Raw genomic sequence first — 243,793 nt, 5'->3', positions numbered from 1 at the left:
ATAGATAGATAGATAGATAGATAGATAGATAGATAGATAGATAGATAGACTGATTGATAAAAACAATCATTTATTAAACAATTTGTGTCTTAAATTATTTTATATTGTTATTATTATTGTTATATTGTTATTTTACAATTATTAATATATTGAATTATTTGTTTTATTTTGAGTTTGCATTGAATAATTGAAAAATTAATTTGCATTGCCAGAGATGACGGCTGCTTGGCGTGCGTGCTGTACTGTTTTGCGTTTGATAAATAAATCTTGACTGCTTATGTTTTTTCATTGGATCTTCTCACGTCCGCTTGGCGGATCCAGGCTAGTCGAAGTGCATGACGCCATTTCCGCTCGTGTCTCTGCAGGGAGGAGGCGGGGTGCTGAAATGACATTCGGCCCCACCAACCAAAGCATATTTCCCGGAGCCCCGTTGATTAGGAGCAATAAAGCGTTCTTGACATCCGTCCAGGAAGACGGAGACACATATTAGCCAGATAGCTGGCTGAACACTTTACGGCAAAATGGCGGCGGGTAATGTCAACCCGTTTAACGTGAGTGATTCGGAGGAGGAAGCGGAGCAGAGGCAGGATGGCGCGGACACCGAGCGCAGCCCTAGTGATGAAGCGCAAGGCCACAGCCTCGGTCCCTTCTCCCCGCCGGCGTACTCCGAGCCTGCCGTTCTGCTGTCCAGCAACAGAACCAGCCCGAGTGTGGACGGTATCCCCGCGTCGGCCGCGGCTGTGGCTGGGATCGGAGGAGGAGGCACGGAGACTCGGGTTTCGCTGGATGCGATCGCCGCGCAACTGCTCCGGGATCAGTACATCCTCACGGCCCTGGAGCTGCACACCGAGCTCCTGGAAGCCGGACGCGAGCTGCCTCGCCTGCGGGATTATTTCTCCAATCCAGGGAACTTCGAGCGGCAGAGCGGAACTCCACCCGCGTGCAAAGACCAAGGTGTCGGTCCTGGAGGTCCGCTTAGTAAGTCATGAGATAATGTTTATAATGTGGGTCCAACTACACTAAAGTCTTCCTGTATGAAGTAATGGACGTGTTTAAAAACCTACGAGACTGCATACGCTACTCAAAAAAAAAACATTTGAAACCAGTCTAAAATGGTTTAATGTACTGGTCTCATAACCTGGTTAGGTTGGAAGGTTTTAAGGTTTTGGACACTTGTCAGCTAAACTAGCTGAACTCCACTTGGAAAAGTGATCTGGAAAACCAGCTAGACTAGGTAAACCAGGCTGGGAGACCATCTTAGTCTGATTTAAGATGTGTGTTTTTTTTTTTTAGTGCAGGACACCTATTTAGCACCTAAATGAATGTCCAAATATGCTTTCTAAGTAGGCAGCTCACAAGGTTTTGGGGCTGAATACCTAGGTAGCACATAAACTAATGTACAAAGTGGCTATCTAGTTAGGCTGCTCACTAGGATTTATAAGAGGATACCTAGTTAGTACCCAAATTAATGCCCAAAAATGCTGTCTAGGTAGGAAAATCACTAGGTTTTGGAATGAAGCCACTCTTTTGCTCTTTAAACAGCCATAAAATACACCAACACAGCAGCTGTTCAAACTAGTACTCTAGCTAGACTACCTGTTCATTTCATATTGCGGTTTACGGTGTTTCAGTCTAATGTATTCAAGTAAAGAGGCTTGTTGGGGAGGCATTTTTAGGGCTGGATTGTGTCTTTGTTTTATGATGTGATGTGAAGTCTTCCCACTGACTCCAGCTGCGCAGGTGCAGGATAGAAAGAGGAGAAAAAAAGATGCTCATATGAGGGGTATGTAAAATCTGACTGTGTGCAGTGATACATGGGATTGATGTACTTTGTTTGGTGTGATCAGGAATTCCTTTCTTGTTCTGTGTTTCTTATGCCTTTGCTTCTAATTGAGGTTTCTTATATGATAGCTTGCACTCGTCTGCCTCTTACTATTTGCCTTTCAAAGCATGACGTTGGGATTTGTTTTTCATGATTACTAGGTTGCATGTACTTGCAGTGTGGATTGACAATTGCAAAATTGTATAGTGTTGATCATTTATAAAATAATTTAATTGATTAAAAAATTATTTTTGCAAGACGGTCATGCCTTTGTTAATCTAAAGTGAAAGTTCATGCAAAAAATTACAATTCTGTCATCATTTACTTGCCCTCATTGTGTTCCAAAGCTGTTGTCTTTCTTCTGTGGAACACAAAAGAAGATATTTTGAAGAACTTTTTGGTTACCATTGACTTCAATGGTTTGAATGAGAAAGACCTGTCTCAAAATATCTTCTTTTATGTTATACAGAAGAAAGAATCTCTTACAGTTTTGCAACATCAGGGTGAGTAAATGATGACAATCTCTTTTTTTGGGTAAGCTGTCCCTTTAAGCCCCACCTTAAATGTTATTGACCAATCAGCTGTTGCCATTCACCATATAATTAGGCAAGCTTTTGTTCTGTGCTGTTGCAAGATAGATGTGTTTGGAGTGTTATAGAATATTGCTTAAATTATGGGGGGGGGGGATGTTGTCAACAAGTAACGCAATGTATACAGGGAGGATTTTATTAAATTTTTTCACTGTTTTATACCTATAAAAACAATTGTAGAATAAACTCTAACCCTCATTCACAAATTAACATTTATAATATCAATAAATAAAAAGAAAAAGTTAAATAATCGACAGTTTAATAAATAAATAATGTGAAAAATATAAAATTATTTTAATTAAAATAATGTTTATTAAAAAATTATAATGGCCATTGCAAAAACATTGACAGCCAATCAGAATCCACCTGACTCGAGCATTTAAAGTGGCACGCACACAAAGCATGCTAATCATTATAGTTTTATTCATAGTTATCGCTCTTGGTGTGCACAAGCCTTGAATCATCGTTTCATCCGAATCTTGTTTGATGATAACCTAATGGAAAATTTCTGCACATTTTCTCAGCCTGCTGCTGGGCATGTTGAAATGGCTTTCATGCAGGCTTATTCACGGTTCAAAACAATCATTAATCCATCTAATCAGATGCCTATTGCAAAGAGTATTATAGCTGAATATTTGTCCCGTTTCGCATGACAACCATCTTTCCTTCATCGAAGAGGCTAAGATCTGATATTATTAGGATTCATAAAATTGCATGTAGTCCTGCAACCTTCAAAGCCTTTGAAGTACATGAAAAACGTTATTATAAATTTCTTGATTTTACAAATTATGCTGTCAAAAATAAAACCATACAAATTTTTTTAATAAGACCTCTAAAAGTTCTAAGGCCCCGTTTACACTAGTGCGTTTTCGTTTTAGAATGAAAACAATCCCTGTTTACACTGGCGTTTCCACTGTGTTTCAGAAACGATCACCGTTTACACTACACAAGCGAAAACGCATGTCACATGACCATTCATGCAGGTGCAACCATAGATATGTATAGGTAGATTCCCTAATATTTAGATGGCGGATGCATCTGCATGCTTAAAGCGGTCGAATGGAGAATCTACCCATAGCCTACATATCTATGGGTACAATAATGAGCATGATGCTACATGTTTGTTTACATGGTTGTCAAGGATGCACAGCCACGCCATCGTTTTCAAAAGTCTCCGTTTTGGTCCGTTTACACTGAAACGTAACCAGAGTTTTCAAACTAAAATGGGGTCTGCAGTGTTTTCAAAAGTCTCCTTTTTCGATCTCGAAAACGCCGAAGTAGTGTAAATGATAGGCTTATCCGTAGTAAAAGTTATGCGTTTTAAAACGAAAACGCACTAGTGTAAACGGGGCCTAAAAGGTTGTTTTTCCCCCCAGTGATTCCATAGAAGAACCATCTTGGGTTCCACAATATACCTTTCAGTGAACAGTTCTTAAAAGAACCTTTTTTCTTAGTGTGAGGAACATTTTAATAATCTAAAAAAAGGAAATGGATCATTTTTGATGTTAAAACACTTTCTCATTTTCGAGTTTATGCAAAAACTATAAGTGAACCATTCGTAGATTGATTTCCACAAAAAAATGGAAAACATCGATGACAAAGAACCTTTATTTTTAAGAGTGTAGCACCAAAAGACAGGATGTGACCTCATCAGCTGAGTGCACTGTTTTAAGTGACACCGCTCTCCAGGGAGAGGGGGATGCTGTTGAAATTAGAGGGCTAGACCTAGGTTGCCTGTTTGTGTCAGCCAATCCCTATTTTTTTAAACACTGTTTTTTTTCAACTGAGTTACTACTTAGTCTGCATTGGAGACTGAACCGCACTTAACTGGCTCTTAAATACATGCCTAATTGCTGCTGACGGCTGTGTATTGACCTGGTTCTAGAACACAGAGGTTTCAGGAACCACAGGGTTTTATTAGCATTATGGAACCTAACCCCCTCCCCAAAAGAGGATCTGGCAACCAGCTGAGAGGGAGCAGATGGCTCTCAACCACGCTTCTGTCGCGTCATTGCAGGAAGAGACATTATCAACACCTCACACGGTCTCGCCGATATTTTATCCTTGGCTGGAGAAACGCAGCATCCGTTTGAGAAGCGTTTCAGGGATGAAAAGGCTTCTGTGTCTTTAGGATGTGACAGGATTTGAAGCAACTCTGAATGAATATTGTAAACTGTATGATGCAGACTTGATTGGATCAGTTTTGTGAAGCAGCTGTTGGGCTGTCATCAGAATCTAGTTTACTGCACAATTGTCTGTGCCCCCACCACCCCCAGCCTATTCATTGAGCTCCGAATGACACACCGCAAACAGACCAGAAGACACCATATGCAGCCTTATAAATGTATTTACAATTTCTACTGATCCTTACTATACTATACTCTTACTTCTACAATATAAAAGTGTATACTATACACACTTAAATTATAAAGACTTCAAATTATCGACGACATTGTCATTGCCAAAGTGGTAAAGCTAAGCTCACTGAATGTTTTTTTTTTTTATAACTGAAACCATATGTCAGTCAATATACACATTAATAAAATTAATTATTTTATTCAGCAAGGATGCATTAGAATGTGATCGAAGGTGACAGTAAGATTTCTATTTTAAATGCATGCTCTTCATATAAACTTGTTTTATTCATTAAAGAATCAAAAAATATCTCACGGCTTCCACAAAAATATTAAGCAGAACTGTTTTTAACATTTATAGTAATAAGAAATGTTATTTGAGCAGCACGATTTATGAAGGATCGCCCAGTTCATATATTTAAAAGAAAATTGTGATAGTTTACAATATTACTGTTTTTGATCAATGTTTTGTGAATATTTATTTTATTATTATTGTTATTTTTATTATTATTTTTTAACGTGACCTGTGCTATGCTATTATGATCCAACACCATTTTTGGCTTCTACATGGAAAAATGCTGCTTTCATGGAAAGATCGCTTGTTGCACTTCTATAATGCATGAAAAGAGGGAGCATTGATGTGGCCCTGAGGGTGTGGCTTTGATTTTTAATTATTGTGGCCATTTGCTTTTTAGTGAATGCTTAATTTGTTGTTTTTGGTAACCTGTGTCTGAAAAGAAATGGCTCCTTTTGTATAAACTGTGTCTTCCTAGCCTAGTGTAAGTGTTTATCACTCCGTCGGATTCCTGAGCTACTAAAATAACTTTGTATTGCTAATGCAAAACACTTAGTAGCCACATTCTGAAAGGAAATGTGAAGTTCTATGCAGTCAATAAATGATAAAACCCAGAAACTCCTTTTGGTTGGCACGTATATCATATAAATAGCTATTACATAAATCTCTTGGATCAATGTTTTGATGTTACCTTTTTCATGGAAATCAACCTACAAATGGTTGACTTATGGATTTATAGTTTTTTCTTATTAAACTGGAATATGAGAAAGTGTTTTAACATTAAACAGATTATCATTTCTAATTTTGTGTTGATTGTGAACTTTGCCACACACAAGTGTGCACATTTATCGCTTACGAGTCACATGACTCGCCTGACATATTGAACAAGAGCCCTTCAATATCTTTCCTTGAAGGAAGCATCTTATGCGTAGGTTAAGCTCACATATTTCCTTCGCAGAACCGCCAGCCCCTCCCCGTCAACCAGTTTGACAAGACGTTTATTCAGCACAGCTCTGTGGCGTTCTCACATGTCGGATCTCAGCATTGTCATTCAAGTCACGCCCAGAGAGAGTCACAAAACTGTTCCTTCATCAATACTTCTCTGTCCAAGGCTGTGATAGGCAGAGCCACTGATTTAACTACCAGAGTGTAGTTAAATTATTATAAATGACTGTATAAATGAAGTTGACATTTAGCCAACTTCATTTATACAGAATGCGAGCTCACGTTGGCATGCAAACACAAAAAAATCACCTGCCACTAGTAAAATTTCTCATTTTTATTGGTGTATTGAGATTGTCCCTCCTCTACATGTACAGCTTTGCAGTCACAAGACTGAGTACATGAACTTTACTGCCATCATGTGACACATGCTCAAGTCACTGATATTTAGCTTGAGTGAAAGAAAATATGGTGCCACAGCCATGAGAGCACAGGCATTTAAAGAGGCCATATCATTTATTATATTTTATTTGCTTTTACTTATGTAATACATTTTTCCCAGAGCTACATTGTCATGTTTGTCTCGGTTTTTGTGCCAACAGTCATTAAATTCATTCACTTTTCTTGACCATTTTCAGAGAGGTGGCTAATTTTATTTTATTTTTTATATTTTATTTTACAAACTTTTAAGGAGTCTTGTTAAAGATTTTCTATGTAGAGCAGTAGGTGCTACATACAGTAGGAATAGAACAAGACTTTTCTACTTTTCAATGTAATTATTTCTTCTGGTGTAATAGTAGAAATATGCCTCAGTGTGACGGAACAAGCCATGTTTATGAATACAGAATAGATGCTGTTGGTGTATAAATGGATGGTTACATAATGAGTTGTCGAATTAAAACACATTTCCACAAGTTGTGTTTATGTATTAGGGAGGACGGTTTGAGTTCAGAAAGTTAAAATATGTTTTCATGAGTGAGTACCCAACTTCAGTTAGTCTCCTTTCAGAAGATCAGGAAACAATTGATTTCTTATGACTTTGTCCCTTTAAAAATATGCAAATAATGCGGAATCTGTAATACATAGTTAAGTTCCTGAACACTATTATTATATGGTCATTCATCTAAAAGTACAAAAATAAATAAAGGTGGTTTGTTGCTGAATAATGTGTTCCCATGCCAGTGTACACAACACACTACAATCGCTGGCACACAGAAATAGGGGAGTCCATGTGGGGGCTTGACATTGGCAATATTTTTCTATCTTCCCTCCAACAGTGCAGACAGACGGACAGGGTTTTTCCTGGGTTAAAAAAGGTCTTCAGTGATGGCTGACGGTCATCCACACACACAGTAAAAAAGTACCCTCCCCACGTGATCTGCGAACCCAATACGGACCATAACCAAAATAAATGCAAAGAAAGTTTGATTTTTTTTTTTTTCTTTTTTTATTATATTCATTCATGAAAGAAAGAACAGCCACTGTCAGGGAATATAATAAAACTGACTTTCATATTTTTGTAAGATAGGATCCTTCTTTGCTAGACCTCACAATTATAATTACAATTTTTTTGAAAGTGTGTTTTATGTTAGTTGCATGTGCGGAACGCTTGTCAGAGAAGATGATTTTTTTTTAGATAGTTCAGTTTAAAAAATATAATAAAAACAAAATAAATCTCTGTATGTGCCGCATGAAATGGAATCAGTCTTCTGACCTTTTACTATCATGTCAGTTGATTTTGAGGGAGGGAGAGGAAAGACGGTTAGGGCTTGTTTATACCTGGTCACTTTATTCGTTTTGTCGGATCGGATATCCATCTGATTTGTTACTTTTAGCCACATAGAAAACAGATATAAATCCGATCTTGAATTAGGCCTACCGCACTTGATTTAGATCACGTCAAATAAATCAACAGTGCGCTGCATTTTATTCATCATCAGCCAATTAAAAGATCGAAGATCGCAACAGGGGAGAGCGGCATCAGCAGTGGAAAGATAAGTTACTATGATTTCAGTTTCACTGATTCCAGGCAGTTTGCACGTCGGCTTGCTGGCTGTATCTGTGGCGATGCATGTAGCATTAATTACAAACGCAGCAATCATTTACATCATTCATAAATCACATAAACCGATCAAATATGGCTTTGGCGGGACAAAAATTTGTTGTAGGAAAAACCCTGGACGGAGAGATCTGTGCTTCTGGAAAGTTTTGGCCTAAGTAGAGCCTATTCTCTATAACTGCTGACTGCTTTAGCTTGCCGAAACAAATCAAAATGTCACCACTTTACTTTCTGTAAATACTAGTTTAGTGTTCTATCTAATAAGGGTGTGTTTTGTTGTGGGTAGAATATGAAACCCTTTAAGATAGGTGGGAACCACTGAATTTAATTTCCTTTTTTGGTTTGGTTGTTTGTTTCCAGATCGAGCTGGCAGCATCAGTACATTGGACTCCTTGGATTTTGCACGTTATTCAGATGATGGCAACAGGGAGTCGGATGAAAGAGTTGCAGGTAAGGAAAATCCTGCTGTCATTATCTATCTATCTATATATAAAATCAATAACTACAGTGTGAACAATCAGTCCTCCTAATGATCATATTTGAAAATCATATTGGATTTGTTTGCATTGTGCTTCGCATAATACGATGGGACAGTTGGCTGCTAGTTAAATATATTTTCCTCAGCCACAGTGACTGGTCATGTGGTTCGCTTTAAACACATAAGTGTTCTTGAATTCCAAATTCGTGTCATATTATACTTTTAATAGTGGAAATCTTTAGTCCGTTTAATTTTAAACATTTTGCATGCACTTATCATCATATTAGACCACAATTGACAATAGCCAAATTTTCTGTTTGCTAATGCCCTGAGTTTCCAAGAACACAATTCAGCAGTTACAGTACATGGCCATTTTTTAGGCAAAATGCGAAGGAATTGGCTTTACTGGACATTTTTCTGGAAACTATTAGTGGTTCAGTGGCTTGTGTTGAACTCTTTTACGAGAGGCGATTTGGTCAGTGTTACCGTATATGAAACAAGATTCTTGGCATTCATGATTGATGTGAATTCACATGGGTCAAACTGTATGGTTCGCTGACCGCTTTCATCAGCAGTCTCGTAGATGAGTGCTCTCTATAGATGAGTAGGAGGGTTAACTAATAGCCTGAACGCTAAACTTTTCTTCTGTCTAATTGGGCTGTACTGACAATAACTGTACTTTCCCATTTCTTTCCAAGCAAAAGGTTTTCTGGCTCTCAAGTTTACTCTCTTGTCATATCCCTGTTTTGATACTTGCTTGGTTAGGTTGCCATACTGTTCCTTGAGCTTTTTCTGTTTCATTAGCTTGAGTCCCTCCCAAGCTTCAAATTCCTACATTATCCTGGCAAATATGTTTCAGATCGAAAAGTGTTGTTACTAATAATTCCTGTGAAAATTCACATCTCTCACCCTCTCCCAAAATAAAAAACTCCTCAGAGCTTAGCTGTACACACATATTTGTTGGCTACTGGTTGAACAGTGAAGTCAATGAATTGATTACAAAGTATCAGCATTTCCGCTATCTTTTTAAATATTTTTTTTCTGATAGTAGTATTAAAGGATTAGTTCACTTTTTAAAAAAAACTTTTAAAAAAAGTAGGGCTGCACGATTAATCGAAAAAAAATCACGATCTCGATTCATACATAAATGCGATCTCATTTCTAAATGATGGCGATTCACTTCCGTGTATTTCCCTGCATTCAGATCATGCTGCATTCACGCGTTATTGGTCACACTCACACAGTAACAAAACACTATTAATTCAGCAATCAATCATAAATCTCGATCACTTTTCTCCTCTCCCTCATTGGGCACGTTCCGCTGTCACTCACGTGACGTGTAACAAAGCGGCAGACCTAAACGGAGTCAATAGGCGCGTTCACAGAATGATCACCGTATGACATCAAAGTACCACGAGAGCGGTAAGAAAGCAGTCGGATCCTATGCATTCAAATCGCTCTTGCGGTACTTTGATGTCATACGGTGATCATTCTGCGCAGCGCTGCTTCAACGGGGCGTCAGCATCAACGCTTGACGGAGGGCGTGTCTGAAGCTTGTTGCTGACCAGGGGTGCGTTTCCCAAAAGCAACTATGGTCGCAAGTTATGTCGTTACCAATAGAGTTCAATTGGAATTACCACCATAGTTCGCTAAGGATGCTTTTGGGAAACGCACCCCTGAGCCGTTGAGAAACAGAGTTGCGACACGCTTTGATCTCACCGCCGCGCAGTCACGTGGTTCATGGAGCTCTCAATAGTTCCAAGCAACTCCGCACTTGGTTTGAATGAGATTAATCGGGTCAGACAACAACAGCGGGTATATTTGCAGCATTTTCCGGCAAATATTAACACAAAATGTCCATTTATTAATTCGTTTAATACACTGATAGTAGCATTTTGTCTGTGGCGTTTAATGGAAATAATATTAATGGGTTTTTCTTGTTTAACTATGGAGTAAAATCATAGTACAATGCAACACACAGGATAAGGCGGTAACATTTCTTTGTATGCAAAGTATAAATAGTGTAAACTGCTTAATAAAGATTGGAGACTTGAGGCATGACTTTGTGTGTTTTTGTGTTAGACTTATTCCTGTGGATGTGCAGACCAATGATGAAATAAATTATGCTTATTTAAAGAGTATAAGAAATTTAATTAGTATGTAAAATGTGTTATTGTATTAATATATATTTCTTCATCTATGGTCATCTATTATTCACATTTTAATACAATATTATGTTAAAATATAAGATACAATATGCATACACAAGTTAATATCAATGAATGCTAGAAAAATGCTAGAAATTGTTTTAGCCATTTAAAAAAAATAAACATCTAAAGACATCTTTTTCGCCACCATCTGACTAATTAATACTAGCACTTACCTATTCTATTCTATTTATTTATTTATATTTATTTAAAAAACTCATTGCTATGTGAACTGTGCTAGACTAACTGAGACCTGTATTTTTTTGCTCTTCCGTTGGTCTGTTTGCTTCTACACTGTAAGTCGCATTGGATAAAAGCGTCTGCTAAATGACTAAATGTAAATGAAAAAAATGTAAATTTAAGTTTTGCAAATACTTCAAAATAAAAAAGACAACCAACTGTATTCATCAAAATATTTTATTATATAATATATCCACGTTATCTAACTGCAAATATAGCATATACTGCCTATTATCTAAAAATAAACATTAACTATAACGCGTTTCATAAAATACAACTACTGGTCAGATTTCCGAGAGGTAAACTAATGCGTTAAAATGGCAAAAAATGCTGTAATTTCCTCAAATTTCTGGCGACTGTGCTTGAGAAGCACTGAAATGAATGGGCTTCAATGCTGAAACTATCAGTTGTTTGGAACTATTGGCTGCTCCATGACACGCTTTACTTCCGCATTCCTAAGTTCCTATGGAAGCCTATGGGAGTTTCTCAACGGCTCTGGTGCTGACGCGCCGTCATAGTGATAACAGCCAAATCACATACTTTTCTGGTGCTGCATGAACGGGATTGGCTAGCGTCTGCGCTAGGGCAACGCCAGTGAAGCAGCGCGAGGGACCCACAATTCAGTTCGGCAACGCTTGACGCCACTCTATTCAAAGTAAACGAGAGGCGTTGACGCAGACGTCCTGTGTGAATGTGAATATTTTAAATTATTATTGTTAATGTTCTCTTATGTTCCACAACTTAAAGCTTTAAAATTATTCACTTTAAGGGGTCTAAAATAAAGAAAAGAGACTATTTTTTTGTTACTCCGGCACTTTATTATACTGAATGTCCTGTGGGGTTTTTTTGTACTTGAGTGCAATACATTTTGGTTGAAAAAATGAGAATCGTGATCTCAATTCCCATGGAGAAAAATCGTGATTCACATTTTAGCAAGAATCGTGCAGCCCTAGTATTAAGGTCTGTTCACACCAAGGCTGCATTATATAGCTTTGAATAAAACAAAGCAATTTTAATGCATTAGCGTATTTTACTTTATTATTTTGATATAACATTTTTTTATTTAAATTTATTTCTTGTATTTATTAAATTTTTATTTTTGTTCTCATAATTGATCTTTATCAATTTAGATTTTATTTTTTAGTTATTCATTAGATTTCCAGAAAATGAAAAACATTTTTAGTTGAAGCTAAAGTTGTTAAATATAAAACAACGTGCAAATTAAAGAACACAGATGCAACATCTCATTTACATATATCGACCAACGCAATATACCAAGCGTAGCGCAAATTAGAGCAGTCGCAAATAATAAAGAAAGAAATAAAGAAGCCACAGCATGTTGATAAGAACCGGAGGCAAAAAATGCTAGAAGTTGCAAGAAGTTTTGATAGACCTGGTATTGTGTTCCAAGTCGTCTTTTATTTCCTGAAGCAAATTAAAAATAACATGGCTTGGCAAACAATACTTTCATGTTCTTCTTGCATTCCAAATAAATTACGTGTGGAAAAATCCTCTCCCTTCTACTATGCACTTTTTGTTCTCTGTGGTGCCTCCTCCTAGCAGCAATAATTGCAGCCATTTCAAGTGGAAAATAGTTTAAGACATGCTTTTTTGGGGCGTTAAATAATGAAAGTGAAAGTGAAGTGACATGTGCTCTGCATTTAACCCATCCAAGTATACACACACAGCAGTGAACACACCCGGAGCAGTGGGCAGCCAATGCTGCGGCGCCCGGGGAGCAGTTGGGGGTTTGGTGCCTTGCTCACGGGTCTCACCTCAGTTGTGGTATTGAGGTGGAGAGAGCGCTGGTTATTCACTACCCCCACCAACAATTCCTGCCGGACCTGAGACTCGAACCCGTGACCTTCGGATTACAAGTCCGACTCCTTATCTATTAGGCCACGACTGCCTCTAATGGCGCAAATACCAGTAATTTGACGAGCGCAAACGTTAGTAAAATGCATTGCGTGATTCATTTAAATACTCTCCTCCCATAAATTTTGCGTCTGAAAGGGAAACTCCTTGAAATGCATATTCAATAAGGTCAGGTCCACGCCTTTTCAGCGCTACTTCTTCACTGCGTGTCTTTAGTAAAACCTGACAGTACTATTTTAATGTCAAAAGACTGTTTGCGCTGGCGCAAGCTGTTAGTAAAACTGAACCCTGGTGTAATCAGGTCTATAGTGTAATAAAGTAAATAAAATAATATAAATATATCTAATTGATTTTAGGTAATGGGTATTTTTCATGTGCTTTAAGGTTTTATGCACTTCTTATAAGTTGAAAAGCTGAAAGCTAATTATGGGTAAGTTGAAAACCTAAGGAACCGTGCAGCAGAATAAGATTGCTTTGTACAAAATGTCACTTTTGCCCCCCAAATTGGGCATCTACTCCCAAATCTTGACCCCATCAGCGATGAGCACAGCCTTGGCTCTCTGACCTGGGGTTTATTGGCTGTCTGATGGGTCACTATTCCAGTATTTCTCTTTCCAATACTGGACCACAAACCATTCAGGCAAGCACACCTTTGCCACCTCTTTTTTTTTCCTGTTCTTACATTTTTCCATTTGTTAAACTTGCATCCTGTGCTGAGTTGATCAGCAGCATAAGTCTGTTTGTCCCATTTGAGCTCTGCTTTCTCTTAGCCCCCCCATTCTTATCTGGCCTGTTCGGGTTGATGGTGTTCCAGAAAACATATTAGGAAGCAGAGCTTATGGGAGTCCCACCTGCTGATCATCAGTGCACAGTCATGCAAAGTGTCCTTTGCTCTCCATGCTTCTGTTTCTCGGTGTCTCTGGGTGTGTCTCAATCCGTTCCCTAGTTCATACACTGCCCAAGGATTTCTAGGGCTATCCTATGATCGCAATTGTTCCAGTACACTGAAATGTTTGCTTCCTAGAAAGTGCCAAAATGCATCCTAAAAATCAGCTGATTTTTGAAATGTTATCTGATAAAAGAAGAATGTTGGTTATTACATGTCGCAAGATCATCAGTGTCCCAACTGTTAGAGGATCCAAGTGTTTCTGATCCCAGATTTGGTCTTCACAATATGCTGATTCCTGTTTTAGAAATTAGCGAGCGGAATGAGACACAGCCTGTGTTAGAACTCGTCTAGCAGGTCCACAGCAGCAGGATTGCTGCGGGGTTTTGCGTACACTAGTAGCCTAAATCCTTTTCCAACTGTTTTACAACAAAGATCAAATGCAAACAACAGGTGAAGATAGATTTTGGTGTATTTAGGATTTGCGCAGTGTAGTTTTTTTTTGGGGGGTTTTTTGTCGTTTCAAATTACTTTCTCATATTCCAGCTTAGTATTCAGAAACACTCGCAAGTCATTCAGATATTGATTCCCCTGAAAAGTCTCTATGGCACTGTCAAAACATTTCTCTGCATCCCGAACGATCTAATACGTCAACATTGGGTCTAGCCAATGACGCAAGTTAGGGGAGCGATAACCGGTTTCTAGTGTTATCAAAAGTACCGACTTCGGAACCAGTCTGTACTGAAATTTTTAAAATATCCATTTCCCGATAGCATTTGATCAGCGGTGTTAAGAATACGCTCAAATGCCAGCGGGAAATGGACATTTTAAAAATTTCAGTACCGACTGGTTACGAAGTTGGTGCTTTTGACGATTATTAGGCCCATCCCAAATGGCACGGTTTACACTTTATTGTCTGCTAATGTAGACTTGAAGTTGGCGCACAATTTTGCAAACTAAAATGACAAACAGGACTCCCTCTGGTCATGTGAACTTTATGTACACATGGAAGCGATTGCTGCTAGATGGCGAATGAACTTAAAGTGCACTATTTAGGACAGGCCATATAATTTGCAACTGTTTGATGATGCTAGAGGCACAGAAATTACAGCTTTAAAGTCCAAAGCAATTAGAAGATCTAAAGGAACTTCAAAAAAAATTGCGAAATATATATATTTTTTTAACGTTTCATCCAAACAAACAAACAGACTTTGATTTTCTCTAAATCCCTGGTCAGACAGCAGCTAGTGAATTTGCGAGAAAATAAAACCTGAAGGCAAATAAATGTGTAAATATTTTCATGGCTCCTCCAGCAACCTCTGCTGCATGTGTTCATTAGATCCATAGTGTTCATGTCCTTGTTTTGGTTCTGCCTCCGCTTCTTACAAAAGTTGTCGTTTTTCTTTTCTTTTTTTGATTTTGTTTTTTCATGGCCATCCTTTGTTCTTTTTTCCCCCTTTTGTTTTGTTTCTTTGTTCCCTTCTCTTGGTTGGATGCCTGTTTGTGTGTGACCCACTTCCCCCTGGTCCAGTTCTGGAGTTTGAACTGCGGAAAGCCAAGGAGACCATTCAGGCTCTTCGTGCCAACTTGACTCAGGCTGCAGGTGGCGTACTTTCAAATTTTACACACTTCAGTTCCTTCTGCTTTAGGAGCTGCTCTCATTCCTAAAGGCAGTTTGTAATGCCTACCATAAATCAAATTCCAGCTCACTCGTTTTTTTCTTTCTCTCTGTTACTTTCTTTCTTTCTCTGTAGAATGTGAGATTCCCTCTCAAGAGAGAAAAAACTACAAATCCAGTCCTGAAATTCAGGTTACCCTACTTTTCAAATTTTTTGTACTTAAATATATTAGAATTCTCTGAGCTCAATATGAACAATTAGTTTGAATCAATCTACATGAACTTAATTTTTTCCAATAATTTTTTTTCAGGAACCTATCCGCTCTCTTGAAAAGAGAGCTTTAAATTTTTTAGTTAATGAGTATTTATTGAAAAATGAATATAAGTTAACGGCCATCACATTCTCAGATGAAAATGATGATCAGGTAATATTTTATGAATTCCTTTTATACATTATTTAACTTAGTATTTTATTTCTTCCTGGTACTCATGAGGTTTTATTTCTGCAGGATTTTGAGTTGTGGGATGACGTGGGTCTAAACATTCCCAAACCTCCAGATCTATTGCAGCTCTACAGGAACTGCGGGAACAGCCTGCCATTGCATCGGGATACTGTGGATGTGGCGGTCAATGTGGACCCAGATGACTTGCCAGGAGACTATTTTACCCAGGAACCTGTGCAGCAAACTGAGGCTATGCAGGTACGTATTTATATACAGGAAGAACTGTTGGTATTACAGGCAGAGAACATGTTTACATGAACATAGTTTTCCAATTAAGGTCCATATTCTGTTTAAGCCTTTATTATGAAATAAAATTCTGATTAATGGCATATGATAACCATTTTAGTCACTTTCCTAGAAACTGGAATATTGATTTAATCAGATTAAGGCCATCAGGTTAATGCGTTTACATGACTCTTACATAATCATAATATGGCCAGATCCTAGTAAGCCCATGTCAAATATCTATTTAAAAGGGATTTTTGATTAAACATGCTGCTCTAGGGTCTAAAATGTGATTTAGAGTGGTCTTGGGTTTCTCTGGTCAAAAATATGCCAACTTTTACGTAATTTCAATGTTATCCTCAGCAGCAGGAAGTGGTTCAGGAGCTGGAATATCAGATCAGCCTGCTGAACAGTGAGAAACAGAGTCTGTCTGAACAGATTACAAAGCTCCAAAGGTAAGAGTAATCATCGCCTGCTGCCTGTGGGCCAAATTCAATCAGAACCATCAGAAACCTGCTGCATGAGCCTGTATAATCAGAGCTCAGAGCAGCGACCTGTGATTACCTGTCATAATTAATATCTGCAGGGTCTGATCTCGTCAGCTGATGTTTATAAAAAACATATTTCTTTGTGGGAAAAAAAATGTATCTGTAGTTTATTAGTCACGATTCCCTATGATTATGATGCCGATTAACCTACTAAACTAATATGTCACTAATCCATATTTTATTATAATTATATGGAAGTAGCATGTACTGGAGATTATACCATATAATAACATTGCCATATTTAGTTATTTATAACTAATATAGTTTTTTAATTGTCAAAGCGTATACGTATGTTGTTATTAATTTATAGGATTATTATGTTGTATATATTTTTATTTATAAATTGATTATTATTTTTATAATTATTATTGAATGCGTCAACCACACAAACCACACTACTGTTCAGAAATTTGCGGACAGTCATCACTAATGCTGAGTTTAATTGATCAAAAATACAGTAAAATCGTAATATTAAAATATTATTACTAGGGATGCACGATATTGGATTTTTGCCGATATTCTGATATTTTTCGCCTCATTTTGGTTGATGCCGATACCGATATATTTCCTTTTGTTTGGAAACAACACCAAGTCTCTCCTGTGCTGAAATTATAAGCAAAATATTTTTAATTTTGGTTAGTTTTTAACAAGAACTTATTTGTTAGAATTAAATAAACAATAATAAAGGTTTTTTGAAAGTACATTGAAGCTTTGAAAATAAATATAGATAAACTATATATCAATCGCTGCATTTTTCCCAGAAAGATGCTGTTAACCCTAACATTTTGTTTTAAGATTTAACATTTGTAGATGGTCTAAAAAGTTGTAAAAATTCTGAAAACCTTTATAGCTTATGATTTGTTTAAAAAATAAAACATTACATATTAATGAATAAATCAGTATATATAAAATTATTTAATTTACAAGTGTCATGTTTGTTTTTTTGGGGGGTTTTTTGCATCCCTAATTATTACAATTTAAAATGATGTATTTTAATATATTTTTTCAATTTTAATTCATTTCTGTGATAGGGCTGCACAACTAATTGATAAAATCGATTATTATCGGTAATGAAAATCATCGACATCGATTCACATTATCGATTAGTCGGGTCTATCTACAGTCCATGTACAACTTCAGCCTGTCGCGTCAAATTACAGCACTGAATAACGCATTTCTATGGACAAAATGCATCTAAAAAATAGTGCAATAGTGCAGGAAACAGAAAGAGATGCTGCGGGAGAAGTACATGACCCAAGCTGCCCAAATCATGAGAATTCTTTGTTAAGCTTTAAGTTAATACATTAGCGTAATGGCTTGCCCTGTCAGGCACTTTGACAGATGTGTGTGCGTCCTCAGCTCAAAAACTTTCAGTTTATGGTCATATCCTTATCTGTAAATGTCATTTTTGCATAAAAGTCCGTCCTGACAGTCCGTGTTAAGTTTAAATTGTTGTAAAAAGTTTTTTTGACAGATTATATTTGTGTTTTCTCTTTATCATGACAGGTGGTCTAATAAATTAAGCACTGTTTTCATAGCATTAAGTTGGCACGTTTGTCTGAAGAACATTGGGCAGAATGTGGAATAGTGTGTGTGTGTGTGGGGGGGGGGGGGGGGGGGGGGGGTTTCAATAAAAGAAAATTCTATTCTGTGATGGCAGAGCAGAATTCTCAACATCATTACTCCAGTCTTTAGTGTCACATGACCTATCAGAAATCAGACTAATACGCTGGTTTGGTGCTTAAAAATGAATGTACTGCTTAATATTTTTGTGGAAACGTTTATAAATATTAATAGACATTTTAGAATTCTTCAATAATAAAACGTTTAAGTTTTATTTATTTATTTAGAGTATTTATTTGAAATTTTATTTTATTTTAACATTATAAATATTATAAATTGTCAATTTTGATCAATTACCAGCATCCTTGCTAAATGAAATAATACAATTTTTTTTTTTTTTTTTTTTTTTTTAAATCTTACTGACCCCAAACTTTTGAAATCAGTGAAAAATATATTGTGAAACTGCTGGTATGTTTATAATGTATATATTATTTATACCCACCCAGTGTCTTTTATGACTCCAGTAGTCTGTGTTTTCAAGCACTCTAGAAACTGTCCCCTTCCCCCTCCAGCGCAATAGACTCTCATCATTATGACCTTCTGCTCTCTGACATTTTTCAGCATGGCATTTACGTTTCCTAGCAAGAGATGAGCTCTACATATCTTTTTTTTTTCTTCTTTTTTTTTTAACTAGTTTTGCTTTAATTCATACTTTATCTTCTCTCTTTCTTCACTGTTCTGTCTGTTTCTGCCACAACACTCCTGTATATTCACTTCTGTTGTTTTAGTGCATTTTGCATGGATTTTGCACATTACTAAATCTAATATATGTACCTTTGTGTGTGCAGTGATATCCAGGCGCTTCAGAGGAATGTTTCATCAGAGCCCACATCTGCAGTGAAGTCAACTCCGTCTAAAGAAGACACTCCATGTGGTAAACCCCCCCTTGACAATGGACAGTATTTGGATATTCGAGGGGTCACAGAAACTGACAGCTCCTCGGATGCCAACACTACAAAGACCTCAACCACCACTACTACTGCTACTACTGACTGCACTGAAAGCACCACTACTGCTACACAACCTCACAGCAAACTAAAGACTCAGAGTCAGCAGGGTAAAGCCTATGTGCAATTTGACCAGCCCAACAGGTGAGAACCTGCGCTTACTCATTGCAGTGGACACACTTATGACTATAAAAAAAGGAGTTGATGAGATGCACAGATGCATAAAAAAAGCACTCAAGCAACAAACTTCTATTAGAAGTGAGATGTTAGTGAGCTTTCTATCTAGGCCACATTTCCAGCATAATAGTCACACCTAATGTGAAAGCTTTCCAAATATTACCGTGCGTTCACACCGCCACCGGCGAGAGCGTCAAAGTGGCCGGAAGTCATTCATTTTCAATGTGAGCCGGCAGTGAGCTCCGGCGAGAGCTGCGCGGCGCATCTTGGACGGTGAGGGCGTCGAGGAGAGTTGAAGTCAGGTCAACTTTATGGTAATAAACTATGACGCGGTTGGACGGCAACCAATCGGAAAGTAGACCCCCTCGCCTTGAGAGGGTTCCAGAGAATGCAGTCCTGTAAACTTTGGTTCCAACCACATTAATTCCCAAGCATTTTAATGCTAGAACGCTTGTTTTTCAGCAGAAACGCAATTCATTTGCTCAAAACAACACCGATTTGACCAGTTGCATTTAGGCTCCACTTCAACCAGGACAGTTTGGAATGTAGGCTGCGCACAAATTAATGTTAATGGTAATTAAAGACCTAGGCTAGTAAACGGCTCCTATAAACTACTTGTTGAAATTAGACTAACTTAAACACACCACACAAATGGCTTTTATTGGTTTATTTCGTTAGCAAACATGTAACTATAATTAAGTTCTTTCCATCGATCAATTTCTTACTTTTACAATTAAAATATTTCATGAGGTTAACTTATACCCTACTCGTGGTCAGTCTACACAAGATCAACCTGCTTGTTTCCTTTGAGGATCCTTTAAATACAAGACCAAGCGTTCGATCATCAGAGCGTCAACGAATCTTTCTACAGCGTCGTTGGCAGGGCGGCCAGAGCGAATTGTGACGCTTTTGCCGGTGGCGTTGTGAACGCACAGTTAGGCTGCAAACCAGCCGCCATAGAGCTTAGAGTATTTGAATGGCTGCTGTAGTGTTGCTTCATGGTTTCTGATGTTTTAATTGGTTGCTAGGGCATTGGTAGGTGGTTGTAAGGTTGGTTACTAGGTGGTTGTATACCAAAGGAGTCAAACTCCATATCTCTTCTATGATATTCTGGTCCCTAGATATTGCCAAAGTCCCTCCTTTATTTAATATACACTGCCGTTCAAAAGGGTGGCGTTATTAAGAATTTTGAAAATATTTTTAATGTTTTTTTTAATTGGTTAATATATTTGGTTACTTTATTTTAAGTTGTCCTTGTTACGGTGCAATTATACATTTAAGTACCGAGTAATAAAAATTAACTACATGTACTTACTATATGGTTTGGGTTAGGTTTATGGTTTGGTTTAGGGTTACTTTTATGCAATCATACATAATTTATTGTTATTATAATAGTAAGTACATGTAATGTGTGTAACAAGGAAAGCTTAAAATAAAGTGTTAACGTATATTCTATTAATCAAAGAATCCTGAAAAACAAATCATGGTTTCCACAAAAACGTTAAGCGGCACAGTTGTTTTCAACTTTGTCAATTATAGTTAACTAAAATGAAAACCATTAAAATAAATGTTAACTAAAATAAAATGTAATTGTATAATAAAAGTATTATTATTATTATTATATTACAATATAAAAATTGCTAAAACAACATTTTTTCATTTTAATTTGATGAATTAAAATATCTAAAACAGAAATATGAGTTTTTATTTATCTCAATGATACTAAAATTACATTTATTAATAATACAAAGAAATGTTTCTTGTGCACCAATCATTATATTAAAATGGTTTCTGAAGGATCATGTGACACTGAAGACTGGAGTAATGGCTGCTGAAAATTCAGCTTTCTCGGGAATAAATTACTTTTTAAAATAAAGTAGAAAGCACTTGTTTTAAATTGTACAAAAATGTTAAAATATTAGTTTTTTTTCTTCTCTGTTTTTAATCAATTAAATGCAGTCTTGGTGAGCATAAGAGACTTCTTTCAATAGCATGAAAAAAATCTTACCCGCCCCAAACTTTTGAACAGTAGTGTACAAGACAGAAGGTTTTTTTTCTTGATTGTTTGTTTTATTGCCTGCTAGTCAGCAATAAAACAAGTCAGTTACTGAAAAAGTTAACAGTTAGCGTTACTCAAGTAAATGATGCCCATGAAAAGTATTTCATATGAGTCATTTAAGAGTCAGTAAACTCTTCTCTTTGGATTCTGTTTTAGACTGTAAACAATGAGGCAGCCCAACGTTTTTTTTTTTTTTTTTTTTTACATAGCTGTTATGGCACTAGATGGCGGCACTGTATTAAGCACCATTGCAAGTTGTACTGCAGTGCTGACTGGCACCATATATTCCATTCATCATCATTTTGCACATCTGCTCCGGATGGACTTTTACCCCACGAGGCTGATTCAGACAAATTACCCTCTCCTTGTTTTGACTGTTCCTTTATCAGCGTTTTGCTCTGTGATGTGGAAAGCTGGGCTAAAATGTAGAGTTATTGGTAACCGGAGGTGGAGGTGGCTTGTTAAATCATGTTTTGTTTGCTTGTGCAGAAAGCTGTCTCCGGCCTTCCACCAAGCACTTTTGTCCTTCTGTCGAATGTCTGCTGACAGTAGGCTGGGCTCAGAGGTGAGTGGGATCGTGTAGCATACAGGTACAAAAGCACTAGCACATGTAGGGTCTACTTGTTGTGACACTCAGAGAGATAGTTCATCTAAAAATGAAAAGTCAGTCAATATTTACTCACCCTCGTGCTTTCAAACCAGTATGACTGACTTACTTTCTTATATGGAGCACAAAAGGAGATTATAATTTTTTGTTTTTTACTTTTGAATTAGCTGCACGGTTACAGTGAATAGGGCCTGCAGCCTTTAAGGTTAAAAAGGTTGAAAAAGCACCATAAATGTTTCATTTAAAAAGCTTTATATGACTCCTGCATTATATTCCTGTAAATCTTCTGAAGCCACACAATAGCTTCGTGTGATAATCAGACCAAATATAAGCAGTTATTCACTGAAAATCATGAGATCTGTCCATGAACTCTAAGTAGTAGTAGTAGCCATTTTTGTTTCTTGAGCAAATCTTTCAAAAGTCATAATTCTTTCAAAACTTTCGAAAGTCAAATCTATTGCGTTTTTCAATTGATCCGGCTCACGAAACCAAGTCTGAATGATTTCTTCATAGATCAAAATTAATTAGTGTTTATTAAACCTAAAAGTATTAAAAATCATTTTCAGACATTGACATAAAGCGGTAATTGAAATAAAATGGTGCTGGCATACGATTCATCGAAATTGATCACATCCAAATTAAACGTTTTTGTTTACATAATATATTTGTGTGTACTGTGTATATTTATTATGTATATATTAATACTCAAATGTACAGTGTATTTTGAAAATATTTACATGTATACATTTATATTCCTATAATTTAAATTATATATGAATATTTACATAACATATTTTTCTTAAATATATACATGCATGTGTGTGTATTTATATATAAATAATAAATATACAGGGTACACACACACATATTATGTAAACAAAAACTTTTATTTTGGATGCAATTAATCGTTTGACAGCACTAAAATAAATTTGGCTTTGGCAATTAAGTGTAAAAAATGAGAAATTGAAACACTACAGTTACTAAAACTAAAACTGGAAAATGAAATAAAATCTAAATTTAAATATAAAAATATGCAAAAATACATAAATTAAAATGAATTAATATTAAAATATAAAAAAAATCCTAATACAAAATATTAATAAGATCAATAATAGAGAAAAACACTCAGTGGAGAGGAAGATTGTCAATGAATAGTGATTTAAAATTTCAGTCTGTTTATCACGCAAAGCTATCGTATGGCTTCAAACTTAGAATAAGTCATGTTCTATTTATTAGTCATCTTTTATTTTATTAAGAAATTCAACACAGTTTGTGAGTAATTTTTGAGTGAACTCTTCCTTTAACTATTATGACCAGTCATTAGAATAGAAAGAAGTGCGCTGAAAGCGGTTCAGTTGCTTTCAGAATCACCAGGAATGCATTAATAGGCACGTTTGAGAGGTCTCAGAGTTCACAGTGTCTTCTATGTCCAGAATACAAAAGCAGAAAAGGTTCTCGGGTTGCAGTTATGCAGTAATTTTTAGGCACGTGTGATTAAATGAAATGTCTGACATGTTTGCCTCGTGCTTTCCTTTATGTGGCGACATTTTTATGCCTAATTCCCGTGTCCTCATTTCTCAGGTGTCTCGAATAGCTGACAGCGAGCAGAGCGTCATGCTCATGCTGGGCCGCTGTCTGCCACACATCGTACCCAACGTCCTGCTGGCCAAGCGAGAGGTAACCCATGACCTTTTGACCCAACAGTTCCACCTCATCTTCCATCAGCCACTGCGTCTTCCATGTCCACTGCGGCTGGCCTCTCCTCTATCTTGATTCAACGTTGATTCAACTTATTTTTTTACCATTGCAGTTGTGTGTCTCTCTCTCTCTATACCCCAAACCCAATCCACCTGTCTCTCTTCTGTTGTGTTCACTCATTTCTTCTCTTGCTTTTGTGCATGCATCTCACTGCTCCGATAGAGAATGGTTGTGCACCTTTGTCAGGTGAGTGGAACACATCGGCACGTTCTCACATCAGCCCTGCTTCCTTCATCATGCGTGTGACCTTTGACATTTCAGTTGGCTTGGCTTCTCATTAGCTTCCTCAGTTGTCAGTGACTCAAATGCATTTCCATTTATACGTTTCTGTTTTTATTGATTGATTATTTTCAACTGTGAACATTTGCTTTGTACTGAACTGATAAAGCTTGATGTATTTATTTTATTTTATTTTTACTAATAAGGTATTTTTAAACTAATTCACAGCAATAATCTGTAATGAATCAATAATTATATTATTATTTGTAATATTAGTATTACTAGTAGTTAATAATGATACATAACATTTTAAGTAATGCTTTTCTGAAGCTTATATACAGTACATTAACTTTTTTTAATCGTTTGAACAAGCAATGCATAAAAAACTGGGAAAATAAGGGCAAATATTTGACAATGGAGTAGTAATGGTTTATTATTGACCACCATTCAGCTTTGTAAAAATTTTGTTTTAAATAGTGCTGTCAAACGATTAATCGCATCCAAAATAAAAAAAATTTGTTTACATAACATATGAGTGTGTACTGTGTATATTTATTATGTATATATAAATACACACGTGCATGTCTATATTTAAGAAAAATGTTATGTTTATATATTAAATGTATTTATATATAATATGTAAATGTATATACATGTAAATATTTTCAAAATATATACTGAATGTGTGTGCATTTATATATACATAATAAATAAACGCAGTTCACATACATGTATTATGTAAACAAAAACTTATTTTTTAAATGCGATTAATCGTTTGACAGCACTAGTTTTAAAATGTCTTTCTTTTCTTGGAAAACATAACAGAAAATATTGATGGCTAATCTTGCACTCGGAGGTATTAAAAGCTTTGATGCAAGATAACTATTGACAATGGAATAAGGGGGAAAAAAAAAAACTTTATTTTGTCCCACCCCATCTAGCGGAAAGTAAGCTACTCTTGATGAGTATTTCATAGGCATGATGTTAAGTGGCATGCCTAAAAACTCAGAACTGTGGTAAATCATTCAGTCTTAAGGGGTGGTCGCATTACACATTTTGTCCTAGTGACTTGCGTTCATATACATGCGAATACAGTAGACTGGAAACAGACGTTTTACATTTCAGTGCGTTCCAAAAGTGAATATTATATCACGTGAAGTTGTGTGACCAATAGACGATTTATGTCACATCATAACCTCTTAGCTGAATTAAAAGAATGCAAACATTAGAGCTGCAAGTAAAAAAAATCAATTGTATATTTTTACTAGTGCTGGGCAAAGATTAATCGTGATTAATCGCATCCAAAATAAAAGTTTTTCTTTATATAATATATCTGTGTGTGCTGTGTATATTTATTATGTATATGTAAAGACACACACATACAGTATATATATATATATATATATATATATATATATTATATATATATATATATATATATATATATATATATATATATATATATATATATATATATATTTATTATTTTTTTTTATATATATAAAGGCACCACAAAGCGTGATGTCATATCTCCTTCGTGAGGTCATACCTCGTCCAGAGTGTCTAAAGATATGTTGCATGGCCGATGTGTGACTGCACCTTAAGTTTCTGATTCACTCACTGCAAAACAAAAGAAAATAAAAAAAAAAGGATTTTCGTACTTATTTCTTATGTTTTTTGTCTTGTTTTTTTTTTCCTTAAAACAAAGAAAAATATCTGCCGATGGGGTAAAAACAAATAAAAAAATAAATTGTAAAAAGTAGTGCTGTCAAATGATTAATCGCATCCAAAATAAAAGTTTTTGTTTACATAATATATGTATGTATACTGGGTATATTTATTATGTATATATAAATACACACACATGCATGTATATATTTAAGAAAAATATGTTATGCTTATATATTTATGTATAATATAAATGTATATACATGTAAATATTTTCAAAATATATATGTTTGTTTATATATATACATCATAAATATACACAGTACACATACATATATTATGTAAACAAAAACTTTTATTTTGGATGCGATCAATCACGATTAATTGTTTGACAGCGCTAGTAAAAAGTAAAAACCAGTTTATTTTTCTTGCCCCATTTTCAGATATTTTTCTAATTTTAAGCAAAAACGCAACAAAAAAAATTATATCTTGTGACATTATGCTTTTCAAGTAAATGTATCTTGATTTTTAGAATGTTTCAGTATTTGTAATGGAAAACAAGGCAAAAATACTAAGCAAGAAATACATTTTTTGCAGTGTTGCGTTCATAAAATGGGGGCAATGGAAACATAAATTGCAACATCGTTCAGTGAATATAGTTTAATTTTTAGTTAACAAATGTTTTGTTAGCTTAATAAAATTGTTTATAATAGTCAAAATATAATATTTTTCTGCAGATAAACATAGTTAATTAGTCCAACTGTTTGCCGTCACAGGTGTGCAAATGACTAAACATGGTACATGCACACGTTTCACATCTGTTGAGAGCAGACCCAAAGGTGTATACCGTTCCAAGCAAGTTCCACAGCATTTCCCTCATCGGGCCCCCTCTGATTTGCATAGGGCATTTCTGTTTTACAGGGGACAGGTGACAGTTTAAGATGGATTGGATGCTTTCCAGGCTGAAGTCGGGTGAAAACAAACACCACACGAGGAATAGAGATTTCCTCGCTAAACTGGACTTTGAGCTTTGCCTGATAATTCAGTTGGCTTTGTTATCTTCTTCCTTAAATTCAGACACGCACTCACTCTGACACCCTCAGTTTTTCCCCATCTGGTGCAGAACAATTACTAATCAGGTGCTGCTGGAACACCTGCCTTGCCATATAATTCCTGTCATCTGTACACCTACAAGAACTTTATTGTAAAGATAAAGTATTTTGGAATTAAAGGCTATTGAAGTTATTGATTACCATGTAAAACTGATAAGACATCAGGTACACCAGCCATTGCACTGTGTGTTTGCAACAGTCCAAAACTCCCCTTCTTGCAGAATTATGTCTGGAGTGTTTTCATATGTGGGTGTATTTCTGATTGGGCCTCTTTGCTTTCTGCTGGTAGTTATCTTGATAAGTAGCAGTTGATTTCCTTTGTGTTTAAGAAGAGTTGATGGTATAACTGAAAATTTGCATAGAGGTTTTCATGGGAAATCATTTAGAGTGACAAGGAATCCAAACGTGCAAGTTCTTGTTTTGTTTTTTTCCTTTTTTGTTCAGGTGTTGAAAACAGATTTTATGCTTTACATTTTTGCCAACAAAAATGTTTGGACACAAAAATGTTTTATTGCATTTGATTAAAAAATAACAAACAAATTGGCATTTATTATAATTAATTAAAGTTTGTCAAGCAAAATGTACTACGCAATTTTATTAATAAATTATAAAACAAGAATGTTTGTGCTTATTAATAATAAAACAATATTTATTGTTATAATAAAAATATATACAATTATTTTTCAAAATTGCAAAAACAGAAAGTCATGGTAAATTCATGGAAAATCATTGGCCAAACTGTAAGAACCCTCTAGAACCCTCTGTTTGAGGTTTTATTTAATCAAATAAGATTTTATTTATTTATTTTGAGTGTAGTTTAGTTCCATTTTCTTTATAGGTTAAACAGAGTCTAAATACGATTATAATTAGTCGGGGGGGTTTTGTTTTTGTTTTTAGCAAAATGCATCACAGAAAGACATTTCATTAATAAATTGTAAAAAAAAAAATTATTTATTAATTACAAAACAAAATAGTGTTATAACAACAATATTTATATAGCTCTTCCCATTCTTAATGCCTGTTCTAATTGTTTTTTTGTTTTTTTCAATAGCTCTTCCACAAACGTTCCATTTCCAGTCACACATTTCCACACTTTCACTTTGGGCCAGAGCCAAATAAAATATTTCATAAATAAACCTCTGTTGAAAGCTCTCCTCCAGGTGCAGGACACGCTGCACACTGCTGCCTCATAATGCCACACTCACACAAAGTCACTACTGATGAAACGGCTCATTGCCGTCTCCAACAGACCAACCCTTAGTTTCATAACATCTCTGACATCCGATTAAAATTATGGTTTTAACTCTTGGCAGGTGACTTCCCCCCCAGAAGCGGGTGTACTGAAAGAGCCGTCCAAACAAACAAGCACGGCGTCAAACAGCCTGCAGTCTTGCCGCATGTTTGCTTAACTATCTTTCACTTTAAAATGACCCATTTGAGGCTGAGGTCTACCCACAGTCACGTCTCAAGATGAGATAAATCTAGAGAAAATAAACACTCTGTGTCAAATCTTCATGTGAATCCTGATCTGTTGTTTCTATTCTGGATCTTCTGTTCTGGGCTAGTAACCGCTGTTTGGCCATGAGACGTGTACCAAGGGCACACTGCCTGTTCTGTAATGCGATATCTGTCGTGCTGGTGAGGTTTTCTTTTGTAACTCGCCTCACGGTAAACAGCCACAGATTTACATGGCTAAATGGCTTTGTACATACTTCAGAAGATGTCACGTTTGTACACATCCGCATACACGCATGACGATACAGACACGCGCTTCAATACATCTTTGTGCTAGGACTGGGCATTATAGCTTTGCATTAAGTGAACAGGGAATAATTATTAACTGTATATATATATATATAACAGGGAATATTATATATATATATATATATATATATACAGTTAAACCAAAATTTATTCAGAAACCTTCAAAAAAATTTTTACTTAATAAAGATGCCATGCAATTGAAAAATAAATAAAAATGCTAAGTGACATTGAATTACAGTTTTTAATTGTTTCAGTGATTTTACAACTCTAACACTATTTTTAAAGTTTAAATCTGTAAGTGCTGTCAAACTCGAGAATGGTGAGATCATGAGAATTGACTGGTGTTAAGAATTAATATCCAAATCAAAATTACTTCACTATACAGTGTTTCTAAATATTATAGCACCAACAACATAGTTGCAAACATGCCCTAGTTGGTGCTGTGATTGAGTGACTTAGACTCTCTCCTTTGTGGTGAAGGTGTTTCTTCAGTAGAGTAGTTTTTCCCCCTATATCGTCAATTACCTGCTTGCTGAAGTTCCCTGTCCGAGCCCTTTGGGACGTGTCTCAGCAGATGCATGTGTGTGTTTATTTCCCTGTGCATTGCATATTATTTGACCTGCGTTCCTGTGTGTGTCCACAGGAGTTGATTCCTCTTATTCTGTGTACGGCCTGCCTGCATCCCGAGCCCAAAGAAAGAGACCAGCTACTGCACATCCTCTTTAATCTTATCAAGAGACCTGACGATGAGCAGAGGTGTGTGCGCATTTGGGCAACTGCGCATGTGTAAACTGACCAAAAATATCGGTTTTGTTATGAGACTGATAACACTCTGCTGTAATCTTCCTCTCCAGACAGATGATTCTGACCGGGTGTGTGGCATTCGCCCGACATGTGGGTCCCACCCGGGTGGAAGCCGAACTCTTGCCACAGTGCTGGGAACAGGTTAGTTCTGTACTCATACACACACTCACCACATTAAAAAAAAAACTAGGGAAAAAAGCAGGAAATGCTTTGATATGTAAAACCAAAATGGTCAAAACAACAATTGTGTAACATCCAATTAACTTGATCTATCACAGGAAATTGAAATTGAATTGAAATTGAAAATTGATCTATTATACATTTGTAATAGTTTTCATATGTGAAAAGGTTAGCCAGTCAAAGCATGGCTGATTTACATATAGAAGATGCAGTGACACAATAAACTACTGTTTATTAGGGTTGGAGGAAGTGTAAAAATGTCATGGAAAAATTACATTTGTAACTTTTTGGTGTCATAATTTTACAAAGTAAAAAAGTACAACGGAAGTTTAGACTATGGTGCATAAAATGGTTTTTAGACATTTAAGTCACACTTAAATATTTTTGAACATTTTTAGTTGATCAGTTTCAAATGTTTTAATCTTTTTAGAATGGGTTATTTGAATATTGGAATCTATTTAGAATTGAGTCTTACTCTTAATAATAGAATATTTGAACCTTCTTACAGTGGAATCTATGTAACAGAATTTTCAAATCTTTTTACAATAGCTTCTTTGAATCTATTTAGAATGTAATCTTGATCATAGAATATACCTATTCGAAAAGAATATTTTTTACTTTAAAATCAAATATTTAGTAAATAAAAATCTTTATATTTGAATCTCTCGAAATATAATTAAAGACTTTAGTAATTATTTCTGTGGACGACATTTTTTTTTTTTTAATACTTTAGTCTTTTACGACTGTGTTTGTTATTCGATAAATACAAAAAAAATGCATAATTAATTATACATTACTTATTTATTTTTCTTTCAACCTTTGTAGATGTGAATAATTAAACTTTAGTTTTTCAAAAAGTACCCTTAATGTTGGTTAAATGGATAGTTCACCCAAAAATGAAAATTCTGTCATTAATTGCACACCTTTATGTAATTCCAAACCCATAAGACCTTTGTTCGCATGCGTCGCGATACTCTCGTGAACGCGCATCGAAGACTGAAACGCAAGAGAAGATTTTTATTTTTTTTAATTTTTATTTTCTTAGCACACAAAAAGTATTCTCGCAGCTTCATAAAATTATGGTTGAACTACTGATGTTCCATGGACTATTTAAACAATGTCCTTACTACCTTTCTGGGCCTTGAACATGTCTATGCAGGGTCAGAAAGCTCTCGGATTTCATAAAAAATATCTTACTTTGTGTTCCGAAGATGAACGAAGGTCTTACGGGTTTGGTGAGTAATTACTGACACAATTTTGGTTTTTGGGTGAACTAAAAAAATTTAAAAGTAATTACAGAATGGTTCAGAAAGGTTTTATCCATTATGTTTTTTTTATTTCTAATATGATCGCTCTCAGACATAAAGTGTGATTTAAATTGTCCAAAAAGATTTGAAGCTACTGTAGATCATGCTCAGTCCATGGCTTGGTACACATCCCCATGTTTACTGTTAGATTTAAGTAAACTCTCAAAAGTACAATACATTCGCAACTCCTCACATGGAAACCTGTTTCCGCTGAGGAAATAACCTAAACAATTTCAGTGTTTAACACAAATATGAGCTAATGTGGTTTACAGTGGGTACGGGTGGGTATGCAGTCCTGTGGTCAGAGCTAGAACTGACGCTGCCGTGTTGTGTCTTTCGCTGTCTGTGTACGTCTGTGTCACGTGTGTGTTTCTCTCGCTCAGATCAACCACAAGTATCCAGAGAGAAGACTTCTGGTGGCAGAAGCATGTGGAGCCCTGGCCCCTTATTTACCCGTAAGAGACTCCGTTCCTCTAAATATAAAAGCAGTCTAACTGGGACACATTAATCATGTTCACCTTTCAACAATGTCACAGTTAGTGATCGCTAAAACACTAGACGCCCAAGATCACACTAGCCAAACTGCGGTGAGTAGTAGTCAATCAAGAGCATGCTGAAATAATCAAATAATAATTATCAAATAATCAAACCGTCGAATGTCAGCATAGCGCAGAATCTGTTTATATTTGTATCCACTTTGATCATGTGTTTGTGTTGCTATGGAGGAACGCTGTTTATTTACAGTGGCTGTACATCATAGAGTTATGGTCGGAACTCTCAGCAGGCTGTTCATCTAGTGCTATAAAACAGCCTTAGAATCATTTTAGAACTGAATCATTAGATTGGAATCTTTGAATCCTTTTTGCATTTTAATAATTACAATTGAGTTTTTTTTTTTTTGACTCAAATGATCAGATCTTTTATTTGACTATTTCAAATGGAATCTTTTGAATTTTTAGCATTTAATATTTAGAATGGAATCTCTGAATTAATTTAGAATAGAAACAAATGAGCATTTCGTAAATGAATATTTTGAATCTTTTTCAAATGTTGAATATTGAGTCTTTCAATCTTCTCCGAGTTGCATATTTATTTAGGAGAAAATTTTCCAGTCTTTTAAATTATGGTTTTGAGGTAAGTTAGATATTTTATTATTATTATTTAATTTATTTTTTAAAGAAATGAATACTTTTATTCTGCAAGGACATGTTAAATTGATCAAAAAGAGACTTGGGTTTAAAATTGAATCTTTGAATCTATTTAGAATGGAATCTTTTATAATGAAATATTTAAATCTTTTTTTTTTCCAATCTAAACACTTAGTAGGCAGTTCATCTATTAAAACAGCCTTAGAAACAATTTAGAACTGGATCTTTAGACTAGATTCTTTGAATCCTTTTTGTGTTTAATCTTTACAATAGAATCTTTTGAATATTTTCACATTTATATTTAGACTTAAATGACATAATTTATTATATTTGACTCTTTTAAATAGATTTTAAATATTTTTTTTAGAATTTCATTTAGACTGAAATCTTTAAATTAGTGCTGTCAATCGATTAAAACATTTAATCGCGTTAATCACAGTCTTGGACTGTGATTAATCACGATTAATCGCAAATTTAAAATACTAGGATTTACCTGTAAATGTGTTTAAATAATGGAATGCATGACAAACTAGTTTAAGGAAACAGAACCTTTCACATCTCCGCCAGGACTGAGACATAATCCTTATTATGCTTTTGTTTTAATTCAGCCATTATCAGCCTTTATACTGGCAATAAAACGCCACATCGCTTCAATCCCAGTACACATTTACCCAACTATTATCAAAAGTATTTCTAAATAAATACAACAAAACATTTTCTTGCGACCTTACATGAAGTATTATGACAAAATGCATTATGAAGAAGAATTGGACCTGTTCTGCTGGTGCATTAGAGCTAATATTAGCATCATGCTACATAAGACAGTTTATGAGATTAATAGTACACTTTTACTAGACTGTAATAGCCCAAAATAGCCCAATTGTGCGGGAAAACCGCGACCCTGGCAACACTGGTTCGTACCCTTATCACATGAGTATACATATCTGTCGCGCTCTCTCTCTCGGACACCGTCGCTCTCTCTCTCTCCGCGTTCGCTTCACTTTTGTCTAGCCCGGCGTCTCATAATCACACAATCCCTCCGTCCCAATGTGCATACTATCCACCCTATCTGCCCTAAATGCAGAGCACGAATTCCGAGTATGGGTCACCATACTTGGCAGTATGTCACTTCACTTCTAAATAGTATTGAAAATGACTAATATCGAATAGAATTTAGGATGGATAGTGTGCACATTGGGACGCAGGCAATAATTGCCTTCCGCGCTGCGATGACGGCAAGAAGTTGGGCTCAAACCTTATCAAACGATTAATTTGCGGTAAAAAAATATTAACGTGTTAACGCATGCGCTTAATCTAAAAATTTTAACGCGTTAATATTTTTTTACCGCAAATGAATCGTTTGATAAGATTTGAGCCCAACTTCTTGCCGTCATCGCAGCACGGAAGGTTAACGTTGACAGCCCTACTTTAAATCCATTTAGAATAGAATTAATTGCACATTTTATAATTGAATATTTTGAATCTAATTTTCACATCTGTTATAATGTATAGGAATGTTGAGAATGAAGACTTTCGGTCTTTTCTGAATTGCATATTTATTAAGAATAAAATTGTCCAGTCTTTTACACTACATTTCAACAGTTTGGGGTCAGTACTTTTACTTTTAATTAGAAATTAATACTTTTATTCAGCAAAGGCACATTAGATTAATACAAAATGTGACCTGAAGACGTTTACATTCTTACAAATAGTTTCTATTTCAAATAAATACTGTTCTTTTGAACTTTCTATTAAAAAATTATTTCCTGTAACAATGGTCTGTTTCCACAAAAATATTAACTGTTTTTCAACACCAATAGTAATAATAAGTGTTTCTTGAGCACCAAATTAGCATATTAGAATTATCTCTGAAGGATTAGTGACACTAAGACTTGAGTAACTGGAGTTTACTCTGGCTGTATATCATAGTTACAGTCGTAAGCTTTAGCGGGCTGCTCATTTATTAATGCTATGAATCACTAACCTGTACATCTGAACTGATTTGGCTCAAACGGCACTCTGATTGTTGGTGTTGTGCTTTTTTTTTGCCTTTGTATGCTCGAGTCTATAATGGAGTGTCTGATGTTTACTCACTTCCTCATGAGTATGAACACTTAATCATTTAACCAGCAGAATACAAAAAAATATGTTGTGTAGGCAATTCAGAGCTAGCATGGGAATACAAGTATGTATGTGTGTCTACAGAAGGAGATCCGAAGCTCTCTGGTTCTGTCCATGCTTCAGCAAATGTTGACGGAAGATAAAGCTGATATGGTCCGAGAGGCCGTGGTGAAAAGTTTAGGCATCATAATGTGCTACATTGACGACCCAGACAAATACTCCCAGGTGTGTGCATGTTTTGGCGCTTAAGCACAATCCATTGTTTTACACTTACTTTACTAGTGTTTTCTTATGTATGTCTGCTTTTTGTAAATGGCTATGTAACAGGGCTTTGAGCTGATGCTGTTGTCTCTGGGTGACCCGTCGGAGAGGGTGGTCAGTGCCACCCACCAAGTGTTCATTCCTGCATTTGCTGCCTGGTGCACAGAACTGGGCAACTTACAGTCCCAGCTCATCCCCTCCCTCCTCACACGCATCGAGAAGCTGCTCAAGGTGAAGACACTTCTTTTTGTTTTGCATGTTTAGACTTCACCTGGCCTGTTTTGAATCTATATAAAAAAGAAATTGAATGGAATCTTTCAATCTTTTCAGAATTTAATATTTAGAATGGACTTTAATGGAACTTTATTATTTGGAGTGATGCTTAAGAATCATTTTAGAAGTGCATTTTTCGATTGGAACCATGAAGGCGTTTTGAATTTAATCTTTACAATAGAATCTTTTAGATCTTTTTTTTTATTAAGACTCAAATAATCAAATCCTTTATATTATATTTCAAATGGAATCTTTTGAATCTTTTTTCAGAGTTTAATATTTAGCATGGAATATAGTTATTTGAACACTTTATTATTGAATATTTGGAATCTAATTTTCAAATCTGTTATATTTGTATCATGAGAATGAAGTCTTTAATCTTCTGAATTGCATTATCATTTAGAATAAAACATTTTACACTACTGTTCAAAAGTATGGAGTTTATGCGATTTTTATTAGATTTTTTTTCAAGAAATGAAAACTTTTGTTCAGCAAGGACATTAAATTGATCAATAGTAAAGACAAAAAGTTTCTATTTCAAGTTAAAAAAATATGAATAACTTTATTTTATCAAAGAGCACCACAACTGTTTTCAAAATGTGACAATAATAATAATAAATATAAAAAGCACCAAATCAGCATGATTTCTGAAGGATCATGTGACACTGAAGACTGCAGTAATGGCCGTTGAAAATTCAGCTTTGCATCACAGGAATTAATTACATGTTAAAATATATTAAAGTAGAAAACTGTTATTTTAAATTGTAATAATATTTCAAAATATTACTGTTTTTACTGTATTTTTCACCTAATAAATGCAGCGTCTGTGAACATAAGAGACTTCTTTGAAAAACATTTAAAAATCTTAACTCCAAATTTTTAAACATTGTACATTTGAATCTTCTTCAAGATTTTGCCAGTTTCTGGCAGTTTTTCTCAGGACATTTAGAGACATTTTGTCCCCACTTAGCAAAATATATCCAGCACTACAGACACACTCTTTCAGTTATTTAATTCCTAAATTCCTCTCTTCCTCCAGCAGGGTGAATATGGTCTAGATGAACACAAGCTGCATATGTATCTGTCAGCACTTCAGTCCCTCATCCCGTCTCTGTTTGCGGTGCTGCTTCAGAACGCCCCCTTCACCAGCCGAGCCAAACTACAGGGAGACGTCTCTCCAATCGAGGGTGAGGGTCTGCCAACATCAACACACGCACACACACGCACGCGTTTTTCGCTAACATTCTCAGTCAGGCCACGTTTAGCGATGCAGACCTGGCGCCTGACTCAGTGTAACTGTAGGGTTCTTGCCATGTTGAGGTTGCTCTCTGGTTTTGGGCTCACTATCAAAGTGCTCTTTCATTTATGCACGTCGGCCGCATCAGATGATTTGCGTAGTTCTGCTTTTTTTTTGGTGTATTCTTGGTTTTAAAATCTGCTCGTGTGTGTGTGTGTGTGTGTGTGTGTGTGTGCGCATGCATGTGACCTCGTAGTGACCCGGTTCCCGCGGCCAGCCTCCCCGTTGCAGGACGTGGCCACCATCGTGAGCAGCCGAGAGCAGTTGGCAGTTCTGCTGCAGTTGTATGATCATCAGCTCCAACATGAAGGAACTACAGGATGGGACAGTTTGCTCTGGGTGGTCAACCAGTTGTAAGTTAATGTCTCGCGCACACTCTTCCCCCTTTTGACCTCTGGTTTTTGCCATTTTTATTGAAGGTGGAGACAGGAACTTGGGTCACCCACTCATGTTGGAGCACCAGGCCACACCTCAAGACATTCTAGAGCATTAAATGGCATGCATTATGTGTTCATTAAAAAGAAACGGCTCATAAAAACACTTGATCTTTTGATATACTGTTAGAATTCATGATCCAAAGATTTCTCTTCATTCCACCCAGATTATTTAGAAAAAGGGAAAACTAAGGGTCAGAAAGTGTCAGATGACGTCATAACAAAGAACATATTAACATTTGGAATAGGCCCTTCCAGACAAACTCAGAGGTTTTTGTAAATGGCTGAAGATGTTAGCGTCAGTTAATTCTTAATCAAATTAAAATGAATAGGAATGAAAAAAATATATATTTTAGATAAAATAATAAAAAATATTTTTTAATAGTGTATGCATGTGTCTGCGTGTATATATGTATGTATGTGTATATATATGTATGTATGTATGTATGTATATGTATATATATATGTGTGTATATATATATATAAATCCCCCTCCCCTTTTGTATTAGTTAGCCAATCAGAACAGAGGTCATTTACATGTCAAAGTCCTAAAGGTATGACATTTAATTCTGAATGTATATTTGTAGGAGTAAGTGACTGTAAAAATACATTTACAATGATTCCGTTAGGTAAAATTTGTTTGAAATCCATTTAGGATGATTGTATTCTTTGTATACATCTCACCATATGCTGCATGTAAATGCCTAAGTTTATCTACATTTGCCTTGGACCTGAATCTTGCTTTTTTTCTCCACAGTTTACCACAGCTTATAGAGATTGTAGGACGCATCAACGTCACCTCATCCACCTGTGTGCACGAGTTCTCCAGGTTCTTCTGGAGATTATGTCGAACGTGTGGGAAAATCTTTACCAACACTAAGGTAGTCCCAGGTCAAAGACATTCACCATAAAGTAATCTCGCTCTGTAGCAAATTTTTTCTGTACTTTTTAAAAAATATTTGGCCAAGTGAAGTAGCTAAATAGAGCTTGCTGCAAATAGTCCGGCTTGGATACACCGTTCAGCAGTTTGTTTAATTTAGGTGTTGTTTTCCTCTCATTTTCGAAGGTAAAACCTCAATTCCAAGAAATCCTGCGGCTATCTGAGGAGAATGTGGGTGAGTGACTGTTCATTTAACCAAAAATAATACTCCCGCTGTCAGAGGAGGGGCTGGGAAGAGAACACACACACACACACTCTTTGTCTCTATATCTCTTTCCCATGCTGGAGACTTGTGTGTCAAATATGTGTTTTCACTCTTCATGGGATTTGGAAATGGAGCTTTTTCTTTCATTCTTTGAATGTTTGTTGAGTTAAAAAAAAGTCTATGGTTAAAGTATCTGCCAATAAAACTGGGCATGTTGTGTCATTGTAATGGTTTGAATTTTGCTAAATTATTACCAGATGAGTTCAACTAATTCCTAACCGAGTGTTCAGTTATATGTTTAGAGATTGTAACACAGATTGTGTCCTGCAGACGCTTCCGCAGGAAACGGCATCCTTACAAAGGCTACGGTGCCGATCTATGCAACCGGAGTCCTGACATGCTACAATCAGGTAGGAACTTCACTCTATGCCTGGTGTGTCATGTCTTAATTCAGAAAAAGCCTCTCTCTGATGAAGTTGTTCATTTCAGGAGGAGGACCGTAAACTCTTGGTTGGCTTTCTTGAGGATGTCATGACCACGCTGTCTCTATCCCATGCTCCCCTTGACAGTCTAAAGGCTTCATTTGTAGAGCTGGGGTGAGTGTCTGTCAGAACTGTTAAATCTGCAGCCAGGATGCATTTCTGCATGAGCTCATCTGAGGCTGCAATTCCTTTAAGCTGATGTAAAATGACTTGCTCTCAAGTGTCATGACCCCAAAGTTGAGAGTACCTGTCAGGTTCTATGCACTGAAGCTTTATTAATTCATCCATTTGAAAGGAGTAGTTCACACAAAAGTTAAAACTGGCATCATTTACTCACCCTCATGTTATTCCAAACCCATATGATATGATTTGATTGGAACACAGAAGCAGATGTTTAACTGTAACCAGAGGCTGTCGAGCTCTAAAGAATGCAGTTAAACATGAGATCTCAGATATAAGATCTCATACTTTGCAGGGTGAGATTTATTTAATACTGTAAATATGTTTATATTTATCTTATTAGCTTTACATCTATCATTTGTAATATATAGTGTAATATAATAATATTAATAATATAATTGTATTTATTTGTAATTGATTGCATTATAACAGGCTTCTGACATCCTGAGGGTTAACCATGCTTAATTGCTATGAAAATAGTGTCATAATACCATATTACCATAATGCCATAATTTATTTTTATTGCTGCAAATATACAATTTTATATTTATAATTTTAAATCATTAGTATTTTTTGTGTGTATCATTTAAATGTTATATTTAATAGTTTTACAATTGTTTTAAAATATTTATAATTTTTTTACACATTTAAAATTATTTACATTTTATTTAAAGTAATTTTTATTATTTTTGGTTATACTTTATTTTGTGTCCTTGTTACAGTGTAATTATACATTTAAGTACTAAGTAATATTAATTATCTACATGTACTTACTATAAGGTTAGGATTAGGGCTTGTTTTAGGGTTACTTGCATGTAACTCTGCATAATTATTTGTTATTATAATAGTAAGTATATGTAACACATGTAACAAGGACACCTTAAAATAAAGTGTTACCTTATTTTTCTTATTTGAAAAATGTTAAAATTATTTAAAATAATTAAATTACACAAAATGTGTTTTTACACATTTATTTTAATTTTACATTTATAATCGTATTTTATGATTTAATTGTAAAAAAAAAATTCAATATTGTTTATTACACAATTTTTACTCTGTTTTTTGTTTGTTTATGTTTTTTATTTTATTTTGTTTATTTATTTATTTTTTATGATTACAAGTACAATTTGCATTAATATCTGGAAGTTGTACAGTTATTTAAGAAACTTCCAAGAGTAGGAAATTAAACTTTTTACTGCAAAACATTACAAATTGGTTTGTCTTTTTTTATTTTTATTATTATTATTGATCGCAAGTAATTCTTGCAATTTCGACAGTTTCATCTACAGCGGTGGCCAAAATGATTAGAACGCTAGTATTTTCACCAGCTAAAAAATGGTTTTAAGTCAGATTTTTCTATCTTTTGCTGTAATGTGTTTCTAATTTTACAGCATACACAAGTGCCTAAAACTTTTCACAGTACTGTAACTTTGCAGGTAGGTTTCCTGAAGCATCTTGGAGACGTTGCCACAGTTCTTCTGGATTTAGTCTGTCTCAAAACCATTTTTAGCTGGTGAAAATACTAGTGTTCTAATAATTTTGGCCACCACTGCATATTAGCCAGTAAGCTAATATTAGCTAATATTAAAAGAATAGTTCACCCAAAAATGAAAATTCTGTCATGAATTACTCACCTTCATATCGTTCCAAACCCGTAAGACCTACATTCATTTTCGCAACACAAATTAAAATATTTTAGATTTTTTTTATTCCATAGACATCAACGTAACTGACACGTTCAAGGCTCAGAAAGGTAGTAAGGGCATATAGTCCAGAATTTACATTTATGGGTGAACTATCCCTTTAAATGTTTAAGTTACTATAAACTTAACACTAATTTTTTAAATGTAATACTAAAGTTTGACAAGCAGAATTCCAAACCGAATGTCACATAAAACCAAATGTTTACATTTGCCAGACATTAACACTTACATACCGACCCGAGGCCAGTAGGTCATCCTTGAAGTTGAGCCCTGCAGAAACTGACAATAATGGTTTAAGCACTTTATTACAAAAATAACATGTCCCATGATCAAATGCAGCAGACGTTTCTTGCTAGTGGCACTCTTAACTGACCAGAAGATCAGGTTTAGTAGGATCATCAACTGTCATTTTGTGATTTACCCACTAAAACCGTTGCTTCCTGTCTCCAGGGCAAACCCAGCGTATCACGAGCTTCTACTGACGGTGCTTTGGTATGGAGTGGTCCATACATCTGCACTGGTACGCTGCACCGCTGCACGCATGTTCGAGGTAAGACCTTCCTCCAGTTCCCGCTTCGTACATTGACACGCATAGTTTACGTAGCCATAAAGTTAATAAATACTTCCAGTGTCCTTAAGTGTATGTTTAAAGATGTTTAGCATCCTCCAGGCCAGTCAAATGATTAGTTTTATTACCTAATGGTTTGTTTTTATTGCAAATTTGCTGTAATATGATGTTAATGGTTGGTGTGAGGTGGTAAATATGTATTTTCAGAGCTCTCCACAATCCCTCTAGGGCCCCCTTGTGCCTTGTCATCCGTTACCTGTCAAATCACTGAATGTTTACTTGTTTTTGAAGTCGTTGCAGCTTTAAAGCATTCTTGCGTCTTTTGCACCACAGCACGCTTGCTATTGCCATTCAAATATTACGTAGCGACCCCCACATTTCATCCCCCCACCCTGTTGTAAGTCGGTAATGAAGGTTCGAGGAGTGCTCAGAAACTCTTCCATGTGAGAAACCCCCTTCTCCTCATCTGTGGTCGTAGCTTAAGTTAACTTTGCCTGGCCTCTTTAGCCCTTAATTTTGTTTAATTTATCGGTGTAGTGCCTCCTTGGGCTTCTGTCATGTTTTTCGTTGTATGTCTTCGCTGTTTTTTTTTAGTTTGTTACCGTTGTTTCTTTTTTGTGTTCTTTTGTTTCTCTCTCTTTTTCTCTCTGCGGTGTTCCATGACACTGTGCTCACTCTTTCCATGCATCCTGTGTGACATCACCCCTGCTCTGACCAATCAGCTGTTGGTGAAGGGGGTGAATGAAACTCTAGTAGCTCAGAGAGTTGTTCCAGCACTTATCACTCTCTCCAGTGATCCTGAAATGTAAGTCTCCTCCTGCCTCCTTCATCCATGCACCTCCCTCTGCCTTGGTTCTCTCTGGAGGCCACAACTTTATTAGCCCCTCCTCAAGCGAGCACCGCCTACCTGAGTCAAGATTGAAGTGTTTCACGTTATTTATGTCGAAAGAAACTAACACTAGCTTCTCTAATCTTTGTGTATTCTATCTATTTGTTTTCTTTTTATTTATTATACAATTAACAAAAGCAAAAAAGGCCTCTAACACTAGCTTGCTCTATTCTTTTTCTGTTCTATCGGTTTTCTTTTTATTTATTATATAATTTAAAAAACCTTGCTATGTGTACTGCGTTAAGCTAACTGAGACTTATAGCACTTGCATATCATTGCTCTTTTGTTGATTTTGATAACTTCCATTGTCCTCATTTGTAAGTCGCTTTGGATAAAAGCGTCTGCTAAATGACTAAATGTAAATGTAAATAATTTTCATCACATTGAACCAGGTTCTCATGACCATAATGTGGGGGGGGGGGGAATCTCATTGTAATAACTGTAATACATTAATGAAAGCAAACCACTTTGAACTTTTTTTTTATAACAAAAATACAATATATAACTAATACTACCATGACGTATACTTACAATTTAGATGAAAAATTCTATTTATTTAGTTATATTTAATTTTTTAAATATTAAATTATTTATTTTATTATTTATTAATATTTTTTAAATTTTAATAGGCTTCTGACATCCAGAGGCTTAACTGTGTGCTTAATTGCTTTGAAAATTACTATAAATTTAGTGTCATAATGCCAAAAATAATAATAGTAATTTAATTTTCTTAATTTTAATTTTATTTTATTTTGAGTCTGGAATATGGTCAAGGCATTATTTATACATTGTTTATATTTCATTATCATTTATATTTTCATTTCTGTATGCAGTTTTCTCAGTACACAAATTTATTTGCATTATAATAAGTTACTATACTTTATAAAATATTTTTTATTTTATTCTTTTATTTTGAGGTTGAAATATACCATTGTTAACCATCATTCCGGTTGATATAATTATTTTTTGTATGTACATGGTTTTTAATTCATCCAGTGCAAAAGTGTATATCTGGCTTTCCTGATGAAACCAAGGCTTGAGAGACAGTGCTTATTTTGTTTATGTCTCACATGCTCATGTACTAACATCCTTCGTTCAGGCTACACTAATCGCTGCATGCTTGGAGAAGCTGCCTGCTTCCCACAATCCATTCATCCTTTCATTCAGCAAATTTGTCCATCCATGTGGCCCGTGGCATGTTTGGCTGCCAGTCACTATTTCCCAAGGCCCCCTAGCACTACAGTCTCCTCTACCACCCCCCTTCCCTGCTAGGTTCTTGTGTTTGACCCCCACGTCTCTCTTTTGCATCTGACTGGTTTGCAGCTGATTCTTCGAGGCATGAGCGAAGCCTTAATTGACAAGCGAGTAGCCCCGGCCCTTATTACCTTGTGCAGTGGTCCTGAATTGTGAGTTAACCGCAGCTATGAAACACTTTAAAAACCAAATATCCTGTCTCCTCTCCGCATTCTCTTGGTTGGATATTTTTTTATTTTCTGGGGGGGGGTTGGATATTTGTTGTCTGTTTGTTTCTGTTTTGGTTTTCATACTGACATGGGAATGATCATGTGACATTAATCATCTTGCTTACCACATATTCCATCAAGTGATTGGCATCTCATGGTTCTGTTCCATTCATGCATCTTTTATCATTTTAGTGGGTAATTAAATGGTTTCTTTTGGATGTGTAGTGACGGATTTTCTGCTTTCAGCTCAGTGAGGATATCAACAATACCTGCCTTCGGAACTATTATGGAAACCGTAACGCAAAAAGAGGTATGAGCCTTCCATATTACAAAAACACCCACACAACCCACATATATTTGTCCATTTTAAAGTATTTAAATCTGAATTATTGAAAAATGTGTATGTTTGGGTATTGTTATACACAAAAAAAAAAAAAAAAAATCCCAACAGAACACAGCTCTGGGCTTTAAATACAACATAAAATGTAAAATTATCAAATAAATGTATATATTTATTATATATATTATACATTATATATTTATTATTATTTACAGCAGATAAATTTATAAAAATATAATCTAAATATACATTTGGACTAAGGTTTACAAACTCTATAGAGAAGGTCGTTTATTTTTGTGTCATATGTGTGTTTATTAGCTGCTAGAGAGAGTGAAAATGCAGCTGGCCTCTTTTCTGGAAGACCCCCAGTATCAGGACCAGCATTCTTTGCACATGGAAATCATCAAAACATTTGGAAGAGTAGGACCCAACGCAGAGCCACGCTTCAGAGATGAATGTGAGCATGATCACTATATAGTCACTTGCATATGCAAAGTTTTTCACTGTTTGTACAGAGAAAAACACCATAGCGTGTTGTAATATGTTGATAACAGTACCGTCATGCTTCTGTGGCTGTTTGCCCTTTAGTGCACATACATTATAATGGCAGAAGTATTTTCTGTTTCTTTCATGTCCTGTTCTCTCTCTGTCTGTTTTTTCCCACAGTTGTTCTTCCTCATTTGCACAAACTGGCTCTGTGCAACAACCAGCAGACAGTGGAGAGTAAAAGAATTGACATTGCCACTCAACTGTTTGAGGCATACAGCGCCTTATCCTGCTGTTGTATCCTTTATATATTTCTAAATTTAAAACTTATAATTTTGTGTGTTTAGAACCATCTTTCAACTTGTCTTACAAAGCAAGGTTTTGACTATTAGCATCAAAGGAATACTTCACCCAAAAATGTATGAAAAATGTACTCAAACCATCAAAGATGAAGATTTAGATGAAGTTTGTTTTTTTCATCTGAACAGATTTGTAAAAACGTAGCATTACATCACCAGTTGGCTCCTCTGCAATGAATGGGTGCCGTCAGAATGAGTCCAAACATCTGATAAATACATTACAGTAATCCACGTCTCCAGTCTATCAATTAATGTCTTGTGAAGCAAAAATCTGCTTGTTTGTAAGAAACAAATCTTTTTTTTTTTTACTTGGAAAAAACATCTTAAACCCTCTTAAACATCGCCTCTGTTGAAAATATGAGTCCTCTATACTTGGTATTTTAATATACATTACACAAAATATATATATATATATTTTTATTTTTTATTTTTTTTATTTTGTTTATTCATATCATTTTATACAATTCAGTTAATTGAAAAGCTGTTTGTCTAAATCAGCATCTGTTTCTCAGTGGGATAGCTATTTAAAAACCTGAAATTTCAGATTGTAACTTCAGATTAATAAGTTACATAAAATTTCAGATTGTAACTTGTCGTTTTGCCAAGCCTTTGCTATTTTGGGGAGACAGTCCATGAACAGTCAGGGCAATCATTTGGCTGACCATTTGAGGCTTTTTTCAACGAATCAATCAAGCGTTTTTATTGTTTTTGTAAGCCTCAGTAATGCCCAGCGGTTTGCATTTCCAAAATTTCCAGAAGTAGATTTTTCTGTAAGAGGGAACATTTTGATGACAAATTGAAAACAGATAGACAGTGGAATTGGACTGTACACCTCCACTGCTGATGTTTGGGAGCAGAAGCCATCTTTCACTGGTTTCTCTACTGATTTTGTGGCGTATGGCAGCTTGCACAGTATAACCACAGTTTTACCTCCAGTTTCAACTTAATAACAGATACTGAACACACATTCTGTGTGGCCACTTTCTCTCTGTGCTTTTTGAGTTTTTGAGCGATTGTCAACTATTTAAGCTGGACATGAGTCTCCATAGCTGGATTTGCATTCTCACTCTCTTTTTTTCCCTCCTTTTCTTCTGAGAGCTTCGTCGTTACGAAAATGTTTGCATATCCCACTGGCAGGGAAAGAAAGAAAATAAACCTCAGCCATTTTTGTGCACTAAATTGCAGGGTGGATGGCGTTTTTAATTTGATGTTAAATGCTCTGTGATGTTGTCTGTTTGAGCGAAGAGAGCCTAACCCAGCCCTTTGGTCAGGATTCCCAGCACACATGCCTTTACAGATGCTCTTTTGTCTTGTTCTCCCCCCCATCTTTCTGTTTCATTTCATTTTTGTCTGCTGTGTCACAGTTGAGACCCCCCTGTAGCAGTGGCTTGCCCCCCAGTTAGTTTTGTAAAACCTCGTCCTGTCTGTGTTTTGAGGTTTTGCAACATGATCAATATGAGGTTGAGTCTGGATCGTGGACTGTATACTGGTGTGTATTTACTGTAAAAGTGCAAGTCATTATGGGAAGGCGATAGGGGTTTAACAGTGCAAATTTCTCACGGTTCGGTTTATATCAAGTTTTGTGGTGGTCATGGTTTCGGTTCGGTCGCTTTTAGGGGTGCAACGATCATCAGGCTGATGCCAGTAACTCATGTTAACACTGTGTTTGTTGTTTCATTCATTTGCGGTTTTTAGTAGATTCAGCTGAATTGCCACAGTTATTCTTGAAAATCAAAATTCATATACATTTTGAATTGGTATTTATATTTTTAGAGGCATTGAGCAGAGGTGTCAATTATATGTTAATTTATTAAAAATGTAATATTTTGCTGTATTAAGAATATCTTTTCTTTTCACAGCAAATATAGATATGTTGTTTAATTATCATTTATTTAAAATAATAAATTAATTGGTATATCATGTAATATCGTATATATTATTGTTAATATCGTTAATATCGTATATGAATATTGTTTTCATTCAATGACCATAGGCGGAGGGTGAACCAACTCCAGCCCAGGGTAAGGCTAAAAACAGCCAAATGTATTAAACATCATAAACCCGTCTTTTTGGGCAAGAACCAGTCATTGGTTTCATGTAGGCTAATAAAATATGTTTAATGGGACTGAATTTGTGTTTATCGTGATTACAATAAAAAAATATTAATAAAAAAAAAGCATACATTCATAATTAGGCTATATAACATTTCCTTTCCACAGTTATTCAAACAGCGAATAAATTTTATATAGAAAGTCACATTATCAATAACTTTGATCTATCGCGAGTTTAAGCACTCTCAAAAAAAAATTCGCAAGAGTCCGGAATTCAGTCAGAGAACGCGCGCGCACTCAAAACTGATGAGTTTCAGCGATGACTCATCAGAACGCCTCTGATTGGCCATTGCATTCCAAAGCTCAACAGAATTGTGTGTGATTGGTTAAATTGCGCAACACTGTAAAAACACCTAAAATGAAATACGGTGCGTGCAACATGAGCAGATCTTAATTTAATGCCACTATCGACACTGTCTATTCATTTTTACTTTGTTAGCAACAGACGTAATAGATTTAATTTGTTTGTGCAGGGGCATTTTTGCCCCTAGTCCCCATGGCCAGGGGAAGCTAGTTTTATAGTAGTTTTATTTTTCTTCATTGTTGTAGTATTTTAGTTGGTAATTTTTTTTAATAAAACATTTATAGATCAAAAGCCCTAATTATAGGTTTATTATAGTATAAAATTTTGAATTAGTTTTTATTTTATTTTCAGTCTTTTTTTGTTGTGTCCGCTCTATTTTCGTGTAGTTGTAGTTTTTTCAATGTTTTATCGTTTCAATTTAATGAAATTATTAACAAGCTTAATTATAGGTTGAGTATAGTTTTACATTTTAAGTAAGTTTTTATTTTATTTTCTTGTTTTGTTGAATTTTTCTGTTATATAGTTTAAATGCATTACATTTTTATTGGAGTTATAGTATTTTTGAGCTTTTAGGTATCAAAGACTAAAGTTTAATTTGTCATTTGTTAGGTTTTATTTTTAAAGTCATGTGATTTTACACACACACACACACAGATATGTGTATTTATATTAATTTATGACTTGCAATGGCAGTTATCTGCACCTCAGTATGCAAAAATAATGTATTGAGTGTAAATTATTCTTTTATTTCAAATTATTATGTGTTATTATTACGTGTTTTACCATCTACACCACTGGAGCTGATGTTTGACGGTCATTGACTATCCCAATCACACGCCGGTTGGCGGAGGTGGCGTAAATAGCCTCTGCCAACAAGGCGGGCTATTTGCCATTAGTGTAAATTGACACTCCGTATATTTATTTAATTAATTTTTTCTCCTGAAGTATGCATACTGAACTGTGGATATTTCACAGGTATGTTTGACAGTCTTTTCTTAACTCCGGGGCTTTAGTTATTTCTGAAGAACTCATGGTGAATCATTTCCTCCCTGGACTGAGATGTTTGAGGACAGATATGGAGCAGCTCTCTCCGGAGCATGAGGTATAAAATCAACATTTAAACATTTTCATAATTGTTTTGTTTGTCATGTCTGTATGACACAACTACAACAACCACCCATAATTCTTAATTAAATGCAGACCCATAACATTGTGTGCTTTTCCAAAGCCTGGTCTAGTCTTGTCGTCCTAATGTTTTATCACGCTGCATGTCATGTAACCCAATTTCTATTTATTTAATTTCCTTTGCCTAGTAATGTCCAGCTGATGTGCGTGTGTCTGCGTGTATGTCAGACTTCCCAGCAGTGCTCTAAGAATACTCCCTCTTTTCCCGCTTGTCCTTTAGGTTATTCTCAGTTCCATGATAAAGGAGTGTGAAATAAAGGTGGAGAACAAAGGCATTGGAGAGGCACAAGGGTGAGAATACAAACTCATTCATTTTAGTCATACAGTCACCATGTTTAGTGTTCTTATTTACTGCAAATGGAGCCTGAAATCACTACATGCAAGAGGAAAATCTAATGAATACAGTGTCTGCTTCTCCTGTTTTAATTTAAATAACTCCCTGGCCACAAAACAAAACAAGCGAACAAGTGCTCATTCAGTAGCGGAGCAAAAATAAATACTTTTACGAGAGTTCTCAAGTACACCTACTCAGTCTTACAGTACTCAGGAAGGCTTTTCGCATGTTAATTTCCTCAACGATTTATCTGTTTGAGTTCAGTTTGGGTTTGACTCAGTGTCTCCACTGCTAGATTGTTCCCATCAGGCATTGTAGGCCGCTGGTTTAGCCACATGATTATTGCAAACCCGCTCCATTTGGGCTGTGCCTGTAGGCCAATGGTACTTCTGCTTCATATTACACTTATAGCAGCTGTGTAAAGCTACATGGACACATACACTGTTATTTATCTAATATTTCCACTCCAAATTTGGTGCTGACTGTATTTTTTCTTATATAAAACGTAGTATAACATGCACTAAATGGATTTTTATTTGCTGAAGTTTGCAATTTTCAAGAGTTGAATGACTTTGTGAAGAAGTGAGAGGGTATATAAGATTTTGCTTGCTAAGTACTCTCTCTAACTGAGGTTTCCAAAACCAAACACACCCAGCTTGCGAACACTTGTGGCACTCTTTAAAACGTTTAACCTAAAGATGTGGCTTGATTATAAACAGCACTTGTCTTTTAAATTTCACAGTTGGTATCGTAGCAATGCTATTTATAAATGTTCCAACTTTATAACTGCAGTGAAGTCTTTCATTGTGACTGTCACTACAAGTCATGATACATCAGTTGAGTCTGACTCTCACAAATGGTGTGGGTTGTTCTGCCGTGGGTTATCCGGGATCTTTTTTTATTTAATTAGTTGGGCGGGTGACATTTAAAGCATGAATGTTTAGGGGAAACAAGTTCAAGAGCAAGATGTAAAAAAAGATACAAAAGACAAAGTGATTTACTGAGTTTATGGTGTTTTTAACCATAAAACATAGATGGTGGTAAAATCTTCACTCAAAAATGATTCTGTTCATCGCATAACTATGTGTTATTTCTTTTGTATGACCATGCAAAGTTATTCACGCCCAATCTGCCAAAATGTGACAACGGATATATCATATATATATATACACCTACTATATTGTGAAAAAAAAATTCACAATTTAGTTGTCACTCAGTTTTCACAAAAATATTGAGCAGCACGACAGTTTTCAGCTTAAATAATAAGAAAATTCAGGAAGAAATTACATTTAAACATTTTTAAGTTTGTAAGTTCACAGTAATTTAGGTCTTAATTGAAAGCAAACAGCTGAGAAAGAAAACACGTGTAACAGTATATTTGGACCCGGGCAGCTCTTAAAGTGACAGCAGTCTAATATTCCTGCTGTCTGTCATTCATGTTAAAGGGGACCTATTATGCTCCTTTTTACAAGATGTAAAATAACTCTCCGATATCCTTAGAGTGTGTATGTGAAGTTTTAGCTCAAAATACCCCGCAGATAATTTTTTATAGCTTGTTAAAATTGCCACCTTTAGGGTATGAGACAAAACGCTCTGTATTTGAGTATGTTGCTTTAATGCAAATGAGCTGGTGCTCCCGGAGAAGAGGGCTTTGTCTGGAGCAGACGTTCACGCACAAAGCGTTGGTATTGATCCCTACACGTATTGGGGACTTTACCGATTTTTTTCCGGGACATTTCCTTAGACAATTTAACTTGACCATAGTGTCCTCAGCGGCTCAGATGGAGGGAGTCTATGGAGACTCCCATGTTTGTTGTGCATCCCAAAACACAACACTTGAAATGCCTCTTTGGCACTGACATTGTTTATCTCCAGCAGCTACAGCAAGTAATCAGTAATGGCGGAGGCGGACCACAGCTTCTCACACAGGGCTGTGTCTATGCTTATAGGGCAGCATCACAAATGAGCAGGACTTTTCCCCCTCGGTGACGTGAACAGAGGGAGAATCTGAAACTGCTCGTTCTGAGAGACTATAAAAAATGAGTGGGTGGATTCCTACCATTATAGGCTGGATGTTTTCACACACTGCGGCCACACAACTGTGTGATGTGGACATTTTTGCATAATAGGTCCCCTTTAATCAAACAACAAAATAGAGAAAATCTCTCACTGCTCTTGACTAAATCACTTTTGTAACTTTAAGTTACAAATATCCTATTATTACAGTTTAACTGGGGCTGCTTTTGACTCCATGAGAAAGTAGACGTGTGGTTTTGTTGAAATAGGCCGGTCTTTTAAATACACCTGTTTATGGTAATCCTTCAGTGTACACTCTGCATTGATGGTTTTATTTTACCGTTTTAATTTAATTGGCAAATTATAGCTGATTATTTTTTAAATTACATTTTTATACAGAAAAATGAGTATGTTGCTTTCTAATGATAATGAAAGTGGTTTGTTGAATTAAGGCCCGTTCACAGCAAGGACAATAGATATAAAGATATAATTCTAAAAAGAATAGAGTCCACACCACAGCTATAACGATAAAGGCACAGCGAAACGATATTATTGGAATCACTTTCTGAAAGTTTTTTTTTTTCAGCTGATGAATGATAAAAACATTGACATCCAATCAGAATCTATCCTGCTGTAACGAGCTCGAGAATATAAAGCAGCAGACGAGCATGTGCTGAGAATAGACAGACGATATCGTTCTCTGGTGTGGACATTAATATCGTTATCTTTTATAGTTATCTTTAGTTGTCATTCTTGGTGTGAACGGGCCTTTTAGAATCAGTTAATTGAAAAGTTACTTATCAGTTAAGGGCGTTTAATACTGGGCGCGATGCAAAAGAGCGAGGCGAATCGTCGACGAATGGCTCTTTCACACCGAGTGCGAAACTATTGATCGACTTCTGCTAATTCATGCCTGCACGCTAGATGGCGCTGACCAGCAATGCGTTATGTATCTCGCATATGGATTTAACATCGTATGCTGCTCAGTGTACAGCATTAAATTAAGATGAATAAAGTTTGGTTCTAAACCAGAAGCACAAACTATCTATAATGCTTAAAAGAATACATCCTAAAATATAATTAAAGGGACAAGTAGCATCAAGCTACACTTTAAAATGTATGTAATTATTAATGCAAGTTATTTGCTTAAAACTCACTTTAAACCATCATCAAGTGCTTGTATTAACTTCCGATTGTGATCTATAGTTGATTTTGATTCTGTAATAGGCAGACATGCACTCTTTGTACGTTTAATAACTACACTGCTTATCATTTATCAACATCCTTGAGCTGCATACAGAAAATATATCATCATAATCATTTGTCTATTTGCTTTCATATTTCATGTGTAGAAAAATGTTTCACTCATTTTTTAATATGGAAGATCTAGAGAGTGAACGCGCTCTGAGCCTCTGACTCATATAGCACTCGCGCATGTGGAAGAAAACAGACAGTTCTCTCCAGATCATATAATTCTGTGGAGAATTAATAGAAATTATATTAAGAACATGTGAGAATTACATCAGTTAAATCAGTTACTTTGAACTAATTTCCAGAAATGAATCAAACTTACACATTCTACCATAAGGTATTGTCTTTGCCAGTTTGGCCCTATCAGCAGCCAGTGCTTATACGACTCTTGATTGGTGGGTGGATTCTGACCTATGAATGCGGTGCTGTCTCTTTTCAGGTCCATCTCTATTGCAGCGAGTCTGGTGGGTGAGGACGCAAAGACCAAGTTTCTAAGTAAGATGGGCCAGCTGACGACCTCAGGTGCCATGCTGGCGAATGTTTTCCAGAGAAAGAAATGAGAGCTGCTTTGGGTGTTTCCCATGAACCCTCCACTTTCTTGGATCTCCTACTTGAAGTCAATCGTCTGCCTTTCTTTTGTTCGTCTTTGATTTGATAGGCTATATTTTTAACATATTTATGTCTTAAATTTTTTCCAGCCTCCAAAGAAATTTGCACTCGTTTCAATGTTTTCCTTTCTTTTTTTTTTTTTGATTTTATTTCAGAGGCTTATTTGCATCACTACACTTTTTTTGGGGGGGGCAGCAATGTGAACTTTATGAAATCAAAACAATGATTCCTTCCTCGTCTTGTTGTCTTTTATGTGTTGCTGTGTCTCTGGAGGATATTTTCTATGAGTGTGTAAAATTGTCCGGGGTTTTGTTTCTCTTATTTTGGATATGCTCCAACAGTAAATAACTGTAAAATACAGTGAATCGAGAGAACAGTACCCATTATCATGTATATTTGAAAATTCGTGTCATAAGATAATAAAAAGCAAAGACCACTTGTGTACTTATGTACTTCTGATTCGGTGTGTTGTCTCTTGAACTCTCTTTTTGATGTTTTTTTGCTTTCTTAGATGTCCGGCTTGACAGCAGTTATGATAAATCTGCAACAGCAAATCAGTAGCACATTGTTTGCATGAGGTTCATATCAGTTTATATACAGCATATCTCTAATGCAACTGAATTGTGCTGTTTATTTTACACTTCGACAGGTGTTACTACAATAAACGCTTGGCCTTGAAAACCAACGAAAAACTTGAAGATCAAAGCCGTGGCTTGTTTTTCCTCTGCATTTGGAGAAAAGGTTTCAAAGTTCAAGGGCCCCTTGATCACATAGTCAGCAGTTGGCGGGAGAAAATACTGCCACGATTCTACAGAAGCCTTTGTGTTAGATCATTTATTAACTGAAGGAAAACGAAATTTGCATATTTTAATTTTTAACTTGTGTTTACCCTCAGCGCTAGTGTAACTTTTATTCTTTCATGCAATTAATGATAAACGACAGCGCTCGTATTTGCATAAAATATTTTCTCTAGCACGAGGTGACCTGCGCATGATTTGGAGCTGATCTACAGTAGTGTGTGGAAATTTCATCAGCAGGGATAAGTTACTCATGAGCGCATAGCAAGAGTCGAAGAGGACTGTGAGTCAGATGCCAGGAACATTTCCAAACCCAGAGAGAGGAGAGAGCGGCTGCATAAAACCACGGGAACATTCTGCCTCTCCGTGTTTTTATTCCTGTTGTGTTGTTGACTGAGTGCATAAGACGGCAAACAGGAACTAAAAGGCCAATATGCAACCACTTTGATGGCAAGTTATGAAGGGGTTTGGAGAGTGCCAGGTTTAGCCTGGGTTCCTCTCTTTAAAAGCTTGGAAATGTTAGCAAAAACATTTTACAGGTGGGAGGACATGAAAAAAAAAAAAGTCAAAATTATGATAATACTCATAATTATCTGACTAGTCAAACTAGGAGATACTAAATCATAATTTAAGATGAAAAAAAAAAAAAAATGTCATAAGAGATAAAAAGTTGCCATAAGTCATAATTATTACATAAAAGCTAAAACTATGAGTCTTAATATGGCATACTAAGCCATAATTACGTGAAATAAAAAGTGAAGAAATGTTGGCATTCTGAGATGTAAAACTTATAAAATAAAGGTGAAATTATGAGAAGTCATAATTATGACAGCTAAAATTGAGAGAAAAAGTTATTAAATGATGATACATAATTAACTTTATGTATTTATTGTGATAGTATTAATATAATAATTATTGTGACTATCTCATCGTGACTTTTTATCTCATGATTCTGGCTTGATATGTCTTATTTTAACAAAATTTTTCACTTTTGATCTCATGGTTTTGTCTTTTATATTTTTAATCATTTCATTTGTTTATTTTTGCCAATTGGGGGATAGAGAGGAGGTAGGATTCGAACTCAGGACACCCATAGCGCAATGGCGCTGTATTTCGGTGCACTGCCCACAAGGGTATCGGCACCAATTTCAATCATTTTATGTCATAATTAAAAAAAATTGTTTCATGATTATGGCTTAGTATGTCATATTTTTACATTTTATCTCAATTATTTAGTTAATCTTAGTTCATTATTATAAAATTTTGTCTGTTATTATTTAAAATGCCAAAGTTTTGACTTTTTGTACAATTTGTACAAAAGACAGAATTATGTGATATTTAATGAAACTTCTTGACAACACACACAGTGGTCAGTGTCCATTGGTGTACTCTCTATGATGTCATTTCCTGTTCTATGTTTTAATGTTGGTTGCCCTACACTTTGATTTGCTGGAAAAAACTTTTTGAAATTTTAAAAAGCAGGGAAGCACATTTTTGTTTCTGTTTTATATATATATGTGTGTATGTATATGTGTGTATATCACATCCCTTCAGATTCCCAGCTCCATGACGGTGCTTCTTCTCTTCAGTTCACCTCACTCATTTTCTACAGGGTTCAGGTCAGAGAACTGGAATGGCCATAGCAGAAGCCTTGGTTTTGTGCCCAGTGACCCATTTTTGTGTTGTTTTTGAGGTTTGTGTTTGGATTATTGTACGGTTGGAAGATCCAAACATGGAGTCAGTCACTTGTTGATTTTTTTATCTGTTGGTATTTGATAGAATCCATGATGACATGTGTCTAAACAAGATGTCCAGGACCTCCAGCACAAATATAGGCCCACAACATCACAAATACAGCAGTATATTTCATTGTACACTTACTTTACTTACTTACTTTTACTTTTGTCATTTAGCAGACGCTTTTGTCCAAAGCGACTTACAAATAAGAAAAAGTAACTAAAACTAAAAGTTACAACTCTATAAATACTATATACCCACATATTTAAGAAAATAAAGAAATTAAATAAAATTGACACATGCATATAACAACATTTCAATAATAAATATATAAATGAAAAAACTAAAAAAAGCGTTACTTCTATTCCTTGCCAGTGTCCCTGCCCGGTGGAGTTGCACGGTAGAGTTGATGGTCTTTACACTCTGTACACATGGGGTACTTTTTACCCCGGTGTTCACCAAACCCATCTTTAGTGTTTGCTGCTAAAAAGCAAATTTTTTTAGTTTCATCTGACCACAGAAGCCAGTCCCATTTGAAGTTCCAGTCGTGTCTGATAACTGAATATGCTGGAGTTTGTTTTTGGATGAGCTAGGAGAATTTTTCTTGAAACCCTCCCAAACAACATGTGGTAATGTAGGTGCTGTTTGACAATTTTTTTAAAAAGGTTTTCTGACCCCGAGACTCAGCTATTTTCTGCAATTCTCCAGCTGTGGTCCTTGGAGAGTCTTTAGCCACTCAAACTCTCCTCCTCACTGTGCATTAGGACGATATAGACACACGTCCTCTTCCAGGCAGTTTCGTAATATTTTATGTTGATTGGAAATTCTTAATTATTGCCCTGATGGTGGAAATGGGAATTTTCACTGCTCTAGCTCTTTTCTTAAAGCCACTTCACCAATTTGTGAAGCTCAATTATCTTTTGCTGCACATCAGAAATATATTCTTTGGTTTTTCTCATTGTTTTGATGATTAAGGAATTTGGGCTTTGTTTTCCCTCCTATTCATATTTCTGTGAAACAGGAAGCCATAGCTGGATAATATCATGTTCATAATCACCCTGGAGTGCTCAAAATTGTGAATATGAATGGGAATATACTTCAGAGATATTTTACTCATAAGAATTTCTAGGGGTGCCAATAATTTGAGAAAACATTTATTTTATAATGATATTCCCTGCCCATTTTAAATTCTTATTATCCAATGAAAGGTTAGATTTTTGTGAATTGTTTTAATAAAAGGTCAAAAGGATTAACAATGCAGATTCATTTTCATAACTCATTCATTCTTTTATCATATTTACCAAAGGTGCTGATATTTTTGGTCATGACTGTATATATATATATACATACATGTGTATGTGTATGCATGTGTTTGTATGTATATATATATATATATGTATAATTTACTTTTTTCGAATTTTCCTCAAGTTGCATCACATTACTTTTTTTTATTTTTAATAAAAAATTATGAGACAATGAGACACAGACCGTGCGATCCTCCTTTCAACAATCAGTCTATTGTGACATCTGTATATCTGCCTGACATAGCAGCTTTGAAAGGCCTCCAGGAATTGAGGACACCATGTTCACCTGATTTGCATGTGGGGTGGTGCGGTAACTGCATGAGGTAGAGCACATGGATGCCAAAACATGACCTTCAGCTTTACTGATGACTGTTATTCAAAGCAGGCAGCGGTGGCTTAAAGGAACAGACACGACAGCTTTGTTCATGAAAGTGAGAGGGATAGTGAATTAGTGAAACTTCTAGCAATGTTTCAATCACCACCACATATGTCCTGAAAGCATATCTGCCCTATTCACCCACTATGGCAGATGCCAAGTGAGCAATTATGAGCTGACAGTTAAACAAGATAAGAATTTACGGGCAAACAACTCACAGTTTAACATTACATAGAATGACCTTCTGCTCAGAGAGGTCACAAACTAGTGGATCATTACTTTCTAATCTCATTAAGAAACATTTTTCATCATTTAACTTTATTCTACTGAAAACTGTGTAAGTTCCAGGACCACAAAACAAATTTGAAGAAAAAGTGCACAGTTACCTTAGCAGTTGAGGTTTGGAAGAAAAATTAAGATTTATCTGCTGAAATTAATGGGAAAATGGGGTATATGATAATAAATATCATAAATACCAGTTTGCAGTGTTTTTGTACAACTAAAATCACTGGAAATGGCGGACCCTAGAAGCCTTGCACATTCAAGTTCAAAAATGACTGCACCTGTTAAAAGAAGATGGACAGGTACAAGTAAATATTCACTCACAAAAACTTATGAATAAAATAGTTATAAAATCTGATTAGATGAGCCTTGTCTAAAGCATTGTAAAATAGCCACACAAGTTGTGCCAAGATACCAGGTGGCATAGCAACCATAAACAACCTAGCATTTGATTGGACGAAAATCAGTTAGTGCAGGTTGAGTCTACACATAAACATCTTGCATATCTCACAATTCTAAGTTTATATCTCGCAATTCTAAGTTTATATCTCGCAATTGTTTCCCCACCATGGAACAAAAAATAAAAAGGTAGGCTAATTATGAATGTTGATCTCACAAATCTGACTTTTCTTCTCAGTAGGCCTGTTTATAGGCTATCTTTGCAAAAGTGTTTCTTTTTTATAGCCTATGGGAGAAACAAGCTTCCATAAGTGAGGTTTTATTCAAAATTGTATACTTGCTCTTTTTTAATGATAAACATTTTAAGTAGTATATTTTAACTTGACAGTCTAATCAAATTATGAGTCATGTTATTTAGGTTCATCAAGCACAGAAAATAGAGGGGCAAGTCAAGTGACAAGTCATTGTGGGATACAATATTCCAGCATTATGCTTTGTTTCATGTACACTAATAATTAGATATTTTTGATCTAGGGGGGTTTAAGGGTACCTCACTGCTTAAAAGTACAATGTATCTTCACCACACGTGCTTGACGTGGCTGCTACAGACTTGACCGATAGAGACTGACAGTGATTGGTTATATGAACGACACCCCTTTTATATGTGGATTGTGGACTACTTTGATTACGAGAAATGGGAGGAGTGTGTGAGAAACTGAGCAGCTTCCACATGACTGTAGAGCAGTGGAAACACAGGGAGAGCCGCAGTCGAGGCGTGGGTGAGTGAACATCATGGGACATGCTCTCTGCGAATGAACTGCAGCAGTCTGGAGCTTCATCCCTTCAGAGCGCGCAGACGTCTGCTGCTGAATCCCACTGGACAATACAACACTACCGAAACTGAGATTACAGAGTTCCAAGTTTAGAAAAATGAGAGTGAATTTTTCAGCTAGTTGGATATTTCAAGGATGGATCACACACTTCGTTCTTGCTCTGTGCACGCAGGTAAGTTTGCGTACTATGTTTTTTTTTGTTGCAAATGATTAGAATACTTTGTCTTTGAATTTAACGGAATTATAATAGGTAAACAAGGAATTTAATATTATGGGGAATTATTGTTTTGCACTGCCTTATTCCCCTCTATGTATTTCAGCGCTTTGTTGCGAGAACGGGTTGTTAGTAGCGATGTACGAATCGCGAATGACTCGTTCTTTTGAGTCGGACCTTTGAAATGATTCTCAAAAACCGCTTCGTTCGTTCGATCTGACTAAATCTTAAATCTCTTTCGGAAGATTTGTTCATATAAGAGCATTTGTAGTTAACTGAGGATTTGACTGGTGGGGCAAAAAGTAGCCTAATTAATAGTCGAATGGGGGAATGTTAAAGAATAAAACGCAATGCAAATATGTTTGTGACTTTATTGACTGTTTTGTCAACACGCGCACGAAACGAGTTGGTTTTAATAAACATTTAATCATTTTAACATTGTTTGACATTATTAAATCTAAGATTAATTATGGCTGCAACAAACTAAACTGGGACGCATTAATTAGAGTAAAGTCCAAATGACGAGAGAATTGATGAATCTTTTTTGAACCGGTTCATTGAAATGAACTGTTCAAAAGAACCGCTAATAGTTGGATGTCAAGTCACTAATTTAGTCTGTGGCTCATACCTAGACATAGGCATTTTTGACCGAAAGTGCTCTTTAGGTTGGCCTCTCACAAACATTTTAAAACCCTTCCCCACTCTTTCCTTCCCTACCAGATTATTCTGAACTTTTCCCTGGAATCTGAATTGTTGCACACTTTGAGGGGAACTCCATGTGGATGATGTGGGTGTTTCTGGGATTGTGCTTTGTTCATGATGGTCTTAACCTTAAGTGTGTAGTGTTTTGTTGTTGTTGTTGTTTTTTAATAAGAAATCATTAGCTAGATCTTTCCGCCAAATGTCACATTTTCTTTCATATTTTCATTCATTCAGTTGTTTTCTGAGTTATCTAATGTTATATCAGGTTAAAAGTTCTGTTGCATCACATGCAGGTCTGAACATGTGTTTGCCAGGTTGAAAAGTTATGAAAGAAAACTCTAGAAACTTAATTCTGAAAACTTTTTTGACCTTTGATACTGAGGGGCATTTTCTTTAGATGATGGAGACGTGTTTTGTTAACTACTGATTCTGTTAAACTAAATTAATTATAAATGACTTTTATTCATATATACACTTCTAGTATATAGTAACGCAGCATTGCTATCTTTTATGCATTCATAAACAGAATAAATGCAAGATGCACACGACTGAACTGAGTCATTAGGCCTGTGAGTTATGATATCTGAGTGCTTCTGCCATATGCAATGAGCTCATGTGAGAAAAGATTTCTCTGTGTCCGGTGCATATTTTCTAACATATACTTTTTCAGGGCGTCACTGACCATGATCTTATATATTTAGTCAATGAAAATATGTTGTGTTGCCTGAGTATAGCCTTACATTCAAATGCAGAGGATCAGAAATGAACTCTGGACATTCCTTTGGGTTTCCTGTGTTTTTTCACATGCGTCCATCAAAAGGTCTTTAGGTTCTTCAGCAGTGAAAACCCCTCAGAATTACATCTTCAACTATGTTTAACATCTTAATAGAAACAAAGAGGATATTATTTAGGGATTCAATTTATTGAATGTTTATTGTAATTTAGTGTTTTAAATTTTCATTTTTTTATTCACATTTAGAAACACTGTAGTAGGGATATAATATATATATCATCATCAAGGAATATAGATCACAACTAGTTTCATTTCAATAATTTGGGTTTTCTTCCTGATGAATATGTTTTTTGTTTAGTGAAGTGAACTAGTCCCTTGTTTAGACCAGGCTTGTTGTCATTAACAAATCTGATAAGGAAATTATATTTCCTCATGAATTTCCATGATCCCCATGGATTTTCCTGAGATGATGGATATATAATTTGATCCATGATCAATCCCAGGAAACCTAAATAGGAAAAAGTTTTGCTTCTGCTTTTTTTGTTTTGTTTTTGCCTGACCGAGATAAAGAGAGCGTTCATATTTCATAAATTGTCTTTTGTAGTCCCTATAAACAATATTTCTCTTCCATTTCTATAATTTGAAAATATATGTTGGCTAGAATACAGAAAACGAAGGCTTTGCCGTGTTGCTCATTTGAAAGCAATTATTTTTTTTCACTGTGCTGTGCATAAAAGCTGAATTTGAGCATTATTTCTACCTATTTTAACAGTCTACAAAGATGCACCTAGTACTTCAGCTAAGTCCTTTTCACCTCCACGAGAGCCCAGTATGCTGAGCTTGGCACTATTTTCTTTTTTTATTGTCTTTTATATGAGTGATGGCTGTATTTTCTCAGATTTGCACTGAATTAAAGGATTGCATTTAATTCTGCCCTGCTGTTAAACCGTGGAATGCTTTTGTGGTATCTGGAGGGATGTGGGTGGTGTTTTTTTTTTTGTTTGTTTTTTTTGCTTTTCTTCTTGTTTTTTTTCTTCCTCCAAGTTGGGCAATATCCCCCCACCATACACACACTCCCCCACTCTTTCATTCCCTGATGCTTTAACCACTCAAATGTTTGTGTTACTATAGAAATCACCCAGAGGTCTGGAGATAAAGTGACCTCAAAAAGTATTTGAACAATTTAGCCACTTAAAAATGCCGGAATTAAAAATGCCATTAAGCAACTGGCATGCATTTTTCAAGTAAAATAATAAATGTACTGTTCAAAACTGAACGAAAACTGGTCAAACTTTACTCCAGTCTTCAGTGTCACATCACTTTCAGAAATTATTCTCATATGCTGATTTGAAACAAACATTTGTTATTGTGAGTTTTTTCCAATGGTAAACATCTGTAAGTGAAAACCTCCCATGGGTGACCTGTGAAACTCTCAAAGCTGCACGGTTAATTTAGTATCTATCTGTCTCATCTGTTGAAGTGGCATGTTGCTGTAGTTTGGTCACAACCATTTTATCCATTATTTATAACTATTGTTGTAACTCTTAATTTCAGGCAGGACTGGCCATATGCTGCCAACAGAATGAATATAAGCACAACGGGGGATGCTGCAGAAAATGTGAACCAGGTGAGCTGCAATACAGACCAGTTAATTATACTATGTAGAAGACACTATAAAACAATCCATTCATTCATTTTATAGTGTGTGAGTGAAGCCTGTCTGGGAAAAATAAGATCAGGTCTAAATCTGCTTGTTTTTTCCCATTTAATAAGCAGAAGGATGAGAAAAGAGGAAGAGGCCTACACACACCCACACAAACTATAACCTACAATGACTTCCACTATACAGTTCAAAAGAATATCATCTTTTGCAATATGCATTCACTAACCTTTTCCAATGACCAAAACCACAAACACATTTAGCCACAGCCATATCACCCTGCAGTCCAACAGCCCACTGAAGCTAAGCAGGGCTGAGCCTGGTCAGTACCTGGATGGGAGACCTCCTGGGAAAACTAGGTTGCTGTTGGTAGAGGTGTTAGTGAGGCCAGCAGGGGGTGCTGCTCACCCTGTGTGGTTCTAATTCCCCAGTATAGTGACAGGGACACTATACTGTCAAAAGAGCACAGTCGTTCGGATGAGACATTAAACCGAGGTCCTGACTCTGTGGTCATTAAAAATCCCATGCCACTTCTTATAAGAGTAGGGGTGTAACCCCGGTGTCCTGGCCAAATTCCCTCTACTGGACCTTGTCAATCATGGCCTCCCAATAATCCCCATCCACTTGATTGGCTCTATGACTCTCTTTCCTTTTCACCTGTGGTGTGGTGAGCGCACTGGCGCCGTTGTGCTGTGGATGCTGCACACTGGTGGTGGTTGAGACCCCCTATATGATTGTAAAGCGCTTTGGGTGTACAACAATACGTATTAAAGCGCTATATAAATGCCTAATTTATTCATTCATTCATTCATTTACGTCTTTAGATGAGCAAACTTATAGCACAATATTTATTTCAATGCAGGAAAATACCTTTTCACTCATTGTGATGGCAATTTGGACACAAAGTGCCTTGATTGTGGCCGTGAAGAATACCAGCCGCACTGGAACATTGACACTAAATGTATTCCTCAGAAGTTCTGCGATGAAGGTCAGTGTCACTTACAGTTTTTCTCAGTAGCTTTGGCGCATTTCTCGAATCAGAAATAACATTTTTAAAACCACTTATTCAACCTCCACATCATCTAGTCACTTGGGCATGCAAGCAGTTTCTCATTCTTTTGAACAAGTTGTGATTGCTTTGATACATTCATGTAACTGATTATGCACATTTGTCAGCGGTTTCCTACATTGAGATGCTATTGTCATGTTGCTCAAAATGAATTAAATAACATCTAGTCATTAGTTAATTGTATAAGTCATTAAATGCAAAATGGTTGATCTAGTTCAAAACTGTCTAACATATTTTTTGCACATTTCTATTAGACTTTTTGTCAATTTGCCATGAATTGTGCAAAGTGAATCTTGACTTTCACTGATGAAGAGAATATAGATCAACAAATGATAAACCAGTTCTCTGAAGTAGCTCAAAGGTACATCTCATGAACCTTCAAATGGAAAGCATATAGACCGAAGACAACACAAGAGTTATGACAGTGGACTTTCTATATAGTTTTTTGTTAGTTTTTTTTCGCCGTTGTGCCCATATTTCTTTTTATTTTCCATTCACAGTGACGTTGTAATGTTTTTTTTTTTTTTTGTCAGACCAATAGTAAAAGTGTAACTGTGAATCCTATCCAGTCTCTTTCAATCAATATTACACATACTGTACAGTAATGTGTAAATTTTTACTTTTGAAATAGATATATATCATACATAAGAAGTGCAGCCTTCTGTAATTCAATACAGTAACTGTCATCCAAACTGTTGCCATAGTTTATATCAGGTAATACTAACAGAGTGCATTTTTATATTTATATTTATATTTATATATATATTTATCTTGTTTGTGGACAATGACACAAGGACTTTTCATTCTGATGGGACTGATATGTTCATTGACATAAATGCTTACTTTTGTGAGATGAACTAAACATTCTGAGTAAGTTACAGGCTTTTGCAGGTAATCTATTGTGTGGTGCGGTTTGCGCAAATTGTTTTAAGAAATGTACAGACTTCTTTGCAAATATTAAAGATGATTTGAGAAATGCACCAAAGCAACTGAGAAAAACTGTAATATGTGTAAAGAAAGAATATTGATTAATTGCGCATTATATTTTGACACCACACACTAATCATTCTCTACAGGTAAAGGATTTAACCGCACTCGTCCACGCAACCCTACAGCGGCTGAACCGTGTCGGTGCAAGCAGGGATTCCACTGCTCTCTGATCAACTGCGAATACTGTGAGGCCATTAAAAAATGTCCTGCAGGAGAAGGAGTCGTAATGGGCGGTAAGAGCTTGTGGTGACTCTACACAGATTTGACAATGAAAAAGATCTGATCATTTATCATATTCTGGGGAAAATATTGATTAAGGGATAGGTCATGACATGAATAACATGTAGGCGAGTAAATGATGACAGAATTTTCTTTTTAGGCTGAACTATCCCTTTTATAAGTTTATTCAGAAGTTTAAAGTGGGAGACATTAATCATATGCCTTATAGATAGATGAAGTGTACCCGTAATTGAGAGTGCAGTAAATCAGTGGCTGTTCCAGCTCTGTGGTTTTGAGCACAAGATTTAGTGCCAAATGGAAAGGAACATTATAATACAGTTCACAGAAATGGATCTGGGCACGTTGTAGTTTACAATTTATCTTTAGCATCTTGACATTTACACTGTAATTAAAATTTAAAAGCATCACAAGGCTTTCTGTTATACTTTCTGTGAATCTGGATCAATGGATGATAGATAGATAGATAGATAGATAGATAGATAGATAGATAGATAGATAGATAGATAGATAGATAGATAGATAGATAGATAGATAGATAGATAGATAGATAGATAGATAAATTATGGATTGTTGATAAATAGAAAGAATGATAGATAAACCGATGGATAGATAGATGGAACGAATAGATTGGTGGATAGACAGACAGATAGAACAATAGGTGGATAGAATGATGGATAGATAAATGAGATGATGGATGAATGAATGAATGATGGATGTAAGGAAGGATGCATGGATGGATAGTAAATATGATGCTTAAAACCGAAACACAAACGAGAAGGAAAATGAATGCAATTTAGGATAAATACCGGTAAAAATGTGTTCACTTGTCTATTGAAATTTTAAGTCTATAATTCTTTATCGCTCTCTTTGTAGAGATGGGCAGAGCTTCCTGTGCGCATTGTCAGTATGGATATTTCTCAGATTCCCTATCAACAGAAGCCTGCAAGAAATGGACAGAGTGAGTATGCCTCTAATCTAAGCTTAAAAACTCAATACAATAACAACTCCATAGGTTTAACAACAGTTGGGAGTGTGTGCCACAAACATGCCTGTCCTCTGAGCCACACACACACAACTGTTCTTTAACTGCACTCATTTGCAAAATCACAGCTCTCATTCTCACAGGCGTTGTTTGTCTGGGGAAGGTCTCAGGCATGCCTGGTCATTTTTTAAAGCCCCCGCAGTCTTACCGCACTGTGGTATTATGATTAATTTCTCCACCACTTCCCCTAGAAAGAGCCCCTTTTCTTTTTGCTCTTTGTATTTGCGGTTCCTCTTAGAAGATAAAATTGGGACTGATCAAACCAGAAGTGACTAGACTGTTGGGCTGCCCTCTGTTGATATGTCTAATTCTATTCCAGTTGTAAAGCTTACAATATTTCCAAAGCATATTCACTGTATTGATATGTCTACCTCTCTTCCAGTTGTAAAGCTATCGGCAAGACCGAGAAACAGCCCGGAACCTCTAAATCAGATGTGATGTGTGGAGTCCATTCTCCTGGTAGGCTATTTCAAATTTTTTGTATTTGTTGAATTGAATTCACTTTCACAGAGTGGTGTGATGAATAAACCTCCTCATCCTCCTCAGTTTTGACACCCTGGGTGGTGGTGGCCATCCTCTCGGTCATCATCGTGGTATCGCTGGTTGTTCTCTTCTTGTTTTGCTGCAAGGATAAGCTGAACTTCCTCTCAGGTAAATTTAGTTCAGGGTCATGTTTATTTGCTACAGTTTGTGGTAGATTCTTGTCTATGTTGTTGATTAAAGCTTATTTTCTGACACCACAGTAAATCTACGCACATGCGTCCAAAACCTGAAAGGAAGTAGGAATCAACAGGTAAGAATGAATATCTTAAAACTGTAATGATAACTATATTAGCCTCCACAATAATGGACTATAACGTTCTATTTATTTTAAGCACTTACAGAAGTAACATTGTCTGTTATTTTAAATGCATAAGGCAAGCTTTTTCAAGCAGAATAGATTCTGATTGGCTGTCACTGTTTTTATCAGTCATCAGCTGGAAAACAATATTCTGAAAGTGATTCCAACAATATCGTTACACTGTTTTGTTATTGTTGTAGTTGTGGTGTGGACTGCCACACCACATAACCATCATAATGCCTTCAAATGCTGTCTTATTTTATTTTATTTTTCATTGTTTTATAAAACCATTCTTTTATAAATTTATTATTTTATAAATCATTCCCGTCTTTGATCGTGTTATTTGATCAGAAACTATTTAATGAGTGAATGTAAAAAAAAACTTGGTTTGAATGTTACCGTTACTAATTACAATTACTTAATTTATTTAGAAAAAATTGATGCGAAGTATGTATAATTTTTCAGTATTGATGAGAAATTTTATTTCAGTTTATCATTGTATGAAATTTACAGAAATATATAATCTAATATTATAATCTTTGTGTGTGTGTCTGTGTATATATATATATATATATATATATAAGTACATTATATACAGTATATAATATATAAACGTATTTCTAACAAAATAACTACTTTTTACTTGCATAAATGTTCACTTTTAGATGAAGAAAGATATTAAAGATTAACGAGTAAATTAAAATATTAAAGATGATACATTTTTCATGCTGCTGTGGTTCATCAATAGGGTATAGATTTATGTTTATCTAGAAAATTCAGTGCCAAAAGTGTGTCAGATATGGGAAATGGATATATTTTACAAAAACGTTTTTGGCACTAATATATCTTCATATATAATTTTACCAAAAGTATTTTGACACCTATGGTACTCCATACATACCTGAGTCCAAAATAACCTGACCCAATAAAGTGTATTTTAAGGGTGGTAAAGAATTGTAAAATTTAATTCCATTACTAAAGTCTGTGCATTTTTGTATTTTTATTTGTATGTATCTCTTTTGGGTCAGATTGGACCTGTATACATTTTGAGGGCTAAAACTAGTTCCTGATATAGTTATCGTGCTTAGTGTAACCGGCCCATACTAATTTAACTTTCTTTTAGGAGACTATGACTTCATACCACGGTGGTAACAGTCCACAAACCCTCCCTCTGATTTGCCAAGAACGAACCCCCCCAGAGTCCCTGATCACGTGTCCCAGCACCCAATTAACCATTCTTGATGAAACATCGACTTGCACGGACCAAGAACAAGACCAGGACCGAGCAGAAACCTTGTCGGGCAGCTCCAGCGAGGACTCCGGAGGTGGGTCTGCATCTCCTCTGTCGGGCAGCTCCTGCAGGTGTGTGCTTTCCATGAAGCAGCCCATAGAGGTAGGAGAGAACGAGGACTGCAGTCAGCTGGTGGCCACGGGTTTGGCGACATGCTGCTCCTGCAGGCCAGGAGACGCCATCGGAGAAAACGTGCAGGTCGTCGGCCTGAAAGAGCCTCTGCTGTGTGAGAGCTGCTCGTCGGATGTCCTGCTGGATCTGCAGCACTCCCAGGAACTCTATCTGGACTACAGCAGCCCTGCTGGCAAAGAAGCCATGTCAGAGATGAGAGGCATCCAAGGGGACCGAGGTCCGGTCGAAGGGCCGTATAGACAGAACGAACCTTGTTGCTGCAGCATAGACTCCACCACCGTTCCTCCTCTGTCGTCAGTCAGTGCTAATGACCAGGGTCTTTCGCTGATCCACAGTGATGACCACAAACTGTCCGAGTCCGACCCTGACGCGGACTTCCAGAACCAGTGCTCAGAATCGGCTCTCACATCTGGTAAGACATTAACATGTGTGAAAATAGTGACAAAACAAATGAAAAGCTGTCTGTGCATCTGAGGTATTTGAAGCTGTTGCTTCATAGTGCAGTACACGCCAATCTGTGTCAGATTTACAGGCACTGTCGTGCGATTCTATTCCAAATGGGCAAATACATTATAATATGATGCAAGATGGGAAATGATCAGCAATATCAGTAATAGCAGGTCAAAAATGCACAGTGAGATCATTCCCGTCTTTGATCATGAAACAGATGGCCAAGCTAACAAACTAGTAGCACACCGTTGTATCGGCTGATGCGTTGCACTGGATTTCTGGCCATATATCATGTTTCAACATTGATGGATCCCTGTGTAAACTTTTAAAAGTGCTAGAAAACAACCCTAATAAAATGTGATTCTTTCTTTACTAATAGTTTTAGCAACTATTAATAAATTACTATATAAATAATATAATTATTTGCAAATTATTGTGTGTACGTGTGTGTGTGTGAGGGGTGTATATATGTATATATATATATATATATATATATATATAAAATAAAAATAAATAAATATATAAAAATAAATAATATATATAAAAAATATCTAATCTAATATAACCTATATACAGTCTATAAATTATAGATTTATAAATTCTAAATATAAATGTATTTAAAGGGGGGGATAGGATGCAAGTATATATATATATATATTTGTATAAATAAATAATATATATAATCTAATATAGCCTATATATAATCTACAAACTCTACATATTAATAAATTATAAATATAATTGTATTTATATTGGGGAAAGGATGCAAGTATGCATTGAATTGATCATAAAGGACAGGAAAGACATTCAAATGTTTACAAAATTACAAAAGATTTGTATTTTAAATAAATGTTGTTCTTTTGAACTTTCTATTCATCAAAGAATCATGCATCCACAAAAACATTAAGCAGCGTAATTGTTTCCAATATTGATAATAATAATTAATGTTTCTTGAGCACCAAATCAGCATATTAGAATAATTTCTGAAGAATCATGTGACACTGAAGACTGGAGTAACGATGCTGAAAATTCAGCTTTGCATCACAGGAATAAATTACATCTGAAAACACATTTAAATAGAAAACAGTTACCGTACTGACCCGAATATAAGACAGTGTTTTTTTTTCTTGGAAATACATCTGAAAAAACGCGGTCGTCTTATATTCAGGGTCTAGACTTTGGCATGTCAATAAAACACCCACAACAATAGGTGGAATCAAAAACGCATTAAACTAGTGTGCCATGAAATATGTAATGTAATGTGTGCTGTAAAGACCGTGAGTGAAAACAAAAGAAAACGAAAAGCTTACAGAGGCATGAGTGGTGGCTGTCATGTTAGTCCAAACTTCCTCTGTAAGTGATTTTAAAACGTAAGACAGTACCCAGATTTGAAGGCTACAATAAGATTTCACTTCTACTGCTAATAACATTTTGGTTGGCTACTATGAGATGGATAGACTAACTGTTATATATTTCAGATGGACTATACCTGTTATTTTTATGGTATATCAAAAAGTGTATCTTTTTTATATGTCATTGTTGGTACATTTTACCAGTATTTACCATACTTTCAAAACAAAAATTGTAATAAGAAAAATATGCATTATGAAAATAATTTAAGAAAAAAATGTGTTTTACAGAGAGAAAAACAAAACAGGATTTGGTTTTCAAAAAGCCTTTTTCCAAAAGGTGCATCTGGAAAAAGGGGGTCGTCTTATAATCAGGGTCGTCTTATATTCGGGTTAATATTTTAAATTAAAATAATAATTCACAGTATTACTGGTGAGCATAACAGACGTCTTTTAAAAGCACTCAAAGTTTTGAACGTTAGTGTATATCTTTTAAATAATTTATAATTATTATTTACATAATTTATAATCATAAGTATTGGCTAAATAAATCCTTACATTTCAATAACACATTACTTAACAGTGTCTGTGTTACTCATAATCCATCCTATTAATTCCATTTCCACAGAAGAATTACACAATATTTATACATGTAGGTCATTAATGTTCTTCAGTAATATCTTGTACATGTACAGTAACCTGAACACTAAAATAAAGTGTCATGTCTTGTGGTAATAATTAGAACAAGCACATTCAGGTCATGTGCATTCCAGTAAGTTGTTTTTGTAAAAATATGGCAGGCAGCCACCACAAAGAGTGGGTGTAGGGTCCTTTATGGACCAGTGGCAAAATGACTAAAAGATGTGTGAAACATGAGTCATTGATAATCTGTGTGTATTTTCAGAGACAAAATAGGAACCATGCAATCTGCTCATGTTGAATTGAAGTGGAAAGAAGCAGTTTTGTTGCTCAAGAGGGGTCGACACAAAAACAGCTTTTTGCCAATTCAGTACTGATGTGGCATTATTAGCTTCCAGTTTGTAATGTAGACTATTTATGTGAACCACTAACATCTAAAGTAGTAGCGTAGTGTATTCACGTGTTTCAGCAAGACTATAAAGAAGTTTGCCTTGTACGAATGGAAAATACACATCTGGTTGCATTAATATGCATAATGTTTAGCCTTAAAATGTTAGTGTTAATCTTCCAGGGTTGTTATTAACTAAGACTGAAACCATATAATGTTACATTATATACACACACACATAAGTTTACTGCTTTATATTTTATTTTATTTCAGCTAGTTTATGAAACATTGCTAATTTTTGTTGTAAAATAAGTTAAGTAAAATAAGAAAATATAAAATCACTAAAATAACTAAAAATAAAAACTTTTAAAAACTATTAAAAATGACAAACTCAAAACAAAATATAAAAGATCTAAAATAAAAAGTAAAACCTAATGCAAACTGTATAGACATTCAAAGAAAACAAAAATTAATAAAAATGTCAAAAACTAAATTACTATAACTAAAATTAAAATGAAAACAGAAATTATAAAAAAATTACTAAAATAACTGAAAACTAAGACATATAAAAAAACTAAATCTAATAAAATTACAAAAACTTTCCAATTAAAATGTAAACAGAAAATATAAAAAAAAACTAAAATAAAAGCTAATAAATATGACAAAACACAATAAAATTGCCAATACTTTACATAAATTAAAAATGAAGACAATTAAATTAAAATGAAATTAAATTAAAAATGAAGAAAATATAAAACTGACTAAAATAACTTAAAAAATAAACTTAATAAAAAATAAAAGACAACAAAAACTAATAAAAAACACAAAACAAAATCTAAATAAAATAAAAAGTAAAACCTAATACAAACTGTATAGACATTAAAAGAAAACAAATATGAATAAAAATGTCAAAAACACAAATGAAAATGAAAACAGAAAATATAAAACATTACTAAAATAACTAAAAACTAAAGCTTGTTAAAAACTATATGGACATATAAAAAAATTTAAGCTAATAAAAACAACAAAATTACTAAAAAATGTACTTAAAAAAATATTAAATATATAAATAAATGATGCTAAAAAATAACACAGGTGTTAATTTGTCTCCAGGAAAGGGATGAATATTTAGTTCATGGAAATATGAACCTTCCTCTAACACTGGTTCTGATGTGTTATCTATTTTTGGCAGGTCAGGTGACAGGAAACAACAACACTACTTTTATCTCCAGCGGCCAGGTGATGAACTTCAGCGGTGAGGTCATCGTGGTGTACGTCAGTCAAACGTCTCTGGGAAGCAGCGGAGGAACAGACGAACCCTTCAGCTGCCCGGTACAGGAAGAATCCAGCGATGACATTTTTCAAAACGAGCCCAAATCTAACATAACCACAACACCGCAGGCCAAGAGCAGGAACGGACACCTGGAAAAACACCTGCCCGTGCAGGAAATGACCAACGACTGGTCCTGGCAGAAATAAAAAGATTTCCTACTAGACTGGAATAGACTTTGCCTCATTTTTAAATGATAACTATTGATTAATAATGGGCGTACGACAGCCTGTATAGCAACTAGAGTGCTATTTCATGAAAAATGCTATGCATTTGTTGACCTATGTATTTATATCATATAAATTAGGTACTTCTTGTCAGTCAGCTTTGAGAGGATCTCACTCTGATAGATCGGATGACAGTAAAAGTCAAGGACATTGACCCCAGAATGTCTCATATTCAGACAATCTCTATGTTGAGGAGCCAAAGAAAGAGCGGCTTGGTGCGACCAGAAGCCAAACTCAGGCCAAAGACGATGAAAACACAGCCAGATAAAGCACAAACACATCCACCACAACAAAAGCACCATGTTTTTCATTGTCCCTTTCTCTTGGCCTTCTAAAACCGAGCAAGTACCTCATGTCGAGAACCGTTTTTGGATGATGGTTAAAAGTTAGTAGGCCTAACATGGAACTGAGAAGTGGGGGTGTTGATTTGTGGTGTTTATATATATTTTTTAAAAACATAATTTGTAAATGTTCAAAAAATAATTTTTTGGTTATTTATCGTGCCTATTTTGTGCCGCTAACCCGACAAGTCACATATATATGTGTGTGTGTGTGTATATATGGTGATTGAAAATCGATGTTCTGATACATGAGTAGTAGTGATTTTCTCCATCCATTACTGTAAATAAAGCTTGTTTGTATGAAACTATTTATTTTCCTTAAATGAGAGTGATGGTATGAGAACGGTATTTGGTTTAGTGATAAGCAGTGTTTATCGCTTGTGCATCACTAACCACATGTGCGGTAAAACCTCTGTATTCGAGCAAAACCAATGTTGACATAAAGCCTTTCTAAACAGTGGTGAATGGCTAGCAGCTGTCGCGAGCTCAATGCAAACATATACTCAGGAGCCGCGTGAGGTGAGAATTCCACCGAAGGCTGCTGGATGTTTAGATTGGAATAATCATGAGTCTGGGATGGCAACAGAAACAAACACTGAGAAGTGTTGTTGAGTTCTGTCTGCCAAAACAGGAAGTTATGACTGGTTTTAATGTGGTTCTTCGGTTCTAAGAACCTTCTGGCATATTTGGTGACTCGTGACTAGCAATGACTGTTGAATTGTCGCGCCATCTAGTGTAGCTTCTGTAAGAAGAGTAGGGGTTATTAAACTTCTGCCAAAATGATGATTGGGTGAAATATAAAGGCATATCTATTTACAGAAAAATAGTAAGCATGACATTTTAAAGACAAAATGTTGTTTTCAAAATTAATTTACATGCCATTGCAATTTTTTTCTATATTTGAAAAAAAACTATTCTACCCAATATTAGAGTAAAACCAGTTCAAATTTATTTGTCTATACAATTTTCAGGTTTTGTAATTAATTTGTCATTTTTACTGTTCATAATAAATATATCAAAGATACATATGTAAATACATGTGAATTAAATAATTTAGGCATCAGTATATGTAAGGGTGGTTAGAAACTAGAAATATGTTTATTAGGATATTTCATTTAATTTTTATATTATTCTTCACATATACCAATTTAAAGTCTGTCTTTCAGAAGTATTATTTCAGCACTATTTAACTCATTTTTATCAGAAATTATGCAATTAAAAATATTAAACCAGAAGGCTTTTCACAAATAATATTAATAATGTTTCTATTTTAAGTTATTATTAATAGCAGTAGTAGTATAGCTATATATAAACTATACATGATATATAACATTAAAATTAACACTTTCATTTTAATATGTGATTTAACTTTGTGAGAAATTATGCTATTAAAAATGTTAAACAAACAAACTCTTTTCAGAGGACTTTTTTATCATTTCTCATTTATTTTGATCATTTATTATAATATTATTATTACTTATTTTACACAAATCAGAATCAGAATCAGAATGAGCTTTATTAGCCAGGTATGTTTGCACATACGAGGAATTTGTTTTAGTGACAGAAGCTCCACAGTGCGACAGAAAGACAGCAACAGGACACAGATAATAAAAGAATAACAACAATTAACCAATAGGCAATGTACAAAGCAGCAGAAACACAATATATAATATAGACAACTATGTATGTACAGGTCAAGTATGTGCAAATTAGAAATGAGAAAAAAAGATAAAATAAGTGAGTGTATTATAGTTGTGTGTTCCTCGTTTATTGTTGAGTGTTCATGAGATGGATTGCCTGAGGGAAGAAACTGTTCCTGTGTCTGGTCGTTCTGGTGCTCAGAGCTCTGTAGCGTCGACCAGACGGTAACAGTTCAAAGAGGGAGTGTGCTGGGTGTGAGGGGTCCAGAGTGATTTTACCAGCCCTTTTGCTCACTCTGGATGAGTACAGCTCTTGGAGAGTGGGGAGGGTTGTACCAATGATTCGCTCAGCAGTCCGGACTACCCTCCGTAGTCTTCTGGGGTCAGATTTGGTAGCTGAGCTGAACCAGACAGTTATTGAAGTGCAGAGGATGGATTCAATGATGGCAGAGTAGAACTGTTTCAGCAGCTCCTGTGGCAGGTTGAACTTCCTCAGCTGGCGAAGAAAGTGCAACCTCTGCTGGGACTTCCTGACAATGGAGTCGTGATTGTCCCACTTCAGGTCCTGAGAGATGGTGGTGCCCAGGAATCTGAATGACTCCACTGCCGTCACGGTGCTATTCATGATGGTGAGTGGGGGGAGAGCAGGGGGTTTCTCCTGAAGTCCATGATCATCTCCACAGTTTTGAGCGTGTTAAGCTCCAGGTTGTTGAGACTGGACCAGACAGCCAGCTCTTTAACCTCCTGTCTGTAAGCAGACTCGTCACCGTCCTGGATGAGGCCGATCAGTGTGGTGTCATCTGCAAACTTCAGTAGCTTGACAGAGGGGTCTTTAGATGTGCAGTCGTTGGTGTAGAGGGAGAAGAGCAGTGGGGAGAGAACACAGCCCTGAGGAGCTCCAGTGCTGATGGTGCGGGTGCTGGATGTGAATTTACCAAGCTTTACTAGCTGCTGTCTGTCTGTCAGGAAGCTGTTGATCCACTGGCAGACGGAGGTGGGGACGAAGAGCTGGGTTAGTTTATTTTGAAGGGTTTCCGTGATGATGGTGTTAAAAGCGGAGCTGAAGTCCACAAACAGGATCCTCACATAAGTCCCTGGTCCCTGGTAAATTTATTTATGTCAGACATTATGATATTAAAGATGGTTAATAAATAAATCTAAAAATGAACTTCATTAAAATTACAACTTTAAAATTAACTTTAAAAAGTTTTAAAAAATGTACTTTAAAAATTAAAAGTTTGCGGTCGGTCAGATTTTTTAAAATTTATTTATTTTTTTAACTTCATTCTTCAGAAATCGTAATATCCTGATTTGGTGCTCAAGAAATATTTATTATTCTCAATGAAAAAAAAAGGTTGTGCTTAATTTTTTATTTTTTTTTATAAACCGTGATGCATTTTTTCAGGTTTCTTACAAAGGTCAAAAGAGCAGCATTTATTTAATAATATGTGAATATACCAGGCAGCTGGAATCTATTGTAACATTCTAAGTGTTTTTATTGCCACTTTTAATACATTGAATGCATTCTTGCTAAATATAAGAATTAATCCAAACTAATTGAACCAAATTTAAAGTTCAATATATTTTTTATTACTTAAACATCCACTGATTCCACATTGACTAATTGAATATGACAGTTCTAATCTGTAGAGAATTGTGAATCTGGGGAAAGACCACTGAAAAAGAGTGATGGATCATTTCATATTCTCTTGGTCACTGTTGAGGTATCAGTGATCCTAATATGTTACAGTCCTGTCCAAACAGATCATGTGCTATCGGGTGACGGGAGAGCCCCAGGTTTGGACACAGGTGCTCCTCTGGCTTGGCTGGAAATTACCTGATTTTTGAAGATGAAAAACTGAACCGAGTTTCCCACCATTTAATATCGACCAGCACTCAACTGGCATCGGTGTGTAGTTTTTGGCCGTTTTAAGGTTCACTCAAATCAACTGTGGTTACCTAAGAATGTTTATTATGAAATAAAGCAGCAGTGTTTTTGACAAAATATGGCTATTGATTTAGTGTTATAGGAAGGAAAGTCCTTCAAAATGAAGTGAATCATTTTGCCGGTGGGGATCATTTAGTGCAAGAGTTTCCTGGAATATCTTCAGTGAGTGTAACCAGTAGGTCACATGCACAGCTTTATTTAGCAGCATGGCCTTTCAGATTTATGCAGAACATAAAGCAAATAAATTAATTTTTCATGCAAAATTAATTTGATTAATTTGTTCTGACCTCAGGAAAGGAAAGAGGATTTTCACACATCATGCTATTACAAATTGAATAAATAAACTCTTTTCAGAGATCTTTTCACCAAAAGCTGGTCATCTGATATTAGTTTAGATGGAAAAACTGCTATAGAGACACCAAACAGCTAACATCGGGATTGGGAAAGAAACAGCCAAGGATCTGGCAAGGCGGGGTGGGTACTGTGGCCAAATCGACACTGACTGTGGAAATAACACAGTCTTCTTTTCATAGAGCCACAGATGAAAACAGATGAAATATATTAGATCTGACTGCCTAGCCATTTGATCTGATAGACCTATCCAAACCAGAATATGTTTTTCCTGAAATTGCTCAGAAGAATGTACCAGTTTTTCAACTAATGGAACAAAACTTGTCACTGATCCCAAGGTGCACGGGTGATCCTGGCCTGCAGAGACCTGGTGAAGGCCGAACAGGCGGCTGATCAAATCAGCAGAAACGTGGAGAACGCAAACGTGGTGGTTCGGAGACTGAACCCGGCAGACACCAAATCCATCTGTAATTTTGCTGAACTGATTTATAACATTGAGTTACGGACAGTGGTGGAAATGGGGGGGGGGGGGACGCGGGGGGACGGAGTCCGGGGAGTGAATTTCGAGGGGGGACGGCGTTTCATTTCCAACTGGTTAGATTTATTTGAAAATTAAAATGATTTCTATATTATATCCATTCAAAAGACTACAAAAGCGATCCCAGGTCTGCATAAACCGTAGTGCAGTGCAGACTAAACAAAATGTAGCGGGATATTTGTGTCTATGGTTTGCTGGGCAATGCCATCTTTGATTGGCCATCAAGAGCAGACTGCAGCCAATGGAAATGCTTCTCTATTTCTGCGCGTGCTGCTCCTCACAGCACAGATCGTGAAAGCAGACTGCAGTTTGTCATTCATTGTAACAAACAAAGTGTAGAAATAATAGATTCAGTTTGCAGTGTAGAGAGCTTCATTCACTAAAATAGAAGTTTGTGAGATCGCGATGAACTTAATGATTATAAAGAGTTTGCAAATGTGAAATTTAATTAATACAACAGATTTATACATTATTGATTTTATTCAAAAGTTAATATAAAGCGACTTACATTTTAGGAACACTTGTCTGATCTGTTGAGAACTATTTTGTTGATGAAATAAAGTCACAGCTGAGCCACTGCGCATCTCCAAGCAAACAGCGCTGTTTCGATTACGAATGAATCTTTGTTTTTGAACAAATCTAGTGAGTCGATGATTCTATGACCCATTCATAAAGAGAGTCACTTGCTTCATTCCGTAATGAATCAGCAGTTTGAACGAATCGATTGATGAATTATTCAGTGACAGACAGTGACTTGCTGCCACCTACTGGGAGTTTCATTTTTAAAGTATACATTTTAATTGTTTAATGTTTCTGTATTCAATCTCATAACATTGTTTTTATTAAATGTATTAATGCCACCTCTGAGTCTTGTTAAAAAGTCTGTAAATATTCCACATTTGTGCTCTTCTGTTCCGTGCAAAAATAGTTGATGCTGATTTCAGGTCTTCCTGATTGTATCTTATTATTTTAAATTAATTTATTGTTTAATAATTTATTTATTTATTTTTTACAAAAAGTTAATAAATCTAATTTTGGCACAACATATGACATACATTTAATAAAGATAAAAATGGCATTACAAAGGTTAAAAAAATACTTTAAGGAGTCAAACATCATCTTATAATAGTAAGTTTAATTTCTGTCATTGATCAGAAGGTGTTCCTCATTTCTTTCTTTATTTTTTTAAGTAGAAGCACTAGTGCTCCTGAAAAGAAACGTAAGTGTAGAGTCCTTAAGAATGTAATGTTACCTTTTAAAACTAATTGAAAAGGTTTTTGCAAAGTGTAAACTATTAAATATAATCTACAAATCATGCAATACTGTACCGCTAAATAAGACGTGTTTTGAGGGCTTAGCTAATCAGGCCAATGAGAGACAATCATTCTAATATTTTATGAAATCATTAGTTCATTTCACTAATCAATGTTTTTTTGTTTGTTTTTTATTAAACACAAGAGGTCATTAATAATAATTATATTATAAGATGCACAAATTCAAACACAACGCATCTTTAATTTGGGCAGAATTGCAGGTGCCTTAATGTACGAGAAGGTTTAGAGAAAATATGACATAAATTCTTAATAAATGTTTTCATAGATTATAAATGTTTTTATGATAAAATACATCCGAAAGGTAATCTAAAATTATCATTGTTACCCCCCCCCCCCCCCCCCCCCCCCTCCCTCCAAGTTAGAGTCCCCCCAGTAAATATCGGCCATTTCCACCACTGGTTACGGATGAAGAACAGTTTTCTATATACATCACACATTCAATTCTGATCTGATCTTAAAATTATTTGTTTTATTTTAGCTGAAAAGTCTCTTCATTTACTGATTAACAACGCTGGCGTGGCATTGTGCCCATATTCAACAACAGCAGACGGTTTTGAGACACAGTTCGGAGTCAATCATTTAGGTTTGATGAAGTGCACTAGCCATTCTCATTCTTTCAAAGACTATAAAGAGTCATTATTAGTTGTTTAGAAGCAATGGAGATTGTTTGCACTTGACAAGTGATGAATGACTCCTTTTCTTCTTCAGGACATTTCTTTCTTAAGTTCCTCCTTATGGATCGGTTGAAGCATTCAGCTCCTTCCAGAGTGATTAATATGTCTCCTCTTTGGCCCACCACATGGGAAAGATCCACTTTGAGGACCTGAACAGTGAGAAAAGCTATCATCCAGTGAATAAATAGCTAAATGGTGACTACATTTTCATTTTTGGGTGAACTATCCCTTTAAGGATATAAAAATGTATTTGAAACCTTCATATAATGCATTGCTAATTCATCAGTATGAAATCCTAACATGATTGTCTCATGTTTTAGCCACAAATATTCTTCATTAATGAAAAAAGTGCATTCTTGTGAAAATAAAGCAAGGCTAGCGTTTCATTTCTCTAACTGTCGATTGACGTTAAGTCCTGTTTCTGTGGCAGAGATGGGAGTGAGAGTTTATGCTGTGGATCCAGGCCTAGTAAAGACAGACATCATCAGGCATTTGAATAAGCCTCTGCAGTTCTTTGTGAAGACATTTGGTTTCCTGATAAAAACCCCTGCGGAGGGCGCATATACCACCTTGTACTGTGCCCTCACCCCTGACCTGCCCATTGGAGCCTACTACAGGTTTGTTACAACTATGGCTGATATATGCCATCGTTCCTATAAGCAGCATTGTTCACGTTAATTTTATTTTTTTTATTATTATTTTGCATTAGTGATGCTAAATTTTACAGCAAGCAAATTAACTGCTGGGATGCTTAATACATATTTCCACTCATGGTTTCTCACAGTAACTGTGCCATGGCTCCGTGCTCCAGGGCCGCTAATGAAGACAACACTGCTAACAGACTGTGGGCTGTCAGCTGCCACCTGTTGGGAATTCGCTGGAAATTAGATTATATGACTTTAACCACAGAATTATATCATAATAATGGCCTTTTTATGATTTATTATGACTCAGTTTCGACAATGGCCCATCTAAGGCCTCTCTATCGTCCTGTGTTCTACTAATTTAGTTGTATTTTTGCTGTTTGTATTGATTCAGAGATACTTTGAAAGTTTCTTACTATGGTTTCTGGAACCTACTGCGTAACTTCTACGTAATCTAATTTCTTGGAAAAAAATTCAAAATGAGTTCACTGTTATTTGGAAATGAAATACGGTCAAAGCATGTGATGCAAGCCTACTAAACATGTAGACACAGAAGAAATAAATATTAAAGATTAATAATACAGCAAAACACAGTTGTGTTAATGAGGCAGAAACGTCTTGGAATGGAGAGAAGGGGATTGTACTATTGTACTATTCCCTCACGAAAATTAACCATGTTTTTATTGTAGTAAAAGTGTAGTAACCATGATGGCGCATTGATTAACATTTGTATAACCACAGTTTTACTTCAAATACCATGGTTAAACTATGGGTAGTGTAGCAAAACCATGGTTAATTTGTGGTTTAGCTCTGTTGCAAAAATGTGAGCGTGATTTCACCAACTAGGTAGGTTTTGAAGCATGGATACTGGTTTGAGCTGGTTTAAACTGGTCCTGAGCAGTAGGGACCAGCACATGACCATCTTAAACCAGCTTAAACCAGCATCCATGCCTCAAAACCTACCTAGCATATGCTGTTTTTTTCAACAAGGGATACTTTTTTTGGTTTTATTTGATATATAAATATTCATATTTAATTTTCGTATAGTAGTAGTGTAAGTAATATAGAAAGTGTAGGTTCACAAAAGCGTAGACAGAGTAGAAAAACAAAATGGTGAAAATGTGCCTGTTTATGATCGTTCACTGAACGATTTAGCCTTTAGTCACTTGGATAAAGTGTCTAAATTGAATTGACTACATCTCTGATTATTAATGTTTATTGTGTTCGTAGAGCAACGAGGACATCTAGTGGGCACGCGCGGTCACTGCTTTTGCACAATTTGGCTTGTTTTAAGTGGGGTGACGTGATTGTATTGTGTGTTCTGGTGACGTGTAACGGAATGTCCAAACTTGCAAAAGAGATTCAATTGCACAAAGCTTCCTTGGATTTCAAGGCCATCGCAGCGAGCACATTCATGCACCATAAGCGCATCACGTTGTTCATATTGAAGTCAGACGCGTTTCATTGGCCGGAGGACAGAGCTCTGGACGGGAGGGGCTTGGATCCGGATCGCATAGTAATATCTCATTCATAAATTACACAGGACGCTGAAGTAGAGCTGAGGGAAACCGGCCAGTATTGGAACAATGCACTCGATAAGGTAAGCAATGCTGGTCTCATGAATGAGTCTACTGCAATTGACACAACTTTTTTCTTTTCTTTTCTTGGATCCAACATTTTTCAACATATAGTTTTAAAAATATGCTAATATATCACTCTCAAATGCCAATCAATATACTAAATTTCTTTAAATACTTTACCTATACTATCAAATTTTGGATTATACAGGCTGATCCAATGGGGCTAATTGTCACATGGTCATAAGGACTGCAACAGTCATAAATCCAATTACATGTGTTTTGACAGTGAGTTTGTATGTTGGTTAAACAACTTTCAAAACCCTCTGAAACTGAATTAAATTTGAGATTAAGTAGCCTACATTATTTATTGGTCACAACAATATTGTTTGAATCTTACTTTTTATATTTATGCTGTTTCGTGAATTACTAATAAAAGCTTTTAACTAGCAGTGAGAAACTTACAATAAAATAGTGAGGCAATGTGCCTCACAATTGGGTTTACTTAATTGCATCTTCATTCCTGAGCAATAGCAATGAAAATGTACAGTTTTTGTAGACTGTATGTAAATCAGCTGTAGTTTTGTGCATCTTTACATAATTACAATGTATTGATGCACACATACATTTGTAGCTGCAGTAAAGCAATACACCCTTTTACTGCTCACCAAACTTACATATTCAGAACACATGTTTAGTGGGAGAGCGTGGGAAAGAGAAGCCATTCACCTTATTAGAAGTCAGGGTACCAACAGAATGATTTTGAAACGGATAGGCCTATTTCAAGGTAAAAAAATCTCCCCATTTCAGCCTGGAATTACAAGGGAAAAAAATCCTGAGTTAGCACAATTCTGAGAAAAAAAGAAAAAAGCTATAAATTCAGAAATGTGAGAAAAAAGCCTGAAAATGATCTTGTGGCAGAAACAAGCTTCCATATGTGACAACTAGCCCCGCTCTCCTGTACTACTTCACAATCCACCAAAAATGTTTTCATTACATTGCATAAACATTTGCTCTGTAATCAATTCCAGAAATTTCTTCTGTGGTCAGTGGAGCTCTTCTGTACGTCTTGATGACAAAACAGTCATAATCACAGGAGCTAATACAGGCATTGGCAAAGAGACAGCGAGAGACCTTGCAAAAAGAGGTAAGAAACTAGCAAACCAAGTTTTCAGGACATTATGTCTCAACATGGTCTTGACCTTAAAAGGAAAACGATCTGAATGATCTGATTTGTTCCTTTTACTGCACATGCTGTGAATAGCATCTACTGCCAACCTGTTATGGGACCAAACCATGCCATGTGTGATGCCACTCTAATTAGAAGAGGGTATAGAGAGGTTAGCTAGAATAATTGCAATCTATCACATCATATTGGCACTATTGTTACAGCTGATAGCTTTATTTTGGATGCATATTCATTGCAGTTTGTTCTTTTTAATATTGCATAAAATCATCATAATCTGGGACAAATATAATAAATGCAAGGGTAAATCATACCCATTGTCCTGATGTCAAATGTGATGCAATAAAAACAACAAATAATTCATCTTATAAGACCGACAGGGTCTTGGAAGCTTCGAATGCATGCTGATAAATAAACGACAGGATTACGATACTATCTGCCAACGAGATGTAAAACTGTACACTTTCCCACATGGACCTGCTGAATTCCAACAAAGAAACTCTGATGCTTGCCAGCCAAATTGCTCTGAATAGTATAATAGACGTTCTGCACAGTAATTACCAGGCAAACAGCTATTGTGTTAGCTCATCAGCCTTACATCCTAGTTTAGCACCAAATTAATTATTATGCAAGGACATTTGCTGGAGTATGTAAACACAGTTATTTCAGATCCATGATGGATATCGTGTGAAATCTTCCATTACTGTTTGCACATTAATATCAGATTCTCTATGTGATGTCCTCAGGGGCTCGAGTCATCATGGCCTGTCGAGATCTGGAAAAAGCAGAGGCAGCCAGAAATGAATTAATAGAGGATTCTGGAAACCAAAACATTGTGGCGAACAAACTTGATTTATCAGATATCAAATCCATCAGAGCTTTTGCAGAACTCATAAACAAGGGTAAGACATTCGATTATTTGATCTAAACACATAATATATCTATACAATTTTAAAATACTAGTATTAATAGAATATTATATAATGTAAATTTGTTAATGGGCCTTTATACATTTTTTTTTGTGTATTTTAGAGGAAAAGCAAGTCAACATCCTGATCAACAATGCTGGAATCATGATGTGTCCATATTCAAAAACTGCAGATGGCTTTGAGATGCAGTTTGGTGTAAACCATTTAGGTAATGTTACTTTATATTTTACAATATGAAAGAATGTGCTTACAAGCATACACTATTTACGTTATGATGATGAATATTAATTAGTCTATTTCAGGGAGTTTGACCATGGTTTTGAAAGAAGTCTTACCAAGTCTGCATTTATTTAAAATACAGTAAAAACAGTAATATTGTGAAATATTATTACAATTTAAAGTAAATGTTTGCTAATTTAATATATAATTTAATAAATGTAATGCATTCCTGCAGTGGCAAAGCCAAATTTTCAGCAGCCATTACTCCAGCCTTTAGTTTTAACCAATATTTCTTATTATAATAAATTTTGAATTACAGTTGTAAAATATTTATTATATATACAGTATAGTTATAATATACAGTGGTGTAAAAAATTGTTGGCCCCCTTCCTGATTTTTTAAAATCTTTTTGCATGTTTGTCACACATTAATGTTTCAGATCATCAAACAAATTTAAATATTAATCAAAGATAACACAAGTAAACACAACATGCAGCTTTTGAATGAAGTTTTTTATTATGAAGGGAAAACAAAATCCAAACTCACATGTCCCTGTGTGAAAAAGTGCTTGCCCCCTAAACCTAATAACTGGTTGGGCCACCCTTAGCAGCACAACTGCAATCAAGCGTTTACGACAACTTGCAATGAGTCTGTTACAGCGCTGTGGAGGAATTTTGGCCCACTCATCTTGGCAGAATTGTTGTAATTCAGCCACACTGGAGGGTTTGAGCATGAACCGCCTTTTTAAGGTCATGCCACAGCACCTCAATAGGATTCAGGTAAGGACTTTGACTAGTCCACTCCAAAGTCTTCATTTTGTTTTTCTTCAGCCATTCAGAGGTGGATTTGCTGGTGTGTTTTGGATCATTGTCCTGCTGCAGAACCCAAGTTCACTTCAGCTTGAGGTCACGAACAGATGGCCGGATATTGTCCTTCAGGATCTTTTTGGTAGACAGCTCATGGTTCCATTTATCACAGCAAGTCTTCCAGGTCCTGAAACAGCAAAACAGCCCCAGACCATCACACTACCACCACCATATTTGACTGTTGGTATGATGTTCTTTTTCTGAGATGCTGTGTTACTTTTACGCCAGATTTAATGGGACACACACCTTCCAAAAAGTTCAACTTTTGTCTCGTCAGTCCACAGAGTATTTTCCCAAAAGTCTTGGGGATCATCAAGATGTTTTCTAGCAAAACTGAGACAAGCCTTTATGTTCTTTTTGCTCAGCAGCGGTTTTCGTCTTGGAACTCCAGGTCCTACAGGCCATTTTTGCCCAGTCTCTTTCTTATGGTGGAGTCATGAACAGTGACCTTAACTGAGGCAAGTGAGGCCTGCAGTTCTTTAGATGTTGTTGTGGGGTCTTTTGTGACCTCTTGGATGAGTCGTCGCTGCACTCTTGGGGTAATTTTGGTCGGCCGGCTACTCCTGGGAAGGTTCACCACTGTTCCATGTTTTCTCCATTTGTGGATAATGGCTCTCACTGTGGTTCGCTGGAGTCCCAAAGCTTTAGAAATGGCTTTATAACCTTTTCCAGACTGATAGATCTCATCACTTTTTCACACAGGGCCATGTGGGTTTGGATTTTGTTTTCCCTTCATAAAAAAAACCTTCATTGAAAAACTGCATGTTTACTTTGATTAATATTTAAATTTGTTTGATGATCTGAAACATTAAAGTGTGACAAACATGCAAAAAAATTACAAATCAGGAAGGGGGCCAACACTTTTTTTCACACCACTGTAGTTGTTTTATACTGTATATAATTAGAATGGACATCTTTAAATGTCTTAAAAGTACATTTTTAATTAATCTGTTATGAATAGCTGAGTAAAAATATACATTTTGTTAATAAAAAAATTAGGCTATGACTCTAAAATTATGAAAGGTAGTCAAAAGTATGAATATCTGCGCATGCGGCATCCAAATGTCTATTTCTATTTTAACATCTAAAACCGAGGCAATTTTACAAATAAAAAACATTTTCAAGTTATTATTAAGTATACTTTATCAGAATTTAGTTTTGAACACTTATTATGATACAAGAAGAATTAAGACTCTCTGTGAAATTAGATTTCCTGTCTCTAACCAATACTTGGTCTGACCAGTAAACCAGTAAAGTAATTTGATCCAAAAAAGCGACCTCTTTCAAATTAAGCACAAATTGTGTTTGGTTATAAACTAATCTTATGTATAAGGCAACATTGTTTCAAACAGGAGGTCTCAGACTTCCTATACCAATATAAAGTAGTGACCCTCTAAATAGACAGCGCATGCTGTTTAATTGTTTATCAGCTGGATTTGACTTCCTGTTGGAACCTAAACACTCACGTATAGTATACATCCTTTCCACATACATCCACTTCCATGCATTTATTGGGTAATAGACAAATAAAGCACAGGGCATCAACAGGACATAAGAGACAATGAAAGGACAAACAACCCCTGACTATTTTTATCTTCTCCAATCCACCAACAGGTCATTTTCTGCTCACCTACCTTCTGCTTGACCTCTTAAAGAAATCAGCCCCCTCCAGGATCATCAACGTGGCTTCTGTGGCCCATACGTGGGGCAGCATCCATCTGGATGACATAAACAGCGAGAAGGGTTACTCTCCACGGAGGGCTTACGGCCAGAGCAAACTAGCTAACATCCTCTGCACACGCTCCTTGGCTAAAAGACTGCAGGGTATGTGACCTTCAAAGCAAGGTTATCCATGTCAGACTAAACACGATAAACTAATATCGTGTTTGTCTTCTCTCTCCCGAACTCTGCTTGATTTGGTATTCATGAGAATACGTGACATTAAATGCAATCTTTTCCCCTGTCAGACTACATAAACACAATCAAAGCCAGGACGCACAGTGGAAGAGGTGGTCAACTGATATTTGTGTTTGTCTTAGACTGTTTTCTTTAGGATGCAGGACTGTCCTAAGCATATGGAAGAATGTCCTGTTTTCTGCGCTTGTCACTGATTGTCATTAATGTGACAATTCAAACTCAAAATCAAATAACAGATGACACTGTGATCTGTTCAGAAAGGCCACAGAGGATGAAATTCATACCTACACCAGTAATTCTAGTTAAAAAGAAATTCTCTAATAGCACTGTAGTAAAGAATATAACAAAATAACACTGTTTTAATCGATTTGAATCTACTACATGCCTTCTGTCATCTGATTGATAGTTCATACTTTTTCTCCCAGAGTTTGAGCTCCATATTCTCCTATATCATACAATATGAGTCATAAAAGCCTGATGCATCAAATAGGATACCAAAAAAAAAACAACAACAACTGAAGCAACTTGGGTTTACTTGATTATACATCTTTTTTTTTAAATATCTTTTTTTGAATTGTATCAAATTTGACACATCGGGCTGATAAGGAACATTTATTTCTCAATTATTATTATATTGCATTGCATTATAGGTTTTGCTACAGACAACAGATATTTATATGCATTTTATGTAACTATTATACTGCTATACTGTTATAAAGAGCTTACTGATTTACATACATGATTCACATTTGATTTGCATATTGCTCAGTTTGGGCCTCTGAATAACATTTGAGGTGTTTTTCCCTCTCAGATTATGAGCTCCATATTCTCCTATATCATACAATACGAGCCATAAAAGCCTGATTATATCAAATATGATACTTGTACCACTACAACACTTATAATGGAAATTCCAATGTAAACCAAAGACGGTTTGAATTCAAATTAACAGACTTATTTCTATTAAAACAATTCTGTACCAAATCATGGCAGTACAAAAGAAGAAAATACTTATTACAAACTATCCGCTAGCTCTGATAGTGAAATATGGTGATGGTTGTGTTTGTAGGCAGTGGTGTGACTGTGTACTCCCTCCATCCTGGTGTGGTGCAGTCAGAGCTGTTTAGGAACCTCAGCAAGCCTGTGCAGATAGCAGTCAAGGTCTTCAGCCCCTTCACCAAGACCACTATTCAGGGGGCCCAGACCACCATCTACTGCTCCGTGGAGCCCAAGCTGGACAACGAGAGTGGAGGATATTACAGGTACAGAACAATTATTTCAAAAGAATTCTTAGTCCAGTTTACTCTCCCGATGTGCACACAAGATGTCCACCATTTAAATTTTTTAAGATTATAAAATGTGTTAAACATGCAATATACAAATGATTGTAGTCATATTAATGCTCATTAAGACAATGCCATTCATAAGCCTGAGAATCTGCTTTGTTTCCAGCGACTGTGCTCCAGCACAGTGTTCAAGAGAAGCTTTAGATGATGAAATGGCTCAGAAACTCTGGGAGCTCAGCTGTCAGATGCTTAGCATTACTTGGGACTGATGGAGCAAACCTCTCAGTGACACTGTTATAAAAGCGGAATGAAAGCTTTTGGACTAATGTCATAGATAATGGAAACTGTAGTGTTCATACAATGCATGAATGAATGCACTATGTTTTATATTGTACATTGAATACTCTTTTTAATACCCTTGGCTATTCTGTTATAATTTCATTAGACGTAATGAACTGCTATGAATTCAAATGTATTTTGGTCTATTAAATCTTTTATCTTTTATTTGCATTTGTTTCTTTTTGCCGATGAGCTGCTGTAATATCCACAGTTAATGAACTAAGCAAAACTGATAATCTGAAGCTTGTTTTCACAGGATGTTTGCCTTCATGCTAGCAAATATAATATGGAGCCCCCAAGGAGACATGGTGATGGAAAAAACAAATAGATGCAAGTTTTTCAATGCTTTTTCGCTTTCTCTAGCAAAAGTATTGCGTTCCCCCAAGAAAGGTAATGGTAAATAAAATTAGATGGGACAAAAATTTCAATGATTTTGCGTTATCTCACAAAAATGTTGCGTTTCCTTGCGTTCTCTTGCAGAACTTTAGCGTTCCCCTGAGAAACTTTTAGAAAAACTATACTTTGTAAACTATATAACGCAATTTCACAGGAGAACGCAAAAGTTTTGGGGGCTCACAAGTAAAGGGACGATAGATAAAATATGATGATCATGAAAAAATATTTGAATGATTTTGTGTTGGCTCGCAAAATGTTCTTCTAGAAACTTTGCGTTCACTCGAAAAACTTTACGTTCGCTCACAAAACTTTTGTGTTCACCGGGAAACTTTGTATTTTGCAAACGAACGTAAAACTATGATTCACGAGTTCGCCTGCCCATCTGTTCTTGATGGTTAATGGTAAACGAACTTGACTTGCTGTCCTTAATGGAGGCTCGAACCTGAGACTCGAGTTCAACCCCCCATTGCGGTACTACCTAGAGGGAGAAAAACAAAAAAAGGAGGAGCTGGGGAGGTGGAGGGATGCTGGAAGAATTGACACTGGGACAGTGCAATGAGAGCTGCTTATTTAGGCTTGTACTGATGATTGATAGGACTGAATGATTAGGCTCCTCCTGAGCCTACATTTGGTACTTTCTTTTGTTTTGTTTCTCCACCACATCCTTTTAGGAGCTTTGTATAATTTAACCTTGCTTAAGTGTAAGCATAAGATTCTACTAAAGCACATGAAATGCCTCGTCGTATGTTTAGAAAAACTGTTTGAAAAGCTAGGATCCATGTAACAATCCTCACAGACAGATAGCTAGCCTACACAACTAAAGATGATGTGGACAAGTCGTTTTGCGCGCTAAACTCCAGTCACTAGATGGCAGTGAGCACGTCAACTGTGCGCAGGAGTCGGGAGCGAGCGCGCATGCGTTACTTTTAACGCTGCGTCAGTCTTTCCGCAGTTAAATCTACGTGGCTTTACACACAACAGAGTCAGTTTGTTGCTTGCTGCTGAACCACTGCTTCGTCCTTTGATTTGTCAACACAGGTAAGTTTATTTTCGTGTTTAGAAGTTTTTATTGTTATAACGTAAAATAAGGTTATAATACAGTCTTACTGAGGACGTGTCTGTTGTAGTCGGTGAGTTTCTGCGTAAACACTGTTTTTGACTGATCAGATGTGACCACTTTCTTAGTCTGAGTTAAAAATATTTCACATTTAGTTGCTTATGTTCAATTATCAATTAGGAAATGACTATTGAAGTCTACTGTAAATGTTTTTACCTAGTGTAAAGTGCGCAGTATGTAGGCTAACAGTGCTAGTTTGACAATCTGTAGATTATAGTCATTGGTCACTAAAGACTTGTAGCTAACGTTAGTTAACACCGATATGTGTTTAACAACTGGCACCTTTTGAGAATATATTTAATAAAACTAGCTTTTCAGTAGATGGGATTGTTGTGCTTGGGTTTAGGATATCTGGGTTTAATAAATTCATACGTAGTGAAACCTGTATAAAGCATCTAACTGGTTTCTGTGAGATGTTGATGTAGTGATTCGTTTTCTGATGAGGATGTGTAGTGGTTGTTGTTCACATTTGTGAGTTAAAATGTTCTGTTCTCTCTCCAGCCTCACATCAGCATGGATCAGGTTATGCAGTTCGTGGAGCCCAGCAGGCAGTTCGTCAAGGACTCCATCAGACTCGTGAAAAGATGCACAAAGCCAGATAGAAAAGGTACGTCCAGTCTTTTGTCGTTTTAACTCAAAGCATCGATAAGCATACATTAACTTAAAGGGATAGTTCACCCAAAAATGAAAATTCTGTCATTTACTCAAGTAGTTTCAAACCTGTATGAATGTCTTTGTTCTGCTGAACACAAAGGAAGATATTTTGAAGAAAGTTTGTAACCAGGCTGTTTTGGGGCACCATTGACTTCCATAGTAGAAAAAATAAATAAAAAAATACTATGGAAGTCAATGGTGCCCCAGAACTGCTGTTTCCAACAGAACATCTTCCTTTGTGTTCAGCAGAACAAAGACATTCATACAGGTTTGAAACTACTTGAGAGTAAATGATGACCCAATTTTCATTTTTGGGTGAACTATCCCTTTAAGGAATACTGATGCTATAATTAGATATGAAAAATTATGAAGTTCTCTTGAGCTAAATGCAGATGAGTTGTTTGTGATAAAGATATTGGCAGTGGAAAAGATAAAACGAGAAAAATCAGTTTCAGAGGAGAAAATGTGTGAAACAATGTTTGTAAATGAAAACGTTATATTTCTAAACCTGTTTTATTTGACGGTTTATTTTCAGAAAAGTAACAAACTGTTAATCTCTACTGCATTTGACCGTATACAGTGTTATATTTGTATTTATTAAGCATATTTAACATTGCATGCACTTAAGTCTGTTTCACATTTATGATAAAATGGCTTCATTTTATTTCCTGCTCTCTAGAATTCCAAAAGATTGCCATGGCAACGGCAATTGGATTTGCCATCATGGGCTTCATTGGATTCTTTGTCAAACTCATCCACATCCCCATCAACAATATCATTGTGTAAGTACGCCACAAAAATACACACAACAATGTATTTCAGTCTTTTATTGCAAGTAATGTGAAAAAACATTGACTACATAAACAGGATACAATCTAATACTACAGTGCATTTAAATGTGCAAATTGCCTTTTGAACAGACATTTAGTTTTTTATTCAGTCTTTGATTTGATTTAGTCTTTGATCAAAGCTGGATTGTTTGTCTTTTGTTAACAGTGGTGGTTGAATCAGCTGCATTGTGAGGCCAAACTGACCTTCGGCTGCCTGAAACGGTGTTGGATGCTGGACTGAATGTGGAAATTTGTATAAATCATGTTTTTTGTGCATGTTAACATTTTTATTTGGCTGTGTTAATAAATCAAAGGTTACACTACTCATTGTCTTCATTAATAAAAGGCTGTTAGTGCTGAGGAAAAGGCACATTTTAAAGGTTTAGTGCTTTGTGCACAGTGGTTTAATTCCCATGCTCCATAAAAGTGGCTTGTCGGTGGTGACCGTTACAGGTTTTCTGCCGCCTTTGGGGTCATGGTCCTCATAAGGGTTGGATGTGCTTACAAGCTGTCCAAAAGCCAATACTTGATTGTCTATAAAAAGGGGACAAAAGGTAATAAGTATAGTTTTATTTTTTCCAAACCGTTTTAAAAAAGCAATAGATGGCATTGTTACTTGCTCACCAATGGATCCTCTGCAGTTAATGGGTGCTGTCAGAATGAGAGTTCAAACAGCTGATTAAAACATCACAATGCACAAATAATTTATTACTGTAGTACATCAATTAATGCATTTGAAGTCAAAAGCTACATATATGTAAGAAACAATCCTTTATTAAGAACCATTGCTTCCAGCTAAAATGTGAATCCTTTATCCATACTATTGCTTCCTCTAGCAAAAAGTCTTATCTGAATCTGGAGAGAAATACACACAGATCAAACACCATTTACAAGCGGAAAAATAGTCCAAAAACAGTTCTGCACAAATAGAAAACAAGCAAACAATGAAAAGAAAAAAAAAATGGCCTAAACAAAATTGGTGCATTTTGATGTAAAAAGAACTACAAGGGATGGAATTTTTCACTGGAGAAAGCTTTATTATAGACTGGTATTTTGACCAGAAGTGATGGTTTAAAGTTAAAACATCTTGATGGATTTGATTTTTATAAACGCTTTTCACTTCACAAGACTTTAAGATGCAAGGAAGGGTGAGAAATGAAGGGGATAAGAAAAAATGCAACCAAAGTGTCCAAGTAACCACTAAAAGCTGTGAATACACCGACTCCGCCTGCTGTAGTTTTAATTAAATTGGCCGCCCAAGACTTCTCACCAAACCCGCCAGGGGTGCTTGTGGAAATGTTCTAATGAGTGAAGTGGTACAGAACATGCCCTCGCGTAACCTGGTGGGAACGACACTGTTTTCTCTGTCTCTGGCTTTGGCTCTCTCATTCAATTTAACTGCTCACTGGAAACCCCGAGCAGCAGCGGTGCTGTAATCTGGGTGCCAGACAGAGTTCAATGGCCCCAGCCATCCTGAAACAAAAGCGTACATTTCTCTTGATCACCGAGCATGCTATTCCCTTCAGAGAGGCCCAGGTGCCACTCAGAAAGGAGTTATACCTGTTAGCAGGAATGTGACCAAATTAAGAATTTCAGTGGTCCCTTATAACATCAGACACACTTGACCGAAGTCATTTATGTGAGGCCACTGCAGTGGAGAAGAGAGTTTATTATTTGGAGCACCAGACTGGTTAACGCTGTGGTTTTGTACTCTTCTGCAACAGGTTTTCATGCGAAACTATTTAACTTTTTTTTTTCTTATCTTTAGTAAAATACTTTTCAAGTTAGTCTCTGCTGAACCTATACTGACCCCCAGTGGCGATTTTTCTTTTATGCCAAAATCAGGATATTAGGTAAAGATCATGCTCCATGAATATATTTGGTAAATTTTCTATCGTAAAATCAAAACTTAATTTTTGATTAGTAATATGCATCGCTAAGAACATCGACATCATTTGGACAAATTTAAAGACGACTTTCTCAGTATTTAGATTTATTTTTTCCGGTTTTCATAGTTGTATCTCAGCCATACATCAATGGAAAGCTTATTTATTCAGCTTTCAGATTATGTAAACTTTTTAAAAAAAATGGACCCTTATGACTGGTTTTGTGGTCCAGGGTCTCTCTTTCTCACACACACAGAAGGAGAGAGAGAGAGAGAGAGAGAGAGAGAGAGAGAGAATACTAAGCTTAAGAAAAATGAAATTTAATAAAGTCTAAGTTGTCATTCACAATGTATCCTACACACAAACGTATTTAAACAAACTCTCCCTATCAGAAGTCATACCCAGAATCCATTAATGGCCTAGAAGACTTAATTTCACCGAACAGTAAATACGCATCAAAATTAAACATGAAAATATATGTCCCCTAAAATATTATCCAGTCGAAGCAAGAGAAAACGAAGTAAACAAGGCAATATCTGACGCTAAATGAGCTGTTTTACTCTGAGGCTACTGAACAGACTTCAAAGGCAGCATGACAAGAGGAAAAACAAGCGAAGTCACTAGCGATGAACTGCTCACAATGGCCTCCTCCAGTTAATCACGCATGTCACTCTGATAATTAAGTCCATTTCAAAGATGCAAAGATCGAAACATTGATAACCTTGACTAAACTTTGTAATTAACTTACCGCCCCCCGGTTGCTGCTCTTAAACAGACGCATATTTAGTGATCAAACAGACCTAAAGCAGTGCCTGCTCTCATCTTGCAGTTCACGACTTGACCAGTGGTGGCGACAAAGCACTGTGAGATGCGCTGCGTGCCGCGTCATTTTCAGCAATAAATGCAAGCTGGCCTCTTTCAAAATGCTGAAGATTAAACATTTGAAGTATTATACACCTTTTTCTTATTCAGCATTTTCAAACAGCAGTATCTGAAAGGCATATGGGATGCATTATTGTGTAAATAAACCTGGATTAAAATTAAATGGATAAATAAATCAAATAAAGTTAAAATAAATGATAAGCTCTTGTTCCCTAAATTATAATCTATATATTTATACACATAAAATATTATTTAATAAAATATATACATAATATAAATTACATATTTTTTGGGGCTGTCAAATAGTTTAATATAGATTAAAGTTTGTTTTTACATAATATATGTATCTGTACTGTTTATATCTATATGCATATATAAATACACACATGTATATGTTATGAAATATTTACATGCGTATATATATATATATATATATATATGATTTATATTATATAAAAATATATATTACACATAGCCTACTTAAATATTTATATATGTGTGTGTGTATTTATATATACACATATAAGAAATATTTACATGTAAATATATATTCATATTAATATATGATTTATATAAATATATATTACATATATTAAATATACACATGTATATGCTTTACATATATTATGTAAACAAACACATGTAAAAAAATATCTATCTATCTATCTATCTATCTATCTATCTATCTATCTATCTATCTATCTATCTATCTATCTATCTATCTATCTATCTATCTATCTATCTATCTATCTATCTATCTAGCTATCTATCTATCTATCTATCTATCTTCAAAGCGGTAGGTCAATAATAGTATACTCTATATAATACACTAATATACTGTAATGCACTGTAAGCCTACACGATATCTGAAATGAACTGCGTGAAATTCAACAGCAAGAGGGACGTCGTCAGATCAGCATTCTTTATCAAAGAAGCAGTTTAATGAGATCCCTGACCTCTCGATGTTTTCTCCATCAAAAGTATGCTGACGAGCCACAGTGTGAAGCCGATGAAGCTCTGATAGTGGACACTCAGATGAAGAGTGTGCTGTGGAGGAATGTGTGGCAGCAGATGTGTGGACAGATGGGCCTTGAGGCAAAGCACACAGATACGAGCAGAAACTCTCAGCCTCCACTCCAACACATTACAGCAGCTTCATGGAAACCTCTTCATGCAGACATGTACAGGAATACAAACAGATATGCATGCAGTGGTGCAGAGGCTGATGTGTAAATTAATATTGATCTGCTTTCCTTACAGTGTACCGTAAAGTAGTGGTTCTCAACCGCATTCCTGGAGGACCCCCAGCACTGCACATTTTGCATGTCTCCTTAATCAAACACACCGTATTCAAACACACCGTCCTCCAGGAATGTGGTTGAGAACCACCGGCGTAAAGGATTCCTGTAGATTTAACATAAAATCTATCATATATTTTGTTGAAATGTATGCTCCCAAATAAATGATCACTCTCAAAATAGTCTAGATAATTCTTAGTGTTTCCATGTTTCTTTGCAGTTGTTATAGTATTCTGTGGTTCGTAACAATCCAAAATATTATTACAATTAAAAATAACCATTTTCTATTTCAGTATATTTAAACATGTAATTTATTCCTGTGATGCAAAGCTGATTTTTCAGTGGCCATTACTCCAGGCTTCAGTGTCACATGATCCTTCAGAAAAATCATTCTAATATGCTAATTTGCTGATCAATAAACATTTCTTATAATCAATATTGAAAACAGTTGCTCTGCTTAATATGTTTGTGGAAACCACTGTATTTGTTTCAGGTTCCTTTGATGAGTAGAATAATCACTGACCCCATACTTTTGACTGGTGCATCTCTATGATATTGTTGTCCCCAGATACAGCTCAGGTACCTCCTTCAATTCAAGTCTAACACTATGTATATATTTTTTCTTTTTTAACATCCACTAGGTAAAAAGTGTAAGTTTGATCAGCTAGAAATATAATATCACACCTCAACAAGCCAGATAATTAATATCTGTCACAGAAACTGCAGGTCAATTTAGGTTTCAAATCCTTAGTCCTAAGAATGAGCAATAGTAGTGATAATAGCCTTAGCAAACACCAATAATAAGCTTTTAAAGGAATAGTTCACCCAAAAATGAAAGTTTACTGAAAATATACTTGCCCATACACTCACCCTTAGGCCATCCAAGATGCAGAAATTTATCACTACATAACTTGTTCACCAATGGATCCTCTGCAGTGAATGGGTGCCGTCAGAATGAGAGTCCAAACACCTGATAAAAACATCACAATAATCCACAAGTAATCCGCACAACTCAAATCCATCAGTTAACATCTAGCGTGAGAAAAAAATCCATCATTAAGATGTTTTTAACTTCAAACCATTGGTTTCAGCTATATATAATATTGCTTTCTCTAATGAAAAAGTTGTCTTGTCTGAATCAGGAGAACAATATGGACAGATCAAGCACCGTTTACAAGTGAAAACCATCCAAAACAGTTTTAGACATCTTTGTTGTTGGATTTTGATATGAGAGGACACCACATTTGATGGATTTTAGCCAGAAGCAACGGTTTAAAGTTAAAAATGTCTTGATGGATTTGTTAATAGATGAACTAGAATTGTGTGGATTATTGTAATGTTTTTATCAGCTGTTTGGACTCTCATTCTGACGGCACCCATTCACTTCAGAGGACCCATTGCTGAGCAAGTGATATAATGCAAAATTTTGAGTAAACTATTTCTTTAATAGTAAGTTTGCTATTTGTAAGCTTGTCAAAGCAACCAACAGGGAGAACATTTGCATCCAACTGGATCTTTAACCATCCGGCGTTAATATTAGCATGACAGATACCAAGGTTTGGACAGTTAAGCATGAATAATAAATCTGGCTTTAACACAAAGCTGGTTCTCAGAGCATTCAGGAAGCTTCATTAGCAATCTCCTCAGCCCGATTCTGATCGATATCTGACACGGCGGCAAGAGCAGAAATTAATGCGTTGCTGTTATTGATAACAATGAAGATGTTTGCATGTAGTAATCGCATTTCCAGCACCAATGTACTTCGCTTAAGTACCCAATATTTACAGAGCAAATTACACGAAGCCTCAGAGAGGAACCGAGTCGAAAACACGCTATAGCCATGGGGCTGAGTCACAGTTGATAATTTTGAAGCAAAAACGGTACTTTTATGCCCCAAAAACTCGTTTTCCTCTGTGCTTATCGTGTGAGGTGAGGTGTGCTGCTGTTCAAGCCATCTGGTGGGCATTGATAGCGCTTCTATTAAATGTTTATGGCTTCATTGGAGGGAGGTTACAAGGCTGAGGCGACGACACAATGCTAATTCGACCTTCAGATGAGAGAAGGTCTGCTTTCTGCCTTTCCCATAGGAATATGACAGTTCGGTCCCCTGCAGCTACATCATTTCCTCCAAAACAGAGATGCTGAAGTGGCATCTCAGCAACAGCCGTCATAAAGAACCCCAATTTAAAATAATAAAAGCTAGAAACCGCAACGCAGACTGACTGTATGTAGAGAAATGTCAGTCTGTCCTTTTGACGTAAACCACTGTCTGAAGAGTGCAGGCTGAGCCAAGGTTATACATTCATGCCGTTTCAAAGTGAAAACGCCTCATTGAACCTAGCAGACAAGACGGAATGGATTAGAGCCCAAGTCTTCCATTAGTAAATGCAGATTCTACTATTTGAAGGCTATCATACTGCATGCAGCTGTTCTTCTAAATAAGTCATAAAATCATTTTAATGAGGAAAATAAATGACAAAAAGAAAAAAAAAACCAAGTTCGTATTTTGCATTTTGCTGCAGGACGCAAGACCTTCTGAGATTATGAGACAAAAACTCTAGCATAAAAGCAATTCTGTTCCATTTTTTATGTGCAATAACTATAAAAGCAAGTGAAATGAGATATAACTGTGAAGAAACTGACATCAAGGTGAAAATATCTCTTTGTCATCTACTTAATGATTACAAACACTGAACTAGATTTTCCACATTTTCTTTAGAAAATGTGTGTGCTTGTCCATCTACACAGTATTATGGTGTTGTAGATGGTTTACCGTTCAAAAGTTTGAGGTAAGTTTTTGAAAGTATTTGAAAGAAGTTTCTGATGCTCAAAAAACAAAACAAAAAACAACAACAACGTTAAAGAGTTAATGCACTTTATTTATCCCCGTAGGAATCTTTTTTATCAGTAAGTTTATTAACATGATCCTTACTGATACATTTCGGTAAAAAAAAAAAGAATTCATTCATTAACTTAATCACTTGTGGCAGAATTTATTTTATTTTTTTGGCGCAGATTTGTTTTTTGAATTTTTTTTCTTACACAGAACTGACTTCCTAAACAAATTGATCTGGTTTAGTAAATTTGTTCTAGGCCAATGAGGGGGTGACCAAACAATCTGCTAGCTATAGTTACAATTTTCCTACATGAAAACTTTTGTGCCTCAGTAGCATTTCCAAACCAACCAGTGAAACAAAATGTAATGACATTCTCAATAAAAGCACTAAACATTTTTAATACAGAAACATCTACACACTTTGATGTCCCTTTTTGCTAATAACTTCAGTCTATTTATCCCACTGCATCTTGTGATCGAAGACAACCCCTAGATATTTACATTCTGTAACCCTCTGAATTGATCCTTCGAAAAAACCTGCCCACCTACGTCCGACAAGCCATGGCACTCTCAAGCCACACGTCATGTTCTCACGCAGTGAAAAATACATTGCAGAGCAAAGAGGAAACTGACAACATGCTGACAGACAAGACAGAGCAGGTTACTTTTAGTATGAAACAAAATCTCAGCTTTCAAATTTTGTAATTTTTTAAAAGAAATTCAACCAATAAATACTTTTTTTGTGGCTCTTTAAAATGTTGTGGCAGATCACTGTAGCGCTTCAGTTCAAGCGGCATGTGAACCGATCATCTTTTCCTCTTTACTTATTATAGCATGAAATAAACATGAATGAACATCAGAAGGTATCTTGTTTCAACTGCGGAAAGACGTCAATACACAATTCCAGGACTTTCAAGCACTACTTTTTTGGTTTTCAAGGACTAAAATCAGAGATCTCACTCATCAAACTATATTGTTATTATCTTTCAAATTCTAATAAACTAATAAAACAAAACGGTACAAATAAAGTGCAGCACAAAAGCATGCAATGACTGTGGCAACTTTAACATTTGAAAGGATATTATGGCAGTTATCGCTTTCCTTATCCAAACCTTATTCAAATTTCCTTATTCCTAGATTTTTTCATGAATATATGATTGACCTGAAGAATGAAAGCTGTATCATACACCTGGGAAATTATGAGCTAAATCACCACTTATCAGCACAAGGGTGTGTGACAATACACTTCGCTCACGAGATATACAGATACTTGGTTCACTAGAAATGACAATATTTTAATACTATTTTTAAGATTTTTTTTTAAATGACAAAATATTTGTTTTTTAATCACACAAATCAAAACAATACAGTTGTTTTTAGAAATATTTTAACTAATCTAGGGCTGTAACTAATGGATTATTTTGCTAATCAAGTAATCTATTGATTATTTAGAAAATTTAGTAATCTGATATTTTTTAGTATTGGACCTAAGTGAAAAACAGGCTTTATTAAGACTATTTATATATAAACTAACGAAGGGGCAATAATAATTGGTTCAAATAAAGTATCAAAACAAAGTAATTACATGGTTTTATTGAACAACGCTGATAAAATAGGACTACATAATGTAATATGCCTACACAAAATATGAACATAACCAACTTCAATATATTATGTATTATAACAAATACCTGCAAAGGGCGCCAACGGCCTAGCGATGTTTCACTTTACAGCATGATTCAATGACGTTTAAATCCATGTAATTTTAATATTTGGCCACAAGCAAACTCAGAGCAAGGGTTTGAACTTTTATTTTTAAATCATGATGTACAAATCGCATATTTAGAAATATGTTGATATATTCTCTTGTGTTGGCATTGGTTTATAAATGATTTATGTTACAAATCTAGTGAGATAACATGCAGTATTTTCCCAGATTAATGTTAAGCAACACAAACAGCATATGCAGAGGAAGAGTTTGTGGACCGAGCGGCTGAGATGGAGACGAGCTCCAATGCTTGTAAATGATAACAGTGCAACACAAAACGCGTTACACTTTATAAGCGTTCCCAAATGAAACCCAAACGAACAGCTCATGCAATATGAGACCGAACAATATAATGCAAGCACAATCAAAGGTTTTACCACAAACACAACTTTATACTAATATCACGAGACCACTTTTAACCTTAAGGAGTAATATCGCGAGATCTCGTGCGCTGCTAAAAGCCGCGAGAAATGGCTCCGTATTTATATCAGATGCGCTACATTGTTATTTTGCGTAAAAAGACTGTTTTATCGAGAAATAAAATAACACTAATTTCATACATACTGCCCTTTAAAAATTCAAGTACTTTTCAAGTACTTTCTCAAAAATATGTCTGCTTTCAAGGGTTTTCCAGGACTTAAATTTCAAAAAGTCTAATTCAAGTACATCAAGCAATTTAAGCACCTTGTATGAACCCTGACCTCCAGGCGAAGGGCCAGTGCACTAATTGTACTAAATTGCATGGACGCTTCCCTAAATTTATGCACATTTTTAAAGTATTAAGAACAAGGTTTGATTCTCCACACCAAAATATGAACTCACCCAAGTTAGAACTGCTGGACTGTAAAACTTAAAAAATCCAACAACCACAAAAACAGGTAAACAAAATCAAACTTAGGGGGAGGTTTGGGTTTCCCCCTTGGTAGAAATCGCATACCGGACCACCTCTCCCTTATCGTCCTAACCTTCCCCCCATTAGGGCACCCCTGCACTAATGCAACAGGACGAAAATCATTTAGCTCCATGGATTTAGAAATCTTAGGAAGAGGTATAATGGTTGAAGTTTTCCTTAAGACAGGTACACAAAAACTAAGTTAGATCAACATCTATTTGACCAAAGTAAGACTAGAAGCAGGACAGGAAGTGATGTACGCTGAGTCATTTTAATAAGGCTGTCTTTTAATGACAGCATGAGAAGGATGTCTTTTGGCTAAACCACCTCAGTACTTTCAATTGACGATGTCACAGTAACATTAAAAGACATCATGACTAAAAGATGAAATCTTAAGCGCTGCAAAGCAGCTCCTAGTGTTGAGTATTTACTCTGGAAAGTGCTGCCAATGTCATTCAAAGTGCTTTTATGAAAGCAGGACTCCGGTGATTGTTTTAAATGTCTTGAACTGGATAAAAGAGGCTCTGTTCCGTCTCTTTAAACTCACAAAACCACTAACACCTCCAAAGCTTATTCACACAGAAGCGCAAACCGACCCGTATTTGTAATTTCAAAGGATTTTCTTCAGCCCCAGGCTCAGATTTCTCTACCGACTTTTGACATCCATTGTTTTTTTTGATCCCATCTTGCAGCATTTTTTCTCTTTACACATTTCCCAACCCCTAAAAGCATCATTAAAATTCACAGCAACGAAGTTGTGTCTCACAGGGCTAAGGAGCACATTAGCGAAATGGGAAAAGACACTTCTGGGACTCCTACAAGCACGAGTCTCTCTGAAGTCATTCTTGCTGGGGATTCGCCCCGCTATCCATTTGACAGCTTAATATTAAAAAGCTCTGCCTGCTTCCCAGACGCTCTAACAATCAGAGTTATGGCGCGCTTTAAAACCTGCTGAGTCATGCTCACTTTACCTTAACAGTGAGCATAATGTGGGATTGCATTTAGCCCAGTTTGAATTACTGTCATCGCGCTGCGAGCGTGAGAGAGAGAGAGAGTCTACTCTTTCCTGATCTGAACAAAACCTGTCAGCCAATTTTTGATGGAATTGAAGCTCTTCACCACTCACAGTCATTCTGATATGCAAATGAGAATGTAGAGCAGGACGCTTTGTCAGGCATTGTTCCATTAAGAGACCTGACATCTTTCAAGACCCCAAAAGAAGCTTTTTGTGCAGTGGAAAGACCATTTGTGGGGAAGTAATTGCATCTATGACACCTTCCTCGAAATTGATTTGCCACAAAATAATGACATGCAATTTCGGTTAGTTTATTTTGTCAGTTATAACTAGTATTTGTCCTGTTTTGACCTATGCCCATACAAGCTAATGGCATTAACCGATATCTCTGAAATATCTGGCCTTATCTACGACAGCGTATTGATTCACTAACACAGGTGTGCTTTGTAATCTTTGATCGTTTTCCCATGTGACCCTGCAACCCGAGTGGGCAGCTCATTTGTTTTTATTATCGTCATGGGCGGAGAGGTTATGATTTCAGATAAAATGATTTAAAATGGTTTTCTCCCTGACTGAACAAATACTTTTTGCTATTTCCTTCCTGATTCAGAAAAACAAATAAGATTTTAACATGAACACCACAGTGTTATTACTGTTTACGAAAGGTTAAATGAAAACTAAAACAAAAACATATTCTTATGTAGAAAACTGAAAAATAAAAATTTAGGAAAAATGGAAACTACTGCAAAAAATGTTGATGTAATTAGTTATAACAATTAAAAATTTGTTGAGATAACTTAAATATCCAACTTAAATAAATATTTGTTATATATTTAACTAAACCTAACTTATACGTAATAAAAAAAAATAATAGCAGTGTTATTTTAGCATCGAGATACTAATATAGGTTTAATTAATATTTTTTATTCAGTTTTACATTTTATATTTTGTTTTCATTTTAATATTAGTTCGTTCTAATAATTAAGGGGGAGGTTGGTTCTGTGGCTAATTTTACACAATGATTACAAAATTGGTTTCTATTTAATTAAAAATTATCCTTATTAAATTAACTATTAGTTTTTTTTTCCTTCTGGGGCCTGAAATGGAGGAATTTAAACAATATTTTGCTGAATGTGTTTTTGTGCTGGCACCTTGGCTGGTTTAGGTAAAGAGTATGGTCTTCTATACTCTTTGTTTTAGGTCTGTCATGGATAAATGAATATGAAAATAAAACCATCAGTAGGTGGCAGCAAGTCGCTGTTTTAATAAATGACTTGCTGAATCATTCATATCAAACGATTCGTTCAAAATAGCTGATTCAATTGAAACAAAACAAGTGAGACCATCTGAATGGACTGTTGAATCACTGGCTCACTGGATTCGTTCAAAAACTGATTCATTCACAGAATGAAACACTGTGTTGCTATGCATTTTTGTATAAAACTAATAGCACATTTGTGCTCGCGGCCTCACGCACATGAGCTGATATACAGAAAAGTACATTGCTTGTGCAATGAATATAAAAACGTAAAAACTCATACATGGGTATTTTTTGTTTCCTTGCAGGAATTATAAGGGCATTCTAACTGTATTTTAATGGGCTTCATCGCGCAGTGAATGCTTTTGGACTCTCAAGGCATGTTTTGTTTTTGCTTTTCTCAAAGTTGGATAATGTCAGCTCTCCTATCGTCTCTCAGTCCAGCACAGTCACACATACATTATGTCAGGAGAATGTCTTTAAATTCTAATCAAGGAAAAATCATACCTTCTGTTGTCTTCTTTTTAAAGATTTTCAAAAGCTGCGCCTGTACCACTTTGAACCTTGTGCGCAGCTTGTTACAGTACTGAATTCTGATAGGCGAATCGCCGTTACTTAGTTCGTATATGATCATAAGTAGAGAATTGTAACATTTAATGTCCATGATAAGTTTTACGTAATACACAAAATTAATATTCCAAAGGGGATGGTTAGGGGGTGATGGTAGTTTTACAGAGGGGATGCTTTTTGTCATTTGAGGGGGATGCCCCCTCAATTCGAGCCCTGTATATATATATATATATATACACACACACACACAGGATTTACAAGCCTGTTTCTCTCTCACTGATTGGACTGTTTTTGAAGCTGCTGCAAACAATCTGGACGAGCTTACAGAGACTGTAACATCTTATATCAGTTTCTGTGAGGATATGTGCGTTCCTGCCAGGACTCAGTTAACCTACAACAATGACAAACCACTGCAAAACTCAGACAGCTCCGTCAGGGCAAAGAAGATGCTTACAGAAAGGGGGATAAAGTCTTGTACAAACAGGCCAAATACACACTGGAAAAGGAGATAAGACTGGCAAAGGGGAATTATTCTGACAAGCTAAGGAACAAATTCTCTTCCAGTGATTCTGGTTCAGTGTGGAAAGGTATGAAAGATATCACCAGTTACAAGACACCATCCCCCAGCACTTTGGAGAATCAACAACTGGCAGACGACCTGAATGAGTTCTACTGCAGGTTTGAAAGAAAACACCCCACACCCGCCCTGAACACCTCTCCACACAACCATTCACACCTCCAGCAACCCCCTCTCCCCCACACCTACAATTCAAATCAGCGAAGATGACGTGCGCCAGGTCTTCAGAAAGAACAAAAGGCGGAAAGCACCAGGCCCAGACGGTGTGTCACCAGCCTGCCTAAAAATCTGTGCTGACCAGCTGGCCCCCATCTTCACACAGATCTTCAACAGCTCACTGGAGCTGTGTGAAGTCCCTTCATGCTTCAAACACTCCACCATCATCCCCGTCCCAAAGAAACCCAAAATTACTGGACTTAATGACTACAGACCTGTGGCTCTAACGTCTGTGGCTACGAAATCATTTCAAAGACTGGTTTTGGATTATTTGAAGGACAACACTGGACCCCCTGCAGTTTGCCTACAGAGCAAACAGGTCTGTGGATGATGCAGTCAACATGGGACTTCACTTCATCCTGCAGTATCTGGACAGACCAGGGACTTATGTGAGGATCCTGTTCGTAGACTTCAGCTCCGCTTTTAACACCATCATCCCAGACACCCTTCATAATAAACTGACACAGCTCTCCGTCCCCACCACCATCTGCCAGCTGGAGCAGCTAGTGAGGCTCGGAAAATTCACACCCAACACCCGCACCATCAGCTCCTCAGGGCTGCAATCTCTCCCCACTGCTCTTCTCCCTCTACATGAACAACTGCACATCTAAAGACCCCTCTGTCAAGCTCCTGAAGTTTGCAGATGACTCCACACTGATCTGCCTCATTCAGGACGGTGACGAGTCTGCTTACAGACAGGAGGTTAAGGAGATGGCTGTCTGGTGCAGTCTTAACAACCTGGAGCTTAACACGCTCAAAACTGTGGAGATGATCGTAGACTTCAGGAGAAACCCCCTGCTCTCCCCCCACTCACCATCATGAACAGAACCGTGACTGCAGTGGAGTCATTCAGATTCCTGGGCACCATAATTTCTCAGGACCTGAAGTGGGACAATCACATTGAGTCCATTGTGAAAAAGGACCAGCAGAGGTTGTACTTCCTTCGCCAGCTGAGGAAGTTCAACCTGCCACAGGAGCTGCTGAAACAGTTCTACTCTGCCATCATTGAATCCATCCTCTGCACTTCAATAACTGTCTGGCTCAGCTCAGGTACCAAATCTGACCTCAGAAGACTACGGAGGGTAGTCCGGACTGCTGAGCGAATCATTGGTACAACCCTCCCCACTCTCCAAGAGCTGTACTTATCCAGAGTGAGCAAAAGGGCTGGTAAAATCACTCTTGACCCCTCACATCCAGCACACTCCCTCTTTGAACTGTTACCGTCTGGTCAACGCTACAGAGCTCTGAGCACCAGAACGACCAGACACAGGAACAGTTTCTTCCCTCAGGCAATCCATCTCATGAACACTCAACAATAAACGAGGAACACACAACTATAATACATTATACATTCACCACACTCACTAATTTTATTTTTATTTTCTCATTTCTAATTTGCACATACTTGACCTATACACACATAATTGTCTATATTATATATTGTGTTTTTGTTGTTTTGTACATTGCCTATTTGTATATTATTCTTTTATTGTCTGTGTCCTGTCCTGTTGCTGTCTTTCTGTTGCACTGTGGAGCTTCTGTCACTACAACAAATTCCTCGTATGTGCAAACATACCTGGCTAATAAAGCTCATTCTGATTCTGATTCTGATATATATATTATCGCATCCAAAATAAAAGTTTTTGTTTACATAATATATGTGTGTGTACTGTGTGTATTTATTATGTATATATAAATACACACATACAGTATATATTTAGAAAATATTTCCATGTATATATTTATATAATTTATATATATAAATATATTTAATATACAAATATAACATTTTTCTTAAATATATACATGCATATGTGTGTATTTATACATACATAATAAATATACACAGTACACACATATATTATGTAAACAAAAACGTTTATTTTGGATACGATTAATCGATGGTTAATTGTATGACAGCACTTATAATAACCTTGATAAATAACATTACTAAAAAAGCTGAATAAACTGAAATGAGAAAACTAAATGAAACCTAACAATCACAGTGTGAAAACTATGGAAATATAGAAATTAAAAATTCAAAACAACATTCAAAACAAAAATAGTAATATCCCAGAAAACATGTGTGAGTGAGTGTGTATTTTAAAATGCATTATGCAGATTATTGTGATTATTGTGAGTTTGGCATTGAGCTGTTTTTAATTAAAATTAAAAGGAAGGAGACTAATTAGAAAAACAATCCTCTTTCCTGAGTTTGACTTTGATCTGCACTCCATACATTTTCATATATATTATGACAGTTAGATTAGCATCTACATGAGCAGCCCGGAGTGAAGTATACGCAGCAGTTTGATCTTTTATTAGAAAATATTGAATTTCATTCTCACTTTTTAACAGATGACCTGGAAAGTCAACCAGCTGTAGGGCGATTACGGCAAACCTGCTTTACCTCCAAAATCCTATAAACCCATCAACATAATTTGATCCATGAAAACGTCTTTAATCGGCTTCTCAATTCCCAAAGTATGGGTTGTGTTTTGTGGAGCACAGACTACACCGAAAAGAGCCATCGACAGAAAGAGGGTCACCGCCATCATGCGAGAAACCGTGATTACCACCAGCCTATTATAACCACGACACTAAAAGAAAACCTTCAAATGACCCTTTTAAAAACACTCCACAGCCTGCACACGTTCACTTGGTCTCAGTGGACCTGTTGGTCAGATCACACTATAACGTATCAAAGGCCAACCTTTCCGTTGTCTCCTCCCCCAGCTTTTCTCAGCAGACAAAACACCAAAATCAATGAAGTTGGGTTGTTTAGGCCTGTATTGACAAAAAAGGACTATTTTTAGAGGACGCATCAAAGAATGAAAGCCAGAGAGCATAACACTATGTTTTCTTGTCCATCACAAGAGCAATAGAGACTACATTCTAGTGATGACCTTATAAACTAGTCTTTTATGCTTTCCAAATGTTGATTACTGGCTCAAAAAGGTTCACAAATTGCTGTATTTGGGTCTCAAAAAGCCAAACAACTGGATGTATAAATTCCGTAACACTTTCTTTTAGGTCTAACATGTTAACCTTGATGTAAAAATGCTTTGATCAGCCTAAAATAAGGCTGGTCTGTTGGCTGGTTTAAGAGTTTTTGAATTTTGGGGCATTTTCAGAAAAGGAGAACAGCTTTAACAAGTTACAATAACCACAAAAAAAGGCTGGTTAAAGAATCAGCGCAAAATGAAAAACAAAACTAAACACATTTAATAATATGTTTATAAAAATGAATATGATTAAGGGTATTCAATTAATATGTGAATTCTTGCTTGGTTTCAGAACAAGTTTTGAAAAAGTATCATAAAATTTTAAATATAAATATTAGCAATTTATCATTTTAGGACTACCTTTTCAAAAAGATCTGCTTAAGAATTACCAATATACTCTAACAATATTTTACATTTAGGCAAATTCATGGTGAATTTGTATGAATTTGTACAATCTTATTAAGTTATTTTAGTGGTGGGCCTTCATGATTTAAAAAAAATCATGAATCATTTAAAAAAATCATATCATGAATTGGGATGGAAGTACAATTTAAATACATAAATGATACACATAATACTGAATATAATAACATTTTCTTCCTCTTTCCCTTTAAAACTCCCATTTTTACTATAAACAGTAAGTGGCATTAGCTTTCAAATGGTCGAAATGTCATGTTCTGCCTGTCCTATACAAGCTCACGCTGAGGCGTTCTGAGAAGAACAGTGTGACGTCTTTTAAAGATTCATATGAACAGAAGGAAGTCTGTCAGTATCCCTTAATTTTCTGCTTCCACTTTAATCCTCCCTCAACCAAGAAACAAACACAACCTAACAATATCAAGGGGAGTGTTAGCAGTAAAGGATAACAGTAAGATTAGCATACATTTCAATATAGTGAGGCATTTCAAAGTAGCAAAGCAACCATCTTTACTACTTTTTTGCTTCAGTATCACCGGCATTTTAACAGGACACTGAACAACAAAACAGGGGGGAAATCCAATTTAAATATAGTCATTTTACATAAGTGATACACGTAATACTAAATAAAAGAAAAAAAACTTTATCTTTCCCTTTAAAACTCCCAGTAAGAGAAAAATGAGCTTTTCCTTGTGCTCAAAAGATACTGAACTTCGCACAAATAGAGCCAGTGCAATTCACAGAGTAATTTTCTCAAATGATCATTGGTGAAAGCAGAAGGAATCTGATTTGACAATGTTCAGGATTGACAAAGCTGTGTTGAACTAAACACTCAAGATTTTGCTTGCATACAGGTTTTTTTTTGTGTATAAACCTATAACCTCTGAACAGACGAGACACAATGAAGCAGGGATAAATGAAGGACAACCCTTTAAGCAGGTAGAATAAAAGCATATTTTTGTGCATTTTTTAAAGATTTGGTATTCATCATGTTTTTGAAGTTAGCGTCTGAGTTTTCATCCACTGTGGCTCATCATTTTTCAGCACAAAAAAATTAATTTGCCTACATTTAAGTGATTTTGCACAACTACATCTGATTTGATAAGACATGATCAAATATATGCACTTAAATGAGCTAAAATTGGCTGATTAGCCTACAGCTCTACATGACGCATCATTTATTTTTTCACAGAGTATAACACTTTCACCATGGAGATAGTGCTAATCTTTAGTGCCACCTACAAAAGCAGAGGTTTTACGTCTTGGTAAAATATCACAGCAGCATGCCGTGAGAATAGCTGTTCCTGTGTCCATCTGTGCGGGGAATATAAATCCTCTTTCGTAAATGGCCTTCGCTTCTATTTCCTCCCCAACACTCATTTCATACGTGCGACTCACACACATAGAGACGTCTCCCATGTGTCTCAATTTCCCTCTTACATCTATACTAATGTTTTCAGCCATGCACCCCCTATCTACACAGGAATGGCTAATGTTTGCATGGTTTTCCTCTCTGCGGTCAGTCCCTGATGCTGGTCGATCTGACTGAGCTGGAGTAGAGGTATCTGAGAGCCATTATTCCACATGAATGAGCTTCACGACTTCCAACCTACAATCTCCATGTTTTTTGCTTTAGAAGGGGAGACAGCTGTACATAGCGACTTAAGAAGTGAGAAAATTGTCTTCTTGTCATGCTCACAAATGCTGTATTTGTGTAAATTTATGTGTGAGGCAGGGCTCAACAATAAAGGCCCCGATATACTTCAAACGAAGTTCGTTTTCATTCTTCGTTTGGGGGCAAAAAGAAGTTTGAAAAGACTGAGCGACGGTATACGGTTTTCGAACATTATTAACTGGATAAATTATTACACGTTTTTATATTTTATGTGTTGTCATAATTTGATAAAAACAAAGGTTTATTATTGTATGTTATGGCATTTCATTTACTGTATACCTTTTAAATTCCCTTATTGAAAGAACAACAGCAGCAGCAGTATGGTGTAACATTTATTTGAAACATGTATTTGGTACTTGCTACCTTATATCTTTACTCTGTCGTTTCATTCTTTTCATGGCTTTGGAAAACTTGCATCTGATGTTTCTCTACGTCGCTTTTTGCATAACTCTGTGTCGTCGACACCAAGCTTCGTTGCGATTTCTTTCTAGGAATTAAATGCTTTCTCTGAATCTTTAAAGTCTCCCTGCGAGTGATAGTACAGGTGCGGATATATTTGTGGCAGCTCAGCTATTCGACACAGTGTATTGATGTTGCTAGTTACTTGGAGATGTTGTTCTCCTGCCTGACCTTTGTTGAATGAGAAACGAACCAGGGAAAAAAAAAATTGTGCGTCAAAAAGAAAGTGGAGTTCCAGAACACAGCCACCGATTGCGTAATCACCACAGACCAACGGTAGCTCAAAGGTGTTTAGGAGCCAAAACGAACTCCTCAGAAAGTTCGCTTTGGTGAGCTGTATCGAACTGCCGAAACGAACTCAAAACGAACTTCGTTTCGGCCTGATTTTGTTCAAAATGACGTAATTTCAGTCCGTTCTTCGATTTTGTTTGAAGTATATCGGGGCCTTAAGTGTTTTTTTTATTTGCTGGCCCGGTACCTGCCCACTATAAAAAAATATTTTATTTTATGCATGGGTAGTCAGGAAAATACATACAGTATAACATAATTTTGTTTCATTGAGCACAATGAAAGTCTTGTATTGCCTGAATTAAACAGCTGGCATTATGCCCTATTATACGGTGTATTACTCACTTACCAAATAAATAAATAATACACCGTATAATAGGGCATTATGCCCTATTATACGGTGTATTACTCACTTACCAAATAAATAAATAAATAAATAAAATATTTTCAGTAATAATCATATTATTTATTTATTTAAAAATATATAATATTTATTTATTGATTTAAAATAATGTGTTATTTTATTATTAGTTCATTATTTTATGCTGTTACAAACTGGGAGTAGAATAACTTAGTTATTTTTAATTTTAAAATTATTATTATTATAATTTGTACTACTAAAGGCTGTCTGAAGGGAATATAATCCAGCTGGCTGTACACTGTATTTTAACACGGCAACTAACTATTGTTTAAATGAACTTATTTTTTATTTAAAATTGCTTTTTTTGTTATTAGTTTATTATTTTATACTGCTAAAGCTGCTAAAAGGGAATACAATCCAGTGGACTGTACACTGTCTTATTACACAGCAGCTTTCTAAATAAAAATAAATAAATAAATAAATAAAAAATAAAAAAATAAAAAAATAAAAAATAAAATAAACATTATTTTGATTTCACAATATTTCTATTTGACAAAAAACAAACAAAAGCACGCACATCAATCTCAGATGGGTGCTCGACTAAAAAACAAGTAGAAAATATAAATGTAAAGTCGGCAACACCAAAGCTCCAAAAGTATAAAAAAATGTATTTAAAAAACTTTCGCACAGCATGTGACGTTTTGAGAACACAGGCTCTTCATCAGACATCATCTTCATCTTCATTATTTACATTTTTAAATACATTTTTTTGATACTTTTGGAGCTTTGGTGTTGCTGACTTTACATTTATATTTTTTTCTCCTATATTTCCATTTATAATAACTGAATAAAGTTATTTTTATTTAAAATAACTGAATAACTGATTTTTTAAAAATATTAGTTTTTTATTTTATACAGCCAAAAAAAAAGAAGTTTATTACAACGCAGAAAACAATCAGTTATATAAATAATAAATAATACTACAATAAAAAATAATAGTTTGAAATATGAAAATAATTTAGTGATGATTTATAATTTTATTTCCAGGTTTGCAAGCCATGCTTCCTGTTGAAGACTCACTTGACTTCCCCTCAGACAATTTTTATTCTCTCCTTTGAGACACTGGCAGGCTGAGGGAAAAGCTAAAGAACAAAACAAAACGAAAGAGAGAGAGAGTACGTGACGAGAAGGAGAGTAAAAAGAGAGACAAGCTGTCCTTTCATCTACCTGCGATGAAAAAAAAAAACACTAAATAGATTCTGTCCTTCAGAGGTCTTTATGGTAATAACTGAAATCTGACAGCAAAGCTATAAATGCCCTGCTTTAACCACAGCAATCACAATAAATATTCACTTTGACCGATCTGTAAAAAACACCCCACCAACTATTCTACGCCACCCCGCTGAGATGTTTATGGTAATTTATCTTATGGGATCGTAACAGGGTTTCAGTCCGGAAGACAGTCCAGATCTATCATATGGTAAACACAGAGCAAAACGGCATATTACAGAATGTTATAAAACAGTGACCCACCTTCAAGGCCTTCATAACTAACAGAGACAACCACTACTGTTGTGCAGAGGACAGCATGTGAACAACAATTTTGAGAGTTATATAACGTCTCTTTATTTCCTGTTGGGAAAGTAATGACATTATCATCTCAACAGCTCTAAAATTTTTCACTTGAAGGACTGGGTAAAGGAAAAGAAAGTAATATTATTTTCTCTTGAAAAAGTGTGGGGCATTAGCTTTCATTTGGTCGAAATGTCAAGCTTTGCACATTCTATAAAACTCTCAGTTACAAAAACTCACGCTGAGGCATTCTGAGAAGAACAGTGTGACATCTTTTAAAGATTCACATGAACAGAAGGAAGTCTGTCAGTGTCCCTTAATTTTTTGCTTCCCCTACCTGCAGATTTAATCCTCCCTCAACAAAGAAACACAAATTCGACCTAACAGTGTCAAGGGGAAAGTTAGCAGTAAAGGCTAACAGTGTGATTTGCATACCAATACAGTGAAACGTAACTAATTTAAAGTAGCAAAACTTTACTACATTTTTAAGTAGCGTTTCCAAAATAGTGTAGCCTTTCTAGTAACAAGTCTAATTCATTCTAATGAATCGGTTCATTCAAACAGCTCATGTAAATGAACTGAATCAAAACAAACGACTTTAGGTCTTTTTTTTAAAGCAGAATATTTAGTTACATGCTACTTTGTTATAAGAATTACATATAGTTTTACTATAATAAATTTAGTTCTTTCATGACAACTCTCGAAGGGATTGGCATGGTAATGTACATGACAATGTTAATGTATTTGGTCTTGGTGGAATAGATCTGCTTCGCTGCTGCTGCTGTGGCAGAGCAAGTACCGAGACTTGCTACTGCCAATACATCCACAACATGCTGCTGTGAGCATGTAAGAAATACTGCTGCTGCAAATATAACATACATGAAATTAATGTATCTATGAGTTTATATAAACTAGAGTGTGTTCTAGTTTAGTTGTTTTAGTAAACCTTTATGATTTCAATTTTTATTCTATTATCTTGTTATCCTATAAGATCTTTCATTCAATAAAAGAGGCTAATTGATTTTTGTAAAACAAAATGGCACCTGCACCGCCCATGACCTGTACATCATCTTACATTTCATACAGTTGACAAACATGATGCAGGTTTACAACTCACTGCGTGATGTAGCCTATAAAATGCAGTTATGTGCCCTTAAAATTTAAGATATTGGGACAAAAAATGTCCCTGTATAAGTTTTGCCTCATATTTATATTAAATGATAAGCGATATCATACAAGCAGTGAGAGCAATATCATACCAGTTCAGTAAATAAGAAGTTAATATTTTGTTATATTTTAGATAGACTACAATATTATCCTTTGCTCAATTTTGGTAAGCAAACACATTACCTATAAAGCCACAGCAGAACTGTTGTGCGTCTCTTAACACAGCGGTGATTTTCAGATTTCTGAACGAATCTGCATTTGGAACGAATTGGGTGAACCAATGATTCAATGGCCAATTCATAAAGAGAGTCATTGAAGTAATTCCTGAATGAATCAGCAGATTTGAATGATTGACTGAATTACTTACTCATAAGACATTTACCGTTGCCTGCTGGCGGTTTTAGTTTCTTATTTTGTGTATCATTACATTAAATTGATTGTTAACCCAAAAAGAAAAATTCTGTCATCATTTACTCACCCTCATGTCATTTCAAACCTCGATCACTTACATTCTTTTATGAAACTTAACAGAAAATAATGAAGAATGTTGGCCACCAGAAGAAAAAGACTGTTGGTAACCAAGCTGTTTTGGTTAACAGTGACTTTCAATGTATGAACAAAAAATACTGAGATGTTTCTCAGATTATAATTTTATGTTCCATATTTATATTAGGCTGTTTATATGTAATACATTTTATGTTGAATGAAATAAAGTATTTTTTCTTAAAACTACTTTTTGTAATATCTACTCTATACTTTTCTCATTTAACACAATAATGACTGTAGGTTATCTTTTGGGGGGTTATTTTCACAGCTAAATTTAATTTTAGATTAATCACCACATCATACAATTAACTGGATTAAACATTTGAATCGACTGACAGCCCTAATATATACACTCACTGGCCACTTTATTAGGTACACCTTGGTAGCACTGGGTTGGACCCTCTTTTGCCTTCAGAACTGCCTTAATTCTTCGTGGTATAGATTCAACAAGGTGTTGGAAACATTCCTCAGAGATTTTGGTCCATATTGACATGATAGCATCACGCAGTTGCTACAGATTTGTCAGCAGATTTGTCCACCACATCCCAAAGGTGCTCTATTGGATTGAGATCTGGTGACTGTGGAGGCCATTTGAGTAAAGTGAACTCATTGTCATGTTCAAGAAACCAGTCTGAGATGATTTGAGCTTTGTGACATGGTGCATTATCCTGCTGGAAGTAGCCATCAGAAGATGAGTACACTGTAGTCATAAAGGGATGGAGATGGTCAGCAACAATACTCAGGTAGGCTGTGGTGTTTAAACAGTGCTCAATTGGTACTAAGGGGCCCAAAGTGTGCCAAGAAAATATCCCCCACACCATTACACCACCACCACCAGCCTGAACCGTTGAGACAAGGCTGGATGGATCCATGCTTTCATGTTCTGACCCTACCATCTGAATGTCGCAGCAGAAATCGAGACTCATCAGACAAGGCAACATTTTTCCAATCTTCTATTGTCCAGTTTTGGTGAGCCTGTGTGAATTGTAGCCTCCGTTTCCTGTTCTTAGCTGACAGGAGCGGCACCCGATGTGGTCTTCTGCTGCTGTAGCCCATCTGCTTCAGGGTTCAACGTGTTGTGCGTTCAGGGATGTTATTCTGCATACCTTGGTTGTAACGAGTGGTTATTTGAGTTACTGTTGCCTTTCTATCATCTCTAACCAGTCTGCCAATTCTCCTCTGACCTCTGACATCAACAAGGCATTTTCGTCCACGCAACTGTCGCTCACTGGATATTATCTCTTTTTCTGACCAGTCTCTGTAAACCCTAGAGATGGTTGTGCATGAAAATCCCGGTAGATCAGCAGTTTTTGAAATACTCAGAACAGCTCGTCTGGAACCAACAACTATTCCACGTTCAAAGTCACTTAAATCCCCTTTCTTCCCCATTCTGATGCTCGGTTTGAACTTCAGCAAGTCATCTTCACCACATCTAGATGCCTAAATTCATTGAGTTGCTGCCATGTGATTGGCTGAATTGCAATTTGTGTTACCAAGCAATTGAACAGGCGTACCTAATAAAGTGGCCGGTGAGTGTATATAAAATAAGTATATTTAATACATATATTAAAACAGCTTTGGGTCAATAATATTTCAGTTAGATGTTTTTAAAAGGGTTGCTGTTGTCATTTTGTGTATCTTTGCAAGCTATAGTAGCTTCAAAAAATTCTTTTTCAGTATGACAAGCAGTTAAAAAGCACACTAAACAGCAAAGTGACAAAATGTCAAGCAAACTCATTATCTGCAATGGGATTTTAAAAATGCAAAATGTAGTCGCTTAATTTTAATGATCTGAAGTGCATCAGCGTCAGCTGTTTTCAAAGACTCATCAAAGTGAATCAGAACAGTACATGCAGCGCTACATGACTGAGCTGGTATAAATTTGATAAGTCTCTTCAGGTGCTGGCGAGATTCCCTTTAAGTGCTCTACAAAGCTCTTGTCAAAAATCAAAATGCCGTCGTGATTACTCTCTCGAAATGTGGCTCCTTCACCGGCCTGATGACTAACTTTAATATTTGGCCTTGATATCTACCCCTACAGCAACATCAAGGGAGCAGAATAGTAATGGCCCATAAAGTCATCCTATTCTGCTGCAATTACCAAGAATGAGAGTCTGAGGTCCTAAATCACTCAGGGCCACAGTGGGCGTCCATTAAACAGCCTTTAATGAATTACCCATAACCTCTGGGAAGACACTGCCTTCAATGACATCTCTCACACAAAGCGTGCTTTTCAGCTGACACAAAAATCGTATCCAGTAAAGCAGCAGGAGCCTTGACCATCTGAGCTGAAGGGTCTCTACAGCATCGCTTTGCGCTGGATGTGTCGTAATCTGAGGTTAGCAGGGCTTCTGTTGCAAGTGCCATCATCTGGAGAGGTGCTGCTGAAGAGGAGGGAAGCAATATCCTGGCTTGTGCTACAATAGCTGAATCAAAAAGTTTGAATGAGTATGCGGTTCTAACCCCTAAGTCCACTTGAGTACAATACTAGAGCTAAAAGCTCTGAATGAATCACTTTCAGTGAATCACAATGAATCGCAGCAGAAATGCCTCCATTGCATGAGGAGAAATGCTTCTGCTCTCTTAAGAAACATTTACCTGTCAAACAAAATCTCTATTTTCTTTTAAAATCTTGCTTTCAAAACAATTCCGCATATGTGGATCTTGCAAGTAGTTAAGTTTTTAGTACCTAGCTCAACAGCATTTTTAAATGATTTAATACAGACTCATTCATATTACAAAAGATAACTACAATGACAATTATATAACAAATTAGCATTCGCACCAACAGAAAATAACATTCTTTTTATAATATATTGTTATGTATTTATTATATATGGGATGGATTCTGATTGGCTATGAATGTCCAGCTAGAAAAAATAATTCTGAAAAGGATTCCAATGACATCGTTCCACTGTTTTCGTTAAAGATGTTACGTGGACTTCCTCATACTCATAGAATTACAACGATTATTAAACCTGTATAGATATAGTTATCGTTATGAACAGTGTTGGGGAAAGTTACTTTTAAAAGTCATGTATTACAATATTGCATTACTCCATAAAAAAGTAACATTACGTAACTTTTTATGAAAAGTAGTGCATTATATTACTTTTGTGTTATTTTTTGTTACCTGAGCTGGGCTTTCTTATTAATTTTTAATGACAAAAACCCAAAGGGTATATTTTTGGCAACAAGACAACAGAAACAAGCTGCAACACAACAAAATTAGCACAACACAACGGAACAAGCCACAACACAATGGAAACAAGTCCCATCACAACGGAAACAAGTCTCATCACAACAGAAACAAGTCTCATCACAACAGAAACAAGTCTCATCACAACAGAAACAAGTCCCAACACAACAGAAACAAGTCCCAACACAACGGAAACAAGTCCCAACACAATGGAAACAAACCACAACAACAAAATTAGACACAACACAATGGAAACAAGCCACAACACAATGGAAACAAGTCCCATCAAAACGGAAACAAGTCCCAACAAAATGGAAACAAACCACAACACAACAAAATTAGCACAACACAATGGAAACAAGCCACAACACAATGGAAACAAGCCACAACACAATGGAAACAAGGCCCATCACAACGGAAACAAGTCTCATCACAACAGAAACAAGTCCCAACACAACGGAAACAAGTCCCAACACAACGGAAACAAGTCCCAACACAATGGAAACAAGTCCCAACACAATGGAAACAAACCACAACACAATGGAAACAAGTCCCATCACAACGGAAACAAGTCCCATCACAACGGAAACAAGTCCCAACACAACAGAAACAAGTCCCAACACAATGGAAACAAACCACAACACAACAAAATTAGACACAACACAATGGAAACAAGCCACAACACAATGGAAACAAGTCCCATCACAACGGAAACAAGTCTCATCACAACAGAAACAAGTCTCATCACAACAGAAACAAGTCCCATCAAAACGGAAACAAGTCCCAACACAATGGAAACAAACCACAACACAACAAAATTAGCACAACACAATGGAAACAAGCTGCAACACAACAAAATTAGCACAACACAATGGAAACAAGCTGCAACACAACAAAATTAGCACAACACAATGGAAACAAGCTGCAACACAATGAAACACAACGGAATTAGAATTAGGCTACAACGATTATTAAAACTTAGTTACCACAAACTTAGACGCTACAAACAGAAGAAATTTTTTTCAGTACATTTAGTCATCTGCAGTTTTTCCCACAAGCTACTTTTTTCTATCAAGTGACAAAAATCTATATTAGAACACTACAAGTGAACGTTAATCACTAAACACAACAACTTAGAACAGACTTAATTAAAAGCACTAAATGGAACTAAAGCAGTTATGAATTCTAATGAGCAATTATTTACACATCCCCATAAGTCACCATGCTTCGAGCTAAAACGCAAATTAAATTCTTCAAATCGCAAGGGCTTGTGTATTTCCCTAGCCACAAAACTCATAGAAGTTGCATCAATATGAAATTCATAGTACTTAGTCTTAATAGACAGCAAACTTCAACTTTCAAAACACTAAGTTTACAAAGTCTTTAAAGAAAGTCCACTAAATGGAGAAACTTATGCAATTAATTTGCAAGAACAAAAACACATTTAGGCCAAAATAGCAAAAACATACTGAGGTAAATATTACTATTCAATATTTACACATCATAAATGCATTAAATTTTAAAGAAGAAAATATGGGTAATGGCAAAATTAATGAATTTGTCTTTCTCACGGACTGAGCATTGAGTTCAACAGCCTATTAATTCTACATTCAACACCAAATGTAACACTGTAAGCTCTCAGTTTTCAGTTTGAGTAGGAGCAGGTCAACACTTTCAGAGAAAACAGCAGTCATGCGCTTAGTGTACCTGAATATTTCGTGGCTTGTTATCTCAAATAACTGTAACACATGAGTTGTGGTGCTTCTCCTTGGCAGCTCATCATGATTACCTCACCCTGGTATTTTTTCTGTTATGCATTCATTAAAATATTCCCAAAGGTTTTATAAACACATACTCTGGAACTCTTCTCAACACAAATCTACCGTGCCTTATGTGTGTGTATGAGCGCTGTTTATGAGGGTTATAAGTGTCATCTAGCTGCTGGTGGTAAATTGCTTAAGGTTAAGTGTCTGGGCAGGTCTTTTTCCCAGGAGGCGGCACTGGATGGAGTAACTCCAGCCAAAACATGTGGAATTCTCTTACGTTGAACTTAACTGTACATCAGCCTCAGGCTATTGTGAGAAGATTAACTCACACTTCTGCACTTGTTATCTGGAAACATTCACTAATGTGTAAGTAAACACTTCTGTGGTTATGATTAATCCACAAAATACTGGGAATAATTAAAAGGTGAGAGAAGAGCCAAATGTTTTAAGTGAATTGAGCTTTTACAAAGTAGCAAAGCAAATACATTTATATTTTGAAAATAATTTCATTTGAAAGAAATTAATACTTTTATTTAGCAAGGACACATTAAATTTATTAAAACATTTCAAACATTCTTTTAAACTTTCTAATTTATCTAATAATCCTGAAAAAATGTATCTTAGCTTCCACAAAAATATTAAGCAAGCAGCACAACTGTTTTTTAACATTGATAATAATTTGAAATTATTATTGTTATGACAAATGTTTCTTGCCATCCCAGGAAATCACATTTTTAAACATATTAAAAAAGAAAATAGTTTCATTACACAATAGACATATGTTTGGATCATCATCATCATAATACTTCTTACAAAGATTAAACAGAATAAGTATTAGCTAGTTTGGTAAATCTGTTTAATAAAGCTCGTTCCTGTAGCTTGTAAATGCGTTATCCAGAGTGAGTGACTAAAACTGGATTTTCAAAAACTAATAATCTGCTAAAATTAAAGAAATAGTCTACTGTGATCCATTTCTATTATATTTACTTTTACAAATCAAAAACAGGGCCTACCCAGAAACTGGTCTCCATTGTACTAGATTTGTCTAAAACCCCAAAGGCAGAATTATTCGAACTCATACAGGAAATTACAAAAGTGATTACTGGTAGTTTATCTCTCAGAAAATGTTTCTCTTGTTATCACACTCAAGACTCAAGGGAGTCTGGGCAAGAGCTGAGCGTGATGAGACAAAATGAGACTAATAAATACAGCACCATGAGATGCGACAAATATGCATGTTATATAGCCACAGCCATATCACCCTACAGCCCAAGACCTGTTGCCCACTGAAGCTAAGCAGGGCTGAGCCTGGTCAGTACCTGGATGGGAGACCTCCTGGGAAAACTAGGTTGCTGTTGGAAGAGGTGTTAGTGAGGCCAGCAGGGGGTGCTCACCCTGCAGTCTGTGTGGGTCCTAACGCCCCAGTATAGTTACGGGGACACTATACTGTCAAAAAAGCACCGTCTTTCGGATGAGACGTTAAACCGAGGTCCTGACTCTCTGTGGTCATTAACAATCCCAGGATGTCTTTCGAAAAGAGTAGAGGTGTGACCTCGGCATCCTGGCCAAATTTCCCCATTGGTCTCTGACCATCATGGCCTCCTAATCATCCCCTTACACTGATTGGCTTCATCACTCTGTCTCCTCTCCACCAGCTGCCGTCGCATCATCCAGGTGGGTGCTGCACACTGGTGGTGGACGAGGAGACACCACCCCTCACAATGTAGAGCGCTTTGAGTGCTTAGAAAAAGCAGAAAAGCGCTATATAAATGTAATGAATTATTATAATTATTATTATATAATTTTTGTGTTCATTACTTCAAAGTGCATATGGGGCTAAGTGCTGTCTGAGCTGTCATGCAGCTTCTAGAAATTTAACTTTGAAAATATCACCAATTTGTAGAACAGTCAGTGTTTTTTTATTTAAAAATAAAACAACCATTTCGTTGATAGATATATTTATGTAAAGATAATTTAACTGTTCATGTTACCACACACTATTGATATTAATAACATTTATATATAATTTTAATTCTTACCAGATATGATTTTACTTATAGTTAGAAAATAAATTAAACTTATTATAAATTGTTACCCATATAGCAAGTAATAAATAGAACATGTAATCAAACCTAAATTCAAATGTAAGCATCTAACAATCATATTTGAAAAATGTGAAATGCAAAATTATATTACATTGCTTGCTGTTCCCAAAGTAAGTAGTGCTAATAGCATGTGCCATTTTATCTGAAACTAATTGCATTTGAAAATATTGTTTCACCAACACTAGACCCTATCATAAACCTAATTGACAGTGTTAAACAGCAAACATAAAGATAAAAGATAAAAACGCATTTGCTGAATCAACCATGCCATTTTAGTTTGCTTCCACTAAAACGCATTTGAAAGTATTTATTATATCTTGTTTCACAGGACTCATACTGAGTGCTCCTCATCACAATTGCAATGCTGTACCAGGTGAGCCACTGAGCAAGTTTACTATGTCAGAAAAGCCATACATATAGAGCTTATGTGATGCAAACGTCAAAAGGTATTAGTTTGCAAATCATGTACTACAGCAGCGGTTCTCAATTCCAGTCCTCGCGCCCCCCCCCCGCTATGCACATTTTGTATGTTTCTCTTAACGCTTCAGACGTTTGTTCTATTCGAACGCAAGTGGACATCACAGGATATTCCGCCATGATTCTAGTTCGAAGCGAACGTATATGTTACATTAAAAGTGCATTGAAGTGTGCGAGAAGTGAATTTAAATTGATTTACAGAGGTATATTATGTCACACTCGTCCGTGTGTGAAGATGTAGCGCAGCGAAAATACGTAAATGAATGTTCCGAAGTGAAGTAAACAAACGGATTTTCAATGGACACTGTGTAGGGACCATGTTATTCGGAACACAGTTCATGCACGGAGATTATCTGAATCAGGTGTGTTAACTAAGAGAGACATACAAAATATGCAGAGTGGGGGGGCACGAGGACTGGAATTGAGAACCGCTGTACTACAGTGAAAGTGTTTTGAGGTCATGAAGTATTGTGCAATGAAATGTACAAAAGTAAGTTTTGATTAACCGATACTCTGCCCCTGTAATCATAATTTATGTGAAAACTGCAACTGTAGTGAGAAGTATAGGTACGTTTGCAGAGTTTTGCAGTTTTTTTTTTTTTTAGTAATTCTATGTTGGTTATAGCACTTAAAAGCGTTTTGAAACTAAACTTATCGTGACTAGTTAAAGGCTTTTTACACGTTTAATTCACATTATGCCAACTTCTTGAAACCCCTACACCACTGAGCTTAACAAAGCTGTTTGTTTTAAAGGAACACTCCACTTTTTTTAAAAAATAGGCTCATTTTACAACTCCCCTTGAGTTAAACAGTTGAGTTTTACCATTTTTGAATCCATTCAGCCGATCTCCGGGTCTGGCGGTAGCACTTTTAGCTTAGCTTAGCATAGATCATTGAATCGGATTAGACCATTAGCATCTCGCTCAAAAATGACCAAAGAGTTTCGATAATTTTCCTATTTAAAGCTTAACTCTTTCTTAGTTACATCGTGTACTAAGACACCATGAGATACCATGGGTGCAGCAGGCGCAGTGATATTACGCAGCACCTGAAAATAGTCCCCAGCTAGGTAACTAGTTATATGATATTGGGACTACTTTCAGGCGCTGCGTAATATCATTACCGCCAGACCCGGAGATCGGCTGAATAGATTAAAAAACGGTAAAACTCAACTGTTTAACTCTAGGGGATTTGTAAAATGAGCCTATTTTCAAAAAAAAGTGGAGTGTCCCTTTAAAGTCAAGGTCAAAGTTCATAGTCCAGAGCCATCACAATCAGGTGGAAAATCCTTTTGCAGAAACGGCAGGCTGCTGACACAATAAAGCTAAACTTTTCAGTCATGTATCTGTCACTTCAGTCCCACCGCAACAACACCCCCTGTGCCCTCTGCAGGATTTAACAGGAGGTGCTTTTTCACGACAAGCCCCCGCCTCCGCAGAAAACTTGCTAGAGATTATTCTCGTTGACAGCTCGCATTAGCAGATCAAAGGCAAACAGTTGGGCTACATTACTATTCCTTCTAATGTCTTCAGTCAGAGCAGTCGTTTGGCACACCTTTAACATTTAATGCACGTAGGAGGCGGCCCACTTTCACCCACTCAGAGCTACAACCCTTCATAACCACTAAAGACAAGCTTTTAGATGACCAAAGTTTGATTCAGTTCAAAGATAAGGTGAAGTTGATCCTTAAAGGTGAAGTGTGCAGTTTCTTCAAACCATATGTTTGTCTGAACAATGGACGATTTTGGTGATCTTGGTCATGCAGCAATTACAAACGTCACATTTAATATAAGAAAAACGTAAAAATCCTCCATGTTCCTTTATATAATTTAAAAAGGAAGGAAAAACTGTCTAGCATTGAAGTAAAGATGGATTGCACAGTGCAGTATATCTGGTATACCATACAAAACCAATGTCCTCAAAACTGTTTGTTTCTCTTCTTTTGTTTAATCTGAGAGCCTTCCTCTCAATGGGACATTCCTAGAAGAAATAGTGTTTTTATTTTATGAAACAAAATGAACAATTTGAAAAGCAAATGCTACTGAGAACCCAATGATGTAAATGTGAGCCCTTTCTAAATCTAGGTCTGACATCTGCATCAACTGTAACATCAGTGGGAGTTTGCTGGAGATTTGAGCTGTCAGGGGTAATGAATGTCTCCTATCTAGGACAAGCCATGTAAATAGAGCACAGAGGATGGTGAAGACAATGAGTTGGTCCTCTGGGATGTCCGTGTGAGTGTGTGTTTGGTGTTTGAGTGGGTGGACAGACCTATGGCCTACAGGAGCGCGACTCACCCAAGTTCCATTTAAGCCCAGAAGTGGTGGTTAGACAAGGGCTGCCCACAGGAACCAGACTACAGGAGCCAGTGTTCACGTTCAGACGGTGCTGTCTGCCCTGTAAGTGTAAGCAATAGAGCAGGAGATGGTCATAGAATGGAATGAGACTCTATTTGAAAATCTAGTAGATGTGGGAAAATAATGAACACAAATTAAGATATTTTTTATGAAATCCGAGAGCTTTCTGACCCTGCATAGACAGTAACGTAACTACCACGTTCAAGGCCCCGAAAGGTAGTAAGTGGTACTCTCATGAACGCACGCTGAAGACTGACAGTGAAGAGAAGAACTTGTTGAATAAAGTCGTTATTTTGTTTTCTTTGCACACAAAAAGTATTCTCGAAGCTTCATAAAATTAAGGTTGAACCACTGATATCACATAGACTATTTTAACAATGCCCTTACTACCTTTCTTAGGGGTTTGGAATGACATGAAGTTGAGTAATTAATGACAGCATTTTAATTTTTGGATGAATTATCCCTTTAAATATCTGTCTAAAGTTATTGTATTACTTCAGAATATTTGAAATATAGTATGCCAGTACATTCTGCCCAAATTAGCAAACTATCTTAAATAAGTCTGGGGCAGCTGGTAGTTTTAGAATTGTTTATAAATGTAATATTTATGTAATATTATGCCGAGGGAGACTCTAAATTCACATATATGGTCCTACACTGCAGACCTGTAAGAATGGAGAAAACGGTCAGAAAAGCTGCATTTTAAAACTTTCTCACCCGCAGAGGCACTGGCAACCCACCATTTGTAATGCTGTTCTCAGTTCTCATCACAGACAACAGTCTGGTTCAATATTTCAATTATCACATTTCTAAAGTGGTGTATTGCTTTCGACATACACACACACTTACTTAAAAGTAAGATGAATGACGAAGCTTCCAAAATTACAGATATTCTTGCAAACTGGCTCGATGTTCCAAGAACTATTAAGTAATAATTAGCTCCTATTACATTTGGCAAGTTAGATGCTATTTATAAATGTTTTATTTTAATCTAAACATACCTTTTGCAAACTTCAAAATGTGATTATTCAAAACTAATTTTTATCTGTCTCAGAAAAGCCAGGAATAGCAGTAAATGAGTGCTGCACAGACAGAGAACTGAATTCATGTTTTATAAGTCTGCTTTATGAGGGACTGAAGCAGTCAAGGACATCTTTATATAGACTGAGAAGCATTCATTTAAATTTCTGGCCCATTACAAGAGCCGATAGATTAAGATTTTCACAATCATCTCAATGTCCTATATTCTCTATGAGCCTCAGCGGTTGATTAAATATTCTCATGCAGAATGCAAAGTAATGCAGCCAGAGCAATTCTGTAAGGTTTCTTATTAGTTGGACAAGATTACAATGTCTTACTATTTTCTATACATGTCTGCAAAATTCAAAACAAGGGCTTGTCATGTACTATATAGTGTTATTGTGCAAATATGAGCTGGTCTGATCTCTAAAGCATAAAACATATAAAACACACACACACACGCACACATCTCTCACATGCCTTTATTTGCTTTATATAGTAGTGTTGAATAAAAATGTTGACAATGCTTTCAGCATTTTTTTGGATCTAGAGCTGTGACCTTTCAAAAGTGCACAAACAGGAAACAACGCAGAAGAGGCAGTAAAGCAGTTGTTAATAGCTTAATATCACCATTGATCATTAAGTGCCGCAATCAGGATGTCAAAAGCACACGAGTGCAAACACTGACTAGTCCATGCTAATGAGAGGGAAAGAAATGTTTACCTCTTGGAGGAGGACAGCCAGAGAACGGTCTTGTATAACCACCACAGGCAGGTCGGTCATCTTCTGGGCATGAAACAAGGTCTCCACCGTGGCCATGATCAGGTCAAAGCGGCCTCCAAGACCACCCAGGGTTACGATGGTGTCTATCTGCAAAAAAAAAGAAATTGCAGATGAGTAAACAAATAAATAAATAACCACAGAATGAACAAATTAACCAAATGAATGAGAGATTCTGAGTTATGTTGCATAAAAAGAAGAATATACTGTATATACAACTATCCAAACGAATGAATGAACAGATGAATGAGCGTACAAATCAGTAAATTTGTGAGAAAAGCGGCAGAGAAACTGCAGGACAGATGTTCTTTAAGTGTTGTAGCGCAATCAAATGAACAAACAAACAAATTAACAAATGATTTCTTTATGTAACTCCAGGATAAATGCTATATATTTTTCATAAAGTGCTATTGCACCAACAAATGAATGAATGAACAAAAATCAACAAACAAACAAATTGGTGTGTAAGCAAAACTAGTATACATTGATTCTTCATGCAGTTATGTTTTAAAAGTGCTAATGCGCCAACAAATTAACGAACGAACAAACAAACTAATTCATCAACAAACATATAAACAAATTAATTTGTATGCGTGTAAGCTCTGGAGTCTTTACACAATGCCAGAATAAATGTTTTAAATGTGATATTGCACTAACAAATGAATGACAGAAAAAAATTAAAATAAATGAAAAAACAAACAAATTAATTAGTATGCGTGTAAGCTGTGGACACAGATTCTTTATACAGCGCCAGAATAAATGTTTTAAATGTCATTCATGGCACCAACAAATAAACAAACAAACAAATGAATTAATGAACAAACAAACAAATCAGCAATTGTGAGAGAAAAGCAGTGGATTAGGCCTACCATTTTTTATGCAACCCAAGGGTAAATGTCCTTAAAGTCTTGGATGGACAAATAAATTAATGAATGAACAGATATATAAGCAAACAAGCAAAAGAATGAGAGATTGTGGGAGCAAAACAAGTAAACTGAGATTGTTGATTGCAACTACAGGATAAATGTTTTAAAATGAACCAACATACAAACAAATGAACGAACAAACAAACAAATAGTCAAACAAATCAGTGATTGTGAGTGCAAAGTAGTGGATGAAGTTTATTAATGCAACTCCAGAATAAATCATTTAAAAGTGCTGTTGCTTCAACAAACGAATAAACAAGTGAATGATTGAACGAACGGACAAACAAATGAGCGATTGTGGGATGTAGATTCTGCAAGTTGATGATAAATGTTCTGAGAGTGCTTTTGCAAAGTTGCACCGTAGCTTTTTCCTTCCCACTGCAGCCAAAAATTATGTCCTTCTTCACTAAACAACAGAGTCATACATTATGGAAAGTATTCCGAGGGAACAGTGCGGACCGGAAAACGTCGACTTGGCAGAATGTCTTTGATATTTGCTCCCGGGACCATTTGTCTGAATACTGCAATGTACCCATCACCCTGTGAGATCCAACAACTCTACGAGACAAAAAACTCTTTAAAATGCACAGAGGGTAATCAACACTTCACTGCCAGCCCCCACTGGCTCATTTAAATAGCTGGACTTATGAGACATCTGACACATAAATTGTTCATGTTACAGTGCCTCTGTTATTATGTGGACTGATTGCAAAACTTTTTTAAAAAGCAAAGCAGAAATTATATGTTCGCAACTTGTACTTGGAGTCTGAGGGTCAAAGTATGTCTTCACATTACCTGCCAAGTCTAATACGCCAGTTCAAACTTTTTCAACAAAAACACAAAAAACAACTTGGACACACCGACGTCTCACAAAGCCATTTCTGTAATTATTGGCATAACGTCTGGTCCACTTTGCAACTTATTCTGTCCAATAACCGCTCAATTAGACATGAAAAACCATGGTTGGACTTGCTGCTTTTGGTTTGCAACGTGCATCAAATAGTCCATAAATGTTGACTGGCATTCTGTTGGTGTGTCTTCTCAGGCTAAAACCAATAAACTGGAGTCAACGGTTTAAAACAAGCAGATAAATAAAAATTTTAATTGTCAGTCTTTGGATGTCTAAAACAATACAACTGAGTCAAATTATCTCACTCGTTAACTCAGTGACCTTCAGCACAAAGCTTATTCACTTTTAGAAGTGTTACTTGTCTTTTGTGAGTGCTTGAAGACACAAAATGTAGCACTGAGATACAGAGGTGAATATAAACGCAATAGGAAGAAGCAAGAAAGCCATAGTATGCATATAGATTGAGCTTGAGGCCCGTATATTGGTAAAACTCTGGAGTGTCTGTGACGGGTGATGGGCATCTCTGTGAGGACCAACAGACAGCCTGACAAGCCTGGAGCTCAGGCTGGGGTTTAGAGGAGGAGCAGACAAACACACACACACTCAATATCCATACAAAATCTCTCTGACAGCTCCTGGAGGATGTGAATTCACACTGAAGCTGAGGTGTGAGCTCACCTTTTATATTTGACAGATATAAAAAAGCAAGTGAGAATGAAACCGCTATCCTTCCGACTCAGTTTTCACAATGAACTTGAGTTCTACTTTTCTTACTATTGTAATGAACTCATCTCAATACTTAGATTTTGTGTTTTGGTACACATTCCAGCATTCCAGTGTGACAGCGTAATACACTTTGATTTGGAGTCATAAAGTTCCTGTTTAAACCTCCTAGTAACATGCAAATATGTTTTCTGTAACCACTTGAGACTGGACAAACTAAACGTAGTAAGTCTTTACAACCATTGCGAAAAGAAGTGCACTTATTTGTATTGAATGTGCACTTGTAGTGTACTTCAAACCTTGAAAGTATATCTTTAAAAATCTGTACTTGCAGTTAATATAAAATGAATGTAATAAAAAGTCGATTATCTATGTTTCTTAACACACTTTTTAAAAGTGCACTTTCTCAAATTAAAACTTTTAAAGTACATTTTATATACATTTTTAATAACCTTATTTGATTAGATGTACATTGATGTGTTGACTAACAAAGCAGATGTAAAGTACTTGATTATAATTTTAGCTGTGGTTTGTTTGATATTACATTATTATATTAAATGTACTAAATTGCTATTCATAAGAAATTACATATAAAGTTGTAATTAAATCACACTTAAAGTGTGTCAAAAAGCTGTTAAGTTCAGCTAACTGCATTTAATATAAATTAAATAAATATACTTTTCAATCAACTGCAATTAACATGCAATTAAGTGTCTGAAATTATTATTCCGTTCTCACTTAAGTATATTTTTTAAATTATATTTTTTTCCCCCGTAATAAGTACTTGTTTTTTTAAAGTATGGAAAAGGGTACTTTGTTTTCACTTGGGTAACTAAACTGGCTTTTCCATTTCTGGCATTATTATTATTATTATTATTATTATTATATATCTGTTGTTTTAGCACAACAGCTGACTGGCAGGCGAGTCGCAGTTTTCAGAACTTTTATGCTACAAATGCAAAATGGTCACGTACGTACCTGGCTGTCACCGAATATGGTTTTAATAATCCAGTCACAAAACCCTGACCACCTGTGATCTGATCACCTGACATGGATATTAATACCAGGTGCAAATGAGGTCAAAAAGTTAGGGATCGGGTCTGAAGAGCAAGAGAGAATATACAGACAGACAGATTTATAGAGATGCAGCTGAAGAGAGATGGAGTCCAACCTGCAATGTCTGTGCTTTGATCTCCTCCACCATAATGGCCAAGCACTTAGTGAAGTCTGTCAGATCCTGGTCTGGAGTTTTCATTAGCTTGCAGTTCTGGAGCAAAATAAGTAAAAGGGTTCAAGTTTTTATGGATGTACACTAACATTCAAAAGTTTGGGGTCAGTAAGATTTTCTTTTAGAAAAAAATAATACTTTTATTCAGCAAGAACCAATGAAATTGATCAAAGGTGACCGTAAAGGCATTTATAATCATGTTACAAACGATTTGTGTGTAAATGTTTTCCTTTTTATTCATCAAAGAATCCTGGCTTCCACAAAAATATTAAGAAATGTTTATACAGGGTGAATTGAGGTTAATTGGGACATTTTCTCCAATTATCTCAATGGTGTAAGGATTATCCCTTATTTTAAATTAGCTTTTAGGGAAACGATTCTTAAGATTCGATATTAATATGATATCAATCAAAACGTATCATTTCTAAGGTTTTAACGACTCGTCCAGCGAATCGTTAAATTCAATATATTTTTAACAATTTCGTTTATCTTATTCGTGGCCAACGATAAAACAAACCAAATAGTACTTTATCAAAATTCATGAGCATAGATAACGCGACCTTTGGCAAATAGTTTAAGACTTGAAAATCACATAGCACCAGACGAAAGATTTCTTAATAAATCAAAGTTTGTTTGCTACTCTACAACACTACTAAGCTAAAATAACACAAAACAGAATACGTACACACACAAACATTGCAGGCAATGAACTTGAAGAAAGCTTAAACTAGCACTCTTTTGTTAGTTACTGAAACCTCGCCCTGAGGGAGTTTCAAGTAGAGAACTTGTCTGTCTTTACTCTTAAAATTACTTAAACCGGTTTCCAGCAGAATTATGGAGAATTGTTTGATTACTTGCTTCAAGTTGAGTTTGACAGCTGACCGGTGTTTCCGTGCGGTCTCCACGGGGTCGGCGGGAACCTCCAGCTGATTGGCTGCTGATGTGTCGTCATCACGCGTTGTCACTGGGGATGCCCTCTTGCAATTGGTTGGTTTTCTGTGACGTGATGACACTCTTAGGAAGTTTGTTTCAGTTCTTACGGCTTAAGGTGTTAAAGTTTCTTTGGTCAGAACTTTGAAGGCATGTGTGGATCTTTGCCAGATGGTATATGGCCGAGAGCGCTTAACAGCGCGATCAGATCAGGAGCCGAAGTTTCAAACAGGTCAGCGCGCGAGCAAGTCAGCAAGCAAAGCTTCTGTGACCATTTAAATGGCCCGATTTGGTGTCCACCCACGGGAGGTTTCTTCCAATCAGATTGTGCCTATAGGGCGGAGCCCCACTCCGCACGGCTCAGTTTTCTGTGTGTAAATCCTTTGCTGAATTATTTCATAAAATAAAGAACATATCCTAGCAGACTCCTATAAGTGTTTTAATCATACATTATGATGAGAAAAGTCAACTTTCATCCACACCAAATTATCGTTGACGCAACTAGCTTTCATTCAAAATCAAATGCCAAGTATTTTGCATAGCCAAAGTACATATATCAATTTGATCTATTACGCGGTTAAGGCATAGATTAAACGATCCTAAATTCTAAATAATCACACCAAGCATGTGAAACTAAACAATAGTGATCGGGAAAAATTAGACATCAAGAGATTACAACAATACCATACATTCCAATAACACAGCAAGCTTATAAATGACATGAAATACAACCTTAATATGAATGAATGAATGTATTATGTATATATATATATATATATATATATATATATATATATATATATATAGTATATATTGCTTTTAATAGCAGCAATAATTATTATTTGTCCTTTTTGAAATACTTTATAAAAGGTCTGATTTTCTTTGTTCTGCCAAAGAAAAAAGGCGCATTTCTTTGCTGGAGGGAAACGGGAGGTCGTGGGAATGTCATTCTCGTGAAGATCTGGTGTTTTTCTTAGCTCGGACGTCAGTTGTAAAACCGTCTCTCCTGGTTGATAACATCATTGCATTTATGTGTTAATGGTCAGGAGATATCAGGGAGGGTCTGTGCTGGAGCCTTTCCAGATGCCACATGCTTTGTACAGTTTGTACTGGTGGTGGACGAGGAGACACCACCCCTCACAATGTAGAGCGCTTTGAGTGCTTAGAAAAGCAGAAAAGCGCTATATAAATGTAATTAATTATTAATTATTATTATTATTACAGTTGATTATGCGACTTTTATTTATGGTAAACTGGTCAGGAACATTGAAGTTTCTGTTCTTTAAAGACATCCAGATGTTCTTCTCAAATGTCTCCTGTTTTTATGGGTCTCAGGAGATAAGACGAAGGTTATCCTCTTAGACAGGGAGGCGTCAATAGGCTTGGTCCCTTTTGGACTGGAAGGGAAGGGAATCGTCTAAGTTTCCTCTTTGGTTTGCAAGATTCTATAATTGTCTGATCTTGGTTCAATAAGGTTCTACAATGGCAAAGAGCACCAGTTACCTAAATTGACTATTATTAACATAGTCAGGTCCATAAATATTGGGACATCGACACAATTCTAACATTTTTGGCTCTATATACCACCACAATGGATTTCAAATGAAATGAACTGCAGACTGTCAGCTTTAATTTGAGGGTATTTACATCCAAATCAGGTGAACGGTGTAGGAATTACAACAGTTTGCATATGTGCCTCCCACTTGTTAAGGGACCAAAAGTAATGGGACAATTGGCTTCTCAGCTGTTCCATGGCCAGGTGTGCGTTTTTCCCTCATTATCCCAATTACAATGAGCAGATAAAAGGTCCAGAGTTAATTTCAAGTGTGCTATTTGCATTTGGAATCTGTTGCTGTCAACTGTCAAGATGAGATCCAAAGAGCTGTCACTATCAGTGAAGCAAGCCATCATTAGGCTGAAAAAACAAAACAAACCCATGACTGTTATGCAATGGCCAAGTCAATCACCTGACCTGAATCCGATTGAGCATGCATTTCACTTGCTGAAGACAAAACTGAAGTGAAAATGCCCCAAGAACAAGCAGGAACTGAAGACGGTTGCAGTAGAGGCCTGGCAGAGCATCACCAGGGATGAAACCCAGCGTCTGGTGATGTTTATGCGTTCCAGACTTCAGGCTGTAATTGACTGCAAAGGATTTGCAAACAAGTATTAAAAAGTGAAAGTTTGATTTATGATTATTATTCTGTCCCATTACTTTTGGTCCCTTAACAAGTGGGAGGCACATATGCAAACTTTTGTAATTCCTACACCGTTCACCTGATTTGGATGTAAATACCCTTAAATTAAAGCTGACAGTCTGCAGTTAAAGCACATCTTGTTCATTTCATTTGAAATCCATTGTGGGGGTGTATAGAGCCAAAAATGTTAGAATTGTGTCGATGTCCCAATATTTATGGACCTGACTGTATAAACATTGAGAACTGTTTATTATTGATAATAACCAGAAATAAAAGCTTTGCCATCACAGGAATAAATTACAAATATAAATATATTTTACAAATAGGAACATAATTTAAAATATATTAAAACAGTTTTTTAAATTGCAATGTTTCAGAATATTAATGTTTTAACTGTATTTTTAAGCACATAAATGCAGATTTGGTGAGCATTAAAGCATTAAAAAGAAACACAAAAAATCTCATTCCTCCATTAGAAAAGTATAAGTATGAAAGCTGTAATTGGTCATAAACTTTATAGCAGGATGTTTGTGATTTAAAAAAAAAAAAAATTTTTGTCTGAAAGTGGCACAACTGTTTAGCAAAACTGATCCTATTAAATAATTTTTGTTGATGACCACAACAAAATATTTAAATATTTCAGAATTTGATGCGACTGACAAAATCTGATCAAGTATTAAAGCGGAAAACCAAGTTACCTTTTTAACTGTAAAAAAAGTTTAGAAACTTTAAAGACGATGCACTAGAGACTGCCTTCTCCAAACAAGCACCTCCTGTCGCTTTTTGTCTGATCGCGCTTTGTGTTTTGTAAATGGGATCTCTTGTTGAAGAGTCAGGAAGGGTAGAGGTGAATGCACTCATTTCCAGTATCAGTTCCCTCCAATGGTTGCATATACATGGCCGTCACAGGTGACTTCTCAATCGCAGCAGGTATCACAAAAATCCCGCACCCAAATGTCAGCCGAGAAGCTTGTTTCAGTTGCAGCTTGATCTTTCCTTTATCCTCCACAGAGCATCACTCTGGTTTTATTCCTTTTCAAACCCATTTAAATTCAGGCGTCATGCTCTGTCAAACTTCGGTTCCCCCAAAAGCCACATGCACCGGCTTAGGAATGACATAAAAATGCATGTATGCAAGATTATAACAATGCAAATAACCTCTGGTACTCATTACTTAGCAGATGGTTTTCATTCAAACTGACGAAGATTACACTAATTTCAGAGACGGTCCCGCAGGAGAAGAGTGCAGTTAAGTGCTTTGCTCAAGGGCATAGTGGAGGCCTCTCTGTAACACTTCACTTCACAGGTTCACCAGCTTTGTTAAGAGCTTTAGTCACTAGACTGATACCACACCACACTGCACCTTTCCAGAATGATAGGAAATCATTGGCGTGAATCTGTGAAATCTACATGACTTGAGGAAATGAGTGGCTGGTGGGTATGGCTGGAAAGGACAAAATATGAATCTCAATCAGAACGTGCGTCAGCCCAAGTTTGTTGGCAAAGAACTTGCATTAATATTTAACTTATATACAAGTCTGAGTATTTCACAATCTGCTCAGTTACTGGGATTTTCACGCACAACCATTTCTAGGGTTTACAAAGAATGGTGTGAAAAGGGAAAAACATCCAGTATGCAGCAGTCCTGTGGGCGAAAATGCCTTGTTGATGCTAGAGGTCAGAGGAGAATGGGCCGACTGATTCAATGGGCCGACTGATTCAAGCTGATAGAAGAGCAACTTTGACTGAAATAACCACTCGTTACAACCGAGGTATGCAGCAAAGCATTTGTGAAGCCACAACACGCACAACCTTGAGGCGGATGGGCTACAACAGCAGAAGACCCCACCGGGTACCACTCATCTCCACTACAAATAGGAAAAAGAGGCTACAATTTGCACGAGCTCACCAAAATTGGACGGTTGAAGACTGGAAAAATGTTGCCTGGTCTGATGAGTCTCGATTTCTGTTGAGACATTCAGATGGTAGAGTCAGAATTTGGCGTAAACAGAATGAGAACATGGATCCATCATGCCTTGTTACCACTGTGCAGGCTGGTGGTGGTGGTGTAATGGTGTGGGGGATGTTTTCTTGGCACACTTTAGGCCCCTTAGTGCCAATCGGGCATTGTTTAAATGCCACGGCCTACCTGAGCATTGTTTCTGACCATGTCCATCCCTTTATGACCACCATGTACCCATCCTCTGATGGCTACTTCCAGCAGGATAATGCACCATGTCACAAAGCTCGAATCATTTCAAATTGGTTTCTTGAACATGACAATGATCTGTACTGTACTAAAATGGCTCCCACAGTCACCAGATCTCAACCCAATAGAGCATCTTTGGGATGTGGTGGAATGGGAGCTTCGTACCCTGAATGTGCATCCCACAAATCTCCATCAACAGCAAGATGCTATCCTATCAATATGGGCCAACATTTCTAAAGACTGCTTTCAGCACCTTGTTGAATGAATGCCACGTAGAATTAAGGCAGTTCTGAAGGCGAAAGGGGGTCAAACACAGTATTAGTATGGTGTTCCTAATAATCCTTTAGGTGAGTGTATATATATATATATATATATATATATATATATATATATATATATATATATATATATATATATATGGACCCAAGACCAAAATTGTTTGTCGTACCAAAGTCCAAAAAGTGCTTAAAAATCAAACATTGAAATTCATTAATATTACAATGAACTTTATAGGCCAAATATTATGCAAAGATATTAACATAAAATAGGCTATATATGAAAACGGACAATTCTCGTTATATGCTTAAGCTTCACATTCAGGGGTCCTTGTCATTAAAAAGCTTGAAAACCACTGATGCTAAGATCCTAAATTACAAAGCAGATAGATATATATATATATATATATATATATATATAGAGAGAGAGAGAGAGAGAGATAGATGTACAAAGACCTGATTATACTGTACAAAGAGTGTGAAATTAAAATACAGCATGCTTCCAAAAATTAAACAATCACCTTATTTGTTCTCATTATTAGCCAATTATTAGAACAGTTTATGGAAATGTTTGGAGAAACTGTAAACTAAATCACAATTAATATCATGATTTCCAACCAGTCTTAAGATTTTTTTAATGTGTTAAAAATTATTAAGAGTTTTCAAAATAATTTTTTATATTTTTATTTAATATATTAATGTATCACATTAACTTAGATAGGCCTAAAATATATTTAAAAAATAGTAAAAAAAAAACAAACAAAAAAAACATACTGCCATTCAAAGGTTTTGGGAGCGGCAAGATTTTTAATGTTTAATGTCTGCTCATTAAGGCTGCATTTACTTGATCAAAATGCAGAGAAAACAGTAATATTGTGAAATATTATTACAATTTAAAATAACAGTTTTCTATTTTAATATACTTTAAGATATAATTTATTCATAATTATAATTATGAATTTTCAGCATTGTTACTGCAGTCTTCAGTTTCATATGATCCTTCAAAAATCATTCTAATATGTTGATTTGTTATCAATGTTGGAAATAGTTGTGCTGCTTAATATTTTTTGGGAAACTGGACTTTTTAAAAAAAAATCTTTTCTAACAATATATATCTTTACTTTCAGTTTTAATCAATTTAACACATACCTGCTAAAAAAAAAGAAAAAAAAAGAAAAACAATTACTGACCCCAAACCTTTGAAACACTGAATAAAATGCTACTACATTTTTTTAAGGTAAGTGGTTGCAATCCATTTATTTTATCTACATTTAAATAAATTTAGTTGACTAACTTTCAGCAAAATTTGTTTATTTAGATGTAGCTAAAATAAATTGATTGCAACCACTTACCTCAACAAAATTTAGTAAATTCAATGAATATTTTTTTTTTAAATAATAAGTTATTGTATGATTCCTATTTTAAATAAATGCAGTTTTTTTTTGCCTTTTTTGTTTTTTATTCATCAAAGAATCCTGAAAAATCCAATAACAGGTTCCAAAAAATATTAAGCAGCACAACTGTTTCCATTTCACAGGCCCCCAAACCACTTCCCTGGAACAACATTTAATGCCAAAAGTATAGTATTTTTGAAATGTTTTTTATTGCATTGAGCATTTCAGCAACCATAATGTATTAGAGTATACCTGCAACACATTTTTGGATTGTCCCATGACCTATAGCTATAATAATTTTGGTAGAGGAACACACCTCAAAACAATTTAATACTAGTTCTGTCAAATGATTATTCGTGATTAATCACATCCAAAATCAAAGTTTTTATTTACATAATATATCTGAGTGTACTGTGTGTATTTATTATGTATATATAAATACACACACATGCATATATATATTTTGAAAATATTTAGATGTATTTACATGTATACTGCCCTACAAAGGCAAAAGACCTTAACTCGCTAGAGCGTGAAACTGAGAAAAATTACTTTAAAGTGTTTCATTTGTCCAGCCAAATTAGGTAGGACACTGGAAATTTGGCAATTAGATGTTTTAGTAATAAAAATTGTGGACTCAAACTAGATTTTTACCCCTATTTTGAAGTTACTGTACACTGATGAGAGAAGTCACACCAAGGCAAAAGGCAGTAACTTCCACATTATCAATATTTGGTTGCTGATCACCATTTACAAAATCGTTACAGTAACACCTGTACACAATCTAGTGATCACGGGCTATGTATATTTCATATAGGCTATTGCATATATATATATCATATAGGCTATTGCATACAGTAATGTGACAGTTAAAAAAAAAAAATTGACCGTTACAAGCAGACTATAAGTAAAACGTGACTGTTTTGCAACCAATTCATTTGCTATGCTCAGTAACGTAAAAAATGCTAGACATAGCATAATTGCTTTTATATTGACATGAATGAAATAGCCTAACCTAAAAGAACGACTTGTGGATTTATGTGAACTTCAGCAAGCAGGAATAATGCTCAGAATGCTTGTGGATTAAACATCTCAGACGACGTTCATCGCCATGAACTGATTTTATCGTGTTACAAGAAAAGGTAGGATATGGATTTAATTGCGAACTGTTAGTAGGCTACTGATTTTAGGATTGATCATGCTACATGCCAAGGCATTCCAGTCCACACACATCCAACTAGAAGTGACAGCCAGGTGAATAATCTGCATTATAAAAAGGAAAAAAAAAATCTTTAAAGGTTATTCAGGTTTACGTATTGCTGCCAAGGTATCTAGTCTTTACAGTGCTTTGTTTTATGGAGCGGTTTGGTAGATCGCGATCTAATTCGTTTGTCTACACCATAATTTAAATGTGGCAGACTTTACTGGTGTCAGGGAACTGTCCTGTGTGTCATGTGTTCCTGCCTCTTGTGCCCATATTTGGTTTGTTTCCTATCATGTCATTAGTAGTTCATTCTGTTCAGCTGTGTTTGTCTCGTTAGCTATGATTTACCTGTGTATATTAGTCCTGTCTGTTCAGTTAGATTTGGTCTGGTCTACTCGTTAACCCCGGTGTGTGATGTCCTTGTCTGCCTTGCCTTCTCCTGCCATGTCCTGTCCTGATGTTAAGTAAAGACTATTATTTGAGTTTATATCCTCGTCTGCGTGTTCCTGGTTCCTCCCTCGTGTGTGCACCGTGACAACTGGACAGTAAAAAAAAAGGCAGAACACTGTATAACTCCTAACCGTAACTTCATTTTGACGCGCAGTTAAACAAAGGCAGAACACCGTAACTCATTTTGAGCGTTCCAGACAAAGTGAAAAAGCCATAACTGGTTTTAAACAGTGTTCTGCCTTGGTTTCTCCAGGGCTTTTCGAAGTTACGGTCGAGACCAACCATTATTTTTTCGGAAAAACAATGCAACTGACTCAAGATACTTATGCACATGATAAAGGATGTCTTGAATGTCCCAAAAATATCAATAACTTCTTATGGTCTTTTGTCTTTGCACGGCAGATTTATATTCATATAATTTATATTATATTTAAATATATTATATATGTAAACGTAACATTTTTCTTAAATATATACATGCATGGTTGTGTATTTATGTATACATAATAAATATACACAGTACACACACACATACTGTGTGAACAAAAACTTTCATTTTGGATGCGATTAATCGCGATTGATCGTTTGACAGCACTAGTACTCTAGCAATACAGATACGTTGGTTAAAAAGAGGGAAAATTGAAGAATGTGCAAACATACTGACATAAAAGAAAGTAAGAGAGGCATCACAAGAGAGTCCCAGAGAGAGTAAGCTTACCTTTTTTGTGTAAAATGCCTTGACCTCTGGTAGGATTGAATCAAAGTCTCCATTTATGTAGTCTGGGAGAAAACTTCATGGGAAGAGAGAGAGAAACTGATGTGAGAGAGAGCAGGAGGAGAGCGTGATGGGTAAAAAGAGCACAATTTGTACAGCCATCAGATCCTTTATTCATGTGAAATGAAGGTGCGTCTCTGACACAAGCCATGGAAAGCTTCAGTGACAGGACCCCACCAGAGCCATTCAACGCCTGCCAGTCACAGCACTATCTGTCCCCAGTCATGACAAAAGCGACACAGACAGCCTCTTGACACAGTGAGGGGTAGAGAGAATTGCTGCAGGCTGCGCCGTCACCATATACCTCACACCAAACTCCTGAAACATAGATTTACGATATATATGGAGGCAAAGACAAGATTTTCTTCGCTTAGATGGGCAGAGTATTCATTTTGATAAAGGCAGATCATGTCGCGGCTTCTTTCGTTTTATTCCCTGAGAGCAGAAAAGGCAGCGTGGGTATCGTTAGGTATTAAAGCATAAAGACTTGATGTTACGATTTCACGCTCTGCTGGGCGGTGCATGTAGCCGCTGAATGAGCAGAGATGCGCCGCAGAGCTGGTTTAAGAGTAAGAGTAAGATCCACTGCAGCGGATTACAGGAGTGCTATCTTCATCTCACGGCTAAATCTGAGGCCCAATGTGGAGGAGAACACCAGCATGCAAATATAGCTGTGTTATTAACAGGTGGTGTGGGGAATAAAAGCCAATTCAATGGCACTAATCTTACACTAAATTTGCTAAGACAATCATCAATATTAGTAGTTTTTGCATTTTAAAATTCATTGTTCTTTTAGAACTTTTAAGTAACAATTCCTTCTGAAAAAAATAAATTTAGTCAGTTTTCCACCGGAGCCGCTCCCGTCAGTTTTGTGTTATGTGCGCGATTCAAATGTCCCGCTCTCCACCCAAATATAAAAGCTGCTGTTGATTGATGAAGATTTGATGAATGAACTCACGGCTTGAATGGACTCTTGTTGTGTCAGAAGTGATAAAACTTTCAGTATTATGGACGTCGCCATCTTTGATTTTACTTTGGTCACTGTCGCTATGGTTACTGGTAAGGAATACGGGCTTGACTCCTGTTGTACGTTCATACAGACAGTATTCTAAACACAACTGTAAGCTGCTGTGTGAACGGGACATTTTGAGACTCACACCTGTAAGTAAATGCGGTTGTCAATCCCAAAAACTGCCATTGTGAATGACCATACTGGTCAAACTCTATGTTTTTTATCCATTTAAAATAGGTGGAAAAGAGCCATTTGTTCAGAAATCAGACTATACTAGTCACGCTCTAAATGCATCTGATTCACTAAAAAGAAGAGTCACTTTGTAGAGTCATTCATTCAGAACTCAGGCCACACTGGTTGCAGTGACAGTGTCTGTTTGTTTCACTAAACAGAACTGACTCACAAGAGTCATTTGATCAGCAATCAGACTACATTGGTCACATAGTATGTTTTTTATCCATTAAAAAGAATGCACTGTTGTGCCGTAACTAAATGGTAAGTAGCTCATGAAAGTCTATCAGAGTATTTTAGTAATATATTCTGTCCGCAACGGTGGAAAAACATTTACATGCGAAAACCATTAATAGAACTGTGAAATGTAGATCCACAAGTGATTAAGTATATTATATCATGTTAAGATTAAACATGGTTATATAATTTGTGCCCATATGGATCATCTAAAACACTTCTAGCTTTGATCCAGGGTTCAATGTGTGAGAAAAAGTAATTCAACGCAACGGTTTTAAAGTTTCCCGTTGTGTCCTCTCCAACAGACTCCCAGTTAAACAGGAAACCATAAATAACCCTCAGCAGTGACAGTTCTGCGACCACATTAAGGTGAAGCTAAATGAAACCTTTCCTTTTGACATTTTATCAGCAAAACAGCTCCTTCCCACCGCAGACCTCAAATTGGAGGCAAAATACACCTCTTTTACATGCAAATTAAAGTGTCACTTAAAGTTAATCGTAATGCAGGGACTATACGTCGTTGGAAAAGAACTCGATTTGGACCGATACGGAGAAAATCAGAATTAAGAATTGAAGTAATTCCAGAAGGTCAAGACCAAAGCAATGGGAGAGCCGGAGACCAGACACCCTGTCACATCAGATGCTTCATTCATTTTGTCACAGCCCAAAGAGGCAAGACAGACAGACGAGATCACAGTTATCGCTCCGGCTTTCTTGTTTTTTCCTTGTTACACACTCTAAAATAACATCAATGAGAATGTGGGGAGGTGAAAATTTGGCTCCCAAGTGACATTCAAGAACAAAACTACAAGCAAATCCTTAAACGTCTTGTATTTTTATGCAGCCTCTCTTTGCTAATAAACGATGTGACTGTTCATCAACAGGGGAGCTTCATATTGGCTTCATTTCGCGCAGCACACATTTTGCTCTATTTTTTCACGTCAATAAGCCCACTCAGGACTTAAATAACAGATCGCCTGCTTTATGCCTGGCAGTTTCACACACCCCTCAGAATATCAAGAGACCTCTTCAGCTGTTGCTTCATTACAGACAGTCTGGTGAAATCATAAAGCCGCCCCTCCTGAGTGGATCATCTGAACAGACGATCAGCTTTTGATTATGCCTCAGAGTTCACTTTCGACTTCTTCATAATCAGCAAAGGTCACACAAGTACTTCAGAATAACTACATCCGCACAACACGTACAGAGCTGGAGTACTGTACATTACTGTGCGACCATAGATGACGTACTCTGTGTCCGAATATGCATACTTCACTTCCCTCATACATATGCATAGTTGCAGTAATGATGTCACAAGTCCCTGATTATAAAACCTTAACAACTGCACATTTCATGTGGTTTTTAGAAACATTTTACGCATTATTTCATATGTGGACAGACTAGGCAATCATAACAGAAATCATTTACACATAGAAGTCTTGAACATAAAAAAACGACTGTAAAACAGTTCTGTAGTAGTAAATTACAGCTGCAAAAAACCTAAATTACTAACATTACAAGTGAACTATAAGAGGAAAATAAAATGTTATAAAAGTACACAGTATTTATATATGGTGTGAAATAATAAATTACTGTTTGAAAAGACAAAATAAATCTTATTTTTTGATGCAAATGCATCATTCGAAACCTGCTACTGTGCTTTCATTAGGGTTCATTGACAATGTAATAATATGTAGGTCTTTTAATAATATAGAAGTCTCTAATGTTCACCCAGACTGCATTTATTTGTTTTAAATTAATTTAATAATTTTAAATTTAACCATTTTCTATTCGAAAACATTTTAAAATGTAATTTATTCATGCGACGGCTATTTACATCAGGCATAACGTGTCACATAATCTTTCAGAAACATTATAATATGCTCATTTCTTTTTAATGCTGAAAACAGTTGTAGTGCTTAATATTATCTGGTCAGTGCGATACATTTGTCAGATACTTTGATGAATTGAAAGTTGAAAAGAATAGAAAAATGGTACAAAAATAATCTTTTTAAGAATGTGTCTTTACTGTCGCTTTCAATTTAATGCATTATTGCTGAATAAAAGTATTAATTTATTTTAGAGAAAAAAAATCTGAGTGACCCCAAACTTTTGAACAGTAATATAATGTAATATAATATATGAAAGTTATGAAAGCCAAAGCAAGAATCTCTCACTTGTCTCTCTCTGACTTCAACGGTAGCAATTTTAAGAGAAATGCATTTATATACTAATCTAACAGTTAATAAGAATCTGAACATTGGAAGATTACCCAGAGAGCAATCAGTGTTGATAATCCAGGCAGTCTGAGACTAGAAACCTGTTCCATAATAATGGCCGATACCATCTCCAAATGGCAGAATAAAGCATAGTATGTTTCATGAGCTCCAAGCAATAGCGTGTTCATTGCTTCAGTTCAAATAAAGCTGAGCTTTATAAACTAATCAAAGTGCTGGGAAAGGTCAATGCGGTAATTACATTTAAGGCACTGTGAGATAATAATAGGGTATGTCTTGATCTGGGCACCAGCTCCTCTGAAGATTTCTCTCCCTGTCAGCTCCTGTTTGCACAGGAAGATTAAAAATGAATAATCACTGTGGATGCATGTAATTAGGCAAGGCCAGAGGTCTGCCAGACATATGAAATGTGTTCCGGTCCTGCATCAAAAAGTCTTCTGGGAATGTGCAGTCGCTGGTCTAAACCAATCAGCTTTTGCGCACAAATGAGTATAAAACAACAACCAGATGCCACAATGTGGAGCCAGATTTGCAAGTATCATTAGATACACATTGTAGGTTTTGGTCAACTCAACAATTTTCAATTAAAGGGATAGTTCACCTAAAAACGTCTCGGTTACATATGTAACCCTCGTTCCCTGATGGAGGGAACGGAGACGTTATGTCAATAACGACATTAGGGGATTCACTAGGGAGCCCCAATCATCTCTGACTTTAAGAGAAAACGGCAATGAATATTGGCTAGTGGATTTTGCATACCTGAACCACTCACCGTGCATATGGGTATAAATAGGCAACAGGTGCATCCACTCATCAGGTTTTCCGCTGAGAAGCCGAGAACGTGTCCCTGGCACCCAGCGATGGTTCAAGATTGTGGCATGGGGACATAACGTCTCTGTTCCCTCCATCAGGGAATGAGGGTTACATACGTAACTGAGACGTTCCCTATCTGTCGGTCACTACGAGTTATGTTATGACGACATTAGGGGTCCATGGAAAGCGCCACAACCTGAACCCCGTCACAACCTTATGGCATTGCAAATGTTGACAAGCAAGCGCGTGACAGACAAATGCCATGCAAAGGTCGTAACCTTCCCATCGCCCCAGCTCAAATTCGCTGACCTTGGTACACGCAGGATTTGCTTCAAGTCTTTCCTATTTGTTGTTACAGCTTGGCAGTAACGACAGGGAAGCGAGCCTTCCGGAGAAGGGTGCTACGGAGGCCACATTCTGCCCGAGGGGAGGTAAGATGTGGAGACACTGATATGGACTGACCCAGGCCTGGGGCAGTACTACATACAAATGGGACTCTGAGGCAGATCCTACCTAGGAGTAGGGAGGAGAGCTGCCAACAGAGTCAGACAGAGTGCTCTGTCAAAGGGAAGATACGGGTTTACAGAGGGGGAAACCTTACCGTGGAAAAATACACATCTGGGATTGCCCGTAGGGAATCAAGCCATATGGATACCTAGCCCAGTACAATGGCTGACCGGAGACCCGAGCAAGCTAACACCAGTACTGGGCCTGGCGTCAGACTGCTCCGCCCAGTCCGACTGCCGATGGTGCTGAAGGAACTCCACCAGGGTTCGCCGTCCAGGGAACTCTACTGGAGGAGGAAAAAGGCGCTCACATCCCCGGGTGAGGGGGAATGGCGCAGAAAGCGTGACAGCTCTTCCCCCACTTACCTATCGAGGGTAGCGAGGATGGGGGAGGCAGACGAGCCGCTTCTGGCCATAAAATGGGGCTGCCCACGACTTCATCAGCTCCTCGTGCACTTCCGGGAAGAAAGGAAGCGGGGCAAGGCATGGTCGCGAGCCACGGCCCGTGCCGAGGAGCCAATCATCTCGTCGTGAGGGCTCGGGACTGGGAGGTGTGAGCACCTCCAGCCCGATGCTCGTGGCGGCCCGGGAAAGCACAGCCGTCAGCTCTGAGTCCCGAGGGGGGCAGCCCCGTCGAATCTTCATCCTCAGAGGACGATTGCCCATCCCCCGATGCTGCTATCAGCATCTAATCCTCTATCGGCGCGCCGAATGAAACGCTGGGCACGCCGTATGAAGATACAGCAGAATCACCGGGGACCCGCACAGAACAGCTGCTGCGTGAGGAGTGAAAGATCCGTGGGGACTGGCCCGGCGGAAAGCTCTCACTGTAACCCTCAGCTCGCCCAGAGCACTAGCCGATGGTTCTCTACTCGTGGCAGAGAAGCCAGCACGGGTAGTGACAGAGGGGGCCCCTCTCATCCCTGTGAGGAGAGAAAAGCGCGATTTTAAGCTGTTATTCATCGATATTCCTCTCTTCCAGTAACACTGACAAATGATCATTGAGTCAGTGAGTTAAACTTGACATCTGAATCAGTTCTATTAATGAACAAATCACTGACCATGTTTTTTGAACCGGATTAAACGATTCATTAAAAATATCTGAATCATTCAAACCAGTTTTATGGACCGGATCAACTGATTTGCATAAAAATTTGAATAATTCAGTTTTTGTGAACTAAAGCAAGCCATTAATACATAGATCTAAATCATTCAGAGCATTCTTTCAAACTGAACCAAAACATTTGTTCAACATATTCAAATTATTCAGATCAGCTTTGAGAGATCGTTTTGATCAATTACAAACATCTGAATCATGCAAACCACTTTTATAAACTAGATCAACTAATTCACTAAAGGATCTGAATCGCTCAGATGAGTTTGAGAACTGATTAAAGCAGTTAATTAAAAAAATATGTATTATTCAGTCCTTTTTTTATTTCAAATGAAGTTGACCAAATCATTCAACAAATTTGAATTATTAAGATCAGTTTTGTGAACTGAATCAACCAATTCATTGAAAAGATTTGAATTATTTAGATCAGTTTTGAGAATTTGATCAATCGATTCATTAAAAAGATCTGAATTATTTAAACAGTTATGGAATAGCATGAGGGTAAGTAGATAACAGAAATGTTATTTTGGCCTGAACAATCCCCTTTAATTCCTTCAAAAATATTAATTTCTTCATTTCATCTAAGGAGAACCAAAATAGCACTGCATCTGTTGATGATATTCATTTCCAAATATGGAATATTTTGCTTGTTGCTCAGACCCAATTAAATTCCAGTGAGTAGATATTCCCTAATGACACCGCATATGCTAACTGTCTGGAAAAAGCTACCATACTCTCTTCTGGCAGCTCTGAATGAAATCTACAGATGACAACAAAAGCATACAGAGTAAAGCAATGACAGGTACAAGAGAATTGATGGATGTGACATGGAACAGGGCCTGCTGTATGTGTGCTTTCAAAAGATATTGTTTATTTTTTGGAACGTCCTTTGAGGTGTCTTTGGCAGTGCTGCTGCAAGCTGATAAGCTCAAAACAACAAGCTTCTGACGATCGCAGTCGCAACATACTTTACTGGCAGAGCGCTGAATGGATCATTAGCTCCCTACGAAGGCATTCTCACTCTCTTAAATATGCCTGCCGTCACAATAAACCAGCTGTTTTGAAGCAGCAGCTCAGTCTATTGTACGTGGCTTAATATATATCTATTTTATCTTCTCATTTGCTGTGTTTTCAATCCTATTTAAATCCATAAAATTTTATTTTACTGGCTCAAGCTACTTAACAACAATATCATGCTTGTTCATTTCAGATTTAAAGAGTTTTCAGTAATTAAAGGATATTCAGTAATTAAAGGATATAAGCCTAGTCAAGAAGGCTCACCAACGCCTCTTCTTCCTTAGGACACTGAAGAAGAACCACCTGTCTCCAATCATCCAGCGGAACTTCTACCGGTGTGCAATTGAAAGCATCCTGACCAATTGCATCACAGTCTGGTATGGGAACTGCTCAGCTGCTGACTGCAAGGCACTACAGAGGGTGGTGAAAACCGCCCAACGCATCACAGGGACACCACTCCCTGCCATTGAGGACGTCCAGAGAAAACGCTGTTTACATCGAGCTCGCGGCATTCTTAAGGACTCCTCTCACCCTGACCATAGACTGTTTAACTTACTGCCCTCTGGGAGGCGCTTCAGGAGCCTCCGGACAAGGACAAGCAGACTCAGGAACAGCTTTTTCCCTACAGCTGTTTCCCTACTAAACTCTGCCCAATGATACCCCCCTCACACACCACTACAAACTCTTCACCCCTCCCCATCATTAAATCGATAAAAAAAAAAAAAAAAAAAAAAAACAACAACCAATCTACACACTGAGTACTATGTACTGTAAATTTTTATTTCTATGCACTTTCAATGTTCATTGCACTAGTGTTTATATATCTTAATTTATAGCTTATTCATATCCATTTGTAATTATGTTCATAGTTTTTGCTCATAGTGTACATACATTTACTGCACAATCCATCTGTATAGTATGTTCATATCACCCATCTGTATATCATACTGATAGTATTTAAAAACTTGTAAATTATGTCCATAGTACTACTGCCTTATCTGTATATTTCTGTACATATGTAACATATTGTAGCCACTGTATATCCTGAACCTCTGCTTATTGCACTTCTGGTTAGATGCTAACTGCATTTCGTTGCCCTGTATCTTACATGTGCAATGACAATAAAGTTGAATCTAATCTAATCTAATCTAATATTAACAATCAATGTGATGCCATAAAAAGACAGTGACTTTTTTTAAACAAAAATTAGCGTTAATCTGAATTAATGCAATTATGAAGATTATTAATGTACCATTTGCTTTTGGTAAAAGTTCCTAACGTTAATTAATTAAAGGGACAGTTCACCCAAAAAGAAGATATTTTAAGAATGCTGTTAACAAAACTATGGAAGTCAATGGCTACAACTGTTTGGTTATTCTTCAAAATATTAAATTTTATGTTCTAGTAAAGAAAGAAACTCTTTCTTTACTAGAACATAAACAACAGAACATAAACAACAGAACAAACTGAGTGTGAGTAAATGATGACAGAATTTTCATTTGTGAATTTACAATACAAGTGAATGGGGCCTGTAAACTATAAAATACTTCATGCTTAAAAAGTATAAATAAACAATATTAACATGCTTTTATTGTGAAAAAAACACTAAGCTTTTTCTCTGTACAATACATTTTTGTTCTATGTACAAACAAATTTGTTGCCAGGAAAACACAATGCCAAAACTAAAAAAATCAAAACAATAATAAGTCTCATATATTTGTTTTCAAATCCCCAAAACTGGTCCCATTCACTACAGTAAACGCACATTGTAATCTCAATTTCTGCTTTTTGCAAATTAAACAAGGGATGAGTGAAAATCATCATCATCATAATAATAATAATTATTATTATTACTTTGCATCTACATTATACCACATGTTATCAATTGAGCTTAAGTTGTATTAAACCTGGAATATTCCTTTAACAAAAGACAAACATTGTCTCAAAATTCACAAGCTTTCCAAATGTAAAGGCACTAAAGGTATCAAAATACTATATTAGTATATACAAATAATATGCTATATTCCTAGTCTAATTTCACTATCATATAGCTTCAGAAGTCCCTGAATATAGCATACAAGTCATTGAACTGTTTTATAGTGTCGTTTTTTTTTTTTCATTCGTTTTGGAGCTTAAAAACTAAAAGTATTTTTAGGTGCCAAAATAATACATAGGAGTTTGGAATGCCATGAGGGTGAGTAAATAATGACAGAATTTTCATTTTAAAATAAACAAATGCACCAGTATGTGTTAAGTCCCATCACTCAGTTGTGATTTCGGTGCTTGGAGAGTCTGAGACTCAGCGTTATTTTTAGGTTGTAGAACAAAAAGGCACCCAAACAAAAGAAAACAATTGTAAACCGCTCTGGAGGGGAGAGAAGTACCCAATTTAGAGGCCTGGAGATGAATCTGGCCTGTCAGGCACTGACAAAAGGTGATGGATTAGGAGTTAAGTCCTCTGAAAGCACTCTGGCAAGCGGTATACTCCTGAAGTCCAGCAGTTCTGAGAATGTGCAATGACACTAGAACCTTGACATCTCCAGATCCATCTCTTCCCTCCGAGTCAATCGTGATGGGAGCCAAAAGAAGGTTGTCACCTCTCGCGATGACCCTCTGTGAGCCGGTACAGATGACTGGCAGCTCCGTCTGCACATGCGCGGATTTTGGTTGAAATGGCAGAAAAGAAACAGTAGGTGCTTAGATGAATTCTTGATCGGCTTCACTACAACTCAGATCGCCATGTAAAGATGAGTGAAGAGATAAATATCATTGAAATCACATTATATGGCTATACATTTGAAGCCATTTCAGAGCCCATCTCGGTAACTGCTGACATGCTGAAATGAAAACAAATAGATTATTCTAGATCATGGCCTGGCTGACAGTAATGGCTCCCTTGTGCCTTTTGCGAAAGCACTAATCATTTCAGGATGAAGGTCAGTCTGCCCTGTCAGGATCATCATCGATTCTGATAAGCATGGTGAGCCTTGTCATTTTCAAGGTAAGGCCAATGGGAAGCTAAATCCAGTTAAACAGGCCACTGGTTTTGACAAGGGATATGACAGTTAAATCTACATATGAATCTTGATCAGCACTGCGTGTAATACTACATGTGCTATATCATATAATGATGTTTTTAGGAATTCCCCTTCCCCCTTCAAAAAAAAAAAGAAATTCTAAAACTTTCATATGTAAACACACTTACACTATACTTATACTTATAATGCAGTACATATATTTATATAAAAATAAATAGATAATTTTTTTTGCCATATACATATATGTAGTATTATTATAAAATAAACATTATATACCATTAAAATAGTAAATATAAAAACATACAAAATGTTATATGTATGAAATAAATAAAAATAAATCAACAACTCCCTAAAATTATGGAAAAAGCAATAAATATGAGATTTGTATTATTATAACATATAATAATTATATAAGTAATAGAAATATATATTTCATATATAAATATATAATATATATGAAATAGACAGATGGAATACAATTATTAATTATATTATTAATAATAATTACAATGCAGTACATATCTATTTATATAAAAATAAATATATAAATATACATTTATTTTTGCAATATATATCATATTTAGTACTATTATAACAATAAATATTACATACAATTAATATAGTAAATATAAAACAATACATTTTATATGCATAAATACATTAATAAAAATAAAACAAACAAATAAATAAAACTTCCTAAAATTATGAAAAATATAACACACACATATATACATTGTGGCGGGAGGAGCCAACGACAGACACAGTGGGCGTGGCGTCAAGCCTCGGAGAGGTTTTTATTAAACAAAACATTAAAATAAAGTGTCCAAAGGGGGAAAAGTGTCCAAAATAAACGGGGATCTGGTGTCCTCGTCGTGCTGCGGGGCTGTGCAGGAGGGCAGTGTTCAGGAGGGAAGGGTCCAGGGAAGGGGCGGAGTCCGGTGGCCGCACGCGCTCCCCTCTCGGGGCCGGGAGCGAGTGGCGGCGGCGTCTCTGGCGCGGCTTCGTCCATCTTCGGGGTCCCGGCACTTCTGGGGGACTCGGCGGCTCGGCATCCTAGCCCGTCAGCCGCCTAACGGGTGCGGCAGTCCTCCTCGACGCTCCCTTCCTGGACCCACGAGGACACCAGCGTGCATGCACGGGAAGAGACCGGTCTCCCGAGGAGAGGCGCGCTCGGCGTTTAAACGGCGGCGGTGATGAGGCTCCATTCACGTCAGGTGCGCCTCATCACACGCCGCCAGCCCTGCGTGTTCAGCGCCCCTCCTCTCTCACACACCCACTCCCGTCGGGAGCCTGGCGAAGGGCGGCGAATACGGGACGGGGTGGTGATGATGGACAGGGGGGAGGCAGCCGACTCGTCACAACATATATATATATATATATATATATATATATTTTTTTTTTCAATAAATATGAGATTTTGTATTATAGTAATATATAATATATATTCATGAAATAGAATGCATGAAAATGTGCATAAAGCATTATGGCAACATTTATAAAGTGCTATATAAACAGACTTCAAGTAAAGTGTTACCTGAGATTCGGTTTCAGTTTTTCAATTCAGTGCAGGCTGACAAATCTGGGAAAGGTAGCGGCATATGCTCAGTTAGAAATGTACAAAAAATAACATCTAAAAGTGACATTAAAATGATAATCCCGCCGACTTTGAAGTCTGACATGAGGAGAAGTTCAGAGGAAGTGCTCTTGACTTTTTGTAGCTGATGAACTAAAGCACACAGATGTGGGATTCACTCTCTAGACAATAGCAAGAAGTAACAAACAGGAATTTAAAACAGAACATTTTCACTGAATAAATTAGTTATTTTAAACCAGGTGCTGTGAGAGTGAAGGCTTTTTTTCCTTTGAAGACTTTCCTTCCTCCATTTATCAAGTAGCTTGGTTATAAGCCTGCAATCCTATTATTTAAAACCACAAAAACCCAACGGTACCACATTTATAAACAAACAGAGGTGACTTTTATGTTTTTTTCCAATACATTCCATGAAAAAGGGAGGGAGTATTTTCACAGCCGCATGAAACAAAAGATGATTTTCTGTTATACGCTTATAAGAGTGAGGAATCGTCACAAAGATCATGTCAAGATGAACGTAATCTTGTCAGCACAGTTGTTTTTTTTGGCCAAAGAATCAAGGGAAGAGAATTGCATCATATGCCTCATGAATAATGGAATGTGTTTGCAAGACACTACTGCGATCCTAATGGCTTTATAGGCTTACTGTTAAAAACTACTTTTTTTTTTTCAGGTGAAAGAACAAGGAGGTTCAAGGTAAACATTTTAAACAGTTAAACACCTTTACAGATTAATTATCACTACTTTTTCTCCGCTTGGTGACACAGGAGGGGGTGGAAGCACTTGTGAACAACACAAGAACATTCACTTTCAATTTAATTGGCACCTTCAATGACAATGAGATTCTGCACTCATGAAAACGTGATAACACACTTTGTGACTGCTTGCAAGGGTCATCTTGTTCTGAATGACATACACAAAAAGACTCTTTTGTTGCCTTTGCTGTCTGTTCTCCCACTTGTCAAGACTTCTAAACAATGTCTTAGACTCTACACTAACTTAAAGTCTACCTATATGGTGTTATTTATATGCAGTCTAAAAGCTATTCTGTGGTCAATGACTGATTGATGTCAATTAAAGATCAATCACTTGAGAAAAGCCAAATTAATGCTTCAAATTTACAATTGAGAACTCTTGAAAAATTTCAAACACATTCCATCCATCCATCCATCCATCCATCCATCCATCCATCCATCCATCAGTCTATCTGTTTGTCCATCCATCCAGAGAAAAGCCCCTAAATGAATTTAAGACAAATTCCCTACATACATTTTTTGGTAACATTTTAGTATAGGGACCAATTTTCACTAGTAAAGGGTTAGTTCATCCAAAAATGAAAATAGCCTCTTTCTTCTTGGCTTATATCGAAATCCTCTGACATTTTTCTTTACAAATCCTCGTTTTGTGCTTCTAAGTTGTAACCAGTGTTTTGTTTTGTTCTCTCTCCGCGCTCGTCACTAATCAGGCAACGCCGACGTCCCCTAGTTACTTGTTAGCATGCCTATTATTAACATATTGGTTGTTTCTTAGTGCTTATAAAACACATTCTGCATGACCACGTTCTACATCACTAATCCTACACAATACCTAAACTTAGTTAGTTATAAGCAGCAAATTAGTAGTTTATTGAGTGAAAATTCGTAGTTAATGGTTTGTTAATAACGAGAATTGGACCTTAAAATAAAATATGACCAAATTTATTTATTTGCAAGAACTATAAAACAGAAGATAAATTGTTGAATAAGTCGTTGTTTTTGTTTTCTTTGCACACAGACAGTATCCTCTTAGCTTCATAAAATTAAGGTTGAACCAAAAATGTCACATGGACTATTGTAATGATGTCCTTACTACCTTTCTGGGCCTTAAAAGGGTCATCAGATGCCGATGTTGATATGATTCTTTAGGGTCTTAATGAAAAGTCTATGACATACTTTGGGTAAAACTTCTCATTGGTAGAGTAAAAAATACCTTTTTTACCCTGTCAAAATCAGCTCTGTTTTGTGCAAGCTTGTTTTACATGCATGTCGCTTTAAATGTAAATTATATCTGCTCACCCCACCCCTCTCCTCCGTGGGGTGATGAGTAAACTGTAAACTTCAGATGTCGGGAGTAAATGACGACTGCTATATTCATTATTACATCCAACAATAAAGCACCTCAATCGCTTAATCGGAGACATCTTGTCTTCCCCTGCACTGGAGCTGACACTCTGGTGGACAGCTCTCAGCTCACTCAGTGTCTAAGGTAAGATGGCCTTGTCAATCAACTATCATGGGAGCGGCCTGTGCAGAACTATGTCATTCTGCCAGAAATCTCAGAACAGCCTGATTTGAGAAAGGGGATTTATAAAACACCTCTGGGTGGATTTTTATCATTATAAGATGGATGTGCACACACACTTCCAACACACATTTATGTTCAAACAATTTGTAAAGTGAATTTTGCATCCGATGACCACTTTAAACAATGTAGTTCCATTGCTTTCCATGCAGGGTCAAAAAGCTCTCAGATTTCATCAAAAATATCTTAGTTTTTGTTCAGAAGATGAACGAAAGTCTTACGGGTTTGGAATAACATGAGGGTGAGTAATTAATGACAGAATTTTCATTTTAGCGTGAACTATCCCTTTAAGACATTGTGATATGGTTCATTTATTAAAATAATCATTCCACATTACTGTGTTAAATCAGTGCCTCGAGCCACAAGCTTAGTGTTTTTAAGATTTAATGATTATAATTATCACTTTTTAAAATATTTATTCAAAAAGCAATAAAACACATTTTATAAAGTTCTTTACAATGGTGCAGTTGACGTCTGTCAGTAATGACCCAGATAGGATATACTAACAAAGACACAAGTAAACCGTACAATAATTTGCTCTTCAGTTCTGAAATAATGTCTCATGATGATGCATCCAGGCCAGTCATTCATTAGTTCCCAGACAGCTCAATTGGTCTGGCAAAGACATCATCATTTGTTCATAGGGTGATTACACTGGCATTTTCAATGCAGTCTCGGGAGGTGAATCAAAGAAGCTTTTCTGTAAAGATCCCATCAAAGTAAACAGCGTGCTACATCTCTAACCGGAAAACAAGGTGTAATTCAGAGCATCCGAGAACTCCAGCTAGGAGAAAGACTTAAAAGCACCGGGCTGAATGCAAATGACTCATTATTTCGACACCAGGCAAATATATTAAAATTAAGACTTCAATAAAATGAAGACTTAACCACAAGCAGAGCAAAATAGGCAATAGTATAACATGAATCTTGAGAATCGACAGTACTTAAACTGCTTTCAGTTCTAAATGTGCTATGAATATCTAAACTGTGGGTTCAATTACAGCTGCAAGATCATGCAATCTGCTTTTCAAAATTCTGAATTTAAGAAGCATCACCTTTGGCTTTTGTTCATACTGTTAATGAACAGCAAATCAGTGAGTCATCCAATCAAAATTAACTGAATCTATAAAATGCTATAAAAGTTTCAACTACTAGAAAAAACTTTACAAAAGACTTTGTGGTGGGTCCTCCAATAGTAAACCACCAAACATTCTCACTTGTGGTGAGGCAGCGTTACAACGGCAAGAGATGCTGGAGGGAGTAAATCATTTGTGAATGCTCTTTCACCGAAGCCCTGGTGCAGGACAGATAACCTTGTAAATAAACACTTCATAATCCACCAGTGGTGCTTCCTCTTCCTGTCATGAACTTTTGCTACTCGGCCGGTGTTTTATGGGGGACAGATATTGATGAGGCACACTTTGCTGTCACTGATTTAATGTCTTTTGGCAGTGGAAGTGAAGTGAAGCCTGTGGCCTCTGTAAATCAAAGAGGGACGAGTGGTCAACGAGCAAAATGGAAGGTTAGTTCGCCTTTTAAGATGGCTTCTTTATCCTCAAACGAATTGAGAGTGAGAATGGGTGCAAAACTTTTAATGTAGGTCTACAGGAGGAAGCAGGAAGTCTGGGTGGGATGTAATTTTTAAATTTTTTTTAATTGCCAGTAAGCTATATTATTTTCTAATTGATGTCACTTGCAGGAGGTTTAATTTCCAACCTGATCTCATGGCAATTTGTGCATATTTTACAAGGTGGCTAATTCGTACAAGTTTGTACGACCTCATATGAATTTGTACGATTTTTGCTAAATCTTACATATTTTACATGTTCCCCAATTCATATGAATTCGTATGCATGAGCTACCCCTAACCCTGGCCCCTAAACCTACCTGTCACTGGGGTCTAGACAAATTATAATACAATGATACATTTTTTTTTCCAGGATTCTCCAATGAATAGAAAGAAAAATAGAAATCTTGTATATCAGATATGGACTGAAAGCCACAAAACTTTAAATCACTATTAAGCCCATGAAGCAACCCAAACCCACAATCCATCCATTGGCCAAAACTTCAAGGAATGTGAAACGCTCAAAAAGAAAAAAAAAAAACAGCCCTGCCAAAACACTGCTATTGCTGTATTGTAAAACAAACTGTCAAACAAAAATGGCCCTTTCAAACTTTTCAATACAGAGTGAGGGATAATTACTTGACACACCACAATATTTGGAAGAAAGGTTTCTGGACAGAAGAAAGAAATTGTATACTATAGTGTATCTGATTTCAATGTCAATTCTTCAATGCATCAAGCTTTTATCAAAGCAGGACATTTGAAGCATTTCCTTCAATAAATACCAAGAACAGCTTACATGAGGTGATTATGGCTTCCACAAATACGATTTTGTTTTCAAATTCAATCTTTAAGACTGACTGACTGTCCACTCTGTCATTTTGCAAGTAAAGAAATCAGTGTTTGACAGTGCAGTCATTGTCAGATATGATGAATATCACTGATGATGTCAGCAGAATGCCAAGAGACTTTCTCACAAAACAATTAGTGTGAGTGTGGACGTTTTGCCTCTGCTCGTCTTTTTTCCACAGTGCTGAACTAATAAGGTGCATGAGACAAGGTAAGTGACATTTTACACACCAAGTTATATCCCAAACTGCTGATTTGTACACTCATTCATATTCACTACAAAGTGAATGCCACATAGTTGGCTATATAATGAAAAGATTACTGAAAATGAGGGCATCTAGAAGACATCTCAATAAAAATATAAATGTAAAAAAATCTGACAGACGCAGTGCAAAATTTTTTTATTTAAATAGATTTGTGTGTTTTTTATGGAGCGAATTTTGTGCCAATATTTATCAAACAAATCCAGTGTTTTGCAAATAAACACAATCTGCTTTGCAAAGAAAAACTCGACTTTCAAACAAACGCAAAGTGATTTTCAAATACAAAACTCTATTTGAGAGAAAATGCAGAGGTGTGGACAAATATATGTATTGTGTGTTGCAACTGTGAGACTCATTTGCCTTTTTATGAGGGAACTTGGCTTGATTTTCTCACAAATGCATGCAGGCTGTGTGTGGGCAGATTTTCTCACATGTGCAATTGAGCAACTTTCTTTTCCAAAAACAGCAGATGGCACTGTTGGTCAATTTACGCTAGTCTCCCGAGACCTGAAACACCTCTTTACCTTTACCTGTTCCCCACTCATATTTTCAGACCAATATGAGTGGGGAACAGGTGAGTTTCTGTCTTACTAGATCTATAATTAACCATTTAGATGTTTTCATAAAGCGACCCTACTACAGTGTCAGTGAAATTCACAACAAGTGCTGTAAAGTTGCTAACATGATTCTGATTAGTTCAAAAATCAGAGGTGACCTGGCTAAACATTTAACTAGGCAGTCTTTCCCTATAAAAACTGATCCATTCTCCGTACCTCTTATCCTCTGTTGGATCGTGGGATATAGAATATACATATATATTGATACAATTGTTCAACATTCAAAACGATGCAGGGGTATAACAATATATTGTGACACAATGTAATGTATAATGTATATATTTGTAATGCAAATTTTTAATAATAGCAACAATATTGTGTACCAAAAATGAAAGCTTAGACAATTTAATTTAGTATCAGATATACTAATATCACCCAAGAGGTCATTAATTATTAATAAAAAAATGAAAACAAATCACATTATTTAGTGCAATATCTAAAACTTTTTTTTTTTTTAAATGACGTAACTGTGCAATCATTTGTCTAAAATAATTACGTATTTTTTAGCTAATCAAAATGATGAATATTTATTTTCTGGTGTCACTCTTGTCCTGTCAATTGGGGAGAAGGATCAAGTGATGGGATCACGCTGATATAATACTAAATTCAGCATTTTAATAAACAGTGGTTTAATAAACAGCGTGCTACATGGGTGAAGACACACTCTGGACAGCGAGGACTCTTCTAGGAGTGACTCAGATGACCAACGTTTGCATTTTAAAGAGCCACTAATATAATTCCTGACCGTAGCCTTTTATTCTTAAATTCATGAGTTAAAATGTTGCTCGGCCATATATAAAAAGCTACATCATTTTAGTTGAATTTTTCCAAACAGGCTATTGTCAGACTAAAATCTGCTGGTATTTTGGTTGAGATAGGAAATATCTCCTTACAGGCCACTTTTAGTTTGAAATGTTGTACAAGGCATGTATATTACTATACTATATAAATATAAATATGATAATAAACTATGATATCCCTTGTGAAAATTAAAGTTGGTTTTACTATTGTAAAGTGTGGTAACCATGTTTTTTTGCAGGTTACCATTTCAATATAGGCAGCTTTACTACAAATACCATGGTATTTATTTAGTAAAACCGTGGTTAATTTTCGTAAGGAATAATAATGTTTAGATTATATTTTGGTACATTTATATAGCTGAATCACAATAAAGCTCACCTGAACTTAAACTAGTTTGATTATAGTAACCTATTTGTATAATTAGTTTAGTCTACTCCTTTCAGTAGGTTGTCTATGTGTAGTTTTATACTTGTTTAAACTTTTACTGCAGAGGTAGCCTACAGCATTTCTCTCCACTGTAGGCTGTTTCAACATATATACAGTAGAAGAAAGACAATAAATCTTACTTGACCTAACGTAAAAATAAAATTCAAAATGCTTTCATTTTTGGTACACAATATTGTCACTATCCACTATACATTTGCATTTTAGTATTATAATATATTGTGATACCCCTGCATCGTTTTGAATGTTGAACAATTTTATCAATATATATGTATATTCTATATCCCACGATCCAACAGAGGATAAGAGGTACGGAGAATGGATCAGTTTTTATAGGGAAAGACTGCCCAGTTAAATGTTTAGCCAGGTCACCTCTGATTTTTGAACTAATCAATCATGTTAACAACTTTACAGCACTTGTTGTGAATTTCACTGACACTGTAGTAGGGTCACTTTGTGAAAATCTAAATCTAAATGGTTAATTATAGATATAGTTAGACAGAAACTCACCTGTTCCCCACTCATATTGGTCTGAAAAGGTAAAGAGGTGTTTCAGGTCTCGGGAGACTAGTGTAAATTGACCAACAGCGCCATCTGCTGTTTTGGAAAAGAAAGTTGCTCAATTGCACATGTGAGAAAATCTGCCCGCACACGTGTGAGAAAATCAGCCTGTCGCATTTGTGAGAAAATCAAGCCAAGTTTCCTCATAAAAAGGCAAATGAGTCTCACAGTTGTAACACACAATACATATATTTGTCCATACCTCTGCATTTTCTCTCAAAGAGTTTTGTATTTGAAAATCACTTTGCGTTTGTTTGAAAGTCGAGTTTTTCTTTGCAAAGCAGATTGTGTTTATTTGCAAAACACTGGATTTGTTTGATAAATATTGGCACAAAATTCGCTCCATAGGTTTTTGACTGGTTTGTAAACTTTGCAACACTGTTCACACTTAAAAAAAAAAAAAAAATGAAGTTGGACACGTAAAATAAACTTTAAAAATTTTTTACTAAAACTTTTTAACATTTTATACTTTAGGGAAAATGTGTGGATTTACATACATAAGTGTTCAAAAATGGTTCAGTCAGTAAGATTAGATTTTTTAAAAGGAAATAAATACTTTTATTCAGCAAGAATGCATTAAATTAATCAAAAGCGACAGCAAAGACATTTAAATGTGAAGTGAAGTGACATACTGCCATTATGACATACTGACATACTGAATTCGTGCTCTGAATTTAACCCATCCAACGTGCACACACACAGCAGTGAACACACACACACAGCAGTGAACACACACACACCGTGAACACACACCCGGAGCAGTGGGCAGCCATTTATGCTGCAGCGCCCGGGGAGCAGTTGGGGGTTCGGTGCCTTGCTCAAGGGCACCTCAGTCGTGGTATTGAGGGTGGAGAGAGCGCTGGACATTCACTCCCCCCACCTACAATTCCTGCCGGCCTGAGACTCGAACCCGCAACCTTTGGATTACAAGTCCGACTCTCTAACCATTAGGCCACGACTTCCCCAGTATATATGTTATAATGTTTGATTGCTTCTATTTTCCTAATTTGTAAGTCACTTTGGATAAAAGTGTCTGCTAAATGACTAAATGTAAATGTTTTAAAAGTTTTCTATTGCAAATAAATTGTTTTTTTCTATTAATCAAAAAAAAAAAGTGTCACGGTTTCCACAATAATATTATGCTTTGCTATCACAGGAATAAAAAAAATTAAATCAGTTACTTTTATTACTGTTTTTACTGTATTTAGTTTCTAAAACAAATGTAGTTTTTTCAAGCAAATGTAGTTCAACCTTTTGAACAACAGTGTACAAAACAGAAATAGACCCAACGAGAGTAGCTGCCATATTTAATTTGACGCAGAAGTATGAAAAATGATGGACACACAGGTACCAAACCAAAACATAATGAACAAACTGCATTTCTGTTTCTTTCAGCCTTGTGTCTGTTAGTTTCAAATCAAGCATGGCAGCTATTCTATTGTTTAAGGCCTATAGCATGCATTTTCTAACTCACTAGTAAGTCACTTCCTTGGTAGTTGAGATGCACAAAGTTTTTGCCGTTTTAAATTCAGTACTAATCACACAACTGGAATAAGAAAGAAGTGAACTTTTGGAGGGACTTTTGAAAAGTATCCAAAAATGTGTTGGTATCTGCAAAGAGCTGTCTTTGATCATCCAGTCCTATAGAGCACTGGTGGCGCCACGGACCCATAGGACTGCACTTCTGAGGCTCACTGGAGGAGGGGTGGAGCGCCCTGCCCCGGTCCCTCAAGGAAAACCATCTGGATATGTTCACCCTGCTACCAGCAACACACTCGTCGCCCACCTGCTTTGCCTCCAGAGCAAAGGCACATGAAAAATGCACAGTATCTCTGATGCAAGGGCAGAGGAATTACATGATCAAGAGTTTTTAAATGAGATCAGTTTCAGAAAGCAACAAAAGCTAGTGCAATATAGTTGACAAACTCTCGCCTGCACAAAAATAAAGCGGCAACCATTTGAAGGGAAGAGTCTACATGAAACAGAAAAAATGCATAAAATTAATAAAAAGGCATTTTCTTGACTTGCATTGCATTGCACTGCTGAAAGAGCTTTGATAGCCCTAAAACACTGTAAAGAAAGAAACTTGGGCAATCAAATTAATGCACAAATTTAGTCCAATTAATTATGAAAACATAATGCAATAGGAAAATCAATGCAATTAATCATGCCCCCAAACCTTAGATAGAAGAAATCAAAATAATGTTTTTAAATTATTTACTCGTCTGCCGCACTAATGTAATGAATTATCTTGAGTTGTTTCACAGCAAGAAAAAAAAAAAGATTATATAAAATGAATTTGAATAATAATTAAAAAAAAATCACTGAATCTTCTTATGAATTGTGTTATTTTAGTATTTTTTACATATACTGTACTTTTAAAGTATTTTTGCTCTATATATCTAAAAAAGAAAATTAATTTTTATTTATTTGAAGTTTTAGTAATTTCCTTGTTTTTGTAATTCTCATTTAGCTTTTGTTTTTTAATATTTTTTATTTAGCTTGCAGTTTTGTTTATTTCAGTTAGTTGCCACCATTTCTCATTTCATTTTTTTAAAGTTCTTTTAAGATTGGATAGTTATTTTTTATATTATTTCAGTTTCATTTCAAATAAGAAAAATGATTTTTAATAGTTTTCATTATAGTTAACAATACTGGCGCACACTGACAATCATGGTCCTGACTGCGTAGTGTGTAGTACGTGTGTGTTAATCATGATCTACAACTCTACAAGTGCTGTTATTCAGGCTGCAATTGAATACTGGTTGGGATCAACAAATAAAGGTACCTGAAAGCACACAGCACTATAAAGACAAACATAAAACAGAAGAGTTATGTAAACATAGCTCATCCAGTGGGGAATCGAAAGGATGACTAATGCATTATGGGTTTTAGGGGCTTTATAGCATACAGTGGCCCTATATATCACCAATTAGGCCTGTCTGACCTTTTCCAGAGAGTTTTGTGCCAGGTATGTCACCATTCCCTACAGCACAAGCAAGCCAGACAAGTACAGACAAGCATCAAATCATAGGCCGATGTGTGATATTCATCACAAAATCAATACCTTTACTCCACAACACATGGGAAGTCTTGGCCTAATGGTTAGAGAGTCGGACTCGTAATCCAAAGGGTTCGAGTCTCGGGCCGGCAGGGATTGTAGGTGGGGGGAGTGAATGTCCAGCGCTCTCTCCCCCCTCAATACCATGACTGAGGTGCCCTTGAGCAAGGCACTGAACCCCCAACTGCTCCCCGGGTGCCATAGCATGGCTGCCCACTGCTCTGGGTGTGTGTTCACGGTGAAGTGAAGTGAAGTGACATTCAGCCAAGTATGGTGACCCATACTCAGAATTTAAGCTCTGTATTTAACCCATCCAAAGTGCATACACACAGCAGTGAACACACACACACCGTGAACACACACCCGGAGCAGTGGGCAGCCATTTATGCCAGTGTGTGTGTGTTCACTGCTGTGTGTGTGCACGTTGGATGGGTTAAATGCAGAGCACGAATTCCGAGTATGGGTCACCATACTTGGAAGTATGTCACTTCACTAAAGTACCGCTCGTCTATTGGCTGATTTAGCATAACCAAGCAAATCCTCTGTTTTCTTGGTGAAAGAACAGAAGAAACACACAGAAAGTGAACATTAATGGGCAGCTATATTTCAACAGCATCCTGTGGTTATGATGTAGTCTCAGTCCTCCCATTTACAGTGTGAAACTGAGAAAAACATATTGTAATATTTGGTTTCATCTGGTGAGATACAGCTCTAAATAGAAGCAGCTAATGAAAACAGCAAGAGTAATAACTGTGATAATAGAGCCTAATGCCTTTGGTAATTGCCTAAACACAAATTCTGATGGTTTTTCCACAACTGCTAGATGTACTTTATGTGCAACAATGTAAAACAAACTGTGTAATATTAACAAGGCAATTTCACCTTTACAGATATTATTTAATATATTAATTGTAGAAGATCACTTTTATTCTTGGTAATAAAGAAAATCAACAATAATTAGTAAAGAACATTCCAAAAAATAAAAATTAAATAAAAATTGTCTACCATAATGTATAAGCTCCCAATATATAAACAGAAATATAAAATTTAAATTTTTATTTACATATTTATTTATTTACTTGAACAAATGAAAGAAAGAAAGAAAGAAAGAAAGAAAGAAAGAAAGAAAGATCAAAAAGAAAGAAAAAAATCAGGTGGGAAATTAGGTGCTTAAATGTTAATGAAAATAATCTTCAAGAAATCTTTCTTATTTGAATGAATGCATCAATCAGTCAATTAATCAATCAAATAAACAAATAAAAGATGAGAAACAGGTGCTTAAATGTTATAAAAAAATCTTTCACTTCATTTTTTTGGTCCAAAAGATAATTTCCTATTTCTTTTTTGTTAGAGACGAACCCTAATGTTATTATATTTTTTATATAAATAAAACGATTTTGGAGGCAGTACAATAAATAAAGGGAAACAATGTAGTATCTCCCACTTGAGCACCAAAGCTCAATGTACGCATGTGTGTCTAACCACTAGGCCACAGTTCCAACAAAGAAGTTGGAACATATAAGTTACTTTCTGTCACATACTGATCCAACTATACAGCCTGAAACACTCTATGGGAGAAAACAAAATGTGATTACTCTATAATTTAGTGTTTTTAATATTTGAAGATTATGTTCTGTAAGGCATCTCAGAGCTCAAAACAGTCCCAAATGCATGGGTTCACACATTTAATTGCGATACATTCCAGAGCCAAGCTGCTCACACATTTTTAATCATAGTTATTTTAACATGAAGCTAATCAGACGCTTCTATTCAGCACAATGCTACAATTGAATAATATCCCAAAATCTCTACACGGCTAATAAATGCTGCCAGCATTAAGGACATACAGCAGCGTTAATGCATTGATTTTTTTAGTGCACATTGTTAAAAAAAAGAATAACCAATATCACAGGTTGAGCAAATGTAATGAGTGGAGTACAAAGTGTGCGTGTCAAAACTCTCTCCGAACAAATCACAGGTATCCTGATGCAGCTGTGAACAGAACACATCTTGCAGAAAGGACTGAGAAAATATCAAGGTCCTGAAGTGCGAACAGAGTGTATAAATGAATGAGAGCTATCACAACACCATTGGCAGAAGCGAAAGTTAGATGACTCCAAGAAGAAACAACGTCTGTATTTTTCAACAGTTAAACCACATTGGTTTTTCACATTTCAGATCTCCTCTTCTGGTAAATTACATTTTTGACAGCACACACTTTTAGTAGAGCACCAAGGACATTTTCCACATTTGAATATTTTTCTTTGGGAATTATCAATTGAAATACACATAAATTATCATATACCAACTTGCTGTTCATTAGGATACAACAAATTTGCAATTCAATACATAAATAAGCTGGGTTTCATTAGTTCACAAATTGGAATGAATAGGACATGAAATGCAATTTCTCATTCAAAACAGACTTCTATTAAATATAAATTTATTGAATATGTATGAATTGAAGGATTGGAAACACATGCTGAGACATGAGAATGGCGTATTTTTGGACTAGGTCAAAAATCTGGGCCATGTCTTCAGTCTTCATTTTACTGAAGGGCTATATAGAGCATTTCAGAGAAGCGTAAGGTAACATGCGTCCATCTATTCCAAGGTATTTTTTTTCTCATGAGTCTTTTGTCTTGAAATCTCTTGAGTATGTGGACCTTATGGGAAAACGGTATAAAACATAAGTACAGCAAGTACACTAAAACTAGTTCTACAGTAAAGCTCTACAACTTTTAAGTTGAGATCTTGAGGAAAAAAAACAAAAACAAAGGTTGATTTTGCAATCATGGTGAAATAATCGTTACATATAATTATTACATTACACTATACATTACATTATTACATATAACAATGCATTGCCTCTTAGGGCTTCCGTACTTCACTACTGGAGTGGTGTTGTTTTGTTTTGTACGTTTGCCCACTGACAAAGAAATGATCATCAGTCTATAATTTTAATGGTAGGTTTATTTGAACAATGAGAGACAGAATAACAACAACAAAAATCCAGAAAAACACATTTCAAAAAAGTTATAAATTGCTTTGCATTTAATAAGTATTTGATCCCCTATCAATCAGCAAGATTTCTGGCTCCCAGGTATCTTTTATACAGGTAAGGAGCTGAGATTAGGAGCACTCTCTTAAAGGGAGTGCTCCTAATCTTAGCTTGTTACCTGTATAAAAGACAACCTGTCCACAGAAGCAATCAATCAATCAGATTCCTAACTCTCCACCATGGCCAAGACCAAAGAGCTGTCCAAGGATGTCAGGGACAAGATTGTAGACCTACACAAGGCTGGACTGGGATACAAGACCATCGCCAAGCAGCTTGGTGAGAAGGTGACAACAGTTGGTGCGATTATTCGCAAATGGAAGAAACACGAAATAACTGTCATTTTCCCTCGGTCTGGGGCTCCATGCAAGATCTCACCTCGTGGAGTTTCAATGATCATGAGAACGGTGAGGAATCAGCCCTGAACTACACGGGAGGATCTTGTCAATGATCTCAAGGCAGCTGGGACCATAGTCACCAAGAAAACAATTGGTAACACACTACCCCGTGAAGGACTGAAATCCTGCAGTGCCCGCAAGGTCCCCCTGCTCAAGAAAGCACATGTACAGACCCGTCTGAAGTTTGCCAATTATTCAGAGGAGAACTGGGTGAAAGTGTTGTGGTCAGATGAGACCAAAATCCAGCTCTTTGGCATTAACTCAACTCGCCATTTTTGGAGGAGGAATACTGCCTATGACCCCAAGAACGCCATCCCCACTGTCAAACATGGAGGTGGAAACATTGTGCTTTGGGGGTGTTTTTCTACTAAGGGTACAGGACAACTGCACCGCATCAAAGAGACGATGGACCGGGCCATGTACCGTCAGGGTCAGAGCATTGAAGCCAGCCAAGGCATTGAAAATGGGTCGTGGATGGGTATTCCAGCATGACAATGATCCAAAACACATGGCCAAGGCAACAAAGGAGTGGTTCAAGAAGAAGCACATTAAGGTCCTGGAGTGGCCTAGCCAGTCTCCAGACCTTGATCCCATAGAAAATCAGTGGAGGGAGCTGAAGGTTCGAGTTGCCAAACGTCAGCCTCAAAACCTTAATGTCTTGGAGAGGATCTGTAAAGAGGAGTGGGACAAAATCCCTCCTGAGATGTGTGCAAACCTGGTGGCCAACTACAAGAAACGTCTGACCTCTGTGATTGCCAACAAGGGTTTTGCCACCAATTACTAAGTCCTGTTTTGCGAAGGGGTCAAATACTTATTTGACTCATTAAAATGCAAATCAATTTATAACTTTTTTGAAATGTTGTTGTTATTCTGTCTCTCACTGTTCAAATAAACCTACCATTAAAATTATAGACTGATCATTTCTTTGTCAGTGGGCAAACGTACAAAATCAGCAGGGGATGAAATTATTTTTTCTCCCACTAAATGCTCTTTACATTTCCAAAAGTTATTCTAATTACATGTTTAAGAGCAGCACTTTTTTAAGGCTTTTTATCTCTGATTAAACAGCATGGTTTGCAGTTTGTGAATAAGACAAAATGGTGAACAAAAATGGTATGCAGCCATTTAGTGGTTAGCTTGTGAAGCTAACAGCAGGACAAAAGTTGATATGTTAGTCGTTGAGAATGCATTCATTACAGTAATGACCACAGGCAATTTCAGACACACTGAAAGCATGGCTGCAATTCTAGGCCAATCATTAGAGCCTGATTACTGATTCTGGTCATGTATTTATGGGGCACCTACCCAGACAGGGATATAATTTTGAGTAAAAAAAATAAATTCCTCTAGAACACATCTATTATTTTTCTGTAGACTGCTCTCCAATTCTTAAAAAATTACCTTTGAAATAAAGTAGTGTGTTAATCTGGTTTTAATAGTTTTTAAATGTTCTTTTTGCTTAAGTAAACAGCAAAGTTAAGTTAATATATTAATATAACTAATACTATATGTAGCGATCTAATAAAAATGCACCCAGAAAATCACGTTGTATGATAAAACATGCAAAACAGACATTTGGAATCATCAATATGCCTGTGTTGGTGTAGTCTCATCTGTGCAAACCGAGTAATTGATTAAAAAAATAATTACAATAAACATAAACATTGTGGAGGTGCATAAGAAATACAGAAATGATGGCCAAAGGAAACCATTTCATTTATTTAAAAATCTTATTCTTTCCTGTAGTGATTTAAAAAACTGAAAATAATTTTCATTCAAATGCAGTTGGAATGTAAGACATATAGGCACCTTATAATAACTGTGAACATGCAAAGTGGCCAATTTAAAGCATTTGAAGTGTAACTGTGTTGCACTGTGATACATTTATTAACTATGTTTATGTTCTTCGGGACAAAGTATAAATGCACGCATGGGCAAGAATAAATGCATTCAGACTTTTAAATGAGTTTAAAATGAATAAATACCTGAAGGCAAAAGGCAATCTAATGGAGTGAATTCATCCATGGTCTTGTTTATAATAAGCTGGATTCATCAGCTGTAGAGGAAAATAAAGAAAAACATATACAATATTAAAAGACAGCAAAAAAAGAGGCTTTGTTCCTGTAGAGTGAATATCTGACAAATTAGATGTTCTAATCAAAACAACAGCTTCCTGTTATGACAGATAAAGAGATGCGCTGAAAACTGAAACACTATAAACCTTTTAAAGTGTTTAAAATACATGACAAAAATCATAGAAATGGAAGAAATGCTATTAAGCTATTAAGCTCAGATCACTCACCACCTTGTCTACGTGAACTCTTTGTCCTGTGAACACACTTTTCCTATATGACTTATCTATGCTCAGCCCCTAATATGTAACTAGTTTACTTTAGGGTCTCCAGACCTACTCTTACTCATCTTAATCATCCCAAGGACCTCCCAGGCTCCCACTTAAGAAAAGAAAAGACAACAGCACACATTTGCGAGTGTGATGTTGCTTATATACAATAGTTCAATAAAAGCAAAGTTAATACATTTTCAACACATTATTAGCAGTTACTTTAGAATTTTTGCTTAGTCACTGGAAATAGTACAAAATAAATTCAAAACAGGTTCAACCATTGCACGTCTAGCAATTCACAGTAGTGGTGTTTTGTTATTGAATAATTCAGTGTTTTTGAACGATTCAATGATTAATAATAATATCTACTAAGTCTCTATAAGAAATATTATTTCAGTCTTTCTACTTCAAAATTAAGTTTAATTCAGTGTTACTTGCTGATTCTTTGTAAAAAAAAAATGTTTGGTAACACTTTAGAATAGTGAACACTTATTCAATATTAACTATGACTTTTCCCTCAATAAATTCCTTATTTGCTGCTTATTAATAGTTAGTAAGGTAGTCGTTAAGTTTAGGTATTGGGTAGGATTAAGGATGTAGAATAAAGTCATGTAGAATAAGGCATTAATATGTGCTTAATTACTACTAATAATTGGCTAATATTCTAGTAATATGCATGCTAATAATCAACTAGTTAAGAGACCATAAAAAAGTGTTACCAAATTTTTATAAAATTTACTAGCAATTTCTAAATGAACTACACCATTTTTTTACGTGCAGTTAATACAATATATTATATTAATGCAATAAAAGACCAGTTAAGTGCACTTAAAGAGAGTACACTTTCAGAACTGTTTTTAAAAAAGTGCACGTTGTAACAATGTCAAATTAAAAGTTTTACTTTAAAGAACTTTGCATAATGTTTAATAATTTTTTGCCATGCTTTAAAGAAGTAATTGTTTAGATGAGTTAACTATCATAAAGCACATGTAAAGCACGATTACAATTTTAACTAGCTATAATGCGTTGTTTGATATTAAAGTTTGCCTATTTTAATGTACTAAATTACAACTTCATTATTACAAATGTGTAATTAGAAATATATTTAAATATATGATTTACAGGTTTTAAAAGAAATTACATTAAAGTAGATTAATTTTAGTTAAATTTGTCAGGACTCTTTAACCATATTTCAAATACAACAGAAGTTATGAAATTACATGTAAAGGCATTTAAGTCCTACTTAATTTGGTCAAAAAAGCATTAAAAATTCTACAAATTTTGAATTTAATAAAAATGTAGACTATGAAATATTTTTATTTAATTGCAATTAACATGAGTGTCGGAAAACATTACATTCAATTCTTTCTGTAATAAGTACTCTTTTTAAAAATATACTAAAGTGTACTTCTTTTTCCACAAGAGAACAGCTGAAGTTTTGACAAAAATGTAATTTAAACCATAAACTAAAAAGCTTCAAATTTCAAGACCAGAAAAAAATTATTTAATTGATTGCTGATTTCGTTCTGAAACATATATCTTATCCAGGCTGTTTATGACAGTAATGGTTGAGAGGACACCACCTTGAACATTATATTCAATATAAATATATAATTATTTACTTAACAGACAGTGCAAAATGTCATTACTTGGATCAATCCTGCTGAGAGCCACAGATCCATGCAGGTAGAGTATGGGATTAATATCCTGCCATGATTCAAAACTGAAAATAAAGTTCTGAAAGGTTGAAACTAAGTGTTCGAACACTCAAAATCTTACAAAAAAAAGTTTTGCAAGATCGAAAAATAAGTTTTGCAAGCTTGCAAAATGTAAAAAAAAATTAAAATATCTCTGCAAACATTGTTGTTTTTGAGATTTCCTTCTTCAGAACTGCAAAAAAAAATTTACGATGTTGCGCAAACAATTTTTCAGAGTTTCAAATTTGTCAGTATTCTCCCACTGTATTAGTTTGTTTTCCAGGTTTGAAACCTTGTAAATGGTGATCTGAAAACTGGTGTGCGAATGTGTGAAAAAAAGTTGTGAAACTCTGAAAACAAGAGGTTTGCAGGGTTGCAAAGAGATAAATAAAATAAAATCTCTGCAAACATAATTTTGTTTTTGAGTTTTCCTTCTTCAGAAGTACAACACTCTTTTTTACGGTGTTGTGCAATATTTTTTTCAGAGTTTCGGATTTGTCACTGTTCTCCCAGTGAATAGTTTGTTTTCCAGATTTGAAACCTTGTAAATGGTGATCTGAAAACTGGTGTGCGAATAGGTGAAAAAAAGTTTTGAAACTCTGAAAACTGAGGTTCGAAAGGGCGAAACTTATTACATTACATTACATTTGCACTCCTATTGCAGACTATTTTTTCAGAGCTGAGTTTACAACACCCACTTTGCGGAGATACGCCCACACAGTTGCGAGCTTGCATTGCATTGCAGTGATTTGTGGCAGCGTTGTCACGCAGCTCTGCTCTGAAACTCTGAAACTCAGACTGAGCGAAAATGAAGCTTCGCAACCTTGCAACTTAAACAAAAAAAGCCTGGAGGGAGGGCCTTCTGCTCTTGGCCAATGCTTTGCTGTCTGCTGACGTACAGTCCAATCACAAGTCATATTTACTGGAAAGGTGGGATTGACCGACTGCTCCGCCAATGACGAAAGCGCAGAGGATAGGATACGCAAACAGGATGCACGGCTGTCTGGCCACATGGCGGTCCCGTCTAGAGCTGCAAGAACCGCGTCCATGGCTGGGAGTGGGACTGGGAGAGAGGTGAAAAACTTTGTTAACGGTCCGTGTACGTTTGGATAGTTTGTTTTCCAATTTGAAACGAAATAAGCAGAAACGAGACAACGGCACCTTTATTCGTTTTTTCGTTTTTTTTAAAAAAACGAAAAAACGAGATTTCGGCTTGATTTTTCGTTTTTTAGTTCAGAGGCATAAAACGAATAAATGACTTCCAAATTCGTTTCCACATGTGGGCGGTCCTTAGACGCCCCCTTCCGCCGATTGGTCAAGCAAATCTGAGCATGTGACGTCATCAGTAGTCGCTCAGGTCTGTTCAACAAAATAATAGTCCTCTAACGTTACTATGGCTACCGATTCTTAAACTGTACAGGGCAGGTCCTGTTGGGCTTTCCCCTGTGCAACTTTACGCGTTTCACAGAAATCTTTACATCAGAAATATTAAATATTAGTCTGCCACCAGCCCGTTTTATTTAGCTGTGCAGAGTTAAATCTGTGTGGTGAAGCTGCGCTAGACACAGCCGAGCGAGAGAGGATCACTGACCAGTGTTCAGTCAGCAGTCAGAACTTGGGTACCTATGATGGTGAAATACATTTTTACTGAAAATGACCCGCGAGTATGATTGACAGGACGATAGCGGAGGCAATTAAAAGCACAATATAACTTCTGTTAACAAAAACATAATTTTTTTTTTTTAATATAAGTGGCTTTGTCTTTGTTTTAATCAAATAATTGTGAACCACAAACCGAGCCTTCGTTTTAAAGGGCGATTTCCAAATATATTTTATTTATTTGTTATAATATGGGTATTTTATGTCACCCGTCTTATTAGTTTGATTATAGTAGGCTATACGGGAGTTTTTTATTGTACTATTTTACTGTTGTTTTTTAATTAACAATATATCATAACAACTTATAAAGATCAAAATCTACAGAAGAGATTAACAAATAACATTGGTGTTGTCATAAGTTAACTAATCAATGGGAAAATTTCCTCACCGGCACAACCCTATTCTTAATGTTGGCTACATGTTACAGATTTAATGTTGAGCACATAATGTTAAAGGCTTCTTAAATACCATTACACTCGGTTGAAGAGTCAAGAAGGTTGTTAAATTTACTGTAGATTTCAATCTGTCATTAGTTGGTGACCCGGTGTAATTATAATAGCATAAATAAAAACAAATACACGTAATAGGCTTTGTATGCCAATAGGCAAAACACATCTGCTTTTCCTCTAGATCACTTTACTATGGAAGCCTATGGAAGCCCGTTTCCGCCAATGAATAAAAAATAAAACAAGGTAATTGCGACTTTTTATCTCACAATTCGGACTTTTTTTCTCGCAATTCTGACTTTATAACTCGCAATTCTGAGATATAAACTCGCAATTCTGACTTTATAACTCGCAATTCTGAGATATAAACTCGCAATTCTGACTTTATAACTCGCAATTCTGAGATATAAACTCGCAATTCTGACTTTATAACTCGCAATTCTGACTTTATAACTCGCAATTCTGAGATATAAACTCGCAATTCTGACTTTATAACTCGCAATTCTGACTTTATAACTCGCAATTCTGACTTTATAACTCGCAATTCTGAGATATAAACTCGCAATTCTGACTTTATATATAAAATCTTAGAAGCATATTCAGGAAAACGTTTATGAAAATGTCCAAACGCCTATATTCCAGATAAATGCAATCTTCACCACACAGATTTAACTCTGCACAGCTAAATAAAACGGGCTGGTGGCAGACTAATATTTAATATTTCTGATGTAAAGATTTCTGTGAAACGCGTAAAGTTGCACAGGGGAAAGCCCAACAGGACCTGCCCTGTACAGTTTAAGAATCGGTAGCCATAGTAACGTTAGAGGACTATTATTTTGTTGAACAGACCTGAGCGACTACTGATGACGTCACATGCTCAGATTTGCTTGACCAATCGGCGGAAGGGGGCGTCTAAGGACCGCCCACATGTGGAAACGAATTTGGAAGTCATTTATTCGTTTTATGCCTCTGAACTAAAAAACGAAAAATCAAGCCGAAATCTCGTTTTTTCGTTTTTTTAAAAAAAACGAAAAAACGAATAAAGGTGCCGTTGTCTCGTTTCTGCTTATTTCGTTTCAAATTGGAAAACAAACTATCCAAACGTACACGGACCGTTAACAAAGTTTTTCACCTCTCTCCCAGTCCCACTCCCAGCCATGGACGCGGTTCTTGCAGCTCTAGACGGGACCGCCATGTGGCCAGACAGCCGTGCATCCTGTTTGCGTATCCTATCCTCTGCGCTTTCGTCATTGGCGGAGCAGTCGGTCAATCCCACCTTTCCAGTAAATATGACTTGTGATTGGACTGTACGTCAGCAGACAGCAAAGCATTGGCCAAGAGCAGAAGGCCCTCCCTCCAGGCTTTTTTTGTTTAAGTTGCAAGGTTGCGAAGCTTCATTTTCGCTCAGTCTGAGTTTCAGAGTTTCAGAGCAGAGCTGCGTGACAACGCTGCCACAAATCACTGCAATGCAATGCAAGCTCGCAACTGTGTGGGCGTATCTCCGCAAAGTGGGTGTTGTAAACTCAGCTCTGAAAAAATAGTCTGCAATAGGAGTGCAAATGTAATGTAATGTAATAAGTTTCGCCCTTTCGAACCTCAGTTTTCAGAGTTTCAAAACTTTTTTTCACCTATTCGCACACCAGTTTTCAGATCACCATTTACAAGGTTTCAAATCTGGAAAACAAACTATTCACTGGGAGAACAGTGACAAATCCGAAACTCTGAAAAAAATATTGCACAACACCGTAAAAAAGAGTGTTGTACTTCTGAAGAAGGAAAACTCAAAAACAAAATTATGTTTGCAGAGATTTTATTTTATTTATCTCTTTGCAACCCTGCAAACCTCTTGTTTTCAGAGTTTCACAACTTTTTTTCACACATTCGCACACCAGTTTTCAGATCACCATTTACAAGGTTTCAAACCTGGAAAACAAACTAATACAGTGGGAGAATACTGACAAATTTGAAACTCTGAAAAATTTTTGCGCAACATCGTAAAATTTTTTTTGCAGTTCTGAAGAAGGAAATCTCAAAAACAACAATGTTTGCAGAGATATTTTAATTTTTTTTTACATTTTGCAAGCTTGCAAAACTTTTTTTTGTAAGATTTTGAGTGTTCGAACACTTAGTTTGAACCTTTCAGAACTTTATTTTCAGTTTTGAATCATGGCAGGATATTAATCCCATAGTAGAGAGGTGTATCCCTAACAAGCTAAAATGTATCAACATAGCAACTAAAACGGTCCAACCTAATCCAACCTGACACCCACAACACTACTGATGAAAGTAGAGTGCTGTCAAAAACAGATTGCACCAGAAACTCACAAACTCAAGCAGGTGGGCCTAGGAATAGTTCACTCAAAAATAAAAATGTACTCACCCTCAGGCCATCCAAGATATAGATGAGTTTGTTTCTTCCTCAGAAACAGATTTGTTGAAATTTAGCATTACATCACTTGCTCCATGAATGGACATTTATTGATAGACTAATCGTCATGCTGATTTTTGTGATGTTTTTATCAGCTGTTTGGACTCTCATTCTGATGGCACCCATTCACTGCAGAGGATCCATTGGTGAGCAAGTGATGCAATGCTAAATTTCTCCAAATCTGTTCTGATTACAAAACAAATTCATTTACATATGCCTGCGAGTGAGAACATTTTGAACAAACTTTCCTTTAAAGGAGCAGTTCACCCTTATTATTTATTGTATTATTTTGTCATTATTTACCCTCATGCTATTTCTAACCTGTATGACTTTATTTCTTCAGAGGAACACAAAGAGATGGAACACTAGAGATGGTTTGAATCAATCTGGTCATTTTTTTCCAATGCAACTGAATGGGGTCTTACCAGCTTCAAAATCCCCTCAACTCTACCATAAATTTGTGCATTTTATTCTAATTCTTCTGAAGTCATATAATAGTTTTCTGGGAAAAATAAAGTTTTTTTTTTTTTTAAGCTTGCTTCAAATAAAATTGCTATGGTATTGAAATGGGTGATGTAGATTTGGAATGCTCTGATCAAATAAAAATAAACATGTTCTCAATTGGATTCATATACCTTGCACACATGGGCAGTGCTGTAATGTGTACGTTTACATACGTTTTACATCTTATGAATGTGTATGTTTAGTTTACGTCACAAACTAGTCAGTAGAGGAGACTACATATTTGCTAAATTTGGCAAAAAAACCTCTTCTGACAACGTCAACTTTGTTTTTATCACGGTGACTTTCTCCAGACTTTCACAGCAGAATACATGTTAACAACTGAACACTGCATCATTCAGGGTCATGCATGTGTCTCTGCTGTACAAGTTGCTTTTGAGAACGTGCAATTATTTACAAAAATGTGCAATTATTTACAAAAATGTTTTGTATGAAATATATGCAGTCACTATACTACCATCATTAAGTTGTAGATGCATTAAGCACAACTGAAAGGTGATTCTGAAGGTAAACACCTCACAGTTACTTTCTTCACAACGCAGTAAATGAAGGGGATTGAGGGAGTGAGTTGTGGACTTTAAGACTGCCAGTACAGCTAAAAAAAATCAGCCTTGTCAATGGCTAAAGTAAGTTCTTTCTTTTCTTCATTGTGTCTTTAATTAATTTGGCCCTTGTTGTGTAATTCGTTCCCTCTAGGTGTTTTTGTAATTAGTTCTATTGACTGAAATTTCAAGGCTCTCTGACTTAGTCTGGGGAAATTCTCTGCTTGACATCAGTTCTTGTACTTTAAAGAAGAACCAGAGTTCAATCTCAGGTTGAGTGCCCAAATTACAGTTTACAAACTTTAATAACTCCCTCATTATGTGGGGAAGTCGTGGCCTAATGGTTAGAGAGTCAGACTCGTAATCGAAAGGTTGCGGGTTCGAGTCCCCGGCCGGCAGGGATTGTAGGTGGGGGGGAGTGAATGTACAGCGCTCTCTCCACCCTCAATACCACGACTGAGGTGCCCTTGAGCAAGGCACCGAACCCCCAATTGCTCCCCGGGCGCTGCAGCATGGCTGCCCACTGCTCCGGGTGTGTGTTCACGGTGTGTGTGTGTGTGTGTGTGTGCATTTGTTCACTACTCACTGCTGTGTGTGTGCACTTGGATGGGTTAAACGCAGAGCACCAATTTCGAGTATGGGTCACCATACTTGACAATACGTCACGACTTTTTTAATATGTGCACAAGTAAAGCACACAGCAAGTGCTTCTTTAGAGACAGAATGCATTTTTAATGAAAGTCAAACATAATTATCTAGAGCTTTCAGCTCTGGCACGATTTCACTCAAATGTTTAGCAGCTTCATAAACCAACCTCGACAACTTACTGAACGCTTGACATTTGGCTGTGTCACAAAACCTAACTTAGATAGCGACTGCCGAGACAGCATTTTAGGCAGCGTGTTGGAAATGTTTTGGGCACCGAATGCAGATATAATACCCAAAGCACTGTCTAGGTAGTCAGCTCGCTAGGTTAACAGAGACAGCCTGTGTCCAGTAGTACTCACTCTGTGAATGGATATCCAGCAGCATGTGTCCAGTCCACATTTGTGTACAGTCAACGAGTGCCGAAGACGAGCGCTTCAGCGCCAGAAAATCGTGTTATGTTTGTCACAGCGACATCTAGAGGTGCACTGTACACCTGCACTGATTCCGTTCAGGTCGACATCCAACATACAGAGAGAGAGAGAATGATCAGCATTCAGACAGACAGACAGACAGACAGACAGATAGACAGATAGACAGATAGATAGATAGATAGATAGATAGATAGACAGACAGACAGACGTATACATCTGAAAGCTGAATAAAGCTTTCTATTGAAGTATGCTTTGTTAGTATTGGACAATATTTTTCCGAGACACAACTACGTGAAAATTTGGAATCTGAGGGTGCAAAAAAAAAAAAAAAAATCTATCTATCTATCTATCTATCTATCTATCTATCTATCTATCTATCTATCTATCTATCTATCTATCTATCTATCTATCTATCTATCTATCTATCTATCTATCTATCTATAATTTATTTGTATATAAATAAATAAGGAATTAGATAAGTACACAATGAGTAGCTAAATAAACTCATTAAAAATGAATGCTATCAGGATATGATTAATTCTATTAAAATTATAATATATTAATAATATGTTATAAACTAATAAAAAATTCCAACTAATTGAAAATGACAATTTAATTTTTTACTATTGTTATTTTGATTGATTTCTGAGAATTTTAAAAGGAATCATAGTTGTTTGATTTTTAATTTTCTGCTGTTGTCATTTCTTTTCCATTTTTTTTAAATATATTATGTGAGCAAATTAAAGGTTACATTTATAGTGTGCTGAAAATATTAATGTTTTGCACAGCTCTCTGGTATACTCAATTCAGCTTAGTTAAACAAATGTCAAATATTTAAAAATATCAATTTCTGAATATAATCCAATGTCCAAGGCAACTCATACAAGACTTCCCAGCATCATAGTTACATTTTAAATTTATGACATGACCTCCACACAGCGCTCATACCTTTAGTATAACATACTTTATTCATCAAACATATGCTCACGGTCTCTAGAGCCCGGTTTCATGTCAGCACTGTACAAATAGCGGTGCTTTTGCCCACATGTACATAAATCATAAATTATCCATCAGCGTCTCTGCTGCCACTTGGCCTCACCCAGAGAAACAGGCCCATCACAAATATAGCTTTCTGTCAGCCGGTGGTAAACAAAAGGCAGTTCTAATTTGATAAGGGACACCAAGGTTAAATTTTGCCTGCACAGCACACGATCCAGGGTCGCCAAGGCTTTCTCAGCCAGCTGTAAAATTATTCTGCTGTATAGCAGCTTGGGCAAGACTGATAAGGCTGATTTCCTGAGACAAGCCAGTAAGAAAAGCACAAGCTTGTATCCTCGGAGTCGCCTGCCATTTCGTACACATTGATACATCCTGCCTGGCAAGAAACAGATAAACATAACCAGATTATTGGAGTTGCAGAAATCCAATAGGAGGAGTTTTTTTTGCGTGTGCGTCTCTAATACTTGATTGAGAAACCGGACCATTCAAGTTCATTTTTCACTTTTTGAACAATCGTAAAAGTGCAGTATCATTGACATGCCCTTCTTACTTTTTCTAATTTTATATGTCAACTGCACTGGTCATTGGGAGATGTAATGTGCCCATTTTTGACTATTTACTTATCTGAACTCTGTGCATGAATTTTCCATGTCATTCTGTGTTGCATGTACCACTTGTTTGAAATGTGTTTTGATGGACGATAACATCAAATCCTTTATCTTTAACACCTGGCCTCAATTTGCCATTGGTTCCTCTGGGCAATGGGTTCCAGATAAAGCTAATTACAATGAAGATGAAAGCCTGACTTTGTCCAACAAGCATTAGCATCAGATAAAAGGCTAATAACAAAGCTATAAAAACACTGATATTTCTTGCGGCATCCACAATTTTTGCATAAGGTTCATTTAATAAATAAACATTTTAAATTAGCTTAAAACATGCAATTCAATTATGCACTTAAAACACAGAAAATAATTTGTTTAATCTTGAGTCTTGTGATAGAAAAAACTGTTATACAATATTTAATTAAGAAATAACCACATTTTAATTTACTAGAGTATTACATTAAATAAACTGAAGATATGGTATTAATCACTCAAATAAATATCTGGATCCATTCTGGTTCTGTATTTCTTTACTGTGCAATGGAAATGGTAGTTCCAACTTAAGTAAATGTTTATTTTGCAAATTGACAGCACGCAATAAAATAAATATTTTCAAGATATTCAGGAATTGTGCATTAGATAATTAAGAAAATGGCGGTTGAAATGCTTAGCAGTTACACTGTAAATATATATATATTTTTTGAAGTTGTAAATAAAACAAAGATGACTGGACTTTATTTTACACAAAAATCTGTATTAGTCTTTCTACCTTAAAATGTGTGACTTTTTTTGTTTTTTCTTTAATGAATTATAAAAAAAATAAATAAATGGTTACACTTTACGTTAAAGACCAGTTCTCACCATTAACTAGAATGTTTGTCTCAATAAACTCCTAATTTGCTGCTTATAAATAGTTGGTAAAGTAGTTTTTAAGTTTACGTATAGGGTAGGGTTAAGGGGTCTACTGTAAAATATGGTCATGCAGAATAAGTGTTACCAAAATCCAAACAGAGACAATCCAAAGCCTTTTTGTTTGTTGTGGTACTCAAAAACTTATGTAAGTCAAGTCAAATGTTAGAAATAGAGAATTCAAAGGAATGTTCTGAGCTTGTCACTAAAGTGACCTGAAGCACAATGCATGTAAACAAAACACACAGCGAGGACAAGGCCACCACTTTCACCTCGCATATTGTGAAAAGTCTCAGCCATAAAGTCATGTCAGCCGATTTGGAGACTGGCTACAGACTCTCTGAGAAATACAAACAATATTTCATCTCAGTCTTCCACATTTAATGATTTAGTAAAAGCTCTCAGTTGTCACTTGGAATTTCATCTGTAGTTTGTTTATTAGAGTATTTATCCCTGAGTTGATTCAGAAAAGATCTTTTTATCTGTCTCTCAGTTGTATACAAAGTCTATAAGATGCAATGGTGTATCACATTACTGTCCTGTAAAAATGAAATATTAATGATTAAAGTTCTTATGGGTTAAGAATGACGTGCTTGTTTAGCATTACTATCTAATTTATTCAAAAGTCATAATGAATGATTGTGCATATCCGCCATATATGACCAGCAAATAAACTAAAGCCACGTGAGTCAAGCTCTTATGCGTTTGTTTAATGTATTCATAACAGCGCTTAAGGCTCTGTTAGCCGAGGTTAACCTCTGCCTCCCGAAACTGTTTTGAGATAAAAGTTTTGCCAGACAAACAATATTAAACTTTTACAGCAATGCAAAATGAGAGAGAATATTCATGGGTTAAATCAAATGTACAAGGAAAATTTGTGTTAAGAGGAACAACTCTGTGGCAAAGTAAATTTAAAGTGCAGACAAAGAGATGTGAAATTATTTGATTTTAGGTATGAATAACAAATGTGAGAATGACATGTTTTAGGAAAAAAATTCACTTTGAACATTGCTTTTCTTTCACCTTCTGTCACTTTTGCACATACATGTTCAATATCTGCTCTCTTGTGCTTTAAAGCAGGGCAAACCTCAAAAATGATATTTGTTGTTTTAATATTTTGCTCTTATAATGTATTCATATAATTGCAGTATCTTACTTACTTACTTACTTTTGTCATTTAGCAGACGCTTTTGTCCAAAGCGACTTACAAATAAGAAAAAGTAACTAAAACGAAAAAGTTACAACTCTATAAATACTATCTACCCACATATTTAAGAAAATAAAGAAATTAAATAAAATTAACACATGCATATAACAACAACATTTCAATAATAAACATATCAATGAAAAAATTAAATAAAAAGCTACTACTATCCCTTGCCGGTGTCCCTGCCCGGTGGAGTCGCACGGTAGAGTCGATGGTCTTTACACTCTTTGGTCTTCACACTAAGAGGGCTTCACACGACGACTGCCGCGGTATAATAACCTTTATTATACCAAACCAACAAATGATCATTTCAATTCAGCTGGACCCACTTTCCTGTTTATCAACTACAAATGGCCAAGCAAGTGCACACACTGACAAGATACACGATACAGTACGAGACCAAACGCGATTTCAGCAACTCTCATCCTAGTAAACAAAAAAGTACCTTGAAAAAAAACAATTTTAAAACACTTTGAAAAAAAAGTATCTACTATGTCATTATGCCAGCAAGTCTTTATGAGTGAATCATTGAATCATTCAGTCAACCAATTCATTCAAAACACTGATTCATAATAATTTAGTAAACTGTTTCGTTTAAAATACTAGCTGCATCTGAAATGGCATAATTCCCTATTGGTGAAGAGCATGTGAAAAGAGTAGTATGCGCAAATTCACAGTATTCGTAAATCAGTCACTGAACAGTTCCTGCATGACTTACTACTTCTGGTGAGATTCTGACGTGTGCATCCAATGGACACTTTACAATCCCATGAGGCCACAGGAGAGGATCTGCAAATGGCAGGGAAGAAATGCAACCGATGCTGGTATAGGTCACATGACAATGGCATGTGGCAGATGTAGCATGTCAAGATTACATTTATACTACATGCATATATACAGAGCATTCTTTAACGGTTGTGAAAAGAAGTACCTACTAGGGATTATGCATTTTCGGATACAGCCACTGATTCATTCAGGAACAAAACAACCATCTTCATTGAAGCATTGAATCATTTAGTGAATAACTGAATCAGTAAAAAACACTGATTCATTCAGGAATAAAAACAAATGATTGTCCTTGTGTCCCATTGAGCATACTATTCATTCAAAGCAAAGCATGTGGAAAAGAGTATGCCAAAATTAGCAGGATGGTGCGCTATTTCCGGTAGATTTTCAAAGTATGGATCCATGCACACACTAATGGCTGATATAACCCAAAACCTATTGGGTTTGAAGGAAGAATCGGTTCAGAACTTCACCCAGAGGAGCCAAAATGCTGATCATCTTTGAGAAATATCATTTTTATTTATATTTAGCAAATTTTAAAAATAGAAACTCATAGACATTAATATAAATGGGAGGAAGTCTGAGAACCTCGCAGTGCAATTTTAATAACCGCGAGCTCTCAGCAGGTCAATAACGCTTATAGTGCCTCTTAGGCTGCCACAGTGATTCTGCATCAGACATGTTTTAATGGATCCCGCCTGCGAGTAACTGATATTACTGAATCGGAACACACACAGATTGAAGTATCTGAGACTGAAAATATGTGTAGATGAAACACTGAACTCTCAGATTGTTCACTGCTGCAATAAGTAGACCTGAAAATTGTTTTAAAATTGCATTTTATGGTAAATTTGTGATCATCTTCACAGTAATTTAAATTCTCTCTATTTTTGTATCAAAAACTCTTTTGTGTTGCAGCAGAGACAGTCTCATACTGTAACGGCATTGCTTCAAAGTTCAAACATCTTCTGTGAAGACTATGAAATGCTTCTTTAACATGCTGGGCATTGTGCTACAGTGTAGATATATTCAACAAAATGGGAACCATAACAATTAACCATTCCCTTCAAAAATCATCATCATTCTTCTCAGCAGTAGTACTTGTAATAGTCCACACTATTTCCACCTATGGCTTTTGACCATTGAGACTGACTATGGTTTTTATGTTTCAAGTCCATCAGGCGTGTTCATTCATGCATTATATCTGGGGTCACTAAGACCTTAAACACAAATAGGTTAACATTTTATGGAGGACAGTTGAAGCATGTTATTAAGTTGACATTTTGTTTATAATCAGCTGAGATTGCGAAAAGTCATGAAATTTCAACCTTTAATGTTATTTTAAAGCTAATAAAATGACCTCTAAAATCCCAAACAGAACACAAAAGTTAAAAACATTTAAAAATGCATTCACAACATTTAACTTCTGTAATATTTAAAGGTGACATAATAATATAATATACAGAATACTGTAATAGTATAATAAGAAGTAATATAGGTGGGATTGGATTGATTCGTGAGTAAATTTGTTTACTTTTTTGTGATATTATTGCCCCCCCCCCCCCCCTCCACACAGCTTTGGTTGCAGAATTTGTTGCAGAGGCACAGAAAGTTATTACATTTTGCTGATATATGAAAACCAAATTTTTATATTTCTTACATGAATTAAAGGTTTGAAGATAAAAATGTTTTAATGATGTATTTGTTTCCTACAAACACACATCTCTTCACTTCACAAGACATTCATTGATGGACTGGAGTCATGTATAGTAGACTACTTGTGAAGAAACAAAATAATGTTTCGGATGTCCTGAGTGTGAGTAAATTTTCAGCAAATTTTCATTTTTGGGAGAACTTTTCCTTTAAGAATAATATGCAATAACAAGTCGGACACAGACCAATGGCATTTGTTAAGAAAGTAAATACATAGATACATGATTTCATGCTATTTTTTATGATTTCACTGACTAGCTTGAAGACAATTTGCTCACATTTCTGACTCATTTGTGCATTAAAGACATGAAATTAGCATTTGGGTGTTGAACAATTACCTGAGGAGTCATGCTTCATAGCTTGAGTTCATTCATGAGATTTGTCATTTGAAAGGAGCAATATGTACATATAGAAGAAAAGAAATGGAAGGGTAGCTAAGACATTTATACATAATACATGAAGCTCCATTACTTTCTAGGAAAATATTTTCATTCTGACAATGAGCAATGAAGGGTCACCGGACAATGTTAACTCAGATGATATGAAGGTCATTCAGTCTGCTGTCAAATAAGGCTCAGCTTATGCAGCATTTATGAGGCTGATAGCATTAACAAAGACGTGAATTTAAATATATTGATAAATAAGGGGCTATACTTCACGTTTAATTTCCTTTGCATTCTTTCTCCGATATTAAGTATTCTGATGAGACAAAAGAGACACCTATTTAAATACTTTTCATATTTAAAAATTCTACGGTTTGTCTACTATTTCAGAATACTGAGAGGATCCTAAAAATAATTTTGTCCAGTAGCAGGGTCCTGTGCTCTCTCAACCATAGAATCTATGTTGGCAGGTCAAGTTAAGCTACATATGCTCGGCTCAGTTTGAGAACAGAATACTAAACAGGACGACTGGCTGAGTTCAATATGCTGAAATCTCCATGTTTTGAAAGAGCAAAGATGACTGGGTGTGTTGTTGGAGGATGCCGTAGCAAAGAACAGCAATTCTCTCATGTCATTGTGTCACACTGTGATATTTTATATATTTATTAAGCAACTGAAGTTTGTTCTCCTTCGTATTTTGTCACTTTTTGTTTCCATGAATCTTTTTCTTCTTTATAAAATGTAACTACAGGAACGCTAAAGTTCTAAGGCACAAAACTTATGGATGCTCAATGCATTAGAGCAAAGTAAACATTACGATTGGATGCTCATGGCGAATTCAAGATAAAAATATGAAAAAACAAACCCCTAATGCATTTGCAAACAGAATGTGTTTTATAAAACCCTATTTTTTTTGGCATGTTTAGTACTTGGCTGTATCCAGTACACAGGGAATATGTAAACTGAAATGACTTTCTCATCTTCAGAACCCCAGTGGCTCACGAAATGCATTTTTCATATTGTATTTTGCACAACATGATGAATTACCACATAAAATGTATTCAATAGCCCAAAAGAATTTTTCTCATTTTGAGTCATTAATAAGTATGAATACAGCTGAATGTTTAGCTTATGCTTAACAAAAGTGAGGTAAAAGCTATTGAGCACATGATCCATGTATTTTTACACTTCTTTCATGTCATAAATGCTTATGGGTGATCAAAATCTGAAAGTAATAAGGAAATATTATGACATAAAACAAATAAGAAATATTTAAGATTCAGTACTATTTCTACGTCATTAATCAAATAGGCAAATGAAAGAAACAGTGTGACAACCCAAATGCTAAGATATATATATCCCGAATTCTGGAAATGTTGGGACATTTTTTAAATTAGAATAAAATTAAGACCAAAAGTTTTCATTACAATATTGAATTCATAAGTGAACATAGAGAACATAACAAATGTTTAAACAGAGAAATTTTACACTTTTATCCACTAAATGAGCTCATTTCAAATTTAATGCCTGCTACAGGTCTCAAAAAAGTTGGCATAGGGGCAACAAAGGACCGAAAAAGCTAATAATTAAGTATCTAGCAATGTATCTAACAACTAATTAAGTTAATTGACATCAGGTCTGTATCATGATTGGCTATAAAAGGGATGTCTTAGAGAGGCAGAGGCTGTGTCCAAATTCAGGGTTTGCATCCTCCTTAGGATCCTTCCTACCCGGTTGAAGGAGGAGGGATCCTCCGACATCTGCAAAACCCGGAAGTCGGTGTTTGTGAATTTGGACAGCCTACCCTTCTTTCAGTTCCCTCCCTTACCCGTTGCTCATATCCTGTCGCCTAGCAACCGTGACAGCGCCAAGCAAGAAGCGGGAAAATGGACAAACAAAGAGTTATTCTCCTCATTTTAATTATTTTGGAAGAAATAAAGCAATTAAATAAATTAAATACTTTCTTTGCTCGTTGTCGGAGAGTTTTTTATATCAGACTACAAGACAGTCACATCCAGGTAAGCCATTATAGCCTATTTTTATTTGTTTTTAAGTATTCTACTAATTTCTCCTACAAATTCGTTGAGCCGAAGCATAAACTTTAGCTTGTTTTGTCAGAGAAACTCCTCTCCCACTCCGCTACCGCTCGCTTCGTCCGCCATTACGCTCTGCCGAAAAGAATTATGGGATAGGTAGGACGGGAAAGGATCCACCACACCCATCCTTCCAATTCGGGGAAAAGGAGGACGTATTTGTGGGCCGCATTTGAAGGATCCTACGAATTTGGACAGCCTTCGTCGCGGCGCTGTGACGTAACATCCTTCAAATGAGTACTCCGAAGGATGCAGACCCTGAATTTGGACACAGCCAGAGTCTCTCAGAAGTAAAGATAGGCAGAGGCTCTCCAATCTGTGAAGTAGGCTGTAAAAAGATTGTGGAAACAACATTCCTCAATGTCAAATTGCAAAGGCTTTGCAAATCTCATCATCTACAGTGCATAACATCATCAAAAGATTCAGAGAAACTGGAGAAATCACTGTGCGTAAGGGACAAGGCCGAAAACCTTTGTTGGATGCCAGTGGTCTTCGAGTCCTCAGACGACACTGCATCACTAATCGGCATGATTCTGTCATTGGCATTACTAAATGGGCCCAGGAGTACTTCCAGAAACCACTGTATTGCCATCTGCAGATGCCAACTAAAGGTCTATCATGCTAAAAAGAAGCCATGTGAACATGGTCCAGAAGCGCCGTCGTGTCCTGTGGGCTAAGGCTCATTTAAAATGGACTGTTTCAAAGTGCAAAAGTGTTCTATGGGGACGAGTCCAAATTTGACATTCTTGTTGGAAATCACGGACACTGTGTCCTCTGGGCTAAAGAGGAGGGAGACCTTTCAGCGTGTCATCAGCGTTCAGTTAAAAAGCCAGCATCTCTGATGGTATGGGGGTGCATAAGTGCATACGGTATGGGCAGCTTGCATGTTTTGGAAGGCACTATGAATTCTGAAAGGTATATAAAGGTTTTAGAGAACCATATGCTCCCCTCCAGACAATGTCTATTTCAGGGAAGGCCTCGTGTATTTCAGCAGTACAACGCAAAACCACACACTGCAGCTATTACCAGTACAACAGCATGGCTTTGTAGTAGAAGAGTCCGGATGCTGAATTGGCCTGCCTGCCTTCCATTCCAGATCTTTCACCTACAGAGAACATTTGGGAAAGGGGAAAGTGCTCTGCATTTAACCCATCCAAGTGTATGCACAGTAGTGAGCATACACCTGGAGCAGTGGGCAGCCAATGCTGCGGTGCCCGGGGAGCAGTTGGGGGTTCCCGTGCCTTGCTCAAGGGTCTCACCTCAGTCGTGGTATTGAGGATGGAGAGAGTGTTGGTTATTCACTCCCCCACTTACAATCCCTGCCGGACCTGAGACTTGAACCCACGACCTTCGGGTTACAAGTCCGACTCTCTATCCATTAGGCCACAACTGCCCGTAAAAAGGGAAAGGGAAGTGGTGTGTGGCCAAGTATGGTGACCCATACTCAGAATTTGTGCTCTGCATTTAACCCATCCAAGTGTACACACAGTAGTGAACATACACCCGGAGCAGTGGGCAACCATTGCTGTGGCGCCCGGGGAGGCGCCAAGGGGTTTGGTGCCTTGCTCAAGGGTCTCACCTCAGTCATGGTATTGAGGGTGGAGAGAGTGTTGGTTATTCACTCACCCCACCTACAATCCCTGCCGGACCTGAGACGCGAACCCACGACCTTCGGGTTACAAGTCCAACTCTCTATCCATTAGTCCACGATTGGCGCATAATTAAATGAAAAACACATCAAAGATAACCACAAACTCTTCAGCAGCTGGAAACCTATAGGCAAGAATGGGACCAAATTCCAACACCAAAACTCCAGGAACTCATAACCTTGATGCCCAGGCATCTTCAAAATGTTTTGAAAAGAAGAGGAGATGCTACACCATGGTAAACATGCCCCTGTCCCAACTTTTTTGAGACCTGTAGCAGGCAGCAAATTTGAAATGAGCTCATTTTGTGCATAAAATTGTAAAATTTCTCTGTTTAAACATTTATGTTATCTATGTTCTATTGTGAATAAAATATTGGCTCATGCAATTTGAAATTCTTTTAGTTTTAATTTTATTCAAATTTAAAAAACGTCCCAACATTTCTGGAATTTGGGTTGTATGTACAGTATATATGTATATACAGTGCCCTCCATAAGTATTGGAACAGTAAAGAAAAAATTGCTCTGTTGGCTGTGGAGTCAAGACATTTGCAAATATAATTAAAAGATGAACATGAGACAAAACTACAGAATGTCACATTTTATTATTAGCCGTTTCAACACATATGTTTTACCAAATTAAAAGAACAGCACTTTTAGAGTTCATCCCACTCATTGATGTAAGCGTAAGTATTGGGACAGTTGAACATAAGGCAGATATAAAAGATTTAAAGCTATTATTTAGTTGCAGATCCCTTGCGCACAATCACAGCAGTGAGTCTGTGACCCATAGACATCACCAGACTCTTGGTCTCATCCTTTGAAATGCTTTTCTCAGCCTTTAATGCAGCCAATTCCAATTGTTGCTTGTTTTGGGGAGTTTCTGCCTTTACTCTCCTCTTCAGCTGGTGAAATTCATGTTCAATTGGATTTAAATCTGGAGATTGACTTGGGCAATCTAAGACTTTCCATTTCTTTGCCCTTATAAATTCCTTGACTGAACTGGCAGGGTGTTTTGGGTCACTGTCCTGATGCAATATGAAGCACTTCCCAATGAATCTGGTGGCATTTTCTTGAATATTGGTAGGCAAGATGGTTTTGTACCCTTCCAAATTCATTCTGCTACTGTCATCATACATTAAGTCATCAGTAAAGTTGAGAGGGCCTGTTCCAGAGACAGCCATGCATGCCCATGCCACTACACCACCTCCACCATGCTTTACAGATGAGGCTGTATGCTTGGGATCATTAGCAGTTCCCTTTTTTTCTCCACATTTTTCCTTTCCCATCACTTAGATAAAGGTTAATCTTTGTCTCATCTGTCCATAAACACAGTTCCAAAACTCTTCTGGCTCACCTTTGTGCTTTTTTGCAAACTCTAATCTTGCTTTTCTATTTTTGGTGCTGGTCAGAGGTTTGCATCTTGCTGTGTAGCATCTGTAATTCTGTCTCAAAGTCTCCTGAGGACAGTAGATTGTCAGAGCATCACCCCAGCTTTCTGGAAGTTGTTGGTGATTTTACAGACACGTCTTTTAGGATTCATTTTCACAGCTTTTATGATTTGTCTGTCATCAACTACTGTTGTTTTCTTAGCCGATCAGGTAATTGTTGGTTGCTGGTGGTTTCCAAACTCTTGATTTCTCCATGCCCTTTGTTTTTGCTAGAGCTCTAACTGACTTCCTCTTTTCTTGTACCATCCAAATTGTTTGCTTTTCTCTCAAAGTCAGCTCCCTTGTCTTCATCCTGGTTTGTGTGTGTCATCATCGAATGCAAAATTCATCATCGAATGCAAGTAATGGATATAACTGATACGACACATTCCCCCCTTTTAATATCTGAAGAATTGCAACAGGACTCAGCTGATCACTTAGAAAGGCCTGTGAGGCAACTGTGCCAATACTTATGCTCACATCAGATAGAGGGATGAAACTCTAAAAGTGCTGAACTTCTTAGCTAATAAAACATCTATGTGTTGAAATAGCTAAAAATAAAATGTGACATTCTGTAGTTTTGTCTCATATTCATCTTTTAATCATATTTGCAAATGTCTTGACTCCACAGATGACAGAGCAATTTTGTCTTTACCGTTCCAATACTTTTGGAGGGCACTGTATATACACACACACACATAAATACATAAATAGTTAAAATGTTTGGGGTCGGTAAGATTTTTTGAATCATTTTTAGAAAGGGTTCACTAAATTGATCATAACTGACAGTAATGACATTTATAATGTTACAAAATATTAAAATTATATAAAATAAATGCTATTTTTTTAAACTTTCAATTAATCAAAGAATCTTTATCACAGTTGAATGAATTAATGAATGAATGATGCATTTATATAGCGCTTTATTGTGTATTGCTGTACACCCAAAGCGATTTACAATCATGTGGGGGGGGTCTCTCCTCTACCACCACCAGTGTGCAGCAGCCACAGTACAACGGCGCCAGGGCGCTCACCACACACCAGCTACAGGTGGAGAGGAGAGAGAGTCATAGAGCCAATCAAGTGGATGGGGATTATTAGGAGGCCATGATAGACAAGGGCCAGTAGAGGGAATTTGACCAGGACACCGGGGTTACACCCCTACTCTTTACGAGAAGTGCCATGGGATTTTTAATGACCACAGAGAGTCAGGACCTCGGTTTAACGTCTCATCCGAAAGACGGTGCTTTTTGACAGTATAGTGTCCCCAACACATGCGTATAGTGTTTTGACAACACATGCGCAGCAAATGCTCACAACACATGCAAATTGAGAAACGCTGCAAATGCTCACAACACATGCAAATTGAGAAACGCTGCAAATGCTCACAACACATGCAAATTGAGAAACGCTGCAAATCCTCACAACACATGCAAATTGAGAAACGCTGCAAATGCTCACAACACATGCAAATTGAGAAGCGCTGCAAATGCTCACAACACATGCAAATTGAGAAACGCTGCAAATGCTCACAACACATGCAAATTGAGAAACGCTGCAAATCCTCACAACACATGCAAATTGACAAACGCTGCAAATCCTCACAACACATGCAAATTGAGAAACGCTGCAAATCCTCACAACACATGCAAATTGAGAAACGCTGCAAATCCTCATGCATTTGCAGCGTTTGTCAATTTGCATGTGTTGTGAGGATTTGCAGCGTTTCTCAATTTGCATGTGTTGTGAGCATTTGCAGCGTTTGTCAATTTGCATGTTGTGAGCATTTGCAGCGTTTCTCAATTTGCATGTGTTGTGAGGATTTGCAGCGTTTCTCAATTTGCATGTGTTGTGAGCATTTGCAGCGTTTGTCAATTTGCATGTGTTGTGAGGATTTGCAGCGTTTGTCAATTTGCATGTGTTGTGAGCATTTGCAGCGTTTGTCAATTTGCATGTGTTGTGAGGATTTGCAGCGTTTCTCAATTTGCATGTGTTGTGAGCATTTGCAGCGTTTGTCAATTTGCATGTTGTGAGCATTTGCAGCGTTTCTCAATTTGCATGTGTTGTGAGCATTTGCAGCGTTTGTCAATTTGCATGTGTTGTGAGGATTTGCAGCGTTTGTCAATTTGCATGTGTTGTGAGCATTTGCAGCGTTTCTCAATTTGCATGTGTTGTGAGGATTTGCAGCGTTTCTCAATTTGCATGTGTTGTGAGCATTTGCAGCGTTTCTCAATTTGCATGTGTTGTGAGGATTTGCAGCGTATGTGTTGTCAAAATGATGAAGATGTTTTCTTGATTTGCTGGTGTTTTGTCTATTTGCATGTGTTTTCTGAAGTTGCAGCGCGTTGAGCTCTCTCGGCCACCGTACTGCTTAGCTTCAGTGGGCAACCGGTCTTGGGCTGCAGGGTGATATGGCTGTGACAGTATCACAGTATCACAGTTGTCATAAAAATATTAAACAGAACAACTGTTCTCAACACTGATAATAATAAGAAATGTTTGTTTGTTTGTTTTTGAACAGCAAATCAGCTGTTAGAATGGTTTCTGAAGGATCACGTGACACTGAAGCCTGATGAAAATTCAGCTTTGCCATCACAGGATTAAATTACATGTTATAATATAATAAAATAGATTATTTTAAATTGTAATAATATTTCACTGTATTACTTTGCTGTATTTTTGATCAAATAAGCTTTCCTTACACACCCCAAACTTTTGAATGGTAGTGTAACTTTTTCAATTCAACTTTATCAAATTGTTATGCTGATATAGGCCTGTTTAATTTGTACTGCAAAAGAGATTTAGATAAAGATAACATCCTGGCTTAGAGTTAATTCCGAGACAACTGCGACTGGCTATTTGGCAGGTCTTTTCCTAACTGGTCTCTGATGGAGAGGGAACAGGCAATCAGTCTGCCTGCAGTTCCACTAAGAGTTGTCTGACTCAATCATTATGGGTCTGTCACAACGCAGACTGAGCTACCTTATAATTACCCACACATGTCGACAGAGCCGTACGACACTGGGCTGCCCATAATGTTCCCATAGTGAGCTGCAGACATAAGAGCAATTACCCAAAACAATGTGTATTGCGTGTTTAACTTGCATTTAAATTGCTCTTAATGTTTAACTCTCTCTCATTCATGAGTAACTTTCAGTGCATTATTAGAACTCACTCAAATTAAGCAGTCACATTTGCCTGCCATCTATTTACTGCAATAAACTTGCCATTAGGAGCCAGAGTACAGCTAGCTCCTAGAAATGAAATGTCTTTCTCTTTTGCATTAATAAGTAGGCCTCTAAGCAAACTATTTTACAGTGAAATGTCATTTGGCTTAAAAACTGTGCACGCCGCAGTTTGTCGAAGCTCTTTGAAAGCTCATCAGAAATAGATGGTGCACAGGCTGTTATTGAGAACAGCAACATTTGATTAAACCGCAGTAACACTGAAAAACAGTCATAAAATTTACCCTTATCAGAAAGACTGTCACCTTGAGTTATATATGTGGTACTGAATTGAGTTTTAAGATGTTTTTTTAGTTAACGAATCAAGCAACTTGTTTTTACATGGATATTTCCAAATCAGACTTAATTAGTGTTATGTTTGGTTTTAGTTTATTGGAATTTTTTAGTTTTTTTAGTGCTTACTTGATTTGCCTGTGGTAGGGCCTGTCCGAAAATATCCACACTTGTGGTCATTGCATTTAAACATTTGTAAACTTACATAGTCTATTTCCTGTATTTGGCCATAGTGTTCAAGTGAGTGTGAAGACCACAAGTGTGTGTAAAAGTTTTGATCACCCGATGGGACACACTTAGGTAGGTAGTAGGCTACAATTCGACAACGAAAAATGCTACCTGTCAAATTATGATTTATTCATGTCTACACCTACCACAACCCTAAACCTACCCTTACATTAATGCAAATTCAGTTATTATGTGTTATATTCGCAATTGTGGATACAGCTACTGGAAACTAGCAATAAATAATGTTTTTTTTTACTTATTAGATTGTTTTATTAACGTCTACACCTACCCCAACCATAAACCTACCAATACAGTAATGGAGATACATTAAATATTGTTGTTAAGCGTGAGAAAAAGGACACAATATTGATGTGCGCATGCGCAGTAAGCCCTGGTAGGAAAATCTGATGGGTAGGATAAAATGTCAAGACACCGGCTCTCTTCCCCCGTCTGCGCATCCTGAAGCGTCTAAACAGTGCTGCAGCTCCGCCGACTACTATGTTCAGCAAAACATCCGAATAATCGAAAACCGGTTGGAGATTTTGTGGAGTGTTCTGCTGAATGTTCAGCAGTTCTTCCTTGGTGAAACTGATCATGTTAGACAAACAAAAAACAGGAAAAACTAACAAAAACAGTAAAACAACTGGAGAGCCAAGCACAATGGCTGCCATTAGCCTAATTTGAATTAAAACTATAATTTACACTCAATACATTATTATTTCGTACTGTTTTATAATGTACTACAATACTGAGGTGCAGATAATTGACACTATTTGCAATAAGTAGTATAAAAAGCAGCAAATCTTGCTATTTTAACAGTGTAAATAGAATCCTTTGCTATTTGCACTTAGTATAGCATCTATTGCTATTTACACTTAGTGCAAATAGCCGCTGCCTATTTTTAATTTGCTTCAGGAAATAAAAAACGACTTACTCACGCAATAACAGGTCTATCAAAACTTCTTGCTACTCTTCATTATTTTGGTATCTGGTTCTTGGCAACGTACTGTGGCTTCTTTATTCTTTATTTGCGACTATGCTAATTTGCGCTACACTTGGTGTATATCGCGTTGGTCAATATGTAAATGAGATGTTGCATCTGTGTTCTTAAATTAGCGCTTTGTTAGTAAATAACCCGCTGAAATTTCCATGCCCATCATTGCTGTTTTGGAATTGTGCTCTCGTGCTAATTTGCCCTGTTTAGTAAAACTGGCCCTTAGTGTCAAATGCCGCTCTGAAGGGCACCATTAAGGGCACTGAGCTTTGGTATTTTTCAGACCTGAAACAATCTTGCACACCTACTTCTGTTGCATGCATTCGCTCTCTGGTTGCCAAGAGTGCAAATGTGGGTATATGGACAAGTCCACTGTTTCCCGTTTGCTTTATTCTCACCACTCATTTCTTAGTTAGTGATTATGTTTACCTGTGCCTCCTTGATAAGGCTATCTCTAGTGTATTTAAGCCTTCAGTTTACTTCTATTCTTGGTCTTGTACATGTACAAGTTTTTTATTTTTTTTATTATCATTTATTTTTGTTCTTTCTCCTATGTGTTCTATGCCATGCCAGTTTAAAAGTAGAATGACTGACTAGATCCATCTCTTTTCTTCCTTGACTTTTTTCTTAACAATTTCGTAACAATTAGCTCTTCTAATTAATTAGATTCTCATTTTAATTCAAAATCATGAACATGAATCCCCAAATTAGACTATCCATTAAAGTATAGAAAAAAAATGGAAAATTTTTAATAATTTACTCAAACTGTTGTTCCAAAGCCATTTATACTGTTAATCACAAAAAAATAAAAAAAATAAATTGAAGAATATCTTGATCACCTCACGTATTTATTTATTTTTTGGTCATTTTATGAAAAAGAGTGGCCAGAATATAATTACAGAAAGTAATCTTGAAGGAGGTCAGTCATACAACGTGACGGAGACCATTACTTTCGAGTGTTTGTGTGTAAGTAATTAGTAATAATTAACTGAAATGTTTCAGAAAAATGTTCCATGAATGATGTATAAATAGCATTTTGTGCTCGTTAAAGACCAGATAACTTTGAATGAAAATTCTAAAAAAAGTAATTTTGCTCATAACTTTGAGATAACCTTGCTGAATGTTCTTACAGCATTCCCTGTCTAAAGGAAGGCAGAATATTAATTGATATGTGAACATTCCCTTTAAAGCAGATGTGCTGTTTCAGGTTGCCTTGGTGAGATATCCACAATCATTTCAGTTCCTAAAGGTAATATTTCTATAATGTCAGAGCGTGACATTATAGAAATATTATGTATTCCAGCGTGATTTCATCTGGAATACATTAAGTTAAACTTTCCTTGCATTATTGGAGATACCCCCCCACCAGGGCTCTGTAAATAACACAGTCATATATATAAATAACATACTGTAGCCATTGATCTCCATTTCTCTTCCTACTCCTTATACAATAGAAGGTCATCAAAAAGGCATGATTACAACCCAGGCTGCTTCTCTGCTGCTTCCCAGAGATTTATAGTGCTTGTATGATCAAATTCGCTGCAAATCAAAGGAAATTACAGTAATGCATCAGCTTTTGCTGATTGCCACTGATCAGCCAATAGTTTATGGCCTGAGGCTAAAAAAATCTCATTATGAAGGTCTTTTTAAACACTTTTCTCTTTCAAATGGATGCTGGGCATCTTCAGTGGAATAACAAGGAAGGTTGTTCAATGAAGGTACAAATGCATTGCTCCTTTTCTTCATCTTTAAGTGGACCAAAAACCGATGTGTTTATAAATGTTGACATATCCAGTTTATTTATAATGAGGGGACTCATTCCAGTGTGGACAAACCATGTACATATAAAGGCTTTCTGTACAACATTAATTCTGTTAACATTCGTTTTATTTTAAGTAACGAAAATGTTTTATGGTTTAATTTTAGACTATAATAAACCTGCTGCAACCAGCTCCTTTTTGATTTGCAAAATAAAATGGGAAATTTGTTTCCCGACAGTAATTATGAAGGCTTTTATCCGTTTTACTCCTAAGCAACTTACTCTACAATGCAAACAGTTCCTCTAAAACAACCTGGGGTTAAGTGCTTTACTCAAGGGCACAATACAGAGATAGTTCATGGATCATCCTTACCAGAAAAGATATTTAACCACAAGGGTATATATTATACCTAGAGAATACTAGCTGTTAACATTCCCATCCATCTCTATGGCAGTTGTTCAGGTGTTTCACCTGCCGCCAGGTGTTTTTGAGCTAGTTACCTCAGCCAGGAAAATAATGTTATGACAATGCTGATTGGCTAATTAAATATACATGTTTAATCTTGCTTGTGAACATGTTTGTTTCAGTAAAAATATACAGCTAAAGTAGCCGTGTATTCTATGGAAATAAAAATGTTCGCAAGGCCATCAAATCGCCGTCACTGACGGAAAATGCTTTTTTTGGCAGCCAAATTATGACATCTGTCAGCAGGGGCTAACTAGGCTATGCTAACCAGCTAAACCTGGACCCCTTAGTTTACATCATATAAAATGAGCAACTTTATCTGGTTTCAAGTGTGCTTGTCACATAATAAATCAGATCACAAGATGTATGTGTTTTGGCATTTTGAAACGTGTGACCTGGCATGTGTTAGAGAACAGACGCATCGTCCTGTCAGCTGCATCTGCTGATAAAAGTTGCTATACAACAAGTTTCACAACAGATGCTAACAACACCTCATTATGAATTAAAATAGGTGTTGTTTAAGGTTCTAGTGTCAGGATATGCTAACAAGCTGCTAATCGAAATGTCCTGAAAGTGGATTCATTTCGTGAGAACATGTGATTCAAACACCTGGACTGGAGCTCAATATGGAGTCAAGTTTGTTTTGCTTTGTTTATCATTTGTTAAACGAAATGTGAGGTTTGGGCAGGTAGTTGGGGAGGACATTCATCTTCATGCCACCTCCCTCTATTTCTCGTCAGCATTTGCTGGAGGAGACGGTTTGGGCAGAATGACAAATTGGTTGGACAATTGCTTTTAACAAGCTAGAGGGAAAATAGGGCAAACTACTAATGCTACACATCTCCCATTCCATCCACCCAACATATATTTTTCTTTCTCAATAATTCATAAGATGTACTGAGCAAGCTACAGAGGAAGGCTACCTACTCTCTTTTTGCTCTAAAAGCTTGAGTCCTTTTCCTAGCATGGCCTCTCTTACCTCCTCAGGGGGAGTGAAGCTGCTGGATGGTTGTCAGATTCCTGTATAAACAGACACTCTGCTTTTATGAATGGGGCTGGCATACATGGCTTGATCCTGTCTGGATCCCTCCATGGCCCATCTGGAAGAGTTGGAACCATTAAATATTGAATAATTCTGTAATAATTTCCCATCATAATTTAAAATACCGTTAAAAGACTGTAAAAATGCTACAGTAAAAACCTGTCAAATAATTGACAGTAAGATCCCTTACTATACAGTGAGCAAAATACTGTAGTAAAAATGCTGTTAATGGTACCTTTTTTAGAGTAAGAAAGAATAAGTCTTCCTAATTTACAGTGAAAAAAAACATAAATTGACACATTTTTTTTTTCTGTGGAAATAACTGTTTCTTCATAGTTTTATCAGTTGTACTTAGGGTTTTATGTTATATCTACCCCCGGTTTCACAGACAAGGCTTAAGCCTAGTCCTAGACTAAAATGTAAATCTTAGCTGTTTCAAATGAAATAAACTTGCACTGACTGATCTTAAAATATATCAGTGACTTTCTTTTGTCTCAAGATGCGCCCCAGTAATGTTTTTTTCTAAGCATGTTTATAAAAATTACTTAAATGTCCTAATTGAACTATGGCCTAATCCTGGCTTAGTCTAAGCCCTGTCTGTGAAACCGGGCCCTAATGTTGTAATGTCATTTATAATCATTGCATTATTTTATTGTTGTGTGTGTTATCATGCCTCTGTTTTGTATTTGTGTGTATGACTCTGTGTACCTTTACATTAGTATTTAGCATTTATATTTGTATATACAACTTGTGGAAAAACTGCTTGTGATGTGCTTTGATTCATCATATGGCTTTGTCTTTACCACCAGTGTTTTTAATTTTTTAGTGATTTGTATATTAGCATTATTTCAGTTAATTAAATATACAGTTATTTACTATAAATTCAAGTTCTGAATGTAAAACTTTAAGCATAATTTTGTAAACAAATTTCTTTTAAAACATTGATTTCACTTTTAATTTTAAATTTTTTTCACAGTGTAAGAATCATACATAAACAATTTCCTTCATATATTTGTATATAGCTCTCCTTGGATTTTAGTAGTATAGATTAATTATATAATTTTAGAATGATAAAAAATCGAAGTTATTATTTAATATTGTTTATTATTTATTATTTAAATGAGGAATTTACTTGAATGGCATGTTCCTTTTTTCCATAAAATGAAAGTGAATGGTGACCACAGCTGTCAAATAAGTAATTTTATTCAAATAAATATATTTTTTTATTTTTATATTATTTGTTTATATTATTAATTTATTTTATTAGGATTTTTATCCTAATAAAATACACACACACACACACACACACACACACACACACACACATTTATATATACTTTATTTGATTTCACATTACAAGTCAAATTTCGTAGGAATCAAATTTTTTGAATGATCCAACAGATTAAAACAGATCAGCACATTGTTATGGATTATACAGTTCTAAGGGTACAGGAAACATCACCTTTTCCAAATAAACATGCTTCCTATAATTGCTGAGATTGAACAGTACTTTGCCAACTGTTTGGCCCTTGTTTTAGATAGCCCCCCCAATGCAAAGTCCATGGATCGCCAGCCTGTGTACATGACCCAGACTACCAAACACCAGCTCAATAAGCTGACATTTGTATCCAAGGTTCTCGATGGTAGATATCAATGACTGGTATTTTAAAATCTTAGAGCAATAAGAATCCTCCAAAAACAAGTCAAATGCACATGACACCTCAAATAGTGTAACTGTTTTGCCATTCTGAGAGATGTTAACGATATCTGGTGTATTAGCAATTCCTAGAAAAGTGTTTGCAGGTGAGTTAAACCATTTAGACTGTACAGTAGTATGTTTAAAGATCTGCACATCAGCCACACAGGGAATCTGAGCAGCAATGAGGTCCACAAGTCTGTCATGTCTGGCAGCATATAATTCTTTAAATGATGAACAACTGTTCATGACGTGGGCTGACTCCAGGTGTTGAGGGGTGTCATGCAGCAGGCAGAGGGGGAAATGGGTGGAGGGAAACCACAATGATAAGTTGTATTTTGAAGGAAGAACCTTCAGACGTGCTTTTACACAGATAGTAAGAATCTCCTCACTGATGGTGGCATTGCTGTTATCTAGGTGTGTGATACAGAATGGTCTGCACAGGGCAGACTTGCCAACTTTCCCTGGAGTTTTAGACTGGACCAGTACTCCATATTTTGGGCTCTTTGAATGGACAAGAGAGTCTGCCTTGATGTTCTAGGCTGGAGCAAGTGAACCATGTTGTTATGGTGCAGCCTGACTTCCACGATGACAGATGGATCCTCTACGACTGGATCAGAGACCTCTACAGGTTGGTAGTGGGAGGTCCACTTAAGTGTGGCCGGTCTGATGACACAACAAATCCCTGTGCCCGTCCATCCAGCTTTCCATTGGTCTTTCTTTTAAAACCAGGAAGCTGTCTTCCCCACCATATGCGTGTAGCACCTTCCGTCTTTTATAATCCAGCATTAAGGATGCTCTGGCCATTTGCCTCATGCTGACATCATCACAGTTTAACATGTTGGTAAGGTGAGACTGTCTTGTTGCTATATACTCCCCGTCCTGTCTTTTCTGGAAGACAAAACATCTTGTGGAATGTGTGTTGAGACAAAGCCATTTCTTAACCACGTTTACGGTTTTGTTGTCCATTTCACGCAATAATTTTTGTGGAATATGGACATTTGCAAAAAGATGTTGAATTTTAGAAAAAACTGTCTCTTATTGCTTGCACTTTTAGAGCTACAGGAAGAGGTGATGCGTCAATGAGATCCAGTCTGGTCATAAACTGATGTGCCATGTCAGTCACTTGCAGACTCCATTCTCCAGCAATGTTAAACTTGTGACTCATGTAGTTGTAGGTTTCATGTCTAAGATAGTAAAAGAAGAGGGTTGGTCGGCCCTTGATCTATACCAACAGTTGCCAACGCTTCTCCTCTCATAGAAAACTGCACATTTACTGTGCTTGACTTGTAGGCCAGACCATGTCAGGAATCTGTCAGTGCATGACAACATGTTTTTAATCACGCCTTCATCTCGGGATGCGACGACCACATCATCAGCATAGCCCTGGACTGGGTTCGGTGACAGGGCATGGGGCGGGCCATGCGTGCAAAGCCATTTTAGCCATTAATTTATTGCAATGATAAAGTTTACAGCACTCCATGGACAGCCAGTTTTGATTCCTACCTCAAGTGGTATCGGTCTGGTGAGGTCTTTTCCACAGCACGCACACACACAAATAAATAAACATAAAAAGTAATAAAAAAAGAAAAGAAATCAGTGAATATTGACTTAAAGTTTTAATGTATTTTACACTACAGTGACTTTCTACCACAAAGATATTATATTGCTTCAAAAGAGTGTTTTTTTAAACTTTGGTGTTCAATGGAAGAAGAATTTGCATTTCTGGGTAAACGGTCCCTTTAAGTTTTCCCCCTGTACAATATCTCATACATTTATGTAAGTAAAACTATATGTGAAGGTCAGTGATATTAATCACATTTATTTCAGATGTTCAAACAGATGTTCTTTCATATTCGCCTTAGGCTCCTTGGGTTGCCCTTGTGATATGCTTACATTTTAGATTTCGGTGTACAGTACACCATGACTAATGCAATAACAGAATTAGAGAGAAGCTCCCACACATACTGGGGTGCATCAAAATTAATGAACTGCTGTCAATTTTAATCCAGAATACATGGTGCCTCACTGCCATGGCAATACACCGTTCAGGCTCACAAATAAATCACACATTTGCATAGTACAAATGGTGCCAGCAATCCTCAATAAAAATTGTATGCAGGAAGCTGAGTAGATCTCTTCTGTTCTACCTGGTGAAACAAGAAAATTAGATATTGACTGAAGAATAATGCTTTTCATTTTGTGTCATGGAACAAAGGACCATCTGTGGGATTATCCAAGGTTATCAGAGCCCTTGACCGTGCTAAGCGATAGTTTATAAATAAACCATTTTATGACACTTCCAATAATGCAGTGGAATTGACAGACTGCTGGAGAAGGAATTCTAAGAAGCTCTACAGACGTATGCAAGTGTTACGTTTCATCTCAGATATTTTCAATTGAGCTTTTTTGAAGGATACGAAATTAATAATCAATAACACTGAAGCAGCAAACTTCAGAATAATCTGAACAGATGTTATGTTCTAGACTTCGGCCCAAACTTAACTATTTTTGCATATTTTAAATAAGATTTACACAGTTTAAGGGGAATGACCCTGATAAATCAAAATAATGTACTATAAAAACAAGTTTCAGAACTCAAAACTTCCTAAAAACATTATAAATTAGTCTAAAAACAGCTTATATTGAAGCCAATCTACCAAAACGGTTGTGGAATGTACCACTCTATGATGTAATACTGTGGCTAAACACCTCTTCACATAAGAAGATCAACACCTGCTTCTACATCACTGCCTGTTTAGCCCCGCTCACCAATTTGCGCATGTAAGTAAATAACAAGAGAGGCAAATGCAGATCTACACAGAAACCAAACATACAGAACTGTTAGCCAGTCATAGCAGTGGGAGTTTACTTTCGAGCCTACAATCTGCCACATCTATTCAAACAGAGAGTTCTGATGAGGGGGATCAAAACAGGACAGAAAATAGCCTATTATTTCTAAATAGTTTTTTGATATAAAAATCTGGATAACATTATAAGTGGACCTGTTTAAATCTAGATTAAAGACACATCTCTTTAGCCAAACATTCACATAATGTATCTCACAACTTTGTACTTCAGTTATATATCTGATCAAATGCACATTATCATCCTTTTGCTTGGGTTGAACATCATTTTTGCTTGGTTAGAACAGCAGCTACGCTAATTTATTTTGCTAATTTATTTATTACGCTCTATTTGCTTCTCTGCTTCTGCCACAGGATTGGAATCCCGAGGTAACTATGAATTACACAAGCTTCAGTCTGGATCCAACCCTTACAAAGATCTGAGATGACCGAACATCTGAGAAGAGATGACGCCAACGCCTCAGAGGACCTCAGATGATGCCAACCCTGAAACAACAGACAAAACTACCAAATTTTGCTGTAAGTTTGATCGCAACATGCAATAAATAACTGTTAATAGTGTTCACAGTGCATGATTTTTACTGTACATTTTTGCCATTTGCACATAATCTTGACATTAAAAATAATGTAGAAACTTTAATTTTAAATAAAAAATTTTTTAAAGCTGCTTTGCAACGATTTGTATCGTGAAACGCGCCATACAAATAAACTTGAATTGAATTTAATTGAATATTCACCGCAATCCTTCCCAGAGTTGTATTCAGCATACAAAATAATAATAATAAAAAACCTATAAGGTATATTCATATGAAAGTGCTGTGCTGAAACGGAGCAAAATAAAACAAGCAAAATAAAAAAAAAATCACAAATAAATAAAGAACGTGTAAGGGAATAAAAAAGAAAAAAAAAAAAGAAGAAAAAAAGCATACACTGTAAAAAAATTACATTTTGAAAAATTGTGGGAACTGACAAATAAATATTGGATATTAAATATGGAGAAAAACTAACTTGGAAGTTTTTAGAATTGCGTGGAAAAACAGTATGTCCAGCTATAGACAGGCTCTAAAAGCTGCCAGGGTAGAGCATATCCGCAAACTCATAGATAATAACCAAAACAATCCAAGGTTCTTATTTAGCACAGTGGCTAGATTAACAAATAAACAGACACCACCCGATCTAAATATTCCCTCACAATTTAATAGTAATGATTTTATGAATTTCTTTACTGATAAAATAGATAACATCAGAAATACAATAACAAATGTAGATTCTACTGCGTCTAGTATTTCAGCTTCATTCATCGCACCCAAAGAAAAACTGCAGTGCTTTACAACTATAGGACAGGAAGAGCTAAACAAACTTATCAGTACATCTAAACCAACAACGTGTTTATTAGATCCTGTACCCACTAAACTACTGAAAGAGTTGTTACCCGTAGCAGAAGAACCGCTTCTCAATATTATTAACTCATCGTTAGCCTTAGGTCACGTCCCAAAACCATTCAAGCTGGCGGTTATTAAGCCTCTTATTAAGAAACCACAACTAGATTCTAATGAACTGGCAAATTACAGACCCATTTCAAATCTTCCGTTTATGTCAAAAATTTTAGAAAAAGTTGTGTCTGCTCAATTGTGCTCCTTCTTGCAAAAAAATGATCTCTATGAGGAATTTCAGTCAGGTTTCAGGCCTCACCATAGCACAGAAACTGCACTTGTTAAAATTACAAATGACTTGCTTCTTGCTTCAGATCAAGGCTGCATCTCATTGCTAGTATTACTTGATCTTAGTGCTGCGTTTGACACTATAGACCATGATATACTCATAGATCGACTACAAAACCATATTGGTATTCAAGGGCAGGCTTTAAGATGGTTTAAATCATACCTGTCCGATCGCTACCACTTTGTTCATTTAAATGGAGAGTCATCACAATTATCACCAGTAAAGTATGGAGTACCACAAGGATCAGTCCTAGGTCCTCTTCTATTTTCAATATACATGTTGCCTCTTGGTAATATTATTAGAAAATACGGGATTAGTTTTCATTGCTATGCTGATGATACTCAACTATATATCTCAACAAAACCAGGTGAAACTTCTAAACTATCTAAGATAATAGATTGTGTAAAAAATTTAAAAGATTGGATGACCAATAATTTCCTCCTATTAAATTCAGATAAGACAGAGATATTACTTATTGGACCAAAAAACAATACACAGAATCTCTTGGATTACAATTTACAACTTGACGGATGCACTGTCACATCCTCTAAAGTCAAAAATCTGGGTGTTATATTAGACAGCAACTTGTCCTTTAAAAATCATATTTCCCATGTTACAAAAACAGCATTCTTCCATCTTAGAAACATTGCCAAGCTTCGAAACATGCTACCTGTTTCTGATGCAGAAAAGCTAGTTCATGCATTCATGACCTCTAGACTGGACTATTGTAATGCACTGCTAGCTGGTTGTCCTGCATCTTCAATAAACAAGCTACAGATAGTCCAAAATGCAGCGGCTAGAGTTCTTACAAGGTCAAGAAAATATGATCATATTACCCCAATTTTACAGTCTCTGCACTGGCTACCTATTCAGTTCCGTATCATTTACAAAATATTATTACTTGCCTATAAGGCCCTAAATGGTTTAGCTCCTGCGTACCTAACTTGTCTCCTACCACGCTACAATCCAACCCGCTCCTTAAGGTCGCAAAACTCTGGACTTTTGGTAGTACCTAGGATAGCAAAGTCCACTAAAGGAGGTAGAGCTTTTTCACATTTGGCTCCCAAACTCTGGAATAGCCTTCCTGATAACGTTCGGGGTTCAGACACACTCTCTATGTTTAAATCTAGATTAAAGACACATCTCTTTAGCCAAGCATTCACATAATGCATTTTATAATCTTGTACTGTAGTATATCTGATCAAATGTACATTATTATTATTCTTTAGCTTGGGGTGGAACAGCAGCTACGCTAATTATGTTTCTATTTGTCTCTGTTTCTGCCACGGGATTAACATCCCGTGGTAATTAGGAATGACAGAAGCTTCAGTCTGGATCCAACCCCTAAATGATCTGAGATGACCGAACACCTGAGAAAAGATAATGCCAACCCCTCAGAGGATGCCAACGCTCAGACAACATACAGAATTACCAAATGACCACTGGAACTAGTTGAGACCTTACAATCTGACTTTGCTGCAGTTAAATTGAACTGCTGGTTTGTTGGCCAGAGGCCAATGTTTGATATTGATATTGTGATATGTTTGATATTGATATTGTGATATGTTTGATATTGTGCAGTTGCTTTGACACAATTTACATTGTTAAAAGCGCTATATAAATAAAGGTGACTTGACTTGACTTAAATATTGACTCAACAAATTGCTTCCCAATAATTCTCCCCAAACTAAAAAAATACATTGTGGTAATTTTAGCTGAAGATATTATGTTAAATAAAAAAAAAAAATACATTCACTGAACATATTAAATTGTCTATCTATCAAGCAGAAGTTAAAAATCTGTGTTGGCCGAAGCTTTGCAGCAAAAAACGCGTGTACGCATGCGTCTGAGAGAAACACTCTCGGTTACTCACGTAACCTCGGTTCCCCGAAATGAGGGAACGAGACATTGCTATGGGAAATACCTTTTTCTCGAATACTACTGAAGCCTTATTGAATCATGCCAGTGAAACTGGCCAATGGCGTTCAAGCGTGCGAAATATGAGCAGGAATCCCACTCTATATTCAGAATCTTTGACTGAAGCAACTTGGCATTCTAAGATCCTGAGCTCGGGGACACGGCAATAAGAACAATGTCTCGTTCCCTCATTTCGAGGTTACGTGAGTAACCGAGAGCGTTCCCCTTCAATTCGGTCACTCTACATTTCTATGGGAACGTATAAAATCAGAGATGGAGCCTAGCTCAACTAAGTACGTCAAGTTTCCCATTCGGAGCCGTAATGAGAGCAGCAATGTTATTGGCGCTCTTAGTAAACACAGCTCAGGTCTACAGGACCTGGTCGAAACCATGTAAAAGTCAGGGGCGGGGGGGGGGGGGGGGGGGTGTTGGGGGTGCAGCAACTACACAATGCCGCGTCACACCAGGGTGGAATTAACTCCGGTGAAACAGAGTATGTGAAATGGCGGCGGCTTCAGCGCTTTCACATATAGATTAGTTGAAATTGTTTCATTTCAATTAAATCTTGTGTTATGATGCACGGCTGTAGCGGTGCTCAATAAGCAGAGTATGATGGTGATCAATTCCTAAAGGACGTGGTGAACTATATCAAAACATTGTGATAAACTGTTTGAACTATATCAAAACATTGTGATAAACAATTCACACTTTAATTGGTGGTGCGTCAATACAGGGTGTATACGACCTAGTCGAAACCACTGATACACATCTCAGATCATAGCTGAGGCTGAGTAGGCGCGTGCGCTGCTCGCACTGACAGCACATGCAAGGCAAGCGACAACACATCTAGGCTATAAAACCTCGCAAAAGTGCTTGGTGACGACCAGCCTGCCGCCGTACAAGTGTCCTGAATAGACATGCCATTTGCCCAGGCCCAGGATGACGCGAGTCCGTGGGTTGAGTGGGCCCGAACCCCTATCGGACATTCCGTGCCCTTAGAGCTGTAAGCCAAAGCAATTGCGTCGGCGATCCAGTGTGACAACCTTTGCTTGGACACAGGCAGTCCTTTTGTGCGTCCACCAAAACATACAAATATCTGCTCCGAGAGTCTGAACTGTCTAGAGCGCTCAATATAAGTGTGCACCGTACGTACAGGGCACAGCAGTGCATTAAGCAGCTCCGTCCCGGTCAGTGTTTCGGGGCGGAAAGCAGATAGTGTTATGACCTGCGCTTTAAATGGATTCGAAAGCACTTTAGACACTATCCTTTTCTAGGCTTCAAGGTGAGTCTGCAATCACCTGGTCCGAATTCAATACACGAGTTGTCAATTGAAAGCGCCTGCAGGTCTCCAACTTAACAGAGGCCAGCACGAGCAGGAGTGCTGTCTTGAGAGAGAGCGCTCGCAAGATCACTGATTGTATGGGCTCGAACGGGGGTTCCGTGAGAGCATCAACCGCCAAGTCCCAAGTGGGTAGAGTAGAAGGGCGAGGAGGGTTCAGCCTTCTTGCTCCTTTTAAAAATCGTATGATCAGTTCATTTCTGCCGATCGGGCGATTTTCGACATGCGCATGAAAGGCTGTTATAGCGGCCACATACACTTTTATGGATGGCATACGACCACTATCAAATCGCTCTTGGAGGAATGCAAGAATTATTGGTATTGGGTTGTTGATTGGGTTTTCGCCCCGCGATACGCACCAACTTGAAAAAACTCTCCATTTATGTGCGTAAAGACGCCTCGTGGAAGGAGTCCTAGCCTCAGAGATAGTGCTGAGGAAGTGTATCTGCTACTGGCAAGCTCCGTCGACCGGCCAGACATGAAGGCTCCAGGACTCTGGATTTGGGTGCCATATCGTTCTTTGGGGCGCTCAGGCAGCGCAGACTCTTGGGGGCGCTCGAGCAGCGCGGAGCTGGACGGAACCAGCGGAGACGCAGGAGAGCTGGACGGGACCTTGCAAGGAGCAGGCACTAGAGGGCACTTGCGAGGAGCAGACACTAGAGGGCACTTGCGAGGAGCAGGCACTGGAGGGCACTTGCGACGGGCTTGCCATATTCTCAGACGGCGGGCTTGTCATATTCCTGGACGGGCAGGCTTGCCATATTCTCGGACGGCGAGCTTGTGTTGGCTGCGAACTGCGGCGGGCTTGGGTTTGCCGTGAACAGCGGCAGGCTTGATTTCCCCACGAGTGGCGGCAGAATGGGCTTCGCCGCGGACGGCGGGTTGGAGCGAGCTGTGGTCGGCGAGTTGGTTCTGGATTGGGGCAGGACACTCTCCAGACACCGGAGGATCCCTTCCCTCCAGCTGAGTCTGGTGGTGTCTGGGAAGTCCACGGGGCGATGGTAATTAGCCCCGATCCAGAACAAGGAGTTCAGCGTGCCGTCGTCCAGCCCCGACCAGACGGCGATCCTGCTGAACTCTCGCGCAAACTCTGGTAGCGGAAGATCTCAGCGGGCCAGAGCTACCATGCCATCAGCTACCTCCATATTTCGGTTTGGTCTGAGATTCTGTTTTTTTTTTTACAGAGTACAGAGCCATTGGAGAACCACACAACTGTAATGAAAATGGGAATTCTTGAAATAGTAAACAGCAGCAGTTGCACTTCAAGGGCTCTGTCAAGTGTGCTGAATGTCTCCGCTGTCCTGGAAGTGTTACGGTACGTGTGGTTATAGAGAAATGAAGAGCGCTCGACGAAGAATGCCGAAACAGGAATCTTTTTAATAGGCTTTAGCACACTATTACCATTAAACAACATATAATCTCAGACAAAGACTAAGGAAAACTCAGGACTTATAAAGGGACCAACCAAACGAGGAAACTAGATATTTAACTCAAGAAAGGTGCAACGGATGAATGATAATTAACTAATGACAGGAAACTAGAACAGGAAATACCAAATAAGGGCAAAAGGAAAACTAAACAGAAACCAAACCGTGACAGGAAGAGGAGCTGGTGCTTCACAATTTAGGAGACTTTGTAAATGCATTTATTGTACTTTTTTGCATTATCGTATGCACTCATCCTGGAGTACAACAAGGAGTTAAAGGGATAGTTTACCCAAAAATTTAAATTCTGTCATTAATTACTTACCCTCATGTCGTTCCAAACCCGTTTGTTCATCTTCAGAAAACAAATTAAGATATTTTTGATGAAATCTAATGATGAAATTTTTGATGAAACAACGGTCCTATTGATGTGGAACGACATGAGGGTAATGAATGACAGAATTTTAACCTCGAAATACCTTTAATGAGTTTTTTTTTTTTTGGCAAACATTTGAAGTATAAGATGCAGTTTCATGCAAATAACCTCTTGTGAGAAAGGTATAGTTCATGTGAAATTACTCTAAACAGGTGAAGTAACCTCTCCATTTCTTACATCTGATGGTGTTTTTGACATTTTTAAAATGTGAATGTATTTGATGTTTAATATTTAAGTGAAGTGTGAAGTGACATTCAGCCAAGTATGGTGACCCATACTCGGAATTCGTGCTCTGCATTTAACCCATCCAACGTGCACACACACAGCAGTGAACACACACACACACCGTGAACATACACCCGGAGCAGTGGGCAGCCATTTTATGCTGCAGCGCCCGGGGAGCAGTTGGGGGTTCGGTGCCTTGCTCAAGGGCACCTCAGTCATGGTATTGAGGGTGGAGAGAGCGCTGGACATTCACTCCCCCCACCTACAATCCCTGCCGGCCGGAGACTCGAACCCGCAACCTTTGGATTACAAGTCCAGCTCTCTAACCATTAGGCCACGACTTCCCCTGTTAAATAGTTAAGATGCAGTTTCATGAGCGCAGAGTACCTTTTGTGAGAATGGTAATATTCAGTGACATTAACCTAAACACTGGCTGAAGTAACCTCAGATAAGTTATGATCATTATTAATAAAATTATTATTATTCTATGGCGTTTGATATTTTTTGCATGTTTGTGAATGTATCAATGTATAAGGTGCAATTCATCAGCTTTGTGTATCTTATGAGAATTAAAATGTATGATTTTGTAAGGTATACTGTGTAGAAAATTTCAATGCATTTATAATTTTAAGGTATTTTCACAATATTGTTGTATATTTCATTAAAAGTGTTAAAATGTGGCAGTGTTTAGTGTATCATTTAATAACTTTTTCATTTTCTTTTGGGACAACAGGGAATAAACAATTCAGTAAGGTTGCTTTAGCACTATACATTTACCAATATACATTTTTAAATTAGCTAAAACAAAAAATGTATGCTACTACTATTTAAAATATTTAATTGGGCCAATAACTTGGTTTGGTAGACTTCTTTTTTTCCCAATTGGCTCAACATATGATTTCTCATTGAGCCAATGTTAACAGACTGTTGCCACAATTGATAAAATTCAGTTAGCAGAAATCCAATTGGGCCAATGGAAAAATTTAGATGTAATCAGTCACTAGAAAATTTTGAGTTGGGGAGGTCTTACATTTTTTACAGTGTAAGAACCTCAATAGCCCAATTTTTACAGTCATTCTACATGAATTTCAAAGTTCATTCCTCAAACATCTGTGTTTTCTTTTATTCCTTTCAGGTTTATTCAGAATGTGAGCCTCAACATTGCTTTGGTACAACAAGCTTTTTTGGGTTATTATTGATCGTCACGTCATTGATATAAACACAGACAGTTCAGCCCTCACTATCTGCTGAGAAGATCGACACTGGATAGTTCTGAACATAAATCAAAATATAAGACACCACTGAGGTAAAACTAAAGGGGAAACTGGGACACCGACACATAGCCAGACAGATAAATCCTTCCTGTCGTCTCAGTTTAAGAACTTAAACATAAATGGAAGTATCCATGGCAAAAAGCAAACCAGAGTGACATAATTATGGCAAAAATAGCCAGATTATATTGTATGAATAAATGAATCATTTAAAACATTAGATTAATAGAGCCCCCATGTATCTCTCATTCTTGTTATTGTATCCATAATTTGATTTTAATTATATTGAAATGCTCTTAACATTCGCAAGCAATTGTAAGCATGAGCTCCTCATCTTTTAGATTGTAGTTGCTGCTTTTATTGCTCATCATTTTTTTTTCTCTTGAAGAGATACTAATTCTAGATTTCTACTAATATTTCGCACATTTGCTCACTGGATGCTGGCTGTAAAATTGGACTATTCTAGGCAGATCTCTGAAACATTAAACAGCACACAGTCTAGAGTTTATCATGTACCTCTGTCACTTGACTCATCCTCAAGGGCACTGAATGCTTCGTGGTGTAGAACAGAACAGGACAGTGCTGTAAATACAAACGCCCTCATTCACCTGCTTTTCAGTATGAGCCACTTAAGCAAAATGCACATTGTCAAGGAGGTTGGGTTGCTCAAAGTCTAGGTTTTCAGTTTTTTTAAACACACTTAACCTGTCAAGTGGGAAAAAATAACCTTGTCGAAAAATTAAACATCTAAAGTAGGGGTGTAGGAGAGATCTGAGGTGTGAAAAGATGACATCATTGTAAAACTTATCAGACTGGCTTATGAATATTAAATACACAGCACTCTGTGATTAATATTCAAGAGGCTCATAAGTCCAGTAAGAGACAGACATTAGGTTGTATTATAAAAAGTAAATAGTAAATCGAATCAAGAAGTCCACATCCTGTCATGTTTGCACTTTATTTGTGTTAACTGTAATATACTGTAAGTAAAGCAACATCCATTCCTCGTCCAAAATATGAATACAGGATTTTAGTTTTTGCTGACTAAAAGCATGTATTTGAGCAGACGCTTCTTTAAATGTGAAGGCAAGGCACTTTCTGTAGAAATCTTACAAGTGCTCACGATGAGCAGATCATTGAACTGATTTCTACTTTGATCTTCTATTGGCACAAATCATATCTCATTTTAAATTAAAGAGATTCTGCTTCCCCAATCCATATTTTGGCCCACAGCAACATATAGTAAAATAAGATATAATCTACAAGATTTTGTGGCATTCAGATTGAATTGAGAAGCCTTTTAAACCGGAATTCAGTTCATGAATTTGAATAATTGAATCATATACTGTATATTCTACATTTTATGTCAAAGAATTTTAACGTAAACACAAATAACTAAAGGTGAAAGTAAGATTTTTCAACAAAATCTGCAATTTTCTGTCACCTTTTGGATGTAGTAAAACACCCACAGATGTACCAGAAAAACATCTTGGTCATGTTTGCATTTTCTTTTGTCACTGTCCACAATTTTAACCTTGAAATTAGTATTTGGCATAAAATAATGTCTTAAGAATGTGAAAATCGGCTGAGAATTGAACAAATAGTTGCAACTTGGCCCAAAGGAAGATATGAATCATGTCTTTGTGGCAGGTTCACTGGTGATTAAGGAATAATACAAGACTTCTTTACCATACAAATGGTTGTCAAAAGCAAAAATGCTTTGAAATGCACATCATCATAACAGACTATTTTTGTAATCAGTGCCCCAAAAATACCCCCCCCAACCAAAAAAAAGAATAAAAGTAAAATAAAAAATAGTGCAGGGCTGTGTAGACATTTTTATTATTGATAAATTATCAATATATTCAAAGTAACACCTATTAAATTCATCATATTTCTTTATATTTAAAAAATTAATCGACAGACCATGGTGGAATAAGACATAATTTCCAAGATTGCTGATTATGTATAATATTTTAATATTTATGATAACAAAACATTGTGTAAAAAATATTGATGTCATTTTTATATGTTCAGTTTGGGGTTGCTTCACCCAGAGATGTAAAAATATGTCAGGATGTGGACAAATGGCTGAAAGAACTCTTGTGTTATATGCTCTTTCAAATGTTCAGTCTTTGAACATGATACATGCTTGGATCATTCAGCATAGCCTAGAGCTTGACATGGTCATGAATTCACTATTCCTCTATGTAGCTGCATGCGTCCTTCTTCATATGGATGGAAATTTTGAATCTGGTATCCATGGTTACAGTGCTGTCTTTAGGGAGACTATCACTGAAGCACAATGTCTAATTGATTATGAAAAAATTTTCTTGGGGAAAAATCTATTTTTGCCGTTTTGTCCTATTAAAACTGATATACTGATATATACACATTTTTCACAGGTAGTGTATATTTAAAATATTTCATTTTATTTATTTGGTCATCATAGATTTTGGGACCTGAAAAAACAGCATAGAGATAAGCAAGCAATAAAGAAATCCTCAGGTACTGTTCTCAGATCAGTTCAGGAGTGGTATACTGTCCCTCAGCACCTTGGGACAGAAACATCCCTCATCCCTTCTGCATAAACAGAGTCGTCTCTTTGATCCGGCTCAACTTGTCGCTCCAGCGGCGTGCAGCATCCTGCAGCAGACCAGCACTCACGCTTAAATTAAATAGGCTCAAAGGCCAGCTATCTTCTGATGAAGACGCTCTGCCTACATATTTATCAAAGTTGGATTATTAGAGTTTGCTTTAGCCTAAAAGTATTCTACTTTTAGGTGTTTAATGGAATCTCGTAATCCAATTATCACACTAGTTGGGGTTAGAGGAGAAAGATAAATATTATTTTTTTCCTTTCCTTTCTTCCCTAGTTAATAAAGCTCTGGACTGTTTTACGGCATCACAAGACCTGTGTTCTGTGTAAGTCTAATAAATTGATGAAATAGCAAAAGAATGAATAAATAAATAAATAAAGCTGGCTTATGAAAGTTATGTAAATTCGGAAGCAAATCAGGCAGTGTGCTGAAACGCCACCTTTCTTTGGATTCAGACAAATGCGTCCAATTTTCTGGTTATTGTGCTTAAGCGAAAAGCTTACAAAGTGCTTTTCTTTTCTTATAAAGCTTTTTAAAGTTTATGCACATTGTGCAGCTCTTAGCATTCAATCGGAACTTTTTATTTTGACACCGTTTTATGTTTAATGCAATGCATTCCGCTGAATATTTTACCTGCTGAAGTCTTAATTCAGTATTTTCATTGATTTTACCAAGATCACACCTGGTTTGCAGCGCAGCAGAACTGGCTCACTGTTGTTTCTGTCACTTGCTTTGTTCTGCTTTACATTTTTTATGACCAACTTTATACTGCGGGTTTATCAACTCTGCCCTCTTTTCCGAGCAAACTGGAAAAGTGCCAGTGTAATGTGACTCTGCACCATTCCCACGCCAGCTGCTCTTCCCTGAGAACCAGGACAGTGCGAGAGTGCTACAGGCCCTGTCGTGTGGAGATTACTGGATGTGGCCTTTGAACCGCATTAATTCAGCAGATTTAACTGTCTACCCATCCCCACAGAGCTATGTCCCATCAGCCGCAAGGGAAAAAGATCCTCCCGTATGGCTGCTGTTATCAGATTTGTGGTGGTGTGCCCTTTTAGGCCCTATAGTATAAGTTCAGCCCAATGTAATTCCTCAGTGTCAGAGTTTCTGCACCGTTGATCGCCCTCCCTCCACTCTCTCAGAACTCTTTAGAAGGGTAATAGCAAGTACGTTTTTGGACTAGAATGGCCACCGTAGACAACCTATTTGCTAACCTCGACATTTAGCAACTGCATTCTGATTTACAGGGTCCAAACACACTTGGATATCTGCAGTGGATATCTGTAGAAGTTCATAGTACTAATACAGAGTACTAATAATAGTACTAATACTAATAAACAACCAATATGCTATTAATATGCATTACTAATAACAACTAGTTGTGAATATGATAGTTGTGAACAACAAATAGTGAATCGCAGGGGTGTCGCTAGCAGGGGATGAATGTGATTTTGTGATCATGACTCATACTGAATGTTATTTTGCAATCACAACATCCAACACCCCCCCAAAAAAAGTTATTTTGCGATTGCGACACTGAACGTAAATTTGAGGGGGCCAAAATTCAGTGCATTGTGATACTACTGGTGAATAGAGTTCCCTAATCTGCCGAATTATTTTCTTATTGGCTTGTAATTATTATATGTCCATGTGTATCTTACTCCATCTTGCATATGGATACTTTAAATACACTTTTATAGACATTAATTAGCAGAAAAAAAGTCACCGCTTCAACTCCTTTTCCTTTTCAAGTCGCAGATGGTGCGCAATGACTGTTGCTGTTTGGTAGGTTCCTTCTCCACCTCCTCTGAAATGATACATCAGTGCCAGTTTCTGGACTTTTTGGAATTTCATCTATGATAGCCGAAAGTCTGTTAAGTCCAGTTCATCAGGAATGTTCACAGGCCAAATGTTAATTGACCTAAAAAATCCAAAAAACATCCCTCATTGCCTGTCTAGATCTTTAGATGATTCCAAATATTCAGGTCTCCTAAACCTAAGCTTTTAGCAATTACAGAGTTCTCTAATTAGGACATTAGTGATTGCTTTAGCAGTGACAGAAATAAAGAAACAACAACAACAAAAAAGAAGAATTGCTCTGACAGATATGCTAAGCAGTCTTATAGGCTGCCAACTTCCATTTACCTCCACTTCCATGTGATTGTGAAGCTCTGTCAAAGTAGACAGTTATTAAATACCTAGCTCACTGATGCCTTTAATGAGGACCTCTGGGTGATGGCCAACTCGTCTTGTTACCATGGAGTGATTAAAAATGGATTCCTCATCCCTCCTGCTTTACCTGCCTCCACTCCTCTGGCTCCCTCTCTCTCATTCTACATTTTTAATCAACTAATATAAATACTGACATTGTCATTAAAGAGATGGTTCACCCAAAAATGAATATTTTGACATCAAGTTATTCAACCTCATACTGTTACAAACCCATAGGACCTTCTTTTTTCCATGGAACACAAAAGGAGATACAGTATTTTGAAGAACAGTCCAAGAGCTCTTTTCCATACCACGCTCTTAAAAAAAATAAAAGTTCTTATTGGAATCTAAGGAATAGTTAACTAAAAACTGAAAAAATTCTGAAAATGTACTCACTCTTAGGCCATCCCAAATGTAGATGAGCTTGTTTCTTCACTGGAACATATTTGGAAAAATTTAACATTACATTCACTTGTTCACCAATGGATCCACTGCAGTGAATGGGTGTCATCAGAATGAGAGTCCAAACAGTTGATAAAAACATCACAATAATCCACAAGTAATCCACAGGAATCCAATCAATCAATGAATGAAATTTTCAGCAAATTTTCAATTTTGGTGAACAATTCTTTTAACATCCGTGGAACATTTTCAATGCACAAAAGGTTTAGATTAGAAAATGTTAATAGTTCAATAATAGTTCCTCTGGCATGACTGGAACCTTTATTTTTAAATGTCCCATAGTGTCAATAAAAGGACAAAAAGCACCATATAAATATTAATTTGAACATTGCATTGCAACTAATATCAATGAGTAAACTTTGTAAAGGAGGTAAGCTGGGGAACTGCTGTGTGCGTGTGGGCAGTCTATGTACCAGCACACGTCACATGGGGCTGCGGTGCAGTCTCGACTGCTTAAATATATCTCTCTTGTGGTAAAGGATGATTGGAGCATGCTGGGCTCAATACACATTGAAGTATATTTAATAGGACTTAATTGCTCCCACAAGCTCAGTTAATGTTTAAGTGCTGGATGATGCTGTCTCTGGCTCTACTTATTAGGGTTTGGATCAGGTCCTTAATGACGATACAATTGTTTGGTCAAGATTTAAAATGTTCCTCATTATCACAGCAGGCGTTCACTAAATCCAGCCACTATTGAATTCTAATTGAAATAAATTCTGATTTATTTTCATAAAGTAGACCTGGAATATGGTTATTGAGCTGTGAGACGAAATCGCAAGCAAACAATTCTAGGTGTAACTATTTTTTTTAAGTGTCATGATATGGCATATATACAAAAATGCAAAATCCATTTGTTGTAAAGCGACAAATATGAAGCTAGACTCTGTAATGCTACTGAAACTACATGAGTATCCTGTTTTCACATTTAATTTGCACCACCTGCTGACTCTGTTTCAAAAATCACACAGTCCTGTTGATACAATTGCACTGCAACATAATTAAAGTCGTTTAAGCAATATAAAATGATACGCAGAAAATCATAGCTGCATTGATATACAGACCAACAACTTTATGTATGATCTATTTTTTATTCAAGAAGTTAACATTGAATAACTTACATTTTAGTAATGCAATATTTTGTAATTTCTTGGTTTATTTTTGTTCTACCAATGAAAGTAGTTCCAAACAAAGCCACAGTACAATTATTCATTGAGCGTCTGGAAGAAGCTACTGCTTTTACAGAATTCAGCAATAACTTGATTCATTCCTGAATTAATAAAATGGTGAATTCAGAACGGCATACTATTTTTGTCAATATTACTTTGATAATTTCCTTCTATGGCAGAAATAGTGAGAGCAGTATGCAAGAATGCTATTCCAAATGTTTTAATAAATTGGTTGACTGAATTATTTAATGATTCATTCCTAAAGACAGAGGTTGCATTTGAATATGCATACTTCCTAACTTTATAGTAGGTGATAAACAATATGTTAAAAAGATAGTATGTCCGAATTCACTGTATTTTTTACAAACTGTAGGCATAAAGACCTACTACTTCTGGTGAAATTATGAAGTATGCATTCAATGGACACTTTACTTTCACACTACACACATTCATACTGTCGCAACACTTCCACCAGGAGCACGGAGCAAGGAACGAGGAATTTAGCACATCTAGAGTCTTTAATAGTCCAACGGGGAACATAGAACACAAGGAAGACGTTCAACATGAGGGAGAAACTGGGTCACAGGGAACACATGGGGAGCAAAACACACACAAAACAGTGAAGTGACGTACGGCCACAATCCACAAACAGTCCACAATCCTGACACATACTTTATAGAACATACTATTTTAATGGTTGTGAAGTAATCACTTATTCAAAAGAAGCACCTATTTAGAGAGAATGTGATTTCCAAAGCAGTTTTGTTTGAATGAATCAATTGAATGGCATAACAATGCAACCTGCAAAAAGAGTCAATGAAAAATCCCCACCAGAATGTCTGAAAAGATAAATTTATTGAATATTAAATGTTAAATGTTAAAACTTATAAATGGATATGTTAGAGCATCATGGGAACTATTCAAGTTCTCAGCTCAGGGCATTATGTCTTGTCTGCTCTTCTGTTAAAGAACCTGATGTTATCTGATATCTGATTCTGTTGCATACATAAATGTATGCAACCCTCTTTATGTCCCATTTTGGATATTGTGGATTATGGTCTGGTTTCGTTTTGTGGTGATGTACTGTATATGTAAGTCTGTACATCCCTTATCTGATAAAAGAGCGAAAATATATATAAAGATCCACAAAACCGGGAGGGAGCTACTACATCACAACGAAATGTGTAGCCTGCTATGTCGGAGCTCCTCAGGGTGTTGGACTTCCTAGTGAAAGATTCCGGCTCAAAACAAATTGAGGGAGTACTCACGCACTGAGCTGTCACACACAATTATTGGGAATATCCTACAACACCATCATCCATGCATGTAACAATGCATTTGAATGTGTTTGAACAGGATTAAATAGGGTCAAATTATGTACATCCTGCATAATCAGAGGGATCAGTTTCAGACAGTAAATCCCGCAAGAATTCATGTGCACAGTAAGCAGATGGTGATGATACAGGTTTTATTGTTGTCCACTATAAGTGGATAGAATTATTAGATCCCTAAAACAACAGCATGAGACTGATAAAATTAATTGTTTATCTCATACATGACCCATCATGTAAAGTATAGAGAGCAGTAACCAATCATATCAGCAGGGTGGACAATAAGTCTGCATGAAATGAAAGTTCAGAAAAAAGGAGCAAAATTGTCATTGGGTTTGTACCCTTTCAAAATATATCAATATGTACAGTTTAGATACTAATAAGTATTTTTAAGGTACTAATACGCATTTTAAAGTACCAATAAGTACCTTTAAGGTACTAATATGTATAATTTAGCAGTGACTAAGGTACACAAATGTTTAATGAAAATGTCATAACCGGACCTTCCAGTGAACATATTTTATTTTGATGATGTGTATGACTTCTGCAAACCATAATTAAAAATTATTTTTTTTCAATAATCCGTTATAAGCGGATGAACATCCTAGCATGGAAGAACATGTCTGTGAGGGAGAGACATCTTGATAGGTCCTGCCGTTAACTTTGCTGTCCATCGTTAATCTGACACAGCATTGAGAACATGTTTCTTAAAAACTCTTAAAAATATAAGTTCTTTATTGGCATCAATGGTTCCATGGAACCTTTCTATCAAGCAAAAAGGTTATTTTAAAAATTGTTTACTGAAAGGTTATTTGGGGAACCAAAAATGGTTCTTCTATGGCTTCACTAATGAAAACCCCCTTTTGAAACCTTTATTTTTGAGAATGTGATAATAAACTCTTGAAAATATGAAATTTAGACCCGAAGATAGCAAATTTTATTGCACGGACTGCATCTATCCCTCATAGCTGTCAGCAGATAGACACAGGACACAGAGGTAAGTGCAATACAATCAACAGGTTTATTGAGTAGTAGCAGAGGGGAATGAGATGAGCAGAATGTTCAGGTAAGCAGGCGGGGAATGGGAATGTCTCTAGGGGCTTATCTGAGTGTGAATGTCATTTTTCCTTTTCCAGGGGATCCGGAGGTAACAGTGGAGCGTGGAGACGGTGGAGAACAGGAGCGGTGGAGAACAGGGATAGGAAGACTGGAGCAACTGGTACGAAGACAAAAGGTAAGTGGGTCAGGTTAGTCAACGTGGAACGTTTGAGACCAGACAGTGCGTGAACGGAAGGAGTGCAGGGATATAGTGCTGCTGATTAGTGCTGACAGGTGGCGGTGATCAGAAATCAGGGGATTGGGATCTGGTGAGTGTCGTTGGTGGAGACTGAGGTGACTGTGGCGACTCTCTGACAATAGCCTTGCTTTCATTGGCGAAAAATTAAATATGGCCTCTACCCTGAGGTCTATAGATCAGTATTGCCATATATTTCAGATCTTATATTAGTGAGTTTAAACTCATAGAGGAACTGTGCCAATATGGATATGACTCCTTGTCTAATTTCATATTTCTATTGTCTCGGTTGTCAAGTTTATTCATTGACGTAATAAAATTGGAAACATCTGTTGCTGGTGCATCTGTCCACTGTTCAGACAGGCGAAAAATGTGTGTGTGAAGCATCAGGCTCTTCATTATTACTATATTTATGACCAGCGATTTGGAGAAACTATGAGCAGCAGTTCATGTTTACAAATCAGATTAAACAGAATTTTTGATAAGTGCTGCCAGATTAGAATTTTCCTCCCATATTGAGTGAAAACAGGCTATAAGACACTCCTATATAAAAAAGGTATTCATTCTCCACTCAAAATTCAGTTTTCCAATATAAGTCTTCCATTACATTCCTCTATTTTTGTTTATAGTGGATTGCCACAAACTCCACATCAATCTGAGATTTTCTCACCGGAAACAAATAGCACTTGTGTTGAGAGACAGTGCATTATTGTTCTCAGTCGACTGAAACTGCTAAAATTATGTTTCAAGTCGGGGCCATTTTCAAGACCAGCTGAGGTGGAATTTATTTGTGAACAATGCAATGTTTGATGTACGATCGATATTAAAACAATGTGAGCTGTGAGATATCACCAATTTAACTCCCTTTTCAAGAACAATATACCAACAAATCAATATATGGCTACAAATGAGCACAACAACAGTCAAACAAAGCCTCTTATTGGTTTTGAATGTACAGTAAATCAACTTTGCTCCTTTAATTGCAAGAGTGATGAATATATTTTAGGGTGTCTAGCTGTTTAGCTGACAGTGAAGGGCAGTGAAGATGCACCAGTGAATCTCTGGATCTTTTGTAATTGTGTCACAGTAGAAAATGATGGATGAGGCACATTTGCTCACCACTTTAAATACGATTATCAGTGACACACTAATGTTTTCCTGCAGAAGTTACAAACAGCATAGTTAGCTAGATACATTCATTCCTTTTTTGTTTGTTTTATCAATGCAACTGGGTTAGTGAATGTTGGTTGCTAAAACTGGATATTGGCTGTAAGGTGTGAGATCAAGTATATTTTTAATATTAAATGGACCAAACCAGATGCTTGAGAAAGGATTTAAATTATTGAACACAGACCAAGAATCAGCCCTTTTGGCTCGAAATGAATTGCAAGCTTCAAGTGAGAGGTAAATTCTAGTAAATACTATGGCTTACACACAGATAAACCCTCTCTCACACACAAATACAGAGAATTATTGAATGTGAGCACATTTCCCCCTTTAAATCCAGATTAATAATAAAAGCTCTCAGTAAACAGCGAAAGTGCTCTGGAACAAAAAGAACCATAAAGCTTCGAGGACAATAGCCAACAGTTAAGCTTTTCTCCATAGAGAACATGTGTTTGGCCCACATTCATGTGTTCTAAATTGCAGTTCACTCTTATATCACTTTAACCATGTTGCTTTGGGCAGCAGAAGATGATGAAAATCAATAGCTTTGAAAATATGAATATGAATAATACTAAAGCGTTTCTTTCCCTTTTACACCCAAAGATTAATAATAAAAAAATAAATAAAATTAAGGAACAGCTAAATCTAAATCTAAACTAATTACATAACTAAAAACTTTTTTTTGATGTGATGACAGAGTTATGTTCTTGTGCCAGTAGATGGCAACAAATGCATCCATCAGGTAATGTCTTGTGAAGTGAAAAGCTGTGTGTTTATGTAAATGCACCTTTTGTAGCATATATGCCACCTCAGATGCAGCTTATGTGCTGCTTTTGCAGTATAAAAGCAACATAAGCATACATAACAACTTTAAGCAAGCAAATAATTTGCCAAACAATGGCACAAAATGAATGGGAAACGAATGAATTAGAATAAATGGAGGCAGTATTTATCTCGCTGACCCTGAAAAGGTTTCCAAAGAAAGAATGGGCAAACTAACAGAGTGGTCTAATGAGCTGGATCTGTGTGTTTTGTCGTGTGTATCAAGGCACCAGGAGAACAACCATGAAAAGCTTGGTATCGTCAGAAGCGTGGAAATAACAAGCGTGGCACTCGCCAGTGTGGTATTTAAAGGCCAAGAATGAAGCTTGCACGCACAATGCTCCAATCAGACCGCGGCTTTTTTGGGAAATGCTGTTCCACTCAAATGCCTTTTGAAACCTCTCATTTCAAAGAAAAATATGCTTGCCCTCTCATCTGAACCCACTGTAATAAGATGTAAACAACTGACACAAGAGTAGAACAGCTCAGCAGATAAAACATGGCTATTCTGGGAGAGATTGCCGGAGACGAGAGATGACACCTTATCCTGGCAAGCACAAAGCACCTTAAGAGAATTATGAGGGAATTATGAGGATTCCATAACAATAGTAAAGCATAACCGAGTCATTTAATTCGACTTCTGATGTTGCAATTTTATGGCATTCTGTTATGACTCATATTCAGTTAGTCATAATTAAAAGGAAAATATGTTGCACTCTTTGTTTTAGATATGATATACTGCAACATAAAGCGGTGCTCTAAAATTAGTGCAAGTAGTCTATATTCACTAAACCAGTTTGTTCAAAAACACTGTTTGATTCAGGAGCTATATAAGTGACTGCGTTTGTTAGTGAGTAATTGAATCATTCATTCAACCAGTTGCCAAAATTCAGCTGTGATTACCAGGAACAAAGGCAGTCTTGCTCATGTGACATGAGAGATATTAAAAGGAAGCAATGTAACCCAAAGCACATGCTCTCTGTGCAGGATGTGAAAAATAGCAGGAAATAATCTATATTTACAGTTAACCAACAAACGGCTTCTGTCATCTAGCAAAAATACTGTATCAACTGAAGTTTTTCAGGTGTGGAAAATATATGCTGTTCAGAAGGAACTCTCAAAAGTTTTAGTTTGACTTGACTACTAAAGTCTCTGAAGGAGAGAAAAAAAAAATGTTTAAGCAGTCAAAACTTGAAAAGGAAGATCTTTCATGTCAGCCTTGTTGGCCTTCCCATGTTTCTGAGACTACATGAACAGCAGAGGGGAACATCTTGACCTGATATCAAAGGGAAGGATGTCCATAACCTCACAAGATCTCAATGTCATTCAAAGCTTTTGAAGTCTGAAAGAAGAATGTACTGTATATTTTCATTGTTGTCTAAGGTCTACTGGTACATTGAAGGATGTCAGGGGTGGGATAGGTACTGGCTGTTGTTGAGCTATAACCTTGAATGTTTTTTCACATGAACCTGGATCATACTTTGGGCCTTTATTATGATTTTTTTTGTTGTTGTTGTTCTTGCTCTATAGCATTTTGAAGTATGGGATGAAAATCAACTCCTGTTTGGCAACGGAGACCTAAATGGCATAGCCAAAATAAAATGGTTGCTGCTAATAAGTCATTCTGAATAGACGCATGACCAAAATATATATAGAAAGCCAACACTTGAGAGTTAAGGTAAGTTGTACAGTAGATTTTGTGTACATTTTTAATCAGCTGACGTTTAATTAAGACCAAAAAACTTGTAGTGGTTATGCATTGGCTGTATTTTAAAAAAACATATTTATACAGCAAATGATGCAACCCAAGAACTTCCTCTCAACTTGAGTCCTGAACTTTGCGCCGCCACACAAAGCACTAAAAAAGGCGAGTGCAGTTTGCCATTTCATGTCAGTATATTATAGTAATATTTAAATATTTAAAAGTTTGAAACTCTAAATGTAAACTGGAGATAAAAACTCAGAATTACACGATATAAACTCAGAAATGCGAGATATAAACTCAAACATGCACGATATAAACTCTGAATTACGAGATATAAACTCAGAAATGCAAGATATAAACTCAGAATTGCGAGATATAAACTCAAACTTGCAAGATATAAACTCTGAATTATGAGATATAAACTCAGAAATGCAAGATATAAACTCAGAAATGTAAGATATAAACTTGCAATTCTAAGAAAAATATTTAATATTTTAAGACTTAAACTAAGAATTGTGAGAAAAAAATTCAGAAAAGTTTACATCTCAAGTTTACAAGTTTTCTTGCAATTTCCTATTTGTGAGATAATTGAATTGACTGTTTGAATTGTTCGTTCTTTTGACAAACATATCAGTCCGTTATGGGCAAAACGAGAACCAACATGTATTTGTAAAGGGGGTTATGTATAATATATATAAATTAACCCACAGTATATTTGCCATGGGTTTAGCTCCTGATGTTGGACACCTAGTCATGCAAGTCTATTTTAAAATCTTGCCAGTTACTGTATTTTCAATTACAGAGAAAAATCTGTACACAATAGCTATGTATCATGGGATCACGAGAGTTGTACACCATTAACTTGGATCAATGTTGATTTTATTATGTAAAGTCTGTTCTGCAGTAGGAAATATGCAATTCATTCATTGAGAGACTATTGATCTCTGAGATGAGGTATTAGGATGCCTATCATCTAACATTTTTTTCTTAGGTCTCCTTTCCCCTGGTTCCCTTGGTTAATTATTTCTATGCAATATTTCAGGAACCAATTATTCTCTCAAAAAGCTAAATGAATATGCTCACCACAGCAATTCAGGTAATTCCATTTTTCGGAGACATCTGCACAGCTCATAGGTCACAAAGAGTCAGTCTTTTCAGGATTTATAATTCCATGACATTAGCGTTTCTACCCTCGAAATCTGATTTCATTCTCAGTTCCACTGATTTATATGAGAGCCATCTCATTTGAATATAATGAACTGTTGGCCTCTAAAGATGGAGTAATCCATTATGAATACAAGAGAAATAATGCAAGAATTTGATTATTAGAATGAAAGGATGACAGATGTTGGTACTTTGTATAGTGGAATACAAGAAAGGATCAAATGCAATCTAACTGTTAAATATACCTTGTATTTGTGAGCTAGGGGGGTAATTAAAAGTAATTTAATATGAGAATTTTTAAGCCTTTGAAAATTAGTTCTTAATGATATTACTATCAATATGACATGAGTTTGATGTTTCAAAGAGTTCGTATTGTATTCCTTGATCTAACATTTATTAACTATAAGTTGTTTTGTTATGCTCTTTGATGTGACTTTCCTAGTCTTACCCAACAGATGTATTATTGATTTTCATAAACATAACGTTCATATACAGTAATATAGTTTCAAGATGGGTGCATTAGGTTTTTATTGCAGGATTAATTACATGTAACTAAAATGACTTGTTTTGCAATACGGGATGGTCTAAAATGTAGTGCATGGATGTTTACTCATAAAATTAAAAGAAATAGTTTACCTAAAATTTAAAAATTGCTGAGAATTTACTCACCCTCAGGTCAAACAAGATGTATGAGTTTGTTTCTTCATTGGAACAGATTTGGAAAAATTTTATATCACTATATATCATTTGCTCATGGATCCTCTGCAGTGAATGGGTGCCGTCAGAATGTCCAAACAGTCCAAACAGCTGATAAAACATCTTAATAATCCACAAGTAATCCACATGACTCCAGTCCAACAATCAATGCCTTGTGAAGAAAAAAAGTGTGTTATTAAGAAGCAAATCCATCTATAAGACATTTTTAACTTCAAACCACTGCTTCTTGGCTAAAGTATGAGTCCTCTGTCTATTATATTGCTTTTTCTGTTGAAAAAGTAGCATTGTCTGAATCAAGAAATATACACAGATCACACTGTTTATAAGCAAAAACTGTCCAAAACATGTAAGAGGACAACAGTGGATGGACTTTTTCACTGGAGGAATTTTTATTATTATTATGGACTTATTTGGTGACCAAGATGTTTAGTATATAACTACATACATTTCAGTCTTTTCCTCACACAAAAGCTAGATTTCAGATAACTTGGAATACTATGATGCTATTTACAGCTTGAAAGCCCTATCCACTTTCATTGTATTGGAAGAGAGCAGCTCAGGCATTCTGATAAACATTGCATTTTGTGTTCCACACAAGAAAGAAAGTTCTGGGTTTGGAATGACATAGGGTTGAGTAAATGATGACAGTATTCTCATTTTTGGGTTGTTCTTTTAAGTTTGTTTTTCTTTTACCTATTGTGCTTGTTGATGCGCTGCAAAGCAAATGTTTATCTCCATCCTGAAGTGATTATGCCGAACACCTGCTCAGCCATAGAGGAAAAATCACAGGATGAGACGTGTTGCATTTTCAGCAGCACTGCTTTTGATACACGAGAACCTGGAGAAAAGTGAAAGTATCTGCTGTCCTTCTCTGCCTTTGAACAGATGGTGTTTCTTTCACACTCTGCTGAGAGTTTGCTTTTCAAACAGGTGGGTAAATATCACATAAAAAACCAAGCATATGCAGGCGAGGATTGTTGGGCACTTTTGTTCCAGACAGGAAGAAAAAGCCAGTGAAGGAGCAATATTCTCAGGAGGCTGTGAATCCTATGTTTTTCCAAAGAACGGAAACAAAAAAACAAAAAACAAACAAAAAACCTGGAAAGTACAAAAAGATAACCATGATGAAGTTTACAGATTTTTTTAAAAGTAATAAATATATATTAATCATTTATATTATTAACTATGAATATCGCAAGTCTTGAAGTCTACAAAGAAAAATACTTTGTATGAATATCACAGTAATGTTTAGATTAAAAGGAGTCTTTCATGCACTTACTTTCTTTGATAAAAAACAACACAAATTTATTTTTATTTTTTTAACCAATTAAATTAATTGTCCTGCAACAAGATTTATCAACTGCTGCACTTATGGAAAATTGTTAATAAAAGGTGAGAAAAAAATGTGAGTGCTTACTTTGAAAAAAAATATTTTTTAAGCCTCAGATCTGAAAGAACTAGCTGCTTAATATAATTCTGACATTTGTGTATGTATGTATGCATTTATTTATTTCCATTTTCAGATACATATTGATTCAGAGCCATAGAGGAGAAAGGAGAGTAATTCTTAGAATTACAAATATTTTTCTCATAAAAACGCAGGTTTGTTTTTTATTTTTAATGTTAAAAACTAAGACTGCCAATAATAATTAATTTCCAGCCTTCTTAAAAACAGAATAAAACAAGATTGGTATAAAATATACCAAAGATGAATAATTAATATAACGTATTGCTCGTTGTCAGTCAATGCGTTACTAATGAGACTTCATTGTAAAGTCTAACCCTACACATTTTCTTTCTCTCAATCGATTTTCCACACACCCCTCTAACGGATCCGTTTGTACAGCAAGTATATTTTTCTGTGCATATTTCTGCAGTAATAATTCCTTATAATTACATCTCGTACGACCGCCCTTGCAATTTGAGTGAACTCCACGGCCAAGATCTTGCCCATTATCATCAGTCCTCCGAAACAGCTTTAGTTACAAACATAAAAGCGACTCTCATTCAAATGTTATCTATTCTCTGCTGCCCATTAGAAGGCGCTCAAAGCAATGGCCCCTGTCCCGCGAGGGCTGCTCCACGGTTTCGTGGACTGTACCAACTCAGAGGAGAGAGGGGTTCTGTGTTTATATGGACGAGCGCGCGCTGCCTGGAGTAACTTCAGCACCTGGACAGCGACCTCCGCGAGGCAAGCGTCACATAGATCCAGATCGAAGCGCGGCGCCACGCGCTTCGACATGGCTTGAAATACCGCACAAAAGTGCTCCACTGTAGTCTTTTGCTGTTGAAAAACCGGACTGTTAGGCTGAATTTGATCGACACTGAGTACCAGAGCCGAGAAGCGTCGGTTAGTGCGGGTCTCTCTCATCTAGAGGCTTCACTCTGTGGAGCTGCTCTTCCGGACAGCGCGCGCGAGAAGGAAAAGTAACTGCGTCTCCGCTCATCTCACTCTACTCGAAGATGGAGCCACCCGCCGGGACCGGACTGAAGCTCTTGCTGTGGATTTTAAGCCACATCAGCATCTCTCAGGCAGCTTCTCCTTCATCCCGTAAGTTGCAGTTGATTCCGTGGCTCTTTTGCAGTGGTGGGCACCGGGAGGCATCTGGAAAGCTGGGGTGCTTTAATCTATAAATCCGGTGGCATTTACTCTACAGATGGAACCGGTGTAGCTATGGAATCTTCTTAAGAACTTGCTTTATTTGCAGTTGCGTGTTGGTCTTGTGGTCATTGCGTTACATTGCAGTTTATCACGGTCAGCAAGGACCAACAATAAATCGAGACTTTCATGGAAAGATGGTTCTTATATTTAGGTGGTGCAGATAATATTTCACCTAAAAACATGAACCTAAAGCATCTCGGTGGCACTGCATGTAAAAATAAGACAGCGTTTCAGTTTTTGTCGAACCAGACCGGTGAAATTCCAAGGAAACCGGGAAGTGTTGCAACACATTTTGTTTAAACGTCAGGAGCTAAAACTTCATTCTCGTATTAAGGTTGTTTATATATACTGCTAAATGATGTCATCTTTTTACAAGTGAAAGAGCTGCGGTTACAACCTACCCCACTAACACTATTAGAAAACATTACGTTTTATGAATGGACTCATTGTGGTCAAACTTGCATAACTTAAAAAAAAAATGAATATGTATTAAAATTAATAAAAATATTTTTATTGACATCACTTATCACCAATTTTATTTTAAATTCATTAGAATTAATTTTTTACTTCAAACTGGTAAACATATCGGAATCATTTAATTCAATGGAAATAAATCAATTAAAAATAGGCATCATAGGCAAACAACTTTAAAAACAGAAAAAAAATGCGTATTCTTCAAAATTATTTTTTGTGTTAACCAAATTAATGTCAAATGTACCATTCTGTGTATTTTGAACCAATAGATTGGAAAGTGTTCCAACCTTCCCTTTCTGGTCAGTCACAATATTGCTAGATGTAGATGAAAAGCTTGTGGATGTTATATATCAAATTAAACGAGACAACCTGCTGATTCATATGCTATCAGTTCTGTCATATACCATCAGTTAACATGATCACAAATCATAAACCAGATGTGTGATTTTTACTTTCTTAGCTCAGTGTTTCTCCTGGTGGTGCTCGTTAAATGTGACAACTCGCTCAGCATTACAATCCAACACGTCTCGCTCTTCCCATTACAAATAAGTTAAGGAACTCTGATGTTCAAATGCTTCATATGCCACATTTGAACAAACTGGCAGATTATTTTTTAAATGTAGTTTTATGAGTCATGTGTTAAGAGCTGAAAATGAGCTGCTGGATTCCCTGCTGAGTTGCCCTTAACACTGACGCTTTACCTTGACTGTCAACTCTGCGTCTGTTCAACTCTTAAACAGTTAGCTATTGGATGAAAAAAGTAGCCTGGTAGTGTTCTGCTAGCTGGGATGGAGTTGTTTTCGTAGCAGTGAAAGTGTACCCTTTTCTACTTTATTATTATACTTATTTATTGATGAATAAATAGATTGTGCTTTTACTGTCATAATATAACAGCTAGAAGCTCTCCTATATATTAGGAACACACTTTTGTAAAAAAAAAAAAAAGTTTTTTTGCAATCACACATTATTGTGGAATTCGGCATGGGTTTTAATATAGCCTGAAGCACCCACCACTTTAATATTACTACATAATTTAATTACTTGGCTAATTGCCTTGCAGAGAGTTAGCACTGCAAAATCAATAGAGTAAAGGAGAAATTGGTTCTTAGAAATAATTGGATGGTAGGTCTATATAAATATAAAATCCATGTTTGTGCTGCATCAACACCTAAAGCAGCTCATAGTCAACCATTTTTCAACCGTGATAATTATGAATGACTGATTTCGCCAGTATTGATTTATTGCACACACTTGCTGCAAACATGCAAGTAAGCGAAAAGGTTTATCGCCGGACAGACTACAGGTAGCCAGGAATAATAAGATTAACAGCCTGGAATAGTCAGTCACTTAATGGCCCAAATTTAGAAGCAGCTCACTTGAATAAAAGCGTGTCAAAACAATGATTAATCAACAAGATCATTCACTTACTGACATTTTTAATGAATCTTTCCAGCTCTGCGGCTACATGTGGGAGAGAAACTGAGTAGCTGAGATAGTTGATTCTCCCTCTGACAGATGGATTGAGGTTTGAGATAATGTTTGCAAATGTTAATTGAGCTGCAGAGGTTTTGAAATATCTTTCTCTTTGTTAGCCAAGGCTACCAGAGCATTTGATATAAACATCCTTCTCCCTATACGAGCTCTCTCGCGGGTCTGATTAAAAAGAAAAGGTAACCGGATTGATTTGGCTTAAATGGGGGCTGCTGCTGAGAGTGAAAGTTAGATGGAGCTTTTCTTGTTCACTTTAGTTTCACCACAGCACATAAGCAGAATCATTTGTAATTACTCCGGACAATGGACGGCATTAGTGTAATTTCCTTAATCACATCATTCACACGATCAGTGTGGCTTACTGTCAGGTTTTGTGCTTTCTGTAGCAGCCGAAGATAGTCAAAGTGACAGCTCAATGACCTGATCAGAGGCAAAGTTATTTTAGTGGAATATGAACATGTTACTGTGAATGTTGCTCAATGATGACTCCCCTAAGAGACCAAGGTTTCATAAGAAATTCATCTCAAGATGGCAATTAAAATAGTGTTATTATGCCTATTTCAGAAGTGTTATTCAGTTATGAGAAAAATAGTCACATTATTGAGAACAAAGTTGCAATTGTGAGAAATAAGTTGCAGTTTTGAGAAATAAAGTTGCAATCACAACTTTCAGAAAATAGTTGCAGTTGTGAGAGTCCTGATTGTGAGAAATAAAGTTGCAATTCTGAGATACTAAACCACAATTGTGAGAAATAAAATTGCAATTTGACCTATCGGTAAGCCCCTCCCCTCGAACGCAGACTAGCCAATGGCAGTCGAGTATCAGTTGCACAGGGAGCGGAACTCGGACATCTGTAGGTTTCAGCGCAATAGAGAAACATTGGAAAATCCGAAGCTCGCATCGGTTTTATGGGGTGTATGATTCAAAAATGGAAAAATGATGTGCCTGGGGTACTTGTAACACTGATTCCAGGTATCCTGAGAGGATGGGCAATATAATTTATTTTATTAAATTTCCTGAATCCAAACAAAGCAGAGCAAAGTATTGAAGTATTCAACCCCAATACAAATGAAGGCAAAAACGTTAATTTTCTGGTTGTCATACACTCATTAAGTTACAATTTTCATCTGCTCAAGCAGAAGAACGTTAATGTTATCTTGTGCTTTAGCAAGGTATCTCTGGCTAAAACTAGCTAACTTTAAAGTTAGTGAGCCCATGCTAACATACAAACCTAAATAGCAGACTGTTCTCGCGTCTTGTACAGTGTAGGTCAAAAACACACAAAACAAAGGTCTACATTTCAGTGCTTCTCTGGTTAAATGTACATTAATTTAATCGTACCCTGCGATACATGAACAGTGTTGATCCTGCATGTTGTCACCCGCGATCGTGAGACTTCTTGCATTTTGATCTGTAAACCCTTGCTTTGAGTTACCCATTGTATTTATTTTTTAATATTTTATAAAGCCCTCCATGGAATATTTAATTCCCATTTGGTGGCCTTCTGTGTCCAAAATTGTGCAAAAACATCGTGGGACAAGGTTTTCACACTGCAGCTGTCATTGTAAGACAGTGAGCAACAGTAACTAAGGGGGGCGGTGCTTACCGACAGGCCAGTTGTGAGAGATAAAGTCACAATGGTGAGAAATAGTTGCAATCACAAACTATCACAATTATATAAGAATAGTCACCATTGTGAGTTGCAATTGTAAAAAATAAAGTTGTAAGCATAAGAAATAAAGTTGCAATTGTGAGAAATAAAGTTGCAATTGTGAGAAATAAAGTTGCAGTTTTATAAGAAATGAAGTCACAAATGTGAGACATAAAGTCACAATATTGAGCAACGGTCACAATCATGAGAAAAATTGTAAATTCTGAGACACAATGTGGTCTCTACTGGTGGTCTAGTGGTTAGGATTTGGCGCACTCACTGCCGCGGCCCGGGTTCGATACCCGGTCAACGATCACTTTTTTTTGGGGGCAGTTGTGGCCTAATGGATAGAGAGTTGGACCTGTAACCCAAAGGTCTGAAATGAATAAAAATGAATAACCAGCGCTCTAAAGGTGAGACCCTTGAGCAAGGAACTGAACCAAAGCACTCGCTCACTTCAAAGTCGCAGTTGCCTGAGAAAGTCGCAATGATTTAAAGTTGCAATCCCAATATATAACATCAGAGCTTTGAGAAATAAAGTCAGAAGTGTGAGAAATATGCCTATTTGAGAAATGTTATTCTTTGAGATCTTCTTTGTATAGATGATGTCATCCCAATCTATTATAATGCAACACTTCTGTCTGTTCTAGAAGCAGCAATTGCGTAAAGCAAGTTACCCATAATCAACAAAATGCCTTTTTTATTTGACAGAAAGAAACAAAGGACTTGCAAAAAACAGCAATTAAGACTTGGACCATTACTGCGCAATACAATGCTAGGAAAACACTGAAATTAAACCCACTCTGGTTCAGTTCTTAAGTTGCACACCTTATGGGAAAACAAGACTGCTGCCTCATGATGTAACGCTTGGTCACCTGAGTTCAAGCCAATTTGCTTGTCCTTACAAAACACGTAGATGCAGCGATGTAGTGTGTACTGTTTACGGCCACTTGGTAAGATAAATTGAATGCATAAGCTGTTTTATTCATTTATTTCTTTGTTTGTCTCTGTATTTGTCTGTCATTTCTATACCAGCACTTTTCCCACTTAAAAGCAAATGGCAGGCATCTGTTCAGGCAGTCCCTGAAAGATTAATTCTCTTAATTTCTGTAAGTAAATTGGGTATTAAGGGACCTTAAACAACAACTTGAATGCAGTGGCAAGTTGAAATAACAACAGTTGTCTTTGGCGGAGGTGCGCAGATTCTACAATCTTTCTAATGAGCTGCCTTTTTAGTTTTGTATGACTGATTTGAAATTGATTTGAAGGGAAACACTCTCTAGCAAAGCGGTTTGTCTTGTATTAATCAAGATAAGTTTGTAAACAAGGCTAGAAAGTCAAACTAACCTTTTAAAATTCTCTGTAAGAAATAGTTTGTTTCTTTTTGACATTAAGCAAATGCAGTTTCTTTTGTGATTAAGACCTTTGGATGTTGGCCAGCAGGCTACAAGAGAATGATCAGAGAACATATGAGGATGCAGGTTAAACCAGTTTACTGAAGGGTCAGAGCAAGGCTTGAACTACTCTTTGAATGACTGTAGTAAATCTTAGTGTCCAACACCTGATAAATGGCCTTGTTTGTAGGGACCATTCACAACATGCACAAACTATGGCTAAAACGTTTAGTTGGCTGAAATTATGATTAGGAATTGGATCTTGCTCATTGTATTTTGACTGCCTTTGTTTCCAAACAGCACCTTATGGATGTCTGTTCTGTTTCAGTGAAAAACATAAATCAACTTGCTTTATGTTGGAAATGAGAAATAGTCACTCTGTGAGATATAAAATTGCAACTGTGAGAAATATGTAATAAGTTGAACTTGTGATGTCTAAATTGCAGGTGTGAGATACTAAGTCACAGTTACAAAGAAATAAAGTTGCAAATATGAGATATACAGTCAGAATTACGAGCAAATAATTAACAATTCTGAGAAATAAAGATGCATTTGTGAAATAAAGTCACAATGAAAAGCAACAGTCACAATTATGAAAAAAATAGTCTGAATTCTGAGATCACAGTTAAAAATAAAGCCGCACTTGTGTCAGAAATAACAATGATTCATTCACAAGATCCAACATCACAATTCTGAGAAATAAAGTCACAAGTGGGAAATATGAAGATGAAATTATGAGAAAAAATGTTGCAGTTGTGATGTTGTGAGATATAGAGTCACAGTTACAAGAAATATAAAGTTATGATTATGATGAGAAAATTATGAGAAAATGAGAAAAATAGTCAGTTCTGAAATTGTATATGTCTGAAACGCTTATGATTGTGACTGTCACATTTTTTAAGTCACAATTATGAGAATATGCGTTGAAATCAAAAGATAAACAGTAACATCACAATTATGAGAAATAAAATTGTAACAAGAAGATATGAAGTTAAATTTATGAGAAAAAGCATTGAAATTGTGAACTATAAAGTCACAATTACCTTATTTATTAGTATTATTATTTTTAATCTGAAGTGAATACAAGCTTTCATAGCAGCTTTAATTATAGCATACCTAAGATATAATACCTTAAAAGTGCTTGGTAACACTTTAGAATACCGTTCCATCATTAATGAATAACTACACAAGAACACATGAGTAATGCAATATTAGCACTCTAGTAACTATTAGTAACTAACAAGAAACTCTGATTAATGAATTAGTAAGTAATAGTGCTTAGTCGAATATGGTAGTTCACTATTAGCTAATCAGTAACTATTATTTTTTCATACCTCCCTAAGAACTACTAAGAACTACTGTATATAGGTTCATAATTAATATGAATAATACATAATGAATAATTAATTCTAAAGTAAAGGTCATGGTAACCCACTAGTAATGACTCAAGTCATTGTAAACTTGTAAGGTTTTTGTAAGGTTTTGGTTAGTAATTAATTTTGCTAGATTTGGTAACACTTAAATCATTACTAGTGGGTTACCGTGATCTTCACTTTAGAATACTGATCCAAATAATTAGTAATTTCTTCAGAAGGATGTAGTAACACTTGAGTCTTTACTATCCAAAACCTTACATATATCTCAAAAGCTTTAAATCACGTCAGTCAGTATTAGGGAGTTATGATGCTTTTCACTTTAGAATACTGATCCAAGTAGTTAGTAGTTCCTTTAAAAGAATTAGATAATTCTTGAGTCATTACTAGTGCGTTACCATCATCTTCATTTTAGAATTAAGTATACATTATGAATAATTCACATTAATTATGAACCTGTATACAGTAGTTCTTAGTAGTTCTCCAGGATATATATATATAAAAAATAGTAGTTATTGATTAGCTAATAGTGAACTACCAGTTTCAACTGAGCACTATTACTTATTAAATCACTAATCATAGTTTCTTGTTAGGTAATAGTAGTTACTACAATGTTAATAGTGCATTAGTGACTTGTTCCTGTGTAATTATTCATTAACAAAGGATCAGTATTCTAAAGTGTTACCGAAAACTATTTCCTTTGCCAGACCTGAGTTGTGTCTGATCGACTTAAAGCGAAGACAGAAGCGACTTCTCCCCAGCCTATGTTACCTCGAATGACACAGACAAACACAGACCCAAATCTTGTTATTCTTTCTTTCCCTCTTGCTGTCTGTCTGCCTCCTATATGAACACATACTATTTCCCTCTCTATCTCATCCACACACTTCTATAACGCACACATATACAAGTATTCAATCACGCACATGCACAATTTCTCTCCCTTTTCTCCAGGCAGTGGAGATGCTGTTATGACTATAGGCTCTAGACACAGGAGTGAGCTGTTCATCTAATAGCACAGTGGTTGCTGTACTCTGAGTGCACTTGCTCTTGTCTCTTAAAGCAGACTAGTATTAAAGTATAAGCGCTCTCAACCCATGGGCATACCGCTTTGAATTCAGTATGAAAATGAAAAACAATCCAATGTATTCAACATCTATTTGATGCAAATAAATTAATCCTGCATCAATGTTTGTGTTAGATAATGCAGCTTATTCTGTGCTGTTATTTTAAGAGCAACGACTTATCCTACACAAATTTCCCATGAACTTATTTTAAACACACCCAGCTGTATTGGATTCATTTTACATAATTAATTAAACTTTAATGAAGTTTCACCTCAGGTGTCAAGGTTTAGCTGGTTAGTGTGGGCAGTTGCCCCTGCTGGTTGAAGATGTAACTGCACCATTCTGAGAGGCATAAACACATCTTTACTAAACACATTTTTGAGACATTGGTGGCCTCACACAACAATATTACAGTAACAACAAATGTTAAAAAATATGCTTTTGGATCATGGACCACATGATTTATTAAAAATCTGATGTTACCTTCTTACAGTGCCTTGTTTCTATCTCAACACACAAACATTAGTCGGACTAGTCTATGCATACATAGGCCATATTCACAATAAATGTCCACTACAAAAAAACATCCAATACACATTTCAGCCAGGGTTTAACGGTCTGCTCTCTAATAATGACCTTGGATTACTGTAGTCAAGAGATCTTGATGATGGAAATTGGAGCAAATCTCAGGGTGTCAGAGGGATGAGTGAATGTTATGTGTAGCAAAAGTAAGCAAGCTTAAAGACTTAGAAACTGTAGCCTCCATAGAAGGGAATTTGTCATGCTGTAGTTGTGTTCACTAAACAAACACACTCCTATACCTTTGGGAAATATGCAGCCTCATTTCCACAATCATAATCGGAGTGTTCAGGGGGAGATTATCCATATCATTGTGCCAAAGTATGCAGCCAACACCTGTATAGTGTTGAAATACGCAATATTTAAAATCTTGCCAAGATAAAGACACCTAAAGCCTAAATTAAACCAGTTTACTGTGGTTGTTCTCATCATAATCTTAAGATTACGCAATATTTGCATTTTTTTTTATTTTTATGATTATAACCATGGTGGTTAATACACAAGCAATAAAGTCAAGAAGAGAAGGGCTGTTTGTGTTGCTACAATGATTTGTTCACAGGAAGTATTTATATATAATTTTGATTTCATATATACCACTGTTCAAAAGTTTGGGATTAGTAAGAAATTAATACTTTTATTTAGCAAGATGCATTAAGTTGATCAAAAGTGACAATAAAGACATTTATAATGGTACAAAATATTTTAAATTCAAATAAATAAATAACGACTGTTATCAACATTGATGATAATAAGAAATGCTTCCTGAGCACCAAATCAGCATATTAGAATGATTTCTGAATGATCATGTGACACTGAAGACTGGCGTAATGATGCTGAAAATTCAGATTTGCATCACATATATAAATTATATTAAAATATATTATTTAAAATTGCAATAATATTTCACAGTACTGTTTTAACAGATTTTTTTTGATCAGTTGCAGCCTAGGTGAGCATATGGGACAAAAACACACACAAAAAATCTGAGTAAGCACAAACATTTGAAGGGTATATTTAGATTTCATGTTGACTTTGTGGAAAATTAAACACTAAATGAGAAGAATATTAAGCAGACTTAACTTCTTGTCTAACAAGGACCAATTTTACCCACTTTGACATTTGCATATTGTAAAGGCACGTCTAATCGCAGCTGGAGAAATGCCTCCACTAAGCTTTGACATTGTGCACTATTAAAAAATAAATAAAAATAATGGTCTGCTAATCCCCTGAATAACTCAGTCAGAGAAAGGAGGGGGATATTAGAAATGCTGCAATGCTTAGCGATGCTAGTATGCTAGGCATCTGTTAAGAAGATGTGCAGTTCTGCATCCAACACGGTCATGCGTGGGTGACAAATCTCTCAAACTTTTACATTTAAAGTTTTACAGAATGCTCTTTGCGATCAAGACGAGAGATCTAATTGGATCAGAAACGAAATCAAGTTTCTTCTTATCGCATCTTATTTGTAATTGAGTTTTTCATCAAAGGCGTACTCTACGTACTCTACTCATTCTTCGGGGGCACAACCGCATGTCATTTTAAAAATGCAGCCTGGATGTATCAAGTACCCGACCCAATGACAGGATACAATTAACAGCACATACTTTGTCATTTTTGCTCTTCTAAATATTTTACCGGAATTAATTTTTATTGATTGCCCTGCAGAAGTGCTCATAATCCTGTAAATTTGAGTCCCTCTGTTTTTCCCCTCTGATCTTCACGTACTCTTTCATGCTCTGCATCTGCTCTTCATTTCGCTCAGTAATACATCTGACGAATGACACCAAAGTTCATCTCTCAGTCTACTACTTTGTGATTTATCCTCAGGCTCATGAATTAATCTATGGGACAATTACTAATGCACTATGCCGTGCTCAGTGCTGTGACCCATGCAGTTCTTTGGTGTAATGCCAGTGCCGGGATATAGAGCGGCTCTTCCAAGTACTCACCCTCCACAAATCAAAGCGAGCAGTGCATAATAAAACAAAAGTGCTGCCTGTATGTTTCGAGGCTGCACTGTCACTTTGTGTGATTGGCTATGACAGTCCCCCCTCCCATTCCCTCCATTGCAGTCCCTATAATAAACCTGAAGTGCAGTGGACTGGCTCAGGCGGGCGGGCGAGCGGGCGGGCGAATGGTCGGTCGTGGGGAGAAATCGCCCCATATGCTCTTGCAGATTGCATCTCGTCGTAGAGGTGCAGGTTCTTGCCTAAGAGTGCTCCTATTTCTCTTTTTTCTCTTGTCTCTAATGTCAGTCTCTGCACTCTCCCCTCCTGCAAGCTGAATGTCAATGGGCCTGAGCTGCAGCCGCCTCGGAGGTTAAGCAGGAAATTATCTCCCTCCTATAGATGTCAGCTGCAAATGGTCCTTGCTGGAAGAGAAACAACAGGTTACATGTAGCAAAAACCATTGCAGTCTTTCTTGGTTTTTACTGTATGCTAAAATTGTTGGGGGGAGTTTTCACACATTTGTGTGTGTGTACGGATGTACCACTTGTATTGTAGTGTTCCGAAACTGTGGTTCTCCTCTGGTTTTGCTTCAGGCAACAGATTTTTCATTGGAGATCAAGTGGCGACCCAATGCAGTACCCAAATTGTTTATTACACAAAAATGTTCAAAGGTTTAGGGTCAGTAGAACATTTTTTTCTACAAAATTAAGAATTTTATTTAGCAAGAGGGCATTACATTGACCAAAAGTGACAGTAAAGACTTTTTACAATGCCAAAACAAACAAACAAACAAACAAACAAACAAACAAACAAATAATCACAATTTTAATAGATGCCATTCTTTTGCTGTTTATAAAGAAAAATGTAGTTAAACGTAAAACCAGACATCAAAATGTGTTAAATATGATTTAATTTAATCTTTTTGGTTATGAAATTTTATTCACAACTTTTTATTTCTATTAAGCAATTTTTATGTAATGTCACACAACCTGTCCATGTTGGCATATGCATAAATTAGCTGCTTCTACTAAGTGACAGGGGAATTTGCAACAAAATACAGTGTTTTATTGTGATGCACAGCATTGGATATCAACCAAAAATTTATAATATAATATAATTGTAACGGTCCGGTGGTTGTGGAAAAAGGCGCTCGACAAAAGCATAAACGAAAGTAGGACTCTTTTAATAAACTGCATCAACACACCTTAGGCACATTGTTAACTCAAGATCAGACAAACACAAAGGCAAAACTGAGGACTTATAAAGGGGCTGGAACAAACGAGGAAACGAGGTAATTGAATCAAACACAGGTGATGAATATAACTAATTAACAAAACTAGGTCAGAAACTAAAACAGGAAGAACCAAATAAGGACAAAAAGGAAACTAAACAAACAGTTCTGTTACAGATATCGCCCCCCTCCCGGAAGGTGCGTCCCGCACCGTAACAGTAACATCGGGGAGGGGGGGGGTGGGCGTCCTGGAGGCTGGAGCAGGACCAGGATGGGACAGGGAAGCCTCCAGGACGGATCAGGAGCCTTGGGAGACCATGGCAGGACTGGAGATTCGGGAGGCCATGGCGGATCCGGGGCCTTGGGAGGCCATGGCAGGACTGGAGATTCGGGAGGCCATGGCGGATCTGGAGTCTTGGGAGGCCATGGCAGGACTGGAGATTCGGGAGGCCGTGGCGGATCTGGAGCCTTGGGAGGCCATGGCAGGACTGGAGATTCGGGAGGCCATGGCGGATCTGGAGTCTTGGGAGGCCATGGCGGATCAGGAGACACGGGAGGCCATGGCGGATCAGGAGACACGGGAGGCCATGGCGGATCGGGGTCCTTGGGCGGCCTTGGCGGATCGGGGTCCTTGGGCGACCATGGCGGATCGGGGTCCTCGGGCGGCCTTGGCGGATCGGGGTCCTCGGGCGGCCTTGGCGGATCGGGGTCCTCGGGCGGCCTTGGCGGATCGGGGTCCTCGGGCGGCCTTGGCGGATCGGGGTCCTCGGGCGGCCTTGGCGGATCGGGGTCCTCGGGCGGCCTTGGCGGATCGGGGTCCTCCGTGGCCTTGGCCCTTGGCCTGGCCACACAGACTGAGACTATATGGCCCCCCCCCAAAATTTCTTTGGGAAAGTTCCCCTCTGGGGGCCACATTGGAGGAGAGGGTTCTTGAGGGCGCTCTGGAGGAGCGGACTCTTGGGGGCGCTCTGAAGGAACGGGCGCTTGAGGGCGCTCTGGAGGAGCGGGCGCTTGAGGGCGCTCTGGAGGAGCGGACGCTTGAGGGCGCTCTGGAGGAGCGGACGCTTGAGGGCGCTCTGGAGGAGCGGACGCTTGAGGGCGCTCTGGAGGAGCGGACGCTTGAGGGCGCTCTGGAGGAGCGGACTCTTGGGGGCGCTCTGGAGGAGCGGGCACTTGAGGGCGCTCTGGAGGAGCGGGCACTTGAGGGCGCTCTGGAGGAGCGGGCACTTGAGGGCGCTCTGGAGGAGCGGGCACTTGAGGGCGCTCTGGAGGAGCGGGCACTTGAGGGCGCTCTGGAGGAGCGGGCACTTGAGGGCGCTCTGGAGGAGCGGGCACTTGAGGGCGCTCTGGAGGCGCGGAGCTGGACGGAACCAGCGGAGACGAAGGAGAGCTGGACGGGACCAGCGTAGATGCAGGAGGGCGCTCTTGCAGCGCGGACACTTGAGGGCGCTCTTGCAGCGCGGACACTTGAGGGCGCTCTTGCAGCGCGGACACTTGAGGGCGCACGGGAGGCGCGAAGCTGGATAGAACCAGTGGAGACGAAGGAGGGCTGGATGAGACCAGCGGAGACGCAGGAGGGTGCTCTGGCAGCACGGACACTTGGGGGCGCTCTTGCAGCGCGGATTCAAAGGGGCGCTCTTGTAGCGCGGACATTAGAGGGCGCGCTTGCAGCGCGGACATTAGAGGGCGCGATTGCCGCGCGCACATTAGAGGGCGCGCTTGCCGCGCGGACATTAGAGGACGCTCTTGCAGCGCGGACATTAGAGGGCGCACGGGAGGTGCGGGGCTGGACGGGACCAGCGGGAAATCAGGTGGGCTGGACGGGACCATCATCGCCGTAAACGGCGCAACGTTCATCGCCTGTTGCGGCGGTTTCCACATCGCCGCGGGCGGAACATACTTCGCCGGGGATAAGGCTCCGGCTCGGGGTCGGAGACTCTCCAGACACCGGATGACGGCTTCTCTCCAAGTGAGGTCGGAGGTGTCTGGGAGCTCTCGCTGCTGGTGGAGCGTGAGCCCGAGCCGGAGCAGCATCTTGAGGGTTCCGTCTTCTAGAGTGCTGGTGAGGGCGAGAGGCGCAAACGCCAACATGAAGCTCACTGGGTCCCGGTTGGCGTAAGCCAAATCAAAAAATCGCGCCGGTTCGCCCATCTTCGGTTGCGGTCTGATCTTCTGTAACGGTCCGGTGGTTGTGGAAAAAGGCGCTCGACAAAAGCATAAACGAAAGTAGGACTCTTTTAATAAACTGCATCAACACACCTTAGGCACATTGTTAACTCAAGATCAGACAAACACAAAGGCAAAACTGAGGACTTATAAAGGGGCTGGAACAAACGAGGAAACGAGGTAATTGAATCAAACACAGGTGATGAATATAACTAATTAACAAAACTAGGTCAGAAACTAAAACAGGAAGAACCAAATAAGGACAAAAAGGAAACTAAACAAACAGTTCTGTTACAATAATATAATATAATATAATATAACTTTCCAGAAAAAATTATAAAGTGAGTGTTTTTATGCACATTTTGGAAATTTTATTCAAATTTTGATGTTTGCATGAAAAAAAAAAAATGTCCCCAGAATTACATTCAAATATGTGAATTGAAACCCAGCTGCGACCTCGGTGAATTCACAACACAACGTGTAGCCTGGGTCATAAATTATTTTACCTTGTGTAGTTTTGTTCATGTTTTCAGGATGTCCACACCACACAACTTGCCATTGTTGGCATATATGTCATTTTGCTGTTTCTACTGAGTGACAGGTGAATTTTCACCAAAACACAGGATTGAACAGCCTTGAACGTCAAAAAGATGCTTTTAACCCTCTCTTTTATTTTGCTATCCAAACTATATATAATTATGAGTTACACATTTTATTACATGTGTTTGGCATTGGTATTTCTCTGCCAAATCAACCTGTAACTCACTAAAGTACTATAGCTGTGAGAATCATCATACTGTACCTCTGCATGCTATTAAACAACTGTGTGGACTTTGCTAAACAAACTAGCTTTCAAACTACTTATCCGAATCATGCTATTTAGAGCCTTTTCCATTAGCTCTCTCGGTCATGTACCTTTTTCTCGGCTACATAAAGAGACGAACATGTGGAGGATTTCTAAGGGCTCTACAATCTCTCACTCGAAAGCTCTGAGAGCCACTTATGGCTTTATATCATTTACTAGGGTGGCTACTGGGGTAGCTACCCATTAGCTTGCAAACTAATTTGCTAAGTAAACAGCGCTCCCTTGCTTGTTTCTCTCATTGGGGCAGCATTTAAAAAAGCTTTTTGACTTGTTTATACTTGATGTATCCCTAGCTAGTGCCCTGCTTGGTCAGTGCGCGGGGTATTTTTAGAGAAGCGTGAGTTGGCGAATAACATGTGCCAACCAGGGCCATAATGAGAGATGGAGAGCCTCTTAGTACACTACTAAAGGGCAATGTGTTACATGCAGTCTCACAGAGAGAGTGTGTATGTTTGTGTAGGGGGGTGTAATCGACTGTGGACCACTATCTCATGGAATAACTGACAGAGAACCTACTAACCTGCCCGGATGACCAGCAGCTCTTAGTGAGCGGTCGATGAATGCATGCAAGCATACTGTTTACAAGTGCAGGCCCTGTCAGACCTAGATAATTAACACCACAATTTAAGATTAGAATAAATATGCATAATTTGCATTCAGCAAGCTGTTTAGTGTCCACAGAGCGCTTTGATGATTATTAGCATATTACTCTTAAGTGTTGTGAGGTGCTGGCCTCACGGCTTGGTGTTTGGGAGTAATGCAGAATTCTAATTTTTATCTTTTTAGATATAAAACACAACACAGGATCACTGGAAAAACATGCCTCTACCTACATCTTTGCAAAACTTAAAAAACATACCTATACATATAATTCACAGCAGTTTCCAGATGAAATTAACTCTAGAGGCAGTAAAACACCAGCAAGTTTATTTATGTGAACACAAATTATGATTACAGAAGCAGATTATTGATAAATAAAGACTTATTTTCACACAATACTACGTTATGACCTCAAAACAATTTTACCATAGTTCTGATGTAGTAAACTTTCTCAGTAGCTCATGGTACAGCCCTGCACTTGCAATGCAGAGCACTCGGATATGAGCCCATGAAACATGAGTCACTCTAATAGAGCTCAAAGACTTGTAGAAGGAAGACAAAATGGGATGGTTGCTTAAGCAAATTCTTTTTTTTATCTTAGCGAAGGTGAAACATATTTTTTTTTTAACATGAGAATGCGTTAACCTTTTAGTGCTACCCACTAAAGTGCTTCCCAGATTCACGTTCATTCAGATAAAACTTTTAGTGCCACTCACTGAACATTTCATTTGTGTAAAGCAGCAATTTGTACAACAGCTAAGCCAATAAAACATTGCCAGATTCACAATCATCTGCTTTGGATAAAACGAAACCCTAAACCCACCCACCGGACATTTAGTTTTCAGTGTCACGAAATATGCAAGATGTAATATTTGCAGAAATGTCACCTCAGGCACATTTTTCACATGGTTTTCAAACATAACAGCGCAACCCACTCATATTCTAGTTCGCCAGCCGCTCCAAAGTCAAGTTCGCGGGCCGCCGCTCCCTCAAGGCCGCCGGCTGCTGCTCCGAAATGAAGCCCGCCGGCTGCGGCTCACTTCAGCTCCAGAGTCCAGTGCAGGCTCCAGCCCCTGACCAAGAGTACAGTGCAGGCTCCAGCTCCTGACCAGAGTCATGTCCCCTGAAGTATTGTCCACAGGAACAATTTTTATCAGTCTTGTCAGTCTAGTCTTGTCTTGTCTGTTGGGGTTCTTCAAAAGCAGGCTGCTTCTCTTGTCATGGCCACGGAGGCCATTCCCAAGCCGCTTGCTTCTCTGTTTGCCTCGATGGAAGTGGTTCCTGAGTTCACCCCTGAGAGGGCCCCTGTCACCACGTTCAGCCCAAGGAGGGCTGTTGGCCTCATGTCCAGCCTAGAGAGGGCCTCAGATTCCGAGCATAGCACCACGGAGGGCTCCTGTTCCTGAGTTTAGTCCACGGAGGGCTCCTGTTCATGAGTTTAGCCCACGGAGGGCTCCAGTCCCCGTATCCGGCCCTGAGAGTGCTCCAGTCCCTGAATGCAGCCCAGGGAGGGCCTACAGACCTGAGATTCTCCCCAAGTTATTATTGGAGGGGGGCTAATGGAATCCGGCCGTAGTGGCAGGGTTGAGACCAAGGCCACGGAGGCTGGCCCGCCAGGGCTCCCCAGACTGTCTATCCCACCATAGCCCCGGAGCTCCCAGCTCCGCCCTGACTTCCCGGAGTGCATGCTCCACCATGGCATCCCGAGCTCCTTGTTCTACCATGGCTTCCTGGACCGCATGCTCCACCATGGCCTCCCGAGCTCCCTGCTCCACCATGGCCTCCCGGAACGGGTCCCACTCTGGAGTCTGGCCATCCCAGTGTATCCTGTCCTGAGGGGCCGCCAGAGTTATGTCACGTTTTTGTCTTGTTTTGCCCTGAGTTCTTCCTGTTTTTCCTCATATGGTCTTTTTCCTTTTCTTGTTTAGTTAATTGATTATTCCACGTGTAGTTTCATTCATTTATCCCCTGCACCTTTGTTTGTTAATCATCCTGTGCACTTAAGTTCCTGTCTGTTCAGTTCTGTTTTGTCGGGTCTACTCGTTACATTCCCTGTGTTTCTTTTATTTATGTTCAAGCCTTCATGTTGGATTATCCCTGTGTTTCGTCATTAAAGACAGTTTAAGTTATTTCATGCCTCCTGCGTTCTCCTTGCTTCCACGTTACGTGACAAATCTCATGTAATTTCTGAAATGCCACAATATGTAACATACTTTTGGAGCCACTCACCTAAATTTTTATTTATGATCTACTATCATACATACAGCAACCAAGTCAAAAAAATGTTTCCAAATTCACGTTCATCTTTTTCTGATAAAAACCAAATGCAGTTTTAGCAACACTAACCAAATTTTTAATTTATGAAATGCTGCTATTTGTACAACAACCAAGATAATAAATGTGGCCAGATTCATGCTCAAACATGCACGAAGCAATGTAATAACATTTGGCAGAAATATCGCCACAGGCCCAGTTTTTCCAACGAGGCTGGGTGGCTAAATTTTTTTTTTGAAAGGTTGAGGTGTCCTACAGTTGTTCTTGGCGGCCCGTTGAGCACTCATTCAGTCTTTTTAGTTCCTCCTCAAACCTCTGCCAAGCCTCTAAGCTCATCGCACATGCAGCTTTAACCACACACAGGACAAGTTTAAGTAGTTCTGCATTATAATTAAAATATATCACTACCTGCTGTAGCAGGAGTCTCAAGGGAATCTGCCCCTCTCTAACAAACAGTCATAAATTAACACACTTAACCTAGGTACATATGTGGACCCCCTCCATGGATCTGTCTCACATGTGGCTTGTTAGGAGTTATGTATCGCTGTTTCTTTTCGCGGTGGAGCAACAAGCCTCCTCTGAATATGTAATCACTTTTGATTTATGAATGTCAAGATATACAGCTATTCAACACCTCGATATACGTATACGTGACTTTCATACATTTCAGTATGATTCTGAGATTGTGATACTATTTTATACTATTAGAACGGGGGAAGATTAAAAACACACCTTTAAATTTTTGCTCCTTTCTGCCAGAAGTGAAAAAAAAAAACAAAAAAAAAACTTTTCTAGGTATCCAAAATCACATTAATTGAAAATGTGTATCTGCTGGGTGCAGCTGCCAAAGTAGACATATATATAGCTGCATATACAACTATATATAGATATAAATACAAGCAAAAATATAATTACACGTAGGATAAGTTGGGGTAAGGTGCCCCATGAGGCAAGGTGAATTTAAAGGGATAGGTCAACCAAGCATTATTTTAAAAATGACAATTTGCTCACCCTCATTTTGTTTCTAACCATTATGAGTTTCCTTCATTTGAGCATAAAAGAAGATATTTTGAAGAATGCTGGTAGCCAAAAATTTGATGGTAGCCATTGACTTCCATACTTTTAGGTGAACTATCCCTTTAATATTTTCTTTTCAGCATATATGGCACAAAATCTCAATATATTTGGTCAATAGCTATGATTTTCTTAATTTCATCATTTAATCTAAATATCAACATTTGTGAGATTTATTTAGTTTGGTCAGTTTTAATTTTAATTTATCTAATTTTGTGTAGTTATCTAGTTTTGTTAAAACTGTGATCTGCAATGTTGTATTATGTGAAATATATATATATATATTTTCTATTGTTAATGAGGGACTGGCGTACACATTAATGTGTTTAGATTTGAGTAAACATGTTTTTATTCTGAAGTGAAAAGATAAAATAAGACCCTTGGGGAGAGATGTCTTCATCTAGCCTATCTTATCTTGCATAGTATGGTTTCTAATTCAGAGTGATTATTACATTTTTTAAATTAAATCCACCTTTTTAAATACAATTTGTGATATGCAAATATATAATAAAGTTAAAACCACAGCAATGGTTATTTATGTTTTTTTTTTTAATATATATATCATCTGATACTGATATCAGAATGCACGCACATGCCATCTGTTGCTGTATGACGACATGTGAAATGTGTTAACTAACTTCTAAATCTAACTTTTGTTTGAAATGTTGTAAAAATGCTGTCAAAATGTGCCTAATGTAATTTGCACCATGGCTATTATGATACAATATTTTGCACAGATTAAAAGTTGCCCGAAACTCAAAGTGACACTGTTTTGTTTGGCCTTTGATTGTATTTCAGGGATTACAGAAAGGTAAATTTACTGATGTCAGTTGCAGCTCATATCTAAAGAGAGATGCTTGTTTGCACTGGACTGATAATGCAGAAGCTTTATAGTTTAAACTGTGAGGTCAACCCAGTAATAAATCAATAACTTGAAATGGAAGGTAATACAATTTAAATGCCCTCTTTGAAATATGGATTTGGTAAGTATTAATGAATTCTTGTAGAAGAAAATTAATCAAGCCCCTTATCCAATTATATACCAAGCTCTGTCATTTCAATCTATTTTATGCCTTTGGGCTTCCCCCTTAATTATGTTTGGTTATATTACCTACAGGTAAATCTTACAAGAATTAATCTGAGCTGCCAGAAGTGCACATATCTACAGTGGAATGTTGCCATCTCCTACTTGGAGGACTGCTAAGATGAGAGGAAATTAATTTTTTTAATTCATTCAAAGTTAATATGCTTAATTAACAGACCTCTGGATTAGAAAGGGATTTTAAAAAATCATTCCGCAACTGGTTATATAGTTAAATATGTTAAATATGTTTAAATATGTTTAGTCATCTTTGCTTTGTTCTGCAGGTAGTGTTAGTGTCACATTGGGAATAAAGGAGCACAAGCAATTATTTCTGAGGAGATAGAAACCGTAGTTTAGAGTGTGTACATCTGGATGATATGTTAATTTAACATGCCACTTTGCTTTTTAATTGCTGTAACATAACAGTGTTGCTTATTCAAAAAAGCACTAATACAGATTAGCCTAATAATTGCTGTCAATTTAGACTTTGATTAATTATTAAGAAAAGTAATGAAATTACTTGTAAAAAAATTGTAATTACCTAAATATTTACAAGTGAGACAGGTGTGATTCATTTTACAGCACTACCCATTCAATTCAACAGAATCTTCAAATGTGACTGAACGACTGATCGTAAAACTGATTTAATTAGGCATTATCCAAATATTCAGAAGCTCTCACTTCCTTTAATAAGAAAACTTGTGGTACAGGCCCCAGTGAAGTTTTAATTATAAATAGTTATTATTGTATACCAAGTGAAACATTTTCCCTCAGCAATCATTTCGTGCATGCTTCTTTCGTCCGTTTAGGAAACAAACTAGCTATGTCCAATTCGCAAATTAATCACTCTTATGATTTCGGTCATGCGGGTTAATGCAAC

General features: G+C 36.7%; 6 protein-coding genes and 1 pseudogene across 24 annotated transcripts in view; 6 read left to right on the top strand and 1 right to left on the bottom strand.

Moving 5' to 3' along the window:
• The first annotated feature begins 313 nt into the window (after positions 1–313).
• Positions 314–52,528, top strand: LOC306863632 (RAB11-binding protein RELCH homolog). 17 transcript variants are annotated; one of them, XM_079407108.1, is made up of 32 exons: positions 382–978; positions 1,733–1,783; positions 8,423–8,512; positions 15,280–15,351; positions 15,503–15,558; positions 15,678–15,791; positions 15,876–16,067; positions 16,458–16,549; positions 19,054–19,356; positions 21,938–22,013; positions 23,637–23,732; positions 23,976–23,999; positions 29,220–29,332; positions 29,431–29,521; positions 31,251–31,322; positions 31,404–31,454; positions 34,221–34,361; positions 34,464–34,628; positions 35,710–35,857; positions 36,164–36,320; positions 37,159–37,282; positions 37,468–37,516; positions 37,877–37,956; positions 38,036–38,142; positions 40,362–40,461; positions 41,202–41,284; positions 43,078–43,141; positions 43,490–43,628; positions 43,838–43,954; positions 47,445–47,533; positions 47,837–47,907; positions 51,657–52,528. In XM_079407108.1, the coding sequence occupies exons 1-32, from the start codon at positions 522–524 to the stop codon at positions 51,775–51,777; spliced, it is 3,705 nt and encodes a 1,234-aa protein (XP_079263234.1). In that variant the 5' UTR covers positions 382–521; the 3' UTR covers positions 51,778–52,528. The 17 variants fall into 17 exon arrangements, 14 of the variants coding, with proteins under 14 accessions (XP_079263244.1, XP_079263247.1, XP_079263238.1 ...); XM_079407116.1 differs by lacking the exons at positions 31,404–31,454; positions 41,202–41,284 and adding an exon at positions 42,692–42,774 and having other exon boundaries at positions 16,461–16,549; XM_079407114.1 differs by lacking the exons at positions 23,976–23,999; positions 41,202–41,284 and adding an exon at positions 42,692–42,774.
• A 4,952-nt stretch (positions 52,529–57,480) lies between these two features.
• On the top strand, positions 57,481–72,591 carry LOC306863053 (tumor necrosis factor receptor superfamily member 11A-like). The gene is made up of 10 exons (XM_079406215.1): positions 57,481–57,726; positions 60,758–60,830; positions 61,726–61,851; positions 63,009–63,155; positions 64,036–64,120; positions 64,587–64,663; positions 64,751–64,855; positions 64,948–64,997; positions 66,169–66,880; positions 70,487–72,591. Exons 1-10 carry the CDS (start codon positions 57,652–57,654, stop codon positions 70,771–70,773), a joined length of 1,737 nt encoding a protein of 578 aa, XP_079262341.1. The 5' UTR covers positions 57,481–57,651; the 3' UTR covers positions 70,774–72,591.
• A 1,930-nt stretch (positions 72,592–74,521) lies between these two features.
• Positions 74,522–78,681, top strand: LOC306863286 (retinol dehydrogenase 12-like; annotated as a pseudogene). Its single transcript has 7 exons — positions 74,522–74,556; positions 75,135–75,254; positions 75,470–75,639; positions 77,490–77,586; positions 77,712–77,853; positions 78,041–78,294; positions 78,462–78,681. The product of its transcript is annotated as a retinol dehydrogenase 12-like (transcript).
• A 1,023-nt stretch (positions 78,682–79,704) lies between these two features.
• On the top strand, positions 79,705–86,804 carry LOC306863471 (retinol dehydrogenase 12). Its single transcript, XM_079406812.1, has 7 exons — positions 79,705–79,921; positions 80,930–81,045; positions 81,831–81,986; positions 82,117–82,221; positions 84,713–84,922; positions 86,085–86,277; positions 86,468–86,804. The coding sequence occupies exons 1-7, from the start codon at positions 79,908–79,910 to the stop codon at positions 86,568–86,570; spliced, it is 897 nt and encodes a 298-aa protein (XP_079262938.1). The 5' UTR covers positions 79,705–79,907; the 3' UTR covers positions 86,571–86,804.
• A 1,163-nt stretch (positions 86,805–87,967) lies between these two features.
• sec61g (SEC61 translocon subunit gamma) lies at positions 87,968–89,593 on the top strand (the record flags this gene model as incomplete). Its single annotated transcript, XM_079406808.1, has 3 exons — positions 87,968–88,074; positions 88,655–88,760; positions 89,487–89,593. The coding sequence occupies exons 2-3, from the start codon at positions 88,667–88,669 to the stop codon at positions 89,591–89,593; spliced, it is 201 nt and encodes a 66-aa protein (XP_079262934.1). The 5' UTR covers positions 87,968–88,074; positions 88,655–88,666.
• A 25-nt stretch (positions 89,594–89,618) lies between these two features.
• Positions 89,619–173,659, bottom strand: LOC306863466 (thiamine pyrophosphokinase 1-like). Of its 2 annotated transcripts, XM_079406807.1 has the most exons (10): positions 173,592–173,659; positions 164,932–165,002; positions 148,931–148,975; positions 137,135–137,207; positions 128,611–128,752; positions 127,700–127,795; positions 123,973–124,119; positions 122,170–122,269; positions 90,262–90,288; positions 89,619–90,171 (listed from the first exon to the last, which is right to left on the bottom strand). In XM_079406807.1, exons 4-10 carry the CDS (start codon positions 137,185–137,187, stop codon positions 90,020–90,022), a joined length of 717 nt encoding a protein of 238 aa, XP_079262933.1. In that variant the 5' UTR covers positions 137,188–137,207; positions 148,931–148,975; positions 164,932–165,002; positions 173,592–173,659; the 3' UTR covers positions 89,619–90,019. The 2 variants fall into 2 exon arrangements, with proteins under 2 accessions (XP_079262933.1, XP_079262932.1); XM_079406806.1 differs by lacking the exon at positions 148,931–148,975.
• A 49,783-nt stretch (positions 173,660–223,442) lies between these two features.
• The window catches only part of LOC306862955 (contactin-associated protein-like 2), a gene marked incomplete at its 5' end in the record, with an annotated part of 449,762 nt that continues 429,411 nt past the window's right edge, over positions 223,443–243,793 (top strand). Inside the window, one exon of the mRNA XM_079406069.1 lies at positions 223,443–223,530. Within this exon, the coding sequence (XP_079262195.1) occupies positions 223,443–223,530 (88 nt within the window). The remainder of the gene's footprint in view (positions 223,531–243,793) is intronic.

This window comes from Barbus barbus (genome assembly GCF_936440315.1).
Source record: "Barbus barbus genome assembly, chromosome: 44".
Taxonomy (NCBI): domain Eukaryota; kingdom Metazoa; phylum Chordata; class Actinopteri; order Cypriniformes; family Cyprinidae; genus Barbus; species Barbus barbus.
The sequence above is the reverse complement of the archived record's forward strand: the minus strand, read 5'-3'. Positions and strand labels throughout refer to the sequence as shown.

Bases quoted from the DNA above. Each gene is read 5' to 3' on its own strand.
- LOC306863471 (XM_079406812.1), top strand. The intron at 81,987-82,116 runs GTAAGACATTCG...TGTGTATTTTAG, and splicing joins TGCAGAACTCATAAACAAGG to AGGAAAAGCAAGTCAACATC. The intron at 86,278-86,467 runs GTACAGAACAAT...CTTTGTTTCCAG, and splicing joins GAGAGTGGAGGATATTACAG to CGACTGTGCTCCAGCACAGT.
- LOC306863466 (XM_079406807.1), bottom strand. From the start codon at position 137,187: ATGGAGACTTTGATTCAATCCTACCAGAGGTCAAGGCATTTTACACAA. The intron at 128,753-137,134 runs GTAAGCTTACTC...ATCACGTCACAG, and splicing joins AGGCATTTTACACAAAAAAG to AAAACCAACCAATTGCAAGA. The intron at 124,120-127,699 runs GTTGGACTCCAT...TTTTTTTTGCAG, and splicing joins TCAAAGCACAGACATTGCAG to ATAGACACCATCGTAACCCT.
- LOC306863632 (XM_079407108.1), top strand. From the start codon at position 522: ATGGCGGCGGGTAATGTCAACCCGTTTAACGTGAGTGATTCGGAGGAG. The intron at 15,792-15,875 runs GTAATATTTTAT...TTATTTCTGCAG, and splicing joins CAGATGAAAATGATGATCAG to GATTTTGAGTTGTGGGATGA. The intron at 29,522-31,250 runs GTTAGTTCTGTA...TCTCTCGCTCAG, and splicing joins TGCCACAGTGCTGGGAACAG to ATCAACCACAAGTATCCAGA.
- LOC306863053 (XM_079406215.1), top strand. From the start codon at position 57,652: ATGAGAGTGAATTTTTCAGCTAGTTGGATATTTCAAGGATGGATCACA. The intron at 57,727-60,757 runs GTAAGTTTGCGT...TCTTAATTTCAG, and splicing joins TTCTTGCTCTGTGCACGCAG to GCAGGACTGGCCATATGCTG. The intron at 66,881-70,486 runs GTAAGACATTAA...TATTTTTGGCAG, and splicing joins AGAATCGGCTCTCACATCTG to GTCAGGTGACAGGAAACAAC.